This window comes from Xyrauchen texanus, chromosome 13 (assembly GCF_025860055.1).
Source record: "Xyrauchen texanus isolate HMW12.3.18 chromosome 13, RBS_HiC_50CHRs, whole genome shotgun sequence".
Taxonomy (NCBI): Eukaryota; Metazoa; Chordata; class Actinopteri; order Cypriniformes; family Catostomidae; genus Xyrauchen; species Xyrauchen texanus.
In genome coordinates this window covers 10,034,850-10,260,612 of record NC_068288.1, presented here as the reverse complement: position 1 = coordinate 10,260,612, position 225,763 = coordinate 10,034,850, and the positions used below count along the sequence as shown (strand labels likewise).

Here is a 225,763-nt window from a genome sequence, read left to right as displayed (position 1 = left end):
AGCGCGGATTTCCTTGCGCCGTTTAAGGGATTAAGAGAAAGCGGTCAACAGTGTGCTGGGTCGCGAGATCTTTTCTGTCAAGATGACAAATGACCTTTTAGAAGGATAGAACTTTGGGACAACAGTGACCTCTATTGTCGAATTGTGGTAATATCATATTTACGTAAACGACCGCAAGGCTGCATTTCTCTGACGTTAATTATTAGCTGTCCAAATACAATAATCCATCAATGCTGCGAATCGTTCTTTTTGAACAAGCTCTCTTTACGTAGCGTTGCATGCGCTAGCTACATGCTTTACTGTGCTAGTATGAATGCAATCTGTATATCATCATTTCAGATTGGCAGTCCCAGGTAGGGTTGCCACCCGTCCTGTAAAATACGGGATCGTCCCGTATTTAATTTGTAATGTATTTAAGTTGGTCTGATGGCCTCACCACGAACTCGTTCAAGATAATTAATTTAACCTTGATATTCCTTGAAAATGTTGCCTATGGTGGGTAAGGGACCGTCTGAAAAGTCCTCACATTGTGCTAAAACTATAGTGGGTGTGGTAAGGGACCGTCTGAAAACTTCAGCCAGCAGCACCAAAGCTACAAATATTGGGCTATAGATATTAAGGGGCGGTCACACTTGGCATTGAGCATGCAACATTTTTTTCATACAAGGCAACAGACCAGGATATGATGTAAATAACAGATCACAAAAAAAAAAAAAAATCTAATAATAGTATATAAAATGTTAAAATATTTTGTCTACTCACTTTCCTGCAACAATAAATCTCGCAGCTTTGAAATAAGTATCATTTGAATTGAGCCAAGGGGTCAGCATGTTTCAGTCTCCTATTAATCACGTGTCCTCTTGTCATACGAATTCACTGTTCAGAGTTCATCAAGCTTGAACTTTGGCACGCAGCGTAATATGACATTTCTTAAGTTTGCATTTCCGGTCTGCTGCATTCAGATGTGTTTGAATGGGAGTGAATGGAGTGTGAAGTGTAGTGTGACCATCCCGGTTGGCCGCTATATGGGTGGGTCATGGATGACTGGCAATCAAAAAAAGTGGGTTGCAGTGTGCAAAAGTATGACAAACCCTTATATAATACACTTATAGGATTCACTCGGAGAATGTGGCTTAATTAACTTATACAGAATGTTCTTTAATGGTTATTTAAAGATAACCCCAACAATCAAAACAAGCAAGTACATCCCCCTCCCCATGATCAATGGAAACATGTAGATGCTTCACGCTGCAACCCCTCCAATATTCAAGCCAAATCTACTCCCTTGATTTGCTATATAATAGATTATATATTTTAGGATATGTTCTGAGTCTAATACATGCACGTTCCTTAGGTCCACACAAGTTTTATTCGGGCGTCTTCCAAATCACTTTTTTGCACCCTTGAAGGGCACTGCAAGAAGAGGATGCAAATTCGAAAGGCAGCTTTAAATTAAAGTGGAAATATTTTTTCAACAAAGGGCCTTTCCACAAGACTGCTAGCGAGGAGTGCATTCACAAAGTGATGCCATGCTCCCTTCAGAGTGCCCAGATCAAGAGCTGAGTAAATAGGGCATTGGGAGCATCACTGTTGATTGGAAAAAAGTGGGCCAGTGTGTCTAGGCTACATGAGTGTAAAATGAAGATTGTATGTAGAATATAGTAGAGACAGTTTGGCAGAGATGGACCACTGGTATTCAAATTAAAGGGAGAAATTAGAATGCCACGATGCAGAAAAGTAAGCCCTGCCATACAGGTAAAAGAGCAAATAGACATTTTTCACACTCCGGTTTTTGGAATGCGGAAGTAAACGTTTGCTGGGTAAACTTCTACAGCGGTGAATGGGTGACCACAGCAGGGCCGCCGCTGCCCCAACTGATGCCCTATGGAGAGTTCCAGGTGGACGAGGGGGTTCGCGTGATATGAGTGTGAAGCGATCATCTGTGTTCCACAACTGCTTTCGGGTCCTTGAATAATGTATAACGTGTGAGTAAGGGCAGCCGGTGGACTTTCTGGTGCCATCCTTGGGTAAAATGGTGCCCCCCTAGGGAGTTGGTGCCCTATGCAGACTGCGTAGAATGCGTGTAAAAAAAAAAGTACATTTGAATGACTTCCCAGAAAAAATAAAGATAGAGAGTGGTGGATTAAGACAGTCAAATGGGAGGAAATGATACATTTACTGTCACTCTCAGCAGATGTGATCGAAACCCTCTCACAGCTGTGGTAATTCAAAAAATTATCATATAAAAATGTTTGCTAGATTATAAGCCTAATAAGCTAAATTAGCCTGCCTAATAAGGTAATGCTCTCTACTGTGCTGGTGTAGAACCGTGTGAGGATGTGTTGGTTCATTCCAAAAATCTTCATGCGTCTCAGGAAGAAGAGTAAACCCTTTTTACAACGGCCTCAGTGTGGACGGACCATGTGAGTTCCTCAGTGATGTGGACACTGAGGAACTTGAAGCTGCTGACTCTCTCCAGCGGTGCTCCATTAATGGTGAGGGGCTGTGTACTCTGTCTTTTCTCCAAGTCCACCACAAGCTCCTTGGTCTTACTGACGTCAAGGGAGAGGTTGTGCTTCTGACACCAGCATGTCAGAGTGTGCACCTCCTCTCTGTATGCTGTTTCATCATTGTCAGTGATCAGACCTACCACCGTCGTATCATCAGCAAACTTAATGATGGAATTGGAGCTATGTGTTGCCACACAGCCATGTGTGTACAGGGAATACATGAGTGGGCTGAGAACACAGCCATGTGGGGCTTCAGTGTTAAGGGTCAGTGATAAGGAGATGTTGCTGCCCATTCTAACCACCTGGCGTCTGCTTGACAGGAAGTCCAGGATCCAACTGCACAGCAAGCTGTTTAAGCCCAGAGCCTGGAGTTTCTCATCAAGCTTGGAGGGCACTATGGTGTTGAATGCTGAGCTGTAGTCTACAAATAGCATTCTCACATATGTGTTCCTTTTTTCCAGGTGGGAAAGAGCAGTGTGTAGAGTAAGTGCAATGGCATCATCAGTGGAGCGGTTATTGTGGTATGCAAACTGCAGTGAGTCCAGTGAGCCAGGCAGTACAGAGCAGATGTAATCTCTGATTAGTCTCTCAAAGCATTTGCTGATGATGGGGGTCAGAGCAACAGGATGCCAGTCATTTAAGCAAGTGATTTTGGATTGCTTTGGTACAGACATTTTAAAGCATGTGGGGACCACAAACAAGGAGAGGGAAAGGTTGAAAATGTCAGTATATACACCAGCCAGATTATTTGGGACATCCAAAATACTGTAAGGCAGATAATGCAGCAGTCTTGTCTCTCGTTGACAAGAGATCCACGCTCTCAGCTCGCAGAGCTTGTTGTCCAGAGACTGAACATTTGCCAGTAGAATGCTGGGTAGGCTACCCATAGGGCTCCGCTGTCGTGTATGTAAACAGTGGTTCAGCATTGAGGTTTTTAAAGTCCAAACATGTTTGTCTATCATAGACAATAAGGCAGACAACATCCAAGACAAAAAAACAAGAATTGTAGTCAAAACAAACAAAAAACTGCAACATTGGGTCAGAGCTCACAACATAGCAGCCATACTCGGCACCATTTTGACCAACGATTTTGCATTTCTCAGCTAAGCTGGGGTCATAGCACAGGGTTAGCCATGATATGGCATCCTTGGAGCAGATGGGGTCAAGGACCTTGCTCAAGGGCCCAACAGTGGCATCTTGGCAGTGCTGGGACTTGAACCCCTGACCTTGTTGTCAGTAAGCCAGAGCCTTAACTTTCATACAAGTGATCATCAATCGTTTGATGACAGCTCATTGCCTTGTGTAATGAGGGAAACACTACAGTGACAATTTGTCATCTCTACCACAGTCAAGCAAGTCTTTCAATCCAAAATACTTACATATCCATGACAGGAGAGTATGCCCTATCCGTGTTTTTTCTTGGCTACAACTTCCGCAGCTGTATTGAAAAATTCTGTTACAGTTTACTTTGATAAATGTTAGTAAGGATGTTGATGTGAAGATGTGAAAAGTCTTTTAATTGATGGTTTTCTCCTTCCATCATCAGCACTGTTCAGAATATCGGGGCTCTTTAGCCATTTGACATGGTCCAATTGCTCCATAGCGCTTTAAAATCGAAAGTTCTCATGTAGAATTCAAATGTGTCACTTGCGCCACCATACTGAGGGAAGCTTGATTTAATTGTGCATGTGGTCGGCTCTGTGCTATCCTGTCACCGAAGCTTGCAGCCCAGTGGATGCGCACACGTGTAACGTAGCCAGCTGGTACATGATGGCTGTGCGGTGTGGAAACCTCACTCTCCTCACATTAAGAGATGCATTAGTGACTGAGGCAAGAGGCCATGATTTTTAAAGCCTCCATGGCAGCGTGTCTGACTCCCATGCCAGGGATCACCTGTTCGAATGCCAATCAAAGGTGGTTGGCTCTTTTAACTGTAAGGTAGAACTTCCTTTTCATCTGTCATATTAGATGTTTTCTAATTTCTCCCATTCATTTTGATACAAGTGCTCTGTCTCAGGCTAAATAGTCTTTCTGGCTCAGTTCATATTGCTTACCTCCGTGGTGTGACGCACCAGCTGAGCAACTGCCATCGAGATGAATGGGGGTGCAAACGGATAGCTTTATCCAGGTATTATAGCTCCTTGCTTACATACCATTATATCTCAAATAAATCAGCAGTTTCACCTTTACTACCTCTGGAGCAATACAAATTTGATAATGTAAGATAAATTCTTAATATCTTCCCTACCTATGGAAACGTTTCATCTGATTAAAATATTGTCTATATATTTGGGATAATATATAATATCCTGAAATCATTTCAGTGAAATGTGAGTATAAGCTGGCCCCGATACACACAGTTCAGTTAAATTAGCACTTAAGTGTGTCGCTACATGCTTTCATTAGAATGACTATGATGAATATCTATCCTCACCACTCTACACAGACATTAATTAATGTCTATTTGGAGATGCTAGTTAAGGCACATGGACGGAAATGCAAACAGACACATGAGAAAAGATTCAAGGTCTGACTTTTCTTTGTGGAATTGGCCCCTGGCCATAGGACGTGCAAAATAAACAGTCTATTGAGAGTTGGCATCGGGGCCTGCTACGATGGGAGTGAGGTCATGTTATCGACAAAAATGTAAACACTACTACACACAAGGCTATATTTGTGCACCGCACTGTATGTGTGCTCATTTGATACAATGAAACCACAGTACCTTAAAAGACTGAGAATTTTTTTGTAGTGCACGTTACATAATTAGTGCGTTGAGACCATGACCCTGTTCTTTGGGCTGTAGAGAGTGAGAATCACCTTTGTGTTTTTAGTTACTTTCACACCTGGCTGTTAAGAATAAAATAAATATATTTTTCCATGTCTGATTCTTGAAGTTACTTTGCACATCTGTGTTTGCAGTACTGCCGCTCCCTATAAGCAGACTACGCCGTCTGCGTAGGGCACCATCTTACCCTAGGAGGGCTCCAGAAAGTCCACCAGCTGCACTTACTCGCACGTTATACGTTATTCAAAGACTCGAAAGCAGTTGCGAAACACATATCACGTGAACAAATCAAAATCCAAAATCACTTGCTTAAATGATTGGCGTCCTGTTGCTCTGACCCCTATCATCAGCAAATGCTTTGAGAGGCTAATCAGAGATTACATCTGCTCTTGCTGCCTGCCTTATATTGTGTATATTGTATAGTATTAGGTATATATTTTGTTGTGTAACAGATATGTAAACTGTGTATGTGTAAATCAGAAGTTTATTGTAATTGTCATACTGCTATGTTGCTTGGCACCACACCCAAGGCTTTCACTCACTGTTGCACTTGTGTATATGGTTGAGTGACAATAAAGGGATTTGATTGGCCTACCATGCAAGAAAAGTGTTGGAGTGAATTATATCTACTGCGATGGAGATTTTGCACACACACACACACACACACACACACACACACACACACACACACACACACACACACACACACACACACACACACACACACACACACGCACACAGGCACCTGCACATACAAGACATCAAAGGGGGCTTGGGCACCTACCCTTTTTCTTCATCGAGAGAAAGTGCCCTTTTTTCTGGGATGCTTTTTTTATATATAATATTATAATATTATTACATATCCTTCTGCAGCGAAGTGATGCATTTTTGTAAGAAAAATATCCATATTTATAACTTTATAAACTATAATCACTGGCTTCCGATAACGACCGTCCACATGTTCACTGGCTTCTTCTATCCTATGTGCTTCCATGTTCATCACTTCTCACCCGAGCTTACACTATGCCTACGTCATACGCCAGAACTCGACGCCGGAACTCGTGAACATGCGGACGTCTGTTACTGGAAGCCAGTGATTATAGTTTATAAAGTTATAAATATAGATATTTTTCTTACAAAAATGGATCATTTCACAGCAGAAGGCCTTTATTAACTCCCTGGAGCCATATGGATTACTTATTTGATGGATGCGCTTTTTTGGGCTTCAAAATCTAAGGTACCATTCACTCCCATTATAACGCTTGGAATAGCCAGGATATTTTTTTTTAATATAACTCCGATTGTATTTGGCTGAAAGAAGAAATTTTCATTTTCATTTATCAACTATTTATTGAAGACATCCTCTCTATGCAACATTTTAAGTGCCTAAAACTGTTGCACAGTACTGTAAATACACATACACATACACATACACATACATACACATACACATACATACACACAGCTCTTACATCCGTGCTAGTGAGAGACAGACAGCAGTAATAAGCTGATTACTCAAATCTCATGTGATTGGCACCAGAAGTTCTTGAAGATTCCTTGTAAACCAGTGCACACACACTTGCAGCTTGATCCATTCATGCCCACCCACTAGCTTTTCCTCCCCACCTGTTGTTAAACAATACAAATAATTGACAATATTCCAGATTTATGTACATACAAAATATAGGTTTATCATAAAACTAGTCCTAATTATGTAAAAGCATTTTAATGTTTAATGCGTGTTTAAAATGTCTAATCAGATATTCTCAAACTCAGTCAGTATGTCACAGACACACACACACACACACACACACACACACACACTCACTCACTCACTCACTCACTCACTCACTCACTCACTCACTCACTCACTCTCTCTCTCTCGCTCTCACATGTCACATGATTGGGCATGTCTATAAGGTACTGACAACTCAAGTCTAGAGGATTACCAAAGCTGGTATTTGCTCGTTTCCATAGTCCTCCTTTTGTTTAATACAGCACAACGCCAGGTAATAGAGACGAAATCATCGACAGAAGACTGCAGAGGTAAGGACATGAACATGAGACAGGTGCCACAAATAGTAACTGTGTCAAAGCTTTGAAATCGTTTAAAACATCACTACTGATTAAGCTAATCCTGTGCTTTTATTGTAAAGATTTACATTGACATTTCGTAAACTTAAACATATGAAGATAGAACAGAGATGGGCTAAATGTCTTTGGGGAAAAGGAGAGTGTTGTAGAACTAAATGTTGTTTTTTTGAGTGCCTTGACTGATCATTTGCTGAACATCTTCGGTAAATTCGGACAGGTGCTTGTGCTATGCGTTTGGCATTTTGGGTGTGTCGCGTTCATGGTAGCTCTCGTGGGAAATTCACACAGTTTATATGCAAAATATCGCTTTGCACTGATAATCAGCGGCAGAGAGGCGTGAAGCGCGCACGCCCATCTGTGATAAGCGTTTCACGCACCAGCACGCGAGTCCCAAACACACACAAGGGCGTTGGCAAAGCGGGCTTCCCCAACTTTTCGCCCCCCAATGTTCGTCACTTTCACGATTTATTATGAATAAAAATCAAACCGTTCTGAATTGTTACAAAGGTAGGAATTGATAATAAACTGATTTTATGTTTTGGGTGGGTGGGTGGCACGCACGAACAAACCTCCTCAACCTCTAGAAATCAATATTTGCAACACTTTTACCAACATTTTGGAAACTGGATTGAACTTGCGTTAACAAACATCTTAAAATATCTTAAAGGGGAAGTTCAACTAAAAATGAAAATTCTCTCATGATTTACTCGCTCTCATGCCATCCCAAATGTGTATGACTTTCTTTCTTCTGCAGAACACAGATGAAGATTTTTAGAAGAATATCTCTGCCTTGTAGGTCCATACAATTCAAGTGAACAATGGCCAGAACTTTAAAGCTCCAAAAATCACATAAAGGCAGCATAAAAGCAATTAATAAGACTTCAGTGTTTAAATCCAAGTTTTAAGAGATGTGATAGGTGTGGTTGTGAAACGGATCAATATTTAAGTCCTTTTTTTCTATAAATCTCCACTTTCACTTCCACATTCTTCCTCTTTTATTTTTTGGTGATTTGCATACATTGTGTGGATTGCCTTCTACTTGTCAGGGCTGCAAGATTGGTGGAGATTTACAGTAAAAATAAAAATAAATAAATATTAAAAAAATCTAGCTAGCTAGCTGCTCTTAAATGCCATGAGCATTACCCACTGCAACACAGCTGTGACACTATGTTCAAGACATCATGCTGCTACAGGTTGTGTGCAAATTGTTGAACATTGCAAAATATTACAGGTTTGGCCGTTAAAATAGGCAGTGTTACAATTGTTTTTTACTGTTCAACAGATAATGCCAAAATTATGATTTTAATTCTTGACAAGTGAGTGAACAGGCCAAAAATCAAAATCTTTTTGAGCAGTCGGGTACCTAAATTAGATGTTTCTAAAACATACTACTTTTCATGTTGTTAATTTTTTTGTTAACATTTAATAGTTCTCTCTCCAAAGAACATGGGCTTTGTGCCTTAAAATATTCAGACCACTGTATGTATATTTGGGCTGTCAATCGATTAACATTTTTAATAAAATTAATTACTTGGTGTCCCTATTAATTAATCGCATATACAAATATTTGGAGAGAAAGCCCCTCATATAACAATAATTCAATATATAAAGATTATACATATTTATATCAATATATAATTATACATAGTTATCTTTAAATATTTAAAAATTGTATGTGTGTATATAAATATATATATATATATATATATATATATATATATATATATATTTTTTTTTTTTTTGTTTGTTTTTTTCAGATAATTAAAATGCATTACATTCTTGTGGCAGAATGTAATGCAAAAAGCATTACAGATACAAAAAGCAAGACAATACAAAAAGCAGCTTTAGAATATAATGTATTGTTTAATACCATGTGTGCGCTGTGTGCGTTCACTGAATGAGACTCCAATTTGTATCCTGTTTATGTGAAGTGCCTCTCTACCTTCATATATTTTAACTTGTTTTTCACCATGAAAATAGCCATGGAAGCTGGCATGGCATAAGCTAATTAACTGTAAAGTGCCTAATATAGTTCCATGTCTAACAGAGTCCAGAGAAGAAAATCCACAGTTGATGGAACATCTGAAAGTATTCCCTGCACGGCTCTAACTGCGATCATAGAGAGTGTTTTCACAAAGGTGGGAACATTTTGGGTTTCAAAACATTCTGCCATGAGTGTGTAACAGTGGATGCCTCTATTCCATATAACTAATTACCAGAAATGCAAAGCCATGATCTGTTATAACTGGTTTTCTCATGTATGGTGCTTAACATGATTTACCCAGTAGGACATGCTCCTGGGTCAACATCCATGTTTGACCTGAACGGATTTCAAGTCCAGACCAAACCATGAATTTTCATGCATTGATTGATTTTTCCCCTACTGACACACAGACCAAGACCATTTTTACTTGGTCTTGAGATGTCTCACCACAAGATCAAGACTGCCTCTGGAACAACATTGCTATCAACCAATCAGATTTTAGGACTAGGTTAATATTTTAGACTGGGGTTAGGAGTTTGAACAACATGCTTATCAGCCACTCATTTACATGTTAGGGATTGATTAGGGTTTGTTTAGAGATTGAGATAGGACTATCACTAGTATGTTGTTTCAGAACCAGCAAATTATGTTGATCCAGGAACATGTCCTACTTTGGTAAATCATGTTGTGCCATGTGCTGTTTGAATGAACCAGTAAATTATGACCTACTAAGTTTACGGTTATCTTTTAAACTGCCTATAGCACAAGCATATGGATTCCCAAGAAGATCTCATTGACCGGGACATTACTCTGATTGTACAGCTCCCAGGAGGACAGGAGACCACAGCCACAGTGCATGGCAGGTGAAAGAGAGGGAAAGAATGAGGGTAATGTCATGAAACTGCATATATATTTATGAATTCTTTCATTTAAATGGCTTGTGTGGGTGTGTGTGTTTGCAGTAAACCTGTGATGGATGTTCTGGTCACCCTTTGTGCTCAACACCACCTCATTCCCTCCGATAACGTCATCAAGCTCATCTCCACTAATCAAAATCATGTCAATTTCAAACCTAACTCCCCAATTGGCTCTCTTGAGTTTGAGAGGGTTGTCCTTCGAGCAAAAGGAAGTGATGATGCTAACAGGAAAAAACCTCATATGCCTGTGGTGAGTCTCGTAGAAATGGATATGATCAAGCTTATCCCATAATTAACCCAAATTAGCAGTCGCTTTTTTTGTCTCATCTCAATCAGGTAATCTGGGCCTGTTTGCACTTTGGTACATTCAAATAAAGAGTGTACAGTAGAATTATTTTGGGTCGCTTGGTTTCTGTGGCTTTGTGCTGGGTAGTCCCGCCCACAGTAAAATCTCATTGGTCCAAAGTCCTGCTCCACATAACAGTGTAGTAACCATCAAATGTGTTCTCATTAGCTAAGACTGTGTCATGTCACACAGCATTTTCTCTTTCAATGTGGACAGGTAAATTACTTGTTGTGCCTGGTTAGGACACAGTGTCTTCTTTGTTTGACTTTTGATCCGTCATTAATGGTTTCACTTTTCCTCTCTAAAAATGTAATTTTCCAGGCGACAGTTCGTCTCTTGATAAACTACAAGAAGTCCCATAAAACAGTGGTGCGGGTGAATCCCAGAGTGCCACTGGCCGAACTCATGCCTGCGGTGTGTGAGAAATGTGAGTTTGACCCTGATACAACTGTTTTATTGAGGACATGCCAGTCAGAGGAACCCCTGGATCTCACCAAATCGCTTGATGACTGTGGAATCAGGGAGCTGTTTGCCAAAGACACAAAAGGTCAGTACAAGAAATAAAAAAATGGGGTCCTGCATTTTACCGGTGTTTAAAAAGCAACTTATGTGACATCAGTGTACATACTAAAAACTAAAAGGATAGTTCACCCAAAAAATGAAAATCCTCTCATTTACTCACCCTCATGCCATCCTAGAAGGTTATGACTACTTCTGCAAAACACAAACAAAGATTTATAGAAGAGTGTCTCTGCTCTGTAGGTCCTCACAATGCTAATGAATAGTGACCAAAACTTTGAATCTCAAAAAGCACAAAGGCAGCATAAAATAATCCATAAGGCTCCAGTGGTCAAATCCATGTCATCTGAAGTGATATGATAGGTGTGGGTGAGAAACAGATCACCATTTAAATCCTTTTTCATAATCAATCTCCAACTTTAACCACTCCCGACAAGTAGGTGGCAGTATGCATAATGCAAATCGGCAGAAAATAAAAGAATGTTGAAGTGAAAGTGGAGATTTATGGTAAAAATTACTTAAATATCGATTTGTTTGTCATCCACACCTGTCGTATCACTTCAGAAGATATGGATTTAACCACCAGAGGTTTCTGGAGTACTTTTATGTGGCCTTTGTGTGCTTTTTGGAGCTTCAGAGTTCTGGTCACCATTCACTTGCATTGTGAGAACCATCAGAGCTGGACAGTTTTCTAAAAATCTTTGTTCGTGTTCAACAGAAGAAAGAAAGTCATACACAACTGGGATGCCACGAGTGTGAGTAATGATGAGAATTTTAATTTTTAGGTGAAATTAAGCTTTTTGGCAGCATACTGTTTTATGGTCAGCCAACATTAGTTTTTCAATGTCGATTGTCAAAGTAATGCTGAAATCTGCAAAGTTTACAATAGCAAATGATGCATTGGAAAAAGTTACTGAAGTTTTATAAAATATTTACTCAAAAGTAACAAAAATGTAAATCTGTTGATAATGCTGCTGGTAGGTTTGGAAGGGAAACCAGAGAAAACGACTAATGTCAATAATATCAAATGGACAAATATGGTCCAAATAATTGACCAGGCCAATATTTATTAATCGTCAAAAATGTTTTGTGAATTTTTTTTTTTTCTTGAACTTTTTACAAAAAGGCATCTGTTTGCACCTACAGGTCCTTTTATTAGTGCATCACCGTAAATGTGAATGTAGAAACATGAATCTTCTGTAGTGTTTCATTTTCTTTCTGCTTCAAGTGGTACTAACCAAACTCATACATTTACCAAAGTTTAGTATAAAGCATGCTCTTATCTTTTTTCTGATGTGATCTCAGATTTGCTGAACTAAAAGGCTCTTTTGTGCACATTAGTATCAGGTGGTGAAGAAAAACAAAAAACACCAGCAAAAGAGAAGAACAACAGTGAAAAGGAAAACAAAGGCTTCTTTGCTTTATTCAAGAAGAGTAAGAAAACACCTGAGCAGGTATGTACGTCTGTCTCACCATCTGTCTGTGTGTCTGTTTATCTATTGGCTTGTCTGGATGTAAATTTAGAGCTGTAGGTTGTCTAAATTAGGAAAAGATGGGCAACATATAACAACTGCACTTGAAGACTTGTGCAGATTCACCCGTCTGTCTCTGCATCTGTTTATATGAATGTATGCATTTCCGGCCTTGAAGGGTTAGTTCACCCAAAAAATGAAAACTCTCTTGATTTACTCACCCTCCTGGCATCCAAGATGTGTATGACTTTCTTCTGCAGAACACAAACTAAGATTTTAGAAGAATATTTCATCTCTGTAGGTCCTCACAATGCACGTGAATGGGTGCCAACATTTTGAAGCTCCAAAACCACAAAGTGAGCATAAAAGTAATCCAAATGACTCCAGTGGTTAAATCCATGTGTTCAGACACAATATGATAGGTGTGGGTGAGAAACAGATCAATATTCGAGTACATGTTTTTGTCATAAATTCTCCTCCCTGCCCAGTAGGGGGTGAGATGCACAAAGAATGTGAATCATCAAAAACAAAAGGAGAAAGTGAAGGTAAAGGAAAATGTAAATATTGATCTGTTTCTCACTCACACCTATCATATCACTTCAGAAGACATGGATTTAAACACCAGAGTCGTCTGGAGAACTTTTATGTTGCCCTTATGTGGATTTTACAGCTTTAAAATGTTGGCACCCATTCACTTGCATTGTATGGACCTACAGAGCTGAAATATTCTTCTAAAAATCTTTGTTTTTGTTCAGAAGATAAAGTCATTCACATATGGGATGGCATGAGGGTGAGTAAATGATGAGAGAATTCTCATTTTTGGGTGAACTAACCCTTTAAGTTAATGGATACTTTTGCATATTTAAAATTGGCATATTTTACATTTTGCATATTGGATATTTAAAAATAAAAATGCAATATGCAACATTTTTACTTTTTATTTGTACTTGCATCAGTGTTGTGCAATGTTCATAAATAATTTGAAAATGCATTTTCAATTCTTGAATTTAAATTAAATTTTTATTATTTTTGTTTTGTTCATTGCTACACAACAGACAATTTCATGTCCAGCGTTGAATGTCTTTGCATGCAATTCAGTGAATTCTGAGTTTTGCCCAACCCTGACTCGCATACATGCTTTACCTTGAAATGAATAGTTGATTTTTCTATGTTTCCCAATCTGTTGCCTTTTCTGCAATGTTTGATTCTTCCAACTGGTGTTTAATGAGGTTTTTGTTTGTTTTCTTTCAGCAGGCTATGACTGTCAGCGCTCCATCCTCTCCTGAACTGAATGCGGACGGGGTGACCTGTCTTAATGGCCACTCGACCTTACCTACTGCACCTGCCGACATGACTAAAAAGAGACGTGCTCCGAAGCCTCCTTTAAAAATGACACGGAGTGTCTCTTGTGAACTTGATACTACAGATTTCACAAACCTATCAGAGCGCAACACTGCAGGAAAACAGGTTGGCATGCTGTGAGGATTTCAATACTAGTCCAGCCTGGAGTAGCACACCTGAATTAATGTGATAACTGGATGATTTGGTAATTAAATCAGGTGTGCAAGATGAAAGCAATGAGGGCAATGCTGAATGTTTCTGCTCGCACTGCATCCGAAATGCTTTTAGACTTGTTGATTCAGGTTCAGTTTATTGGATAATGCATTTATTCTCATGGCTCTTCTCATGGTATTGGACTGTACACTTGATAATATGTATATTCATAGATGACTGTGCAGTGCTTCTGAAAAGAACCCTGTTAGGCTATATAGTATACTGTAGCTATTAAAATAAAAATATTAGTATGTGCGTGTCTCTGTATTTTCAGAATAGCTTTATACCACACTATGCCATTTCTGCAGTTTGCAATATGATACTAATATTATTTGAGGGGATTGCAAGACTTAAGAAATTTGATACACAAAATCAAATTAAATTGCAAAATGAAAACATAATAAGGTTGAATGACAAATGTATATGATTCATAATGAGTCAGCTGTATGAAAACTGTGCAGTGGGCAGTTATTATTAGTATGCTAGTATTCCATTACAAACATTGCCTCTTTGTGCTTTTGTTCAGGATCTTCTCGGTCATATCTCCTCTCTTAAAAGGACTAAACGGAGAGCCCCGCCCCCTCCATGTGATGGCCCTTCCCCATCCAATTCAAATAGCAACGGTATGCATTTTATACATGCTTTTGTGCTTGCACTTTTGTATTTCAATGTATTTGCATGTATGGAAACTGCATCTGTGCATGTTGTGCTGGTTGCCTAGACAGAAAGTAAAGAAAGGGTACACTGGAAATAAACATTTATTTAATGGAAGATAAAAAAAAAAACATCAATCCTGATCCATCAACTGCTTAAAGAAATGGTTCACCCAAAAATGCTAAATCTTTTACTCATCCTTATGTCATTCCAACCCATGTGACTTCCATGCAACAAAAGATGTCATGAATGTTTAAACAGGTTTGACATCAATAATGATCACATGAAAACCCATGAGCTTAATATGACGTGAATATATGCACTGAATAAATCCAAATAAAATTTGAGAGGTAAGGCAGCGGGGGGGTATTTAAATATTCTCACACAAAGATATTGTATTGCTTGAAGACTTGGCTTAAAAAAGGAGTCAGAGGGACTAATTATTTTTTATTTATTTTTTTTCATAGTTTGGTCCTTGACAGCACTCTTAAAATGGTATTTTATGGAAAAATGCATGTGGAACAATTTTCTAAAATTGTTTTGTGCTCCATGAGTTTTGTGCTGAGTGAAAGAGGTTTGGACTGACATAGGACAAGTAAATGCTGACAAAATTGTTATTTATGGGTGAACTATCTGCTGAAGTAATTTTTACAAATAATACATGCCCCCTCTTACTTTGGAAGTTACTTTGGTACCAAAAGTGTCCAAGAAGAAAAATGTTAATGCTGTCTCTGTTTCCAAACTGTTTGATTTAATAATTTACTCTTGTTTTACACTGTTCTGCCAGGAGGGGGCACTTAACAGGCTGTGCGGTCTCCTCTTCTCTTCTCCTCAATGCTTGCTTCTCTGTACCTGCTTTCATCGGTGATGGGCTGATTCTCCTCTGTGTCTTTTTGTCGACTGTCTTATGCACACTGCACTGAACTCTGAAACTGGTGTCTTGTCTCCCTTGTTTAATGTCACACTCTTACTGCATAGACACGAAAGGTTGGAAAATGGCTTGATCACATTGTCAGTTTGCAAAAACACAATGTAGCCCTTTAGAGGAGTAAGTAGCTTTTATTTTTTCATGATTGACAAAACACTGTTCTGACAGGTCATTGTTTGTGAATAATGAAATGTGTTGTGTCAAGGTGTCAAGTTATGACTGGAGCAAAGTGTGAATTGCTAATGGATTTCATTTTAATACCTTCAGTGTAGTGAACCAGTCCGGCCATTCTCTGTTGACCTCTCTCATCAACAGCATTTTCTTCCATAGAACTGTCCCTCACTGGATGTTTTTTGTTTTAGGAACCATTCTGAGTAAATTCTAGAGACTGTTGTGTGTGAAAATCCCAGGAGATCAGAAGTTACAGAAATACTCAAACCAGCCCATCTGGCACCAACGATCATCCATGCGATTTATCTAGTCAGCCAAACTTGTGGCAGCAGTGCATAAAATCATGCAGATATGGGTTAGGAGCTTCAGTTAATGTTCATATCAACCATCATAATGGGGAACATTTTTGATTTCAGTTATTTGGATTGTGGCATGATTGTTGTTGCTGATTTGAGTATTTATGTTTGTGGAAGCATTTCATTTCTGTGGCACTAGTGGCACCAGACAGAATTGCAATCTGAGGGAAAACCTTCATTCATTTGTAGTTCTGTTTGGTGCCGTTAGTGGCGCACAATTTACACACTGCAGCTTTAATGAGGAGGAGTGATAATTGTAAAATCCAATCTGTAGCACTTTCTCAAAGTAATAGTGCCTTAATTCTGTTTGGTTATTCCGTGAACATTAGCAGTAGTTATTCTGATATGCAGTAACATCACTGTGATTTTAGTTTTATTAAATGTCAATAAATCATTGTTAAATGTTTCCTGAAGGATGTTTTTAAGAATTTCTCAAATTCAAAATTCTGTGTAACTTCATGAATGGAAAAATGAAGTCATGAGCCACAAAATACATCCCATTTGTTTTTGTGTTGATTTGTTGTCTGCTTTATTAGTTTAATATAATTTTAATATCAAAATATTTGTTAACTTTCAGTGTGCTTGTCTTTTTTAGAAACTAATTGTTAATGTTTAATTTTTGTTGAGAAATCTACTTTTGAAATACTATATACTAATAAAGATTCATATTTTTAATAAATAAAGTATATATGCTTTATGTTGGTTTTCTTGTGGTGTTTTGAGGTGCTGTAATAGTAAGGGGTTACAGTTGAGATGGTTTCACAGATAAACAAAGGCACGCCAATGTTTTCACAGTTGTCTGCCTTGTTATGTCATAACACTTTGTTTTGCTTTAGTAGAGGAAGCTGAAGAGGAGGACAGCAGTTCAGACAAGGAAAGAGCTTTCATAGCTGGCCATTGCTCTTCAATTGCTGAAGTTATGACCGAACTCGCAGAATCTCTGCAGGCACGCCGACAGAGGGTGCCCTGTTCTGCAAAGTATGTGTGAATCCAATATTTCAAATGTCAATTAATAAATTGGTGCCTCCTTTAAAATATATATATATTACACACACTTTGGTACACATTGAATTGTCAGACCTTATGTGATGTTGCAATGAGTATGAGTCCTGATCTTGAAGCAACTGATTCCTGATGTCTTCCTCTCAATTTCCTCTGTAGTTCTTCTACATCCCAGCATTGTCCAACAGAAAACCATTTTCAAGGTCCGTTTTCAAAGAATAAAAACCCTGATGCTGAGTTAAATGTACCTTCTGGCTGTCAACAACTGCGGAACCCCTCTGAAAGAGATGGCATGACCACCTTCACTGTGGTTCCTCAGAGGCATCAACCTACCAGGAAATGTTTTGAGGTGGCGCTGACGCTGCAGGCACCAGACACCGCTAAGGCTGAAGAGATGTGCCCTGGAGCCCCAGTAGACCTGGAGATCCATGGCACTGAGCTTTTGGAGGAAGCAGTCCCAAGTGAACCTTTTAGAAATGGGGACAATGGTTTTGACAAGAGTGAGCACTTATCAGGGATTCTACAGCACTTGGAGAAAGAGAATCAAGAGTGGACAGACAGCAAGACTGAGAATCTGGAAACAAAAGTTGAGAAGCAGTCCATTCATCTGAGAAATATCGAGCTAGAGGGTCAAGAATCATTTCAAAGGGGCCTCAATAAGCTTGAACTATTTGGCAGTACGATAAATTATCTAGAAATAAGAGATGCAGAGCTTAATATTTCAGAAGTAAGAGAAAATTTGACTAGTAATATGGAACTAGCTGATAAACGTGAGGGGTTGCCAGTTGATTCAAATATAAAGGGAAACCTTGTGGAGCTAGATGAGATACCAGAATATCCTCTGGTAGAGACCAGAAAGGAAAAGGACTGGATAGAGGAATACAAAGAGAGAAGAAGGAAGTTTCTAGGTGGTGATAATGATGGTAGGAGAAAATTAGATTCTTGGGAAAGTTTTGAGGGCAAATTTACAAACACCGCCATGGAGAAAAGCATGCAAGGGATCAATGATAATTTCCCCCCACCGCCGCCACCCATCTACTGTTATGAGGATAATAGTGAGAACAAAGATGAAAAGGAGGAAAGAGTCAAGGAAAATGAAAACGAGCAGGATGAGGGCACAGCTACAAATAACCAATCACATGAACATGAAGAACTTGAACAAAGGCCAAACTTAGATCGGAGTCATCCTCTTAATCAAATTACTGGTGCTGACTTTGATAGCCATTTCACTTGCTCTGACTGCAATGTTAGACTTAACCCAGAGCCCAACTATGCTCCTTTCCCACACCTTTCCAAACCAAAGGTCCACGCTACCCAAACTAACCCAAAACCAAACACTCCTGGTTTGGAATGCAAATTCAGCTCTACTTCAGAACCTTACAGAACTTCCTGTTTATTGCCTCAACACAGTCCTGGCTGTACGTCAAAAGCACATTCTACCTTTGAATCTTGCCCTCCAGAAACAGTGTCTCTTTTTGCTTTGGCTGTATTTCAGAAGGCTAAGCATTTCAGACCAGGGCTGGATTCCCAACGCTCCAGGAATCGGGAACTGCCCATGCACACAAAGTGAGTGAACTGATGAAAGAAATTACAAAAATACTCCTAGACGTGCCCAGATTTTTAACATCACGTCCAGCTAGGGGCAGTGATTCGAATTTCATTAAGCACAGACAACTTTCAATATGCTTTGGCCAAATTCACAGTGAGAATTCGTTAGTATGAGATGGCATATTTGTAAGAAAACAACATTGTTTGAAAACTTATGACTTCTACACCAAACAATCACATACCCATCTCTCAACTCCATTTAAACATCAATTATCTTTTATCTGTCATACACAAACAGCATTTATCAATTATTTTATGGTCACTGGTTCACATTTATGATTAGTTTTAGGTATAGCCTTTGGGGTAGGGGTTCAAATTACAAAGTACTTCACACACCCGCAGTATGAACCCAGAAGTATAGCTTTTTCTTCCATCGTACCCAACTTGCTTGGGTGAATTCACTAAACAGTTGCAGCACTTTGCAGGTGGGATTTCAGTTAGGTTTCCAATTGTTCCGTATTAGGGACGTCCCCTATTTTGGCTGAAATTAAGATGTCCCGTACAGAATGGCTATTGTACCATATTTTAGCAGCAAGATGATACAGGTGCATACTCTCTGTCAGACAGCAATACATCCCATGTTAAAGGGATAGTTAACCAAACAATGAAAATTCTATAATTTATTTTTCTCCCAGCAGAACACATTTGAAGAAAAATAGAAGACTATCCTAGCTCTGTAGGTCCAACGCAAGTGAATGGTGACCTTTTGAAGTTCCAAAAATCACAGATAGTCTGCATAAATGTCATCAATACGACTCGGTTAATGTCTTCTAAAGTGATATGATAATGCCAACGCAATTACATCACATGTGCATACCTCTGCTGAACAGAAGCAATAGATTATAGTTCAAAAGTACTTCAATATTGATCTTTATGGCGTCATGTTGCGTTTAGAAGACATTAATTTAACCACTGGAGTTGTATGGAGGACGTTTATGCAGACTATCTGTGATTTTTGGAGCTTCAAAAGGTCACCATCCACTTGCATTTTAAGGACCTACTGAGCTTAGATATTTTTCTATTTTTCTTCAAATGTGTTCTGCTGAAGAATGAAAGTCATACAGTCCTGGGATATCATGAGAGTGAGTAAATGATGAGAGAATTTTCATTTTTGGGTGAACTACCCCTTTAAAGGCATTGAAATGTTCAAGGGGCACACAACATTCTTGCACCCCAATTGGGTAGCACTGTCACCTAACAGCATGAAGGTCCCGGGTTCGAGTCCCGGGTCAACTGGGCCTTTCTGTGAAAAGTTTGCATGTTCTCGCCGTGTTCATGTGGGTTTCCTCCGGGTGCTCCGGTTTCCCTCACAGTCTAAAAAGACATGCAGGTTAAGTTAATTGGAGACCCTAAATTGCCCATAGGTGTGAGTTAGTGTGTATGTCTGTGTGTTGCCCTGAGATGGACTGGCCACCTGTTTCCCTGCCTTCGGCCCGAGACAGCTGGGATAGGCTCCAGCACTACCCACGACCCTGCATAGGACAAGCGGCTATAGAAAATGGATTGATTGTGCACCCCAACTCCAGGAAATTCAGCACTAGCCAATCCGATTGGAACTGGAAATTTCAGCCAGCTTTTGCTATTTTTGTGCATAGTATGCTATTGACAGTCAGTGCATGGACTGAGTTTGCCATCTGAGGCTGAGACTAACTTGACATGTTACACATTTGATGGAGCTAATGAGGTAGAAACATGCTTTCCGTCTGGAAACTAACAGGAAATATATGATGTTGACCTCTTTCAAATGTATTGTTTAGTTCATTGTTAGAAGGGCAAGGTGTGCTTGGGTCAGGGATGAGCTGTGGATGTACAGTTTGAGTTAAGTGACGTCTGACACTCATAACAGTCCTTCCTTTTGTTTGTTTAATGGGCGTCTTCCTTCCTCTAAGCATGTCTGCATTTGTTGACAGATTCTTTGCATTCCAAAGCTCATTTCCTACATGATTTTATTTGTATGTGTGTGTGTGTGTGTGTGTGTGTGAGAGAGAGAGCCAGAGTGTTTTGTTCAAATATATTATATAATCCCAGTGAAACAACCTAAAGCCCATTGCTTGTGACTTTATGAATGACTGATGCAAAAACTAAATATGGACTCTAAAACACTAGCAGAGAGTATCTTGAAATATGGGTCTTGTGTGGTGTTTTTGTTTTTTTTCCAGATAGTTGATGACCAGTTTGAATGTTGGAGAGTTCCTTTGGCCTGAATCTGGAAGGACGTTTTGGACAGCATTTAACCAGCTCTCACACGAACGGCCAAATACACTTTGGGTGAAAATATGCAGCTAAGAATTGTGAAATTTCTGATGACTGTTTTAGTTGTATTAACGAGATATATGCTAATTTTTCTAAAGATTCTTTTATATTTATGTTTTTGTTTTTGGACATGAATAAATAAAATTTGTTCACAAACTTCACAAGCAAGTTCTGTAGTGTTAAACATATTAATATCCAGCTACTGCCTCAAACTTAGTATGGATTACAGAATAAACCTTGTATCTGATTTGAGAATTGAGACACTCACAAAGCAGAACAGAACATCATGAATGTCACTCAGATTTGCAGAACATAAAATGGCAATGAACCACATCAGACAGAGAGTGGGTGACAGACTAAAGATTTAACTAGCAACCAGTTGTTTCTGTTTGTTGCTTTAACACAATGTTCAAGAATAAGTCTCACCTACAAATACTGTTGCTGGTAGTTTTCTGTAACCACTAGGTACACAAGTAGGTAAATGGCCTCACTGATTCGTAAAACACTGAAATTATAATGATCGGAGAAAGGAAATATCTTTTAGAGGTGTCCACAATTTTCTCAATACCATCTGATATAAAAACATTTGAGTCAAACTTTACAACCAAAGTCAGCCTTCATTCTGCTATGTGGTCAACAATGGAAGTTTACATTTATATAGCACTTTTTCTAACACTACACTAAAGCACTTTACATTGTTAACAGGGGGAATCTCCTCAAACACCACATTATTGGGTGGCCATGACTGATAAGGGTTAATGGGGGGACTTTGGGCTAACACACTTGTGTGTGTGCAGTCGTGTGGGCCGGGAATGGAACCACCAACTCTGCGATTAGTGGACCACCAGCTCTACCACCTGAGCCACAGCTGCCACGAAGGGTGTTATACAAGGTTATAGGACCCACACATTTTTCTTAAAACAAAAGAGAGAAATTGGAGGGCAGATGTAGAAAAGGAAGTCCTTTCAGCTAAAAAAACTTTTAGATACAGACATTGCCTTTACGATACTACTGTAGTCAGATTTTACTGCTGATTTGAAATGTTCTTTCGTTACTTGGTGTTCAGATGTTCATGTTCTTTGATTGTGATCTTGAGCCACAGTTCTGTTGATTTCCATCATTCCCCATTCAAGTAGTTAGGAGCTGTACATTTGCCAATTGTATCCATAGAAAATAGCTCCCTGGGAGTGTTTCCACATTGGGCACCAAGTGGACTGACTTGCCTTGAAAAAGAGTTTGGTGCACGAATATTGAATGACCAACCAGCGACCAGGCCCAAACTATAAGCTTTATGAGGTATTTTTATTTTAAGTAATTGTGCTAAAATTTTCTGTCAACCATGATATGCCAAAAACTAAAATTGTGCAGATATGAACCCCTTTCACACATATTGCTTTTCAGGTAAGAGGTCATATGTGAACACGACCTTTTTGGATCAATGGTTATGTAATCCACTAGGGGGCAGTATATAACAAGCGAGAAAAGTTCTTGCAAACTGAGTCTTCTGCTCTCTTTCTTGCACAGATGTACACACATCAAACACTTTCACTCATTGATCCTGATGGAACTCACATACCCCACAGATCCTTTGAACTACCATTTTATTAACGATAAGGTCAAAGGTCAAATCACAAAGGAAAGCTTTTTACTCAGAGACACAGGGTTTCGAGTGGCCTTTAAATACCTACCACACTCTGCTAGTAACATCTATTCAGTCTGTCAGTACAAGTTTTATAGACTTCATAAATACATGTTTAAAAAGATGTTGGTATAGTTTGAAATTTGCGGCAAACTTCCCTTTTAAGAGAGCAACCAAATCCTGGTTAATTCAGCCACAAACCTGTATTCACAGTGGTGTAGATTTGGCTTGAATATTGGGGGGTTACCTCCCTCCACCCCCCCTGGAATCTACACCCTTGTGTACTCATGTCTAGTTATTAAACGGAATGGCTTTAAATGTGTGGGGTTTTTTTGTATTTTGTAATATTCTGTTTTCATTTAGTTTTATGGTATTTTGCTGCACTCTTTTTACCTTACTGTTTTAACTTTGTAGTATCATAAAAGTCCTTCTAGGGACGGGTTTTGCAAATTAGCATTCACTGTAAACACTATGATACTAGCATTGGATAGCTGTTCTCGGTTTATCTATGTATATTTTATCTGTCCCTATCAAATAAACCATAAATAAATAATAGCTTTATTCTCTGGGTAGTCAAAGAGATAAAAAGGAGGAAGTTTATTTATTTTCCTCGCTCTTTGTTCAAAGAGGACTTTCTCCGCAACAGCCTGCAGAGTGGCTGCGTCTCCACCTTTTAGACCTTCAGCCATTTCAGATTTTCCTTCTCTCATTTTCAAGGTGTGTTTTCCTGCCCTCCAAGAGCACCTCTCCGTGTATAGGAACGGTTTTCCAACAGGCACGGATGATTGAATAGGACCTGCTAGGCACAATGAGGGGCTTTTCATAAAATTGGCCTATTGAAACCCACGTGTGCCTGTAAACACTGCAGGTATAAGTTTGCCGCAGCCAGTTTGGGGGCTGGTGGACTTGATTGGCCATCTGACCGTTTTGTATTTTAAAAAGCTAGTTTGATGTATGTGTGTTATGTATGTGTTGGTGATGATGGAAATGATTGAAGTGCTCTTACATTAAAATATGCACCTTGTGCAAAGTCTATTGGTGGTGAATGAGACGGAGGAAGCGTCTAGTTCTCCCCAGTGGAATGGTGCCTTTCTCACCTCCCTCATCAGTATTCCAGCAAGTTTGTGGCACACACACTTCCTACTGGTCACTGAAGCCAGATCAGCGCTCCCCCAACCACCGCGCAGAACAGACATGCCCGGCGAGAGCACAGCGCCACTCACACTCATGAATACTGATCACCTAAAGCCCTAATTAACAATCAGAGCCAAACTTATTTACATAAAGTCTGTCTCAGATGGAACAGGCCTCAGATGAAGCTGTCAGACAGATATATGCACTTAAAATCCAGTGAAATATATTGACCATGATGGCTCTAAGTTTAATGAGAGGGCAGCCTAGCCGTCACAGGCTTGGTCTGCAGTATTTATATGGTGCATCTGGTTATTATATAGGAGTAGGGTAAAATCAACATCAGGATTTTAGGATAAAATGATATATATATATATATTTAAAGGAATATTCTGGGTTCAATACAAGTTAAGCTCAATCGACCGTATTTCTGGCATAATGTTGATAACCACAAACATTTATTTCGACCCTCCGTTTCTTAAAAAAATTAAAAGAAATAACCTGAAAGCAAAAATCTGTGTTACAGTGTGGCACTTACAATGGAAGTGAATGGGGGCCAATCCGTAAATGATAAAATACTCACTGTTTCAAAAGTATAGCCACAAGATGTAAACAATATGAGTTTAAACATGATTTTAGTGTGAAAAAAATCACTTACTAACCTTTTCTGAGTAAAGCTATATCCAATTTTTCCACTTCGTTGCCATGACGACATAACGCCTAACTGTAATCTTAGTAAAAAAGCTGCAAAAACAAGGATTTAAACAACTTTACAACTAAAATAATGCATAATTTTTAAAGGAAGAATGAATACATGCTTTTAGAAAATGATAAGCTTCACATTTCTTCCTTTAAACATTCCAAAAACTGGCCCCATTCACTTCCATTGTAAGTGCCTCAAAATTACTTTTGTGGTAATGATCATTATGCCACTAATGCTATTAATTGAGCATAACTTGTATTGAACCCAGAATATTCCTTTTAAGGGATAGTTCACCCAAACTGTTTAATTTTCTCATAATTTACTCACCCTCATCCCATCCCTCTCTTCTTCAGAACACAAATGAAGAATATTCCAGCTCTGTTGGTCCTCAAAATGCAAGGGAATAGTGACCAGAAAGTCCAAAAGGCAGTATAAAAAGTAATCCATATATGACTCCAGTGGTCTTCTGAAGTGATAGGTGTGAGTGAGAAACAGATCATCATTAAAGTAATTTATTTTAAACTGTAAATATACACTTTCACTTTCACATTCAGCCCCTACTGGTCAGGGCTTGTCAAAGGAGGAGATTGATGGTAAGAAATATTGACCTGTATCTCACCCACACCTATCATAGTGCTTCTGAAGATACAGATTTAACCACTGGAGTTCTATGGATTACTTTTTTGCCTTTTTCATGCTGTTTTTGGACCTTCTGAGGTCTGGTCACCATTCACTTGCAATGTGAGGACCAACAGAGATGAGGTATTCTTTTAAAAATCTTTATTTGTGTTCTGCAGAAGAAAGAAAGTCAAACACATCTGGGAAGGCTTGAGGGTGAGTACATGATGAGAAAATTAGTTGGGAGAACTATTCCTTTAAAGGAAAGTGCATTTTTTAGGTGCTGTGACTGGTTGTGTTGTGTGACATTTATTCCACATCTCCATTAATATGGTCAATAAAAATGCATGTGTTATAATACATGTAATTATTACCAGAAATAGAAAAATGTTGCATAAATAGTTTTAGATGGAGTATCACATCACATCAGAGGGCATGTCACCCAAGATTCAACATTTTCAAGGTCCCCACATTGGAGCTTCCTACATTTTTCATTCTGAGCACAAAATGCAAGTAAATATAAGGTAAAGATTGAAAATTGATTTTTCCCACTTTTGGGTGAAACGGGTAATAGTTTTCAACTGAAGGTATGTTTGGCCTTTCAAACTGTCCAAAAATGTCAGTTAGGCTTTCAGGCACGGAGCTGAGTTTCTCTTTAACATCGCCTCCTACAATCTCTGACATTTCCTCTGATGTCACCACATTCTATCCCCCACAATGCTGTGGATGGCCTCTCCTCCCTGCCCTTAACCAAAAGAGAAAGAGAGAAAAGACAAACAGACAGAAACTATATATAGTCAAGAAATGGACGATACATCCACAGTACTTGGACAACAAATGTTGTAATCACAACATATAGTATATAGTTTGCCACCACTCCATTGCTCAAATATTGCTAGTTGTTCTGTTCTTTGCCTTCTTTCTTTCGTTCTTTTTTTTTATAATTATAATGCTTTTAAGTGTTAGCATATTTGAAAAGTAAACAGACCTGAACAGTTTGAGGAAAGTAATTATAAATCATTTTAAATGTCAAGTCTTTACATCTTCATTTGCTTTCAGTATTTAGGCCTTTCTATTTCTCATTCTATCAGATTAACACTGTTTCATTTTCTCTGCCATTTGACACCAGGGCCATTAACATGTCTCGGCTTCACTGGCTAATATGCAGAAATATTTGTAATTTATGCTAAACTTGTGCCTTTTATGCAAAATGATAATCGGGGACAGAGACATGAGTGGCTGTGTAATTAGCAAACATAGGAAATGTGAATTAGAGTGAGATGATATTGAGGCTAGTGAATGAAGGTTTGACTTTCTTTATGCACACTGAATATTTAAGGGGATTTTTTTCTGGGATAACTTAATTTGAAGAGTCATGCACATTATTTCTAATTTAGTTAATATACAATGACTGATGCATGACACACCTAAAATTACACATACAAAAGGAAAGCACACATGTAAACGCAAGCAGAGCAGTTTCTTCAGTGCAACAACATTCAGTAATGAACATCACTTCAGTCCCCCTGACATATTACCTAAATAAATGAGGGGAAAGAAAAAGAGAGAGAATAATTATGCCATATATTATTCATTAGGGATTTGGCAGTCATAAAGAGCATCATAAATGTGTGCATTGACAGGCACAGAAAAAACTTTTTATTGGCCATGCACAGGGTTGTAACCACCATAGTCATTATTCAATATTCAGTCAATATTCAGAATATTTGTCAAAGAACAATTTCAATGGTTGATTCTATAACTTTTAAATTTGGTACCCTTTAATCTGAAATATTTGCTTACATCCTCCATTTTTATAATACAGTGTGTATCAAATTACAAGCCTTGTGAATCAAAAATAATATACACGTTACACTGATGTTCCCTTTGTTAATTTATTAATGTTCATTAATGGCTAATAATTAATTTACAATACATTATAAACGAAGGATTTGCGGTTATATCAACATGCATAGAAAGGGCAGCTTTTATAATTGCTTAACACTTATTCAAAATTAGTTAGCTATATAAAAAAGGACCTTAATGTAAAACAGATTAAAAGATTACAAAACAATAAAGTTCTGAATGATTTAATGGTCATCAGTCGGTATTATTGATATATGCTGTGAAAGATCATGAAGCCCAGAGAAGTGTTTTTGTAGAGGACTTTAGGTAACTAGGTATAAGCTGGGACACCTTTCGGAGTAGCAAGGTTATTTTGACATCAACAAGGACAGAGACAACAATTGAGTATCACTTAATCTCACTTTAATCATCTTTTTTCTGTATTGTGATGTATATAAATCATCAATTAGGGCATTTATGTTTTTGATTCATGTAAATATAAATAAGTGTATTTATTAAGCATTTATAACTTTAAGTTCAAACTCTCCCTATTTGACAAGTATAAAAGTCGCCCTTCTTATTCATATTGTTATAATTGTATATCAAGGATTTACATTGCGATTGTATATAACTTATTAGTGATTAATAAACCCATTTTATAAACCCTTAACAAAGGGAGAACTAATGTAGAGTGTTACTCTATCTATTACATTATGGACTGGGTTTTCAATCCGTCTTGACTTGCAGTTTGAATTGAGCTCTATAGCCACTGTGTGCACAACAATTAGCAAGTTGTCTCTTGCAACTGATAAATTATAGGAATTATATTAAATTAAATTAAATATTATATTAAATAAATTACATTATTTTATTTATTTATGTTGATCCCCAAAGTATGTTTCAATCCGCTAGCCGTGTTTTGAAATTATATACTGTGTACACGAGAGAGAGAGAGAGAGAGAGAGAGAGAGAGAGAGAGAGAGAGAGAGAGAGAGGGGACTCAGAGTCTTCTCGCAGCACGCATGCGCAGTAGGGACGAATCTTCTCCGCGTTCATTTCGGCAGCTGGCGTGAGCTTCTGGAATTCCAACATGGCAGTAGATGTGGTCAGTATTTCTATGCTGGTCAGTCTCTCCAACCTCAACTTGGAAGCATTCCAGAACATCACCGACTCGGAGTAACCCGCATCTCAGGTAAATCTGTTCAGGTAAATCTTTCACTTTGTTTGTGTCCACCAGCTGTCCGTTTGTAGCGGAGAGAGAGGCCATGACACTGCACGGACAGCTCGCTCGGACACTCGGACACAGGCCCGAGGAAAACAGAGCGGGCGCAGTTTATCCTCTTTTGTGTTCTGAACACCATGAATTGATGGCAGTTTGAGCACAAGACAAGAACTTTTGTAATTGAAGGAGAGTTTTATGATGAACAGCATTGATCCGTATGTGTATCGCGTGTCCAGACGAGAGTGACAGAGACATTCTCACCTATCAGCACAATCCAATGCGCCTATATGATCTTCAGAACTCTTCACCGCTCTTATTATTGAAGCTTTTTATTTTTTATTTGTATGACTATTAGAGAACAACATTGCCAACGCGTCAGTAGAGTCCGTTTATATACAGAATGTGCAAATATATATATATTTTTTAATAATATTTAAATCAAATGCAATTTATTTTATTTTATTAAATATGTATTTATTTAACAAGAAAAATAAATATGAAACTGGTAGCCTAAATCTATCATCTTTAAAAAGCAAAGAACACAAGAGGAAGTGAAACAAATAACAATTACAATTAATTATCAATTTCTTAAGCTTTGTATATGGAATTAGGTCTATAAAATATGCAAACACATATTTTGCTGCTTAAAAAAATCATCTCAAATTTCATCTCTCCCTTGCTCTCTTTCTACACAGTTTGTGGTTCCTGTGGCAGAAGACTTCGTTTGCATTTACGTTAAATGCGGGGCAAGTTCTTGCATGCACTGAAGAAGTATTTTTCTACAAGTTGTGGACATCTTTGAAGTGAACAATATTACACTCCGTGCCGTTCTGTCTCTCCATCACCTTGCTGATGTCAAGCAATATGATCAGCGGTGTGTATGGTAGGTGATATTTCTCAATTTAATTGTGAAATGCTTGCGATAGTAGCGGATTTCATATTATGTTTGTAAAATATTTTTTTTATTATTGCATTTATAAATATATATCAGCATGCTTATGCATTATTAAAGAGGGTTATCATTGATTGCATCTAGTTATTTGTTTCAGTGGTAATGTATACTGTACTGGATTCACTTTTTATTTATATATAGTTCCTATTTAAGCGCTTTTCCGATCTGTTTCTCATTTGGATATTTCATTCATACTGGTCGTGTAGGACGCAGATTGATCTTCAGCGCTATGGTAGTATTTTCCTGGCTCGCGTCAGGGGAAAGAGAGTTGAGATTGGAGGTTACAGACCGCAATCATGTAGCGGCAATAGCGCTGTATCTCCGGTCGGGCGCTCGCGGTCAGTGCGAATGCAGCACGAGCGCGTAATAAAGGCCCGCCGCTGGAATTATGGCGGGAAATCAGCCGTGATCTCGCGGCGCGGCGGTTGGTTAGATCAGATGTGCATAATTTGGACTCAGATGTGTTGCGAAATGACAACACTTAATTTCCAATATATCAGTCCTCCCATTTTCTCTTTCTGCCTTTGTCTGCCTGTCTCGCTCTAATTCAGGCAGTGCAGATTGCTTTCGCCTCGTCTGTAGTGTTTGTCCGTGTGAACGTGCGAGCCAATCACACACTACACATAATAAATATATCAGAAGTTTGATGGGTAGTTGTGAATGAGGAGTGGATGTAAATACTTTCATATGAACAACATTAATCGCTGAGTGACATCTTCTGTTTTCTTCTAGTCCTGTGTGTGTGTGTGTGTGTGTGTGTGTGTGTGTGTGTGTGTGTGTGTGTGTGTGTGTGTCAGAGTCATCAATCAATGTAAGGCAGAGGCTTTTCTGAGATTTATGTGTATAATGGCAGGAGAGCAACAGATAACACAGTCATGTATATCGAACGCGCAAGTATCTCATTTATTATATATCTCTCTTCTTTCTCTCCTCTCTGTCTTTCCTTCCTTCTTTTTGACAAAGCCAAAAATGTGCTAGTGTCTACAAAGCCTTTACAAAGCCAAAAATGAATAAAATGTTATCATTTACCCATGCTGTTCAAACCCAGCATTGTTGTTTTGTTTTTCACACAAATATATTTTGGGAAGAATGTCCAATTAGCTCTTTTCCATACAACAGAAATGCATAATGATTTTAAATGTCAAGCTCTAAAAAGGACATAAAGCATTTTAGGAATGTCAACAGTACCTACTGGTACCAGAGACTATTTTGCAGAGAAGGGCCTCTTCTATTAAAATGAATGGGAGAAATTGTCCATCAAACTGCCAATGGATGTAGATGTATCCTTATAGGTAAAAGAGCCAAACACCTTTAAGATACAGAAATCGCCTGCCAATCAACTCGAGAACACGCATGCGAATTAGCTAGATAAGAAAGGCAAATAGCGTTTTTTGTTGTTGCATAATCTGAGGTAAAGAAGCACAATTCATGATACAAGCATTGGCAGAATTTCCTGCAGATTTAAAATACGTTCTTTGATCATAATCTTGACTAACTGTTTTGGAGATTTCGGCCTTTCCCCATTCAAGGAGCTGTATATTTATGCCACTTGTTTACATAGAAAAATAGATGCCCAGCTTGCCCAGGAGCATTCCAAAGATGGCCTCTAAATGGACTGACTTGCCTTGAAAGGGACTACTACTTGCCTTGAAAATCAATACTAAAATAAAAAAGATTTGGCAGAGGCTATGTGCAGTAAGTGTAAAATAGCAACAAAAGACTGAAAATTGAAAATCAAGGTGTTATTCACTGATAATGTTCTCATCCACAAATATTCACAAATAAATATTGACTCGATAACCAATGGCATCAATGATGTTAAACGTGGAGTGGCGTGCCCAAAGACACCATTTATAATTTGTACAGAAGTGCAAATGATATTTGGGAGTAATGGCAATTTTTATTTTTTAACTTTTCCTTTAAGGCTGCTCTGAGGAAATTCTGTGCTGCCTCCAAATTCCTTGTAAAGATGCAATGCAGCATATATTAAAATACCCTGGAATATACCAGTTCCTCACCCCCAGTATCGAAGGTGGCTCTGAGGGTGCTTTGATTCTTCTGTGTGAAAAGCTGCTTTATTGTTTCATTCTCTGTTAGTTCACCTGAAAATGAGCATTCTGTCATTGTTTACTCACCCTCATGTCATTCCAAACCCCTTTACCTATGTGCACTTTACAGTCTGTGTAAATGAACGTTTTCTTGGTACATAGAGCATTGGCCACCAAAAATTATTTGGACATTTTTGGATGCTTAAGTCACACTTTAAAAGATAACAAGTGGAATTTGCACCTCTGTTAGACCTTTTCTCAGAACTAACTTCACTAGTCTGAGCCAGGTGTCCTATAGCCCCAAGTGTAGTGCACCACATTAACTACAGATGTGCACTACTAACGTTTGACAACCAGAACGTGTCCAAATACTTTTTTGTCTTAATTTTGAACAGTATGTTTATTGTTTAATCATTTGAAACCTTAAAAATACTGATCTTTTTGTGATATTTTGTTTCACAGGGCAAAGTGTGACTAAAGTGTTAACATCTAAAGACATTAAGTATTAGTAACATAGGAAAGAGTTTGTATGACTGGCCAAGTTCAGAATGGCATACTACCAGGGCCGTAGCTAGTGGGGTGAAAGGTGGTAATGATTCTTGGGGCACACAGTTCCAGGGGGCCCACAACATATTATAAATGTTCTTTTTTTAATAGGAAAGGGGCCCAGAGTAATATAGAGTCAGGGGGCCCAGAATACCATGCTACGGCCCTGTATACTACCATACTACAGTACTCTTACTTCTGCCATATGGGGTTAACTCCAACCTAGTCTCAAAGAAAACTAAATTTTGCTAACTGACTTTTTCGTGCTGTGTTCTACGTTTCATCACACTTTCCTGGTGAAATTAACACTAGAGGTGCTACAACAACTGTGCGTTTTATTCACTTTCACACAAATCACTGCTACAGTTGCTGATTATGACTATATAAACACGTATTTTTCACACTATTACTCACACACTACGATGTTATGATATCAAAAACTTTTACTATAATGCATAATTTGAAAAACTATACAGTTTAACACTTGTATTACAGACTCACCAACATTTACACACTTATTCCAATGTGATTAGCGTTTTGGATTTTGTACTCGGAAGTCGACGATTCGAGCAAACCCAAGTACACAAACTTACACAAGAGCGAAAGAGTCGTAGAAGTGACACAATATGATGTGGTTCCTTCAGAAATCATGTGAAATTATCGGTTAGGTTTAGATGTTGGTTTAGGGTAAGAATGTCTGTTTAGTGTCTACCTATCATTTGATTTTAGGACACTATTGTCTAGATTTAGATGAATGTTTTAGGTTAGGGAGTTATGTTTTACTCATTAAAACCTCCTAATATTCACCTTAAAAACCTTGTCTGATTACAACACAATTTCACTTGCTTTTGGTGTCCTCTCTGAACATTTCACTGGGAAACTGCAGGCAAACTATAATGAAGCATGTATTTTGCAAAAATGTTGCCACGGTCACTTAATGTTCATGAGATCAGGCTGGTTAAGACAGCTTCTCTCTATGTCATTGACACCAATGTAGACTCTCGCACAGTTTCTCCCTCATACTTAATCCCCTCTCCTGTCTGATACACACACATTCTCTCTATCCCTATTATGCAGAACCACCAGTTTGAGTGTGTGTGTTCGCATAAGTGATGTCAGCAGCAGACGGTGTGTGGCCGCCCAGCCTGCCCCAGCCCAGTGCTCTGTATTGTGTCTCTAAATGAACACGGTACTGTGTTAATTAGCAGAGGAAAATGGCATGTGGAATTGAATTGGTCATTGACATGCGAGGCGTTCGACTCTCATTTAGAGAGATATGAAAGTGATTTAAGCCCTTGCTATGTCTTTTATGAAGGTTTTAAATTGTCAATCTGCAGAAGAGGGAGCGAGGGAGGGGAGCAAAGGAAAGAAAGAGGAAGGAAGTGATGGGGTTTGCCTTGTCTGTCTTAGATTGAATGTGTCAGATTTTTCTGCATAAAGAATGTTTAAATGACATTACTCACTCAAATGTTCTTTCGGATTAAGATTCAACTAGTATTGCAAAGAAGAGGTTCTCTTTAAACCTTTTCATTGTACAGTTACTTTACACTTTACAGTCACTTGTAATGATGTTTGTGTGACTCATGCAACAACTAATCCAAAGAGATGATTAATGATGTAGTTTACATAAAATTATTTTTTAACTTATTTATTTGATAAGCTAACACTAATACACACAACAGTTCACATAAACTGATAATATATCAGTGGTCCTGCTCCCATGCAAAGCACGTCGCTTTGTTCCCCCTTTTTGGGGTTCAGGGAACCTAAAAAGTTTATGACAATTTAATGGGGCATTGGGGAAGGGTACGTGCAGTCTGACGCAGTCTGTCGCCTTGGCACACAACTGTCTAGGTTACTATTGTAACCTCCGTTCCCTGATTGAGGGAACGAGACGTTGTGTCCGGAACCGAGCCACTGTTATGGCCGAACCTCATTCTCGGCTCCTCAGGGTAAAAACCTGAATGACAAGACGCATTTCCCTCCTTTTATACCCGTATATCCGGGGGCGGGACATGCAAATTCTGTCTGCCAATTTCTCATTGGTCTTCTCTCAAGTTCAGAGATGCGCGAGGCTCTCAAGAGAGACCCCTAGTATCGCTTCTTTGACACAACGTCGAAGTGAGCGACAGACGGGGAATGAAGCCTACATTTTGGGCCATTTAGCTTTTGGCATTGTGATATTGATTATTTTCAGGACATTGGCAATTCTCATTACTGTAACATGTCTGGACAATTTACTTTCACTATTCATTCTTTTAAGTGTTGATCCTCATTACCATAAAAGTCATGTTTTAACTGTATTACAGTCATAGTTGCTGTTGCACAATGATTATTAAATCAGCGAAAATGAAAGGCAGTACCAAGTGAGTACTGCTACTTTACAATGCTAATAATATATCATTTTTTTCACATTGTGGTATGAGAATATCATAATGTCATCTCTTTTTTTATTGTGGTAATGAGATTTGGGTACTAAAACAGTATAATGTCACAATGTTGAAAACCCAAAAATGTAATGGACCTAAATAAAATCATAATTTTCTATTGAAAAATGTTATCTTTAGATTCATCACCTTTTAAAGCATGGCTGCTACAGCCGCCCTCATTCTGTTTTTTGTGCGTCTCACATCCTGAGCATTTTTATTGAATTTTTAAGGTATCTTTAAAATAGGTCCACTTTTAGACCCATGTTCTGTGCCATTCTGTTGCATAGTGTCTACCTGTTTTTGAAGGAGATGAGCTTGTTTACATGCACACCAATATGCTGGTTACTCCCAAAAATCAGCTTATTTGAAAAATCAGACAAAGCAAGAAATCTGTCATGACATTTCAAATAATCACGTTATTCTCTGCTTTTGGCATCAAACCGTGAAGAGACATGCACTCAGCACTTGCGCACATTGGATGAGCCAGTGAGAATTCGGATAAAGGTGTTTACATGCTGCGTGAAATCGCTGTAATGGGCAAAAATCTACCCGTGTCGACAGGTTTATTCTTAAGCCGTTTATGTCCTTACACAGATAAAGGAACGCCATTTATTGGGTTTACATGACCACAGACATTGTTAAACATAGAATGTGCATGTAAACGTTCTCAGTGATGTTTCTAATTTAAAGATAACAAACAAAGAACACAATAACCCTAATTATGAAGGCTTCATAATAACTTTCAGGCAACCAACCAAACATGTCCCTTGCCACTTTTCACTTTACAAAACAAAAGTTTGGTTTCTGTCTTAGATGTGACTTTCATAAACCTTTAGCTGTAGAGGCTACGCTCTGTCATTCTTCTCGCTATCACTCCACCTCTCTTTCTTTCTCCCCCTCTATTTCTCTCTCTCTCTCTCTCCTTCTCTCTATTGCAGCACTCAGCAGGCCAGGGCAGAAAGTCAGGCGTTTTGAAGAGAGGACATTGAGAGTGAATGGCTCATTCACATTAAAGAAGAATTAGAGGGCTTCCACCCTGCCACTCTCACAATGGTCAAACAGCATGACACAACAGGAGAACTGTTCACACAAGCTAACACACACACGCACGCATGCACTCACACACACACACACACACACACACACACACACACACACACACACACACACACACACACACACACACGCTAAAAATCATGGCCTTTGTGTCCAGTAGAAGAGAGTATAGTTTTGTATTCAATTTATTTTCTGTTTTATTTTTAGATGGTTAATATGATCTTGATCTATGCAGCACTGTGTTGCGGGCGATGCAGTATTTGGCTGGTGTCTAGAGAATAGAGGAGAGTACAAATAGAAGAATAGTATATAAGAATTGTTCACCTTAAAATGAAAATTCTGTCATTCACCCTAATAACTTTCAAACCTGCATGCATGCCTTCTGTAATATATTCTAAGTCTTCTGAAGTTCCCATGTTAATCTCTTATGATGCAAGTTATTAGAATAAAAGCCACAAACTAGAGAGAGTGTGAGAAATATTTGAACAAGACTAACTGTCTAGAAGTGCACAGTGCTGAAAGTGGCAAGTTAAACACCCAGTTACTCTCAGCTCTAAAATATTTAATCAGATGAAAATTGTTCTTTCTATGTGTAATCGCTATAAAATTATTTTTATAATCCTTATCTGTAATCATGGATAACTGGAAAGGTCATAGAAATATATTAGTCAAAATGTGTGGAAACTAAGTCTAAAGCCATATGCTAGCTTTGTGTGAGGAACAGACTGAAATTTTGTTATTATTCACTGATCATCTTCCCCTCCACTCTAGCTATCAAATCTTATTTACACTTGAGCACATTCAAACCTGGCATAACATAATTGGTCACGTGAGAACCAATGACATTTGTGCTAGTTTATCCTCCTTTTTTCTTTGTGTGGTGTTAAAGGGATAGTTCACTCAAAAATGAAAATTCTCTCATCATTTACTCACCCTCATGCCATCACAGATGTGTAGGACTTTCTTCTGCAGAACACAAAGCTATTTAGAATATGTCCATATACTATAGGTCCATCACTGATTTATAATATTTATATATACCGTATATATACCGTATCATTGAGGTACATACAATGCAATTGAAAGGTGACCAAAACTCTGAAGGCCAAAAGCACATAAAGGCAGCATAAAAGTAATCCATGAGACTCGAGTGGTAAAATCCATGTCTTCAGAAGCGTATTGTGTGGGTAAAAAACAGATAAATATTGATGTCCTTTTTACTATAAATCTTTTTTTTGGCGATTCGCATTTTCGTGCATATCACCACCCAACTTGTTGGGGCTGGTAAAAGGTGGAGATTTATAGTAAAAAAGGACTTAAATATTTATCTGTTTCTCACCCACACCTATCAATTAGTTTCTGTTTATTTAGAAGATAAGGATTTAAACATTGGAGTCATATGGATTACTTTTATGCTGTCTTTATGTGCTTTTTGGACTTTCAGTGTTTTGGCCACCATTCACTTGCATTGTAAGAACCAACAGAAATGAGATATTCTTCTAAGAATCTTTGTCAGCAGAAGAAAGTAAGCCATACACATCTGGGATGACATGGAGGTGAGAAATGATTCGAGAATTTTCAATTTTGGTGAACAATCCCTTTAAATTTGTTGCTCTTTTACCAATATTAGAACATGAAGAACACACGCACGCACAGTTGCACACACACACACACACACGAGCATGAACATATGTATTGTTTAAAGAGACACTACAGCACCAATAAGCTAATGAATATCTTCCTCTAAAACCAGCCAGTAAAAAATCTTTCTTTAAAGTATGGCACATTGCTGTAACTGTGTGGGTGTGTTTCTACTGTGATGGGCCTTCTCCAGAGAATTTATGGCCAGGGGGTATATTGGAACAACAGAAAGTCATTCTCTAAAGCACCAACACACACTCTCTTTCTCTTATACACACAGAGGTACACAAACATCAGATCAGCAGCTTTGCGGCTAATGGGATTGTCCAGGTAGTTCTGTGCAATAAACCCGAAACGTAAAGACAGCATTTGAGAGAACATTCCAGCAAACCATAGCTAATATTAGACTTTACAACACATCGCTTTTGTCTTTAGACGTCGTGGGTTTAACACTCAAGAGAAAACCACAACAGATTTTGTACTGTAATGTAGATAAAACCACCCACTGGTGCACCATTAAAAAGTTCGCAAAGATATCAATAGTACTTTCAAAATAATTTCTCCAGCCACATCAGTAGCCTAATAAAACCTGTTTTATTAGTCCAATATCAGCCAATATAACAAAAAAATTGTGAGTGCACCTTTAAATAAATCACTTTCATCATGTTGGATGGTACTTTACATTTTTCTTGTAGAACAGTCAGTGAGTTGGTGGATGTTAGTATGTAATTCATACAGTATAAAGAACCCTTCATTAGCTGCTTTAGGTTGAGACAGGAAATCGCTACACACATCTCAAGAGGTTTGCATGATGTGGTTTCTAATTGAGGCTATATTTTACACAGTGCTTTCATCATGTGAGGTTGTTTTATATTCTTGGCTAGTCCTAATTAGTGGTGCTTGCTATTGTTCATTTAGGGTTTGGGATTTTAACAAACCCACGTAAACACATACTAATTCTGGACAGTTATGAATGCTATTACAATTACTAATGCTTTTATGTGTGCTATTACTTTTCTAATCTAATCACTAGACTTGTGCCTGGCAGACAATAAAACAAGTGAAAAATCCTTCCAAGTTTAATAAAACAGGCAAAAAATGAAGGGATGACTATAGCCATTTCTAGGAAACAAAATATCATAGAAACTTGGGGATGTACTTTTGACATTGCAAGTAAACAACCACCCAGAGCACCTACAGTATCTAGGAATTACCTATCAATGACCTAACCACCTTTCAAAGAACCCTAGCATCCTTACAAATAACTAGCAACAACCCAGAACACCATAGCAACTCCCTAACAACAAGCTAGAACACACTAGTAACCACCTAGCAATGCCCTGACAACCGTTAAGAGCACCCTAGCTACATCCTAATAGCTTAGCTACAACCACCAAGCAAAAACTCAAAACACCCTAGCAACTCACAACAAGCAACAACCTAGAACACCCTAGCAACCACCAAAACACTGCCTAAAATGTGCTTACATTCACACAATAGATTGTATACTTTTTTATTTGTATCATATATATTAGGACTGTCGATTTAACACATTAATTCAGTACGATTAACTATATAAAAATATAAAGTGCTAACAAAATGAACGCAATTAATCATGTCCCCGGACAGTAATAAGGAATATTCCTACCATCAGAGTAATTCATGCTTGAAGTACCACTGTTTTCAGCAGAGGGCAGTAAGCAAAACTCCAGTTGTTTAGCAACGTGCAGCTGTACAGACAACAAGCCACACACTAGCTTGCTTGACATTAGAGAAAGCACTAGACAGAGCCAATTCCGAATGGAGTTTCAAATTAAATTGATAGAATGACTTATAAAATTAATGCGATGCAACCAATGTGAGATCTAACACGTGTACATTGATGCGTCCCTAGAAAAGCCATTATAATAAATCTGTAATGAACAGACTGACAAATTCAATTGCAAATTGATTTGTTGTGAATTTTAAGCCAATGGGTTATGTTGAATAATATGGAAATAATCAATATATGGCCTTCTAAAGACACATTTTATATTGTCTTTTCAATGCATTACTCATCTGCCACAATAATCTAATGCATTTAAATTATCTGAATTAGTATGTTTATAAAATGTATTATATTTATAATTATTATATATTAAATTATTGTTATTTGAGTTCCTTTCCCAGCAAATATTTTTATTCGGTGACGGCACTTTTCCCTGCAGCTGCCATAGTTGTGACCATCAGCAGGAGGAAACAATGGCGGTGAATGGAATGACTTTGGAAAAACAACATCAAGAAAAACATCAAAAATTGCTTTTGTTCCATGCCAAGTCTCAGGAAAAGTTCATACAGGTCTGAAGATAGCACAGATATTACCAAATTGACCTTTCGTGGACATATAAATATATTTTATCCACGATTCATCCATGGACGCAGGCGAGTCTGATGTGTGACCGGCGAGTACACACGCCCACCAGTACAGCACCATAAACATCTCTCATTCAGAAGTTACAAAGGTTTTTGTGTTGTTTTCTGGTCTGATTTAGTCACAGTATTAAAAAAAAAGTCTGTGTTGATCCCATCTGTATGAATATAAGAGCTTAATTTAACTCCTGAAGAAAGTTTTTTTCGCATCTTACAGTGCATCACAATGAAGGTATATGGAATATTGGTCACAAACATGGCGGTGAGGTCATACTGTGACATCACATGTGGACAAACAGGTCAATATGTGATTAATTGTGATGAGTTCAATGAATTAATCGGCATTTCTTGTAATTAATTCTATGAACATTTTGAATTGATTGACAGCTGTAGTATATACATATAAACTGATCAGCCACACCATTAATACCACCTTCTTATTTCACGTTGGTCCACTTTCGTGCCGCCAAAACAGCTCTGACCTGTCGAGGCATGGACTCCTCAAGACCTCTGAATATGTCCTGTGGTATCTGACACCAAGACGTTAGCAGCAGATCCTGTAAGTTGCGAGGGATGGCCTCCATGGATCAGACTTGTTGGTCCAGCACATCCCATAGATGCTCAACTGGATTGAGATCTGGGGAATTTGGAGGCCAAGTCAACACATTGAACACTTTTTCATGTTCCTCAACCCATTCCTGAACAATGTTTGCAGTGTGACACGTAACATTATCCTGCTGAAAGAGGCCACTGCCATCAGGGAATACCGTTGCCATGAAGGGGTCTACGTGGTCTGCAACAATGTTTAGGTAGGTAGTATGTGTCAAAGTAACATCCACATGAATGTCAGGACCCAAGGTTTCCAAGCAGAACATTGCCCAGAGGCCATCTTCTTCCATTGCTCCATGGTCCAGTTCTGGTCCAGTTCTGACACTCACGTGCCCTTTGTAGCTGCTTTAGGACAGGGGTCAGCCTGGGCACTCTGACCAGTCTGCGGCTCTGCAGCCCCCATACGCAACAAGCTGCGATGCACTGTGTGTTCTGACACCTTCCTATCATGGCCAGCATTACGTCTTTCAGCAATTTGTGCTACAGTAGCTCTTCTGTGGGATCAGACCAGATGGGCTAGCCTTTGCTCCCCACGCTCATCAAAGAGCCTTGTGCGACCATGACAGTTGTTGCCGGTTCACCGGATGTCCTTCCTTGGACCACTTTTGGTAGGTACTAACCACTGCATAATGGGAACACCCCACAAGACCAGCCGTTTTGGAGATGCTCTGACCAAGTTGTCTAGCCATATCAATTTGGCCCATGTCAAAGTTGCTCTGATCCTCACACTTTCCCATTTTTCCTGCTTCCAACACATGAAATTCATGAAGTGACTGATCACTTGCTGCCTAATATGGTATATCCCACCTCTTGACAGGTGCTATTGTAATGAGATAATAAATGTTATTCACTTCACCTTTCAGTGGTTTTAATGTTGTGGCTGATCAGTTTATATACAGCATATCATATTAAATTTGTGATTGTATAGCAATGCCCAAGCAATCACCAAGAACACCCTAGCAACTTCCTAGCAACAACCCAGAACACCCTAGTAACCACCACCGATGCCTGGACAAGCATTCAGAGCATCATCCTAACATATTAACCCTGAACAACCTAAGTAGAACTCCCTAGCAACCGCTTAACAGATGCTTAGCAATGCCCTAGCAGCCACTCAAAACATCATAACAACCTCCTAAAATGGTCTTACAACTTCAAGTTATTTTGGAATATGGTAGCTGGTTTATAGCTGGTCCAAGATGGTCATGAGCTGGTCTTAGCTGATTCATACCCTGTAATCTGTTTTGGTAACAAAAGTGTCTGGTAAAAACATAAATGTAACTTTGTCCTTTAGGTGTAAAACAGTCAAAAGTTATAGCTCATATAATGAGTTTAATGGGTGACTTTCAAATTACTTGGTTAAAGTGTTTTTGAGAAGTGTGGCACCGGTTTTCTACCACTTGTGTGTGTGTGTGAGGGAGTGTGAGCGTGTGTGTTTGCAGTAAGTCCAGCCTTTTCCCATGAGATCACACTGACTGACCTCAAGTTGCATGTATTGATCAGGGGGATTTGCCGCTTGATAGAATTGAATGTAATTGGGCAGTTTTTAACTGAGATGGATAGAACATGCAAATTGTGCTCCTTCAGTCCAAAATCAATATCCTTCTGCTGTAAAATGGAATATATGTCTCTTTATTTGTTTTATATTGTTTACTGAGTTCCAGCATAACATTGGACTCTTTCTAATTCTCAAGGCTTTGCAAATCCACTAGGGCTATTTGTTTAATCGTAATCACGAAATGTCCTAGTGCGATTATCAAACTGCAAGGGCAGCGATTTAATTAAATAGTCTGCAAATGCTGCTCGCTGCTCTTACTGTATGTACAAATCTCTGTTCTCTGTGGTGTATTACACTTATTCCAAGCACAAGTGATACTCATGATACGGTGCAGAGCATTATAATAGCCAATCTGTTCTGTCTGTACTGTACTACACATAGGCAAGGCAAGTTTATTTATATAGCACATTTCATACACAATGGTAATTCAAAGTGCTTTACATAAAGAAAAACAAGATACATAAAACCAATTAAGAACAAGATATGAGAATAAACAGTAAAAAGAAAAAAAAATTCAATAAAATTTAAAAAAGGAAAAGAATATGAAACATGTCTTAGTATGCGCGCGGCTCATGATATAGTGTCTTCAGAGCGTTTCTGTCCTTGTTATACACAAATTCCCTCTCGTTCTCAGAGTCAACATTTGTCCTTGAGTTTTGTTCGGAGTTAAAGTGCTCCAAATTCCCTAATTGTACATTTGCAGCTAAAAGTAACCACATAGCCAAGACCATTTCTTGACATAGGCAAACATAGGGCATCACTACCTGGGGGTGGGGCATACAGAAGCTGCTCCACAACATCCATAATAATAGAGCCGGAGCCATTGAATAATAGAGCCGGTGTGCATCCTTAAATTAGATAATGCCAATGTGTGCGCAAAGTGACGATGAATGAATGCAATTGAACAGCATCCCAGCTCTTTTCTGAGAGGTCAAGATCCATTTCCTCTTCCCAATGAGACTTTTGGATACTTAAAGAGGGTGTCCTCAAAGAATGAATGTAGTCATAAATCCTGTAGAGCCTACCGAAAAACAAGTATTTTTCCCTTATTAAAAAATCTGTACTCCTTAAGAAATTAATTGTAATTTTGTAGGAAATCATTACCACTCACATTAAAATAAATACTCCAGTCATATCAGTTACCTTATAAAAACTATTTATTCTACATGAAGAGGGTCTGCACATGGGGGCTGCCATGTTAGACTCATATGACCAGCCAAATACTACTCGCTTAATCTCAGTAACCATCCTGTTATTTGAAACTTTCACTCATTGATTAAAGTAATCTTGGCTGACTGTGAATTGTGAAGTTTTTACATTGGCATCAGTAACTGAAAACTATTCCGTTTGAATGATGCTGTATCCAGGCCACTAGGTGTCAGTGTAAGTCTAAGATGACATGAGCAAGAACTTTGTGCACCTTCATAATGTAAAGAATAGAAAATCCCATTCAACACGATCAAAAGTTTTTCTGCATCAAGCGCAATAATTGCTACAAGAAGGGAAGATACAGGAGTTGCATATGCAATATTTAACAAATGGCGTATATTAGCTGAGGCTTATCTTCCTCAAATAAAGCTGGATTGATCAGTCGAAATGATGGAGGGAAGTATTTTTTTCAAGTCAGAGTCTTAACACTGTAGAAAGAATTTTTAAATCTACGTTAAGAAGGCTTATTGGTCTATATGAGGAGCAATAGAGAGGGCCTTTCCCTTTCTTCAGTAATAGAGAGATGAAAGCCATAATTAATGTAGAGGGAAGTGTGCCTTTTTCAGATGATTCACAATACAATGAATGCAAAAGGGGGATGAGTTTAGTTGCAAATTGCTTATAAAATTCATGTGGGAATCCATCTGGGCCAGGCGCTTTGCCGCTCTTCATGGATGGAGACTATCGCTACCTCTATTTCCACTGCCGAGAGAGTTTGCTCAAGGTCAGAGCTAATGGTATGGTTAATCTGTGGGATCTTCAGTGACACAAAAAAGTAACAAAAAGCAAGGGGTCCAGTTTAGATTCAGAGTTATAAAGTGTTTAATAAATCATTTAATTTGGTCATTAATAAGATTATTGTCTGAGGTTATTTGGCCTGCAGTTGTCTTTAAGGCATTAATTGTATGTGAGTCAGCTTGTTGCTGAAGCTGAGAAATCAAATCCCATCGTAGGTTTTACGAGGACAGCGATAAACAAAGCATAAATGAGGGCAGCGATAAACAAAGCATACTTTATGTTTTGTTTATCGCCGTCCTCATAAAACCTACAATGGGATCTGAGTAGCAACTCCTCAGCCTTCTGCATGGTCAATAAATCAAATTCTGTTTGAAGAGTGAAATGCGTCTTATGAAGTTCGGGTAACAGATTAATTGAAATTTGCATGTTGTTTTAGAAGATTGATAAAGTAAGGTTATAGATTTTAAGTGTCTTAGTTTTATTTCTGTGAGCTGTGTAAAAGATAATCTGGCCACGGAAAATTCTTGAAATGCCTCCCAATGAGTTGAATTAGAGGAGACTCAGGGTTACATTGAGTAAACAAATCAGTCTGTTGGGACACGAAATTTACAAAGTCAGAAAGGAGAAGGGGTTTAAATTCCAGAACCTGCTCCAAGTAGTATTTGGGGGAAAAAGTCCAAGTTTCAATGGGGCATGATCAGAACAATACTTTGATATTCAACATTTTTCACAGAGCTAAGCAGGAATGAGTCAACAAAAAAAATAATCTATACAATAAAAAGACTTATGAACTGAGGAAAAGAAAAAACAAGTTCTGGAGTTGGGGAATTTGAAGCACCATGGATCAATATAATTATGGGTTTCCAGAAAATATTACAAATCTTTAGCAGATTTAGACAGAGAATAAGGCTTTTTGGAAAAATGGTCAAGGTCAGGGTTTATACTGTAACTAAATTAAAATCCCCTCCCATTATTAATTTATGCGAGTCCAAATTCAGTAGTGAGTTGAAAAATGAGTCATCATCCCAGTTTGGGGAATAGATATTGAGAAAAGTTACATAGGTATTGTAAAGTAGACCAGAGACCAGTACAAACCACCCATTAGGATCAGGGGTACTGTGAGACACAAAGAAGGGATAAGTGTGGATAAGAATGGCAATTCCTATGATTTTTTAAATAAAAATTAGAATGTAAAAGCTGCCCAACCATCCATGTTTAAGTTTAAAATGGTCTGAAGTAGAAAGATGAGTGTCTTGGAGAAAGGTTATCCCAGTATCTAAAATTGAAAGGTGTTTATATATCCTATTTCTTTTGTTAACATTACTGATTCCTTTAAGAATGCAACTCACCAAGTTAAGGGAAATATCTTGGTGGGATGAGTTGCTAGACATAATTTAGAACCTATTTCATTCATTTGGTTCTTCCAATGGGAAAGGATAAGAGAAAGAAAAAGAGGAAGAAGGGGCAAAAAAAGTCAAATAAAATACAAGTACAAAGACAGTAAGGACGTAAAGAATATCTATTGACAATAAAACATATTTTGCTACAATATTTATACTCCAGCTCCCCAACTGAGGTAATGTAACCCTTCCCAAAAGAACCTATACCTGTATGCCTGTGCGTATGTGTCATGCAGAGAGATTGCATTCCTACCTTAGATATGAACAATCTAGCAAATAAAGCAAACTAAGTTTAAGTCGGAATTAAAAAATGTGATGCTAAATATGAACAGTGGTTAAGGCAGTATTAATCAAAAATAATCTTTCATTTATATAATAACATCAAGTGTCTCTAAGTTTAGAGTGTGCCCATGAGTGAGATAAAGTATCTGAGCCACACCGCCATGTCTGTTGAGCCGTAATGCGGTAAAGTTGAGATGAAAGGATCTCTGGGAAATGTAGTTCCAGGCTTAGCAGTGTGTTGTAACATCAATTTAACATGCAATTCTTGAAAAAAAAACTCAGTTATACCAGAATAAGAAAAAAAGGGTGGGGTGTTGTAGTAACATACCACAGTCGCCAGTACCATTTATAATCCTTAGGGCTGGCGAAACATAGTTAATAAAGTTATCAGAAAATGTAAGGTAGCTGGCCAGCCAGCAATCCCTTTCAAAATATAGGTTAGACTACCCTTCCTTTAAAAGCAAAACAAAAGAAAAATTAGTGGTAAATAGCAACAGACCTGTATAACGTTGCCACTGCTGATTTTGAAGAACAAAAACAATAATGTTCTATTACCAACACTTGTAAATTATAGGTGCAAACAATCGTCCAACAGAATTGTCTGAAGTACAAAAGTGCGTTATAATTACTCATCTATAATGAGTAATCTCCTACAGCTAGTATTATGTGACAGTGAAGTGCTTGTCCATAAAGGCAATGGCTTTCCCTGGAACCGTGAAGGTCACCTTCTCGTTGTTGTTAGTGAAGACCAGATGGGCTGGGTGGTAAAGACGGAAGGAGATGTCAGCTGCATGGAGTCTGTGCTTCGCTTCATTAAAAGAAGAGCGGAGCCATGCCACTTCAGGGCTGACATCTGGGAAGAAGTGTATCTGGTTGCCCTGATATAGAATTGGCCCTCGATGTTGGCTGGCTAGCCATAGTGTTAGCTCACATACTCTGTAGTTGTGCATGCGGACAATTAACGGCCTTGGTCTTACCCCCGGCGGAGGCTTCGTAGCAGAAGAATGGTGAGCTCTATCCACACTTAATTCCATATCAAAAGCCTCAGTGCCAAATATCTCCAGTAATAGCGTCTTCACAAAGTCTGTTGAACTTGGCTGTTCAACTTACTCCGGGAAACCCACTGAACGAAAGTTCTCCCTGCAAGTATAGTTACTTAGGTAGTCAAGTTGCTTTTGCATCTCTTCATTATCTTTAGTTAGTTCCTGTTGAAATATGCACCAGAAATGCGACAACAACTTGTTTTCACTTTCATACTAATCACAAGTAAAACGGTGGATTAAGCCTTCAGCAATTGCATTTTTAAGATCTCCTTTTTTTGTATGACACTTTCAGATATGTTTAGGTTTAGGCTAGGGATGTTGGTTTTGTCGATTTAAAACTCGATAGAGCATTTACCTTAAAACCTTTTGTGTTCAGGAGAACATTTAGCTCGCTTTTAGCGCCACACAGTGGATGTTTCACCTCAGAACTTCTGCGATACATGTAATGAATTATGAAATATAATTATTACCACAGTCTTGTAATTTTCATGAGATCATGCTGGTTTGATTCGATGTACAAACATTTTTGTTTTGTAATTGTTTATTTTTATATTTCTTTGGCAGGCGTGACAATGCAGTGGAGCCCTGAGCAGTCACAGTGGGCGAAGCAACACTATGACATCACCTCCACCACCCGTTCACCAGGGCACAAGATCGAAGCTCTTAGAGATCCAAGGCTAGGTTCATCCTCGGCTGCAGCATTCCAGCATTCATGGGCAAACGACGACATTTCTGCACTGACTGCATCTAACCTGCTCAAGAGGTATGCAGAGAGATATTCTGCCATTCTGGATCTACCCTGTGATAGTGGACTTATTGGATATCCAGATGCTGCCATTTCCGTTAGCGTTAGTGGACCAGGTGTTGTGAATAACATCCCTCCTCTTCTTAATGGACAGAAGGTAGAGACAGAGCCATGGTTGGATAGTGTGTATACTCCATTGGGTTGTGTACCTGAACTTCTCCCTAAAGCGCCGTTAAGTGTGTCAGACGTATCTGTGAGTGTGTGTAACACACCGGTTATAGGCAGTGGGAGTCTTTCAGACCCTTGTTTCTCCTGCAGAAGTTGTAACAGTCAGTCCAGCAACCAGGAATACAGCAGCACACCCTATAGTGCTTCTTACCTGCAACCTGTAGGCACATACGGTGGCTCTTTCTTCCACCCCACCCCTTCCCATTCTAGTCTGGTTCCAACCTACAGTTCTAACACTTCGCCTAACCTTGCTCCATACAGTTACCCAAATTCTCGGTACCCTTCGCATGCTGTCCTTCCTGCTGGTTACAGCCCTCCTCCACCTCCCTCGGCATACCTTCCAACAGGCATAACTCCTCCAAAACCTCTTCCATCTATGGGATACTCATATCCAGCCACCAGTCTTAGAGGTAGTGTCTCTGAAAGTGATGCTCCAAGTGCGTCTAGCCTTCCGAAGGCCTATTACCCATCAACCCAGGGAGAGATTGGAGTGTTTGAGGAATTTGATTTTGGTGGGAACTCTAATTCTGACTCTAGTTCTGAAGGAAGCCCCCTTTACAGGCCATCAGGGGATGGCACATTGGACAAGGATACCAGATTCCGCCAATCAGCAGATATCACATCATCTTCATCATTCAAGGCAGCCAATCATGGAGACTCTCTTAGCAGCTTGGAGTCTCTCACAGAAGCCATGATTGGACAGAACAATGGTACATCTGGACAGCACTTCCCCACTACCTCAACTTCTGTTGTCACATCTCACCAACATCTCTCCACTGACACAAGCACACCCTGTTGACCCCCAGGCTCACACTCCACCCCAGTACTTGAGTTTGTGAAGTGTGAGAGATCCCCTTTGTGTACCGGAGTTAGAAGTGAGGGACTTGCTCAGAGCCAAATTGTAGGGGCTCAGGTCAAGGTCTTCAAAGCACAGCTGCAGCAGGGGAATTCTGTCTGGGAGTTTAGGTAGGGAGTTGTTCTGAAGAGGTGCTCTAAATGACAGGAGGTGCGTTTCTCCTTTCCCCTACCTGGAATGTGAACAGTAAGCCTAATAAATCATTTCAAGATTGCAAGAACTGACCTCCTCATTTAGATGGCCCAGACTGGTATATTCTCCAGGACCGACACATATTTCTAAGATGGGAGAGTATAGCAATGGAATTTATAACGGATGTGTTGTGGCTGCCAATGGAGGCAAGGAACCGCAGTAACAGATGCAGCAGTTAGACTCTAGCTACGGTAGACTATATTGCCATGGTGTTCATTCTGTGGATGTATGTGTGTTTGTGGCTTTAAAATGGTTATTTATGTGGTGAGCTTTAATTGTGAATCCAGTTCCCCCATTTCTACAGGAGAATTGACAAATCCTGGCCATTTAAAAAAATGTTGTGTGCGTGAGTGAGTGTTAAAATCTCAGGAAAGTGCTTGTCAGATAAATGTGTGTGTTTATGCGTGTGTATGTGTTTGTGTGTGTGTGTGTGTGTGTGTGTGTGTGTGTGTGCGTGCATGCCTGCGTGTGTGTTTAGTAGAAAGAAGGTGTTTTCACACATCTTCCTTAGAAAAGAGCCCAATTTAATAAACTTCAGTGAACCAGGTGGTCAAAAACAAGCAAATAACACTCTTTCTGTTAGTTAATCTGTTTGCACTTACACTGCATTTAATAAGATGACACATATATTTTGCCCTAGGATTATTTTCACAAATCAAGATCCATCCATCCATCCATTCATCGTCAACCGCTTATCCTGTGCACAGGGTCGCGGGGGGCTGGAGCCTATCCCAGCTAACATTGGGCGAAAGGCGGGGGACACCCTGGACAGGTCGCCAGTCCATCGCAGGGCACAAATCAAGATGTGAAATTAAAATACTTTTAAAATACCACTTCTTTACTTGCTGTGCACAGACAGCTGTACGTAATTATTCATATGTGGAAAAGAATAAATACTGTGGCACCTTTCTGAGCAGCCAAACATGACAACATTGGCTGAGCTTATGTCATGAGTTGTAGGTGGGGCTACCTGTTTGCAGACCAATGGAAGACTGCCGTGTTTAGGAATCCTGTTTGTAAACATTCATTAGTGGTGCTTGATTTAACACTTATTACTATTGCTCTGAGCGTCACACAATTTTTCTTCTTTTGTACATTTGGCACCTACCTCATCCTGCACCTTTTGTGCTACAGACATGGATAATGGCTCAAATTGTGCAGTGTTTTGAGATAAATGATTGGGTGTTTGGAAAAAAAAAATCCATAGACTTAACAATGGAAAGTTATCAAAGTGAAAATATCTCTGAATCAGAATGTCGTAGAGACTTGGAAATATATCCATATAACTCTGGCTTGCAAGCAGTCATTCAGTAACTCCCTAGCAACTGCCTAGCCAGACACTAGCAACCATATAGTAACATGACCCAGCCACATCTCATCATCAGAACATCATAGAGACATGAGGGTGAGCTCATTTGAATCGAGGCAGTGTACTGAGGTCCCTGTGGGCCTCGGGCCATATCTCTGCACAAGTACATACTATAGATGTGGAAGTGAGCTTGTTTGGAGTAGTACTGTAAACCCATGGGCCCTAGACTTATCATGGCACTAGAACATCATAGAGACCATGGGATGGTGTTGTTTGACTGGAGGCATTATACTGAGGCCCTTTGTAGGCCTTTTTGTGGCCCCAGCTATAGCTTAGCGCAGGAACATTGCAGAGACCTGGCGGTGATCTCTTTTGACTTGGGAAAATGTACTGAGACCCTTGGTGGGACATTGTGGCAGCACTTTTTTGCCACGGCAAGCACTAGTACAGTACCTATTTAGTTATTTTTGCAAATCCATTTGGTGCAGCTAGTAGCACAGAAACTACAGCGTCCACACAATTACAACAAATGTAAAATGTGTAATAGACTATGTAATGTAATATGGATATGTAAAAGACTATTGTGGAAAGTAAGGAAACCTTAATGTTACTATTTGGGAAACATATATTATGTACTACTGGTATAAAACAAATAGAATTCTGACTATTCAGGCTACTTCCTGAGATGGAATGAGCCTGCTTGGGAAAAAGACTTACATATATATTCAGTTTTACAACCAAAAATAAAACTACAGGGCCTACAGTAGTGTGAGAATGCTCAGTGAGAAAGAAGAGAGAGAGAGAGAGAGAGAGAGAGCACATGACTTTGCATCTTTGTCTTCACTTAAAGTTTTGTAAAAAATAATGTTGAGTTTACTTCATCCCAAGCAATGGAAATTTGTTTGGCTGACCTCACTACAAATGTTTGTGTTTACTTCCTTTCTCTGTATTTGTTAATGCTACCAAAGGGAATTAAGATATCAGACTTATTAATAAAAAGTAAATTACCAAAGCAGCAATGTGGGAGCCTACTCACAAGGAAATGCTCTGCCAAAACGACTCCCTTTGTGTGAAAACATTTGAGGTGAATTTATTTCTGTGCAGTTCCAATTCAGGAGGGTAAATTGACTTAATTCTAAGAGACAAATGGAAGGAATTCCTTGAAATGGCTGCTTTAAGATCTACCGGGTCGAAATTGAATTTAATTGAACCAAATTGAATTTGCCCTGCTGAACCTAATGAAGCAGACCTCAATCTTGATGATGAATCTTGCTCTGCAATGGGACACATCACTGTATTGTTTCTGTGATATAAACTGTTATCACATACTCAGTTAGCTCAGAACTTTCCCGTTGATAGCAAACTTTAAAATTAAAATGTGAGTTATGTAAGTTATTGTATAATTTTTAGTGATTAAGACACACAAGTACTCTTTCCCTCAAACACCTACACACATTCAACATGTTCTATATGAAAGCACAGGCATACTGTACCATAACATTTACCAACCATTTACCAAAAGTGCCATTTATATTTCTTTATTTTTAAAGATAAATGTTTCTCCAACAACATGTGTTTGTACTGCTTTCATTTGAAGGGAATGGTTTTTTTGTATTATTGTTTAAGTTTTCTGTTTCAGCCTGCAGCTTTTCTGTTTGTGTCTTGAACATATAGCAACTTAGGAGGATGTTAAACTATCAGTATCAGATCAGGTGCTGATCGAACCATTTGTTACCTTGTTTAAAATTGTTTTTAGGGGTTGGCACTGAGTGACTTGTTTTCTTTTTCTCCCACATGTGTTCAGTAGATATTTTCACTCCAAACGTAATAGTCTGTAGCACTCTATGTAAAACTTTGTAGACCTCTGAAAAATTAAGCACAATAGCTCCGTTCAAAAAACCAAGTGAGCTGCCTACCTAGACAATTTGAGGCATCTAGGTGCGCTTTCAATGTGAAGACTGTTTCAAAACACAAGGCAGCAACAGTATGCTGATATGTCATTTTTGCCCAAATTCTAAGGCTGCTTCGATGTATCCTTTGTGCCTAAGGAATTATAAATTCTACAAACTATCAAAACATTTTAATCAATTTATCTCCAATTAATTCAAATGTTACTATTTCACCCAATTTTGTTTTTTTGGATGCAGTGAACAGCATTTTGTGCTCATTAAAGGATCACGTTGTTGAGCAACATGCCAATGTCATTCTCAACCTTGAGTGTTAGTGTAGTCTCGTGTGTGCTTCACATAAGGAGCTCTTGTGGTATGTGTTAGCAATCGTCAACGGCATTGCAGCCTATGAAGAAAATTTTAAATCATTCACTTCTAAGGTTTCATGACAGTTAAGATGCTGCCTTTAAAGGAAGCTACCTTTGTAGGCAGCAAGGCAGCTCTCTAGGTTTTGGAGCAGAGCTGTTGACACTACTTCAGCTGCTTTCCAATAAAGGATTCATTAGTTTGACATTTTTAACAAACAATCTGTCTTGGATTTACCCAAACCTTGATCATTCCCTGAGATGTATCATTCCATGGAAGTAAAAAGCAGTGTTAAAGGTGCACCCAGTTTTTTTGTTTATGTGTACTGGCTTATATGGCAGGTGTCCTATAGTCATGTGGATGTATCATTATGCAAAAGCGATCATTTAGTTACCGATGCCATTGTAGAGAAGCGAGGGTGAAAGTGTCTGGTAATTGGGGGGTTACCCAAATAAAATAAGGTTCTGATATGACTGGATTCTTCATTTCAAGTGAGTGTGCATAATTAAACATATTTTGCATATTTAATTTTCTTTAAAACGCAACATGAAGAAGAAGTACTGAGTGCACCTTTAAAGGACTACAGAACCTTCTGTACCATGTGACATAACCACACTGAAGTATTGGAGACACTCAGTTCAGTCAGTGGAGGTGAGAATGGGGAAAATGGACTATGAAAATGACATCACAAGCTTTAAAGGTGTAGTACCACAGACATAGCCAGAAACCAAAAACCTCTGAAATCCTGTAATGTTTTGGAGTTTGCAGTAATTGTGCACTAAACTCTAAACCATGTAGTTTTGTTAAAAACCATGATTTCCATTTGACAGCTGTGTTTTCTTTTTCAGAGTGCTGGAATTGGTGTTAAAGGGGCATTACAAGTGCACATAATGTTTCACTGGGTAAATAGTTTTTTCTGCATTTCAAAACTTTTTTTAGTGTGTTCTCAATTTATAAAATACACTTACGGTCTAGAGACACAATTAGAACATTTAGAGTTCTGAGTTCACTTCAGTCAAACAAAAAGTGTATGAAGGTATGTTGCAATATTTTCAGTTGACTATTGTGTTTGTTTTCATGATTTTGGGGTATTGTAAACAATTTGCAAAATAAATATGTTTATCTTAAGGCCATATTGTTTGCTTTATTCAATGGATCTGAAACACTGTGTGTGTGTATGTGTGAGCGTGTATTTATCACTTTGTGGGGACCAAATGTCCCCATAAGGATAGTAAAACCCGAAATTTTTGACCTTGTGGGGACATTTTGTCGGTCCCCATGAGGAAAACAGCTTATAAATCATACTAAATTATGTTTTTTGAAAATTTAAAAATGCAGAAAGTTTTCTGTGAGGTTTAGGGGTAGGGTTAGGTTTAGGGGATAGAATATAAAGTTTGTACAGTATAAAAACCATTATGTCTATGGAAAGTCCCCATAAAACATGGAAACACAACATGTGTGTGTGTGACTACACTTTGGGAACAAAATTCTTCCTATAACTCTTGGGGACATCCTTAATGGTAAATATGATGCATAAATATTTAAAATAACTTGATTTAAAATGAGCAGGCCAGTACTCTCTTCTGTCTCAACTAGACAAAAACTGTAATGCTGTAATCTTCCTCATTTCTATCATCTTATTCTGGCCAAAAACGTATTCAAATATAAAATGTCTGATTGACATATTAAATCAATCACACTTCACTTTCTAATGTGATGTTTTGGGTTCCCCGTCTGTCGCTCTCTTCGCGTTGAGTCGGAGAAGCGACACTAGGGGTCTCTCTTGAGCACCGAATATACCTCTGATCTATGAAAAAAGGCCAATGAGAAGTTGGCAGCTAGTATTTGCATACCCCGCCCCCGGACATACGGGTATAAAGGCGAGGAAATACTAGAGCTAATTCAGAAAATTTCTTCGGAGCCGATGGTTGTGCATGCTGTTTGTGTGAGATCACACCAGTTCCTGTATTCCTCTGACGCTCTGCATGCTGTTGGATTGACGGCGCATTACAGCAGCGATTTCTCCTTCTTTGCATGGCAGAGCAATTGTCCCTGGGCGCTTCGACAGTGCAGAAACCCAAACTCTAAGAGAGTTATTTAAAAGAGTCATTTCCTCTAAAAGAGTGATTTTCTCTAAAAGAGCAATACACAGCGGCGTTGAACGTCCTTTTTAGTACGTGTCTTTATAAAGATGCCCTTCCACCCCTGTATAGTGCCTTGATGCGGTAGAGTGCTCTCCGCTTCAGACGGCCACAGGTGTTGTCTCGTGTGTCTGGGTAGCGATCACACCGAGGCTGCGTTTGTGGATGGTTCATGCTCTCACTGCGAGGGCATGACCATGGCAACGTTGCGGTCGTGGCTCGCTTTGAACCGAAAGCAAGCCACTCCAGCCGCCCCCCGCATTGCTCCTCCTTCCCACGGGATTGAGGACGGTGCGAGTGGCGCTGGAAGCGATCTGGGATGGCAGCGGGTGCGGCTCCGTCGGGTACCCCCCCTCGGACCACCCACCCTCCGGCATGCTCGTTGACTCCCGTCTGTGCTTGAGGCAACAGCGGCTCGTCTCACAGCCAGCCTGCCTATCCTCTGGAGCTCGGAGCAGATGAGCTCGCCACTGCATCGGAGAGTGCAGCGTCTGACGCGGATGACTCCTTTGGGCTGCCGCCTTTCGAAATCCAACATGCTTCCCCGGGCCGCCGCTAGCGTGGGCTTGGACTGGAACCCTCTGTCCTCCCCACAGCCAACGCGGCTGGATGACTGGTTCCTGGGGTCCGGGCAGAGGCTCGGACCCCCCCCGGTCCCGTTTTTCCCGGAGGTGCATGATGAGCTGACGTCACTGTGGAGAGCACCTTCCACCACCCGTCACAAAGCCACTCGCTCATCTGCTCTCGCTACCCTCAACGCGGAGCGGCCCACTGGTACACGGCGATTCCCCCAGTGGATAGGGCTGTTGCGCTCCACTTATGCCCCGGAAACCATACCACCTGGCGTGGTCGCCCTGTACTTCCTTCCAAGCCCTGTAGGACAACATCCTCGCTGACAGTGAAGGCCTACAGCGCCACCGGACATGCCACTTCCGCCCTGCATGCCATAGCCCTCCTGCAAGTCCACCAGGCCAAGGTGCTTAAAGAATTGCACGTGGGTAGCCCTGATCCCAACGTGCTGCAGGAAATGCGCTCAGCGACCGACCTCGCCCTTAGAGACACGAAGGTCACAGCGCAGTCACTCGGGCAGGCGATGACCACCCTCGTGGTCCAGGAATGACATCTGTGGTTGAACTTTGTCGAGATGTGTGAGACCGACAAGGTTCACTTTCTCGACGCCCCAGTCTCCCAGTTCGGCCTCTTCATCGACACCGTCGAGGACTTTACCCAGCAGTTCTCCGTGGTGAAAAAACAGACGGAGGAGATCTCTCACATCCTGCCCTGCCGCAAGTCTGCCGCCATGGGCCATGCCCCATCTGCTCGCCGAGGACGTCCCCCTGCGAAGAAACAACAAGCTGCTCTGCCTCAACCTGGGCCCAGCTCTCAGCCCACGTATCGAGCGCTCCGCAGGAAGCAGATGCCCCCCGTCTCACGGACCCCCTCGAGGACCCGGAAGGCTCCCAATCACTCCTGAGACGGATGACCCAGAGCCCAAGACATTAGCTCCGGAGATGGAAAGACCACTCCGTACCCCAGTGGAAGGCCGGGAGGAGAATCTTCTTTTGAATATCTTAACATGGGTCCGGCATCTAGATTGGTTCGCAGCGATAGACCTGAAGGACGCATACTTCCACGTCTCAATTCTGCCGTGACACCGACCCTTCCTACGGTTTGCGTTCGACGGCCAGGCGTTCCAGTACAAAGTCCTCCCCTTCGGCATGTCTCTGTCCCCTTGCATCTTCACGAAAGTCGCAGAGGCAGCTCTTGCCCCGCTCCGAGAAGCCCGCATCCGCATACTCAATTACCTCGATGACTGGCTCATACTGGCCCACTCCCGAGAGTTACTATGCGTTCACAGAGACCAGGTGCTCAAGCACCTCAGCTGCTTGGGGCTTCAGGTCAACCGTGAAAAGAGCAAGCTCACCCCGGTTCAGAGCATCTTCTAACTCGACATGGAGATAGACTCAATTGGGGGGCATTGGGGAAGGGTACGTGCAGTCTGAAACAGCCTTCTCTTGTCTTGGCACGTAAAACACCTGCCCGCTCCTGTGTCAGCAGAACACGTACAATGCATTTAGTATTAATTCATACAGCCAAGTACGTCTCTTATGAAAATAAGCTGAATTACGTGTTTTAAATTGCCCATTTTATCCCAAGAAATTGAAATGATTGGTATCAGATCGAAAACAAAATAAGTGGTATAGCCCATCCCTAATACTTAATCACTCACAGTATTTTTCTCATTTTTAACCAGGCTTTAAGGACATGTATTGCAGATTAAAACAATAGAATTCTGATTTCACGTGTCCTCATTGCACGTTTTCACAAATAACACGTATTATAGTTATTCACTTTACTGGAAATAAATCATTAATAAAATATGATTAATATTAAAATGTACATACCCAGTCATCACATGTGTGCCAAAATGTGGTCAAACTCTACACAATTCAAATTCATCCCTCAAAAATAACCCATAACAAACACAAAACTTTAACATACGACTCTTCTGAAAACACATTTTCTGCAATTTATGAGCATTTTGAGTAAAATGTGATTTTTTCCCAAAGAATTATCAACTGATGAACAAAAACGAGAGCTCCCTTGCCAAAAGTATGCTCTAACGTTCTAACCAGCACACATGTGTGTAACAACTCTTTAAGGGGCTACATCCAATTAATGACCAGAGTTAAATTACATGAAATTTCTCCACTTGACTACAAACACACACACACACACACACACACACAATATATATATTTAGCAATATTTAGTTCAATAATCAAATTACTAAACTGAAATCCATGTACATTCTATATGTGTAGGCCTATGATAACATTAATAAATATACTTTTTATTTTCTCCAAACAAAATAGCTTACTTGATAGTATAATGTCACGCCACGCTAGATTAATTTCTCCTAAACTCTACAAAACTGCAAGGAATTACCTTGTGTTTAATGCTACATGATGAATTGTTCTTAAAGAGACATTAAGCATATTTGCAATATCCATAACATTTCTGCAATTTTAAGAGACACTACATACATAAAATTTATACTGAAAATAATTGGATGTCCTCCAATAATGTACATATATTATTATCATTATTATTATTACAATGAGAGATGCTGAGTTACGCTTCATGCCACCCTTGACTACCTCAGTCAAGCGTGACTGAGGTAGTTAAGGGTGACCTCAGTAAAAAAGTCTGGACACACTACTGATAGTGTTTGTCTATAGGAATTAGCATTTATATCCTCATCCTTTTGAGAGCTAGGTAAATGTGCGTTTGTGTGTGTGCGTGTGTGTGTGTGTGGTACTTAGCTATAGTTCAGGGACAAAAATATACCCAAAAATGAGCTAAATCTTCCCTTTGAGGACATTTCAGGATGTTCTAATTTGGAAAATGATCCATCTGTTCATTAATTCAATAATAATTTATTTATATATTATTTTTATTTTCTCCCTTTTTTCTCCCCAAATTGGAATGCCCAATTCCCAAAATTCCTAAGTCCTCGTGGTGGTGCCCTCAATCCTGGTTGTGGAGGACGAATCTCAGTAGCCTCCGTGTCTAAACCAGGCAATCCTTTCATTTTATCACGTGGCTTGTTGAACGTGTTACCATTGCCCACACTATTCTCCGCGGCAGCCGCGCACAACTCACCACACGCCATACAGAGAGCGAGAACCACACATTATAGTGACCACAAGGAGGTTACCCCATGTGACTCTACCCTCCCTAGCAACCGGGCCAATTTGGTTGCTTAGGAGACCTGGCTGGAGTCACACAGCATGCCCTGGATTTGAACTCGTGACTCTAGGGGTGGTAGTCAGTGTCAGTACTTGCTGAGCTACCCAAACCCCCAATCAATAATCATTTTTAAAAGTTCTATATTAATGCATAAAGTTCTAATAATGCAAAAAGCTTTCTGATAAGTTTAGGGTGTGGGTAGTAATGATAGTTAGCTTTATATACTTTAAAAAGTTTATAAATCAATGGTATGTCCCCATTTAGATAGCTGAGCAAACGTGTGTGTGTGTGTGTGTGTGTGTGTGCGTGCGTGCGTGCGTGGGCGGGTTTGGGTGTTAACAAGGAATTTATTTCCGGTTACAAACCGGTAATAACAAGGGTATTATGCTATAAATGAGGTTTATAAGGACATTTCTAGTGTCCCCATTATTCAAATCACTTAAGAAACATACTAAACGATGTTTTATTGAAAATGTAAAAGCGCATAAAGTGTTTTGTGAGGGTTAGGTTTAGGGATTGTGTTAGGGGATAGAAACTATAGTTTGTACAGTATAAAAATCATTATGTCTATAGAGAGTCCTCATAAAGATAGCTACTCTATGGTGTATGTGTGTGTGTGTGTGTGTGTGTGTGTGTGTGTGTGTGTGTGTGTGTGTGTGTGTGTGTGTGTGTTCTTTTTTTTTCATTTCTCTTTCTGCAATGTGTTCATTAAATTTTCACTTATGACCCAGAATATTATATAGCTTTATGGTACTGCAAAAGTGCATGCACAATCAACAACACATGCATACAACTGATTGCATATAAGATGTTACTGAGGGCTTTAATTTTTAAGAGCTGTTCAAGTAAATTAGGTAATTTTGTGCTTTTATGTCTTTGAATGTTTTTGTTGGTGTTAAGTGAATGTGTGTAGGAAGATGTTAGCTTTTATTTCTTTTTCTTCAACCCTCACAATTTTTGTGTTACTTTTTCTAGTTTAACATTCTCATGATGACTAATGTTTTAATGCCTTTGTCTTTTCCCTTTAAGTTAAGTGTAATTTTCTCAGTGCACAACAATTAAAGCATGCAGGCCCGTAATTCTGTTTAAGGACCCTTAAATGGACAGTCTATGCAAATTAGGGGAAATTGTGCGAAGGCAGAAGAGAGAAAGAAAAACAGGAATAAATTATGCAAATAACAAAAGAACTTGACCATTTGAAAGCCTAAATTTCCAGTAATAACCACAGCATTTAATTTTTTATTTTACGAAACGACAGTTTTCTCTCTCTCTTTCTGTGTGTATGAGTGTGATGGATTTGACACAGGGTGAATGAACACAAACAGCTCTAAATGCCAGTGTGTGTGTCTGTGTGTGTGCGTGGGGGCTTTCTGGATGACGGTACATTTGGAGGGTAATTATGCATAGTATTGGAATGAATTTGAAATGATGTGCTCGTTTGTGTGTGCTGTTTGTGTTTTCTGTTACTTCAACAGATAGTTAACATATTTAAACTTCTCTCTCTCTCTCTCTCTCTCTCTCTCTCTCTCTCTCTCTCTCTCTCTCTCTCTCTCTCTTCTTTCTTTCTCTGTGGATAAAAGTTACATTTTGGTGAACGTTGTCCTGTGAATCCATATGACGACAGGCCGCATGACCAATAGAAAATTTAAATGTTACACGTGGACCACTTGGCACAATGCAAAGAATACATGTTTCAAAGCTGTGTGTTAATGTTGCAGGAAAGTGAGTAGACAATCCTGCATATTTAAACTTTTTGAATATCATTTTATTTGTTGTTTGTGATTATTTATTTACTTACACCAGAAGACTTCCTTGGTCTGTTGTGTTGTCCGAAAAAATTTGCTAGGTGTGGTTTGTTGTCTGTGCATCTGAGGATGTGCTGACTGCCCCCTTCTGACCAAATCTGCATACGTCATGATTAATTGTATACATTTTTATTGAATCATTTTTTATATAATTAATCACACTGAATAAACGTGTTAAATCAACAGCCTTAGTAAAAAACAACAACAACAACAACAACAAAATTTTAAAACTGTTTTTTTTTGTCAGTTCTTTAAATGCTGAAAATGCTAACATTTGCCATGAACACATTTGTCCATCTTGGATTCACATTTCAAAGCCCACAGCAACATCTAAGACAGATCTACAGCTCATCACACAGGCCAATCAGCTGCCCTGGCATTTAATCCATTTTTTTTTATGTGCCCGAGTTGCAGGAACATTTTATTCTAGATGAGGGCTGATAACAGTGATGATGTCTTCTAATCTCAGACAATTATCTACATGTTATTGTGGTTAAGCCAGAATGAAGATGTATTCATCATCACGAATCCCTATTTTAATAGACACCTTAATTATCCCCAACACAAGTCATTAAAATGTAAGAGTGAGTGCTTATTTAAATAATCATAGTGTTGCCTTGGCAGGCATGGAGACCTCTTGTTCAAAACTGAACGGTTACAAAAATGCCATATTAGATTTTGATTTGAGCTTTCTTTTGCATTATTTCAAAGATATGTACCACTTCCTCTCAGAGAGGGTTATAGTTGTTCTTTACCCTGTCTTTATCTGCAGTTATAAGCTGTTTTTGTTTCACAGTCTCTCCTTTTGTTAGCACACTGTTTACACCATTGATCTGATAAAATGACAGGTGTGAATTTTATCCCTGAAACACAAGTTTGTCTTTCAAGGATAAAATTCTCACCTGTCAATCTGAGCATCACTGCCAGTTACTGGAGGGAGAGAGGGAATCATATATCTAATTTGGGATAAATATCTCAGGTTCAGGGGAATTTTCTCCAAGGAAGAAAGGGAGGCTGTGACTCCTAAACAATTGATGCAATCATATAGGAGTGCACTAGTATATACAGTACAGTAGATAACTCTAGCGCAAACATACATGGGCTAGTTTAAACTTGAACAACAAACAACAAAGGACTTTTGTTTTAATGAGTCAAACTACTGAAAAAATATGTCTTTGAAAAAAGGTTCACTCATAAGATTTTACCTTTAAAATCTTTGACTTGCAGATGTAATGCAGCTTTTAGGCTCACTCCAGCTGTTATTCAGAATGTTTGGGGGGCACTGGTTGCTAACATGGCTCTTTGCCAGTGTAATGAGCCTACAGGATTTTGGTTGATATAAAAGCTGTAATCAGTTAGGAGAGGTTTTGGGAGACCTTGACTCTTTTAACTCTTTGCACTCCAGAAAAAGTCACAGTATGAGATTATTAAAATAAGTGATACTGTGAGGAAAAACAGATTGTGGGGATATCACTCTGATGATGTTGATGCCTTTTAAGGTTATGTCTCTGAGCTAAAAGTAAATGAGTAAATACATAAACAAGCTATTGAACACGCTCCTTTATTTAAAAAGTTTAATATTAAAATAAATACTAATACATTAAATTAAAACAATGGCATGTAGCATTCAAGTGTTCCTTAATTAAGTAAATATTGCTTCTAGTTTTTAAATAATGAAACTAATTATTTAAGAAAAGTAAACAGTCTGTAATATAATGGAGAACACAGACACAGTTTGATCAGTTACAGCAGCATTCAATTAAACATTCAGAAATGAAAAAAAAAATTAAATGAAGGCAAAATAAAACATATTATATACTATATAACACAAAATTAATATATTACTTGGCAACTAGGCCTAATTCAGTGGTGTCAGAGTTTGACTGACAAGCAGGCGTATCATTTAAATTAGCTATACAGTTTCTTTCTTTCTTTCAATTTTGTTCTTTAGGCTTAAGTTTTGTTCATGTTCGATTTTATTGGTATTAAATATACGTTTGAAAAGCCCTAACTGCAAAATAGACTGAAGAAAAATCACGTGAGAGTAGACGCTGTGATTGGCTGATTACATTTATAGGGCGATAATGTATGGCTTATCGTGTTTGGAACTATTCTGCAAACTGGTTGTGACGTGGAGGAGGGCGTGGCCAGGCCATGGTGATGCATGGCTGGTGCTGAATCAGCTGATCTGTGTGAGAGCGAGATAAAGGGAAGCCACCCTTGCCCATCCTTTATCTTTTACAGTGGTGCTGAAACCCGGGAGGGAGGAGGGATGTGCTGTTGTGGAGTCCTCGCAACTGCCATCTGCCAGGGGAGCAGCTGCGGCCATCTGCCTGGGGACGGAGGGGTCGCTGATGGCTGCTGAGAGCTGGAGGAACCACTGCCTTCCACCAAAGAAGGTGAGGAGCAGTTCCGTCCACCAGGAGCCGGAGGACTCGCTGCCGTCCACCAGGGGAGGAGTGAGCTGGCATCCGCCAGAAGGTGGAGGAGAGGTTGAGGACCGGCAACAATATGTCTGGGAGCCGGCGAGCAAGTTCTTCTCTCTCTCCTCTCTCTCTCTCTCTCTCTCTCTTTCTCTCTCTCTGTATCTCCGCTCGCCCTTTCCCTCTCCCATGCCTCTCCTCGTCTCTCCCCCAGGTTCACAGGAGGTGGGGTGGACCTCCAGCTGACGGCAGCACCTCCCCTCCAGAGATGGGGGAGTTGGTCAGACCGGTGACACCCTGGCCTGAATCAGTCAGGGGAGGAGTGTGACGAGGGCGTGGCCGGGCCTTGATGATAAAGGGAAGCTGGAGGCACCAGTTCGAGAAGAGAGAGAGAGAGAGAGAGAGAGAGAGACTCATGCATGTGTGTTTGTGTTTGTTTATGTTTCTTATTAAACTTTATGTTTACTGTTCAGCCAGTTCCTGAATCTTCCTTGCCCGTCCTTTATCTGTTACACTGGTGTAGTGCTGAATTTTGACTTCCTGGTACCCTTTTGTTTAGGAGTAGGTGTAGAGATGGGCTCGGGTTAGGTGTGAGCTTTAGGGCCAATCAGGTAGCAGGGAGTCAAAATCTGGTGGGCAGTCAGATTTCAGCACAACACTGACCTGAAATACAGAAGAGTTCCTTGAGCCTGAATGAGTCAATTTGGTGGAGATGGATGGAATAATTCTCCTACTCTGACATCTTTACTTGTGGCCATGTCAAAATCTAATTTGAAATGAATCATAATATAAATATGATAATATGTATCACATTATTAATAATCATAGATCAACAAAATATAGCAATAACTTTAAAAGCTACAAACAATATGTTTTGTTACTGTATTATTGTAGTTATTTCTGTTGATACAGTGTTAAAAAATATTTGATTTGATTGGGTCTCTCATTATTTACTCTTCCTCATGATATCCCAGCTGTGAATGATTTTCTTTCTTCAACAGAACAAATTTGAAGAAAAATACAAAATATCTCAGCTCAGTAGGTCCTTAAAATGCAAGTGGATGGCGATTTCACTTTTTGAAGCTCCAAAAATTACAGACAGTCAGCATAAATGTCATCCATATGACATAACGACAAATTAATGTCTTCTAAAGCGACACAATTGCTTTTGGTGTGAAAATGATAAACGTTTAAGTACTTTTTTAAACTCTAATTCATGCTTCTGTTCTGCAGCGTTATGCGTGTGTGATGCATTTTCATCGCATTTGCATTTGAAACATGTGAGAAAATGATGCACGTGTCGATTTGGTTTAGATCTGTATTTATCTGTTTCTGTATTCACAAAGGTGTGTTTGTGTGCTTATCCTGGATGTCTCAACCGAGTGGAGAACGTGAGATTATGCCGGTATTATGGCAATGTTAATATGTCACGCGAGAGACCACTTGGACTCCACCCTCTCCTGAAGTGTTGGATTATAGTTAAAAAGTACTTAAATATGGATATTTTTCACACCAAAAGTGAATGTATTGCTTTAGAAGACATTAATTTATCCAGAGTTGTATGGATGATGTTTATGCTGACTGCCTGTGATTTTTGGAGCTTCAAAAGAGAAATCGTCATTCAATTGCATTTTAAGGACCTACTGAGCTGAGATATTTATTTTAACACAGATGTGTTCTGCTGAAGAATAGAAAGTCATACACACCTGAGACATCATGAAGGTGAGTAAATAATGAGAGAATTTTCATTTTTGGGTAAACTATAAATTAAAAGCTGAAACTTTGTAAATATCAACTGGAACAGGAACATTAGTTTACCCTGGACTTTGCCTCCTCATTTCAGAAGTCCACCACACACCACTGATCATGTTTGAGTTTTAAGGTCCCACTGTGTCTGTTACTTCCTTCCTGCACTTTAGCATTTCTCCTCCCTGGTGCTTCATCTGATTGTCTGAGAATGAGGTAAAGAGTGAAGTGTAACCCACTGAAATACAAATAGCTTTAATGTAGCAGCTTCTTGTTCTATAATGCTGGCCGTGTGTCTATGCGTATGATGCATAGTCCCTCTCTGGAGACACATTATACAGCTAATGGTCTGAGCGTGCTTCATTATTGCTTTAATCCAACATAGTGAGATCATTTCAAAACACACACACATGCACACGCACATGCACATGCACATACACACACCATTTGCTTACCCTTCACACATTTGTTATTATTTTTACGATCCCATTCTCTCACTCTCTTTCTTGCTCAATGTTTCATGTGAATATGTGCATAAAAATATTATATCTTTATAAATATAGAATTTCAGATACCCTTCTGTTGGTAAAGGCTTGTTGTCGCTACTGATTTCCAAGCCCACGATTCAACAGACGATCTCTGCGACAGTACCTCCACCTTTTTATCTCCCCCTCTCTCTCTGTAAATGCCATCTGAGAAGAGAACATTCTGACAGGCTGACCTTGAGTCAGTGGCCATAACTCAACAGGTACTTACAGTATGAAATATATTGCTTTTATGTGGGCCTGTAAAACAGATCCATCTATCGGTTCATTCCCTATGACTCACAAATACAAGTTAATCATATCTTTATTTATGCGTATTCTGTCTCTCAGAGTGCTTTTATTTAGCAATATGCCCTGTACTTTTTACGGAAACAAATGGTTTAGAAATAGATCATATGCAGTACAATAGGGTCCAAAAGTTTGAGAACACAATGAAAATCTGGGATTTGTTTTTGCCATTTAAACCTGAAAATAAACAGTTTTAGTATTTAGACAAATTTAAAAGAAAGAAAAGTTATTGCATAAAATGGAGAATATATATTGGAGGAAATATTTATGATTCTGCGCTGTTTCAAGGGCAGCAATCAATCTGTGACCATGCGAACTCTGTACAAAATTCCATGATGAAATCGCAGCTCGAGTGGTTGCTGTTGTTAAAGTAAAAGGGGGAAGAAATTTGTCAATTTATCAGTTTAACTTTTCACTCAAACTCTTATGCTGATGAAATTATTTGAAATGAAAAAAATTGCACTGTAGAAGTATTTTTACTAGTGATCTCAGAATTTCAACATTATGTGTTCAATATAGCCTTTAAAAAGGAGTTTAGCAATTAAAACCATGGCATAATGGTTAGTGCTCATGTTTCAAAACATTGTGCCATGGTGCTCATATGGGTGGTGCGAGTTTGAATCCTGGCCCTTTGATGAGGTCGCTCCTGCGGAGTCCAGACATCTATGATCTTGAGAAAAGGCCAATGGAAATTGCCGTGTGGAATTTGCATGCCACTCCCCGGAACATACGGGTATAAAAGAAGTGACGCACACATCAGGTATCGCACTGAGGAGCCGAGCCAAAGACCCGGACATTTCAGCGGTTGGTTCAGTGTTGTGGCAGGAGGGACACAACGTCTCGTTCCCTCCATCAGGGAACGGAGGTTGAGTCAGTAACCGAGACCTTCCCTATCTGTCACTCACTGGACGTTGTGTCGATGAGTTGACACTAGGGGTCCCAATGGAAAAAGCCACAAGACCTGAACCGAGTTACGCAGACTGGCGGTGCGAGACTGGGCAGACCTCTGTGTGTGCCTCGTAGCCAGTGCAGCAAGCCGTCACATAACTACCCCCAACACACTGGCAGGCATGAAGCGGTCCCCTGCACCTAGGGGAACGGCAAACTGCTCAGGAGTATAAGGACTGGCTGGCCCAGCCGTGGCCTTCTCTCTATTGTTCTCCCCAAAAGGAACGAAATCGTTCAGCTGTGGGCCAAATATATGGTCCAAGCTGGGGGGTGTCCCACCAAAGAGGAGGACACCGGGGAGACCACACCCAGCCCGGGGGAGGGGGAGTTGGGGGTAGATGGAATACAACACACGGTCTTTACCGGTTAGGAGTATACAACACACGGTCTTTACCAAGTGGCGTCGTGCTAGATCTTACCCAAGGGGGTGGGAGTTACTATAAAAACGGTGTCCAAGGACAGAGGGCCCTCTGAAAGGATTTCAGTAGGACCAACGTGTTCTGTTTGAACACATGCGGACAGTTCAGCACTGACTACGCACGCTCGTTGGTGAGGCGCGCCGTCATTGAGACCGAGTCTACTCCATACTGAGAAAAGAGATGCTCTGAACCAGGGCGAGCTTGCTCTTTTCCCAGTTGACCAGAAGCCCGGAGTGGCTGAGGTGCCAGGGCACCAGGTCCCTGTGGGCACACAACATGTCCTGCGAGCGAGCTAGGATTAGCCAGTCATCGAGATAGTTCAGGATGTGGACGCCCACTTCCCTTAGCGGGGCAAGGGCTGCCTCTGCGACTTTCGTAAAGGCGCGAGGGGACAAGGACAGGCCGAAGGGAGGGATTTTGTACTGATATGCCTGACCCTCAAAGGCAAACCGGAGAAAGGGTCTGTGTTGAGGAAGAATCAGACATGGAGGTATGCGTCCTTCAGGTCTACCGTTTGCGCCACTGTTGCGCCACCCTTTTAGAGGAAATTAAACTCTTTTATGTGTTTATATATATATATATATATATATATATATATATATATATATATATATATATATATATATATATATGTATGTATACGCAGGTATAAATATATATATATAAACAAAGTTGTTCACTCCGTAGTTTTCTGCTGCTGAAGTGCCCAGGGGTATTTGCTCAGTACAACCGTGGTGTGCGAGGGGGAGGACCGCTGGAATGTGCCGTAGATCCAACAGAGTAGAGAGATGAATGGAGGTGGCAGAGGAATTCAGCTCTGTGAACTTGCTCGCTCGGCTCCGAAGAAGATATCTGATGTGTGTTTGCAGCATCACTCCTTTTATACCCATATGTCCGGGGGAGTGGCATGCAAATTCCACACGCCAATTTCCATTGGCCTTTTCTCAAGATCAGAGATATCTGGGCTCTGCAAGAACGACCCCTAGTGTCAACTCATCGACACAACGTTGAATGAGTGACAGATAGGGAACAATATTTAACTCCTTTTTTACTCTAAATCTCAGATGAGAAATTTAAACTAAACATGTTCAGATGTAAAAGTGAAAGTGGAGATTTGAGTAAAGAAAAGGATCTGTTTCTCACCCACACCTATTATATTCTGAATATATGGATTTATCCACTGGAGTCTTATGGATTACTTCTTTGTTTCCTTTATGTGATTTTTGGAGCTACTAAGGTCTAATCACATTTACTTGCATTGTATGGACCTACAGAACTGAGATATTCTTCTACACATCTTTGTTTGTGTTCTGCTGAAGAAAGAAAGTCAAACACCTCTGGAATGGCAAGAGGGTGTGTACATGATGTGAGAATTTTCATTTTTGTGTGAACTATTCCTTTAGTAAATAATACATTACAAATGCCAAAAAATATTATGTTCAAAATGTTAAATATATCATCTACTCACTGTCCTGCTACAATGAAAATATTCCGCTTTGAAATATGTTCTTTGTATTAAGCCAAATGTTTTCGATCTTCTGTTCATCACACAATTTTGCAGGTGAAAGTTCACTAAACTTTAACTTTGGGGTCGTGTCAAGAAAGGAAAGTCTTGTGAGTCAATTGTCCAGAAAAGTCTCTCACAAGTATTTTCTTCACATGAGCTTGTGTTTCTGGTCTCCAGTGTTAAGATGCATATGAATGGTTGGAAACGCAGCACGAAGTGTAGTTTGACTGCGACTTAAGTAAGGAATCTGTTGACCCAGGTGCATTTCAGAGAGGTGTGTCCAGTTGTGGTTTCGGTATTCCAACTGGCAACATTCCCTCTAGATTTCAAACTGACCTGGCTCTATCCAAAATCTCAAAATGGATCTTCCGCATTCCAATCTGTCAGACACTGTCAGAGCTTTCTCTAGTGTGCAAGCGCCCTTACTCTCAAATTACTGTGTCTCTTGTGAGACTTAGACACTGATAAAAAATCTGTACATCTTCTTGTATGTTCTGTACATGTAGGCTTATTTAACCAGGCAAGTCTCCTCATCTAAATCTCAACATATAAACCACATGCTTGTCTCAGTCACATGTGGCATTCAAAGTACCTCCATACTTGAGTTCTGTAGACCAAGTGAAGGCTTTGTTTCACCTTCATAATTGCTTAGTGTGGACGCTTATGCAGTGACCAGTGAATAGTAACGAGTCAAGATAGCCCAGCCACTACACTAGAGAGCACACGCAAAGTGCTCTGTGCTCTGTAAATTAGCATACCATCTGAATTCAGTGAGCACACACAACTTCAGGGTCAATATGCATGTCAGCGGCGTGTGTGTGAGAAAGAGAGAACGAAAATGAGGGAGGGAGACAAAAAAAAGAGCTCTCTCCAAGAAAGTCAAGTGGGGTTGGCGGCTGAACAGTCTCTCTGCCTCTGTGTTCAGAATGGACGATTCGGTTTCCTACGCTTTGGAAAGCCAATCTCAGACTAACCCCGGAGAATATGCACAAATCCCCTTCCGCTTGTTTCAGTATAGACAAAAATGCCACACAGTATCTTTGAATCTTAGAGAGACAACTTATCCAAACCACTTTAATAACTTGTGTCGATAAGGATGTCAATTTAATGCGTTTCCAAAAGACTGTTATTATCTTCACGCTTAATGTCCTCAGCCAGCACCAAGTTTGACATTATTACACCCCCAGCTTTTGCAATCAGCTTTCCGCTAATAATTATGCATAGCAGTTTTGTTTAATTACATTATGAGTTTAATTCGCCTCCATTTTAGCACTTTGACGTTACACATCTATCAAAGCTCTCGAGCTCTCCGAACATGTGCGTGCGGTAGGTAATTATGAAATTGCATTGGTGAAAACACACACTGATGGCCATCGCAACTACCATTAATTACCTTTGCAATTAATTGCATCTTTTATTGTTATTATTGTTTAATCGGCTCTATAAAACAAAAGCCAATAAAAAAGAATCTATGATCTATTATAATCAGCACATGTGGGTGACCAAGAGAGAGGAAGAGAGAGATGCAGTGTAATTACCACCCTTCAAACCACAATAGCATCATTCTAATCAAGCCTACATGGATCCCCAGCATATACACACACTTACAGACACACATGCCTTCTCAGGTAGAGAAATCTAATTGAGGATGAGGGGCTGAAAATTAAATTGAAAGCTTAACATTAGACACACATAACCTATACATTTTGAAGTGGGAAATTCTGGGATAGAGAGAAATGCTACAACCTTGCATAAAGAACACTAATAAAAAGTGAGTGGTTAGGGATAATTAGGTTTTTTTTTCTGTATTAAATCCCTTTTTTTATGCCGTGAATTCATTTATACAAACCCCTCAGTTGGGAAGAGTTCTTTCGTTAATCACTTCATTTACTTGGGTCGGCCCACTCACAGACCTTGACTAAATGTGCAATGGAGGGATGGAAAGATGCAAATGTGGGCCCAAATTATGAAAATATGAGGTTTGGATGGAAGGTTATTGAGAGAAGTAATTATAGGTGTTCAGTGGAAGGAACTTCCATCCCTTTTCGGTTTCACATGCAAGCTTCACCAAGGAAAATACAAAAGTGTGGAGCTAATGACTCTTAAAGTGGCGATGCTGGCCATAATTTCATAGTCCTCGGTCTTAATAAGCGTAGATGTAATGAATTGGTATTTAGAGGAGAAACTGTTTCTATATATCCGTTTAATGGCATTACTGAGCAAATTAACCTTGCAGGGGATTCATTAAGCTGTGTTCCGATTGGCTGATCATGTGGGTTAAACAGGAAGCGTATTAAGGATGGACAACCTTTAAAAATCAGAGCTTCAAAGTTTTAGTGTCGGACAAAGTAGTTAATAACCACAGCTGTAAATGTAAAGTTACAGTGTGAGTTTGTGTGTGTGTGTGTGTGTGGGCGGGTTGGATGGTTTACAAGGACTTTGTTTTAGGTTACAATCTGGTAATTACAAGGGTATTACACATTAAATGTGGTTTATGAGCAGGGGCGAAAATTTCATCAAAATGTTGGGGGGGACAATAAACATAACAATTCTCAAGAGCAATTTTTGAAGGGGACACCAAGGGGTTTTTTGTTGTTGCCCCGTTTGCATTTGTATTATTTTATTTCTTAAACAATTATTTTAAGAATATATCATTATATTATTTACAATACACATATTTTAATGATATTTTACGGGGGGGACAACCCTCAGATGGGGGTCCTGACCCCCGACCCCCGCGATTTCTGCCTATGTTTATGAGGACATTTCTAGTGTCCCCATGATTCAAATCGTTTAAAAAAACATACTAAACTATGGTTTTTTTTTGGAAAATGTAAAAATGCAGAACGTTTTTTGTGAGGGTTAGGTTTAGGGTTAGGGTTCATACAATATAAAAATCATTCTGTCTATGGAGAGTCCTCATAAGGATAGCCACACCAGCATGTGTGTGTGTGTGTGTGTGTGTGTGTGTGTGTGTGTGTGTGTGTGTGTGTGTGTGTGTGTGTGTACATTTGGATAAAGTAATGGGACAAAAACAAACTCAATAAGACCTTCATTCAGAGAACAGGGATGTGTTCATTTGGAAAGAATTATATATATATATATAAATATTTTATTATTATTATAGTTCTTAAATGAAAACTGTTTTTAATTAGTGTTATAGGGTAAGGGTGTTGGTTAGGGTTAGTCTGTACTGTATTAATTATATTAAGCTTTACATATGCTGAAAACTATAGAAGTCTATGGTAAGTCCCCATTTAGCATTTGTGGCATAATGTTGATTACAAAAAAAAAACCATTTGACTTGTTCCTCCTTTTCATTAACAAAGCAAAAATGTGTTACAGTAAGGCACTTACAATACAATGAAAGTGAATGGGGCCAATCTATAAACGTTAAAATAATCACTCAAGTATAACATCAAGACATCAACAATATGTGTGTGACTTCTACATGATTTGAATGTGATAAAACCGCTTACAAACCTTATCTGTGTGAAGTTATGTAACGTGTCCAATTTTATGACTCTGTTGCCATGCCAATGTGACACCATGAACCCTAAAATGATTTTAAAAACTTAATTCAAAAAATAATTGTAATATTTGCATATTTCAATTTCAAAATAATAGAAATGTGTAAATCTTAAAAATAGGCTAAATTATTTTTTATAGAGTTTCTTCAGAAGGAGAAAAAGTGACCGAAGAGAAGAGGAACAGTTCACAGAATTTATTGACGATAAATTATCAATTCATCAGAGCTAGCAAAGCATGGAGAACCTGGCACCGAATGCAGTATGTTTTTGTAGGCGTGAGTATGCATCATGGTAGTAAGGAGCAGATACATGAGGAATCCTCCATTGAAAAGTCGTGTGTGTAGAGAGAACAAGTGCACAGCAAACTAAGGTAACCACACTCCAGGCACACAGGTAGAGATGGGCAACCAATATAGATACATGAGACAGGACCAACTACTTGAACACACAACAACAATCTAGCAAAGATCATGACACAACGAAGGGTTTAAGTAGGCAGTGAAACAGGTGCTGCCAGCATGCTAGCAGCAGTGGCATGATCAGCATTCCAATGGGAACAATCAGTGTTCCCATGAAAACACTGATCACGCATGCCAGCAGTGCCTGAGACACACAAGGAAGATAAAGAACAAAACAACAGAACAAACTGACAAACTTAACAGGACCATGACAAGTTTACAGTTCAAATAATACACAAGTTTTAACAGAAGATTACCGGAATGATATTTTTCCAGTGACTGCACTCACAAAGGGCAATTTCTATGCATTATTTTAGAGCTAACCATAACTAGAAATGTATGGTCACCATAGAAATTTACATGACTTTTAAGATTTGAATTTCTATCAGGAAGACTTGCAGACTTGAGTGAGATTTAAGATGACATTTATTTATGAATATAAAACAGAAATGTATTGTCTCTCTTTGGCGTAGGCCCCATCTGACAGTCCAAAGAAGTTGTACACGGAACCGTCATATCCTGCTGGAGAGAGGAGGCAGGAGCGAGGAGGCTACCCCCGTGCAGGACAGGACTCAACTGGTGGTGGTGGGGTGGTGGAGGTTGCCGTGTTTGCACACTGAAACAGCAATGTGTTAGATTGTGAGCAGACTTATAAAGCAACGGCTTACATGTGATTGGCTGGGAATTACCCAGCTAATGGTGCGATGATATACAGCTGCTAGTCTTCCCGCTAGAACTAAACTGCACTTACATTTCCATAATTTGCCAAGCCTGAAAAATCTATATTTTTTAATTCCCTGATATTTCCAGGTTTTCCATTCCTTTGCAAACCCTGGTTTATGAATTAAATAATGCTGCAGCATTTAGTTGACATGCATTTAACATGTCCTTGAACTTTTATTAAATCAACATTAAGATTTTAGATACAATTTTTAAAATCAATGTATACTAAAAAACAGTTTTTATTTTTACTTAATGTGTTAACATCTAAATTAATTCGATTTATTCTAAAATAAACCTCAAAATGAAGTTACACTGATGAAAGTACTGTAGATTTTATGGATTGGAACAAGTGGAAATAGTTTTTTGTAAGGTAACAATTGCAGGTTACCCATTTTGTCAGTGTATAAAGGAAATCAATATATTCTCTGTGTATATTTTTGGACCATTTCTTTCATGATTTTTTTCTCCTCAGTTTTTTAATCACTTGTTTTTCTTCACTAGTTTATTTTAAAATGTCTTGGATTTTAAAAGGACAACTGGATTTTTAAAAGTATCAAAATTCCCTGTAGTCTTGCACTTAATATGATCATTACAACTGCAGGTGTAATCATTTGTTAATAATATTTTGGAGGAATTCACATTTATACCCTACATTGCAGAATTTGGGCAGCATAATCAAAAGAATGGGAATAAGACATGGATTTCTGAGTTGTCAAGAGAGACAAACTGTGATTCAGTAACAAATGACGACTATTACTCACGTTAATGAAAGAATATTAAGGATGTACTGTCATTTCTTAGACTTTTGAAGGGTGCACTTAATTATGCTCTACTTTAAAAGGAGAAGATTCAATTAAACTGTTGTCAATCAAACTTTAAAAATACTTTTTTAATGGAAAATGAATTAATTATACATTTATTATTTTTACCATTGTTTTTAACTAGACAGGAATTAAATGAAATCCATTCAATTATAATAAATATTTTCAATTAACTATGAGTTGGAAATTGAAGTGCAAGTCTTATGTGTGGGTGTTTGTGCCTGTTTGTTTGAAATGATGTGAATGAAGGGAAGATAAGCTAACACCTCAATCCTGAATAATTTAGTTATCTTCGATTTCTTCCTTACTGTGGCTGTGCCTCTTCCAACAGCGCAGCCAAAACAGTTCATTCTATTTAACCAGAGACACTTAATTATTCAGATTCATTAGATAAGGAATGATACTGAAGAAAATGTCATATGAAATGTTCAAGCTATGCATATGTCATGTTAATAAACTAACTGCGCAATGAAAATAAAGTGTTGTGTTTAATTAATGTAACATACATTTAAATATAAAAAACTTTTAGATCTGATACCTGCAGTGGTTCATTGACAGCGAACTCAGCACCCCTTGTCTGTTTTAGTCAGTGAACTAATACGACTATCAATGTCTGTTCTCAAGTGAAACATGACTTTAAAAACGTTGGGTAGGTTTAATAGATGTAAATGTGCTGCCATCTGCTGTTGAAAGGGGTACTGCACAATATGGGAAACCTCATTGCCCATGACAGAATATTCACCCTTTAAAGGGATAGTTCATCCAAAAAGGACAATTATTTCATCATTTACTCATCCTCATGCTATCCCCAATGTGTATGACATTCTTTCTTCTGTAGAACACAAATTATTAAAAATCCATGTCTTCAGAAAGGTTATGATGGGTGAGAAATATTTAATATTTTTTATATTTTAAGTCAGTTTTTCCTAGAAATTATTCTCCCTGTCCAGAAGGGGGCAATATGCATGAAGAATGTGAAACACCAAAAACACAAGAAGAAGAATGTGAAAGTTAAAGTGGAGATTGACTGACCAAGGAGGAGAATTTATAGTAAAAAGGATTTAAATATGGATCTGTTTCTCACCCACAACAGATCAAAACTGTTCTGAAGATATTGATTTAACCACTGGTGTCGTATGGATTACTTTTATGCTGACTTCTGTGATTTTTGGAGCTTCAACATTTTCATTCACATGCATTGTATGGATTAAAAGAGCTGAGAAATTCTTCTAAAAATCTTAATTTGAGTTCAGCAGAAGAAAGAAAGTAAATGATTAGAGAATTTTCATTTTTGGGTGATCTATCCCTTTAAGGTAAGCTGGTGTAGCAAATGTACATGTAAATAAATGATAAAAGTTCACAGACAAAGATATAATTCCTCAGAAAAAGGTTCCCTTTGTATACATTATGTATTTGTGTACTGTGTTATGCATGCTATCTATCTGTCTGTCTGTCTGTCTGTCGTTCAGTCTGTCTGTCTGTCGTTCTGTCTGTCTGTCTGTCTGTCATTCAGTCTGTCTATCTGTCTGTCTGTCTGTCTGTCTATCTATCTATCTATCTGTCTGTCTGTCTGTCTATCTATCTGTCTGTCTGTCTGTCTGTTTGTCTGTCTGTCTGGCATTCTGTCTGTCTGTCTATCTGTCTGTCTGTCTGTCTGTCTATCTATCTATCTATCTATCAAGGTAACAGGACATACAAAAGATAGTAAATAAGTTTGATCTAAAGTTGCAGTTAGACGTTTGGTGTAAACTAAGGAAGTCACAAAATATTTTTCAATTTCATTTTAATCCATGCTTTATTTATTAATTTGCTCATAAATGTTTAGCGAAATAATGACACACCGGAAATTAACCTAATCATCCTCCCTTTCTATCTAGCACACTAGATGTTAGTAATTGACAGAGATCATTGAAATGGTAGGAATTTTGTATGTGTTTATATTTCGAGAAATGCGAGGATTGTTATCGTCAGCAGGGATTTACTGTAAAGCAGTTCAAGGAATGAAAACCGAAAACAAACCAAAAAAATCTGCAGAACTGTAAAACAGTTGAAGGATGGGCAAGGAGGAGGCGAGAACCGGCTAGTCAACATAAATCATATTTAATAAAACTCAAAGCACAAACATAAACACACATGACGGACATGTCCGTAATTCTCTCTCTCTCGAACAATCGTCACCGCCGCCTTTATCCCTCGCTAGCCTCATCAGGCTGATTGGGGACCGGGCGCTGATATTCCGACCGGCCCGCCCCCTCCGCTCCACACTCCTCCTGGCGTTATCTCAGGCCGGGTGCCACCGGCATGACGTACACCCCCCCATCCCTGGGGCGGGTGTACCTTATGCTCCGCGTGGGTCATCCCCGCCTTCCTCGCCCTGGGAGGAGACAGGAGGGGAAGACAACAACAACAACAACAACAACAACAAAAAAAAACAAAATAGGCGAGGGAAAAGGCCAACACGGTGCGACAGGGAGAGAGAGAGGAGAGAGAGAAAAAGCTCACTCACCGGTTCTCTGATGTACCGTCGCGTGGTCCTCGAACACTCCTCCACACTCAGGCGGACGACAGCCGCTCCAACCCCGGCGAACCGGAGTGAAACCGCCGACCCCAGCGGGTAGAACGCGCCTCCGCTTTCTGGCGGCAAATGGGGACACTCCTCCGCCCCTGGCAGCAGCTCTACCGCTCGGGCGGTCGGAGAGTTTCTTCCCTCCTCCCCTGCGGACGGCGGTCTTCCCTCGACCCCTCCGCGTCTCTGGGGACGGCAGGGCACTCCTCCGCCCGGCAGCGGCTCCTCGCTCCAGGCGGTCGGGTATCCAGTCCCCACTTGCCCGCTGGACGGCGGCCGTACCCGCATCCGGCGGTCGGGCTACTCCGTCCCCGGCAGATGGCAGCGGCGCCCCTGGGTGGACGGCAGTGTCGAGGACTCTGCGACGGGCATCCCTCCTCCTTCCGGGTTTCAGCACCAATGTAAAACAGTTAAAGGATGGGAAAGGAGGAGGCGAGAACCGACTAGTCAACATAAATCATATTTAATAAAACTCAAAGCACAAACATAAACACACATGACGGACATGTCCGTAATTCTCTCTCTCGAACAATCGTCACCGCCGCCTTTATCCTCGCTAGCCTCATCAGGCTGATTGGGGACCGGGCGCGCGATATTCCGACCGGCCCCGCCCCCCTCCGCTCCACAAGAACGTATCCCGGAACCGAGACCGAAATCCATTACAATTTTCCTGGAGTGAAAACATTATTTTAAAATGATGGTAACCAGTTAATAACTGCAAATTTTTGCTCCAATGTTTTTTTAACACATACATTTTTCAACTTTCTTTTGCCTGACAAATTAGGCTTCTTTCTTTTTAGCTTTCACATAAGCATGTGCTTAAATTCTGAAGGACTCTGCTAGTTAAAAAAAACAATGTTAAATTATTCAGCCCACAAAAGGTGACATTTAATCCAAGCACGCCCATGCAGCGTGTGTGTGTGTGTGTGTGTGTGTGTGTGTGTGTGTGTGTGTGTGTGTGTGTGTGTGTGTGTGTGTGTTTGTGTGAAGGACAGAGAGATTTAGGCTATTACTGTAATTCATTTTAGGTGGCCAAATAAAAACTCAAAATATTTTTGGGGATATATTTAATGTTAAAAATAAACGTATTGAAAAGACATTACATTATATAGGCTACCCTGAAAATTCCCCTACATGGGCAAACATTTTATTGCTTATTTTTGCTTATTTTGAGTGACACAATCAATCATTTTGAGCTTGTTTTTTCAAAGCAGGTGCCTTGTTTCTTTTGTGAGATCTGGTAACACTGCAACTGGTATATTACCCACCCATAGCACTGCCACTTTAATAAGAACATTATTAACCATTCTTTTATTAGTTCAAACTGGTTAACATTTGGAAAGGAGGATCGTCATCTGTTAACCGTCATCAGTTCCGGATTGTCAGTATTTTCACTGACTACTTTTTGATGTTTCAATGTCTCATGAATGAACAACATGCACCATTGCACAAATGCTCACTCATACACACATGTTGGCACCTTATGCACTTTGCCAATAAACCTCTCCATTACAGCTTAGGTTACCACAGGGGTCTGTTTCACTTTCTAATGTTCATTCTTGTGAATACTGATGCATGCAGTTGAATATTGATGAGTTGTTGTGATATATTAATGAGGGAATGGGCTAGTTTAGCTATCGCTTTACTGATTCACATTCAAGTCTAAAGCATGTCTGACACATTCACATAAACAGAGTCACACAAAACAAACCTGACAACTGGCGGAGAGGAAAGGAAGTCTGTTTCATGAAGAATATCAATATCAGAATCTAATATCAATCAGTTTTTGTTTACTGTACATATACTTGACAGATTTGTGACTAATGTTTTTGCAAGCACATCAGGGAATCGATGCACTATCAATCGGTGAAAGACTCATAAATTCCATTAATGCCCGTGTTTATGTAGTAGGCTATAATCTATACCCACCACTAGATGCCAGCACTGATATAGTTTAGCTTTATCGCACCCCTCAGCAGGTTTTCCCACATAGTTTCGTGACATCAGAAGTCACGGACCAGCAGTAATGATCTCTTAACAAACATTTAATTGCAGTGTAATCGGCGTTTAAGTAGTTGAAAGTCCTGACGTGATTTCTTTGTGTTCCAGTGAGAGGACACGCGCACACACACACACACACACACACACACACACATGTTGTGTTTCCATGTTTTATGGGGACTTTCCATAGACATAATGGTTTTTATACTGTACAAACTTTATATTCTATCCCCTAAACCTAACACAACCCCTAAACCTAATCCTCACAGAAAACTTTCTGCATTTTTACATTTTCAAAAAACATAATTTAGTATGATTTATAAGCTGTTTTCCTAATGGGGACCGACAAAATGTCCCCACAAGGTCAAAAATTTCGGGTTTTACTATCCTTATGGGGACATTTGGTCCCCACAAAGTGATAAATACACGCTCACACACACACACACACACACACACACACACACACACACACACACACACACACACACACACACACACACACACGTTGTGTTTCCATGATTTATGGGGAATTTCCATAGACATAATGGTTTTTATACTGTACAAACTTTATATTCTATCCCCTAAACATAACCCAACCCCTAAACCTAACCCTCACAGAAAACTTTCTGCATTTTTACATTTTCAAAAAACATAATTTAGTATGATTTATAAGCTGTTTTCCTAATGGGGACCGACAAAATGTCCCCACAAGGTCAAAAATTTTGGATTTTACTATCCTTATGGGGACATTTGGTCCCCACAAAGTGATAAATACACGCTCACACACACACACACACACACACGCACGCACGTGCTGTTTATGTTTAAATGTATGGCTTTATGTGTTGGATTTAAACACGCAGGTTTTTACAGGTGATGGTGTAGTTTTCAGACCTTGAATAATGCAAAGAAAACAAGTGCATATAAATTTTTAAACAACACAAATCTAATATTTTAACTTAGGAATAGTGAAGATTGAAGCACCCCAGATCATCACCGATCCTCCACCAAATTTCACAGTGAGTGTGCGACACTGTGGCTTGAAGGCCTCTCCAGGTCTCCATCTAACTATTAGATGACCAGGTGGAGGATCGGTGATGATCTCAGGGTGCTTCAGCAAGGCTGGAATCGGGCATATTTTTCTTTGTGAAGGACGCATGAATCAAGCCATACACAAGGTTATCCTGGAAGAAAACTTGTTTCCTTCTGCTCTGACAATGTTCCCCAACTCTGAGGATTGGTTTTTCCAGCAGGACAACGTTATATGCCACACAGGCAGGTCAATCAAGGTGTGGATGGAGGACCACCAGATCAAGACCTTGTCATGGTCAGCCCAATCTGCAGACCTGAACCCCATTAAAAACCTCTGGATTGTGATCAAGAGGAAGATGGATGGCCAAAGTCATCAAACAAAGCTGAGCTGCTTGAATGTTTGTGCCAGGAGTGGCATAGAGTTACAAAAACAGCAATGTGAAAGACTGGCATGCCAAGATGCATGAAAGCTGTGATTGAAAATCAGGGTTATTCCACCAATCATTGTTTTTTAAACTCTTCTTATGTTAAAACATTAGTATTGTGTTGTTTAAAAAGGAATATGAACATTATTCGAGGTCTGAAAACGTAGCATACTTTTTGTTATTTTGACCAGTTGTCATTTTCTGCAAATAAATGTTCTAAATGATAATATGTTTATTTTGAATTAGGGAGAAATGTTGTCAGTAGTTTATAGAATAAAACAAAATGTTAATTTAACTCAAACACATACCTATAAATAGTAAAACCAGAGGAACTGATCATTTTGCAGTGGTCTCTTATTTTTTTCCAGATGTTTATACTTGTAAACTCATCTCACTTTCAACTGCTTTTATTTTCAGCAAACTTAGCATGTGTTAATATTTGTATGAACATAAAAAGATTCAACAACTAAGACATAAACTGAATAAGTTTCACAGACATGTGACTAACAGAAATGGAATAATATGTCCCTGAACAAAGGGGGGGGGGGGTGTACCCATGTTGGAGGGTCATGTCAGGATGAGCCTGCAGGAAGGGTACCACATGAGGGAAGAGGATGTCTTCCCTGTAACGCACAGCGTTGAGATTGCCTGCAATGACAACAAGCTCAGTCCAATGATGCTGTGACACACCGCCCCAGACCATGACGGACCCTCCACCTCCAAATCTATCCTGCTCCACCGTACCTGCCTTACAACAGTCCTACAAACCCTCATTCCAGCCTCACTCGTCTTTTTGCGGACAGTCTGTAAGTAAGTAAGTAAGTAAAAGTTTATTTATATAGCACCTTTCACAGGTATAAGGCCACAAAGTGCTTCACAACTAAAACATTTATATCATAAAATACACACAATAAAAGCATATACAGTACATGATCATATCAACCCACAAGCAGCTAATTAAAAGCCTGAACAAATAAATGGGTCTTTAGTCTGCATTTGAAGGCATCAACAGAGTCAAGAGAGCGCATAGACGGTGGGAGGTCATTCCACAACCTAGAGGCAACAGCCTGAAAAGATCGGTCCCCTCTAGTACGATAGCGAGTGCGTGGAACCATCAACAGGTTCTGATCCACAGACCTCAAAGCACGCACAGGAGTATAACGCTGAATCAAGTCACTAATATAGGGAGGTGCCTGACCATGCAAAGCTCTGAAAACTAAAACCAAAATTTTAAATGTATCCTATAAAACACTGGTAGCCAGTGAAGTTCTTTTAGGATAGGGGATATATGAGACCTCCTATTTGTACGTGTTAAAATTCTGGCTGCAGAGTTTTGCAGTAATTGCAGTCGAGAGAGCTCCTTCTGGTTTAGGCATGAAAATAAACTATTGCAATAGTCTAAACGCGAAGACACAAAGGCATGAATGATAAGCTCCAAATCATTTTGTGAAACCATATTTCTAAGTTTCGAGATTTTCCTTAATTGAAAGAAGCAGTTTCTCGTCAGCTGCTTGCAGTCTGAGCACTGATGGAGGGATTTTGCATTCCCATGTACTCGGGCAGTTGTTTCTGCCATCCTGTACCTGTCCCACAGGTGTGATATTAGGATGTACTGATCCTGTGCAGGTGTTGCTGGTGCAGGTGTTGCTACACATGGTCTACCACTGCAAGGATGATCAGCTTGTAGTGCATCTCACAGTACAGACATTGCAATTTATTGCCCTGGCCACATCTGCAGTCCTCATGCCTCCATGCAACATGCCAAAAGCACGTTCACACAGATGAGCAAGCACCCTGGGCATTTTTCTTTTGGTGTTTTTCAGAGTCAGTAGAAAGGTCTCTTTAATGTTATAAGTTTTTATAACTCTGACCTTAATTGCCTGCCGTCTGTAAGCTGTTAGTGTCTTGATGACTATTACACAGTTGCATGTTCATTAATTGTTTATGGTTATGGTTGATTGAACAAGCATGGAAAATATTGTTTAATCCCTTTACAATAAAGATCTGTAAAGTTATTTGTATTTTTACAAAATAGCTTTAAAATACAGTGTCATGAAAAAGGGGTTTCTTTTTTGTTGTTTTTGCTGAGCTTATATACCGTATATATAACATTTAGATAATTTTTTTTTCACTCTCTGCCTAAGTTTGCCTAATATTTTCTTTGGTTACATGATCAATGTTCTTGCTTGAGTTACAATGAATTACGCCAGGAATATTTCCAGCACCATGGACAGCCCCAAAGGCACCATAAAGGCGAATAACAACTTTGCAACCCAAGGAGCGAATCGATTGACCTCAAATGCGTTTAAATTTGGAACGATAAAGTGTACTTTTAACATTGCAATTTTTTATAAACACTCTTTAATTTATTGATCCAGTAACTGACCTGCCTAATTTGATCTCAACAGCTCTTACGTTCACTGTCATGGATATCCTGAAGGTGGAAAAATAAAATCCCTCATGCTGTGGTGTTTGACGTGGTTTGCGGTGAGTGATTCGCGTGAACGGTTCCCTCCTCCCGCGCTCCGCTCGCGCACGACAGAAACCATCTCCTCGTGCGTATTACATAGCGTCGTGCGCAGTGTGCAAGGGCCCCTCGCAGAGAGACAGTTTCAATTTGATTGAGATAGTGCTCACACCAGCAGCATCACAGAGAGCTTCGTTTTCGTGTCTTTCGTTTCACAGAACGACAACCGGTGACGAAAAAAAAGCAAATGAATCACGGAAAGCGACTATATAACGTTAACGGGAGCGGTGGGAAGAAGGAGAAGAGTCCGCCGGAATGACCCCTCACAAAGAGACGCGTCACCTCGAGCTGCGCTCGTGAAGCTTGTCAAGCGGATTCAAAGGGGCGCGCGATCCAGCGGCTCTCGCGCACAAACAGTCGTCAATCATGCCGGTGCGACGGGGTCACGTCGCTCCGCAGAACACGTTTCTCGGTATTATTATTCGCAAATTCGAGGGTCAAAGTAAGTATCACCTTCCAGGTGTTGCAGTTATGCATGTTTATTTCGTTGAAACTATAAATGTGTGATAAAATGCAATATCGTTTTACTGGTAGGTAATGACCTTCCTCTGTATAGTGTGAATTTACCTCAAACACGCACTCTGCGATTTATTTCAGCCTTTCCTTGATGTCTATATGTAGACAAAGATTGTTTAGTTTCTAGCCATTGCGCAATTGTTTCTCATTAATGTAAACATTGATTAGATAAGTGGTTAACAAGGCAATAGATTTTAGATAGTGTTTGGACTCTTACTCCATTAGCTGTTAGAGAGGAAGCTGTCCACAACAGCATTTCTGCGTTTAATTACCCATTTGTTATGTGTTTGAGTGTTAATGTGTTTACTCAGACCACAGGCTGCCACACTTCCATTTCACCTTGGTCTTTTTTGACCCACATCTGAATTTAGGGGCATGAAGTTACATATGCATTCTAGGGTAACAGGGTAACAGTATAGGGTCGTTGTGTTATGAGACCATGCTGCACTTCTGTAATGTAAAACTGTTTCGTAAGGTAACCTTGAAATGTACTTAATGTGGTAAAAACTAAATGAACTGGTCAAAAAGTCAAAATAATATTACTAAATCAACCTGACCATATTACATTGCACCAACATAAGTAATTTTAAGGGTCAGATCAGGTATAAATAGGAACTTTTCACTTTTTACAGTGTGTACATTTGTTCACAAAGAATGCTGATATTCCTTAAAATGTTCCACCATTCCATGTTTCAGTTAATGCAATAAGTAGGTTCCTTCCCTTTCTTCATTTGGATGAGAAACTTGTATTAGTTGCTGATGTATGCAGCAGTTTGTTGTACTGTTTGTGCGTGTATGTAAATAATGTATGTTATGTCTTTGTCTACATTCACAGTGTAAAGTCTTACAATTCTCAATACTCCTCTTTTTGGCTTCAAGGGTTCATGAAATTCTATTTTTATGGTTTCATTATCTTCCCTGAGGTCCACTGATAATGTTAGTAAAGTTTTTTTATCCATCAAAACAGTCATAATTTTGTAACATATTACATTTTCCACCTTGTCTCTGACCATCTTTCTGAAAAGCTAAATTTTTACCTCAACTCCTCCTTTAATCTTCAATGTAAATGCCCTCTGTTATGATTGGCTAACAGCGTGCAGCCCCTCAAATTTAGCCATTTTTGAGAAATTCAGTCGGAAGAGAATAAAGAAGCACCAAAACATTCAAAATGTACTTCACGGTTTACACAATGCACATCCAACACATATCCGAATCTATGACACTATTCATCTTAAGCATAACTGTTAACACTTTGGACGCTGTAATCAATGATGATATCTACCATGGAAGCAGGTGCGGCGCTAGGGGTGGGCTTACCGGGCTTAAGCCGCAGATGTTTCAACAAAAGCCACGAATGTTTTTATAACCTTGTACTAATCACAGTTTTCATGCACGCAGTAAAAAAAATCCTTATTAGAACCGCTATTCTGCTCGCTGCACATCAAAAAGTGTCTTCATTCACTCTTGACAAGAACCGCCCAATCAGACAAGAAGTTCTGATTGGCATGTAAACTGGCCAATCATTGATAAGAAGTTGCATACGATCCGGCCAATGAGATTGGAAATTTTGGATGTAATTACCTCAATGCTTTAGAGATATGCACTTGTCTTGATGAGGAGATTTATTAGAATATTGAAATGGGCATTTAAAAAAGTAGTAAAACAGCCTCAGCTGACATCAGCACTTTAACAGCAAGATGTATTCTGTTAACTGCTTCAGGTATGTGTAAGTACTACTTATTAATTGCACTGTTGAATGAGGCTAACTATTAGTCTCTTAACAGCCTTGTAAACTATAGATTTCATCATTCTATTAATTCATTTACTTAAGGGTCATTGAAAAATTTCTCCCAAAATTAAAATGAGAAACCTTTTTAAAAATCTTGTTTAAAACACGTATGTCATATTCTCAGACATTTAATCTTTGTCAAATTTGGTTTCATACATTTTTGGAAAACCTTTATATAATTTTCTAAATAAAATAATAATAATAATACAAAAATATTAATAATAATTAAACTATGTCATGAGGTGTAACCATTAAATAAAAATGTTAAAATACTTTATTTGCACCTTGACTACACGCAAGTTTTTGTTATTAATTTCCAAAAAGATTTCAAAAATATTTTCATGGACTTTTTTTTTTATAAATATTGTGCATTTTTTGGTAAAACAATATCAATAATTTTTCTCAAGGTTACACCACATGAATACATTTAAAAGTGCTAAAAGTGTTTTCATAAACACATCAAAATAAATATCAAATGTTTTTTAAGCATCTTCCTTTCTACATCCATTGACTGCTGGGCGTTCCAATGTCTCCCATTCATTTGAATAGTAGTGGCCCGTCTATACTTAATAGTCTCAGTACCAATGTTTATCTCAGAAAACTAAATACTGAAAAACACTATTTTACTGTGTTATATAGTTTTTATGGTCAACATAAATTAAATGGCAGGTTTTTAATGGGGTTCAGGTCTGCAGATTGGGCTGAACATGACAAGGTCTTGATCTGGTGGTCCTCTATTCACACCTTGATTGACCTGCAATTAAATGGCTACCTACATGGTTACACCCAAAGATTTTGATTTGGTGGACAAAAGCATTTAAAAAAATGAATAATAATTTATAAAAATATTTTTTTAAGAAATACCAATAAAATGTTATTCTGCACAAGACAACATTTCTTTATTCAGGAATTTCAGATTTTTATGATACTTTAACTTTTTTATGGTCTCTGGACACATCACATTTTTTATTTTAAGCCCCAGAAAATATATAAATATGAATTTAAAGTCAGCAAATGAAAAATGTTCATCATAGAAGAGGTCAATTCAATTAAATGGTTTGTGTTTTAATGTATTTTTATTTAATAGATCAGGACAAAAATGAGAGCGTCACTTCATTGACCCTTAGGACACATGGCCATAATATGCACCTGTTACCCCTGTTATTGTATTTTATGATTCATTTTGTGAAAAGAATCCACGTTATGATCATGAAAAAGTTTTTTTTCTAGATAGCTCACCCTCAAGCTGCTGTGTCGTGACAACAGATGCGCCTGGTGTAGACAGTGTGTCAGCATCATAAACAAACATGACGTTTGAATATTAATGAATGGAACTGTTTACTTTTTTAATCGGGTCCAATAGTGTTACTGCCCCTTATACTTCAGTGACAGTTCCTTGGCAAAGACTCATTTTATGACTGCTTCACAAGATGCACACATCCAAGTTATCATCCTGCACTGAGGTACACATCAGCGGAAACAAATCAAAATGGTCAAAGACGTCCATCTAATGCTTGTTTATGTGGCCGTGTAAACGTGCTTCCTGTTAAAGAGACACAGACACAGCAAGACATCTAAGATGGATTCTTTATTTCCGACCACGCTTGAGAAAAACACTGCATTAATGTCTGTGGTTCCCGTTTGTGTGTAGGCGTTTTACACAAAAACTCACAACAGCAGCAAAAGAACAAAACAAAACCTTAATAGGATGTCAATACTCAAAACAATTGTATATCGGAAATACAATGTTCCAAAATAACAAAGAAAAAAAGTTAAACAAATTACACAAATTATTTCTGGAAGTGATTAAACCCCTAATAAACAACGGTAGTGGCTTTTACTGTTCTCTAGAAAAATAAAACATAGACAGATTAATAAAGATACATACACATAAGCCACTCATACTTACAAATCAGAATAAATCAGTACATTTAACACTTTTCCACTTATCAGATCTTCCCTTAATTCAATTAATGCATTTGTCATAGAGAACAGTATAAATGACACTCACTTTATGAAGCGCTGCACCGTACAGGAACAGTCACGTGACTAATAATTCACGTGTACGCTCGCGTGTCTCGCTTCTCCCCTCTAACATCATTTGTTACAGGAGAAAGAAGAATCATTTACTTCCCCCTCAGAAATCACAGCATTAAATGTAACAAATAGCACAAATAACTTAAACATCTTAAATGAACACTCACGCTCAATCTCCGTCATGGAGGCCTCTTCAAACTCGCCCCATGAAGATCTCTTGCACACGGAGAAACACAAATTCGGTGCAACAGTAGAATATTTCGACTGCCCAACGAACTCACTCAAACAACTGCAACCAGTACGAAACCATCAGTTGACATTCATATTTAATTATGCCATTTAAAAGGTTTTATCAACATATATCTCACCACAAGTGAGCTCTCACTCTATTCCTCATAAATGGCGCTTCTCTCCACTCCGACACACACAACTACTGACACCTGTGCATAGGGATCTCTAACACCGGACACTACATCACGTTCTCTTTTGGATACTTCATCACACATATTCACAAGGGTGACCCCTAAGGGTATGTATTCCAATTGCAGGCTATTATTGGCCTGGTCACATTTACATACACCAACAATTAAAAATAGCACTGATAGGTGAAAGAACAGTTTGTTTAGCAGTTTAAGGAACAAAACAACCGAACCAAAACAACCTTAGCAACTGATGAAACCCATCTTCTCTTCAGAGTGAAAACTTGACACCGCATCTTTTAAAAGCATACCAGAGAGATGACAACAGTCAAAGACATCTGTGTAGTACATGTTTGTATACACAAATTATTGAAAATAGTCCAGATGGATCCCCTTTCGTGTTCAGGAGTAGTTAGGCCACAGAGAGTTGGCATTTTGTCCTTCTTTCTGTCTCTGTTTTCAAGTCAAGTGAACACCAGTAGGCGGGCCCATGGGTGCGATGATTTTAAAGGAGGCGTTGATGTTGCTGCCATAGAGGCCGTCTTGAATTAATGAGTACCACAAGTGACATAGGGAAGTCACGGTAGTAGAGAATGGGGATAAAGAGAATGACCTCTTATATGTCAAAATATCAAGGGAAATTTGATTCCTCATGACATGTCCCCTTTAATAACTCTTTTAATTACAGCCCCTATTTACTTATGTACAGGTATGGATTGCCAAAAACTGAGGATTAGCTTTACTTTTATTGACACTTTAAGAATAATCTATGGTTTTTCCTTTCACCACAGCTACGTTTGCACCCTTGCCCTATCTAAATACTGTATCTTTCTCTTCTGCTCAATTCTACAGACAAGAGATTTGTCATAGCCAATGCACGCGTCCAGAACTGTGCCATCATCTATTGTAATGATGCCTTCTGTGAGATGACAGGGTTTTCTCGACCAGACATCATGCAGAAGCCGTGCACCTGTGACTTTCTGCATGGGCAGCTGACCAAGCGGCATGCCATCGCACAGGTAGCACAGGCTCTGCTCGGTTCAGAGGAACGTAAAGTGGAGATCACTTACTATCATAAGAACGGTGAGTGTGTGAGCATGTACATGTTTGTTGTGAACCTGCTGGCCTGGATGGAGAGCTCAATAATGTGTTGTAAATGTTCACATGAAATCAAAGAAAGCTAGTTATACAGAGTTCAGATGTATTTATATTAATTGACCATCATATATAGCCATAAATGCAGGAGTTGTCTGTGGGTTAATGATTTTAGTGAATGCAGAGGTCTACAAATCATGTTCTGGTTAGTGTAACCTCTATTTTAAATCTCAGTAAAAAAAAGCCTGTTGCTTCAAGTATGGAAGGAAACAAATGTTTACAAAACAGTGCTGCACATCTGCTTAATGAGGCTACAAATTACAGATATTATATGAGGCTTTCAGTTAAGATACAATATACAGTACAATCCACACACCGCAGGAGTTAATGTCCATACAGATATGCTTAAATGTTCAGCTAGTTAGTATGGCCCAGACATTAACAATACTAAACACAAAGTCACTTTAAGAATATTATAACTGCATCCAGTCTATCCCACTTCACCATAACCAGATGGGCCAATTCAACATCAGTTTACTCAAGCAATGCCAGATTCCACAATGACATCAGTACAAGCCACCTTCTAATCCTAACCGAAGCAACTTACAATGCATTCAAACTATACATTTTGTCAGTATATGCATTCCCGAGCAATCAAACCCTTGACCATGAGTTGCTAGTGTCATGCTACACCAATTGAGCTACAGGAACAAAATACATATTTTTTTTGAGTGAGTGAGTGAGTGAGTGAGTTCAAAACAAAGAATATGTGTGTTTGTGGGGGCATGTTTATGTGGTTTACGAGGACAATTTTTTTTTAGGTTACAAACTGGTAATTACAAGGGTATTATGCTATAAATGTGCTTTATGAGGACATTGCTAGTGTCCCCATAATTTAAATAGATTAAAAATCATATTAATTAATGTTTTATTGAAAATGTAAAAATGCAGAATGCTTTCTTGTGAGGGTTAGGTTTAGGGGTTGTGTTAGGTTTAGGGGACAGAATCTATAGTTTGTACAATATAAAAATCATTATGTCTATGGAAAGTCCTCATAATGATAGGTAGATCAGCGTGTGTGTGTGTGTGTGGGTGAGAGAGAGTTATTGCAGAGGAACTTAAAGTCTATGGGCTGAAATGACAGCTCCTTTTGTCAGTGACAGATTTGCCTCAGATCACAGAGAAGCCACTGGGAGCTGAAATCAGTTTAGACAAATATAGAAACAAAAGGGAGACACAGAAAGAAAGAAAAATTTACATCAGTACATTCATAAGCTACTCTTCCAGGTTGCGCAGATAGACAGTCTGAACATAGTGCTTAGCACTAGTGTGTGTGTCTTTCTTTCTTATTCTGTAAATAACATTATTTCTATCAGGAAGACTTGCAGACTTGAGTGAAATTTAAGATGACATTTATTTGATGAATATAAAACAGAAATGTAATGTCTGGCTTTGGCGTAAGCCTCGTCTGGCGGCCCAAAGAAGTTGTACTCGGAACCGTTATATCCTGCCAGAGATAGGAGGCAGGATTAAGGAGACTACTCCCGTGCAGGACAGGACTCAACTGGTGGTGGTGGGGTGGTGGAGGTTGCCGTGTTAGCTCTGAAACAGCAATGTTTGTGAGCAGACTTATAAAGCAATGGCTTCCATGTGATTGGCTAGGAGTTACCTAGCAAATGGTGCGATGATGTACAGCTGCTAGTCTTCTCACTAGAACTACACTGCACTTACATATACAGTACATAATATAAATATATTAATCTCAGATGTCAAATTTCAGATGATCATATTTGTATTTCCTGCAGTATATGAATCCTGCTGCAAAATCAAATTCCCATGCAAAAGCAATCCTGCAATCTCCTTGTGAATGATCTCAAATGCTCCACTCATCCGGTTACTGCAGTGCATGCAAAAACACTGGTTATATTCTGTTCATTATATATGTCCATTCTCTGGAGAACTTTAAAAGGTGACTTAGTTCTGTCTGGACAGACCTCATTATTTCAGCAAGGAAATCATAACCACAACAATTACACTCACTCATAATATGAAAGAGCCATCATAGATAATTCATGCCCTTTACAAATTCAGTAGTGAATAAAGAGTCTTTTAAATAGAGTTCCTTAGAGAAGTGCTAGAGAATTCTCATATAATACTATCAGTCATGATAAGGGCATAAAAAGCGGCCACTAACATAACATAAATTTCTGTCGTCCCTTTTTCCATTAGACGCACCGGCTTTCTTTTCATAGTTATGTCCCAGTGGGAACTTTGAGATAAGTACAAACCTCATGTTTTAGACTGCCCTTTATGGTGACCTTGGATCTTATATGAACATGTGAACCAATGGATATGTCTTTACCCTGGTTTCCACCCTAGAGACCGCACATAAATTCACTTCCCTCTCTGAGGTGTAAATAAGCCTGCTGTCCTCTCGCTGAGCTATAGCACAGCACGTTCTGGAACTGCTCTTTATATTTTTCCATAGTGATTTTAGTGGCTTCTGCTGCGAATGCATTAAACTGTGAACGATAAGCAGGTGTGTGTAGCTTTTTTAGAAAAGCTGTGACTTTGCCTCGCTCTCAGTTTCTCGGTTTTTCTCACCCTCTTTTCATCATTCTTTCCTAGCATTCTTAAAAATAAATGTTAAATTAGAACTCAAATAATTTCTTATTCTTTAGGTGTTTAGAAAATGTTATATATACTTTACTTCATGGAAATCAGAAACCAGTAGAGCACAACAGTTCCTTCCCACTTCTTCAGCTGTCTTGCTTCCGGAAGTATTTTCCCCATTTTTGTTCCATAGTAATTTCATAAAATAATTTATAAATAAGAAAAAAGTCCCACACACTACTGCTGCTTGCGAATAGTAATTGCCAAAGGATCAGAAAGTAGAAGCATCATGGTTAAAATTATTAAAACGAACTGCAACTGGATAATACACATTTTTGCTTCTAATTGAACGTTTAAGTTAATTAATGCGTTGTTTAAGTTGTCTAGATGTTTTTCCTACATACCCCAGACCACAAGGGTGATGAATCAAGTAAACTGTATGTGTCAAGGTACATGTGGTACCACTGGAGATGGTAAAAATAATTTGTTTCATAGGTATTGTTACATTGGGAATAATTACCACATCTATAATTATAGCTATTAGGAAGAGTGCTATTTTGTACGCACCTGCTGATAATCTATCAGGTGTGTTGTGTTTTTTCTTTGTTTTTTTCTTTTCTTTGTTTTTGTATAAAAGAGTAGAACCATATGCCATGAGTAAGCCATTATCCAAAACAGCCAGCTATAAGGTGAATCACAACATAACAAACTAATTTGAATTTGATGCAAAAGGAGTTTGAAATCAGTCAAAAAGACAAAGATACAAGACTGTGTGCTTTCTCCGACCCTGCTAGATCTCTGTCTTGCCTGCACAGAATTATTCAATCTGAGCCATTCTAACTAGCAGAACAATTAAGTTCTCAGGATACAGAGTTAATTTGTCTAAATCTGAAGCTTTAGCTCTGACCGCATACTGCCCAGTGGCCCAAACAGGGCATTAAGTATTTGGGTATTTTATGAGTTAATTTTGACCCTTTAATAAAAAGGTTTTTGAGCAATGTGGGCAGGTGGGCTTCATTACATTTATCGATGATTGGGAAGGTTAATGTTATTAAAATGAATTGTTTTCCAAAATTCAACTACCTGCTACAATCTCTCCCTTTAGATGTCCCCCTCTCTTATTTCAAGCAATTTGATAGCATAGCGAAATCCTTCATTTGGAATGTTAAATATTCCAGAGTACACTTCAGTATGTTGCATAGGCCGATTTACAAAGGTGGGATAGTCCTAACCAATATTTTGTTTTAATATTATTCATTCGGTCTTAGACATTTGGCTCATTGGATGCTTCCACCAGAGAGAGCCCTCCCTGGTTTTGTATTGAACAGGAACTTACCGGAGAAGTTAAGATACACCCCGTTATCTCATGTTTGCATGTAGTATGGACAAAATTGTCCAGAAAGTTAACATTTATTGAAATGTTTCCTCGAGCATATTGCTGAACCCAAAATTATATATTAATAAGTCCCCTTTCTGTTGGACAGAGTGGATTGTGAGGGAAATTAATACGCTTGGAGACCTGTATGAGAATGGAGTGTTGAGATCCTATGAAAAGATGGTCCAACATTTTGTGATTCCCAGGTCTCAATTCTTTAGATATTTACAACTGCGCCACCTGCTCTGTACTATTTTTGGGAGTAGTATACGCCCCCTAAAGCGGCAGATACTCTGGAAGTGGTGATTAGTGCCTTTGGAAAATGTCATGAGGAATCAGTGTATTACTCCCTGCCAATTCAGAGTCTGGGGACAGAGAGTCAACTTCTGTCAAGAGATTATCGGAGAAAGATTTAAACTTGGTATTGGAGGAGGGAGTGTGGGCTAAGACTCTAAAAAACATCAAGTCTGCATCTAGATATACAAGGGTGCACCTTATGCAATTTAAGTTTTTACATCAATTCTATTGGACCCCCCTAGATTGTATAAGCTTGGTCTTAAAGACACACCCACCTGCTGGTGATGCCAATCAGAAGATGGGGGCACAATCCATATATAATTTGATATAATTTGATTGTGTGTGTGTGTGTGTATGTTCTGTTTCTTCAATCCTGTTTTGTGAATCAATAAATCCATCTTGGATTTATTTTTCTGCCGAGCTCATCGTGGTGCATTCTGGGATCACTTACCCAGGCAAGGATAAAGCTACTTTAGAATTTCGCCAAAATGAGATATCGTTGGAGGCAGCATAATTAAGATACCTACCTTTGGAACAGCCTTTGCATCGGTAAAGCGCCTATGATGTCTTAAAATGCTGCTTCCAGAGAATGCTCAATAGGTTTTGGAACAGACCAACAATGTTTTCTCTTTCTGCAGTTTTGTGATAAATTGCTCAAATAAAAAAAAAATTGGCATATCGGATGAAACTAGAGACTAATCTTTTGACTCCAAAAAGTTTAAATGTAAAAACTTAATTAGGTTTCATACAGATGTAGTTTTGTGCCGTTTATCCCAAAGACAAACTCTGCTGTGATCGGCGCCATATTGTTTTGTCACATGACCAGAGTGTTTTGAACTGAGATCAGTTGGTTTAAATTAAATTCAATTAAATTATGCATAGCATGTGGCAAACACAGAACACATAGTCCATGCATTAGGACGAGGGTAATCTCCAAAGGAACATATAGCCAGCTAAAGGGTCCTATACAGTGAAAAATAGTATCTGATTAGAAGAGAGTGCTTTGCTGAACCAAAAGTGCCATCATATTCGAGAATCCCACCCCTCTTATTTCATTACACTATTCACATACACCATATTGTACCTTACAAAGCTAGGTGCTCATGAGTATAGGTCATGCCTGATTTAGCATTTATATTGCAGTCAAATGTGATACTCCTGCAGAATTCTTCTGAGACTTCCTCTCAGAGAGAACACCATTGTTCTACACTGCTGGCTCAGCAAATTCCCTTGGCAAAGGTTTTCATTCAACAGCAATAAGATAAATCCAAATATTCAGCAAAATCTACGTGCTTTGATGTTGCTATTTGTTGCACACAAACCTGTATTCTGAGTGTTTTCTTTGTTGTATTTGAAACCTTTAGCAAATGATTGTTTAATCTCAAGTTCTTTTTAAACTGTTCTTGGATACTTTATCTTTTAAAAACCTAAAAACTTGTTGAAAGTCTTCATAAAGGTAGCAGGTAACACTTATAATAACTGGTGATAATTAATAACATAATAGAGTAAATATTATTACACTAGAAATGGATTATTAATGTACATTCAAACAGTGAGAAATTACTGTTTGATTTGTGTACTTCATCTTCTTCTATATTTTAATGGACACAAACTATTTATCTGTTAAAAGAATAATTCAAAATAACCCAACAATGACAATTCTGTCATCATTTACTACACCATTTTGTTCCAACCACAAAATACATAAAGTCATTAAGGTTTGGAACAACGTGGAACAGGGTAAAGCACTGTAATTGATGACAACATTGTATTTATTTCGGTTAACTATCCCTTTAAGCATTAAAGCGTGTATTTATTTTTGGAAGAAGTTGTCGCCTTTGGAAGTGAAGATTGGGGTGTGTTCGAATGAATAGTGTTTTTGTATTGTCAGTCAAATGAGGAACTGTTTGGAAAAGAGTGACCTGTTCCTCTCTGTCTTTTATTCTTTGAACTGAGGTTCACAAATGAACTGCTGTCATGCTGCCCTGCAGGCCTCTCTTTATGATTAATGAGCTGTGTTTATGAACACACAGCTCCACCAATCAGCACGCAGCAAAGGGACCCGTGTACCAGTCACTCTAAAGACTGAACAGAACCATGACAAAGGTTGTATAGATGCTATAAGTATTTTTAGAGATCAGCTGATGGATGGCAAATAATAATCTGTTGACACATTCAAAATATACTCACTCCAACATCTGGCTCAGTTAGGCTATTAATCTTTTCTGATCTATGTTCCTCTAGCACACACACATATAAACAATTGTGCTTACTTCTGATATTGGAATTATTCACTTGTACCTTTAGATCTCAACTTAGATTGCGTACAAATGAAAACTGTCTACACAAATCCACTTTTAATATGATGCACAGCAGATTACATGTTACAGTTACATATTGGCAGAAAGAGAAGACACACACACACACAGAGGTATTTATTGCTCTTGTGCTTTTGGTAGGTATGATGTTTGGAGTCTCAACTCAGGGGAACAGAGACACAGACTGTACTGTTGTACTGTTAACCCACTGCAAAATAATTACCCTATTAGGGTTTGTACACTAGTCATTATTATTCTTACCAAGAAAGTAAAATGCTTTTTCAGAGAGTGAAAACCTTTAACCTTTTTGGAGATACAAATATTATGTTCTATCCCTATTAGTCCATAAAATCACTCTTGTGCACATTCCCCAGTGGACTACAACCTTTTCAAAATTAAATGAAATTTAGAGAAGAACAGAGCAGATGTGTGGGAGGGCTCTGTAAACAGATACAGATATGGAAGATGAGCCTATGAGCATTTCAGTCAGAAGATAAACTGCAAACATGAAGACGGGCTCCATCTTTAGTCCTATCAGACAGCCTATTCATTCTAGTATCAGCCTCAAACAGCCCACGGAGCGTTCACTGATCATTTGATGCACATTGCACACAAAAATAGCAAGAGCGGCTTAAATAGACAGTTCTAATGCACTTGAGTTCTCAGAAGTGACAGCAATTGATCAGAAAATAACTGTTATTTTTTTCTTCTTCAAAATATATCACACTAATCGTAGTCTAGTCTGACTATTGTTGCAAAGTGCTAAAAAAGAAAGAAAGATTTAATGTAGCTGCCAAAGGCTTTCAAAGACGCCTGACCAATGAATAAAACTAGCACATCGAAGTACTTGGATTTATCTGTCAAGTACTCTAAATTTACTAAATGCTAATCCCTGTCAAAATATCATTCTGATTGGATGACTGCTACCCAATGTCTGGGAGTTTGGGTGCACAGTTTTTTTTTTTTACTTTCTAGTTAAAAGATGGCTACAATGAGTGGTTCTGAGAAAGAACTAATCACTGAATTGGCAAAATATTAATATTTTTTCCTACCAAAAGTTTTAGAAGACATTAATGGAGTCATATAAATTATGTTTATGCTGATGTAACAGGAGCCAGCTGGTACGTGATACCTGTCGGTATGTGTAAACCTCACTCCACTGACCTCAAAAGGCGTACTAGCAACTGACGCTTGAGGCTGTAGCCTTTAGCCTCCTCGTTAGCGCGCCGGTCTCCCATACTGGCTGGTGGTGGTTCAAATCCTGCAGTATCGATTACACTGACTGTCTGTGAATTTTTGAGCTTCAAATGAGAAGCTATTCACTTGCATTTAAGGACCTATTGAGCTAAGATATTTTTATATCTTTCTTCAAATGTGTTCTGTTGAAGAAAGAAAGTCATACATATTTGGAATATCATGAGGGTGAGTAAATAATGAGAGAATTTTCTGTCATTCGGTCTGGTGTGCTTATAGGGGACAATTGTATAATAATTTAATGTCCCCTGTACACATATATAACATAATTTGCTGTTTTAATATTTGTGGACATGCAATTTTTTTTAAAGACAACCAAAGATTCACAGAATCTGAGTAAACATTTTGAAAATATATAGTATAAACAAACTAAACATATAAACAAAAATGTTTCAATGAGTCAATACACCCTAACAATCTGGTTTTAACCAAAAAGTTGATTGCCATGCTATTCTTTAGAAAGACTTATGCTGTAAAAGTCTTGGGTAAAATGAATGATAGGCTACATCAAGATTTTAGGTTAGAATTTAATCAGTAGGCTATAATCTGCATGTACAGGTCTTGTACAGGCTGTGGCTCAGGTGGTAGAGCAGGTTGACCACTAATCGTTAGCGGTATGATCCCCGGCCCACATGACTCCACATGCCGAAATGTCCTTAGGCAAGACACTGAACCCCAAGTTGATCCCAAGGACTGGCTAGTGCCTTGTATGGCAGCTCTGCTGTCATTGGTGTGTGAATGGGTGAATGAGTCACAGTGTAAAGCACTTTGGAACCGCTAAGGTTTACCATTTAAATGGTCACCATTTCTTTTAAGAATTTTTAAGCACATTTTTAAATTAACTATTTCATCTTAAATGGTCCAACGTAACAAGTTAATTTTTAAATGTATCTCAATTACTATGAGTTTAAAAAAGTGGCGTGGATCATAATTATATAATTATATATCAACAACGTCGACAGTACAAAGTTGTGGACAAAAAATGTCATTGTCGAATAGTCGTTTGATCTCATTTAATGTAAAATGAGATCACATTAAACTCTAATGATGACTTGCGAGAGCAGCACTGCAGTTTGCACCTGACTGAGAAGAGGAAGATTTACACAGCTCTCAGTCCAGATACACACAGCTTCAGGTGATGTAGATCACAAAGTTTGACAGAATTATACAAAAATACCAAATAAGTAAATACAGAAGCACTCTCGTTGTGGAATAAGCGGAGCCTGAGCTCTTTAAAGGAAACACCCTGGTGTTACATCTTAAATGCAGTTATATTTAATGTGTTATAGCTTTATTAAAGTTCAAATAATTTGGAAGCAGATCATGTAAATAACTCCAAACTTTGAAACTGGCATTTCTCTGCGCGGTCAGTGCCTCTTCTATGAGTTACACGAAGGTTGCCAATCAAAGGGGGAGAGATTGAAACTGCACCCAGCTTAGGCAAACTCTGTCGCAGGGACGCTCGTCCCTCAAGCATGCACACTTGCTGCTGCTAGATTATAACGTACTGGCCGGGACTTATTGAATCATAATATATGTCACTGTGCATTTCTTATTATGAATAAAATTGGTAATACACAGCTTTATTAATAAGAGAGAGCTTGTTTTTTGTCAGTTAAAAATGGATTGAAGTGAACAGAAAGGTGAGAGAGGAAGTCTTCGCCCCATTATACACTGCAACTAAATGTTTTTGATTTGTTTTTGTTTAGGCTTGATTTACAAAATAAATATCAAAAACACCTTTAAAACAATGTACGTTTTCTTTAGCAGCTATACTGCAGAAGTAAAATTGTTATCTGAGGATGATGAATATAATATTAAAAAACAAATATTTTTAAATATCTACAAATCTTTCAAAAAGATGCATTCACCTGAGAAGCAGCATATAAGATATTTAGATTTGCTTCTAGAGAATGTATCTTGAATATGAGTATATTTTGTCTTTACTGCACTTACAGAACTATAACAAAGTGAAAAAATACACTTATATACAAAATACACTTATATTTAAGATACATTCTCTTAAAGCAAGTCTAAATATATTATATGTTGCTACTCAAGTAAATGTATCTTGATTTAAGGATTTTTAGACCATTTAAATGGAAAACAAGATAAAAGCACTTGATAACAATAGGATTTTTTTGCAGTAAATAAAAAGTATTTTTCCCCCCTTTAATTTAGTGAATGTCATTTAGAGGTATTTTTAAAAGATGATTTTGTCCTCTTTATTATTTGTAAGCATGTTTAATACAACCTCGGGGCACAAGCTGAATGATCAGTTAAGAGTTAACGATTAATTGTTGCAATAATCGCTGAATAGTTGAATAATCATTCTAATAATCATTAGATTAATCAGTTATCAAAATAATCAATAGTTGCAGCCTTAATCTCTTCCAACGTGCTGTTTCACCATAGTCATTTGTTTGCTTTGCCAATTTTGTGTGCCATTTTGCTAAAAAAAAATTAGAAACTAAAGTTAAAAGTTACAGGGAACTGTTGTGGAGGCTGATAGAATATGTGCTTTAGAGGTAAATAAATGAGCATTGCACAGGATGCTGGATCTGTTCAAGTTATGTGAGGTTGGTTTATTACATCTGTTTAAACAAGATACAGTGTGCATATTTGCAGATGGTATATGATATTAGTTTTATATATATTTGCCATTTTATCATAAGACAGTTAAAAGTTGAGGGAAATGTTGAGGAGAGAGAGGGTGAATGAAACAGTTGAGCACTTTAATGTTATAAGCTCAATAAAATAAACCATGACTGGTCATTTACATGTCTCAGTTACTTCACATGCAATCAGACAATTCTCATCACTCTCAAGAAACAAATCGGCCAAACGGGAATTTTTTTGGCCAATGCAATAATAAAAGAATGTTGAATATCAGTCGATTTATCACCCTCAGCGATTTATTGGTCGACCACTAAGCATAAGTGTGTATTGTATGTTGTTTGAGTAATAAGAACCCAACAGATGTATACTTATAAAAAAAAAATATTTTATAACGAATGCTTGCCAAATAAGAGCGATCTGCGAGTTGGTCTCAGGTGCATTCAGTAAGGCAGAAAATCATATCCAGATTGGTTTTGTTAAAATAAAATGGGAAATTGCACTGTAAAAGTAACTGAACTTACACTTACATTTGTACCAGCACAAATAATACACATTAAGTAGAACTAAAACTGGAGCTGGCACTTCCAAAGATGCAAAACTAACGCTGACTTCTATACCTCACATCCAGAAGTTGGTTTATGACTCGTTATCCATTTAACATTCGGTTTCTTCCCAAGCTCTCTGGAGCCAACAATTACAACAATATTATTAGCACTATTAGAGTAGGTTAAAGAATATATAACTATATCAAACAGGCATAAAACGTTGAACTCAAACAGTCAACACTTATTGTAGCTGGAGAATTATGCCTAAAAATGCTCCTATGGGTTTTCATTCATTTGACTAGCACTTGTAAAGTACCGTCTGAAAGTTCCACCCATGGCACTAATACTAATGGCACTAATACTAATAGTTGTCCAAGTATTAATTTATTCATTCATTCAAATAAAGTGTAAGCTATACATACAATTTACTATCTTTAGAATGTGTAAATGTTTTTGTTATTTTAATTTTTTTATAAAAGTGTTTAAGACAGAAAATGCAAGGTTGTTGCATTGAACACTTGGATAACAGTGACATTTTAGCACAGTCTGTGGACTTTTCAGACAGTCTCATGCACTGTAAGCAAATAATTCATAAATATTTTGCTTAAACTTTTGTTATGTTTACCTTGTCTTGTTTCACTGTTGCCCTTTTTGTTTACCATTTTTGTCACTTTTGCACTCCATAGGTTCACTTTTGTCCCTTGTTTAGCTCCACTGTCTCACTAGTCTGTTGTTAAAAGAACTACACTTCCCAGTATCCACCTGTCATCATCACTGCCATTTTGTTCATTGTTCTCACCTGTGTCCCATTTAGTCATCACTCCCTGTGTATTTAAGCCCTGCTTCTTGTTCTCTCCTTGTCTGTCGTTGAGTGTTGTTAGCCTGGTGTGTTTTCCCTGCCCGTTTTCCCAGTGTTGTGTTTATTTCCCCATTGAGGGTTTTCCTTTGTGTTTGTTTGATTTTGTTAAATAAAGTAAGCTTGCGCTTAGATCCAGTCTCCTCGTCTGCCTTCGCTGCCTTCTGTTCACAACAACTTTACCCATTTAAATATTATAATGCAGTCATAATGCATTGATGTTTTGTTTAAATATGATGAGTGCTTTAATGGGGACCTATTATGCAAAATTTACTTTTACATGGTGTTTGTACATAAATGTGAGTCGGCAGTGATTGTACACAACCACCCTACAATGTTAAAAGTTCACCCACTCCTCTTTCTTATATTTCTATTAATCAAAAACAGTGTTTCAAAATGAATGGTTTTCGTCATGTTAGAGCAGGCATACAAAAATTTGTGTATGTTTGCACTTGCACATAATTTGTATTTAAAGAGACACACACGAAAACAGCGTGTTTTTGATTCCACCCAAAAAGAGGCATATACAACATGGTATAATAAATTATCCGTGGGGTATTTTGAGCTGAAACTTTACAGACACATTCTGAGAGACTTATTTTACATCTTGTAAAAAGGGGCATAATAGGTGTCCTTTAAAGTAGGAACTTATCATTGGATTTCCAAAGTCTTTAGATCTAGATTTTCTAGAGTTTGTAAATGTAAGTGTAGCAAGTTATTAATTTGAGCAATGGAGGAGTCAGGAGACAGTGAACTGTCAATTTGAGTATTTTATTACTCTTCAGCATCACTCAAAAACGTAAACAAAAAGGGCTCTGAGTAAGCACATAAAACACACAAATGCATCGTATTGCTGCAAATGCAGGAATACTGGTCTCACTAGTTCCACCCTCTCTATCACTTTGAATCCTTGAGCGCCTTTTTATGTCTCCCTCCGCCATCACTACAACAAGGAACAGGTGTTAGAGAAAATGACAACCCAGGAGACGAGCCTTATTGCTCTCTCTCTCCCACAGACAGACACACAACCACACCCCCATCACCACAGCTAAACATCACATAAAAAACTGTGTGTGGTAAATGATGTCAGTTAAATGCTTCCTTTCTGTGGACAGAGAAACTGCACTGCCATTTGTCAGAAGTCTGTATGACACGTTGACCATCCAATGCGTGTTTGTATTATAGAGTTTTCTCTCTCTCCTGAACTGTGGTAATAACTGACCTTTCACACGCTCCTCAAAGAGCACTCAGTCACAGTGCTTGAACCTTTGTGTGTATGTGTATCTGTGTGCATTGGATGTCTGTGCTGAGAAATTGAGAGTGCAGACAATAAATAATTCACCCAGACAATTCTTTCACCTTACACACAGAGGACATACACAGATATGTAACAAATACTCATACACACATGCACACACATACTTACTTTTGGACAGTTAAGTCACACTTAATGTATGAATTTCATTGTATTAGAAACAAAATATCAAACTAAGTGGCATCTGCAAACACATTATGTGCCTGTGTCAGAACTAACTTCTCTCTTAAAATATTGCAATGACATTTAACTGACTGTTGCCATTTCTAAGTATTTTTACTGAATGTATGAAACAAGTAACCCTCCACACAATGTGTTTTCACACACTGTGAAAAGTGACGCATTCAATTCATAACTTATTGAGCTATTTCTACCTAATTTTAACCTCAAAATGAGTATTGTTGTTGTAACCTAATGGAGCTAGGTTGATTTAGACATGTTAAATGGTGTTTCCTTAACAAAGTTCAGGAGGAGCATGTTAATTTAATCTGACCTTTCATGATGCCAGAGTAAGCATATATAAACAGTTGCTTACTTCCATGCCATTATGATGCTTCCTGCATACCACCCCATTCAAACTCAAAGATGTCTTTAGAACTCAAACTTTTTCCCTCCGATGAGAAATTCTCTACATTCCCTGGCTCGCCAGTATAAAAATGAATAGAATACTGTAAAGCAGTTCAATGGAAAGGAGGCGAGATCTGGCCTGGTGATATAAACTATTTTTTAATGACTAACTTAAACAAAAGACAAACACACACACATGACGGACATGTCCGTAAATGATCGCTCTCTCGTCGCACCACCTTCCGCAATTGACCTTTATCCCTCTTGGAGGCTTAATTAGCCTGATAAGGGACCGGGTGTGTATAATCACGACCCGGCCCCGCCCTCCGCCCTGTCACAAATACATTGCACGTGGGATGTAACCCTGCACATAGTCACCTAAATATGTTTTTTAGTCAATAGTTTGATTCTGTACCTTATAAAAATTATGTCCATAAAGCAAGTATTCAGAAAACATACACATCTCAGTAGAACCTATTTATGTAACTTACAACTCATTAATAAACTCATGTATAACAAATTAGTGTCCACAGACCATGTATTTGGGACTTCTTGTGTTTTTGCAAAGTCATACAGGAAGATCCCAGCTGCAATGTATTTAATGGCCACCATATATTTGATTTATGAACATTTGATTTGATGTATTTAATGAATATTTGTAATAAATATTATTGATTGAACCACCTGTTTAGCACTCAGGGGATACAAATAAGCAAAAGTACATGACTTGTAAGTCCTAACAATGTCTAATTAATGTAATAAATGTCTGTCCATGGACCATGTATTTGGCAGCCATTATATACATTGCAGTTGGGATCTTCCTGTGTTTTTGCTAAGTCATACAGGAAGATCTCAGTTGCAATGTATATAATGGCCAAATACTAGGTTTATGTACATTTTATTTAAATGTATTTAATGAACATTTGTAATAACTATTATTGTTTGAAACACCTATTTAGCACTCAAATAAGCATATGTACATGACTTGTAAGTCCTAATAATGTCAAATTATGTAATAAATTTCTGTCCATGGACCATGTATTTGGCAGCCATTAAATACATTGCAGTTGGGATCTTCCTACATGACAATGAAAACACCCTTAAATGTGGTTCAAACACCTAGGGGCTTCGAATTCTCACTCATTGAGCCCCAGTGAATAACATATTAACATATTGCAATATTATTTCAGTTGGTGCTGGGCAAGTACTTGAAAAAAATCTGGAAAAATATTCTAGAAAAATAACTGTCACTTTTCACCCACAAGTCAGCCAATTTAGCACTTAATCAGCTCATTCACACTTCAAATATTCCACACTTTCTAGGGGTCCCCTGAGAATATATAGATTTAAAATTGGAGTCATTTGGAGGTTTTGGAGTGGTGTCCATATACAGAGTATAGAAACATCTGGTATACATTGCACGTGGACACAGGCCTTGCATCACTTCCGTTGGTCTGACAGACCCCAAATTTATCATGGTGACATGTTGAGTGCCCCTAAACAATATACTAAGGGGACTAAAGCCTGGGATGCATAAAAGTAGTTTTCATTATTTTCAATAGACCTCCCTGCCTGCCATATGAATCAATGAGAATGAATGAATTCTAGGACATGATTTTGGGGCCCATGATGGTCGAGGAGCTTGAATTTCATGGTCCTATGACCTTTTCACCCCATGTTTCTAGACATCCCACTTGCCATTTAAACTAATGTAATTTTCATACTGTGTTTTTGGACACCATTCCTAAAGGGGCAAATTTTGTGTCAAAAGAGGTCAAAGGGTTGCGGAACTCTGGCACTATCTGAGGACAACACAACAAGATGCATATGTCGATTTCGGAGCATTTGGAGCTTTTTGAGCACTATCCACCAAACAAGTATAAATATTAATGGAATGCATTGCATGTGGGATGTATCCCCACATCACACCCAGAGGTCCCAGAGACCCCAAATTTGACAGGGTGGCACACCGACACCATACTGCCTCTAACTATACTACAAAGGGGTTAAATTTCAGGAAACACAAAATCCTCAAAGCCATGTTCATTCTGCTTCTTCGATCTCCTCCTCAGCTCCGAATTTACAGTTTCAGCAAAATTCAACCCAAAAATTCATCCTACCTTCTCCGACTTAAATATCCTCAATCAAACAGAGCAAATCAGACCAATCAGGAAAAGGACATTCAATCTTCATCTTCAACTTGCCAACTCCCATCCAGCCCTTTCAATTACTCGTCCAGTATCTGCATTACAGAGGTTCCCAAACTAGATCCCCTCTTAACCCGCACTTCACAAATGACAACAACCATGCAGCATCTCAGTACTGGTTCCAAAAACATCTAAATCAGTCCTCCTCAAAACTGTAATTCCAGCAATCTCTTACTCCACTTATTTATTCCGTTTCAGCGCCGCAACCACAGCAGCACAAAAAGGTCTACCCGATCAATAGTTACATACGTTCAAACCATCTCCAAATCAAGAAACCCTAATAAAATTTAAAATCATAAAATAATAATAAAATATGGTGGGAGGGGGCCGCACGCACTGCCTTCCTGTTCGGATGCTGCGACGGTCCACCCTGGCAGCCCCACTTGCTCAGGTGTGGCGAAGCCCACCAGTTGTAATTACAACAGGTCTGAATGATGAGCTCATTTTTATCCGGTCTCAACCACCATTGTGTTTTAATGTTTCAGCCTAATTTCAGTCTTTAATTGCTCCCTATTTTTCACATATTGGTTTCCTATCCCCCAAGCAGACCCTAGTGTGAGACTGCCTCTGCTAGCAGCTCCGTTTGTTCTATCATCTTTGGCACCTCTGCCCATCTTGCACACAAGGATGGGCGAGCGCCCCCCTCCTTCCCTTCCAGTATGTAATTTAAATTTCCATTCTTTGGGGGGTTCTAGAACAGATAGGTTCTAATTCTGGTTAAAACCTATCGGTTCCTCTCATTCCTTCCAACACATCACTTCAACGTATCACAAGGCTACAACACCATCGACTCGCTGTTACATTTCTTGGCTTCTTTTGAGGAGTTTCGAGCTCAGGTCAAGTCTCGAGCCTTGAGCCCTCCACCAGGAACAACAAGGTACATGTGTTTACGCTACCTTCACTGCAGGATTACATTAACTTTCGAACTACTGAAGTTATATTTTTGACTCTGTTTATTTAGATGTAACCACATGAAGCAAATTTTTTAGGTTAAGCTCTTTTTCACTGCAGTTCATCACATTAAAGGTAAATATGTTGTACAGATTTTGACAACAGAAAGTGTCCAAATACGTTTAATAACATATCTTTAGATTTTTATTTTGAAAGCTAACCTAATGTGTCCAAATAGTTTTGGGGTCATGTGTGCATGTGAACAGATCACTCAGGAAAGCCCCTTAAGTGTCTTTCAGGATAAATGTCACCAACAAAATTCCAAAAATAAAACGAGCAAAGAGAGTGTGAATGGATGTGCCTTTGCCCAATTGATCTAAAAAGGCATTTCCAAGGTACGAATACCTGTATGTGTGCGTGTGTGTATGTTAGTGTGTGTAGGTGCGTATGGATTACTCTGTCTAAAGAAGTCTCCACAGGCTCTTTAGGCTTAATTATTAATAGTGGAAATAAAATCTAATGAAATTTACATCATCTTGAAACAAGAACTGAACTTATTACATTCTGTCTATTCAAATACAAAGGAACATAAACACATGCTCACACACACACATTCAGATCGAAACATTTCAGTGACTAACATTCCATAGAACACACTATTGCTCATTTCCTACAGCTCAGAACATGTGACCTTTAGAAATAAGGATACTGGAATATTGTCTTGGGAATAATTGGAGAGCCATGTAACCTGTCTGCTGTCATAGATTTCCTGCTTGGAGTTGAGGAGCTTTTTCACCAAACACATTCAGTGTGTAACAGTGTAAATGCATTATTTGGTCATGGGTCTCCCCTGTGACCTGTGTAAGCTTAACCTTGAACAGGGCACATGATTAACATCTCAATTGGCAGATAAAAGTAACACACAGGCAGTGAAACTGTCTATATATTTATTCAGGCAAATTCTCATGGCCAGAAAAGCCTTCTCTGCTGGCCTAACATGCCAAATATATAAATATTTTTCATCCTTTCAAACCTTTTTGGCTATGTATTTATATATATATATATATAATTTATATGTAATACAAGTATTTTTTACAGGTACAATAACATTAGTTAACGCAATAGTTAATGTGAACAAATAATAGTTTTACACAATTTAATAGTGTTCACTTCTACATATACTAATATATTTCAAACTTTTTGTACATATTCATATTAGTTAATGCATTATTAACTGACATGAACTAACAATGAAGTATAGTACATTTTTAAATGAACAAATTCTATAAAACACATTGTTCATTGTTTGTTCATGATACTTAATGGATAAACTAAAAGTAACATATACTATAAATTGTTGTCAGTAATTTATAGTAAATAATTCTTTATAAATAATGATTTTGTTAAGAATTGTTTTTAAATAAATAAAAATTTGACCCATCATTTAAATAAATAAGTTCATAGGCATGCTGTGTTTCTTTTAAAATATTTAAAAAATTTAGGGTGAATAGACTTAGCGGACCGTGGTCCAGGTCTGGACCTCGACTTCAGTCCATCCAGACCATGAGACATCTTGACATTTGCTGCCCCATCTCACCGTTTCTATATTTCAATTGATCAGCATGACAAAACAACAGAGCTGTTTACAGCACAAGCGCTTGGGCGCAGATAGCACTGATCTTTCAGCACTGTATCATTGAATAATTTTCTCTTTTACAGAACACGCTTCATTTACACCCTTTTGCGCACTGCACACAGAGTTGCAGATGCGTTTATTTTAACGACAGTAGACCATAGCGGAGAAATACATTGAGCAAAAATATAGATTGATAGTGGCACATTTCGTAAAAAACACTCCAGAAAACAAGTATGAAGCAAAATTAATTCAACTTCATGTGTCTGAAATGAATCCGACCATTCTGCTTAACGGGGTTTGTGGCAAGAAAATGTGCTTCCAGAGGGCCTTTAAACTATAAAGTTTTTTTTTTTTCATCTAAAATTTGCTTTATTAATCAGCATGTTTCAAGCCTTTCACAAACAGATTATTTTTGTGAAAATTAATTAAAGATCTCTCGCATAAATGGCAAGGGAAAACAACCACAAATTAGATTTTACTAGTAGCATAGTGGAGTTCTTATGACGACGTTTCCATTATTTGATAGTCTGACCATTTATAGGCCAAATTATCTTTAGCTAACAGTATTTGTAAGCTTCACTATTGTACTGTACATTGTTTGTTGTTGATAGATTTTCATTTTAAGGAAAATATAAAAATGGTCCATTTAGACTTTTACATTTTAAAAATTTTGTCTCAGGGGATATACCTGAACCCCTAAACTATATATTTCCTTAAAAGTTAGAAGGCCTCCTATGTCCCTTGAGCATCTAAAAATATTCAAACACAAATACTGGACTGTTGTCATTCAGCTTCGAAATGAACAGTTCATTTTATATTTTAATATTTATATCAAAGTTCTCTCGATTTATAAACTCATTAAAATATTTTTATCTTTTGGTAGAAGATCCCCAAATCCCACTACTTTGGCTTTGTCTCTGGCGCCCCAATGACCTAATTCTTGCCCATGTTTTCTTTTACAAAGTACTATTACGGCCAACTTGGAAAGTTACAATAAGGCCTACTATTTAAAATGAGAAACAATAATTGATTGTCATTTCATAGCTATACTGACTACTAAAACCATTAAAGTTATTGTCCTGACTTTTGCTGGGAAGGAAATCTAGAGACCGGACTACTTGGAACTTTAATTTAATTCCCCTGGTATAGACCAATAGTCTGTAGTATATCTAATTATAATTTTGCTTTATTTAACAACCGTAAAAGTCAATGGTATATTCCTATAGCTATGTAAGCATACTGTATATGTGGAGCTGTGTGTGCTGGGTGTTTTTTTTCTCTGCCCTTAGTGAATACTTAATGTACTTAAAGCAGCACCACAGCAGCATGAAATTCAAGCATTTAAATCGCTCATTCAGTTTGATAGGGCTAATCTCTTAAGCTTCTCTTTTTAGTCCACGCACACACACACACACACACACACACACACACACACACACACACACACACACACACACACACACACACACACACACAATGATTTCCTGAATTTTGACTCTCACCTAGGTTAATACTAAATGTAACCAACCCAGACTGTGTGGGATTAGAACTGACAGGTTGTTGCACTCCATAAACATTCCTGCTGTAAAATGGATATTTACGCTCAGATGGCCAATAAATTCTATTCCACACAGAGCTAAGCCAATACCCAGAAGCATCAGGCTCTGGAAAACAACACTGCCAACTACTTTATTTTACATAAACTTTTTCGTAGACTACTTTTTAGAGCTCAGTTGATGCTACTCTTATGATGAGAATTTGTGTATGATTTCCTCTTAGATTTTATTATATTAAGCTGTTTCAACAGTTGTAACTGTATGAGAGACAGATAGTATTAGTTTTCTGAAAGGGAGAATGGTTTCAAGATGCATGAGGTTGAAAACAGTTCTTTACCTAAAAGAGGCTATAGAAAGTTCTTCTTTTGTTGTAGTGTGTGCACTATTGTGGGGGCACTGGGACAACAAAACCAAAGGTGTTTCATCTAATTGGAGATTCGATACATATATTGTAGTGGTTGATTATCAACCTGAACTCATAGAATCATGTTACTATGTACATATCGTGGTAGTTTCATGGTGAAATATACACTAGAGACGCTACAACAATGACTTTTATTAATTTCACAAGTTAAATGGCAGTTTATTAGTTCATTAACACTTTTCACAATGTTCCTTACACAGTGCTGTCTTACGACATAAAAACACTTGTACCATAGCAAATGATTTGTAAGGTGATACATTTTAATGTCCGCATTTCATAACCAATTACGTTTTCAAGCTTTATCCAGCATGATCAAGTTATAGCAATGTGAAAAACCAGAGTGTGAGGCAACACAGAAGCTGAACATGTCTTAAATGCACCACAAAATGATGTTGTTGCTTCAGCTGCAGCAATTGCATTTTTCATCTCACATTTGCTTTTTATGACACTATTCATTAGGTTTAGGTTTAAGGTTTGTTTAGGGATGTAGGTTTTGTTGATTTAAAACTTGATAAAGCATTAACCTTAAGAACCTTATCTGTTTCTGAGAAAATGACACTTCTGAAAAGCTGTGATATGTGTAATAAATGCTGTATCATTTTGGATGATTTGCAAATTTCGCCAAAGTTACGTAATTTTCATGACATTGGGTTGGTGATTACATAATGTGGAATTTGATGAGCCGGCATAGGTCCCAACCATCCAGGGCTGTTTATGTAATCCCATTCCATTCCTGGTCAGAGCTGCAATTTCTCTGTACATAAAGTATAAAAAAAGAACTAGAGTTCAAAATGCATGTCTTGCGGATTTTTCTTCTTGTCTTTAAGTGATCATACCGCATTACTCTCTAACTCTCTCAGGATGTATTGCATTATGTGGTAATACTGACAGTGATGTAGTAGAAGGTCATTGCAAGCTTACTGTTACTCACAGATAGGGAGAGGGAGAGATTATATTACATTTATTGCTACACTATATCAATAGCATAAAATCGGATCGGTCCCATTCTGAATGCTGATTGGTCAATACAGCCTTCCAACCATGCTAAAATACTCAAAAATAACAGCTATGGCATGAAACACCTGTTCACCTGTTTATATCACTGCACAGCAACCGTAAAAACCAAGTATTAACCTTAGTTTACATTACAGGGACTAGCCTATAATTTCTAGCAGAAAGATGGCACTTAATTAATTTGCAATTAATTGAATTTGCAAAATGTTTTTAATGAAAATGTGTGATTAATATTTTTATTGTGTAGCATCTGTTTTATAAAAGCAAAAAGGTATGAGTTGGCATGTTATATTGTGAATAGAGACACAACTGAAAAGGTGGAAGGCACTCTGTTGAACATCATGCTAAACAACACCCTTCAGCCGTGACTAATCTCAATATAGAATGTCCATGAACATTGCGTTTTTAAGATGGTGTCAAATCAAGCGCTCTGTTTCACTGATTTGTGCCTTTTCCAGCTGTTTGAAAGGGAGGACGTGTCCTGTGTGAACACCCATTTATCTCTTTTGAGTGTTTAATTGCTAAAAATTCTGTATGTTGGAACTCAAGGTATGATAGAAATTTACGGCATAATTTATCCCCTTTTTTGGCACGTTTGTATATAGATATAACTGGGTTTCATAAATTTAATGTTTTAATTTTAAAAATAATTACATTTTCAGGCTATTATTGTGTTTGCATGATCAATCATTGCAGTCATTTCCAAGTACACCTTGTGCCCATCCCTAATTGTTCGGTTTGGTAAGATGTTAAACTTATTTGAAGGTGTAGTCAAAACCACATCTGTCTCTGCAGCAGAGAAGATATAGAACCATGAAGCTGAACTGCTCTGAACTGCATCATTACGGCTGGCAAAATGATGATGTTGATAATCTGAGCTCTTTGAGCACTGATTGCTGTTGTTGCTCCAGGTGTTACAGTGTGTCTGTATGAGTGTGCATTGTAGATGTTCTGCAGGTGGTGATTGCAGAAGCTCTCTCTCTCTCTGTGTGTGTGTGTGTGTGTGTGTGTGTGTGTGTGTGTGTGTGTGTGTGTGCGTGTTTTTGTGATTTACGAGGACAATTTTGTAAGTTACAAACTGGTAATTACAAGGGTATTATGCTATAAATGTGATTTATGAGGACATTTCTAGTGTCCCCATAATTCAAATCGCTTAAAAATCATACTAAACAATGTTTTATTGAAAATGTAAAAATGCAGAAGGTTTTCTGTGAGGGTTAGGTTTAGGGGTTGTGTTAGGTTTAGAGGATAGAATCTATAGTTTGTACAGTATAAAAGTCATTATGTCTATGGAAAGTCCTCATAATGATAGGTAGACCAACATATAGTGTGTGTGTGTGTGTGTGTGTGTGTGTGTGTGTGTGTGTGTGTGTGTGTGTGCGTGCACAACTGCTAATAATATCACAGATTGGCAGATAAACTCTCAGCTCACTGGACTAAAGCTTAGTCTGAGATATATTTATAGATCACACGCCCACAGACACACTCAAACTTCTTTCAGTTGTGTCTCTCAGATATATACAGTATCTTAGTAACAGATATATGTACTCGTGTTCAAGCAAGTTCATTCTGAGTCCCTGAACTGGTCCTACACACTCACAAAAAATCTGCTCCTGTTTGCTGGAATAATCAAACAGGGATTATTTATCATTCCGAACTGTGCTGCAATACTGCCACTTGAGCAGGTGAGCCCTACCTGTGATCAAACGGGGGCTTTCGCAGCATTTGACCGGGAGAGTCCTCAGTGCTTCGAATGGGAGAGCCCACAATACAATTATAGATGACTAGCTCACTCAGGGTTTGGAATGAGAGAACCCTCACTGTGGTTTGAATAGGAAAGCTGGAGGAGTCTGACCCGCCCGAGTGGAGGCAGGAATCTGAGCCACTAGGGCAGATTGCCCCGATTGTAGCCATGAAACCTAGGTGCTTGGAATGACCTCGGCCTCTCCTCCTGACAATGGGGGGCCCTCACTGCCTTTGACGATATGTTTGTAGGGTTCGGGGGGAATTGGTTTGAAGAATAGAGTACTGGGAGGGCGTGGAGAAGGAGTCTGAAAGGGTGATTTCTAAGAATTACAGGTCTGAATGTCGAGGAACTGGAGTTGGTGTCCGGTTCGTTTCAAGGGCCGAGGCTCTCTCACAGCATTTGACGTGAGGCCGTATGGTAGGCTATGTTCGAAAGAAATTGATGCGGAGATGCAGGCTTATGGTGACCTGTTTAGGGAAGACCTGAAACAGCCCGATTTTTGTCAGTTGCTTGGTGGGTGATGGTTTGTTTGGTATAATATGGGTTACGGAGCCATGGAGGCTGAGATGCATGGTCTGAAAGATGTGCTGCGGTTGTGGCAAGTGAACGGTTATGGTGCTTGGATGGCACGTTTGTGCTGTTTTCTGTGTAGTGAGAGTTTGTCTTATGGCCCTAAAGACGCTACGGTTGCAGTGCTTGAACAGCGTATTTACACTGTTTGCAGTGTGGTAGGAGGTTTGTTCGTACGTCCCAAAAGATGCCGCAATTGCGGCACTTGGACAGCACGTGTGCTGTTTTCAGTGTAGTGGGAGATTATCAGTTTGAACTGAGACAGACATTGAAGAATGGCCTGAGCGTTCTCACTCCTGAGATGTGTTTGCTCGCTCATAGAGTCAAGACGAATTCCCAAAAAAGAAATGTATTTATATATTGGCTGGGGGACAGCGTGTTCTTCACCCATTTGACATTGAGGCCCAGGCTGTTCAGGTGTTGGAGCAATACGTCCCTGTGCTGGTATAATAGATACTATGAATGGGCCAGTAATAGCCAATCATCGATGCAGTTCAAAATGTGCATGCAGCTCAATTTCAGAGGAGTGAGTGCAACATTGATACACTTTGTGAATGTGCAAGGAGCTAGGGACAGATCATAGGGTATTACAGTTCTTAACAATCTCTATCACGTTTTCTGCCCACTACACTATCACACCCCATTTATAATGGGACTGTGGATGACAGGACACCATTGGTGAAATATGATCCTTTTGGCGTTCCACATTGGAGCGTATAGCATTGCAGTTCTAAATAATCCCTATCGCGCTTCTTCAAGGAGATTGTGAATTTACTGCACACCACACATCACACCCTACTTTTTAATGGGACTGTGGATGATAGGACACCATTTTTGAAATATTACCCTTTTGGCATTAGATATTGGAGCATGTAGTAGAATGTGTGTGCAACTCATGCAATGAGTGCTTTGTTCTTTTGTGAGAATGTTCTTATTGAACACAATTCACTAGGGATGGGCGATACCACTTATTTTCTTTTTGATCCGATTTTAGTCATAAATCAAGTCATTCTTTTTTTTGCCTAAACAGAAAATGTTTAGACTTTTCTTTTGTTTGCCCTTACAAAAATTAACCATTTCACTACAGTAACTATAGTTTAATCATGGTATTTATTTAAACCATAGTTACCACACAAATACCAGCCAGGCTTGGAGACCTGCTCTAGGGGAACCCCTGCCCATAGAAATGGCAGGTCCATCCAAGGGCTGAACAGACGGCGGCAGACCGACGTGACAAGCATGCGGTGTGCCCCATGGCACCATGGCCATCTCGGGACTCGAGTATGAAGCCAGTGCTGAAGCGGTCTCATATGCATCAACCCGAGCACCGTTACCGCCGTTGAGGATGCCATATGTCCCAGGAGCCTCTGAAATTGTTTCAGTGGGACCGCTGTTCTCCACCTGAACGCCTTCAGACAGTTCAGCACTGACAGCGCATGCTCGCTCAAAAGTGTGCCATCATCGAGACTGAGTCTAACTCCATGCCGAGAAAAGAGATGCTCTGAACTGGGAAAAGCTTGCTATCTTCCCAGTTGACCCGAAGCCCCAGCTGGCTGAGGTGCCTGAGCACCAGGTCCCTGTGTGCACACAACAAATCCCATGAGTGAGCTAGAATCAGCCAGTCGTCGAGGTAGTTGTGGATGTGAACGTACACTTCCCTTAATGGGGAAGGGCTGCCTCTGTGACTTTCGTGAAGGTGTGAGGTGACAGGGACAGACAGAAGGGGAGGACCTTGTACTTGTACGCCCAGTCCTCGAAAGTAAACCGTAGGAAGGGTCTGTGTCAAGGTAAAACTGAGACGTGGAAGTACACGTCCTTCAGGTCTAACGCTGCAAACCAATCTTGATGCCGGACGCTTGCTAAAATGCGTCTTTGTGTCAGTATCTTGAACGGGAGTCTGTGCAAGGCCTGGTTCAGAACTCGCAGGTCCAAGATTGGTCGCAACCCACCACCTTTTTTCGGAACGATGAAGTAGGGGCTGTAAAACCCCTTTTTCATCTCGGCTGAAGGGACAGACTCTATCGCATCCTTCTGTAGAAGGGACACGATCGTCATGTGCAAGGAAGCAGTTTTCTCACCCCTCGCCGATTGACAAGGAGGTATAGGCCTACCCAAGATTTTGTTTTATTATTATGCGTTTGGCCTCAGACATTTGGCTCATTGGGCTGAAAGAGCCCCTCCCTGGCTTTGTATTGAACAATATAACCGGTGAAATTAAATTACACCCCGTTATCTCACATTGGCACTCGATATGGACAACAGTGTCCAGAGTGTTTAATTAGGATATTTATCTAAATGTTGCCATAGCTTATGGCTGAACCCCAAATTAAGTATTAAAAAGTCCCCTTTCTGCTGGTCAGAGTGGATTGTAAGGGGGGTTACTACACTCGCTGACCTATATGAGAGTAATGTGTTGAGATCCTTTGAAAATTTGGTTCAACATTTTGGGATCCCCAGATCTCAGTTTTTTAGGTATCTACAGCTGCTCCATTTGCTCTGTAGTATTTTTGGGAATAGCTTACACCACCCTAAAGAAGCAGAAACTATGGGTGAGGTGATTACTGCTTTTTTAAAAGGTCATGAGGCATCAGTGTATTACTCCCTGCTAATTCAGAGTCTGGGGACGGAGCTTCAACTTCTCTTAAGAGATTAAGGGAGAAAGATTTAAACTTGGAATTGGAGGAGGGAGAGTGGGCTTGGATTCTAAAAAACTCCAGTTGTTTTGGTTGAAGGTTCAGAGTTTGGTGTGTGAAGTATTGGGCACTCGGGTATCATTTTGCCCCAGACTCTGTATTTTAGGTGATGGGGCGGACATCAATATTAAAAATAGACACATAAATAGTTGGGTCTTAACCAGTGTCATGATCACCAGGCAGAAACTATTAAGGGGTTGAAGATCGGCTGGCGTGCCCTCATTTCAGGAGTGGTGCTCAGAGATGGGAAGGGTGGCGGCCTTTGACGAAGGGTCATTTAGAAGAATGGGGAAGTTCAACTTGTTCGCAGATAAATGGGGCGGATATATGTCATTTATGGATGTGTGATAATTATTATAATATTTTTTATTTTTGTTTATTTATTTATTTGTGTGTGTCTATATCATTTACAACAACTGGGATGTTGTTGGGGGCCAGGGTGGGATTGGGATGGGGAAGGGTAATAGGTGGGGTTAATGGTGATTCTGTGTATATATGTTTTGTTTTTGTATGGTCAAATATGTAAATCAATAAAGTTTTGGCAGTACAATACAATGAGAATTGGGGGAGGGGTGCTTAATTGTCATTACAATAATGTCATAAGGCAGAAAAAATGCTTTATTTTCTTTTTGAAGAATATTTATTTTGTTTTGTAATATGACCAGTGAAGAGCTGCCAAAACAGGTGTTATATGGTCCCTCTTCCTGGTATTAGTTAAATGCATGCATAACTTCTTCCAACAGAGAGGATAGATTTGAGCTTTTAAATACATCTTAACTGAAAATAACTGGTTTTCTCAACAGCATTTGAGTCAAAAATTCCTAGATTCTTCGAATGAGAGTGCATGTTGCCAGACAGTAAACCAAAATTGTCTGTCGTAACTTTATCATGTTGATTCTGAACAAAACAATAAACGTATTACCCATCCCTAGTGACTCATCCTCATTTAACTGGAGAAAGTTATTTGCCAACTGTAGCGTCTGGAGGAATCAATGAAGGATAATCATTAACTCAGCAGGTTCATGAAAACAAGAACTTACTGTTCCAACTCCCCTAATTACTGCAATAGCGCCAACTAGTCTCCACGAGCACAATAAATGGCCTGTGATAGGACAATGAACGTTTGACAGAGAGACACTCCCGCTATTGACAGAGGATCCTCGTGGTGCTTTCTAAAAACCCCGCACATGTGACACCCTGTGCTTCACCACGTGAGAAAAGGGCACGTGAGAAGTTGGCAACAGAGAATATGTGTGTCTTTCAGTCTTAAACTTAGAAATGTATGTCTAATGAAATATGTTTTAATCCCTGTGTGTTTATTTGTCTGATGATAGATCAAAACTAGTTGAAATTAGTTTAGTAGTGTAGTAAAACCTGTTATAGTTAATAAGAGGCCTTATATGTAATAGCCTAACAGTGTATATCTACTTTTAAGGGTACCAAATATACTTTTCTTGGTATCAAATTAAACCTTACGACTTGTCCTAGCGGAATATGAGTATAAGGTCACCTTTGAATCATGTTCTGCTATGTTTACCGTCTTTTGAGTGAGTCAAAGCAAAAGTCCTGACCAAATCATAAAGCATGCAAATGAGCCTTGACCGGACAAAGGGAGCAAATTCGCACCCAAAACGGAGGGGCCTCATTGGGTCACTTCCCCCCAATGGGGGTGTGACCTACCTACTTTAAAAGTCAGATCCAGCATTGAAATCGTTCTCTTTTGCTTCAACTCTCTTTTGCTGCGCTCTTCATCCTCGCTTACTTCAACCCTCTTCTCCCGGACCTCTTCAAGCCATCTTACATCTCTCACTTCTTCTCCCGATCTTCTGCAACCCTCCGGAACACTCGCCAACTATTCAACAAGTATTCCTAAGACGCTTCGAACTTCTCGGAACAACCCTTCAATTCCTCTTCAAGTGAGTTTCAACTCCACGCGCTGGAAACACCAAACCGAAATCCTCCATCTCACGGACGCCCCAAGGACACGGCATACACGCAGCCTTAGCCACACGCAAAGGCCTATTTGTGCAAGTATTTCCATTGAAATTCAAATGCATCACAGTGTGTAATTTCCTTGCTGGCTTCAAAGGGTTAATTGTTGTAATAAGTTTGCCATACCTCTAATAATTCTTTACTTTCCCTTACTGCATTTATTTAGTTTATTTTATGTTTATTCTATGTTACATGTATGTTTGTCAAGTGTAGTGATATATCATAGTGCCTTGTATTAAAATCAATTATACGCGTAATTGCCTGTGTTTGTTGGTCATAAAACAAAGCCTCTTTAATGTGCGATTTTAAGCTACGAGCTGATATTATCAAAGTAAGTTAACGTGCTTTTGATGAGTGAGCTTATAACTAGGAATAACCCCTCTGGAGAATTGATCAAAAGTACCAAATAAAGTGGTTCGGCGGACGAACTGACTGGTTGCGGTAGCCTACGGGTCAATTCCATTGAGGTGTTATTAAAATTAATATAGCCTGTCTGCATATGATGTATATTCCTAATTAATCATAATTCGTGGTGTTTAATTATCTATATATATTTGAAGGCAGACTCTTGGACTATATAAGCCCTTTTTGGGGTGTTTTTACATTTATTGGTGTCCGGGTCACATCGTATGATTGATCATTGATTACTATCAGTAATATCGGTCATACATTCCCCAAACCTGACCTGCATACCCTACACAACCAACCAAAATAATGTCACAAGGCAGAAAATAGGCTTTATTTTCTTTTTGAAGAATACTGATTTTGTTGTGTAATATGACCAAACTTTTCTTTTCTAATCTGAATTAGACTAAAAAGTCAACTGCTCATATGCAATGGAAAAATGTTATGATGATTATGATAATGGTTATGAAATGATAATGAGGATTGTTATGCCTAATGAGATGGCAGCCTTTGGCTAATTATAATGTCCGATAACTCTTATGCCCAGATAATAATCAACTGAAATCTACTTTGACTACATTCTGATTTTCTCAAGGGCCATCTTGACCTTTAGTAGCCATAACAACCCCCATCTCTGCATGTCAGGAATGAAGCCTGAAGCTGTCAAACTGAGTGAACATCAATGTCTACACATAAAATGCCTGTTTGTTTATATAGTGAAGTATCATATGTAACCTGCTCTACATCCTTCTGCCTTTACATTTGTTTGACATATAATAATGTTTAATCCACACAATTAGATTTATAAACCAGAATAAATAAGCAAAACTTTAATTAACCAATATAAATCAGTGGTCAGTAGTCTCAACTCAACGTAGGAAGGGCCTGTGTCGAGGTAAAACCAAGACGTGGACGTGCGCATCCTTCAAGTCTACCGTGAACCAATCTTGATGCCGGACGCTCACTAAAATGCGTCTTTGCGTCAGCATGTTGAACGGGAGTATGTGCAAGGCCGGGTTCAGAACTTGCAGGTCCAAGATTGTCCGCAACCCACCACCTTTTTTGGTACGATGAAGTAGGGGCTGTAAAACAGGAACGGGCTCGATGCAAACTCCGTCTGCAAGGCTGTGGCATTCTCACCCCTCACTGAGGTGAAGCGGATGCCGCTGAACCTGGGCGGGTGCCTAGCGAACTGAATCGTGTAGCCGAGTCTGACAGTGGGCACCAGCCACCACGGCAGGTTGGGGAGTACGAGACACGCCCCCAAGCTCCGGGCGTGCGGAACCAAGGGGACAAGCATGTTGCACGTACCGGCGGGTGGGGCCTCATGGTGGGGTGGAGCCTGAGGCGCCACTCTTGGCCATACCGAGTCCGGGAACTTACCTCTGTATACCCACCGTAAGAGTGGTCTGTGATGAATCGTCCTCGCTGCCTGCCGCAACCATCCTGTCGTGGGTGGGATTGTGCCCGCCTCCGAAGCACCATACCTGCCATAAAGGAATGGTGCCCGGTGGTCGTGACAACGACGGCCGTGGACACCGAATGTGTGACCCAGGAAGTGAGGAAACTGCTCTTTTCTTGAAAATGTGGGTACTGCATCCCCTTGGTCGTGTGGCGAAATTAATAGAAAATATAAGCTAGGATTTTCCTGCCGTCCCTCCACTGGGGTATTGAGTGGTCTTCTTACCAGCTCCTGTGTAACGGGTTTCTGACTCCCTGGGTCGCCCATCTCAGGGACACTTTGAAGTCTTCCTCGGGTTCTTAGTGGCCGGTCATGAGATCGGTGGTGTCTGCTTCCTGCTGGTGGCTCCACGGTGGGCTGGAGCCGGTGGCTCCAGTGGCTGGTGGGCTGTGGCGGAGCCGGTGGGTGACAAGCAGACGGGTGTGGGATCTTGAGCTGTGCTGGGGCAGGATGTGTTGGATGGCCTCTGTCTGCTTCTTAACCATCGAGAACTGCTGGGCAAAGTCCTCGACGATGTCGCAGAATAGGCTAACCTGGGAGATGGTATCAAGGAATTGTGCCTGGTCAGCATCCTTTTTCTCGACCAGGTTGAGCCAAAGGTGGCGCTCCTGAACTACCAGGGTGGACATCGCCTGCCCGAGAGACCGTGCTATGACCTCTGTCGCCTGGAGGGCGAATTTGATCGCCGAGCACAGCTCCAGAATTAATCCTGGGTCAGGATTACCCTCATGCAGTTCTTTCAGTGCCTTGGCTTGGTGCACTTGCAGGAGAGCCATGGCGTTCAGGGCAGAGGCGGCCTGTCCAGCGGCACCGTAGGCCTTATCCACCAGTGATGACATAAGTCTACAAGCCCTGGGCGGGAGTCACGGACGGTTCTGCCAGGTGGTGGCACTACCGTCAAGGGTAGTGAGAGCGGAGGAGCTCACAAATCAGGTTTGGGCAGTAAAAGGTGCCAGCCACGAACTCGTGAGCTCGTCATGTACCTCCGAAAGAAAGGTTCCGGGCAGGGGGGGCGGTCGTGAGTGAAGCTCTGTTCCCAGGAACCAATCGTCGAGCCGCAAGGGTTCAGGGGGAAGTGGTCCGACGATTGGTTCCTGGGAACAGAGTTTCAGCCTGACGATCACAGCCACGTGTCAAGAACCAGCCCTGAGACGAGCCGGCAGTCTCATCCCAGAACTTGACCAGAGCACACAAGCGTGCTGGGGAATGTGAGGTCAGTAGGAGGTTTCAAGGCAGAGGATCTCCCATTGAGGTTAGCCCCCAGTGCTAACCATCGCGACCTCTTCCCCGTTGGTTGAAGGACCAAGGCGGGAAGCCGCTGGGGTGGCTTTCAATCTGACGAAGGTGCAAGAGGGGGAGAAACCACTGCAATGCGCGTAAATCCAACAGCTTCACTCACTTTCAGAGGTGAATGGACTGGCAGAGGACTTCAGCTCGCTGAACACAAACGCTCGGCTCCGAAGAAAAAAATCTAGCCAGCTCCTTTTATACCTGTATGTCCAGGAGAGGGGCATTCAAATTCCACTCGCCAATTCCCATTGGCCTTTTCTCAAGAGGTATTTGGGGCTCCCAAGGGTGACCCCTAGTGTCACTACATCGACACAATGTCAAGTGAGTGATAGATAGGGAACAAACACCTTATATTGTATCCTAAACATCACCGGAAGCCAGTGAAGAGCTCTAACAGAGAGGATAGATTTGAGCCTAGAAATACATCTTAACTGGAACAAAAAACTGTTTTCACAACAGCATTTATCTGACAATCAAATCTATGAGTCTTATCCTCATTTAATTGGAGAAAATTATTCTCCAACCAACCTTTGACCTCAGCCAAACAATTATAAAAAAATGTGAAAAGAAGAATAATCATCATGTTTTAAGGGAAGGTACAGTTTTAGGTCATCAGAATAAAAATGATAAATTAACCCCAGAGGCAACATAAACAATGTAATTTATAAATTCAGTAATGCTCATGTCATTAAATTCAGTAATGGTTTGATACTAGATACTTGTGTCTTTGCATGTCTGCAGGATCAGACTTCCAGTGTACAACACACATCATTCCTGTGAAGAACCAGGAGGGCGTGGTCATGATGTTCATCTTGAGCTTTGACTATTTGTTGAAGGAGGGCAGCATGGATTCATTAGACCGACTCAACCACACCTCTCCAGCTAAACAAGAACAAAGTGAGACTTTGTTTGTTTGTTTGTTTCTATCTTTCTTTTTTCTTCCTGTTTAATTTCTCCTTCCTTACTTCTGTTTAATTTACTTCATGTTTAATATCTCCTTTATTCCTTTCTTATTTACTTGCATAATTTCTCATCCTTCCTTCCTTCCCTCTTGATTAATTTCTCATTCCTTCCTTCCTTATTTACTTCTTGATTAATTTCTTCTTCATTTCTTCCTTCCCCAAAGAACACTAAGTCTTTTTTAATTCCACCTCTCCTCTCACGTCTCTTTCTTTTTGTCTACTTTATCTTAAACACCTAGTTTGCCTTTCCATCATCCCCACTTACTGACAGCACCTCTTTAAATTGATGACTACCTGTATGTCAGAAGAGAGAGAAAGAGATAGGAAGGGAACATTTTAAACAAATTGAGCATGGTGGCTGAGTAGAAGAAAAACATGTTGAAATAAAGAGATGTGCTGTAAGAAAGATAGAGACGGGTGAGGAAGAGAGATACATTTTTATTTTATTTATTGCTTCAGTTGCTCCAGCTCACCAGCACATGCTGTCAAGATTGAGCCCACTCATCCAGAAAGGAAATGAAGTAGGGGAAATAATTTATGTGACACAGTGTTACAATTATTTGGATCCCTGAGGCCAGGAGCTGCACAACGCTTCATTTTTAAGACTCAGTTCAGTGAAACTGAGCTCACTAAACTGCACAATGCTAACAGTGTGTGTGTGCATGCTACAACTATGATATATGTTAATGGACACCTATAAGCAATAGAACTGCTGTATAACATTTTCTGCAAATTATGCAACTCCATCAGTTAACTCAAACCTGTAAAAACACACACCTGCATACACATGTATACAAACATATACTTTTACACACTAACCATGCCTGATGTACTTCTGCATAATGGAAAGTCAATTAATATCCAATTTTAATACCATCTCCCTGTATCATAGCAACAGGGAATGTTTTGAAAAGGATATCTGTGTGTTCATATGTGTCTGTTTGTGTAAGTGTGTGTTAGAGGGACTGTTTAGTCAGGGCTGCTACAAACTGGTGATTTACCATGGCAATGTAGTCAGTTTTTTGTTAAGACACACAGCATAATGTTTAAAGCTATGGCAAAAACTGCCAACAGGGATGAATATAGATTTCCTTGATCTGTTTCCCTCTCTGTGCACGGCAGAGGGCTAAATACAGAGGAAATGCATTGAATCAGCAAAACAAAAACAAAATAGCAAGTAAAAGTTACAAGTTTTTCCAGCCTCAAATTTTGTGTAAAAAAGGCAGGCTGAAGACAGGAACTGACGAAAATGATGACGAAGATGATGTGAGAACCCAAGTGCTGTTTTATTTACAATGCAATCCAAAAAACATGAAGGTATCAAAGCAATAAAAGAAAACCAAACATATATTAAACAAAAACTATAGCTTGGCATGACTAACTCGAATAATAAGAAGCCAAGACTTATAAACCAAGGAACCAATACGAACAAAACACATGAAACATGGCAGGAACAGGAAATCACATGACAAGACACAGGACAAGAAACAGGAACAGGGAGTATGAACTAAACCATAAAATAAAAGACAAGAAAATTCAAACATTAAGGATTTTTGACTTCATGGAGTGCTGCGCAGAATGATTGGTGCTGGACTTGAAGCAGTGCATGTCGGCTAAATATTTTGTCCGACCTGAACCAGCGCTACTGCTGCGTCTGCGTTACATATGCCATCAAAGTACTGTGAGAATGATTCGAGAGCAGCCAGCTGGTGCAGCCTTTGCAGTTGCTCCAGAGGAGCTGCGCAAGCAATGATGACGACACAGCTAATTCCTGATTGGCCAGACTCACAACGTTACAACGGTTACACATGTTTCATGGGCAATGTTTGCAATTGCATACTTCACATACTACTCTTACTACTGCTGCTATGTCAGTCTATGGCAGAAATAAGAGAAGTATGGTAGTATGCCATTACAATGGTGTTTATTCTGACACCTCCAGTTTGGCGAAAACTCTTACAACTCTGTGTTTTTATAACAGTACAGTACAGTACATCATGTTTATTCATTAATAACATTCAAAATGATTACAAATACTGACTCCTTTATAAGTTTTAAAATAATACAAGCTTTTATTGTACTTTCTTCTTGTACACCCAACATGCACTGTATTAAGCTGCACATAAACCTTTCAAATTAATTATGTTTCTGATTATTTTGTGTAAAATTCAAGCACATTTCGTCTGCAAACATTGCGTGATCTTCCGTGACTGTTGTAGGTTCTGACGACATGGGAAGTGTAAGTGTCCGGCTTGGCTGCTCTCTTTTCAACTCCTCCCCTGACTGCAATGGTAAATTGAGGTGCAGTTCAAGTCAAACACACCTATTGACAAAAACATACATAAACTTGACAGTGTCATCCTAAACAATGTCAGTGATTAATCACATCTAACTCGGATGAAAAATGTTATGACATGCCCACCCAAAAACCCTCTTTTTAAGGTTTGCTTTCATGAAGTAGTGATATAAATAGCCCAGTTTGGAGAGTTTTAATTAATGCTGGCATGATACTGAAACTCCAGGGAGGAGATAGAGAGAAAGAGAGAGACAGAGGAAGAGAGAAATCACACTGCAGATAAAATACAAAATAAGACATTTTTGATTGATAAATTACATTACAACTTCATATCATCTTGGTTACTGTAGTAACCTCCATTCCCTGATGGAGGGAACGAGACATTGTGTTGATATAGTGACACTAGGGATCTCTCTTGAGAGCCTCGATTACCTCTTATTTTTTAGAAAAAGCCAATGAGAATTGGCGAACAGAATTTGCATGCCCCTCCCCCGGACATACGGGAATAAAAGGAGGGAAGCATGCATCTGTTCAGACAGGTTTTGAGCTGAGGAGCCGAGAGTAAGGTCCCGGCCATTTCAGCGGCTTAGTACAGTGTTATGGCAAGAGGGACACAATGTCTCGTTCCATTCATCAGGGAACAGAGGTTACAACAGTAACCGAGACATTCCCCTTCTGTCACTCACTCGACGTTGTGTCGATGTAGTGACACTAGGGGTCCCTATCTAAAAACGCCACAACACTGAACGTGTTACGTGGACTGCTGAAGCAGGTGCATGCAAGCTGTTGCGTGCGAAAATGGCAGGTGCATCAGACCTCACGTAACCTTCCCCAACGCCCCAAGAGACGTCATATAGTTCCACACATCACTGAGGGAGGGAAGCAATGTAACTAGCCTGAGAGCAGGCTGCACCAGCCGTGGCCTTTTCTCTCTCTATGTTTTCTCTCCATAGAGAGTTAGATGCGGCTGGGGGCATCTAACGCTATAACACGCATCGTGGAAGTCATTCTTTTCTAATCCTATAATTTCAGGGGGAAAAGACCCCGCAGAGACCACATCCTGCCCAACAGGGGTTGTTAACATGTGGCAAATACATCACAAGGGCTTACCAGCCACACATGGAAGTGGCGTGGTGGTAGGTCCTACCTCTATGGGGAGGAGCTCTACAAACACAGCGACCGGGGGGCAGAGGGAGCTCTGCCCAAGGGAGATGTGGGTCTGCAGGCAGGGGGACCGTACCGCGGAAAATACATTACAGGGGATATTGGAATAATCAGAACCTGTGGAGCACCTATTCCAGCACAGGCAAGTTGGTGCCTGTGGTTGGTCTGGCTGTGAACTTCCTCCACTGAGTTCAAAGACAGAGGGCTAAGGAGGAAGGACACCCGGGGTCCGTGACTTGTGGACTCGACTGGGGAAGTAGAGCGCATGTCTTCACCTCAGGGGAGGGGAAAGGCACTATGCACAAGCGATACACCCGGCCAGCTGTTGTCACCATGTTACCGAATTCTACATATTTGGACCTGTCAAAACATGGGACGAGACTGGCTCAACCCGGAGATTGTAAAACCTCGGAGGTATTGGATGTTGCCCAGCCCGTCGCTCTGCAGATATCTGCTAGAGAGATGCCATTGGCCAGTGCCCACGAGGATGCCACATTCTTTGCACACTCACTCTGTTTGGAGACAGCGTTCCCTTTCCACTGTCCAGCAAAGCAGACAAAGAGCTGCTCAGAGTGTCTAACTTTCTTTGTGCGATACAAATAGGTGCGCAAAGCACGCACCGGACACAGCAACGCTAAGGCTGGGTCTGTCTCCTCCCGGGGCAGTACTTGCTGGTTCACTACCTGATCCCTGAACAGGGTCGTAGGGACCTTGGGCATGAAACCTGGTCAGGGTCTCAGGATGACTTGAGAATCTGCCAGACTGAACTCCAGGCAAGTTTTGCTGACAGAGAGTGCTTGCAGGTCCCCAATCCTCTTGATGGAAGTGGGCGCAATCAGGAGGGCCGTCTTCAAGGAGAGGACCTTTAGTTCGACTGATTCCTAGAGGCTCAAACTGGGTCTCCGAAGTTCTGAGAGGACAACGGATAGATCCCATGAGGGGAACAGGCATGGCCTAGGAGGGTTCAGCCTCCGGGTGCCTCTAAGGAACCTGATGATCAGGTTTTGCTTCCCTAACGACTGCATTGTGGTGAGCCACTATGGTGGCTAAATAAACCTTCAAGGTGGAGGGGGACAGCCTCCCCTCCAGCCTCTCCTGCAGGAATGACAGCACTGACCTGACTGCACACCTCTGTGGGTCTTCAGATCAGGAAGAACCAATTAGCGAATAAGCGCCACTTTAGGGCATAAAGCTGCCTGTTAGAGGGAGCTCTGGCTTGAGCGATCGTGTCTATGACGGCTAGTGGTAGACCGATTAGATAGAATGTCCAAGGTTCCAGAGGTCTGGTTGCAGATGCCAGAGGGTGCCCCATCCCTGAGGAGCGTCCTTCCTCAGGGGAATTTGCCAGGGAGGTGCTGTCACAAGGAGCGTGAGATCCGAGAGCCAAGTCCGAGTGGGCCAGTGGGGGGTCACGAGAATGGGCTGTTCCTTGTCCTTCCTGACCTTCCATAGGACTTTATCAAGTAGGCTCACTGGGGGAAATGCGTTTTAAAGCAGCCCCTGGGGCCAGCTGTGTGCCAGCACATCTGTGCCAAGGGGGGCTTCTGTCAGAGAGTACCAGACCGGGCAGTGGGTGGAATCTCCGGAGGCAAACAGATCTACCGAGCCCAAATCAGCTCGACTACCTGAGGGTGGAGTCTCCACTCTCTGCTGAGCATTACCTGACATGTCAGCATGTCCGCTGTGATGTTTAGGTTGCCCGAGATATGAGTGGTGTGCAGTGACCTCAGACGCTGCTGAATCCAAAGGAGGAGGTTGTGCTGAGGAGAGGCTCAAAGAACTTACCTTGCTCAGCGTACCCAGCCTGGGACAGGTAGGTCGACTGAGGAGGAGGTTCTGTAGCGATGACCTCTAGACTCATCACCACCTGCGCCAGAGGCACCTGAGGTGTGAGTGTGGTGCCGTTGGGCACGTGAAGGCAGAGGGTCTGCGTTCATGGGTGACCCAGGGAGTGAGGAAACTGCTTTCTTTGTGACAACATGGGTACCGCAGCCCGTTGGGGGTGACAAGCAGGCTACGGAAACAAAAGATTCTCTACCAGGCCCTCCACCAGGGAATGGAGTAGTCTGAATACCAGCTGTGTGGCAGATGTCTCTTTCCTTGGGTTGCCCATCTCTGGACCGCTTGGGAGCCTTCTGGGTCCGGGAGGTGGTCCGTGAGACGGGGGGTGTTCGCTTCCTGCATGGAGCTCTACGCTGGTGCTGAGAGCTGGGCCCGGTGTTCCATGTACCCATGAACCGCCCCGCCGCCAACAGTAGTGAGAGCGGACGAGTCGGGAGTCGGTTTTGGGTAGTGAAATGTGCCCTCCAGGACTTCGTCACCTCATCATGCACCTCCGGGAAGAAAAGAACGCATCCAGGAATGACACAAAGACGGAAGGGCATCTTAAAAAAGACACGTCTTTAAAAAGATGTTCAACGTCAATGTCTTTACTCTTTTAGAGAAATATACTCTTTTAACTTGTATATACCCTTTTAGAGGGCTGTCGAAGCGCTCAGGGGCGTAGTCTGCACTGGCATGCAGAAGAAAAAGAAATGCCGCTGAAATGTGCTGTATTTCCAACAGCGTATGCTCTTTAAAAGTGAGTGGAACAGCAGTGGATTTTACTCAGCTCGCTGAAACACAACCGCTCGGCTCCGAAGAAAAAATCTGTCTGAACAGATGCATGCTTCCTTCCTTTTATAAACATATGCCCGGGGGAGGGGCATGCAGATTCTGTTCACCAATTCTCATTGGCCTTTTCTCAAAGATAAGGGGCAACCGAGGCTCTCAAGAGAGAACCCTTAGTGTCACTACATCGACACAATGTCGAGTGAGTGACAGAAGGGGAAATGTAATTATCACTTCAATATCAAAAATTACTTTCAATTTAATTATAGTTAATTCATTAAAATAATTAAACAGTGAGATATGCAAAGTAAAAAGTAAATTTATCCCACTAATGGCAAAAATAGAAGATCAGTATTTATAATAGAACTGACAAATGGGTAGTTGACCAAATACATACTGTTTTATTCAACATCAAGATTTTAGTTTGAAATGTATATGAACGTATAGAGGAAAGTGTATATTTTAGATGTTAAACTGCTTATATACTGAATAATCACATTTTCAATCAACATTTAATGTTCTTGTAAGATAAAATGGTTTGATGTGTGTAAAGGGGTTTAGATGGGCAAGGAGGAGGGGAAAACCGGCTTGATAATATAAATTATATTTTAATTGTAAACTTAACCAAAAACACAAACACACACACAGGTGACGTACACACGGCAGATGGCCGCGGCTGCTCCGTTGTGGTGGATGGTAGTGGCGAGGACTCTACTACGGCGCATCCTTCCTCCTTCCTGTGTTTTGGCACCAGTGTAAAAGGGTTTAGATGGGCAAGGAGGAGGTGAGAACCGGCTTGACAATATAAATAATATTTTAATTATAAACTTAACCAAAAAGACCAAAAATCAAAAAGACAAACACACACACAGGTGTCGGACAGCTGTCCGTAAATCTCTCTCTCTCTCTCTGTCCCACTGCAGTCTCCAGTCGGCCCTTATCCCTCTCTGAGGCTTGATTAGCCTGATTAGGGGCCGGGTATGTGGAATCATGACCCGGCCCCGCCCTCCGCCCTGCCACAATGTACTATAAAAACTAATTTCTTTGTTATTTTCTAATCCACATTTCGATTTTTTGCAGTTCACTTAAAATGTCCTGTAATAAATATATTTTAAAAACACAAATATTGCAGTTAGTCAACTAATTTTATATGACATCATAAAAAACTGCATGGATAATAATTAAAAGTTATTAAAATTGTTGTTTAACATAGATTTTAGGTGAAGCAGAGTATACATGTCACGTTGAAGAACACTGCTGACACTTTGAAAAGTCATTTCAAATACCCAAACAAAACAGAAAGGGTCATGAGCTTTTCTTGGACACCAATAATGTTTTGTAGTGAGTCAAGAGGCATCAAGTAACTCTCCAATGCCAAGTGTTCTGGTATTGCCCATTAATGTAATTTTTGATTAAGCTGGACTTACAGGTCCACAGATATTTTAGCCGTATTTTCTGTATGTTTGATATGAAGCTCAGGTAATGAAATCTGTGCTGAGTCCTGGGGCTGCCTCGCCCTCCAGAGGAGATAGAAAGAGAGAGAAAGAGAGAGAACTTCATTTGATCAATGTCTCCTCTCATCTCCTCTCTGAATTTCATTGATGCTGATGTCCCAGTTTCCCTCCATCAGAGACATTTCTGCTTGTTTAACATTCAAGCAGTTCTTGTTAAAGATTCACATCAAGGGTAAGACTGCGTGGCTGCAGAGGTTTTGAGGACAATCCCATTAATGTAACCTTACTTGATGGCTGCTGTCATTCTGTGAATTGCACCATAAACTTGTGTATTGAGTACACCATAGTACAGGTAGATGATGACAAAATAAATAAGCTTCACATGCCTAGTACTAATTTAGTTTTCTTTATAAATATGGAAGTGAAAATGGAATATGGAAAGTTCCTGATATATAAGCAGGCAGGTTTGTGTGTATGGTATACAGTTGAGTGCATAAGTTTGCATTCCCTTAATAGAATGCAAGATGTTTATCATTTAAAAAAATATAAGAGGGATCATAAAAATTGCACCCACACACACACACGCACACAAATAATGTTTACAAATCCATTGGGGTTAAGAGAATGTATCGTATCAATTGTTACAACAGCCCATACAAAATTCAGGAAATTAGTGAAACACATTAATATATCACTGTGACAAAGACAGTGTTACATTTACATACTATACTTGCTGTCATTTTTACATAAACATGCTATTAAAAAGGTCTTCCTATCTACCAGAGACATATTTAACAGATTGAGAAGAAAAGAGCTGTTTGCTTTATTTGCAAGATATTGAAATACTGCTTCTTTCTTATTAACTCCGCTGAACACTGTTCCTACCTTTTCTCTGTTTATTTGTAGAAAAAGGACGTTTCTTCCGTTTTTGTCTGCCTGCGCCACTGAGCATGCTGGGTGTAAGTAAGCAATCTCTTCCTCAGGAGGACCCAGATGAGGTGACCATCCATTCTGTCAATCAGAATGAGAAACATTCGTCCTGCTCGTCATCTCTCTCTCTTTCCCTCTCTCCACGTGAACTCCACCCCCCCACCGGTGAGAGCTGTAGCCCCTCCTACAGAAATGACACACAGGCTCTGATTGGTCAGAGTTATTTGGGGTCATGTTCACCAATCTCAGGGCCACAGGATCACTCGTCTCCACGGGGCCCCTGGGAACGGGTGGACCCTCAAGAGCCTATGGGGACTGCATCCAATAGGGCATCGCGGGTCAGTATGTGTACATTTAGAAGAGTGTCATCTACACAAGATTTTGAAGGACTCAGCACACGTACACAGAGGACGTACCGTGAACGCCATGCTAGTGAAGGTATACACACACATCAATATGCACCAACAGGTATATGCATTTAAAAAGCAACATAACAGCCACTTTAAATTAGATGATGTGATTTGATTTGTGCTGCCTTTGACTCACCAGTTATCAATCACAGCATCCAGTAACCTGGAAGTAGCAGAAATTATGCAGATTAAAACACACAGATATTTACTTATCTTTGCAGGGGCCTTGCAATGACATCTGTTGTTCTTATTGTGAGCTTGGAATTAATTGCTTTAAATTTGGATCTTTTGTAAGAGGGCTCTCGTGAATATGTTTAGGTTTTCCCCTTCCTTTAAACAAAAAGAAAATTTGCCTTGTGAAAAAAAAAACTTTTTTCTATTGTGACAATTCGTTTATTTATTTTTTTTATATGTAAATTAGATACCATCTTATAAAATATGATTATAATAATATTAGGGGTATATGCCTATTTTGAAAAATTAGATTGTACATACAGTGGATATTAAAATGTCTAAAAACCCCTGTTAAAACTGCAGGTATTTGTGATATAAAAATAAAACATAGATAAATAATAAATTACTTTTTGCACATTTATGTAAAAAATTACAAACTATGCAATGCCACCAAAAACCAAAGTGACACATTTCAGAGAAATAAAATAAAAATAGAAAACTTAGAATAACGTAACTGCATAAGAGTGCACACCTTTTTATAACTGGGTATGTGTTCAGAATCAACCAATCATCAAGCTCGTGTGAAATAGTACACACCTATCTTCACCTGAAGTGACTCCGATTAACTCCAAATAAATCTCACCTGTTCTTGAAGGATTTTTCTGACATTTTCTTGGTTGCATGCTACTACAAGAGCCATGGGCCACAAAGAGATTACTAGGCATCAACTGAATCTCATTGTTGAAAGGTATCACTCAGGTGAGAGCTAAAAAAAAAATTCCAAGGCATTAGATATACCATGGAACACAGTGAAGATAGTCATCAACAAGTGGAACAGGACGTCCCTCCAAAATTGATGAGAAGACAAAGAGAAAACTGGTCAGGGAGGCTGTCAAGAGGCCTACAGCAACATTAAAGGAGATGCAGCTCTTTCTGGTAAGTACTGGTACTATATGTGACCACTATCTCCCGTATTCTTCATCTGTCTGGGCTATGGGGCAGGGTGGTAAGACCAAGCCTTTTCTGATGAAAACAAAATACAATCCCGACAAAAACCTATATCTAGTCTCGCAAAACCATGTGGAAAAATGTGTTATGGTCTGATGAGGCCAAGATTTAACTTTTTGCCCAAAATTGTAAAAGGTATGTTTGGCGCAAAAACAACACAACACATCAGCAAAAGAACACCTGGAACTGGGGCTTCAGTGAAGGTGGAGGGAATCAGGAATAGCTCCAAGTACCAGTCAATTTTGGCACAGAACCTTCTGGCATCTGCTAGAAAGAAGAGATCTTTCACCTTTCAGCAAGACAATGATCCAAAGCACACATCCAAATCAACAAAAGTAGATTAATCTTTTGGAATGGCCCAGCCAGAGCCCAGACCTGAATACTACAGAAAATCTGTGGGGAGACCTGAAGAGGGCCGTACACAGGAGATGCCCTCGCAATTTGACCGATTTTGAATGTTTTTGCAAAGATGAGTGGGAAAATAAGTGGTGGTGGCGTAGTGGGCTAAAGCACTGAACTGTTAAGCAGAAGGTTGTTGGTTCGATCCCCACTGCCACCACCATTGTGTCCTTGAGCAAGGCACTTAACTCCAGGTTGCTCCGGGGGGTTTGTCCCTGTAATAAGTGCACTGTAAGTCACTTTGGATAAAAGCATCTGCCAAATGCATAAATGTAAATGTAAATATTCCCAAGTCAAGATGTGCCAAGCTAATAGACTCTTAAATGTAATAAAATCAAATGGTGCTTCAATTTAAGTATTTTTTCAGGGATGCGCACACTTATGCAGTTAGATTAAGTTTTTTTTATTTGATTTTATTGTTTTCTCTGAAATGTGTCACTTTGGTTTTCAGTGGCATTGCATAGGCTGTAATTATTTACATTATAAGTGCAAAAATTCGGATATGATTTATCTTTTTCATTTTTTACATCACAAAAACCTGGGGTTTTAACAGGGGTGTGTAGACTTTTTATATCCACTGTATGCTGTAGGACCAAAATGCTACTTTAAAGGGGTCATGACATAGGCCTAAACATTTTTTAATGTATACGTAATTTTTAGGGTTGTGAATTAATTCAAATTATTTAACTAAACACAGTTTTCTGTATTTAATCTTGATTATTCATAGTATGTGGTACATTAAATCAAATATTAATATAATCATAAATATATTTACTTTAGATTTGTCTCAAAGATCTTGCAAAAAACGAGTTACTCGTTTATTTTAAATAATGTTAACATGTTTATTTTTAGCAGGAATTGTTATCTAGACACATTTTCTACAGATGTAAATCTTTGATATAAGTATACTGTATTCAGTGGACATACTGTATTTAAAAGTTGGACAAAATCGTTTTCAGTGGGCTTTTCTTAAATGGGACCAAATTGGTTAGATTCGATTCATATCAATCTTTGGTAGCGGTTTCTACTCAATTCACTGATGACGTATCTCACTTAAGGTGTGGTTATGAGTGTATCAGATGACCCCTCCCCCTTTTCAATACAGGGCACCAGTTAAGAATATTATCTTAACAATTTAAGAACACTCCCAAAAGAGCTGTTAGATAATTTAGAATTAATGTAAACTAGAGGGAGTTAGTCAGCTGATTTATCTGAAGGAATTCTGAGAGTCTGGACAACTAGTGGAGTCTTTGATCATCAACACAATGAAGACACATTTGTAATAAAATTAATGACATTTATTAACAATAGATATGCAAGAGTAAAAACCACAATGCTTAATAATACTAATAATGAATATGCGATGCTAAAGGATAATAAACTAATAACAAAAAGGAAAGTACTGAATTAAACAATAAAACAAATAAATAATTTGAACACAGAATGGATAATTGCAATGCTGTTGAACTGAATGTAGTAATGGGAGAGAATTTTATGGGGATGCTCCTTATTGGGAACCTGGCAAAACAACACAAAATCTAACTGCACTGCTTGGCTATTCTGAATAAATCTACCACACATTTTTAAAAATAGACTTTGGAGACAGGCTCATTTTGTTTATGTGACTCATATATAAGATATTATAGAGTTTTACAACATGAATGCTGCTCAGATTGCATAGTTTGTTGAAGAACGATAACAAAAGGTAATTCTATCAGGTGAGATCTCATGTAAACAATGGAGAATATATCAATATTTTTTAGATTTATAAATTTAATTGACAAAAAGTGCAATTGGATGTTTTTCAATGAACCCTTGTCATGGACAAACGACCCAAGTGTGGCGAACTGGATTCATCTGGTGATCATGTTTTCATAACAAAGGTATGAAGTCCCGTTTTGATATTGCATGTTTTCATTTGTACTCCTGGCACAAATAACTAAATTGCTGTTTCTGGAGCATTGCTATTGTGAAACAGAGATCGGATATCAATGTTGAATCCTTAGACCTTTGAAAAGATGTTTAATTTGTCAACATTCATTACATTTATAGATGGTAAATTATATATTAAATGTAAGCAGCGTGACGTCACCACAGGTTAAACAAATAATATACCTATCATGAATATTATACCTATTATTTGTAACAAGCTGACACCAGGTAACGTCTCAGGTTACTTAACTGTAACCCCTGTTCCCTGAACGAGGACTGAGCGGAACAAGATGCTGCGCTGATTTAGCACTTTGGGAACAACTTTAGGTGTGACCAGCTGTGAATATGTGTGCAACACATAAATTAAATTGACCAGAATTTATAGCCTCTGCTGGTGACATTATTGGATGCACCTGTAGCAGGGCTATAAATAGATGTGTCACAGGTGCATCGTCAGGTATTTTTTCTGAAGAGCAGTCCTGGGGCATCCTGGTGCGGCAGTGAAGCACAGCATCTCGTTCCACTTTTATCAGGGAACAGGAGTTACAGTTAAGTAACCCCATGCTGCCGCACTGTGGATGTCTGGACCCCTTACGGTTGTGTAGTTGTGCTCATAAGAGCGCAAGAGGTCTCAGACATGAGCTTGTGATGTTGACTCAAGGACATAAGAGTGGCATGAACAGCCAAACTATAAAATCTTATGAATGTGTGCGGAGAGGACCAGCCTGCCGCATCACAAACATGCTGCAGAGGGACACCTCTAGCCAAGGCTTTAGAGGAGGTAACCCCTCTGGTAGAGTGAGCCCTGATACCTACTGGCGAAACTTGACTGCGTGCCTCGTAGGCCAGGGCAAAAGTGTCCCTCACCCAATGCGACATAGTCTGTTTGGTGGCGGCCGCCCCCCTGTTGCGGTCCCCATAGCAAACAAATAGTTGCCCTGACTTAAGCCACTGGCTAGTGCTGGTGGACATAAGTCTGAAGGGAACGGACTGGACAAAGTCCGTGAAGTCTTTCCTGCTCCGGTGTTGTAAACTGCGGGGAGCAGAAGGCTTCAAGAGTGACAGTCGAGAAAGGAACCTTAGGCAGGTAGTCAGGATGAGGGTGCAAAAATGGCTTTAGCCATTCCTGGGGCAAAATCTAAGCAGGCTGGCAAGACAGACAGAGCTTGTAGATCCCCAATTCTTTTTAGAGAATTAATTGCCAAAAGAAAAACCATCTTGAGAGTCAGAAGTTTATCAGACGTTGACTCTAGAGGTTCGAAGGGGGTCTCAACCAGACCATCAAGGACTATTGCTAAGTCCCATGGAAGGATCCTGGTCCTAGCAGGAGGTCTCAGTCGCATGGCTCGACAAACGAAGTGAGCGAGCAGAGGATGTCTCCCCAATGGCACCCCATCAATCAAGGCGTTGCAAGCCAATAGAGTGGCCACGTAAACCCTGAGAGTGCCGGGGCATGTGCCTGCTGATCATTTTTCCTGCAGAAAGTCCAGAACTGAAGCAATTTGGCAGTTAGCTGGATCTGCATTATGTGCACTGCACCATCTTTCAAAGACATGGTCTCGATAACTTCAGGTGAAAGCCCAGTGTCCCTCAGTTGGTACCCTTCAGGGGCCAAACATGAAGGTTCCACAGTTCGGGCCGGGGATGAAATATTGTCCCCTGCGCCTGAGACAGAAGGTCCCTCCTGTCCGGAATTGCCCAAGGCGAGCCGTCGAGGAGAGACATTATCTCCGAGAACATACCCTGTTTGGCCAGCGCGGCACTATCAGTAAGAGGCAGGACCCTTGCTGGCGAACTTTGGCCAAGACTCCCGGGAGCAGAGAAACCGGGGGAAATGCATACAGGCACAGTTGTCTTAGCATCTTATCTGATTTTGCTGAACATTTGTTTATGTTCATTCACCAATTATCCAATCATAGTGTGGCACATCTTCTTCCACGCCATCAGTTAGAGAGAGGCCCTGCCATAAACTGGTCCATGGAATGCCATCTTAACGGATGTTCACCACACTTTATTGGCAAGATAAAGCTTAATTATACATGGCCAATGCATTATAAGACACTATACATACAGATATAAAACAGATTTGTTTGTTTATTTTCTTTTTTCGTATTATACTTTGATATGAGCTGTCCATGTGTTTGTTATCTTTTATTGTCAGTATTCAGGCCACGTTTAGTGGACCGCAAGCTATTCTGTTAAGTGCTATGGTTAAAATGGCTTGAGAATAATTATTAGTTTGTTTAATTAATAATGGCGCTCTGACCCGCAGCATGAAGGCAAACCTTATATTTTGTTGGAGGGTAGTGGGGCTGTGACTGTCCATCCAAGATGACTGGTATATTTTTAGGTGGGTGGGTAGTCTTCTTTCTTTTTTGAGAGGACTTTGGATGGTCAAGGCTGAGCATTTTTTGTCTGTTCAGGTAGTCGTTGTTGTCTTTTCACCTTTTTCTCTGTATTTTTACTATTATTTTTGTGATTCCATCTGTGTGTGTGTGTTTGTTTGTGTGTGTGTGTGTGTGTGTGTGTGTGTGTGTGTGTGTGTGTGTGTGTGTGTGTGTGTGTGTGTGTGTGTGTGTGTGTGTGTGGTGGTGGATGAGGTGACCCTATCCAAATTTGGTTCTTTTCCAAATATCGCTCCTGTCTGGTTCCTTTATATTTATATGCAAAACTATAACATGAATAAATATGAGTAGTATCAATGTTATGTCATGGAATACACAGGGCCTTAATTCTCCCCAGAAGCGCATAAGCACTCTGAAGTTTCTTTATAGAAAGAATATCCACTTTGCTTTTATTCAAGAGTCGCATTTGCTTGAAGCTGATGTACATAGATTCAAGAATAAGTATTATCATGTGGTTGCTTCCTCTTGCTATATCAAGAAGAGCAAAGGTGTTTTTATAGCTGCAAAATGTAACCTAAATTACACCATTCTGGGCACAGGGGGATCTGATGATGGTCGAATTACTTTCTGTAAAATAGTTTATAATGGTATTAAAATTGCACTGATGAGCGTTTATGCTCCAAATTGCTTTGACCAGCACTTTTATAATTCATTGGCCGCTATATTAACAGATCTCCCAGAGTTCCAGCTTTTAATATGGGGTGACTTTAATGCTGTATGGCTTCATGATATTGATAGAACAGGGGTAACAGAAAGTAGAGATCAGCGACTTTGCATTGAAGAAATTGTCTACTGATTATGGAGTGATTGATACATGGCGAATGATGAATCCTTCTTCTAGAGAATTTTCTTTTTTTTCATCTCGTCATAAATATTTTTCAAGAATAGACTACATCTTTTCTTCTAAAACTCTTTTCAACGACATTTGCAGCACTGAAATGACCCCAATAGCTTTATCCGATCATAGGACTGTGTTATGTAGTTTCTCTTTAAAAGTTGGTCGATCTAGGGCAGTTCGTTGGCGTTTTAACACGTCTCTGCTTCAGAATGATATATTTATACGTGAGCTGGAGGCTGAGTTGGAGGAATTTATTAAAATAAATGGCCCATCAGTTGATGATCCACGAGTGTTATGGGATGCGGTTAAAGGGTGCATTAGGAATAAAACTATATCTTTTGCATCCTATCTCAATACATCTAAAAAACATCGTATAAATTGCTTGGAGTCTGAAATCGCAGCTATTGAACATGAATTGTTAAATAATCCCTCTCTAGAAAACATCTGTAAGCATCATAAATTAGTTGATGAACTTAGCAGCTTGTTAATAAGAGAAGCAGACTTTACTATCCATCGCACTAGGCAAAATCACTACTATAGCAGCGCTCGTCCCAGCCGTTTGCTCGCTTATAAATTAAGGAAAAATGATGATCTAGCAAAGATATCAGCTATAAGGACTAAAGAGGTTAATATAACATCTGACCCAGTACGCATTAATAGTACTTTTCAACTATTCTACCAAAGTCTCTATACGTCAGAGGTGCCTCATGATGACAAAGCCTGTTCTGAATTGCTCAAATTATTACAACTACCTAAATTGCCTCCTGAAGGTGTATGTTCCTTAGAGGCACCAATTCAGCTGGAAGAACTGAGATTAGTTAATAAAGCAATGAATAGAGGCAGGTCTCCGGGCCTGGACGGAATACCACCAGAACTGTTTGTGGCCTATTGGCCCCAGCTTGGTCCTTTATTGCTGAATATGCTTAATTTTTCTATTGACAGAGGTTCCTTTTCTGCCAGTTCAAATATTGCAATAATATCCTTATTATTTAAGAAGGACAAGCCATCTTACGACTGCTCCTCTTATAGGCCTCTAAGTCTTCTGAATTGTGAAGTCAAGCTATACGCTAAGGTCCTAGCTACACGTTTAGAGCGCTACATGCCCCATTTAGTTCATCATGACCAAACTGGGTTTATCAAATCTAGACTAGCATCGGATAATGTCTGTCGCTTGCTTCATATTATAGATTTTGCCTCCAATTCAGAAGATCAAAATGCTATTCTTTCTTTAGATGCTGAGAAGGCTTTTGATCGGCTGGAATGGTGTTACTTGTGGTCTGTTCTCCAAGTCATGGGTTTTAGTGATAGCTCTATATCTATGATAAAGTTATTGTATACTAACCCCTCTGCGGTCGTTATAATGGGCAGCAACTGTTCAGCTAGGTTCGCAGTTACAAGATCGTCCCGTCAGGGTTGCCCTCTATCTCCACTTTTATTTTCTTTATCTTTGGAACCTGTTGCCCAGGCAATACGGCAGTTGGAGACTTTAGAACCAATCATTATTCAAGACACATCACACTGCATTTCTTTGTATGCAGATGACATATACATTTTTACAAATTTTCTAATTCCCTTCCACATTTTCTTAAAATCTTCAAGAACTTCAGCAGTATTTCAGGCTATAAGAGAAACTGGACAAAATCAGCTTTAATGTTGTTGAGGGGACTGGATGACCAGATACCACTTTTCAATATTCCAGTTGTTAGTAGTTTTACATATCTAGGAGTGTCTATCAGTCCCTCACTCAACTTGTTAACTGCTGACAATTACAATAAAGTTCTAAAAAATGTGGAGGGTGACCTGAATAGATGGGGGATGCTCCCTACTTCTTTTCAGTCTAGAATTTCAGTTATTAAGATGAACATATTGCCTCGTGTTAATTTTGTGAGTAGTACGATCCCCCTAGCTCCACCAGGTGGTTACTGGAAGAAGCTACATTCAATCATTAGCTCTTATTTATGGAATATGAAAAAACCCAGAATCAAAGCATTTACTCTACAAAGACATAGATCTTCAGGAGGTGTTAATTTGCCCAATTTTGAGTGGTATTCCTGGAGCTTTGTTTTGCGCTCACTTGCTATATGGATGAATCCAGAGATTGTGGTGTCATGGCGCCCCATTGAAGAACATTTAACATATCCATATTGCCTGTCTAGCCTGGTACTTTCTAATATACCCCAAAGTATAGTTAAACCCGATTTTGGGCCAATAATCTCTTATTTTTTCACGGTATGGCATAAAGTCCACTGATTTGCCAAAATTCCAAACACTTTTTTCGCTCAATCCCCTATCTTCAATAATCACTCACATTTAATTGAGAAGAAACCAATTATGTTCCCTCAGTGGAGCAACAGAGGGATCTGTGTCCTTAAGGATATCATAGGGGAACAGGGTCTTCGTGCATTTCATGACCTAGAGAGAGCTTATAATTTACCGGGCACTTTTTTTTTTTATTTACAGTTACACACAGCAATGCGTGCTCAGGGCGTTCCTTGGGGTATTGAGTTGGGGAATCATCCCCTTCATGTAATTTTTGACACTAGGGGTAAAATTAAAGGTATTGTCTCAGAGTTATATAAGTTTATTACTACAGCTTCATATAAACCTTTATCATTTATCAGACTCTGGAAGGCAGATATCAACATCTCCCAGGACCCAGATTGGTGCGTGGTTTGGTCAAACATTTTTTTATCATCTAGAAACCCTGACCATCAAATGATACATTATAGATTAATCCATAGGTCCTACTTAACCCCGCGAAGATTACAGCAAATGAAACTTAGAGACAACCCATATTGTGATTTTTGTCCAGATAATACCATTGCTACATTTTACCATATGGTGTGGCAGTGTCCAGAGGTCAATAGATTTTGGCATAGTGTTTCATTCATCATGTCTAGTATTATTAAAGGACCCATTCCTTTTTCACCATGCTTGTTTCTGCTCAATGATACGTCGTCTTTAAAGCTAACTATTAACAATAGGCGTCTTCTTTTGGCTGGTTTGACAGTCGCCAAAAAAATGATAGTTTGTCGCTGGAAACCACCACATACGTTGTTAATGAGTAAATGGCTTTCTTCTTACCGGGAAATTGCTCAATTAGAGCTCTCTACAGCACGTTTACATTATGCTAAAACCGCTAATATTGACTGTTGGTCAGCGCTACTAGAGAAAATAAATGAAATGATGTAGATAAGGTCTGACTTTTTTTTTTTTAATTTTTTTTAAGAATTTGCATTTAATGTATATAATATGTAATGTTCAGTTCTGCTTTGTAATTATTAATTGGAATATTGTATTGATCTTTGTGGATTCTATAATATGAAGGAAGAAGTCAGGTTGCGCCTGATATTTTCCCTGTCCAATGTCCTGCTCTGTGTTCTATGATGTTATGTGGATCTTTGTGGATATTATAATGATGGAGGAAGGATGGTCGGGTGGCAATGGGAAAGGGTTGAGAGGCGTATGTGTGTGTGTGTGTGTGTGTCAGGGTCCTTTTTTTTTTTTTTTTTTTACTTTTCTGTTCAATACCTTGAGCGAATCTAGTTAAGGGCTGGAGGGTGGGTTTGGGCTGGGTAGGATATGGGGAGGAGAAGAGAAACTGGCATCAGAATAAGCAAAATTTTGCGCCTTTTGTTATATTTTTAATGATGATATAATCAGTCTATTTCTCTCTTGTGAAGATGTTTCCTCTCCAATGTGTAAATAATGATTGTAAGAAAATAAATAAATAATTGATCACAAAAAAATAAAACAGATTGAATGCTGACGTTTAATTTGCTGAAGTTTAAAATCTCAAAAGGATTATTTTCTTTGGGTACTGTTCAGTCTCTATTGCATACATGCTGGGTCTCTCTCTATTTTCTTACTTGTTAAACAGTCAACTCTTAATTGCAGTAATTAACGCGTAAAATTTCCCAGCCTTAATAATTGTATAATTTTCCCTGAGGTCCACTTATAATCTAGGTAAAGTTTTCTTTGCACCAAAACAGCCATATTTAGTAATATATGATAATTTTTCACCCTATATCTGGCCCCCTGTCTGAAATGCTCAGTTTTGGTCTCAGTGACTTCAGTGTTTAATGGCCACTCTTATGATTTTCTAACAACATGCAGCCCCTCGAATACTGCCATATATATTTGAAACACAGTCAGAAGACAATGAACCAGTTCCACAACAATAAAAAACAAAATTTCAGGGATTACTGTACCAAACTTTTCACTCAGTATGTTTTTAGAGTACAATGTACTCTTACATGTTAAAAGATCAAGGAAAATTGTATTCCTCATGTAATGACCCCTTTAAGAGGATGACCTTTAAAAGATATATTAGCCAAAGTTAATGTAACTGAAAAAGGCGATATAAAATCACAACTTTTAAATGTTTAGAAATTCTGTTGGCTTTTGTTTTGGATGTTTTCTAAGAGTTTTAAACTGTAAAATCCAGTAAAAAAAAATATATTTTTTATTTTGGTTGAATGAAAATTTCACAAAAATATGATTCCATGTAAAATTTCACCACAAAATCAAAAGAAAGAAAAAATAAGAAATTATATTTAGCATTAAAACAATTGCAAATGATGTTTAAGCCCACAGTATTTTTTCTTATTTACAGTAAACATTACAGTAAAATAATTGTATAGAATGGAGGTACAGCACATGTACTACCATGATGTATAAATACTTTACAACTTATTGGGGGAAATGTGCTTAATCATCATGAAAATGCCACAACGTAAAAATAAATAAATACATTCATTAATTAATTAATTTCTAAAATAGTCCTTAATATAGTTTTTATTTTCTTAAAATAATTTTTTTTATTAAGTATGACCTAGACATGTTCTTGAGAGGTTTGTGAGATTCACATGAGTGCATCCCAACAGGATTGTCAGGTTCTGCTATTCTTCTGGGTACATTTTCAGAAATTTTGGCCCCAGCAAATATATTAAACCTGAAAAGCCTCTCATGCACAATATACACCTATCACTGATGCTGTGACTGCCTTTCACTGTCTCTCCTGTTATATATTTCTCTCCTTTCACTCTGTCCACCTGTGCCTTGATGCTGTCTCAGATAATGGCCGTAGTATTAAAGGTAACAGAGTTAATAATCAGCACATGCCTGCCTGCCTGCCTGCCTGAAGCATGCTCAGGATTAACTGAATGATCACGAAACATGCAACAAATTACCCAAAATGCTCAAACACGTCACAAATTACCTTCAAAGAAAATACTGAATAATAGATTTGTGTGTGACAGAGGGATAGAGGAGAAGAGATTTGCACGTGTAATGACTTATTTAAGTTATGCGGAACTGCATGTGACAGAAACGTTTGTTTGCATTATTTAAGTCAATGCTCCAAGAACAAAGATTGAGCTTCGGCAGCTCTTATGGTCTCAATCCCTCTTTTTTTTTCTTCCACTCCCGTTCTCTTTCTCCCTCTCTCTGTCTCTTTGAATTGACATGGGTTTTTCCAGCCCTCATGTTAAGGTTAATATATTACAATGGAGAATGCATTGTTTATATTCTCGCATTCTTGTCGTAAATCAATTTGATATACAAGACTGTAAATACCATTTCAGTTTAGTGAGCTGTTAATGTCAGAATAGTTGTGGAGATGATACCAGATTCTCTCCTGACCTTTGACCTTTTGACTTTTCAAGCATTAAATCATTCTCTACACCCCAACCCTTCTCTTCCGCTCTTTTCTCATTGGCTAGTGTCACGCTCTTGGATGGCTGGGGGTATGGCTAGAGCTTCTCTTTTTTTGTCTGTGATAGCATGTCTCTGTTGTTTGTGCATCTGATGTTTTTTTATCTTGTGTTTGCAATTGCAATTTGTTGTTTTTGTTGTGGATTTGTTGTGGTTTTAAAGAAATAACTACTCTTAAATGAATAGTTCACCCAAATATTAAAATCCTTTCATCATTTATATATCCTCATGTCATTCCAAACCTGTATAACGTTGTTTCTTCCATGGCACACCAAATGAGTTCATTTGTAGAATGTGTAGAATGCCCTTTTCTATACAACAAAAATAAATTAGGACGGGGGACAAAAAGCACCAACAAATTACTATTAAAGTAGTCCATGTGACTTGTGCTCTAGATTCTAAGACTTCTGAAACAATACAAAAGCTTTGTGTGTGAAACATACAGAAAGATAAGCTGTTATAGGCTGTAAATCTTCTGCCCTACTGTAGTCCTCAAATCTTATTCATGCTCCTGTAAAGGTGTATTGTGTCAGGTTTGAAGTCACAATGTCAAACCCTTTGGTTCTCATATGTAATGCCATTTATGTCAAACCTGCGAGAAGTGCCTAGATGCACCATGTTTTAATTTAATGAGATTTGAGATCTGTGAAGTTTTTCATCAAAAAAACTTTTGACTTGGAATACAGTGCACAAGGCTTATTGATTAGTTTCATTATGCATTTTTTTTTTTAATGTTTTTGGATCTTTACAGACTCAATACCAAAATACTCAATATCAAAAAGAGTGATCTGATATGATCGTAAATATGAAAAAGAACACAATATCTTCTTTTGTGTTCTACGGAAGAAAGAAAGTCCAGCAGGTTTGGAACGATGTGTGGTTGTGTAAACAAGAATTTTAAGTTTTGGTTGAACTAGCTCATTAAAAGTTACCAGTGTTGATGTCACTATATAAGCAACTGTAACAAGACCTGCTGCTGATGTTTTAAAAGCGAGATAGAATGTCACCATACCGTGTGTGTGTGTGTGTGTGTGTGTGTGTGCGTGCGTGCCTGTGCATGTGAATGTGTGTATTTCAGGTCCATTTAATCAGATAAAATCCAGCCTGTTGGGATCCACATCTGACTCGAACCTAACCAAGTACAGCACCATCAACAAAATCCCGCTCATCACTCTGAACTTCTCAGAGACCAACAACGACAAGCGAGCGTCATCTCCACATTCCTCAGAGAAAACAATCATCGCATCAAAGGTCAAAGATCGCACTCATAACGTCACGGAGAAGGTCACACAGGTGAGCAAAGGAAGCTAAAAATGTGTAAACATGTAACCACTTTGAAAACATACAAAATCCAGTACCCAAAAAGTGGTTTCACAAAAAACGTCTAAAAAATTGTTTGAATAATTATGAAGAGAAGAGACACTAGACAATAATTAAGGGCCGTTCACCCAGAATGTATTCTTGTGTTCTGTCTGCACAATATTTTAGATGTTTGTCTAAGTACACATCAGATAATAAGTTAAACTTTTGGCATGCATCATAGCTGATCAATGTCAGTTTTCATTCAATGGACCAATCAGATGAATCTAAGAGGAGTTTAAGGATCTTAAGTGTATTGAGTTTTTACATTAGCAGCAGTGTCTGGGAGTAAATATAAATAAAGATGGTGCATATAAAGCACCATCTGTCCAATTCCGTTGTGTTCCATCTAGCTGATTTTTCTGACGAATTGAGTCCTGTGTGAATGCCCCCAAACACACACACGTCAGGGTGAATTAACTTAGAATTAATTGAGCTCTGTAAAAATGCTGTTTATTTGCATGCAATATCTGTGCTGTTTTAGCACCAAAGTCACTAAAGGAATAATTCAGATCAGGCAATGGGAAAAACACGACTTCATAATCTGTGCTGAATGCAATTTGTATGGCAACAGCCGATCTTGCAGGCTGGTTCTGAGTGCTAGATAGCGGAGCAGACCACCACAATCTGACACACTCTGCTGGGACTGTCCTGTATCACCCCACTTACGGGTGTGCAGTCAAGATTTATCTGTATCAGTATCTGTAGCAATGGCAAAATTATATGTATCTGTATTCAGATAAATCCGATATGGGCAGGGCTTAAACTAGAAGTGTGTCAAAATTATATAAAAATCTTATTTTAAATGTGACTTCATTCTATTTATAGTTTCCATATAACAAATATGCCTTCAAATTCATCAAATTATTTCTTCTTCTTCTTCTTCTTCTTCTTTATTATTATTATTATATATTTTTTTTATCATTATATTATTATAATTATATCATATTATATTTAATTATTTAAATTTGTATTATTTATTCTTACTAGACAAAGCTGATTATGTGTTATCAACTGTGGATTGCTCTGCCCAGGGGAGTCATTTATGGGGAGTGCAGAGTATTCCAGGCATATGAGCCCCTGATGCTGGGGGGGGCTCCAAAATCAGCACTTTGGAATAATTTTTTAGATTGATTACATATACAATATATGCAATGGCTATTTAAATCCGGCTCACCAATTATTTTAATCAGGCTTTCCATCTGAATTTGATAAAATTTTATTAAACTTATAAAACTCATGCAGTGGTCATCAGTTAATGCACAGATCCGGACCGAAGCATGCGTGTTTAAATTTTTGTTTTATACCTACTGACAGCCGGAGATGGTGCTATAGTAGTGGATAATCGCAGTGCCAGCCAGATAGGTCAAAAACCTATACCAACGAATTCATGTGATGTAGGCTGAGCCAAGGGAAAATCTATTTTGCTCGCCTTCGGATTAGGTCATAGAGTAACTGCCGATTTTTGTGTTTATCTGTGTGGAAAACTTGTCCTCCCAAGCTGTGACGATATGGATTTGCATTGGTTTTAATTATTTTACTTCATCACAGTTTGAGTTATCTGTGAAAGTTTTGTGTTTATTGTGGGTCTTGACCCTTATATTTGTGTTCTTTCACTTTAACCTGTTGGTCCTAACCATGGGTGTTTTTTTTAGCCAGTATCTTGGAGCCAGTGTACTCCCTCTTCTCTGCTCCTTGTGGTTCATCTGGAGGTAAGAGTAAATTTGTTTCTACCCGAAGGACACTTCTAATGATGGCTCTGTCCTTATGAGCTCCTTCTTGATGATGGGTATGTTCTGAGCCCATCATGCCGGGGAATTCAAAATCTGAGGGAAGCGCTTACAGACCCATGCCCGCATTGTAGTTTGCTGCCTATGTTTGAGAGATAGTTGCGTTGGTCTAGACTGGACTGCAGCAGGGAATACATTTTTTTTTACTTTTGCAGGTGGACCTGGCTTCATGGTAGAGAGCTCAAAAGCTCTGTGCCTCAGCAGCACACACTTTCAAGACCACCTTGACACTGAAGTAGCTGCGCATGATCATTTGCAGGGCATGTCAGCAGAGTTCACAAAAGCTGGTGGCTCTGGTGAGGGCTCACTTCATTCTTCAGGGACTGTCTCACCCCCAGTGGATGACATATTGGGGGTGCTCCAGATGGCAGTGGCTCTTCTTGGCCTTGATGAGCATCCTGAATATCCTATTCAGTCCATTGTGTTTTTTCTCAGGTCTTCACCTACGGATGCCTTTTCTATACTTGCGTGTAAGGACTTTGTGGCAGAATTTTCAAATGTCTTTAAGGGAACAGGGATGACCAAGAGGCGTTCCAAGACTGCACACATGCTGCACAAACCCAAGGTTTTCAGGACTCATCCCGACTGTTGTGGGAGACCGAGTCCATTTAGTAGCTCTTTGTCAGGAAATTTGTTCCTTGTTGGAGAAGAGAGCAAAAGAGAAAGTATACCCCCTAGTTCAAAGAGATGGTTTTTACTCAACCTATTTTCTTGTTCACCCCTTTTGTCCCAAGGGTTGCGGATCCTATCATACCTAGAGCCCGAAGCCATTTGTTTTGAGAATAATGGCTGGCTGATGAAGTTATTGGCTGGCTAGCCGGCTCAGCCAAAACCTAAATGGCTGCTGCAGCCGCCAAACTTTTCATAGCTGCAAATGGCTGAAGCTGCCACTTCATGTCTACAGATGTCTATGTTCAGTGGTGGACAGTAACGAAGTAAATGTAATTCGTTACTGTACTTAAGTAGCTTTTTTTGTGTATCTATACTTTACTGAAGTATTTAAATTTGGGGAGACTTTTACTTTAACTCCACTACATTTCAAAGTCAAATATCTTTTTACTCTACTACATTTTCAAAATCAGTCGTTCCTTTTTATTTATGAGTGGATAAAAATGTAACTGGTCAAACGAGCCACCAATCACAGTACAGCGCGCACGCTTTGTTTTGAACTTGCCTTGGCGGCATCTGCTAAGCGCGAACCAGGGGTGCGTTTCCCAAAAGCATCGTTAGCCAACTATGGTAGCAAGTTCCGTCGTTATCATCATAGTTCAACGAGTCGGTGTTTCCCGAAACCATCGTTCCAACGAACATTCGCAAACAGCATCGCAGAGTTGTGTGGTTGGAACGACAGCTCTACCTGTGGTTAGAAGCAGAGTTTCTTGTTATTATAACATGTGGGCTTAATAAATTATTATCTTGAGCCAAATAAGCAAGATGACATTCAGTACAATCAGTATCTTTTATTTAGAAGACATACAAATGTCCTTTATGTCTTTTAGTTTGTCAATAGATTTAAAGCACCGTTTTTGAAGAGTGCGCATGTGTGAACGTGCTCTAGTGCATAAGAACGAGCCTATGATTGAATCTGGAAATAAAGCAAATAACTGAGAAAAATATGAGAGAGTCCTCAGATGACATGTCTGTAATTTATAGCAAAACATCTAGCATTAATTCGATCATTAATTCGAACAGATTCATTAAAAGTAGTTTTTAATCCACCACATGTGTGACATCATTAACCAACGTGGTTGAACAACCAATTTGTGACAATACGGTTTTGGGAAACAGTCGTGACTAGCAAGTTGATTTCTTCAACAGTGCATCGTACTACGGTAGTGGAGCAGCAAGTTACGTTGTTGTACGGGAAACGCACCCCAGAGCCATTAAATATGAGAGTTGCTAACATAGACGGTTGCGACAGTGATCTCGCCGCCGCGCGGTCACGTGATTCGTGTAGCTCTCAATAGTTCCAAACAAATTGCGTTGCCAATGATTTTAAGCGGGGCAGAGAGCAGCAGCTATTATTGCAGCAATTATCGGTAAAAATTGACGCATAATGTACATTGCTTATTATGTTGACACTAAAATGACTTGCATATAATAGCATTGTTTTCTCTGGAGAGTAGCAGAAACACTGCATTAATACGTTTTTGTGTTTAATTTTGGAGGAAATTGGCTGCTCCCATAACATAGAATATATATATATATATATATATATATATATATATATATATATATATATATATATATATTCTATGTATGTGTGTGTGCTATGCGTGTGTGTGTGTGTGTGTGTGTGTGTGTGTGTGTATGTGTGTGTATGTGTATATGTATATATATATATATATATATATATATATATATATATATATAAATATATATTTATATTTATATTTAATGGCATTGTGCAGGTTTATGCACAATGAGCTCTTGAAGCAAATATCCAAAAATCTCAAAATTGACCAGTAAAAAAAACTATGTTTTTGCCTGCCGTGTCTCGCCTTAATATAAACACACACTGTTATCAGTAGCCTATTATTTTGGACAAAGTTTTGCACATTTCACTTCAATGTACACTGAAGCATGCGTCGTGAATTAGCAATGTGGAAACGGTGGTTTGTTACTGCAGTAATATCACGTTCAGTGCTATAAATCTCTCCGTTCCAGAATATTTGGTTCATAACATCAATCTTTGATTCAGGTGTTTGTGCAACCGTGCCCTGAAGATTTAACAAAAGTCTGGGTAGGCCTAAGTTAAGAAAAAAGTAAGTAGGAATTAGGAAAGTATGTGAGAAGTGAGATCAAAATTACCTTGCTTGCTTCTTTCCGCCATTTCACCTCAGTGCGAGAAAAAATGCATCAGCTTCTTCTGTACGGAAAACGAGCAATTTTAATTGGTCGTCAATTCACTGTGAGTCTGTGTATCGTAGCAACGGGCACAAGACTGCGCTGTTATGAATCCAGTGGGAAAATAGATCTCGTGTATTGTTTATATATTTCGTGTGTGTATGTCTCTATGTGATAGAATTATTATTTGATGCAAATAATTCTAGCCGGCTCAGCCAAACTTTATCAGATGGCGGCTCAATTTGGCTTACGAAATTATTGGCTGGCGGCGGCTGAAATTCTAAATGGCGCAAATGGCGGCGCCTGGCGGCGGCTTCGGGGTCTAATCATACCTGGATGACTGGCAACAATGTGCTGAGACAAGAGACCAAGCTGTGCACAATATTCAGCTGCTGCTGGATCATGTTGCCAGGTTGGGTTTCTCAGTGAACAGGGCAAAGAGTTCTCTGTCCGCCATCCTGCGGGCGGAGATCTCGTTCCTTCTGCAGAAGAGTGCGATAGAGCCTGTCCCTCCAGCCGAGGTGAGGCAAGGGTTTTACAGCCCTTACGTCATCATTCCCAAGAAGGGCGGTGGGTTGCGGCCAATCCTGGGCCTGTGATTTTTAACCGAGCCTTGCACAGACTCCCTTTCAAGATGCTGACGCAAAAGCACATTTTGACGTGCATCCGGCATCAAGACTGGTTTGCGGTGGTAGACCTGATGGATGCATACTTTCATGACTCAATTTTACCTTGACACAGACCCTTCCTACGGTTTGCGTTCGACGGTCGGGCATATCAGAACAAGGTCCTCCCCTTCGGCTTGTCCCTGTCCCCTTGCATCTTCACGAAGGTCGCAGAGGCAGCCCTTTCCCCGTTAAGGGAACTGGGCATTTGCATACTCAACAACCTCGACGACTGGCTGATTATAGTGCACTCTCGAGATTTACATAGGGCTTCGGATCAACTGGGAAAAGCTCTCCCTGGTTCAGAGCACCTGGCGTGAACTCCTCCTCTGGAATTAGTGGCGACTCAGGTTGCTGCGGGCTACTCCTATCCCTGGCAACCTCGACGAAACAGCAGATGCTCTGTCATGGCAGGTGACGCTTAGGGGAGAGTGGAGACTCCACCCCCAGGTGGTCCAGCTTATTAACAGGTAGACCTGTTCGCCTCCCGGGAATCCTCCCTTGCCTGCTCTGGTATGCCCGATGGAAGCTCCCCTGGGTACAAACGCGCTGGCACACAGCTGGCCCTGTGGACTTCGCAAGTTCGCATTCCCCCCAGTGAGCCTATTTGCACAGATTATATGCAAGATCAGGGAGGACAAGGTGCAGGTTATTATCATGGCCCCATATTGGCCCATCCAGACCTGGTTCTCAGACCTCATGCTCCTCGTGACAGCACCTCCCTGGCAAGTTCCCCTGAGGCAGGACTTTCTTTCTCAGGGACAGGGCACCCTCTGGTTCCCACGCCCAGACCTCTGGAATCTCCATGTCTGGTCCCTGAACGGGACATGGAAGACCTAACTGGTCTAATGCCCGTAAAGGTTAACATGATCACTCAGGCCAGAGCTCCTTCTACTAAGCAGCTGTATTCCCTGAAGCGGCATATCTTCGCTAAGTGGTGTTCTTCCCATACGAAGACCCCCAGAGGTGCACAGTCGGGTCAGTGCTTTCCTTTCTGCAAGAGAAGTTGGATGGGTGGCTTCATCCTCCACTCTCAGGATGATTGGCTGGGCGACACCCAATACCTTCGCAAGATTTTACAATCTCCGGGTTGAGCCAGCTTCGTCCCATGTTCTTTCAGGTACGAACAGGTAAGTTTTGTTATGTGGGGCTGCTGGCCATGTGTACTGCTTGTGTACAGCTACATCCCCCGTGCGCTCCTCTCGCCCATTAATGTTCACGATCTGTGAACCCTGTATGTCCTTCCTCCTAGCTCTCTGTCTCACGAATTCAGTGGAGGAATTCGTAGTCAGACCCAGTACGTGTGCAAACATGCCCTGTACTGAAGTAAGTGCTCCACAGTTCTCGGTTACCCCGCTAACCTCCTGCAATGTTTTGTCCGTGGTACGGTCTCACTGTCAGTAGGCCCCGGTCGCTGTGTTTGTAGAGCTCATCCCCTACGAAGGACAGGACCTACCGCCGTGCCTCTTCCATGTGCGGCCTTGGGCATATATGACGTATTCGCCACTTTTTACCCTACCCTTCAGGTCAGGGTGTGGTCTCTGTGGAGTCTTTTTCTCCAGAAGGAATAGGAAGGCCCCAGCCGAATATAATATTCTGTGGACAGAAAAACATAGAGAGAAAAGGCTGCGGCTGTTGTGGAATGAGACGTTTTGTCCCTCTTGCCACAGGCTGTACTACACCGCTGTAATAGCCGGAACCTTGTCTCGGCTCCTCGGTGCAAAACCTGAATAAATCCGCATTCCAGCTCCCTTTTATACATGTGGGGAGTGGCACGCAAATTCTACTTGCAACTCTCACTGGCTTTTTCTCAAAGATCTGAAGGTGTCTGGGGCTCTCAAGATCGACCCCTAGTGTCACTACATCGACACAACGTCTCATTCCCTCCATCAGGGAATGGAAGTTACGACAGTAACCGAGACATTTCTATCTCTCTCCCTCCTTTCTCCTGATCTCTCTATTTCTGAGTGACACTGTTTTTGTTTGTTAACCACATTAAAGACTTTTTGTCTGTAACTAACCAGATGGCCAGTTACACACACAGATGGCTCGTTTTGTCTTTTCCATACTTTTTGTCATGCTGGTTGAAGATTTGGTCTCTAATTAAACTGGGCTTTGGCATCTAAGACTGAAATATAGCCACCCACACATATACAACCTTTGTGCTGACTGCAGAATATGATTTCACCTTTTTTAATACAGCTCTATGCAAAAGTCTCTTGAATAATAATGAAATCCTAAAGTTATTAATCTCAGAATAGTTCCTCGTGTGACATAGAAGTCACTCATATTCTCATGCCTCCATGTGTTTTAACTCATCTACATATTTGTAGGAAAATAACCATGGTATTCCACATATTTTAAAAACAAAACACACAGGAATGCTTGTCCACACTATGACTCTGGATCTAAAGTAAGTCACCAAGGGTCATTAAAAGGGAGCGTTTGATTACAGGACTGCATTACTGATCAATAATTAAACCTTGATCATTTATTTATTCACTGCATGGAGAGCGTCATTCTGGCAGGATAGGACTTGTAAAGTGACACACAGATGTGCTTACAGATTCGCGATGATGCTGACAGATACAGTGATTAGGAGAACACATGCTTTACTACCAGATTCCAATTATTCCACTAATTAAGATGATTGATTTGGCCAGCACTAGAGTATTTAGACTGAATTCCACTTGCAGAGCTTTGTAAATCATAATGGCTCTACTTTTTTTGATAAGAAATGTGATATATGATAAATTAAAAATACATCTGGTTTTGAGATATTGTATAATTTGCTAAATAATATTTTAATTGGCCTGCCACCACCCACTTCTTTTTGCAGGATTGTTTACATTTAAAAGTTTAACATTTGCAAAGTTTAAAAGAGACATGTTCTCAGCCATATTATTAATTTTATTTGAGGTTGCCATACAATATTAGTCAAGGTTTCTTACACCAAAAACTGTCGTAATTTAGTGTGGCATGGCCATCTTTCACCCTCTCTCTGACCCTCTCTGATACAATAGATCGCAACAGTGCCCCACCCACTTATTCAGCATCTGGGTTCTGGAAGTATTTTTCCCATTCATTTCTTCCATAGACTTTTCAAAAAACCCTCTATTAAAGAGTTGTAAAGCATGAACCAAACCAACCTTCTCCGAGGTAAATTGCAACATTACAGACTTTATTTTAAGGCAAAACATTATTTGAAAATCCAACAAAAAGTCAGATGTTCAAGTCTGTGTACTTACAGTCTTTCACGAGGGCACGAAACTATGGAAATATATACAACTGTTAATTTCAGGTTGTTGATTATAAGTATATAAACAATATAGTTATTGATATACACAAATCTATAACTGCAGGGAAGCAGACTCATTTGCATAATTCAGAGTTAATTTAAGTTGGCGGTCACTTCCGGTCTTATTTCATGGGCTTTCTTGGCCACAGTTCTCTGATAGGTGGATCTTTCACTGCTGTACCATGGGTACTGTAGTTGTTCACAAGGAATTGCACGATTAAATGCAGATTTTTATAATCACAGAGCTCACGGTAGGTCTGTCTTTAAAGGTTTATAAGTTATTGTTAAAAAACATTTGTCTATGAGAAAAATGTATGGGATTTTTATTTCCAGAACCAGACTGTTGCAATATATTAAACTAGCTGTTTTTTTCTACAGTATCTTTAAGACTTATATGTAATTGACCTCTATTATGATTGGCTGACCTAAAAGATCTATTTTTATAAAGAAAAAAAATCAATATAAACAATTTTGAAAATTACAGTAAGGACAGATTTCTTACATAATAAATGGAACATATACATAAAAACCTCACATTTTAACTCTCTTTAGCCCAATTCCTGTTTCACATCAAATTGCATTTCCTATTTAAAGTGTAACATTTGACCTCACAGCTGCCACAGCCTATGGGCCTCCTAGCAGATACAGTACCTACATTATTCAGAGGGTTTGTGTGTGTGTGTGTGTGTGTGTGTGTGTGTGTGTGTGTGAGTGAGAGAGAGAGAGAAGGGAGAGACACCCTCCAATGCCACACAAATGCACATATACAGTACAATCACACACAGACTCGCTGAAGGCATGGCTATTACTGTCACAGAAAGCAAGAGGAAATTGTCAAGGAATGAATCTCTTCCTATCCCTTCCTTTCTCTCTGTCTGTGTCAGTGGAGGAGTGGAGAGGAGGACTGTATTATAATTACATCTGTGACACTGAGACCATCCTAGTATGTCCCACATGCATGCTGTCATAGACTTTTGAGGTATAGACCAAAGCAGCTATCTGACTCATAAATTATATTAATTGTGTAGAATATTTTAATGCAGTATATATATAATGAAGTACTTGCATTTGCTCACTCAACTGCCAGACTGGTCCTATTTGTCCAGACTGGTTCCCTGATGGGAAGGACATCACAGTGTTTCAGTATGTGAGTTTGTGCTGTGGTCCGTGATTAAGTCTGGATGCATCGGCCATGACCCGTCATCATGTGGCCTGCTTACTGCCTTTTCACATTACCATCTGTGAGCTGGATCATGAAATGTGAACCACAAACAATGGTGAATTGTTCTCACAAATATATATTTTCTTCAATTTCCCAAAATTTCTTTGAAGTAGATGTAATTGACAACTGAAGTATCCTTGCTCTTTTGAAATAAAATGGTTAAATTAAAATTAGGCTCATAGAAGCCTCGGGACACGCTTTTGCCTCCTGAAGCATTATAGATAGAGTGATGATGAAGTGGGGTGTCTACAGCCCTTACTTCATTGTACCCAAAAAAGGCGGTGGGTTGCGGCTAATCTTGGATTTGCGAGTCCTCAACCGGGCTTTACACAAACTCCCTTTCAAAATGCTCACGCAGAAACAGATTTTAACCTGCGTTCGGCATCAAGATTGGTTCGCAGTGGTAGACCTGAAGGACATGTACTTCCATGTCTCCATATTGCCTTCGGCCTGTCCCTGTTCCCTCACGTCTTCACGAAGGTCGCAGAGGGAGCCCGTGCCCCGCTATGGGAAGTGGGCATCCGCATACTCAACTACCTCAACGAGGCTCATCCTAGCTCACTCTCGTGAGTTACTATGCGCCCACAGGGACCAGGTGCTCAAGCACCTCAGCTGTATAGGGCTTCAGGTCAACTGGGAAAAGAGCAAGCTCGCCCCGGTTCAGAGCATCCCTTTTCTCGGCATGGAGTTAGACTCCGTCTCAATGACAGCACGCCTCACGAACGAGCGCACAGTCGGTGCTCAGGTGCCACGGTCTCTTCGAGCCTGGCACAGTGGTTCCTCTAAAACAGTTCCAGAGGCTCCTGGGACATATGGCATCCTTGGCCTCGCCACTCGGTTTGATGCATATGAGACAGCTTCAGCACTGGCTTCAAACTCGAGTCCCGTGATGGACCCTTGGACAGACCTCTGTTTTCTGCGGACTAGACTCCCCCTACAGCAGGTGTCCAGATGTGTCGTGGTCAGCACAGACACCTCTCAATGGGATTGGGGTGCCATGTGCAACGGGCTCGCAGCTGCTGGCTCCTGGATAGGGCCCCGGCTTCATTGGCACATCAACTGCCTAGAGTTGCTGACTGTATTCCTTGCCCTGCGGAGGTTTCTCCTGCTGATCTAGAGCAAGCACGTCTTGATCTGTTCAGACAGCACCGCGATGGTAGCGTACATAAATCGCCATGGCAATGTGCGCCTCGTCAAATGTCACAATTCACCTGCCATCTACTCCTTTGGAGTCAGCATCGACTCCGGTCACTGTACGCCACTCATATCCCGGGCAATCTCAACACGACAGCGGATGCGCTGCGGATGCGCTGTCATGACAGGTCTCGAGAGTGGAAGCTCCACCCCCAGGTGGTCCAGCTGATTTGGGGCCAGTTCGGCATGGCACAGGTAGATCTCTTTGTCTCCCAAGACAATTCCCATTGTCTGCTCTGGTACTCCCTGACAGAGGCCCCTCTCGGGACAGACGTGTTGGCACACAGCTGGCCCCGGGGGCTGAACAAGTACGCATTTCCCCCGGTGAGCCTTCTTGCACTGGTGCTGTGCAAGATCAGGGAGGATGAGGAACAAGTCACCTTATTGGCTCCTTACTGGCCCACTCAGACTTGGTTCTCGGATCTGGAAAATTCCCCTGAGGAAGGACCTTCTTTCCCAGGGACAGGGCACCCTCTGGCATCCATGCCCAGACCTCTGGAACCTCCACATCTGGCCCCTGGGTGGGACGCGGTAGATCTGAGTGACCTACCACCTGCGGTCATAGACACGATCAACCAAGCCAGAGCTCCTTCTACCAGGCAGCTATATGCCCAAAAGTGACACTTGTTTGCAAATTGGTGTTCTTCCCGGTCTGAAGACAGTGCATTCATTTCGGCAAGCGAGGTTAGAGGGGAGGCTGTCCTCCTCCACCTTGAAGGTGTATGTAGCCGCTATCACGGCCCACCACGACGCAGTGGACGGCAAGTCCTTGGGTAAGCAGGCTCCTCCCCGACCAAGCCTGTTCCCCTCCTGGGATCGCTCAGTAGTCCTCTCGGGCCTTCAGAGACCCCCCCTTTGAGTTGCTTGACACAGTTGAGCTCAAGGCCCTCTCCTTGAAGATGGCCTCCCTGATAGCACTAGCTTCCATCAAGAGGGTTGGGGACCTGCAAGCGTTCTCTGTCAGCGACACTTGCCTGGAGTTTGGTCCGCCATATACTCACGTCATCCTAAGACCGTGACCGGGCTACATGCCCAAGGTTCCTACGACCCCCTTCAGGGATCAGGTTGTGAACTTGCAAGTGCTGTCCCGGGAGGAGGCAGACCCAGCGTTTTCGTTGCTGTGTCCAGTGCGTGCTTTGTGTATCTATTTGGACTACACGCAGAGCTTTAGATGTTCTGAGCAGATCTTTGTCTGCTTCGGCAGAAAGGGAACGCCGTCTCCAAACAGAGGTTAGCTCACAGGTCATTGACGCTATCTCCTTGGCCTACCAGATCCAGGCCGTGCCCGCCCCCTTGCGGGTCCGAGCACACTCGACAAGACGTGTGGCATCCTCGTGGACACTGGCCAACGGCACCTCCCTAGCAGACCTCTGTAGAGTAGAGGTCTGGGCAACACCCAATACCTTTGCGAGATTATACAATCTCAGGTTTGAGTCTGTCTTGTCCCGTTTTTTGTCAGATCAGAGCCGGTAGAAATCGGTAATATGTACCTAACGCCCTTCACCAAAGTGATCCAGTGCATCCTCTCTCCCAGGTCAGACCCACTACGAGCCGCAAGTGGTATGTGGTATTAGGACATCAAAATACTGTACAGTCACATTCCTGAGAGGGAGAGCTTTCGTTTGATATAGGACTTGTCCATTTATTTGCCATGTGAAAGACTTTTATATTCAAATAAATATTTTTACCCCATTACTTCTAGTAGGGATGCAAATTTGCGACATACATATTTTCAGGCCTTATTTTGATGTTTCGTGTAACATAAATGTAAAAGTGATATGCCTCAAATGCCTGTATACAGGGACTTTAACGTTTTAGGAAAAAAAATATACCGCCCTCCATGTGGCGTTCATTCATTAATACATTCAGACGATACAATACAAGATCAAACAATAACTTGCGGATCCCTGAGGTAACTAGACCCCTGGTGAAGACCCCTGTGCTTTATTATAATGATATATTTCCAAATTATATGTTGCAATTTAGATGTAAATAACTTTTGAATGGCTGTCAATGAAAAAAAAATACCCTCAAAATGGTGTAGTTGCTAGCCAGCCAAACCTTGACCCCTTAGATATCACTGAAAATAACAAATTAACATTTGACCATCTATGTTTACATATCAACACCTGGAACTAATGACAGTGTTAACTAAGAACATACTATAGAGATACTGTATTGAGGTAATGTACATATAGAAGGCCATATAAATGTACACTAACCTGTATACTGAAATGTTAAGGGTTGGATAGAGTGTGAAAATGGCCATATAGAAGTACATGTCATTTTTGGTGCAAGAAAGTCTTTAGAATATGATTATAATCCGGTGTAAAAAATGCACTTATAAAAGTGTAGAAAATGGCTCCTTTAATGTTAATGACATCATTCAGATCACCAATATATAAATCCATTTAGCACACTTGATCTTGTCATTCTGCACTGCATTTAGTTAATTATGTAAATTTCATTAATGATTTTACTCTTCCAGTCTGTGATATAGCAACTTTTGATGTAGCTGTTAATAATTGCAAAATATAAAGTGGCATTGTTGTCATAGAAACCATATCTCCATTCTTCAGGTTTTGTCACTAGGCGCCGACGTGCTTCCAGAGTACAAGCTTCAGACACCCCGAATGAACAAGTTCACCATTCTACATTACAGTCCCTTCAAGGCTGTCTGGGATTGGCTGATTCTGCTGCTTGTCATCTACACAGCCATTTTCACACCCTACAGTGCAGCCTTTCTACTCAACGACCTGGAGGAACGGAAGAGGCGTGAGTGTGGTTACTCCTGCAGTCCTCTCAACGTTGTGGACCTCATAGTGGACATTATGTTTATTGTAGATATTCTAATAAACTTCCGGACTACGTACGTCAACATCAATGAAGAGGTGGTTAGCCATCCAGCTAGAATAGCAGTGCATTACTTCAAAGGCTGGTTCCTCATAGACATGGTGGCGGCCATCCCCTTTGATCTTCTCATATTTGGGTCAGGGTCAGAAGAGGTGAGCTGTATATACTATATGTGTGCTGTTTGATTTAACTTATGAAAGTAACAATAAATTATATACCATTCAAGATTGAAGCGGAGACAGATAAGGATGTAAACAAAGCCCAAAGTATTACATTTTGGCACGTTACCCACACTGATTGTATTATGAGCATGAATGACGCTTCAAATCACATGGCTTTTTCAATGCTTTTACTTTTTGAAATTATCTGAATATTTGTTTTTTCAAATTTTCTGTTTGTATGGTATTGTATTGTTTTCACATTCAGGGCGGATTAGAATGTAAATAGCATTTACACCTCAAATGCGGTGTGGTCATTTGCATTTTTGACTACTAGTTGTCTCTAGGGGTCATGCACCCCTGCAAGAGCAAGAGCCAAGGCACTCAGAAATCTGCAGGAACTGCGCTCAGCGACTGACCTCGCCCTTAGAGCCACGAAGGTCACAGCGCAGTCACTCGGACAGGTGATGGCCACGCTCATGGTCCAGGGACGTCATCTGTGGTTGAACTTGGTTGAGATGCGTGAAAACGACAAAGCTTGCTTCCTCAACACCCCTGTCTCCCAGTTTGGCCAGCAGTTCTCCGTGGTGAAGAAGCAGACGGAGGCCATATCTCACATCATGCCTCGCCGCAAGCCTGCCGCCATGGGCCATGCCCTGTCTGATCGCCAAGGGCGTCCCCCAGCTCTCAGTCCCAGTGTCGAGCACCCCGCAGGAGGCGCAGACCCCCTGTCTCACGGACCCCCTCGAGGGTATCAACAGTCCCGGTTCCCTGAACGCGGTACCGCCGCCCTCAGCCCCACGACTGTTCCCCGGCCGGCTGGTTCAGTTGAGTCCAGAGGACGCCGACATCGGACCTCCTCCTCAGTCACGAACCTGCCCCCTGCCGGGTGTGCGGAGCAAGGTAAGTGCTTTGAGTTTTTTCTCAGCACCAAAGCCTCGGGAAGCACCCTTGCCTCCCGACGCCGCATTACCTGCTCCGCCCTGCTGCGAAGCCCCGCCGGGTATGTCAAAAATACTCGTCCCCTTGGTGCCCCTAGCACGGAGTTTTCACTGCCCAACCCGTCACGCTGGCTGGCCCGGACCATCCAACTCGTTTACGCAATTCAGTTTGCCAGGCCCCCGCCCCCCTTCGCAGGCGTCTGCTTTACTGCAGTACATGGTGAACATGCCAATTCCCTGCGCACGACAATGCTTGCCCAGCGGAGAGTGGAGGCTTTACCCCCAGTCGGTCCTGCTGATTTGGGAATGATTCGGCAAGGCCCAGGTAGACCTGTTTGCCTCCCGAGAAACCTCCCACCGCCTGCTCTGGTATGCCCGAACAGAGGCTCCTCTCATGTCAGATGCACTGCCACACAGCTGGCCCACGGGGCTGCGCAAATACGCATTTCCTCCAGTGAGCCTTCTTGCACAGGTGCTGTGCAAGGTCAGGGAGGACGAGGAGCAAGTCACCCTAGTGGCACCATTTTGGCCCACTCGGACTTGGTTCTCGGACCTTACGCTTCTCGTGACAGACCCTCCCTGGCGAATTCCCTTGAGGAAGGACCTTCTTTCTCAGGGACAGGGCACGCTCTGGAATCCGCACCCAGACCTTTGGAACCTCCATGTCTGGCCCCTGGACGGGATGTGGAATATCTAGCCAGTCTACCACTTGCTGTCGTAGACAAGATCAACCAAGCCAGAACCCCTTCCACCAGGCACCTTTACGCCCTAAAGTGGCGCCTGTTCGCAATTTGGCTCTTCCCGGGCTGAAGACCCACAGAGGTGCGCAGTTAGGTCAGTGCTTTTATTTCTGCAGGAGAGGTTGGAGGGGAGGCTGTCCCCTTCCACCCTAAAGGTGTATGTCACCGCCCACCACAATGCAGTAGACGGCAAGTCTCTGGGTAAGCAAGACTTAATTATCAGGTTCCTAAGTGGTGCCCGGAGGTTAAATCCCTCCCAGCCAAGCCTGTTCCCCTCCTGGTATCTGTCAGTGGTCCTCATGGGCCTCCAGAGATCTCCCTTCGAGCCGCTAGAATCAGCTAGACTCAGGGCCCTCTCTCTTAAAACGGCCCTGCTGATCACGCTCGCCTCCATCAAGAGGGTCGGGGACCTGCAAGCGTTCTCTGTCAGAGACACTTTCCTGGAGTTCGGTCCGGCAGACACCTATGTGATCCTAAGACCGCGGCCGGGCTACGTGCCCATGGTTCTTACCATGCCCTTTAGAGACCAGGTAGTGAACCTGCAAGCGCTGCCACGGGAGGAGGCAGACCCAGCCCTTTCATTGCTGTGTCCGGTACGTGCTTTGCGTACCTATTTGGACCGCACGCGGTGCTCTAGACGTTCTGAGCAGCTCTTTGTCTGCTTCGGGGGACAGCGGAAAGGGAACGCTGTCTCCAAACAAAGGCTTGCACACTGGGTCGTTGATGCCATCACGGCTTATCACGTCCAGGCCATTAACCCCCCCCTTTCGGGTCCGAGCGCATTCAACCCGAAGCGTTGCGTCCTCGTGGGCACTGGCCAGGGGCACCTCCCTGGCAGACATTTGTAGAGCAGTGGGTTAGGCAACACCTAATACCTTCGCGAGATTTTACAATCTCCGGATTGAGTCGGTATCGTTCCGTGTTCTCTCAGGTCCGAGCCCGTAGAACTCGGTAACACGCTGACGAACTGGCCGGGTGAATCGCTTGTGCCTAGCGCCCTTTCCCTCAGCTTAGGTAAAATCGTGCGCCTGTTTCTCCCATGGAGATCCCATCTCTCGGATCCCTGGATGATTCCTCCCTAGCCCTTGTGGGTCCGCAGTTCAGTGGATGAACTCGCCGACCCAATCCACTGCGGGTACTTAATCTACCCTGTTCTTGAATAGGTGTACTTAATAGGGGAATAGGGGTACTTAATCTACCCTGTTCTGGAATAGGTGCTCCACAGGTCAAGGACTCCTACGCGGACTCCCCCTGTGTGTATTATCCACGGTACGGTCCCTTTACAAAAGTAGATCCGCGTCTCCCTTAGGCAGTCCCAGCTGCCCTCCGGTCGCCATGTTGTAGAAACTCCCCCCTCATTGAGGCTGGATCTACCACTGCGCCACTTTCCACATGTCACCTAAAAGCCCATGTGATGTATTCACCACCTTTACCTCCCCTGCGGTGTGGTCTCCGCAGGGTCTTTTCCCCCCTGGAAAAAATAGGAAATTGGGTAAGACCCCCTTCCCTCGATGCGTTTAAGGGCCCCGGCCGTTCTTGCTCTATGCGGAGAAACATAGAGAGAAAAGAGGCCCAGCCAGGCTTGACCCATTCCCAGGTTGGCAAGCATCGCCTGGTTCCCCTATCTAGGGTAACCAGAAGAATTCCGATGACTTTTATGGGGCATTGGGGAAGGGTACGTGCAGTCTGACACAGCTGGTCGTCTTTGCACATAAAATACCTGCACGCTCCTGTGTCAGCAGAACACATACACAGCTCAGCGCATGGCATGATTTAAATTGGACCCCTAGTGTCGCTTCTCCGACACAACATCGAGAGAGCAACAGATGGGGAACGTCTAGGTTACATATGTAACCTCCTTTCCCTGATGGAGGGAACGAGACGTTGTGTCCTCCCTGCCACGTCGCTGAGCTGAGCCACTGTTGTGGCCGGACCATTTCCGGCTCCTCAGGAAAATCCTGAATGAACTCATCGTATTTGCCCACTTAAATACCTGTATGTCTGGGGGGTGGGGTATGCAAATACTGTCTGCCAACTTCTCATTGGCCTTTTTTCATAGTTCAGAGGCATATTCGGCACTCAAGTGAGACCCCTAGTGTCGCTTCACCGACACAACGTCTCGTTCCCTCCATCAGGGAATGGAGGTTACATACGTAACCTAGACGTTTTCTCTTTGAATTAAGTTTATTTTACCCCATTGTCAAATAGTATATTCTTGTTCTAAGCATAAAACTCACTAAATTTAGTTAGTATCTAATGCAATTTTGCTTGTCTAGAAAATGTATCTAGTTTTAAGTATGTGGAGATTTTTTTGCGGGGAAACAAGTCAAAAATACTAATTAAAAAATTATAATTATATATATTCTCTCTTTTTACTTGGGCCAGTAAGCAACCACCCAGAACACCCTAGCAACATCCTAGAAACACCTTAGCTACCATCCAAAACACCCTATCAACTGCATAGCAGCATGATTAAAATCACTCAGAACACCTTAGCAACCGTACTGCAATGCTAACACAACACCTTTTAAAACATTGTGGCACTAAGTTTTGCGTAGGCAAGCACAATTTATATTTTCCTCATAAAATGTAAAAATTTTGTTTCAATTGAATTTGCTAAAACAATGAAAGCTAATCATAGTATTGTAGCATATTTGCATGTATTTTTTAGAAGAAAATTGACTTGAAATGAAAAGGGTATCAAAGTTCACCAAAGGGAATGCTAATTTCCATATTGTGTCTTCAAACAGAACATATCTATAAAAAAATAGATCTATGAACTTATGATATTTGTCTGGTGGATGATAAAATGGGTTAAAACTTACATAGAAGGAGGGACACAAGCCATACCAGAATAGTGAGCTAATTTTTAAGAGACTTGGAAGGTGGGCTCTTTTTATCCCCCAAACACTCTAGCGGCCATGTAGCCAGGGGCGGACTGGGATTAAAAGTGTCCCGCAACACACCACACCACACCATAACACACCGGTTCATTGATTTCCTTTTCTGGCTCAATTTAAAATAAAATTGTTAAAAAAAATAAATAATAGAAGACATTTCTATTGATTGCTAGTATTGACAATGGGCCCCACAGTGTAAAAATGGTCATAACTTTAAAAAATATAAAACCACTTTATATCAATACATTTTTAAAGATCTTAATCACCTTACAACATTTTTCTAGGTGTGTAAATAAACTATTTTCTTAGTTAATATGAGGTTCTGGAAACAACAAGTATAATATTATATTAAATATGTGTATATATAGCTATACAAATCCTAAAATGTTGTATAAAATACTGTAGTTAGATAAAGAAAGTGTCACACAGCAGGACACTGATGACAATATCAATATGTCAATTACTCATAAATACGTGCAAATGTGTAAAATTCTGTAAAAAAAAGTTTTTGCCAGAATATGTACATATATAAATATGAACAAATTAAACATTCCTCTTAAAGTTTAGAACTTTTCCAGATATTTTGCAGATTAATGGCTCATATTTTCATTCCATGCAAGTTTCTTGCGTCTTTATATAGATTTTTAATTCGACCCGGTTTAAACCTGACCTTATTCTAGAGAAAAAGTGAAAAGCCCAATGCTTTGACAAGCACTGTTTCGGCTATCCTTTAAACAAAGTAAGCCTCAAAGACTCAAATAGCCACAAAGTAATATTTTTCATTACTTATTTTCCGCTTTTTTATCAGGCATGAGCATTATTCGGCAAATCGCAATTCAGCTCCCTACAGTAAGAATACATTATGCACATTACTATCTACTGCTCATAGCTTTCCTGTTTGCAGATTTTATATATGCTGCTGTTATTGAATTTGTTGAAACTTGCAGTTATTTGTCATTCTGTGATTATTCAGAGCTCATCTTATGCTTAATATGTTGTCTTTGTCGCCATTATTGTGATTTTTATATAAAATAATGAGGTTCATGCGAGGGACAGTGTAAATGTGCATAAACAGAAATACGCAACGATGTGTAAGTAACTTCAAAATAAAAATATATTGCCTGTAGGACGTGCCGGTACTTTTGCAGCAACGGGCCTGCCCAAATTACCCAGCGGCCCACCGAGAAAACTTCCGGTGCTCTCAACGACCAGTCCACCCCTGCATTTTGCAATGATATAGCAACCACCCAGAACATCATATCAACATGCATAAAACAACTCAGAACACCTGACAGACATCCATCGTGCTTCATGCATCATAGCTGTGACTTATGCATAGAGAAACACTCACATTTTCTCAGGAAAATCCAATAATGTAGTAAGTAATATAAAATGTATAACTCTTGAATGGCAACAGCTGAGCCACATCTGTAAGTATGGATATAAATATTAATGTATGAGGGGGTGTTTTAGCTTTCTTGCAAATATAGAGGAACTAATGGCCTGGAATTTTATAAAACAACATTATTTACATCATGATTGTGTGTTTACTTTTCACTCTCTTGATTATTGTAGACCACAACTCTGATTGGCCTGCTGAAGACTGCCCGACTGCTGCGATTGGTCCGTGTGGCACGGAAGTTAGATCGTTACTCAGAGTATGGGGCAGCTGTCCTCATGCTCCTCATGTGTATTTTTGCACTGATTGCTCATTGGCTGGCTTGCATATGGTATGCAATCGGTAACATGGAAAAGCCCTATCTTGAGCAAACGATTGGCTGGTTGGATAATCTAGGCATGTCCATTGGAAAGCAGTACAACTACAGTGATCCCGCCTCTGGTCCGTCAATCAAGGACAAGTATGTGACAGCACTGTATTTCACATTCAGCAGTCTGACCAGCGTGGGCTTTGGGAACGTATCACCAAACACCAACTCCGAGAAGATCTTCTCCATCTGTGTCATGCTCATTGGATGTGGGTATTACTGAGTCACACTTACTGTAAAAAGATAACTTCTGCAATAGGAGTCACAAATGTAGCAGAGAGGGTCTACTTTGTATTATTTTAATGTTAGCAGTTCCAGAGTAGGAGAGTTTTTTTTTTTTTTTTTTTTTTTATAAATACTTTACCAGTCAAAAGTTTGGACACAAATGAATTTATGTTTCTGATGAATTTCAAAATCTTTTGATCAACAGGCTTTAAATTGTGCCTATGGATAACTTCCTGGAAAAAATATTTTTTATAGATGAATTGGATTGGTTCATGAAGGAAAAGCAGCCAATAAATGTCCAACTACTGTACATTTAAACTCATTCAATGCTGTTTAAAGGAAAATTTCGGGTTTAAAGTTAAGCTCAATTAACAGCATTTGCGTCATTTTGTTTATTTTCACAAAAATTATTTTGGCTTGTCCAGCCTTTCTATATATATATATATATATATATATATATATATATATATATATATATATATATACATACACTCACCTAAAGGATTATTAGGAACACCTGTTCAATTTCTCATTAATGCAATTATCTAATCAACCAATCACATGGCAGTTGCTTCAATGCATTTAGGGGTGTGGTCCTGGTCAAGACAATCTCCTGAACTCCAAACTGAATGTCAGAATGGGAAAGAAAGGTGATTTAAGCAATTTTGAGCGTGGCATGGTTGTTGGTGCCAGACGGGCCGGTCTGAGTATTTCACAATCTGCTCAGTTACTGGGATTTTCATGCACAACCATTTCTAGGGTTTACAAAGAATGGTGTGAAAAGGGAAAAACATCCAGTATGCGGCAGTCCTGTGGGCGAAAATGCCTTGTTGATGCTAGAGGTCAGAGGAGAATGGGCCGACTGATTCAAGCTGATAGAAGAGCAACTTTGACTGAAATAACCACTCGTTACAACCGAGGTATGCAGCAAAGCATTTGTGAAGCCACAACATGCACAACCTTGAGGCGGATGGGCTACAACAGCAGAAGACCCCTCTGGGTACCACTAATCTCCACTACAAATAGGAAAAAGAGGCTACAATTTGCAAGAGGTCACCAAAATTGGACAGTTGAAGACTGGAAAAATGTTGCCTGGTCTGATGAGTCTCGATTTCTGTTGAGACATTCAGATGGTAGAGTCTGAGAATGAGAACATGGATCCATCATGCCTTGTTACCACTGTGCAAGCTGGTGGTGGTGGTGTAATGGTGTGGGGAATGTTTTCTTGGCACACTTTAGGCCCCTTAGTGCCAATTGGGCATCGTTTAAATGCCACGGCCTACCTGAGCATTGTTTCTGACCATGTCCATCCCTTTATGGCCACCATGTACCCATCCTCTGATGGCTACTTCCAGCAGGATAATGCACCATGTCACAAAGCTCGAATCATTTCAAATTGGTTTCTTGAACATGACAATGAGTTCACTGTACTAAAATGGCCCCCACAGTCACCAGATCTCAACCCAATAGAGCATCTTTGGGATGTGGTGGAACGGGAGCTTCGTGCCCTGGATGTGCATCCCACAAATCTCCATCAACTGCAAGATGCTATCCTATCAATATGGGCCAACATTTCTAAAGAATGCTTTCAGCACCTTGCTGAATCAATGCCATGTAGAATTAAGGCAGTTCTGAAGACGAAAGGGGTCAAACACAGTATTAGTATGGTGTTCCTAATAATACTTTAGGTGAGTGTATATATATATATATATATATATATATATATATATATAATTATTAGGGCTGTCAATTTAACACATTAATTCATTGCAATATATTTTACCAAAAATAACGCGTTAAAAAATGTAACTTTAAGTTAAATATATTTTTTTGTAGTTATTGTTATATGAGAGGATTTCTCAGCAAATATTTGTATATGCGATTAATCACGATTAATTAATCAGGACACCATGTAATTAATTCGATAAAAATTTGTTATTGATTGACAGCCCTAATAAATATATATAAATATAAGCAATATCACACTCGCAATCATGCTATATGGCCCTAAATCAGAGTGTGATATTGCTTATCCACAGTTCAATGAACAAGTCAATTAACATTTTTGGGGAAAAACTGAGTATGGTCATAAAAATGCATTTGTGCTTGGAACTACTTTCTTATGCCACGGATCAGACTCTGGCATTGCTGCTTCAAAACAAATGATGCGTCCAAGCCTCTCAAAAACGTCACTTTAGAACTACAAGTATCATGGCTTGGGCTGTTTCTAACATGTTGTTATTATATATATATATATATATATATATATATATATATATATATATATATATATATATATATGTGTGTATGTATGTATATATGTTTTTTTTTTTTTTTTTTTACATTGTCTGGTCACTAAATAACTTGCATATTTCCAGTTGTGTCATTCATAGTTTTGATTACTATCATTCTTAAATCTGAAAAAAAGTGTTGATGAAGAAGGAGTTGTTGTGTCCAAACTTTTGACATAGTGTGTAGTCCCAAATATTCAGCAGGTGGTGAGAACTCTGGGTGTCTCCGTTGATACCAATGTAAAATAATTATATTATGTCAGAAAGTTAGTTCAGTCTTGTTTTTTATCAGTTAAGGAACATTTTCAAGGTGAGACATGTTTTGAGTTGTAGGGATACAGAAAAGCTTATTCATGCTTTCATTTTGTCTCATCTTTATTTTTGTAATGCCCTGTTTTCAACTCAAAATCAATGCACTTTACACGGCTACAATCAGTGCAAAAGACAGCAGCAAGATTTTTGACACTAACTAGGTCTTTTAATCATATTACTCTGATTGCTTCTTTGCACTGATTACCAATTCATTTTAGGGTTAATTTTAAGATTTGTTTAATTACTTATAAGGCATTACACGGTTTTGCACCAGATTATTTAGCAGATCTTAACCTTACAAAACAATTAGATCTCTTGGCGTGAACTGTTGGCTGTTCCAAGATCCAGATGCAAAACAAAAGGTGACAGAGCTTTTGTATTGAAGGCCCCATGATTATGTAACAGCCTGCCCTTGGATATTAGAGCTGCTGAATCGGTGTCTGTTTAAGTCTCGTTTAAAACTAATTTGTATGGACTTGCGTTAATTACTTTATGAATTTCTGTTTTTACCTTGTGTTTTACTGGGTGTGTTTTGATTTTATGCTTTGTGAAGCACTTTATGCTAAATTGCTAAAAGGTGCTATAAAAATAAAGTTGTTGTTATCATAGTATATTTATTATTTGGCTTTAAAATAGCTTGAATACTTTTGCTCTTTCTCCTTGTATTATAGCTCTGATGTATGCTAGCATCTTTGGGAATGTGTCCGCTATAATCCAGCGGCTGTACTCCGGAACAGCTCGGTACCATCTGCAGATGCTTCGGGTCAAAGAATTCATCCGCTTCCACCAGATCCCCAACCCGCTCAGACAAAGACTTGAGGAATACTTCCAACACTCGTGGACCTACACCAACGGAATCGACATGAACATGGTACGAGCCTCTGTGTGTGTGGTCAGGCTGATTTCCCTTAAAGGGATAGTTCACCCTAAATGTAAACTCTATCATCATTTACTCACCCTCATGTTTTTTGAAACTTGATATTTTTCTTTCTAATGTTAGCATTAATCACTATTCGCTTTCAATGTATAGAAATAAGATGCTAGAAAGTGAATGGTGACAGAGGCTATCAGTCCCTAACACTCCACCTAACGTCTTCTTGTTCTACGGAAGAAATAATCTTGTATGGATTTTGGAACAACATGACAGTGAGCAAATGATGACAGAATTTTCATTTTGGGGTGAACTATGATCTTGGGTAATTAACACAGATTTATTGAACAAACCGTGTTCCTGAGAGTTTTTAATGTGCCAGTCTGAAACTGTGTTAATGTTGAACGAGTTCATAATGTCTATGCACTGATCTGATAAGTATTGTCTCTTTCTTATACGCACTCAAACGGACGGACTTCAACACTCTGGTAAGAGCAGGAGGTATAGATATATGTCTTGTCCACTTTAATGTTTGGTTCGACTTGATTTTTAACTGTGAATTGAGGTGTGTTGGTAAAATCAAATTATTTTATTGGGTAAGAATTGTCTAAATGGTTTAGCCAATCAAAGTAATTAAAGATTGGGCCATTTGAGGATTGATGTTAGATTCTCTGTATTTAAAGACTATTCAGGAAACTAATGGCCATGGGCAATGTGGCTGGCATGATACCAACCTCATTCCTGGCACAGGCATTTGCCAAATAATATTCACACGTATTCACTTTTATAATTTAGTTCCTTTTATTCAATTAAATGAAAATGTCACTTTAATGGATGTAGGTTGTACCGTCATTGTTTCCATTTTATTAGTCCTCACGATGGATGGATGGATGGATGGATGGATGGATGTTCCCAAATAGACAACACAAATCTAATTTCATACAGGAAACATTGTTTTTTACCAATTTTTTATATTAGATGAACCAAAAAGCCTGAAGAACATGAGAAATTGGCCACAACACAAATGGGAATTGCATTCTCCTCTCCTTGATGTGTCGTATATCATTTTATATGAAGCAAAAGCAAATAAAAGGCAAACCTGATCTAAAGCTACAATAAAAACAAATGGAATTGTTCCCAGAGACAGGGCTGTATTAGCATTGTATAATCTGAGCTTGAACTCAAAGATCTTAAAAACCTGCAATCATTCTGCGCTCCTCTTCTCCAAGGGGAAAATGTTTTCTCCCCTTCTGTCTTTTTCTCTTTCTCTTCCCCATCTCTGCAGGTACTGAAGGGTTTTCCAGAGTGCCTGCAGGCTGATATTTGTCTTCATCTGAACAACAGTTTGCTCCAGAGCTGTAAGGCGTTCCATGGAGCGACCAACGGATGTCTACGGGCACTGGCAATGCGCTTCAAGACCACCCACTCACCACCAGGTGATACGCTGGTGCATTGCGGGGATGTTCTCACGGCCCTCTACTTTCTTGCCAGGGGATCCATCGAGATTCTCAGGGATGACACCGTGGTGGCTATACTGGGTGAGTGATGAGCAATCAAACACACCATCACTTTGAACTGGATGTATAAGATAAGACTGAGTGTAAAATCTCATGGGTATTATAATATTTATTTATCGTGTATTTTCTATAACTTGAAAGGAATAGATCACCCAAAAATGAAAAATCATAATTTACTCTTCCTCATGTTGTTCCAAACCCATATGACTTTCTTTCTGTTTTTGAGAACTTGTTGAACTTGTTGCAACTCGTTTAGCACTAAAAACAATGCAAGTTCTTTCATGAGTGTGCTCATGAGTGCTCAATGGACGTCAAGATTTTTACTGCAAGAAGAATTACATTTCGGGTTATTTCTCAACAAACCTCAGTATGCCTTCAGAATATTATACACAAGTCACATGGATTACTTTTATTAAAGTTTTGGGTGCTTTAAGTTTTAAAATGAGTGATTATCAATTGCTTTTGTATTGAATTTAGCAAAGTATATTCATGCATGTTTTTTCCCTTTTGTGTTCTGCATAGAAAGAAAGTCTTACAAGTTTGGTACAACATTAGGATGAGTAAATTATGATATAATTGTAATTTTTGGATTAACAATTTCTTTAACATAGTGTCACCATTGAATGGCACCATTCAAGGTTAAAAAGGAACTTTTTCACGCCTGCCAATGGTGTGTGAATTTTGGTCAGTGCAGTTCAACGACATTGGCCAGTCTCCAGTGTAACTGGAAGTATCAAAAAAACATGTCGGTAACACTACAATAAGGTTGTATTTTTTAACATTAGTTAAAGGGATAGCTCTTCATTCATTATGTACTCACCCTCATGCCATCCCAGATGTGTCAAGATTGTGGGTGAAGGCAGACACAGGACGAGGATCTATCTGCAGCGGTGGTTTATTAAACAAAACATGAACCAAGGAAAACATCCACGATGGGAAAAAGGTAAACAAAAACATGGAAGGCACACAAGGAGTTAACAGGAACACGGACGGCAGACAAGGAGATAACAGAGGCGAAAACAACAACGGAAAACATGGGCATAAGGCATCTACATTCAACAAAGACCGACAGGGGAAAGGAGAAACAAACAGGGTTAAATACACAAACACAATGAAGACTAAACGAGACACAGGTGAGAACAATGAAGAGTGCAGGCAGTGAGAGAGGCCAGGAATTGTGGGAATTGTAGTTTATACACAGACAGTGAAACACGGGGCGGACAACAAGGAAAACGTGACATGGAATGTGACGTGCTGAGTGAAACAGAAAACACGGACCGGACCACAAGGAACGTGACATGGAATGTGACGTGTGGTATGTGAAACAGAGAACATAGGGCAGACAACACAACATAGCCCCCCCTCAAAAGGACCGGATTCCAGACAGTCCTAAGAAGAATAGAAAAAATAAACAAATGTTCAAGGAGAGGGGGGCTAGACAAGGGGGAAAACAGACAGACCAAAGGGGCCACAAGGGACACAAAGACAGACCAAGGAGGCACAAGGAACAATTAGGCAGTCCATGGGGGCAAAAGGGGCAATTAGGCAGTCCACGGGGACACAAGGGGCAATTAGGCAGTCCACGGGGGCACAAGGGGCAATTAGGCAGTCCACGGGGGCACAAGGGGCAGACAGGCAGACCAGGGAGGCCAAGAGGGCAAGCAAGCAGTCTCTGGGGTTGTGTGAAGGGAACCGGGTCAGGTGGCCTGGGGGGCGTCCACAGGGTAGGGATAGGCTTAGGAGGCCAGGGAGGTATCGACCGGGCAGGGACAGGTTTAGGTGGCCTGGGAGATGGCTGTAGAGCAGGGGCCGGTTCAGGGGGCCTGGGAGGAGGCCACTGGACAGGGAGGCGGAGCTGAGAGGGGCTCTGGAGACGAAGCTGAGGGAGGCTCTGGAGGCTCAGGAGGCAGAGCTGAGGGAGGCTCTGGAAGCTCAAGAGGCGGAGCTGAGGGGGCCTATGGAGGCTCCGGAGGTGGAGCTGAGGAAGGCGGAGCCGAGGATGGCTCGGGAGGCCCAGGAGGCAGAGCCGAGAGAGAGATCCAGGAGGCGGAGCCGAGGCAGGCCCAGGAGGCGGAGCCGAAGAAGGTTCAGGAGGTGGAGCCGAGGAAGGTTCAGGAGGTGGAGCCGAGGAAGGCTCAGGAGGCGGAGTCGAGGAAGGTGGTGCCGTAAGAGGCTTTAGGGGCGGAGACCTGGTAGGCTCTGGGGGCAGAGCCGTAGGAGGCTCGGGAGGCGGAGCTCTAGAAGGCTCTAGAGGTGGAGCTCTAGAAGGCCCTGGAGTCTCTGGGAGCAGAGCCGTAGGAGGCTCTGGGGGCGGAGCCATAGGAGGATCTGGGGGCGGAGCCGAAGGAGGTGGAGCCGTAGGAGGCTCGGGATGCGGAGCCGTAGGAGGCTCGGGATGCGGAGCCGTAGGAGGCTCGGGAGGCGGAGCCGTAGGAGGCTCGGGAGTCTCTGGGAGCAGAGCCGAAGAAGGCTCGGGAGACGGAGCCGAAGGAGGCTCTGGGGGCAGAGCCGAAGGAAGCCCGGGAGGTTCTGGAGATGGAGCCCTGGAAGACACGAGAGGTGGAGCCCTGAGTGGCTCGAGAGGCGGGACTCTGAAAGGCTTGAGAGGTGGAGCCCTGGAAGGCTCGAGAGGCTTGAGAGGCGGAGCCCTGGAAGGCTCGAGAGGCCTGAGGGGAGGAGCCCTGAGTGGCTCGAGGGGCTCGAGAGGCGGAGCTCTGAAAGGCTTGAGGGGCGGAGCCCTGGAAGGCTCGAGAGGCTTGAGGGGCGGAGCCCTGGATAACTCGAGTGCCTTGGGGGGCGGAGCCCTGGGAGGCTCGAGAGACTTGAGAGGCGGAGCCCTAGGAGGCTCGGGAGGAGGAGCCCTGGAAGACTCGAGAGACTGGAGAGGCGGAGTCCTAGGAGGCTCGGGAGGAGGAGCCCTGGAAGGCTCGAGAGACTGGAGAGGCGGAGCCCTGGAAGGCTCGGGAGGAGGAGCCCTGGAAGGCTCGAGAGACTTGAGAGGCGGAGCCCTAGGAGGCTCGAGAGGCGCTGGCTCTTGGACGGTCATGGCAACTGGCGCTGGCTCTTGGAAGGTCATGGCTACTGGCGCTGGCTCAGGGACGGTCGAGGCTACAGGCGCTGGCTCAGGGACGGTCGAGGCTACAGGCGCTGGCTCTGGGACGGTCGAGGCTACAGGCGCTGGCTCTGGGACGGTCGAGGCTGGCAACGCTGGCTCGCTGACCGTGGCAGGCGTGGGCGCTGACTCGCTGACCGTGGCAGGCGTGGACGCTGCCTCGCTGACCGTGGCAGGCGTGGACGCTGGCTCGCTGACCGTGGCAGGCGTGAGCTGGAGAGCGGAGGCTTTCCTTCTCCTCCTGGAAGAAGTTGGCAGCGCTCATCGATCCGGGTAGGCAAGGGCTCAGGCTCGACAGCCGGAATCACGAGGGGTGGTTCCTCGGGCGCGAGTTTACTCAGAACGAGACTCACGTACTCCCTCCACGGGTGCTCTCCGGGTACCGGTGTCTCTCTACCGGGATGATGGTAACCCGACCCAGTAGATGGTCTTCAGGGCATCGTCGTCGAGCCTGGTGTGGATGGCGACCGTGGAGAAGAGTCGTGAGTACTCGCGGACAGGAAAATTTGCCCGGGCCAGTTCGAGGAAAACCGCTGCTAGATCCATTTGGGGGGGGGGTCGGTCTTTCTGTCAAGATTGTGGGTGAAGGCAGACACAGGACGAGGATCTATCTGCAGCGTTGGTTTATTAAACAAAATGGGTAATACAAAAACATGAACCAAGGAAAACATCCACGATGGGAAAAAGGTAAACAAAACCACGGAAGGCACACAAGGAGTTAACAGGAACACGGACGGCAGACAAGGAGATAACAGAGGCGAAAACAATGACGGAAAACATGGGCATAAGGCATCTACATTCAACAAAGACCAACAGGGGAAAGGAGAAACAAACAGGGTTAAATACACAAACACAATGAAGACTAAATGAGACACAGGTGAGAACAATGAAGAATGCAGGCAGTGAGAGAGGCCAGGAATTGTTGGAATTGTAGTTTATACACAGACAGTGAAACACGGGGCGGACAACAAGGAAAACGTGACATGGAATGTGACGTGCTGAGTGAAACAGAAAACACGGACCGGACCACAAGGAACGTGACATGGAATGTGACGTGTGGTATGTGAAACAGAGAACATAGGGCAGACAACACAGGAACGTGACAAGATGTTCATGACTTTCTTTCTTCTGCAGAACACAAATATTTTTAAAAGAATATCTCAGTTCTGTAGGTCCATACAATGCAAGTAAATGGTGATCAGACCTTTGTAGCTACAAAAATCACATAAAGGAAACATGGAAATAATCCATAAGACTCCAGTGGTTAAATCCATGTCTTCAGGAGCGATATAATAGGTGTTGGTGAGAAACAGATAAAAATGCACTTCCTTTTTTTACTCTAAATCTCCACTTTCACTTTTACATCAGAAAGTCACATGTGGTGCCTGTTTAGTTCCACTTTCACATCTGAAAGTTAAAGTGGAGATTTAGAGTAAAAAAGTACTTAAATATTGTTCTGCCTCTCACCCATACCTGTTGTGTTTCTTCTGAAGATATGGCTTGAACTGGAGTTGTAGGAATTATTTTTATGCCGCCTTTATGTGATTTTTGGAGGTCTGATCACTATTCATTTGCATGGTATGGACCTACAGATCTGAGACATTTTTTCTAAAAATGTTTGTTTGTGTTCTGCTGAAGAAAGAAAGTCAAACACATCTGTGATGGCAATAGGGTGAGTAAATGATAAGACAATTTTTGTTTTTGGGCGAACTATCCCTTTAACACGAACAGTGAACAATACTTTTCAGCACTTATTAATCTTGTTTAATGTTCATTTTAACATGTACTAATACATTTCTAAAATTAAATGTTGTATTAATTAACATTAGTTAATGCATTATTAACTAACATTAACTAACCATGAACAATTGTGTTTTTATAAATTAACATTAAACAAGATGAATATATGCTGTAAAAATATATTGTTCATTGTTAGTTCATGATACTTAATGCATTTACTAATGTTAACAAATAGAAACTTACTGTAAAGTGTTACAAATGTTTCCAAAAAAGACACATTAATTACGTTTCCATCCAAGGATTTTTTGTGAAAAAAGTTTTAGAGCATCAAAATAAAGCTGATGGAAACACACATTATTGCTAAAATGTCACAAATGTCGACATGATATTTTTCTGTTTAACTCAAGTGCATAAATTCTATATCAATACATCAAATGATGCGAAAAACAGTTTTGTTGATTTTTGTTTTTTGTTGGCATTAACGCAAAAATGTAGTCACATGACAGAGTTTTCCCCAATCGTTAGGGAAAAATATCAACAAATGATTCTGATGCATTTGACCATTAAAACTGGAAGAAATGAGCCACAGAATTACAGATGAACAAAGCTGGCACAAGAGAATATACATCCAATAATCTACTGTTTACAGTGTCAGTATCCATATAGCACAGCAGATTATTGGATTGCTGTAGAAAATGGGTTGTCTTACAATTTAGCACTTGCACACTCATCTAAATTTAATATAAACAGCTCAGAGACTCACAGGTAATAAGAGACTTAATGAAAGAAGTGGTGTCCTTCATTCAAGGATATCTGTCCTGTGATGAGCTCATCATGTTTTTATAGATGGAGAGAGACTGAAATAGAGGAAAGGTGAGATAGAAACCAAATGTGAAAGTGAGAGAATTAGGGAGAGGGATAGAAAGGTCATAATTAAATAAGTCAACTTGGGAATGAGAGTAACAGTGGTGTACATGTTTCCCTTGTTATGCGAAATGTCAGTGTGATGGAGAGCCCCAAGTGACAGCATTAGTTTTATTATATACGGCCACATTTATAGAACTCACACTAATGGTTCCTACAGAATTCTGTTTTTGCAGTGAGGCAGCTACAGTATAGAGATTTTTATGTTTTAAAGATAAAGATTATAGTTTAATTTTTTCATATTTTTTATTCAAATTAAAGTGTCGCAAATGTGTATCTTTAACTACCGCATGCTACAATTTCAGAAACCTTAAATGCACAAAACAATACATTTCTACAAAGTCAGACATGACTGAAAGTTATGTCTTATGTAAGTGATTTCGATGTTATTTGTTTGTGAATCGGACTACACTAGTCACACGCTAGTTGTATGTTTGTTGTTGAGAATAGAAATAGTAGAAAGATTTGTGTGACAGGGTGGAGGGTGGGCCGGGTTGTGATTCTACACACCCGGTCCCTTATCAAGCTAATCAAGCCTCCGAGAGGGATAAATCTGACTGAGAACGGTGGTGACAGAGAGAATGTTTATGGGCAGCTGTCCCTCCTATGTGTGTGTTTGTGTCATTTGGTTTATTTCTTCATTAAACTATTATTTATATTGTCAAGCCAGTTCTCGCCTCCTCCTTTCAATTGAACTGCTTTACAACCACATTTGATATCAACCCAGTGTTATGATAGGTCTTAATATTACGAGATGGCAAAATCGTAGAAGTCAGCTCATACAAAAACATAAGACTTTTACTTTAATAAAGGAAAAATGAACAAACCAACAAACAATGTTATTACAATGTTTCCTATGACTAACCCACACCCCAAACCTAAGCCTAACCATTATGTCTAACTCCTTACCCAACCTAATCCAAACTATGATTTAAACATGAAAATAGCAGCATAGTAAAAATAGCATTTTCATTGCATTTCAGGAATTTCTTTAACAAAAATTTAAGTTTTGGATAGGAGACAGATTTGATGCCTGTATTGTATCAATTTGAATATCTTTTTGTTAATTGGTTGGTCTCTATGAGAATAAATATGGGAATAATAATTGTACCTTTTCGTATGAGGCAAATCGTTCAATATCTTACGATTTCACCATCTCAAACTAATTATTAAGAGTTGACACGTTGTTCAATTTGGACAGAAAACTTGCAAATAACAAGTAAAATATAATTTCTTCTGTTATTCTGCTGCTATAGATTTAAAAAGTGGTTCAGGGAACTCACACATATGCTCAGAGTCTATATCCACAGCGCAGAATAAGCTGAATATAAAAGGTCCATCTCTCTTCCAACGCAAGCTGGCTTTAACAGAATAATGCCAGCAGAAGAAAAAGGCACACAAACATTCACATACCCCCATGCAACTCAGCAGAAATTCTCTGCATCAAATTGCTGAGAGAAGCTTTCTCCGTTTCCTATGAGTGTTTGTAAGTTTTGGGAGAAAAACAAACCACCTCAGCAAGAATCTATTGTCTTACAAAAGTGATGTCTTACAAAGTGTCACTTCATCACTGTACTCTAATTCAAACTCTGTTACTGTAATATCATACTGCTTTATCTATAGGCTTGCTTCTAATATTCTATGTACAATGTGCAGTACCAGACCATGAGCAGGATTTAGACCCTGTGGCAGGTGGCTGCTGCCAAGTTGGCTGTTGTTTCATTGTCAAGCCTGACCTTTGATATGTGTCACTGTAGGAAAATGCTGTCAGGCATTTTAGGCTCAGTTATTCTCTCCATCATAAGAGAAGCATAGGTGTTACATTGTTTTTACTTTGTATTTGGCCCCAGATGTTTGTAACTGTTTCTTTTCATTTTCCCCCCTGCATTTTATTACTTTTATTAGGGTCGATGTGTAAAATAATTGGTAACACATGTTGCTGTAAATAGTTGAGTGTGTTTTCTTTGTTTTATTAGATTAATTTGCTGTAAGCTGTTGTTTTTGCAGAACGACCTTTCTGTTGGCATGTGTCCTCATAAAGTTCCGAATACATGTGGATTGCAGAGGCTTAAATACTGTATATATACACACACATATGTGTTTCCTGCACCACTATGCAGCGGTGGTGCTGCATCACTTCTGAATCTACTGCACCAAGACAGAGTTGTGAGTCTAAATTGAGTGTGATGATAAAAAAATAATACAAAGACAGTAAAGACAAAGTCGTTTTATTGCATTGTCTGCTTGCTGCACTCAAAAACAAACATATAGCGCAATAGTGTAATCAGATCTGAAAATGAATGACTCTGTTGACCAGGTCTTTGAATGAATCATTCAAAAGACTCATACGTTTTTGCTATTGGTTCAAAATTGTGACACCCTGACACACAAACACGAACAAATATCTTGCAAATTAATTTTCTTCCCTTCTAATTTTCAAATTTTCCATGTTCTTCATTGTATTATCTTTTCCTCCCTCTCTTCTCCACTGATCTCTGTACTCCCACCTCCCAGGTAAGAATGATATTTTTGGAGAGATGATTCATCTGTATGCCAAGCCGGGGAAAGCCAACGCAGATGTTCGAGCGCTGAGCTACTGCGACCTGCACACCATCCACAGAGAGGATCTTCTGGAGGTTCTAGACATGTATCCTGAGTTTTCCGACTACTTCCTGTCCAATCTGGAGCTCACGTTCAACCTGCGAGATGAGAACACCAAGGTAGAGAGCCAAGTGCTCATACTTAACACATCTAAATCTTAAAGGGCATGATATACACAGTATCATGGAAAACAAGCTTTTTCTCGCTCTTTTGAAATGAAAGTGTTCCCGCTAGCTCTCTCTCTAGAACACCCAGATACTTTTTGAAAGGCTGTGAAAAAAAGTCATTAAAAAAATCATCATAATATTGAAGTCACAACCATGAGCTCATTTGACACCAATTCAGTATTCATTAACTTGATGTATAACAGTGTAAATGATGCTGGTAGTTTTTACAGCTGGAGACATTAGCTGATCAGAATATAAATTCTTAAAGGTACAATAGCAAAAACGTCTAGGTTACGTATGTAACCTCCGTTCCCCGATGGAGGGAACGAGACGTTGTGTCAGAGAAGCGACACTAGGGGTCTCTCTTGAGCGGCAATATTCACCTCTGAACTATGAAAAAAAAACAGTATTTGCATGTCCCGCCCCCGGACATACGGGTATTTAAGCGGCGCAAATACGGGAGTTCATTCAGGAATTTTCTGAGGAGCCGGAAATGGTCCGGCCACAACAGGGGCTCGGCTCAGCGACGTGGCAGGGGAGACACAACGTCTCGTTCCCTCCATCGGGGAACGGAGGTTACATACGTAACCTAGACGTTCCCCTTCTGCCGCTCTCTCCACGTTGTGTCAGAGAAGCGACACTAGGGGTCCACTTAAAAAGAGCCATGCACTGAGCCGTGTACGTGATCTGCTGATACAGGAGCGAGCAGGTATTCCTACGTGCAGAACGACCAACTGTATCAGGCTGCACGTACCCTTCCTCAATGCCCCATTTAAGCCATCAGGATTCCTTATCGTTACCCTGGAGGGGGGAACAAGGTGATGGCCGCCAACATGGGAACGGGCCAGCCTGGCTGAGCCTCTTTTCTCTCTATGTTTCTCGCATAGAGCAACTATGGCCGGGGCCCTTACACGCATTGAGGGAAGGGGTTCTTAGCCCTTATTAGGGCGGAGAAGACCCTGCAGAGGCCACACCTACCCGGGAGGGGAGGCAAATTATGAGTGGCAAATACATTGCATGGCCTATACGTAGGTCTTATGCGGAAAAGTAGTGCGGTGGTAGATCCAGCCTCGCAGAGGGGGGAAGCATACAGCACGGCAACCGAGGCAGCTGTAACTGCCTAAGGGAAACACGGAGTCAACTCGTGAGGGGACAGAACCGTGGTTTTACACACAGGGGGAGTCCGAACAGGAGGCCTTACCTGTGGGGCACCTATACCAGTACAGGGTAGCTTGCGGTACCCGCAGTGGTTTGGGTCGGCGAGTTCCTCCGCAGAACTGCGACCCACAAGGGCTAGGGAGGAGTCAACCAGTGTCCCAAACCTGGGATCTCCTGAGAATGAAGGCACACTGTTTCCCCCTGGTTAGGGGGAGAAGGGCGCTGGGTGCAAGCGATTCACCCGGTCAGATCGTGGACGTGCCACCGAGTTCTACGGGCTCGGTACCTGAGAGAACACGGGACGATACTGACTCAACTCGGAGATTGTAGAATCCCGCTGCTCTACAAATGTCTGCTAGGGCAGTGCCCCTAGCCAGTGCCCACGAGGACGCAACACTCCTGGTGGAGTGGGCTCGGACCCGCAAAGGGGGGGGCACGGCCTGGGTGTGATAAGCCAGGGAAATGGCGTCGACAACCCAGTGGGCAAGTCTCTGCTTGGAGACAGCATTCCCTTTCTGCTGTCCCCCAAAGCAGACGAAGAGCTGCTCAGAGCGTCTGGTGCTCTGTGTGCGGTCCAGATAAATACGTAAGGCACGTACTGGACACAGCAGTGAAAGGGCTGGGTCTGCCTCCTCCCGGGGCAGCGCTTGCAGGTTCACCACCTGATCCCTGAAGGGTGTGGTAGGAACCTTGGGCATGTAGCCCGGTCGCGGTCTTAGGATCACGAAAGTGTCCGCCGGACCGAACTCCAGGCAAGCGTCGCTAACAGAGAACGCATGCAGGTCCCCGACCCTCTTGATGGAAGCGAGTGCGATCAGCAGGGTGGTCTTGAGAGAGAGGGCCCTGAGTCCAACTGAGTCAAGCGGCTCGAATGGGGGTCTCCGGAGTCCCATAAGGACAACCGAGAGATCCCAGGAGGGAAACAGGTTAGGCCGGGAGGGAGTCATCCTCCGGGCACCTTTTAGGAACCTGACGATTAAGTCATGCTTACCAGGAGACTTGCCGTCTACCGTGTCGTGGTGGGCCGTGCCTTGAGGGTGGAGGGGGACAGCCTCCTCTCCAGCCTCTCCTGAAGAAACACAAGCACTGACCTAACTGCGCACTTCTGCGGGTCTTTGGCTCTGGAAGAACACCAGTCCGCAAACAGACGCCACTTCAGGGCTCAAAGATGCCTGGTCGAAGGGGCTCTGGCTTGGTTAATAGTGTCTATGACGGCCGAAGGTAGGCCGGCTAGATTCTCCGCGTCCCGTCCAGGGACCAGACGTGGAGATTCCAGAGGTCTGGATGCGGATGCTAGAGCGTGCCCCGTCCCTGAGAAAGAAGGTCCTTCCTCAGGGGAATTCGCCAGGGAGGGGCTGTCATGAGGAGCGTGAGATCCGAAAACCACGTCCGGTTGGGCCAGTAGGGGGCCACCAGAGTGACTTGCTCCTTGTCCTCCCTGACCTTGCATAGCACCTGTGCAAGAAGGCTCACTGGGGGAACAGTCGTGGGGCTGAGGGCGGAAGCACCGCATCCTGGGCGCCGAGACTGTTGAGGCCTGAAAGCAAAGTGCCGTGAGAACGGCATTTGCGGGCCATGTGACCCAGAGGTAAAGGAAATATCTCTTTTATTGAGAATTTGGGTACGGGGGCTGCGGCATATGAAAAAACAAAAGATTCTCCTCCCGGCCCTCCACCGGGGGACGGAGCGGTCTTACCACCTCCGGAGCTAACTTCTCGTCCTCTGGGTCCGTTGTCTCAGGGACGCTTGGGAGCCTTCCGGGTCCTCGAAGGGGTCCGTGAGGCAGGGGGCGTACGCTTCCTGCGGTTTGCTCGACGCCGGGGCTGAGAGCTGGGCCCAGGTTGGGGCAAAGCAGAAGGTCTTCTGGCCACGGGAGGACGCCCTCAGCGAGCAGGTGGGGCCTGGGCCGTGGCGGCAAGCTTGCAGCGCGGCATGATGTGCGAAATGGCCTCCGTCTGCTTCTTCACCAGGGAGAACTACTGGGAAAAGTCCTCAACGGTGTCGCCGAAGAGGCCGAACTGGGAGACAGGGGCGTTGAGGAAGCGAGTCTTGTCTGCTTCATGCATCTCAACCAAGTCCAGCCATTGCTGACGTTCCTGGATCACCAGAGTGGCCATTGCCTGCCCGAGTGCCTGCGCTGTGACCTTCGTCGCTCTCAGGGCGAGGTCGGTTGCTGAGCGCAGTTCCTGCAGCGTGTCGCGATCAGGGCCACCCCCGTGCATGTTGCGAAGTGCCTTGGCTTGGTGGACCTGCAGGAAGCCATGGCATGCAGGGCGGAAGCGGCGCGTCCGGTAGCGCTGTAGGCCTTCGCGGTGAGCGAGGATGTTGCTCTACAGGACCGGGAAGGGAGTACAGGGCGGCCCCGCCAGGTGGTAGTGCTTCCGGGACATAAGTGGAGCGCAACAGCTCTATCCACCTGGGGGATCTCCGTGTACCCGTGGCGCGCTCCGGCATCGAGGGTGGCGAGGGTGGATGAGCAGGTGGCGGTGCGACGAGTGGAGAGGGGTGCTCTCCACGAAGATGTCAGCTCATCATGCACCTCCGGGAAGAAAGGAACCGGGGCGAGGCTGTGAGCGGCGCCCCACGCCCAAGAACCAATCGTCCAGCCGTGATGGCTGTGGGGAGGATGGAGGAGTCAACGAGCGTGCCGGGGCGCGGGTGGTCCGAGGGGGCGTACCCGGCGGAGCTGCACCCGCTGCCATCCCCGAATCACCTCCATCGCCAGCTGCATCATCCTCAATCCCGTGGGAAGAAGGAGCGACGCGGGGGGCGGCTGGAGTGGCGGTTGTAAGCAAGCCGCGACCGCAACGTTGTCATGGTCATGTTCTCGCAATGAGAACATGAACTATCCACAAACGCAGCCTCAGTGTGATTACTGCCCAGACACACGAGACAACGCCTGTGGCCATCGGAAGCGGAGAGTACTCTACCGCATCCAGGAACAACACAGGGACGGAAAGGCATCTTTATAAAGACGCGTCCTTAAAAGGACGTTCAACGCCGCTGTGTTTTTTGCTCTTTTAGAGGAAATTACTCTTTTAAATAAAATCACTCTTTTATGAATGAAAGAACTCGTGAGAGATCTTTCTTATCAGCAACTGTCGATGCGCTCAGGGGCAGGAAGTACACAGCCGTGCAAACAGGAGAAAGCCGCTGTTGTGCGCCGTAGAATCCAACAGCATGCAGCAGAGGATAGCAGGAACTCGGTGTGTAGAACGCAGCAGTCTGCAAACACGACCATCGGCTCCGAAGAAATTTTCTGAATGAACTCCCGTATTTGCGCCGCTTAAATACCCGTATGTCCGGGGGCGGGACATGCAAATACTGGTTGCCAACTCTCATTGGCCTTTTTTCATAGTTCAGAAGTGAATATCGGCGCTCAAGAGAGACCCCTAGTGTCGCTTCTCTGACACAACGTGGAGAGAGCGACAGAAGGGGAATAGTCTGTTTAATTCTAAACGTTAGTCAAAAATGGTGAAAATCTAAATTATGATTGTTTTTATCACAATCAACCTGTGAAAGATGTAGTATATAGAATATGGCCCTTATTGCATAAAGGGGAGACCAGGGCTAGTTGCCATACTTTTTATAGTGAGTATTTCTCAGTGTATGTTTATTTTTGAAAGTCAATATCTGCATAGTCACATACTGTACCCTGAAGTATTTTAACCATTACTGCCCAAGATACAGTTAATTTACTCCAATAGCATGTTGTCACATACAATACAAAAATATCACAACATGATTTTGCTTGGTTTAATTTGACGGCTGTTAACAAAAAGGGGGAAAAACAGCGGTCGATGAGGCCGTATACATATATACATAAAAGTTTGAAATAATGTACAGATTTTGCTCTTATGGAAATAAATTGGTAATTTATTCACCAAAGTGGCATTCAACTGATCACAATGTATAGTCAGGACATTACTGATGTAAAAAACATCATCATTATTTATAAGTTATTTTTGATCAAATCTAGACAGGCCCCATATCCAGCAGCCATCACTTCAACACCTTATCCTTGAGAAAACATGCTAAATTCATTATCTGACACTAGAATATCACTTGCCATTATATCAAACACTGCTGAAAAATATTTGGTTTGTTAAATGAAGCTTAAACACAAAGATTATCTTTGTTTTTGAGTTGCCACACTATGTAATAGACTGTCTTAAGGTCAATATTAGGTCAAGCTGACAGCTTCATTGAATTCTACCCGCTCAACACCAGTTTCATGTGCAACAGTAAAGAGAAGACTCAGGGGTGCAGGCCTTATGGGAAGAATTGCAAAGAAAAAGCCACTTTTGAAACAGAAAAAAAAGGATCTGAAAAACTGTCATTGCAGCATGTGGAGGATTATTTGATGAGAACACTTTGAGGTAGTTTAAGAAGTTCTAGGGAAAAAAAATCAAATTGTATTAGTAATTTTCCACATTATTAATGTCCTGACTATACATTGTGATCAGTTGAATGCCACTTCGGTGAGTAAAAGTACCAATTTCATTCCATAAGAGCAAAATCTGTGTGTGTGTGTGTGTGTGTGTGTGTGTGTGTGTGTGTGTGTGTGTATATATATATATATATATATATATATATATATATAAATGAAAAGAACGTAAATTAAATACAAAAAAATTTAATACAAAAATGAAATATGGTACAACGAAATATGGTAGAGGCTAATGTCAACAGAAAAAAATGATTCAGCATACATAATCTTAATACATGCTTAATACATTCACAGCATTTGACACATTTAACACATGCTTAAATCACTCAAAGCATTTGATGCATCTCTAACCAGGCTTTACTGACAGGAATAACAGTTTAAAACAATAAATTCCTTAAAAAACATTTAAAAAAAAAAAACAGATTTTCACATATAACACGTATTACACTTATTTGGAAAATACTCTAGGCTTAAAAATAAATTAAATATGATATGATTAATACTAAATGTACATGCCCAGTTCTTGCACATATGCACAAATTCCACACATGAAATCTATATGCACCCTTGAAAAATAACCCATGACAAACACTCAATTTTAATATACAACTCTTCTGAACACATATTTAATGCAATTTAACAAAATTTGATGTCTAATTTTTTATTTACCCAAAGAATTATCAACCGATGAACAAAACTGGAAGCTCTCTTGCACAACGTCTACTCTCACGTCTCTAACATGAGAGAGTGCCGAAAAGCAGGTGTAGCAAAACTCTTAAAGGGGCCACTTCCAATTTATGGCTAGAGATAAATTACATGTAAATTACATTACAAATTTCTCTACTTGGCTACAGTTGTACAAATGTATTACATTTAAAACACGTGACAACATACCCCAACCTGACATTCAAAATTCCTTTAATTCAGTAGGGTTTTGAATTAGGTGTTTGAAACCAAGAGATACAAACTCTGCTAGAGATAAAACACACATTTGTGTAATTGTACTTTTGACTGCAAATCTTATTGTTACTGAGATTATAGCTTTTGTGTGACAGGCTCGGTTCCAGATCAAAATCACTGAGGGTACTTCTGAAAATAGTGGGGGTTCTCTGTATAAAGTGGAGATGTATCGTAACTACACATTGTTTAAATATATTATATCATGTTTAAATGCTACTTAAACTATGTAAATAACAGTTTCTTTATGTACAAAACATTTATTGCTTCATTTTTTTAAACATGATCTGTCGCTGAAAATGACAACAAAATGCTGCATGTGCAGATTAGGACATACTGATTTGCACAATCATGCACGTTTATACGTTTTGATGCAGCAATTGTGTGTTCACAAACTGCATGGATTTTTGTGTGTTTGAAGGGATTCATGGAAATCTGCTTGCCAATTTACAGTATTAGACTTACATATTCAATTGATGTGTGAGGTGTGCAATTGTTTTGGTACAGGGGCCACATCAACCATTAAGTAGAACATGAAAGAGAGAAGATACAAATTTCTGCATAGTTGATCTTTTAATCCCAGAAGTAGTACAATTTTCTGAAGTGTATTCTGATTGGACCATTATGCAATTGCTTCATTCAATAAAACTGAATTAAGACTGAGTAAAATTATTAATTGTTTATTTTACCATACTTCAATATAGTGGTAATTTAGTATTCAATTTAACACTCTACATCAGGAGTCTGTCAGGAATCAGTCAAGCTCGTTAAAATCCACCACTCAAAGATCACTCTCCCCAGAATACTAATCACACACACCTGGTCATCATCTATCACATCATTAATCAGCTCATAAGAACACTCACCACGATTCCAGTCTTTGTCAAGCCTCCAACAGGAACAGACCGTTTCTTCCCGCATCCTGAAATCTCCGTCAACTCTGAATTCCTGAGTATCCTATTTTCCTTACCTGATTCATGCTAACCCTATGCACTGTTGTTCTGCCATCTCCAGATCTCCCACCCGATTCCTGAGCCCATGTCCGAGATCTGATCAAATGGCCCCGATCACCCCTAGAAGAGAAGAGGGGTTAACGAACTGATACTGAGTGATATTACTACGTTGGAAGTTATCTGGCTTACCTGTTGTTCTCTGTACATCCAACGATCTTCACCTGCACCCGAAGATTCACCATATACTTACCTGAAATAAACAGCATTTGAATCACTTACCTCCGATCTCCTGGTCTCTACCCTGACAGAAGGCTTGGCCTAAAAAAGGAAGAAAAACAGCGCGATGGAATCTGCTCGTAGTGTTGATAATCCTGCACAACCGCCAGCCGCCGCTGTGAATCCCAGTCAACCAGCGCCCAGTACTTCCGCAAACCCCGCTTCCTCTCTGGTTTGCTTCGCCAACCCAACTTCCCGTCCAGCGCCATTCTCCGGCCGGGCGGAGGACTGCAACGGGTTCCTATTACAATGTTGACTCGCTTTAGAACAGCAAGTCCAGTTATATCCCACTGAAAAGTCGAGGGTTGCTTTTATTATTCAACAATTATCAGGAGCTGCATTAAGATGGGCTGAAACTTTGTGGATGCAGGAATCTGCCGTTACTTCCTCTGTACAGGAGTTCGTAAACCATTTCAAAGAAGTTTTCGGGCGCCCAGTAGATGATTCATCCATCAGTGATAAACTATTACAATTACATCAAGGCAAGAAATCAGTTTCTGAATATTCACTAGAATTCCGCACTCTAGCCTCCGCCAGTGGGTGGAACGAAAAGGCGCTCATCTCCGTCTACCGACGTGGCTTGAATCCTGCACTTCGCCTTCAACTCGCGATTTATGATGATAGCCTGGGGGTCGAGAAATTCATACAGCAAGCTCTCCGTGTGCACCAAAGATCTCAAGGCTGCTATCGCGAATCCCAGCAACCCACCTTTTTACCACCTCAGTATCCCGTTAAACGCCCCTCCGAAGTGACCGTAGAGAAGATGCAGGTGGATGCCTATCGACTGTCTCAAAAAGAACGTTCACGATGTCGAGAATTGAGACTATGCCTGTATTGTGGAATGGGAGGACATTTTCTTTGTTCATGCCCTACACGACCTCCTAGAATGCTTGTGAGTTCTGTCTGCCCGTCCGTATCTGTATCAGCTCCTCTAACGATATCAGTGATTCTAAAATCTACGAGTTTCCATGTCTCTGCTACAGCCATTGTGGACTCCGGGTCGGCAGGAGATTTCATCTCAGGACAGCTCTGTCAGAAACTCCAACTCCAGAAATCCGCCACCACCAAACCATACTCCAACCATGCAGTAACTGGTGAAACCATCAATCAGGGGTACGTCACTTCTCAAATCAAACCCATTCTACTGTATTGAAGACACCCACCATGAACTGTTTGAACCTTTCATACTTGAGAATAGCCAGACTGATATTATCCTTGGCCGCCCATGGCTTATACGACATCAACCTAACTTCAACTGGGAATCTGGTAAGGTATTGAAATGGGGTTGCATGTGCTCATCCACGAGTGTTGAACTCCCAGTCTCTTCTGTCGCTAACTTACCCGATGCCATCCCAATGAATTCAACTTCCATTGAAAGCCCCATACAAAACCTGTCGGTATCCATCCCTTCATGCTACTCTCAATATTCGGATGTATTCAATCCCGTCAAGGCTGCCAAGTTACCACCTCATCGATCCTGGAATTGTGCCATCAATCTGATTCCCGGAGAATCCATCCCCAAGGGGCGAATCTACTCTCTAGCTATCCCTGAACAAGAAGCCATGCAACAGTACATTGGAGAGGCGTTAAAACAAGGTTATATTCGGCCCTCTACCTCACCCGCTGCTGCCAGTTTTTTCTTTGTCCCGAAGAAGGATGGAGGTCTATGCCCATGTATAGACTATAGAGCTTTAAACAAGATAACCGTCAAGTTCAGTTATCTGCTTCCATTGGTTCCCTCTTCTCTTGAACAACTTCGAGAAGCCAAGTTATTCACCAAGCTGGATTTGAGAAGTGCATACAATCTCATTCGAATCCGAGAGGGCAACGAGTGGAAGACCGCATTCATCACCCCAGCAGGACATTACGAATATCTCGTCATGCCATATGGTCTGGTAAACGCCCCTTCAGTCTTCCAAAGTTTCATGGATGAGGTTTTCCGAGACTACCTGAATCAATTTGTAATAATCTACATAGACGATATCTTAATCTACTCCAGAAACTTGGTGGAACATCAGCGACATGTCTCTCAGGTACTCCAATGGCTGCGTGAATTCTCCCTGTTCCTGAAAGCAGAGAAGTGCTTCTTTCATCAAACCTCAGTCGAGTTCCTCGGTTACCACCTCAGTGAAAAAGGGGTAGAGATGGATGATCGCAAAACCAAGACCATAACCTCCTGGACCGCTCCGCAGTCTGTTAAAGAATTACAATGATTTCTTGGATTTGCAAATTTCTATCGGAGGTTCATTCACCAATACAGCCTGCTTATTGCTCCTCTGACCTCTCTACTCAAGGGAAAGCCAAAGACACTACTCTGGACCACTGAGGCGGAACAGGCTTTTCAATCTCTCAAGACCGCGTTCACCAGAGCCCCATTACTCCAAAATCCAAACCCTGAAAAGATGTTCATTGTGGAAGTTGATGCTTCCACTACAGGAGTAGGAGCTGTGTTGTCACAATACTCTGCCTCTTCAGTCAAACCCATGCCTTGCGCATTCTTCTCTCACAAATTATCTCCTGCAGAGGTTAACTATGATATTGGCAATCGAGAACTCCTGGCAGTTAAACTTGCTCTAGAAGAGTGGAGACACTGGCTAGAAGGAGCCAAACATCCATTCCTGGTTCTCACAGACCACAAAAATCTTCAGTACTTGAAAGAGGCAAAGAGACTTAACCCACGCCAGGCCAGATGGGCACTCTTCTTTACCCGTTTCCATTTTCGGATCTCCTATCGCCCTGATTCGAAGACCGTCTGAGCCAATGCCTTGTCCCGTCTCCATGCCCCCGAAACTTCCCACGACGAACCTGAAAATATCCTACCCGAAAAGATGTTTGTCAATCCCATTCAGTGGGACTTAAATGAACAGCTGCTAGAACTATCCCAACACCAACCCAGCCCTCCAGAGTGTCCAGCCGGAAAGATTTACGTACCCGAAGAATTTCGTACCTCACTAATCTCCTCAGCACATTCATCCGTCGGCACAGGTCACCCTGGAATTAACAAAACCTATTCCACTCTCCAGACGCGCTACTGGTGGCCCAACATGATCCAAGACATCAAGACTTTCATCCAAGGATGCATCCTCTGTGCCATGAACAAAAACCCCCGTCACCTACCCACTGGAAAACTCATGCCTTTACCAGTTCCACAATGACCTTAGTCGCACATTGGAGTCGACTTTGTAACAGACCTTCCTCCCTCAGACGAGAATACATGTATCTTGGTAACCATTGATCGCTTTTCTAAAGCCTGCAAATTAATTCCCCTGAAGAACTTACCCACAGCCTTTGTAACCGCCGAACTACTGATGGAGCACGTCTTCCGGAATTTCGGCATTCCGGAGGATATTGTATCAGACAGAGGACCGCAGTTTATCTCCAAGGTGTGGCGAGCATTTTTTGCATTAATGAATGTTACGGTGAGTCTAACTTCAGGGTATCACCCACAAGCAAATGGTCAGGCGGAACGGAAGATCCAGGATGTCAGTCGTTTCCTCCGTACCTTCTGCCATTCTAATCAACACCTCTGGAGCCGATATCTCGTATGGGTGGAGTATGCTCAAAACTCCCTTCGACAAACCTCCACTAATCTAACAACGTTTCAATGCGTACTAGGTTACCAACCACCATTATTCCCATGGTCTGGTGAGCCATCAGAAGTCCCTGCAGTTAACACCTGGTTCCAAGACAGTGAGAGGGTATGGAACCAAGCCCATCATCATCTCCAACAAGCCCTGAACCGTCAAAAATGCTTTGCAGACGTTCATCGTCGTGACGCTCCCGAATATCAGCCTGGACAACTGGTTTGGCTCTCGACCAGAGATATTCGTTTAAGACTACCATGTCGCAAACTAAGTCCAAGATATATTGGTCCATTTCCCATCGTAAGACAACTTAACCCAGTCACCTACCAACTCCGTCTGCCGGCCCAGTATCGCATCCACCCCTCATTCCACGTCTCACTTCTGAAACCCCATCACCCACTTGTTTCTGTTCCCTCTACAGACCTAGTTCAGGATGACAATCCCCCAGTACCCCCCATTGAAACCGACTCCATCTATACTGTTAGAGAAATCCTGGACTCCCGACATCGAGGTGGTCAACTTGAATATCTGGTAGACTGGGAGGATTATGGACCAGAGGAGAGGTGTTGGGTACCTCGAAGGGACATCCTCGACCCCATGTTACTCACGGAATTCCACGAACAACATCCTGAAAGGCCTGCTCCACGACCTCGAGGTCGACCCCCACGACGTCAAGGTACTAGGTCCGCTGGCGCGGACCCTGGAGGGGGGGTAATGTCAGGAATCAGTCAAGCTCGTTCCAATCCACCACTCAAAGATCACTCTCCCCAGAATACTAATCACACACACCTGGTCATCATCTATCACATCATTAATCAGCTCATAAGAACACTCACCACGATTCCAGTCTTTGTCAAGCCTCCAACAGGAACAGACCGTTTCTTCCTGCATCCTGAAATCTCCGTCAACTCTGAATTCCTGAGTATCCTATTTTCCTTACCTGATTCATGCTAACCCTATGCACTGTTGTTCTGCCATCTCCAGATCTCCCACCCGATTCCTGAGCCCATGTCCAAGATCTGATCAAATGGCCCCGATCACCCCTAGAAGAGAAGAGGGGTTAACAAACTGATACTGAGTGATATTACTGTTGTTCTCTGTACATCCAACGATCTTCACCTGCACCCGAAGATTCACCATATACTTACCTTACACGATTATCACCTGAAATAAACAGCATTTGAATCACTTACCTCCGATCTCCTGGTCTCTACCCTGACAGAGTCTGGTTATTAGTAAAATAAAATATTCGGAAATTAAAGATTATAAAGGCTTATTTTAATGTTGGCCACAAAGTGGACACATTTTTTTTATTCTCAGAACATTATCAACCTGTTTACACGCTCATGGGTCATGATGTGGGTCTCGTCAATGGTTTGTTTGGCATCCCATTCAGCACACAACTGAATAAATCAGGCTTCATGACACTGATAAATTATTACTGCCATTCAAATACAGGTGTGAGGGACTTCAGCAATTTACAAATAACAAAAAGAACAAACATATTCCTCTCTCGCTTGCTTTTGATCACGTGTCCCCTCCATGTGCAAATGATGCAAAATCTATCGGGATTTTACTAAAGTTCATCACTGAAAAGGTTTGCTCGCAGACTTGGCACTAAACAACACACGCAACATCAATAATGGACATGGAGTGACTGCATCACACTTTTCTTTGAGCAAAATATTGCATTATTGAGCACTTTAAGATTTTATTTCCAAAGAGGAGAGAGAGTGCATGCACTCGCATGCTTAGTTGCCAGATTGCATAAATTAAGTATGACGTAAGGTGAAATATTTCCTATTTGTGCAAGTATAATACTCAGATTGGGGTGTTGCATCTATTATCTGGCAACCCTGAGCATATTAACAGCATATGGATGCACGATAGGTCCCAAAGCCAGATAAGTGAAAGATCTAATAAAACATTTTCATGATAAATCGACCCGTGGACAGCAGTTTGCCCTGGTCTGCAACTGAGGGTGCTCCAAGATTCATTTGAGGGTGCTTAGCACCCCCAAGCACCCCCATTGAACCGGGCCTGTTGTGTGACAACTACCCCCGATCTCCCCTATAACACGGCCCCTTATTGGACATATATAACAAACACACTGTCGCACGAAAGAACACAACGCTGTTCACAGCTGACAGCAGTGTTCTTAATTTAGTTTTAAGATATGAAATACTTTTATATATGGCCTATAAGCCCATTGCTGTCTTGAGGCAGATGATGAGTGATTGGAGCAATTCTAGCAGCTCAGCCAATCACATTTTCCCCTCAATGTTGTTGCAGTAAATAAAGTTAGAGTGTGTTAAATGCTTTGCTCTAAGGGGTGCTGTTTGTTCTGTGTGGCAGGGTGCCACGGGTCCTCAGAGGAACCTCTACACAGCAGTGAGTGACTCAGAAGACACAGAAGAGCCAGACGTCAAGACTAAACTCTGCTTTAAGATAAAACACTTTGAAGGTCAGGACGTCTCCTCCGAACCACTTTTTTCTGCTAACATTTTGGGAGAATTCACTAAGAATGAATTGTGAATTGTCTCTCATAGAGAGGAGAAATTATTTGTAACACTCGCAGCACAGAACCAATTCAGTGCATTTAACACCTGATTAAACTGGATTGCAGGTTAGTGAATAAGATGTTGGGTTTATGTTAAATACCTCAAAAGTGGCGCAACTATTAAATAAATTCGCCCCATTGGTGTTTTAATTTTCTACCTTTCACTTTTTTTTACTTATCCCTCATTGTTCTCTCCTTTTCCGGCTCCCCTACTTTGTTTCCCTTCACCCGCCCTCCATCACCTCCCCTCCTCTTTTCCACCCATCTCTTTTCTCTCCTTCTGGTTTTCAAGCTGTTGCCATGGTGATTATTGGCCACAGACAGATGTTTGTTATTGTGTGGTTGCAACGAGCCAGATGTCACCTGAACGGTCAAGAACTGTTTTTATTCCCTGTCCCTGTATAATCTGCCGTTTGGATTATTTATCTCAGCCAAATGTCTTTCTCTCTCCCTGGCTCCCCCAGCTCTCTTTGTTGATTCAAAGTGTACTCAGAAATATGACCGTGAGAACATTCGCGGTAACCATGTGTGTAATTCTGCGAGGACTCTGTGTTCCCTCAGGTACTCCGAACAGACCGAGGAGGCCAGACAGGGAAAGGGGGAGAGAGCTAGAGCGAGAGATTCATACACCACCGGGAGAGGAGGAGGAGGAAGAAGAGGAGGGTGAGGAAGAGACAGCGAGGCCACTGGGTTTGGGGGTTCTGGATCAATCCTTTCCTGTCAACCTGAACACCATCCCTAACACATACACTAAAGATTGTGCTGAAAACAATCTGTTTCACAAAGGTATAACACACAATAAATTCACACAATACAAAAAACACACTTCAAGAAATTAATTCCTAATGGTTTTTAACAGTAAAACGATAGGGTTACACGTTACTTGAAGCATATGCATTATGAAGGTGTTCTTAATGTATTATAAAAGATATACATAATGCCTTATATTGCACATCTTTTCTTACATAATTATCACCACAGTTACAATACATTACTGTTCTTACATTAAGCAACTTGGTAATGTACATTACAAGAAGCTGTGCCAGCAAACTCTTCAGTTGTGGCTAAAATCACTAAATAGCACACCTTTGTGTGTCTTATTGATTTTCTAAAACGGTAACAACGTAATACAAAAATAATGAAGATGTAAGATTTAAATCTTCCTTGTGTTAATAATGAATAATCTTCTGAACCTACCGGTATGTGAATCCTGTAATAAGTAATATAAGTAGCAAAATGAACAATTTCATGTCATACTATTGTGTCTGTAATGATTATTTTAGCACAGCTGGAATGCTGTATTGACCAACAAGCATCCAGGATCAGAATTATTTTCATAAAAAACATTATAACACATGATAAAACATGAAATAATTATTTTTATTTTTTAATGTTTTTTACTGCATTATACTCTTTAAAGGTGTAATCCTGAATTGGTATGTATTGTAACTGTGGTAACACGTATTCATGGGACCAAACAGCTGATTATAAGGTGAATTAGGGATTCTTTTTAACTTGAGGCAATTCCATTTTTGGGGTTGATATCTATTAAAACATACAGATTTAAACTTTTCTCTTTTTCAACTAACTTGGAAACTTTTAACCAAGTGTACTTTTCAAATGCCTTTGACATTGACAGATTCTACTGTTTTAGCCTTGTCCCAGATCCAATATTTAACTAAGAAAACCCATTTAAAAAATACAAATGATTACATTTAAATCTATGATCATCTAAACAAAGAGTAAAATAAACAATCCATTTCAATATATGTTATTATTTTGAAAATTACAGTATGTCTCTCTCACAGTTGTGGCATCCACACTAAACGATTTTCAACAAAAGTTAGTGCACTAAACTGCACTCACTACCCAAGTTGACAAAAGTGTCTGTGTAGATCATGCTTGTGATGAGCTGTGAGACAAGTGAGGTTAAAAGAATATAGAGAAAATATAAGATAAGATAGAATGTTATATATTTCATACTGAAACCCTGTGCATCATTCAAAGATACCATATGTGTGTGTGTGTGTGTGTGTGTGTGTGTGTGTGTGTGTGTGTGTGTGTGTGTGTGTGTGTGTGTGTGTGTGTGTGTGTGTGTGTGTGTGTGTGTGTGTGTGTGTGTGTGTGTGTGTGTGTGTGTGTGTGTGTGAGTGAGTGATTAATAGAACTGGGACTTTGTGTGTGTCCAGACGTGTGTGTTGAAGAATGGCCTTTTGGGAATGCAGATGACTCAGCGAAATGTCAAGACAGAGAGGGAGGCGATGACTGTGAAAGTGATATCACATTTGGGGAAATGGAACAAAGACTGGATCTACTGCAGGAACACCTTAGCAGGTGAGAGAAAGGGATAAAGATGTAGAGATAAAGTGGGGCACATGAAAGTATAAATTAAGATGATTCTTAGTTAAAGGATCAACTTTTATGTTCAGAACTTGTATTATTGATCAAATGGTGCCTACCACCATCTGCTGGTCACAGACTGAATTGCATCCCCCCACCCTAATGTATCTGTATGTGTAGACTGGAAGCTCAGATGACATCAGACATCCAGTCTATTTTGCTGTTGCTCCAGAGGCAGAGTACTCTGGGACCTCCAGCGTACAGCACTGTGGCTGTCAGCCCAGGGTACCACAAACCAGTCCAGCCAGTCACTGCCATACAGACACAGGTAACTCGGGTAGTGTTTGTAATGGAAAACTAGTGTACTTCAGTGTTGTAGTACTCAAGATCGTTCTTGAGACCAATTTTTTTAGGTCTCGGTCTCGTCTCGGACTCAACCGCATTTTTTACTTGGTCTTGTATTGGTCTCAGACAAAGAGGACTCTGGATTTTATTTCAAGACCGGTCAAGACCACAACTGTGGGGATATCACTAAATTGTCTGTGCATTGTCTGATTTATTTGTTAACATCATTACTGTAATTGGATGTAAAACTTCCTGCTTCTAAAAACAAAGAAAAACAAAATTAAATGGTTAGAGTGGGCAAAGAAACACAGACATTGTACAACAGATAATTGGAAAAGAGTGTTATGGATCTTAACCCCATTGAGCTTTTGTGGGATCAGTTAGACTGTAAGGTGCTTGAGAAGTGCCCGACAAGACAGTCACATCTATGGCAAGTGCTACAGGAAGTTTGGGGGGAAATGTCACCGGAGTATCTGGACAATCTTACTCAGGGCCAGCCCAAGCCTTTATGGGGCCCTAAGCAGAATTTGATTTGGGGGCCCCTCGGTGCCACCAATATTGTCAATGCTTGATTATTCGAACACTATAAATCTAACACACCCCTTATCAATTGTATTAGTTGTAGCTGTGTTGCTTACAACATACCAATGTCTGCCTGGCATGATTTTACCCTTCTACGGTTTTAAATGAAACAGTAGCACACCTATATTTACCCAATCCTGTTGACCGATCTGTTACCAGTTTTGTGGACTTCCTAGAGTCGAAGCTGTAGACAGTATCATTTCTTTTTGAATAAGTGAGCCGCTCCACTTACATTTTTTCCCCATTAATTAACTTAGTAGTGGAAGCTTCGGCCATCAGGTTTTTCAGGGAATGTGAAGTTTTCCTTTATAGGCAGTGACACTCTGCTTACCAGATCAGTCCTTTCTGAGTCAGACAGGATAGATGACCACATCAGTGGATGCACGTGCTGGGAAGTGATCCTCGCATGCAGAGGATGGACCTGATGAAAGATGAAAATATTAATAAAAGCTAGCCATGTTAGATGTCACATTAGAAGGTAATGCAACTGTCTGTCAAAAACAAAGGCATGGTTTATCCATATAAATATAATGATCTGGGATTGTTGAAAAATCATCATCAGCTGTAGCACTGGTACTACGGGCAGGTGGCGTTGGTTGTGCCCCACGTCCAAAATATTTCAACAGTTCTCCTATAGGGAAGTTTCATAAGAGTACATATTTGACAGAATATTTTACAAAATATGTTATTTTCTCAACACAAATTATTATACACAGCAGCAAGTCATCTGTACTCCTAAAACAACAACTCTTAATCTATAACTAGCTAACTGAGGCATAATGATATTGGAATATAATAGCAAAGACCCCAAAATTGTCTAATGTAAATAATGTTAAGTTGTTATCAGTACAAAGTTTATGTAACAGAAGCTTATTTTATTACAAAAATATATACCCAGGAAAGTTATTTTTACACAGAAGACAAAAACTTTAATCTAAAACTTGCTAAGTAATATGTTGTACTAATAATATATTAAGATGTCAAGGCTATTTACGGATGATTAATCAAACTTTCCTAAAAAAGAAGATATGCTACATAGGCTATGTTAACTAACTAGCCAGCTAATGTTAGCTCGTAACTTAGCCTAGCTACTTAACATACCTTTATCTTGCTGTTTTTCTCTTCCTCTGTTTTCTTCTTTTTCCTTTTCTTTGCACCAGAGGATATGTCCTTTTTTGTGACATTGCTGTTTTGCTGCCTGAATGTGCTTGCATCCTGCAGCCCGTTAACATAATATTGCATTTAATATTGCGTTTTTGTATAATTACCATTGTCCATTGACAGTATAATCACAAAAAAAAAAAAAAACATGTGCTCTTGGGGGTCCCCTGGTGGCCACCGGGGCCCTAAGCAGCCGCTTAGTTCACTTATGCCTTGGGCTGGCTCTGATCTTACTGCTAGAATAACAAGGATCTGCAAAACTGTCATTGCTGCACATGGAGGATTTTTTAATGAGAAGTCTTTGAAGTAGTTTAAGAAGTTCTGACATTTTTTTCAAATTGTAATAGTAATTTTTCACATTATTAATGTCCTGACTATACATTGTGATCAGTTGAATGTCACTTTAGTGAATAAAAGTACCAATTTCTTTCCAAAAGAGCAAAATCTGTACATTATTCAAAACTTTTGGTCGCAAATGTATATATATATGTATATATATATATATATATATATATATATAAATAAATAAAATAGGTGAATGAAGAGGAATCTTCATTTGATTTTTGTAGGTGTTTTTATGGGTATGTGGTCTTTCAGATAAATTTGAGGAGTGCATATGTTTTGCATGTTCCACATTTTATCATAAATATGTCATGCAGTGTGGGACTCGTACTGGTCTGGTCTTGGTCTTGACTTGGTCTCAGCCCCTCAAAGTCTTGGTCTTGTCTCGGTACACTCTGGTCTCGGTCTTTGTTTAGATGGTCTTAACTACAACACTGTTGTACTGCTTATTGCATACTTTCTAGTAAATACTGTATACTGAATTTCTTTTTAAGTACACGAAACAGTATGCAACGATAACATTTCTAAACAGAATTATTCTACATTGTTGTCACATATCCACACTATATTCATAGTTTAATTCAGTGGATGGCATCCAGTTATCAACTCGAATATAAATACAGTTATTTTTCATTTTTATATTAAAACCATCTCTATGAGTCCAATAACAAAATGAGTCAAGAATGAGAATCATGGTTGAAAATGTCTCTTACTGGCAGTGTTGGATAAAGCCGGCATCACAATTGCAGAAGGAAAGAGTTGCGGTGAGTTGGTATGTTTGTTACCCTTCAACCATTATGTGTTGGCAAGTGAGTCACACATGCAGACTGTTTTGCTGAGATCTCACTCTCTTCAGTCGGAGGTGCAACACACTTGCCGATACATAATGGTGGAAGAGTGACAAACAAACCAATTCACCGCAACTCTCTCCCTCTGATTTCCTGTCACGTGGAGCTTGCCTTAATAAAACAGTTGTACCAAGTGATCATAAACAATTGTAAAATAGTGATTTAGATGTGATTCATGGAGTAACTTAAGAATGTAAGTATAGCTCCTTCTACTTAAATGGGAAAAGTCTCTAATCAAGATTGCACTTTAAAAACATCTGAAATCAGCAAGAAAATCTGACAAAATGGTATTTAACTCAAATCACACTTATTAAAGAGGCTGGTCCAGTACACATGCACTTTCTTGGGTACATCTTATCCTCATACTATTACTTACATTTGTCCATGCAGTGTGCTCTGGTTATACTGCATATTTGTGTCATCTCAGTATGTCTGTTTTTCATGCAGAGTCCTGATCAGGAGAAGGCCTGCAGCAAAGCCAAAGACTCATTGCCTGCTGTTACCAAGGAGATGACCTACGATGTCAGCACAACTACCCCACTGGTGACAGACCAAGAGTGGGGGGCAGAGCTAGTGCTGAAGCCAATGGAAAATGTGCCCTTGGCATCACAGCAGCCAAGATCTCTTCAGCTGTCCAACAGACAAGCATCCCTCCCAGATTCGCCACCTGGCAGCGGCACGTCAGTGCTCCACAGGCCCTCCTCTGATCCTGGACTTCCAGGGCAGTAACATACAATCAAATATGATAGTTTTAATATATTACAAACTGATAGTAAAGCAAAATATAAATTCCAATAAAGGTAGAATTCTTAGGGGAAAATAAGACAAATTTTGAAAGGATAGTTCACCCAAAAATTACAATTCTGTTATCATTTGCTCACCCTTGTGTTGTTCCAAACCCATAGACTTTCTAGGAAGAATGTTAGCCTCAGTCAGCATTCATTTTCATTGTATTGGGGAATAAAACACAATAAAAGTGAATGGTGACTGAGGTTGTTGTTCTGCCCAACATCTGTGTTCATTGGAAGAAAGAAAGAAGAGGGTAAATGAGTAAATGATGACAATTTTTATTTTGGGCTGAACCTATCTCTTAAATAATTTCTAATTATTGTGAGCTTTGAATGATTATAATCTGCATTATAAGTAAGAAGGCCTTATAGAGAAGGGGCTTCCTCCTGTTGGCTTCTAATGTGTAACTATGCATAGATGGAAAAAAATCTACAGTAAGCTCAACCTCCTCCCTTCACAATAACAGCTCAGGGTAGAGACTGCAAAACAAAACAAAAGTCTTATGCAAAGAACTTGAAAATTACCATCCATGTCCCATATATTAATCAAATATAGTAGTGAAACAAAAGCAGGAAAACAGAGGCATTAGCATGAACTCTGTAGGAATCTATTTAAAGGTTATTTTATGTGTATTTGTTTAATATAATATGTAAATGGACGAAGCAATCATGATAATGAAAGATGCATGCGAGGGGAAAAAATTGCAGTGTTCATTTTTTTGCATGTTTCTTAAAAGACACTGGAAATCAAATGCAATGAGCTCATATTTTGTCCCTATATCTACTATTTGAGATTTATATACGTAATGTACTTATTTACTTAACTATGAATTTCCTGTTACTCAGGAAGAATCTTTACTTGAACTGAACTGCAAAGCAAAGCCTCATCATTAAAACAGGTCATCGTCTCAGAATATCACATTATTCTAACCCATATCAGCCATTCACAGGTTAGTACATTCAACAACACATTGTCCCTTCAGAGTCAAGTAAGCATTTGAACTGTCAGTATTGTGATATTATCTCAGTATTGAATTTGACAAAACGTTATTCCAAGTGAATTGCTCATATGATCAACTTACAGTTTTTTGACCCTCAGAATGCCTTGTACATTTTGTGTTTTAGATGCCTTTTCTCGTTTCTTTCTATGATGCAATGTCATTTTAGGACAAAACACCACCTGCATGATATGCTGGTTCTTATACTCTCCAGTTGTAGCAGTGTAATCTATTTTTAGCTGTATGTGATCCGAGAGATGCAGGTGAAGGTAAAACCCCCAACCTTTAGCGGTTGTAGCAGCTGTGCTACCTGGCCGGTAACACTTTATTTTGATGGTCCCAAGTAGATATTTAACTGCCTATAAGTGACTATTTAACTGACTACAAGTGGCTTATCAACTGGCTTGCTATAGCTAGTAAACAGTGTTTCAACAAACATTCAGTAGACTATCAATAGCCTGTATAACAGCAGTAAAATACCAGCTTATCGATTGATTTGCTATAGCTAGTAAGGATGCACCAATCCGATACCTGGATCGGTATCGGCTCCGATACTGAAGCTTTTAGGCGGATCGGGAATCTGACTGACGAGCCCGATCCAAATCCGATACTCTGTGTTAGTCATGAGAAGTTCATATGACTCTGAGGAAGCCAGAGGGTTTTAAATTTAAAGGTGCACGATTGAGATATATTATTTATATATTACTATTATAATATATTATTATTATCATTAGTTTACAAATGATAATAATATTTAAGATGATTGGGTCCCAAAAAATAACTGTTTGAGTGAAAAGTGAGCTGATATCTTATAACTAAATTGAACAAAAAAGAAATCTGAATCCTTAAAATCCAGATACTACTGATGACTTATACTGGAATTACTGATCATTTTGCTGCTACATTTTCCAGTATACTAGTTAGAAGTATTTCTTAATAAGCTATACATTTATATTGAAATAATAATAATAATAAATATATTCTAAACTGATTATGCAAAAAACAACACTGGTACTGAGATTTTCGATATTGAATCGGATCGAAAGAGAAAAAGTAGTATTGGTGCATCATTAATAGCTAGTAAACAGTGTTTCAACAAACAGTCAGTAGACTTTCAGTAGCCTGTATATAAATCTCTATTAATGACCTTTTAATGAACTGATGTTCTCAACAATAATGTAAGTAGGTCATTAATAGATATCTATTTACAGGCTACTAAAAGTCTACTGACTGTTTGTTGAAACACTGTTTACTAGCTATAGCAAACCAGTTACTTATAGTCAGTGAAATATCTACTTGGGACATTCAAATAAAGTGTTACCCCCTGGCCTTGCAAAAACACAAAATTTAACACAATCCATAAACACGCACACTCTTAGTTTTCCAGTATAACATGACAGGAGTTCATGTGTATGAGGTCTGCATGTTTTAACCAAAGTTAGTTAGAAGTATTAATAATTGAATCCACAACACACTGTCTTCCTAGTATCAGATAAAATAAAATAAAAAAGACAAAAAATAGTGCAGAAAAATGTATGCATTTCTTAATTTACTAGTTTATTCTCTTAGGGCCACCAGATTTAGGGCATGAAAATAAATCCGATTGGGAGGCTGGAACCTGGAGGCGGAGCATTGCGACATATCAATGTATTTGACAGAGCTCTATATTCTCACACTGTAGCATAGCCTGGCAGGGCATTAGCTGTGATCACAGCATGCTTTGACCTAACAGTTTCCTGTGATATGGTCCAAATCATGTCTCATGTTTCAGTAAGTTGGCCGAAGCAGGATTGCCTTTGGGGTGCTTCTGGGATGTGGCCAGGACACATGCTAGTGTGAGAAGAGAGCAAGAGAGGGATACGATTCTATTGCGATCTTTTGCACAAACACTTTAAAACATCTTTTTAAAACTAGTGCTGTTCACAGAATTGTTTTTAAGCATTTTTTAAAATGTTTGACACTGTATTTTATATAATGCAGCCCATAACAGCAGGTTAGAATGTTTTCTTCCTTGGGTATATTGGTATGTATTATATTTATGATGTATACTGTGAATATTACAAGAGTTAAATTCAACGCATAACTGTGTAAATTAATAAAGGACAGAATGCTTAATTTACAACACTGCACAAGATTATTTGCATCTTTTTCATAAAGAAAGTGCACACTTCAGGGTGTGTACACACAAGAGAGCTTAAATCTGAAAGAATAACATGGAAAATGCTGTAAAACCTTTTTTTTTCTCCTCAAATTTTTTTCTCCTCAACCTCCATTTGCAAAGACTTTTGGAAGCAAGTCAGTTCAATATTGGATTTGCTCCTGGATAACTATATTCTAGCCAAGTACCCTTGAATGGTTCAACATTTTTGCATCTCTTGCAGAAATCAGCCAAATGTATTAATTATTTAATTTTTGCTTCAGCTAATGCACATGCTCAATGTGGAGCAGAAAGACAAAGTAATGCCTTTGCCAAAAAGGCAATTGGCTCTTGATTAAATGATGGGATTTTCTTTCAGCAAGCCACCATAGCGTGGCCCCAAAAAATATTTGGACACTTAACACAGTCAAATTGTATTTTGACATGTACAGTACATGTCCACAGTTAATGTGCTGAACTACAATCTTCTAGGACACCTGTGTGAACTTGAGGGGAACTTGCATCCACTAAAAATGACCTTGAAACCAGTTGGTTAAAAGTAATTTCAATTAAAAAAAGGTTAAGCAGCATTTGTCTACAGATTCCACTTCCTTTTATATTTTGATAATTGGATGCAATTGCATTCGTACATTTTTAAATTGTAACTTAAAGGAATATTCTGGGTTTAAAACAAGTTAAGCTTAGTTGACACCATTTATGGCATAATGCTGATTACCACAAAAAATAATTTGGACTCATTCCTCCTTTTCTTTATAAGAAAAAGAAAAAGAAAAAATGAGTGCCAGTGAGACAATTACAATGGAAGTGAACGGGGACAGTTTTTGGAGGGTTTAAAGGCAGAAATGTGAAGAATTATAATTTTATAAAAGCAATTACATTAATTCTGTTAAAACATATTATTTGAGCTGCAAATTTGTTTAAATCGTAATTTTCACATCCACTTTACAGTTTACGGCATTACGTCATCATGGCAATTAAATGGTAAATTTGGATGTAACTTCACAGAAAGCAATTTTATCAAATGAAAATCATGTTAACACAGATATTGTTTACATCTTGTGGCTATACTTTTGAAACAGACATTTTTTAACGTTTATGGATTGGCCCCATTCACGTCCATTGTAAGTTTGTCACTGTAACCCAGATTGTTTTTTTTGTTTTTTTCTCCCCTTTTCTCCCCAATTTCCAATGCGCTCAAAGTCCTCGTGGTGGTGTAGTGACTCGCCTCAATCCGGGTGGCGAAGGACGGATCTCAGTTGCCACCGCATCTGAGATGACAATCGGTGCATTTTATCACATGTCTGGTTGAGCCTGTTACCGCGGAGACCTAGCGCACGTGGAGGCTTCACGCTATTCTCTGCGGCATCCACGCACAACTAGCAATGCGCCCAACAGAGAGTGAGAACCATACATTAAGGCGACCAGGAGGAGGTTAACCCAATGTGACTCTACGCACCCTAGCAACTGGGCCAATTGGTTGCTTAGGAAGCCTGATTGGAGTCACTTCGAATACCCTGGATTCGAGACACCATTTTGCTGAACTACCCATCCCCCCGAATTTTTGCTTTTTTTAAACAAACGTTTAAAATGAGATGAACTTGTATTGAACCTGGAATATTCCTTAAGTGTAACTTTTTGGTGCCACTGAGCTGGGTGTTACGATTATGCCAAATCTTTTCTTATACTAGTCTCCTCCTCATACAGTATCTATCTGTCACAGGCACAATCTCTTTTCAAAATCTTTCCTTCCCGCAGGCACACTCACAGTCAAACATTGTCATCTCTAAGTGTATTTTTGTGTCTCAGACACAAAGCAACGGTGCGACCCTTGCAAGAACCCATTTAGCTGGTCTCTCTGCAGTCTTCAAACTGAAGGTGACAACAAACCCACCTCCCAGCTTTACCTTCCATATGCATTAGTCTCTATTGTCCATCCGTTTTATAGCTTTATCCGGCCTTGATGTTCTCGTGCATTCTTCTGTCCTGTTGCTTTATGGTCAAGGTGTCAGACATCATGACCAAATCTTCTAAACAGCCCAGACATATCACCTTCCGAGCCAAAAACAACAATCGAGTTTACAGTGAGGCAATTACAATTACATTTTTGAATGTTAAAATAATCAGTTTCAAAAGTATAACCACAAGACGTAAACAATATGCATGTAAACATGATTTTAGTGTGATAAAATTGCTTACTAACCTTTTCTGTGTAAAGTTATAGCCAATTTTACTACTTCGTTACCATGACGTTGTAATGTCAACCAACCATGTTGGAGTCTTTGGACTGCAGCTTCAGCAGAGTGTGGAACAGGTTGTCTGATGTCACTGTCAGAAACTCAATTTCAGCGTTTGGATGCAGCCTGTAATGCACAGGGCTTTCGTGGGGCAGTATCTCATCGATGTAAGCATGGTAAACTTGGTAGTCAAATTAGAAGGCACAACAAATCCTGTAACCAATGACAACTTCCTATCATACTACACATGAAGTTTTACAAGACAAGAGGAATTTTTAGTTTGTGTGTGTTTGTGAGATAACTGTATGTCAGGAGCCAAAATACACTCTGGAGCCTTTGAAGTGCTGATTTCAGCACCATGGATACCACCATGTGAGAGTGTGTATAGACCTAGTTTGGTTGCATGTACTCTTCCAGGTATGTCCTGCACCTGCACAGTCTTCTGTCCCAGTCATCAATAATGTGGCCTTCATACATGATCTCACCAAACAGGTATTGTAGGTCTTCCCATGGTACAAAGGAAACACGCATTAATTTATATGTCTTCACACATAGCTCCCATCGATTACATTTTTCCACAACCTAGACAGAGTGTAAGCGTGTAGAATGGCCCTGAAAGTGGGCGAGGAAGGTGGCCTGGACTTTGGTGCTAATTGATCAGATATGAATGTATAAATAAAAAGAAATGACCCTGTTTTATTTAACTTAAAAATTAAAGATTCATTTGAAAATCATGGTTGCAGTTACAGTAAGGCACTTACAATGGAAGTAAATGGGGACAGTCCGTCAACATTAAAAAACACCAAGTTTCAAAAGTATAGCTACAAGATGTAAACGTTATACATGTTAACATGATTTTAGTGTGATGAACTCGCTTACAGGGATAACCAACGTTACGTCATCATGACAACTAAATTGTAATATTGAATATAACTTTACCCAGATAAGTTTAGGAAGTGGTTTTATCAAACTAAAATCATGTTAACACGTATAATATTTACTTGTTGTGGCTATACTTTTGAAACAGAGTTTATAAAAAAAATTGTGGTAATCAACAATATGCTACAAATGCTGTAAAAAATTTTTTAGCTTAACTTGTATTAAACCCTGAATATTCCTTTAATAAATGCAACTAGAGTGGATTTTAATTAGCAATCCATAAAATTACAACACTTGAAAGATTATATTTTTAAGGAAAAATATTTCTTTAATCAGACAAAATTTACTTGACATTTGAATGTAGTTCAAATGAGGATTTGGCTTTTTGAGCCCTGGAGGATTATAACTTTTTTCTTGTAGGAAACAGTTCTTAGCATGACATTGGACACCCAATGGTCCACACACACACACACACACACACACACACACACACATGATCACACACCTGTTAGTTTGCTTCTAGGTAGTTATATAGCACATTGACTGATATAGTGAGGTTTCCTGTGTTGAAAGGGTACTTCCTGTTCCAGCCCTGTGGCCCAAACGTCCTCCTTTTGGCCACACACTTGTGGAAATAACACAGTGAGAAGGTGGTCTTAAACTCCTGCTCATGACAAGACTTGTCCAGAGTGTCCTCCACACAAACACACTCACACAGAGTCAAAAAAACTCCATAAGAGCTGGAACGGTTTTGTGTTACAGCTCATCCTAAATAGGCAAGACGTGGAAAATCTACAGCGTTAGGAATTTTCTTCTGCCCATGAAAGTGAAATACTGCATAAGGTGACAAAATCACAGCCAATAAGAACATACAGTAGTTCATGTTTAAATATAATGCATATATCTGCAAAGTTTATTTTGTGAACTTTTACAAGTTATCACACCTCGACTTGATTATTCTGTAGACAGTTGTTTATTTCACTCACTTGATCAAAGTTGTCCAGAGGAGCATATAGGTTGGCCAGCATGCCAATTGGTGGCTCATTGTTAATTTTGATGAAATTTTCCAGAATGCCCTGAGGAATAATGTGTTCCTGAGGGGTTGGAGAAGGTTCTGCACTCATAAACACTCTGTAGTCTTGGTGACTGTTCTCACTGTTTACCCAGGAACTCAACATCTTTAAGAGGGTCCACCATTCACTTGCATTGTATGGACCTACAGAGCTGAAATATACTCCTAAAAATCTTAATTTGTGTTCAGCAGAAGAAAGAAAGTGTAAATAATTAGATAATTTAAATATCTTTAAGCTCGTCAACAAAATTGCACACAAGAATTGTTCGATTTGGTCAACAATAATGAAAAATATGCATCATGGTGATAAAAAAAACTTTTTAAATTCAAATATAATTTTGATGAAAATATGAAGAGAAAAAATAATACAGCAAGTTATTAACAGAGGAAGAAACATCTAGAAAGAATTGCTTCATATAATCCAATAATTAATATGTTGGGTATTTCCCCACTTGAGCTGCGTAAACAAAATGAACCGTTTTACAAACTAGTTACTTACAACCCCAATTCTGAAAAATTTGGGATAGTATGAAAAATGCTAATAAAACAAAAAGGAGTGATTTGTAAATTATATGCACCCTTTGCTATATTGAAAGCACTCCAACTACACATTACATGATGTTTTACCTTGTGAATTTCATGTTTTTTTTTTTTTTTATGTACAGTAATTTCAAACCAGATGATTGCAACATGCTCCAAAATAGTTGGGACAGTTGAGTGTTGATATTGTAATTCTAATAACACATTCTTCTAATAAGCATTTGGGCACTGAAGACACAAGTTTGTTAAGTTTAGAAAATGGAATTTCCCCCATTCATTCATTATACAGATCTTCAGCTGCACAATTGTACGGGGTCTTCATTGCCATCTAATGCACTTCATAATACGCTACACATTCTTAATTGGAGACAGGTCAGGACTGCAGGCAGGCCAATCTAGCACTTACACTCTCTGCTTGCACAGCCATGCACTTGTAATCCAGTCAGTATGTGTTTGAAGTTGTCCTGCTGGAAAATGCAGGGACGTCTCTGGAAAAGACGGTGCAGGATGGCAGTACATGTTGCTCCAATTGTTTTTACAAACCTGTCTGCATTAATGGTGCCCTCACAGATGTGCGATTTACCCATGCCACGGGCACTGACACACCCTTGGCCCATACAGACACTGGCCTTTGGACCTGACACTGATAACAGCTTGGATGGTCTTTTTCCTCTTTGGCCCAGAGAATACGATGAATGTGTTTTTAAAAACTATGTGGACTCGTATAGTTACTCTAACAGCACTCCATGCAGAGTTGAAAAAGGAAGGCGAGAGGGCTGACATAACTTTGGTCAATGTTGAAACACAACAGGAAGTCCAGTTCTCAAGGAGCCAACTCTTTACTTATCAACAACAACCCGATACACACTAATGGACAATGGTCCTGTTTGCACCTGGTATTAATATCAATCTCAGGTGATCCAACCACAAGTGGTCAGCCAAGACACATTGCTACTTACACCTGGTATCTGCATATCTGTCCTTCTGGGACCACCTGTGGTCAGATTTCATCATGGGTGTGTAAATACATAACAGCATACATCACTTACAATGTCAGTGTCTTACTGCATCAAGCACAAAAAGTTGTTTTTAATACTCTTATTTAAGTACAGTGGTTGATTGGCAGTTGAGCAGGATTAGCGTATACACCTCTGCTGCAATGTTGTCATGTGCATTTTCGTGTACCTCCGAATATGGATTGTAACATTCTGGACCCTATTTACACCTATTTTTAGCGCTATCCACTTGTGACCAAATCGCCTGAAATGCATCTTAATATCAGGTATAAATGGGGTCAGATTTATTTAAATACTTAGTTTTGACATGCCCATCTAATATAATGGAAATAATATGTGTGCACATGTGTCTGTGTGTTACCTGAAAGGTAAGCTGTGCTGCAAACCTGAGCTTGTCTCTCTCAAACAAGCCTCTGTTGATGTATTTAAATGTAGAGAAGGTGATCCAATCTATCAGTGTGTTCACACAAGTCTTGACATCTGAACAGACATCTCCATTCTGCACAGCCTTATGGAACACAACATTAAATGCCTGCAGGGAGAAGATAATACACACATTAGAGAAACTATGTTAAATATCTGTATAAAAAGACAGTTAACAAGAAATCCCACAGGATGCACGTACACGAACACTCACACACAAATGCATACACACTACATCAAACAAGGTCATATGTTGAGGGGAAAACTGGTACATGGGGTTGATCTTGTTAAGGTCATTGATGATGAAGTAGAGGAGGGATGCTCTGACAGCTACGGGCTGGTAGTTTTCACAAGCCTCGTTAATCTTCACCTCATTAACGTTCGCTTCCAGCACCAACACAAAAGCTGAATCAGACAAAACAGGGCCATTCCTGAGCATATGGGGCACAAAACAAAATCCTACTTGGAGGCACCCCCGGATCCAGACTCATCCATGAATTGCAGATAGCCTTGCTGCAAAAAGAGATTCAATAATACCTTAAAAAAACTAAAACAATGGCAACAAATGAAAACTCTACATCTCTAGCTTTTCTAACTTTCAGGGACACTTGGATAGAAAAATATGTAAAAGTTTGTTCTATCAGGAAGATTCGCAGACTTGAGTGAAATTTAAGATGACATTTATTTGATGAATATAAAACAGAAATGTAATATCTCTCTTTGGCGTAAGCCCCGTCTGGCAGTCCAAAGAAGTTGTACTCAGAACCGTCATATCCTGCCAGAGATAGGAGGCAGGGGCGAGGAGCCAACCCCCATGCAGGATGGGACTCAACTGATGGTGGTGGGGTGGTGGAGGTTGCCATGTTAGCAAATTTAAACAGCAATTTCATAGATTTTGAGCAGATCATAAAGCAATGGCTAACATGTTATTGCCTAGGAGTTACTTGGCTAAAGGTGCGATGATATACAGCTGCTAGTCTTCTCGCTAAACCCAAGCTGCGCTTACATTTCCAGTACCTAGTGAGCTGCACACTTAGGCAGCATTTTAGACACTATAGGCACCCAAGGAAAAAGGCTGTCACAAAATAATGCTGCCTTATAAGCACTAAGCAGTAATGGGTAGTAATGGATTACATGTAATCATGATTATAAAATCAGATTACAAAAAATCAAGAATTTGTTACTAGATTACATAACATTTTTTAAATACTCATAATCAGATTAGTTATTACTTTTTTGGTCAAATGGATTACATGATTACATAATATGATTGCAATGGAAGTAAACTGTTCATAATTTACTGATCCCCCTTATTCTTATTCTTTTTTTCATATTTAGATTACCTAAAACATGTAATCCAAAATATTACACTATCGATTACAATTTTAGTCATAATTTGTAATAAGTAGGCCTACCACGAAAAAACTAAAACGGAAATTGACACAATATTGTGGGGCAGATTCACTTACCACCCGCAATCTATTTAAGCAGGCGCAATCAGCCCTGAAATTACACTGCATCTTGTGTATTTAAATTAAGTAATTGTTATTACTTTCCGTACAAACTCTCCTCCTTTCTATGCAAATTAAGCTCATTGTAGATTGCGCTTCATTCACAAAAGTTGCCTGGCGCAGTTTAGATCACGCTACTACCGCCAAATGAAAGTAGGCGGTAAAATAAAATGTATATAAAAGAGATGCTTGTAAACATATTCAATATAGCAATCTCCACTATGTTGGGCTCAGATTCGCAGCAGGGATTTTGTGGGTTGCCTGGCCTGCATCATTTCTTTAGTGAATCGGGTGCTAAACCAGAGCAGAGAGCACATGCAAAAAATGGCACTATTACCAGCAACAATTAATTATTAGTGAACTTTTTTTGCCTCTTAGCAAGTCATGTCTCTCATGCACTTAAAATAAGGAGCGCTTTTTCTGTGGCATTCCCCTCTATAGAGTGTAGGTTGCAAATAGACATCCACACATGCTCAAACCTTAATCTCAGTCTCCGCTGCTGTGTGTCTGGTGCCTTCCAGTTTCTCCACCAGAACATTGTCCCCCAGGAAGTTGCTCTTGGCTACTGAGAGATGTGTCAGTAACTCATCCTCCAGCTGCTTCAATTCTATTTTAAACCTGTTCTGCTGTTTAGTCAGCTCTGAATGCACACACATACACACGAGTAACATTTCACTTATAAGGTGTTTTGTTGTTTAGTCAGGTCTTACTGGAGACACATAAACGTCCTCCCATAGCAAAATTATTATAGCCTGAATAATGAATTTGGTTGCATTCCGCCTAGGAGTTTGGCCCACATATCGCATAGAATTATGGTCCAAAATTGGCCCAAAAGCCACTTACCAAATGCAGGCCATATCCACCCCAGAGAGAAGCCAAAACTCAGCCAAACTTATCCTGTCCCCATTAAAATCCATAGTCTTTTCTTTATCATAAATTTAACCTACTATAATTACTACACCCAAACACAGAACTTTTTTATGCTTGTTGCTTTTGACACTTTTAGTGACAGAGATACTAAATAGATAGAAAACTGCTTTTATCTATTAACGACCCTAATACACAATACACAAAAATCCACTCATATGCTCTCTCTTTCTCTAACACACACACCTTGAGGTGTTTGAGGTCCGGCATCTCAAGGTTGACCATCTCTGTGAGCAGCTGGTCCTCGAGCCCATCGCGGGTGACAGTGAAGTTGATGAGGGTTGTCTGAGCCTGAGCTTTCGGTGCTTAAGAGCATGTTTCCCCATTGACGGGCCATTCAAAAACAACCATGTATTCTGACAAAATATTTTTTTTTACATGAATCATTTTGATCACAAACATTTAGTTACATTGTACTACATCTGTTCTGGGGACAGATTTTTTTCTTTATCATAAATTTAACCTAATATAGGTTACATTTATGGGGCTTCAGGCTTCTAAAAGCATTGACTTGTTTGATGTCCCGACATCAAAGCTCATGCTCGAGACTGAAAGCACTGGCCAAGCTCGAGCAGCACCCACTCGCGTGAGTTAAAGGTGCATTAACTAGTTTGGAGCCAATTCTAAAAGTTTTACACATTAACAAATTAATTGAGTTTTTGTGAAGATAGATCCGAATGGCGTACACTCACAAGAGATGAAAACTGTACTCATAATAGTTTTCTATAAAAAGTGTTTTATTCTATATGGTACGGGTCAACCCCTTCAATGTGTTTCACCATGTTGAAATCACATGACCCGTGGTGTTTCATTAAACGTCGATGAATAAAATCCTCACACACACTGGCTGCCGCCTGTGTAGATACTCTTGGTAATGCTTAGAACATTGTTGTTTGGTGACACAAAGAGCGAAAAGAATCAGAATGAGCTTTATTGCCAAGTATGCGTAAACACACAAGGAATTTTTCATGGTGACAGAACACAATGGAACATACTTATTTACTTAGTTTACTTAGTTTATTTGCTTACTCGGACTGTCAAATGCCCAAGATATGCAAGTGAAGTGTAGTAAACAGGTGTTTTATTGTCATTTCTTGCTGTCTGTCAAACAATGCAAATTAAGTTGGTTTCTTAACTCAGGCAAGTGGGTGCTGCTCGAGCTTGGCCGGTAATTTCAGGAAAGTATTTCAGTGCATTCAGAAAGTATTCGGACCCATTCATTTATTTCACTTTTTTTTGGTGTGTTGCAGCCTTATGCTAAAATGCCTTAAATTATCACAGTGACATAAGTATTCAGACCCTTTGCTATGACACTTGAAATTTAGCTCAGCTGCATCCCATTTCTGTGGATCATCTTTGAGTCCACCTGTGGCAAATTCAGTTGATTGGACATAAGGATGTAACCACATATTCAGTATTGGGGGGACCAAATTCAATTATTTAATAATCAACCAAGTAAAAACCCATATTAGTAGTGTCATAATCCTGCTACTTTAGTCTTAGTTTATTCTTGTTGTGGTAGGATCATGACAGTCTCCTCTGCCCATTGGTTATGTTTGTACATGTGCTTGTGTTTTCTCTCTCCTTCGTGTCTCCTATAGTTGCTACTCTTGTACTGGCACCGCTGGTTCTTGCTGCTCGTTGATAGATCGGCGGCACCTGACTCCTATCTTCTTTTTCCCTTTTTAACCCCTCTTATTTTCAGTCTTCTGCCAAATTGTTTTTGTGTCAGTCATAGACAGTCAGTTCCTGTTCAATCCTGTCTTCAGTCGGTTTATGTTTTTGCTTTCTCCCCTGTGAGAGTTTTTGTTTTCTTTCTTGTTGGTTTTGTTCTTGTATTTTTAGTTTCCCTCCCTTGTGAGAGGTTTTGTTTATATTTTTTTAAATAAGCCCATTACATTTTCCTCCTGCATTTGGGTTCTTCCCTCACTTCGTGCTTTGGCATATCCTGACAGAACAATCAGGCCAGACTTGGACCCAGCGAAGGTAAGATGGGCATCTTACTCGTCTCATCTCCCAGCCAGCCAAGTTCCAGCAACTAGCGGTTGGTCCGGCTCAACCAGGACTATTCCCTCCATGAAGAGGAAGGTGATGTTAGAGATTTCGCCTACGAATTCCTCATTTCGATGGACGAGCTGGATCTCAGCGAGGCTGAGCTTAAGGACATTTTTTACATCTGCTTTAAGGACCCTTTCGGTTCCTGGGAGATGGTAAGGCTAGGGTGTCTTTCTTTTTGGGAGATTGGGGATTACCTTTACCACCGTAAGAAGTGGATAACCCCTGAATATGGGTAGCCTCTCTCCTTAAAACACCCACAATCTCTCAATTAGTCAGAGCCCCAGTCCTCTGATGACCCGTAAACCGAGGAGGAAGAACGGGGCTAACCGCCAGGAGGCAGCGACCATACCAGCAGCTGACCGACGGGTAGTGACGTTCCCTCTGCTGACTGCTGAGAGGCGGAGGAGCCCACTGCTGACCACCGGGAGGCGGAGGAGCCCACTGCTGACCACCTGGAGGTGGAGGAGCCTGCTGCTGACTGCCTGGAGGCAGAGGAGCCCGCTGCTGACTGCTTGGAGGTGGAGGCTGTTTCCCAGTCGCTGCCAGTGCTCATGGCCACGGAGGCCATTTCCCAGTCTTTTCCAGCGCTCTTTGCCACACAGTCTGTCCAGTTCCCTGAGGCTATCAATGAACCTGTCCTGTTCCCTGTGGCCGTCGAAGAGTCTGTCCGGTTCCCTGTGGTCATCGAGTATATCCAGTTCCCTGAGGCTGTCCAGGAGACTGACCTGTTCCCTGTGGCCATTGACGAGTCCCTCCAATTCCCTGAGGCTTTCGATGAGCCAACATGTTTCAGCAGCAGGGACTGGGGGACTGGTCAGGGTTGAAGGAAAGCTGAATGCAGCAAAATACAGAGATATCCTTAATGAAAACCTGGTCCAGAGTGCTATGGACCTGAGACTGGGCTGAAGGCTCACCTTCCAACAGGACAATGACCCTAAGCACACAGCCAAGACAATTCAAGAATGGCTTAGGGACAACTCTGTAATTGTCCTTGAGTAGCCAGAGCCTGGGCTTGAATCCAATCAAACATCTCTGGAGAGACCTGAAAATCTCTGTGCATCGATGGTTCCTGACAGAGATTGAGAGGATCTGCAGAGAACAATGGCAGAAAATCCCTAAATCCAGGTGTGCAAAGCTTGTCACATCATACCCAAATAGACTTGAGGCTGTAATCGTGAGTTAAGGTTTGAAATACCAATGTTTTGGCCTAGCGATGCCTCTGGTGTCCCAGAGTTAGGGCCGCTGCTGCCTCCTTTGAACAATTCCAGGCACCTTTGAACAATGGGCCATCTCTGGTGACAACCAAACACCTGCTAAAGCCAGCACCACATAAGTCTATTTTTCAAGTGATTTTCAGGTGTGAGCTTCATTTACATAATTGCTGGCCAGTAGGTGAGAGACAGAGTGCACATTAGAGTCTGTCAGTGGGAGGTCATTAATCACTTGACGTCGGGACTCCCTGCTGAGTTAATGGCTTCAAGAACTGAAAAAGTGCATCCGGATTGCTTGAAGAAATTGCTTTGTCACCAGGGAGGGCTCTTGTGTTTTCTTTAAGTGACCAAAGAGCTTCTGATTTTACTGATGAACTGACAAGGTATCAATGATCTGAACGTTTTCATCGCACTCAACTGCATATCATCAAATGCTGATTGTAATCCAAAGTGATTCTGTCACCAAACGTTTTTCTCTTACACTAAAATAAGTGGAAACACTACAGTCTGTTTTTATTGAATGTAATTTCTTTACATTCAATAAATACAAGCCTGGAGGGGATAAATACCAAATCACACACTTTCACAAGTTAAGTTACTCCATGAATCATAAGCTAAATCATACTTTAACACTTGTTTATGCTCACACAGTATTCCTTCTGTTATTTTGGCAAGCTCCATGTGAAAGTGAATCAGAGACAGAGAGTTCCAGTGTGTTGATATGTTTGTCACTCCTAAACTATTATTTATTAGCAAGTGTGTCATACCTCCAATGAAGAGAGCGAGATCTCAGATAAACAATCCGCATGTGTGACAACCTCGGCTAAAATTGAGTTGTTTGGAGTCTGCTAGTGTGGCACCAGCCTAAGCTAATGGAAGGATTGCAGTTTTGTTTTGTTAATTCGTCATCCTCGAGCATCGAGCAATGGAATGCCTTTATAGCCGGAGTTTGGAGATAGTAAGTTGGATTATCTCACATCTGACTTTGAATGGAATGCAGCATCAATATGGTCATAAAAGAAGAATTGATTGCATCATGCCTACATTAGTGCCCAGATGACAGGGCCTTCCGCATACCATACCATATTAGGTTGCTAGCCTAAAATCTTTAGTCTGATAAGACATAGATAATAATACATTGACTATTATGAAAATATAGGGTTTGTCTATATTATCCAAGAGCTCTTTGGTATTTGTATGTGTTTACTGACAGTTCTGCAGCTGTCACTTCAGAAGATCTGCACAGCTGTCAGCTGCAGCATACTAGAAATCTATAAATAATATGCATTCTGTCTCATTCTATGAGATCAGTAAAAAAAAAAAAGCTGTGATTATGGTTGCAAGTAAGATATATGCAGTAAATAATGTGTAATTTGTTATGTTTACATTCAGTGTTCATGGAGTATTGAAATCAGAAGTTTACATACACCTAGGTTGAAGTCATTAAAACACATTTTTAACCACTCCACAGATTTCATATTAGCAAACTATAGTTTTGGCAAGTTGTTTAGGACATCTACTTTGTGCGTGATATGAGTAATTTTTCCAACAATTGTTTACAGACAGATTGTTTCACTTTAAATGGACTATATCTCAATTCCAGTGGGTCAGAAGTTTACAAATACTAAGTTAACTGTGCCTTTAAGCAGCTTGTAAAATTATAGAAAGTTATGTCAAGCCTTTAGCCAATTAGCTTCTGATAGGCTAATTGGCCTATTGGAGTCAATTGGAGGTGTACCTGTGGATGTATTTTAAGGCCTAACTCAGTGCCTCTTTACTTGACATCATGGGAAAATCAAAAGAAATCAGCCAAGACCTCAGAAAAAAACATTGTGGACTTCCACAAGTCTGGTTCATCCTTGGGAGCAATATTCAAATGCCTGAAGATACCACGTTCATCTGTACAAAAAATAATACGCAAGTATAAACACCATAGGACCACACAGCCATCATACCGCTCAGGAAAGAGACACATTCTGTCTCCTAGAGATGAACGTAGTTTGGTGCAAAAAGTTCAAATCAATCCTACAACTACTCCAAAGGACCTTGTGAAGATGCTGGAGGAAACATGTAGACAAGTATCTCTATCCACAGTAATACAGCCCTTTATCAACATAACCTGAAACGCTTCTCAGCAAGGAAGAAGCCACTGCTCCAAAACCACCATAAAAAAGCCAGACTACAGTTTGCAAGTGCACATGGGGACAAAGATCTTACTTTTTGGAGAAAAGACCTCTGGTCTGATTAAACAAAAATGAAACTGTTTGGCCATAATGGCCCATCGTTATGTTTGGAGGAAAAAGGTTGAGGCTAGCAAGACAAAGATGGGGGTTGCAGCATCATGTTGTAGGGGTGCTTTGCTGCAGGAGAGACTGTTGCACTTAAAATAAAGTAGTGATCCTAACTGACCTAAGACATGGAATGTGATACATGATTAAATGTCAGGAATTGTGGAAAAACTGTGTTTAAATGTATTTGGCTAAGGTGTATGTAAACTTCTGACTTCAAATGTATGTGGCCATAATCATATGACATGGTCTTGGAAAATGTTTCTTGAACTAAAGCACAGTTTTAAAGTTACCATTCTCAAATTTGAAACAGAACGTTATCAGTCTTGTGCCTTTAGCTCCATTGTGTTACCTGCCCTTCTTGGTGGTGTGTCTGCCTAGCAGTGGATCAATAACCAGTTCAATCGTCTCCTCCAGATTCCCCTGAGACCACTGCCTGTTCTATCACATCCACGTACCTGCAGCAATAATGACACAAATGAACACAGACAAATCAAATTGAATTAGACAGCACTAAGAATTGGCTGTCTTTAAGACAACAGGAAACATCATCAACACATTTAGCTTCCATAATCTGACATACTTTGAGAGGAAATAATGTAGGAAAGTTGGTTTAATCAATCCACCCAATTATAAAGATTATGGGGGAAACATCTTTAGAATAATGTGTATTTTGTATATGAATGAATGAATAATGATTTCTAAAAAACATACAAATAATAATCATTTTCAGGTTGTGTTAAACCTACTGTGACATTATTCAATTATAACAGTATGTCAACATTATAGTTTACTGGTCACTCACCCCTTCTGACTGACCTTGAGGCTGTTGGTGTAGCAACTCTTGAGCCACTTGATGTCCTGTAGCTGAGGGTCAATGAGCAGTGGCCAGCACTCACAGTTGGCCAATATAGTGGCATTCTGGGTAGACATTTCTTCACCCAGCAAGCCCTCGTTATTCCACTGAGCAATCGTAGCATCATCCGTTGGAAAGGGGATTGGGATCTAAATCCTCCGTCATAGGGATAGGCACCTAAAAACAGGATGATAAATTAATTTAGAACAGTGAATAGATATTATTTCCTTATGCACAGTTAGCAATTTGAATTGAACTGAAGGCATAGGCTTACAATGTTTTAACTTCCCTACACTTACACTGTTTAAATGCTACATAATACACAACGTTTGGATTTGCAGAAAGAAAATAAGGTACACACACCTTCTGTGTGTGCAGGTAAGGCATCCAGATGTCATGGAGTATTTCATGTCTGTACCTCTTTGAGAAGGAGCCAGCTTAAGGATTCCTGCTTGTGGTACTGAGCTACAGAATGAGCCCAGTGCACTTTTTCTGACTAAAACACACACACACACACAATGTTCATAAATACACATGAACCCCAAAAATGGCCTGTTCCTGATATTTAAGCTAATCAGGGGTCTTCCATAGGGATCCGTGGTGGTGCTGCTGCGATTTACCAATATTGATTGATCTAAAACTATTTTATTTGTGAACAAAATTAATAATATACAATGGTGGCCAAAGGTTTGGACATAATGTACAGATTTTGCTGTTTTGGAAAGAAATGGGTGCTTTAATTCACAAGAGTGGCATTCAACTGATCACAAAGTAAAGTCAGGATATTACTGATGTAAAAAAACAGCACCAGCACTATTTGAAAAAAATATTTTTAATCAAATCTAGATCCATTTCCAACAGCCATCACTTCAACACCTTATCCTTGAGTAAACATGCTAAACTACTAGTTTGGTTCTAGAAAATCACTTGCCATGATATCAAAAACAGTTGAAAGATATTTGATTTGTGAAATGAAGCTTAACTTTGTCTTTGTGTTTGTTTTTGAGTTGCCACAATATGCAGTAGACTGGCATGTCTTAAGGTCAATATTAGGTAAATAATGGCAAAAAAGAAACAGCTTTCTCAAGAAACTCGTCAGTCAATCATTGTTTTGAGGAAAGAAGGCAAATACAATGCTTGAAATTGTCAAAAAACTGAAGATTTCATACAAAGGTGTACACTACAATCTACAAAGACAAAGGACAACTGTCTCTAACAAGGACAGAAAGAGATGTGGAAGGCCAGATGTTCAACTAAACAAGAGGATAAATACATCAGAGTCTCTAGTTTGAGAAATAGACGCCTCACATGTTCTCCGCTGACAGCTTCATTGAATTCTACCCGCTCAACACCAGTTTCATGTACAACAGTAAAGAGAAGACTCAGGGGTGAGTCTGTGTTTAGGTGGATGATTTATTTCAGGCTCTGGTTAACTTTGATAAAGAGAATATCCCTGAAGCCACAGTGTGTGTGATCAAAGTTTAATCCAGAGTTTGTGCATATCATGAAATCATCTGCCTGGGGTTTCCATGAGGGTTCAAGGCACAAAAAAAATAAAATAATAATTAACATGTGGGAAAACAAATATTACTTGTTTTTGCTGATTTTGGGCAAGGTACGTCCATAATTTTGAGCTTGTTTCTCTTGTGATATGTGAAAACACTGCAACTGGTCTACAGTATCACCCACCCTTATGACAGAGTACTGACACTTTAAAAAGAATGTAAACTTTTCTTTTATTTTGTTCTAACCAGTCACCATTTGGAAAGGAGACAGCCAGAACCGGAACAAAAAATACTGTTTCTGCTCAGAACAAAACAAAATGAAAAACATTTCCTTTTTATTCCTTGCTGCTGTGTATTTACAGGTTTATTTGTTTAACTATTTAATTAATTACAATTTTTAAGCATCATTATTGTCATATTTAAATTAACAGTGTTTCTACTACAACTAGTTTGAAATATTGTACAGTACTCTAATGATCTGAACAACGTTAATGTAATGTTCCGGGTTAAGCTCAATCGACAGTATTTGTGGCATAATATTGAATACCACAAAAATTATTTTTTTCTTTGTTTAACATTCACTGGTGGCCAAAAGTTTGGAATAATGTACAAATGTTGCTCTTATGGAAAGAAATTGGTACTTTTATTCACCAGCAGGCTTTTGCTTCTAGAGGGAATCAGAATTAGTTCAGAATTAAAGTCAAATAATTTCTCATACAGGATAAATATAAAAGGCTAAAAATATTTTGCACAACTGCTAAGTTAAATATCAGCAGATTTGAAATAGAAACATTTGTAAATATCATGAAACCCATGAGGGCAGATCTCAAATACACACACACACACACACACACACACACACACACACACACACACACACACACAATCAATTCAACTTCAATTACTGTAAATGTCATCTCTACACACACACTCACTTTACTCAGGAAAACTTTAGCTGCATTCCAGCGGCTGTCTTTAGGGATTCAGCTGTTAAGTGACAGCAGCACCAGCACAGCGGCAGACACGTTAGTAACGATGGCAGGAGGGATTGGAAATGTCCGCAACTCCATTAGATTCAGCTACACACGTACATATACACATATACAATTACTTCGCACATAAACAAAACATCATTTTAGAGCAAAATGGGAATCAATGCAAATCTGTTTTGATGCAATTCATATAAGGCATTTGGATAGTGAGTGCAAGGGTGGTCCAATAATTATATCTAAACAGAAGACACCCCCCCCCTGTTGAGTGTGTTAAGTGCTGCATTAGCTGCCAGTAATGCTGGTTCTGCTTTTGTCAGGTCTGCTTCATTCTCCTGCTGCTGTCTTGTCACTTCTGCCTGGATGGCTTCTACCTGATGCATACACACATTTCACAATCATTATGATCTGCACCCAGTTGCAAAAACCCTTTACCTTAAAAGAATAGTTCATACAAAAATAAAAAGGTAATAGCATAAAAGTAATCCATACGACTCCAGTGGTTTAATCCATGTCTTCTGAAGCCATCCAGTTGAACGGACCACAGTATAATTCCTTTTTCACTATAAATCTGGGATGGCTTGAAGGTGAGTAAATAATGAGAGAATTTTCATTTTTGGGAGAACAAAAATGTTATACAGTGTGATGCATTTGCTACACACCTTTCCTGACTGAGTATCTCACTCTACTGGCTGATTTTAAAGATGAGAACTTATTGTGACAGATCACTAACTCTCTTTGAAGTAGGAAGCGGGAGCCGGATGAATAATTAAACGTAAATCTCTTTATTCACAATACTTTTCAGCTCAACATAAACACACACAACTTCGTGTGTCAATCGTCTGTCACTTACTCTGAGGATTCGGTCCATGAGTCAATGAAACATAGCCGGGGCCCAAACAAACCGAATGGAAGCATCATGAATATGTGTAATCTGAACGGTTTAGGAAAAGCTGTGTTCTCAAGGTCATGGGAGTAAAGGGGATCTGCCAATATCCCTTCGTTATATCCAGTATCGAATAAAAGCGAGCCGCGCCTTACCAATCGAGAAGCTCATCAATCTGAGGCATCAAGTATGCATCAAATTTAGACAATGCACTGACTTTTCTATAATCCACACAGAACCGGACCATCGCTCTTAGGAACCAAAACCACCAGGCTGGCTCAGTCACTATGGGATTCTTGCATTGCCCCCATATCAAGCATGGCCTTTATTTCTTCCTGAACCACTTTTTTTGGGCTCGGGTAATCGGTAGGGATGACTACATACCACTAACCCTTGGGTCATCTTGATATGGTGCTCTATGAGATTCAAATGACCAGGAAGAGGCGAGAACACGTTAGAGAGTTCTTCATGCAACCTAGCAACCTTCGTGATTTATGATGGTGAGAAGAGGTCTCCACAAGTGACCAGGGGGACTCGATTGGTGACTTTTAAGTTCACCTCTGGTCTGAGCTCCTCCCTCTGTGGAACCACCATCGCCAAAGTCACAGGGACCACCTCTCTCCATGGTTTTAGGAGGATGAGGTGGTAAATCCGGTTTCCGCATCTATCTGTTAATTTCACCTTATAATCAATTTCCCCAACTCGCCATGTGACCTCAAAGGGTCCTTGCCACTTGGCGAGTAATTTAGAGCTCGATGTGGGGAGCAATACAAGGACTTTATCTCCCGGTGAAAATTGCCGTAATTGAGTACCACTATTATACAGCTGGCTTTGATGTTCTTGAGCTTGGAGCAAATTCTCCTATGTTAATTGTTAAAAGTTTTGATCTCAGGTCATGAACGTATTGAATTTTGTTTTTGCTGTTTGAAGGTCCCTCCGACCAATTTTTTCATAGGACATCAATCATGCCACACGGTTGATGCCCGTACAATAATTGAAATAGTGAAAACTCCGTGGAGGCTTGTGGAACCTCTAGTACTGCAAATAATAGGGGCTCGAGCATCCCCTACATACAACCTGCGAACATCCCCTCAAATCCATCCAAGATGGCGGCGCGGTAGCACGCAGCGGCCACTCCGGATCCACAATGGTGCTATTTTTGTTAAAAAAGCCCGACTTTTGCAACACATGGACATCGGAGCAACCAGTGTTCGTGTCTACCATCGCCAGACACTACTCAAATATAAGACTCATGCAAAAACCAAGCTGCATGATGACCTGCAGAAGGCGCTACGCGTACTCGGCTTGCTGCGGAGACCAGGCCTCCAGCCCTCGGCGTCGCCTGATGCCGGTGGCCGGGGAGAGGACGTCGTAAGCGGTGTGCGAGAAGCGAAGCGCGAAAGAGGGCGGGGTCCATGCTAGGCTAAAAACAAACCCTAGCCGGCCGGCTCTCCCGTCTATCCTGCTCTCAAATGTTTGCTCCCTGGACAATAAACTGGACTATATCCGACTCCAGCAGGCTACGTAGCGTGAGTTTAGAGACTGCTGCGTCTTTGTTTTCACGGAGACGTGGCTCAGCGACAGAGTTCGGATGCCGCCATTCAGCTAGACGGGCTCGCCTCGTTTCGTGCCGACAGAAATACAGCTCTCTGCGGTAAGACTCGCGGTGGTGGCTTGTGTGTTTACATCAACACGGAATGGTGCAAGAACTCTATGCTAGTCTCTAGTTACTGTTCATCGCTGTTGGAGCTTGTGACTGTTAGATGCAGACCTTTTTATCTACCACGGGAATTCACCACTGTTTGCATAACCAGAGTTTACATTCCCCAGCGCTAACGCTAAGGAAGCTCTGTGAACTGTATGGGGCTATGAGCGAACTGCAGAACGCTCACCCCGACGGACTGTTTATTGTCGCCGGAGATTTCAACCATGCAAATCTCAAGACAGTGCTCCCTAAATTCCATCAGTATGTGGACTTTGCAACGAGAGGGGCGAACGCGCTTGATCTTGTTTACACAAACATCCCAGGCGCGTGCCGGGCGGAGCCCCGCCCCCACCTCGGCTACTCAGACCACATCTCTGTTATGTTAATTCCAGCATACAGACCGCTCGTCAGACGCACAAAACCGCTTCAGAAGCAGGTGAAAACCTGGCCAGCAGGAGCCATCTCTGCTCTTCAGGACTGTTTTGAGTGTACTGACTGGCACATGTTCAGGGAGGCTGCAACATATGGCGATTCTACCAACTTGGAGGAATACACAGCATCAGTGACCAGCTACATCAGCAAGTGCATTGATGATGTCACTTTCTCAAGACCATCACCACACGCTCCAACCAGAAGCCGTGGATGACTGCGGAGGTGCGCACGCTGCTGAGGTCCCGAGACTCCACCTTCAGAGCAGGCGATAAGGCAGCCCTAAGAACAGCTAGGGCCAAACTGTCACGGGCAATCAGAGAGGCAAAGCGCGCACGCCCAGAGAATCCACAGTCACTTCCAGGACAGCGGTGACACGCGCGCATGTGGCAGGGCATCCAGGCCATCACCAACTACAGGACAACATCAGTTGCCTGTGACAAAGATGCCTCCCTTCCAGATGCGCTGAACGACTTCTACACTCGGTTTGAAGTGCAGAACGACGTGATGGCGAGGAAGTCCACCCCTCCTCCCAACGACCAGGTGCTCTGTCTTACCACGGCAGATGTGAGGAAAACTCTACGTAGAGTCAACCCACGGAAGGCTGCTGGACCAGACAACATTCCTGGCAGAGTGCTCAGAGGATGTGCAGACCAGCTAGCAGATGTTCTTACCGACATCTTCAACATCTCTCTGAGCAGCGCCGTTGTTCCAACGTGCTTCAAGGCCACCACCATCATCCCCATGCCAAAGAAGTCTTCAGTGTCCTGCCTCAACGACTACCGTCCCGTCGCGACTTACACCCATCATCATGAAGTGCTTCGAGAGGCTCGTCATGAGGCAGATTAAGACCCAGCTGCCCCCTCACTAGACCCACTGCAGTTTGCGTATCGTTCAAACCGTTCAACGGACGATGCCATCACCACAACCCTCCATCTGGCCCTCACCCACCTAGACAATAAGGACTCATACGTTCGAATGCTGTTCATAGATTTCAGCTCAGCATTCAACACAATCATTCCCCAGAACCTGATTGGAAAGCTGAACCTGCTGGGCCTGGACACCTCCCTCTGCAACTGGATCCTGGACTTCCTGACTGGGAGACCTCAGTCAGTCCGGATCGGGAACAGCATCTCCACCACCACCACACTGAGCACTGGGGCCCCCAGGGCTGTGTGCTCAGTCCACTGCTGTTCACTCTGCTGACTCACGACTGTGCAGCAATGCACAGCTCGAATCACATCATCAAGTTCGCCGATGACACAACCGTGGTGGGTCTCATCAGCAAGAACAACGAGTCAGCATACAGAGAGGAGGTGCAGCGGCTGACGAACTGGTGTAGAGCCAACAACCTGTCCCTGAATGTCGACAAAACAAAAGAGATGGTTGTTGACTTTAGGAGAGCACAAGGTGAACACACTCCGCTGAACATCGACGGCTCCTCTGTGGAGATCATCAAGAGCACCAAATTTCTTGGTGTTCACCTGGCGGAGAACCTCACCTGGTCCCTCAACACCAGCTCTATCACCAAGAAAGCCCAGCAGCGTCTCTACTTTCTTCGAAGGCTGAGGAAAGCACATCTCCCAACCCCCATCCTCACTACATTCTATAGAGGGACTATTGAGAGCATCCTGAGCAGCTGCATCACTGCCTGGTTTGGGACTTGCACCGTTTCGGACCGCAAAGCCCTGCAGAGGATAGTGAGGACAGCTGAGAAGATCATTGGGGTCTCTCTTCCCTCCATCAAAGACATTTACAAAAATCACTGTATCCATAAAGCAACCAGCATTGTGGATGACCCCACACACCCCTCACACAAACTCTTTACCCTCCTCCTGTCTGGCAAGAGGTACCGAAGCATTCGGGCCCTCACGGCCAGACTGTGTAACAGCTTCTTCCCCAAGCCATCAGACTTCTCAATACTCAGAGACTGGTTTGACACACACACGTGTCCTGAGTTGCACTTTAATAACTGTCACTTTATAACTGTCTGCTACCTCAATAACTGCTATGTGCATAGAACATTATCTCATAGTATGTTATGTTTACATTTTTAGAAACTGTCATCTTTTTGCACTACTGAGTACTGATCGGCGCTGCACTGTCTATTGTCCTGTTCATTGTCAGTAATTTGTTGTACTGTCCTGTACTTTTTGCACATGTTTGCACGTGCACTTTATATAGGTATATATAGGTAGTTTATATAGGTATTTTATTTCGTTGTGTAGTCTCATGTGGTCCTATGTTGGTCCTTTGTTGTTTTTATGTAGCACCATGGTCCTGGAGGAACGTTGTCTCGTTTTGCTGTGTACTGTACTAACTGTATATGGTTGAAACGACAATAAAAACCACTTGACTTGACTTGAAATGCACGTTCAATAGAAATGGGCCATTAGACGGTTTCGTGTTTTTTGCTGCCATAAGTGACCCATCATCGGATTATAATGAGACATCTGGAATAGCATTTCCCAATCGGCTCCTCATTTTTAACAATTGGGTTGTATCCTCCTTTGTCTAAGTGTCCTGCGTCACTCGATACAACCGATTATTGACAATTGAAAAATATGGGTATGCGAGTGCAACCCAGTGTCTGGCTGGAGGCGTTGGACATCTATCACTTTCACTTGGTCAAAGGCATGCCTAAATGTCTTGTCTCATGTCTGCTCCAGAGGGAAATCCCCTAGTCCATCCCCAGTCCTCACTAGTAAAAAAAGTATTTCAAATAGCACTTAAAGCTAGGGTGTGCAATCTTTTCCAGAATTGTTTTTTGTTACACTGGTTCAGAGTCTCTTCACATCCTGATAGAAATCAATAGTTTAAGTGGTCTAAATGTAAAAATAAATAAATAATATATATATATATATATATATATATATATATATATATATATATATATATATATATATATATATATATATATATATCTCACCTAAAGGATTATTAGGAACACCATACTAATACTGTGTTTGACCCCCTTTCGCCTTCAGAACTGCCTTAATTCTACATGGCATTGATTCAACAAGGTGCTGAAAGCATTATTTAGAAATGTTGGCCCATATTGATAGGATAGCATCTTGCAGTTGATGGAGATTTGTGGCACGAAGCTCCCGTTCCACCATATCCCAAAGATGCTCTATTGGGTTGAGATCTGGTGACTGTGGGCCCATTTTAGTACAGTGAACTCATTGTCATGTTCAAGAAACCAATTTGAAATGATTCAAGCTTTGTGACATGGTGCATTATCCTGCTGGAAGTAGCCATCAGAGGATGGGTACATGGTGGCCATAAAGGGATGGACATGGTCAGAAACAATGCTCAGGTAGGCCGTGGCATTTAAACGATGCCCAATTGGCACTAAGGGGCCTAAAGTGTCCCAAGAAAACATCCCCCACACCATTACACCACCACCACCAGCCTGCACAGTGGTAACAAGGCATGATGGATCCATGTTCTCATTCTGTTTACTCATCAGACCAGGCAACATTTTTCCAGTCTTCAAATGTCCAATTTTGGTGAGCTCTTGCAAATTGTAGCCTCTTTTTCCTATTTGTAGTGGAGATGAGTGGGACCCGGTGGGGTCTTCTGCTGTTGTAGCCCATCCGCCTCAAGGTTGTGCATGTTGTGGCTTCACAAATGCTTTGCTGCATACCTAGGTTGTAACGAGTGGTTATTTCAGGCAAAGTTGCTCTTCTATCAGCTTGAATCAGTCGGCCCATTCTCCTCTGACCTCTAGCATCAACAAGGCATTTTCGCCCACAGGACTGCCGCATACTGGATGTTTTTCCCTTTTCACACCATTCTTTGTAAACCCTAGAAATGGTTGTGCGTGAAAATCCCAGTAACTGAGCAGATTGTGAAATACTCAGACCGGCCCGTCTGGCACCAACAACCATGCCACGCTCAAAATTGCTTAAATCACCTTTCTTTCCCATTCTGACATTCAGTTTGGAGTTCAGGAGATTGTCTTGACCAGGACCACACCCCTAAATGCATTGAAACAACTGCCATGTGATTGGTTGATTAGATAATTGCATTAATGAGAAAGTGAACAGGTGTTCCTAATAATCCTTTAGGTGAGTGTATATATATATATATAATGTAATGATCGGATGTCCTTCCTGTCTGTCTATATTTGCATCTTGTTTGCGCAGACAATCACATGTCATCAGCGCGGGTTCCTTGACGCCGTGCAGAGCGAGAGCGAGAATGGAAGGCAAACCACAGCTACCTTATGTTCCTCCTGAATCACCAATAAAAGGAAACAAGAAAAGAAATACAGTGTTAGAAACTTCTACAATGATTCCACCAATACGTCTCTCCTCCTGGTGCTTAGACTCTCTCTCTCTGTGTGTGTGTGTGTGTGTGTGTGTGTGTATGTGTGAGCGTGTATTTATCACTTTGTGGGGACCAAATGTCCCCATAAGGATAGTAAAACCCGAACTTTTTGACCTTGTGGGGACATTTTGTCGGTCCCCATGAGGAAAACAGCTTATAAATCATACTAAATTATGTTTTTTGAAAATGTAAAAATGCAGAAAGTTTTCTGTGAGGGTTAGGTTTAGGGGTAGGGTTAGGTTTAGGGGATAGAATATAAAGTTTGTACAGTATAAAAACCATTATGTCTATGGAAAGTCCCCATAAAACATGGAAACACAACATGTGTGTGTGTGTGTGTGTGTGTGTGTGTGTGTGTGTGTGTGTGTGTGTGTGTGTGTGCGTGTGTGTGTGTGTGTGCGTGTGTGTGTGATAGAGGACGTGTGGCTTATGAGACATCTCTGAAGTGAGGGCGGGCTCTATGCTTTCAAAACTAGCTTCCTAACTGCTAGTCTCTCTGGATTACACACTCTAGATATAAATAGACATATAATACCACAGTTTGATAGATTTTCAAAAGAATCACAAAGTGAAATATGATTTCTGTAAGATATTAAATACAAACATCTCTTTTATGCTCCGATCACTGCT

At 40.5% G+C, this 225,763-nt stretch overlaps 3 protein-coding genes, 1 long non-coding RNA gene and 1 pseudogene across 8 annotated transcripts; 3 read left to right on the top strand and 2 right to left on the bottom strand.

Moving 5' to 3' along the window:
* Nucleotides 1–7,241: 7,241 nt before the first annotated feature.
* Nucleotides 7,242–21,277, top strand: cobll1a (cordon-bleu WH2 repeat protein-like 1a). 4 transcript variants are annotated; one of them, XM_052141313.1, is made up of 11 exons: nt 7,242–7,344; nt 9,440–9,530; nt 10,139–10,239; nt 10,339–10,543; nt 10,961–11,186; nt 12,500–12,612; nt 13,882–14,097; nt 14,711–14,807; nt 17,130–17,271; nt 17,455–18,861; nt 21,063–21,277. In XM_052141313.1, exons 3-11 carry the CDS (start codon nt 10,148–10,150, stop codon nt 21,064–21,066), a joined length of 2,502 nt encoding a protein of 833 aa, XP_051997273.1. In that variant the 5' UTR covers nt 7,242–7,344; nt 9,440–9,530; nt 10,139–10,147; the 3' UTR covers nt 21,067–21,277. The 4 variants fall into 4 exon arrangements, with proteins under 4 accessions (XP_051997273.1, XP_051997274.1, XP_051997275.1 ...); XM_052141314.1 differs by having other exon boundaries at nt 13,885–14,097; nt 17,455–21,277; XM_052141315.1 differs by having other exon boundaries at nt 17,133–17,271; nt 17,455–21,277.
* Nucleotides 21,278–28,136: 6,859 nt separating this feature from the next.
* Nucleotides 28,137–53,161, top strand: LOC127653583 (fidgetin). Of its 2 annotated transcripts, XR_007971832.1 has the most exons (4): nt 28,137–28,284; nt 29,010–29,197; nt 46,799–48,446; nt 48,896–53,161. XR_007971832.1 is itself a non-coding variant. In XM_052140301.1 (3 exons), exons 2-3 carry the CDS (start codon nt 29,167–29,169, stop codon nt 48,004–48,006), a joined length of 1,239 nt encoding a protein of 412 aa, XP_051996261.1. In that variant the 5' UTR covers nt 28,137–28,284; nt 29,010–29,166; the 3' UTR covers nt 48,007–53,161. The 2 variants fall into 2 exon arrangements, 1 of the variants encoding a protein (XP_051996261.1); XM_052140301.1 differs by having other exon boundaries at nt 46,799–53,161.
* Nucleotides 53,162–71,134: 17,973 nt separating this feature from the next.
* LOC127653992 (uncharacterized) lies at nt 71,135–86,294 on the bottom strand. Its single transcript, XR_007971884.1, has 4 exons — nt 86,188–86,294; nt 85,987–86,108; nt 85,794–85,873; nt 71,135–71,998 (listed from the first exon to the last, which is right to left on the bottom strand). It is a non-coding gene; the product is annotated as an uncharacterized LOC127653992 (long non-coding RNA).
* LOC127653991 (potassium voltage-gated channel subfamily H member 7-like) lies at nt 81,548–200,219 on the top strand. Its single transcript, XM_052140896.1, has 16 exons — nt 81,548–81,919; nt 87,091–87,321; nt 119,721–119,876; nt 128,372–128,833; nt 142,355–142,569; nt 156,231–156,656; nt 162,819–163,218; nt 166,509–166,708; nt 167,207–167,209; nt 167,994–168,246; nt 176,516–176,721; nt 190,503–190,611; nt 191,269–191,493; nt 192,897–193,041; nt 193,228–193,375; nt 196,773–200,219. Exons 1-16 carry the CDS (start codon nt 81,844–81,846, stop codon nt 197,052–197,054), a joined length of 3,537 nt encoding a protein of 1,178 aa, XP_051996856.1. The 5' UTR covers nt 81,548–81,843; the 3' UTR covers nt 197,055–200,219.
* A 2,307-nt stretch (nt 200,220–202,526) lies between these two features.
* Nucleotides 202,527–219,328, bottom strand: LOC127654315 (dynein beta chain, ciliary-like; annotated as a pseudogene).
* Nucleotides 219,329–225,763: the final 6,435 nt, after the last annotated feature.

Coding starts and splice junctions, on each gene's coding strand:
- cobll1a (XM_052141313.1), top strand. CDS start 10,148: ATGGATTCCCAAGAAGATCTCATTGACCGGGACATTACTCTGATTGTA. Junction 10,240..10,338: donor ACAGCCACAGTGCATGGCAG/GTGAAAGAGAGG, acceptor GTGTGTTTGCAG/TAAACCTGTGATGGATGTTC. Junction 14,098..14,710: donor GCAACACTGCAGGAAAACAG/GTTGGCATGCTG, acceptor GCTTTTGTTCAG/GATCTTCTCGGTCATATCTC.
- LOC127653583 (XM_052140301.1), top strand. CDS start 29,167: ATGTCAAGCAATATGATCAGCGGTGTGTATG. Junction 29,198..46,798: donor TATGATCAGCGGTGTGTATG/GTAGGTGATATT, acceptor TTTCTTTGGCAG/GCGTGACAATGCAGTGGAGC.
- LOC127653991 (XM_052140896.1), top strand. CDS start 81,844: ATGCCGGTGCGACGGGGTCACGTCGCTCCGCAGAACACGTTTCTCGGT. Junction 119,877..128,371: donor TCCAGCTAAACAAGAACAAA/GTGAGACTTTGT, acceptor GTTTATTTGTAG/AAAAAGGACGTTTCTTCCGT. Junction 190,612..191,268: donor TAAGATAAAACACTTTGAAG/GTCAGGACGTCT, acceptor GTGTTCCCTCAG/GTACTCCGAACAGACCGAGG.